General features: G+C 37.9%; 2 protein-coding genes and 1 long non-coding RNA gene across 5 annotated transcripts; 1 reads left to right on the top strand and 2 right to left on the bottom strand.

Annotated features, from left to right (window-relative positions):
- Positions 1-60,547: 60,547 nt before the first annotated feature.
- On the bottom strand, positions 60,548-65,920 carry LOC134652253 (membrane protein BRI3-like). Its single transcript, XM_063507424.1, has 3 exons — positions 65,739-65,920; positions 62,782-62,921; positions 60,548-60,779 (listed from the first exon to the last, which is right to left on the bottom strand). Exons 1-3 carry the CDS (start codon positions 65,803-65,805, stop codon positions 60,615-60,617), a joined length of 372 nt encoding a protein of 123 aa, XP_063363494.1. The 5' UTR covers positions 65,806-65,920; the 3' UTR covers positions 60,548-60,614.
- Positions 65,921-71,495: 5,575 nt separating this feature from the next.
- Positions 71,496-134,871, bottom strand: LOC134652100 (protein N-terminal asparagine amidohydrolase). Of its 3 annotated transcripts, XM_063507267.1 has the most exons (9): positions 134,819-134,871; positions 100,543-100,590; positions 77,866-78,059; positions 76,996-77,061; positions 76,347-76,529; positions 74,082-74,239; positions 72,547-72,606; positions 72,151-72,312; positions 71,496-71,644 (listed from the first exon to the last, which is right to left on the bottom strand). In XM_063507267.1, the coding sequence occupies exons 3-9, from the start codon at positions 78,050-78,052 to the stop codon at positions 71,519-71,521; spliced, it is 942 nt and encodes a 313-aa protein (XP_063363337.1). In that variant the 5' UTR covers positions 78,053-78,059; positions 100,543-100,590; positions 134,819-134,871; the 3' UTR covers positions 71,496-71,518. The 3 variants fall into 3 exon arrangements, with proteins under 3 accessions (XP_063363337.1, XP_063363338.1, XP_063363336.1); XM_063507268.1 differs by lacking the exons at positions 100,543-100,590; positions 134,819-134,871 and adding an exon at positions 89,308-89,555; XM_063507266.1 differs by lacking the exons at positions 100,543-100,590; positions 134,819-134,871 and adding an exon at positions 81,556-81,609.
- On the top strand, positions 107,747-185,290 carry LOC134652138 (uncharacterized). The gene is made up of 2 exons (XR_010097162.1): positions 107,747-107,888; positions 185,080-185,290. It is a non-coding gene; the product is annotated as an uncharacterized LOC134652138 (long non-coding RNA).
- Positions 185,291-205,428: the final 20,138 nt, after the last annotated feature.

Here is a 205,428-nt window from a genome sequence, read left to right as displayed (position 1 = left end):
AAGTCAATCAAAGTCATCAAATATACAATAGGGAATATATCAAATTATATTACTTTAAATAATATTCTTTGGTTTGTTTTTTAAGTACCTCTTATGTACCCTGCAATCCCTGCATACATCTGCGAAGAAATTTAAAGGTGTATGTGAAGTCTCCAACTCGCAATGAAAATGTTATATACGTAGTTTAATTTCAATACAATAGCAGTAATAATGTAACAAAGAGTTCCAATCAATTCGGAATTGGATTTCGGAAATTATTCCGATTGGCAGCCGTTCAGCAATTACTGGCGAATGAAAGGAATTCCCCATTTTAAACCCACTTAACTTATTCGGTTTGCGTTATTTACTACGAAATACTTCAATATGTAATAGTAAAAGGTACCTACATATATATGAAGATAAAAAAATATAATAGGTATTGTCTTCATTATTCTAGATATACGAGTACCACAATATTAAGACATTAAAAAATTCGTGGCAAAAAAGAGTAAGTACTTTCTTCTGTAATACCTACTTAAAGTGTGTTGTATGTTGTTTCGATATATTGATAGGTATCGGAAGTTGATAAATGACAATTCATAATGACCAAGAAGATTCCCGTGCGTGGTAATTAACCATGGTTCTATTTCAAGTTAAAAACCCCAGCGTTTCGAAAACCGCACGATGACCTGACGGCGCGGCGTCCACAAATATTTAAAAGGTCAGTAAACGGTCGTAAGTCCCCACACTCGGGCGTTCAAGTCTGACCTTTTACAAAAACGGGACAGTCAAGCTCGTCATTATCCAGCGAGCTCAGTGTCATTGATTACGTTTCACTAGATCTCCCAAAAGTCTGTGGGAAGGGAAGGCTTTTTACGATATAGGAGGCAAACGAGCAGACGAATTGCCTGATGGTAAACGATTAGGTACAGTACTGCAGTCGTCTATGGACACCCGTAACATCAGAGGGGTTGTAAGTGCGTTCCCGGCCTTTAAGATACTTATATTTTCAGTATGTAAAGTTATCGTACATTTCGCTCGCCTTTTTCGTACATGTACCTACACGCGAGCGAGACGCACAATAATTAAATGATATCATTCTGATGTCAGTGTACGTTTGAATAGGCTTGACAGTAGGAAATCGACATTTATACAGATACTTCATCTAGTCCTTAACCCGGATCTGCGCTCATGCTAAACACCTCAGGAACATAACGTCACAAGCTGCTATAACATCCTTGCTCGCATATGACATTTGGCGCCAGCAAACGCAACAAGCAGAGTTAAAAGTATTGTTGACCCAGTTCACTAACGCGGGGTTTACGCTTATGATACCTACTACTCGTAGATTTATCTGTCATATAAAGCTGTGGCTTTATTCTGATGTACGGGAAGTTGCGTAAGACTGAAACTAGATTGGAACTGTAACTGTTGTTTTGCGTGGCTATTATTTTGGACTATAAATACACATTCATACTATAAAAATACATACACAGTTATACTTACATAAGGGATTTTTAATTAAATTTTTACGCTGCATTCTTAAAGGAGTACATTTTTTCAGTACAGCTACCATTCTACCTACCATCAGTTTGGCACTGACATGAACGCCATCGAGAACGTAATTTTTTACTTTACTCGATAGCGTACCTATATGCCAGTTTTGACACTGTCATCAGTGATTCATGGTACGGGCTCAGGTTACTACTCAAAACAGAAAAATGGGATATAAGTATACTAGACTAGTACACTTACACCAGAGCCGTTCATTTTTATTATGTATTATACTGGGCTGTCTGGGCTATAACAATTTAACCACCAAAATCGTTGCAGCCGAAAGCTATACTTAGTTTATTTATATGTAAAAGCTAGGTAGTTATTAAGAGGATTGCCCCGTGACGACTATAATGCCACTTTAGACGTTAGTGCGGTAATGCAATAAACTGCACTTTACTCAACACCTCTCCAATTACAGTTTATGAGCGCGAGCAAACAGGCGAACGACGGAGAGTACAGGCAATAGAACAGTAGAACATCGATAACACGTATTAAAGGAAACACTAAAAACTTCATGATTAGGTACGAGTTTAACGGGATAAAAAAAAATATTATTGGACAATCTTATCAAATCGACCAAGCCCGTAAGAGCACTAAGGCTTGTGTTTTGGGTACTCTGATAATAGTTAGATGTAAGTAGATAAATATTTAACACAGAAAACATTCATAACTCAGGGAATAATTTTATAATTACTCGTATCTGTGAAGTGTCTGTGTGTGTCTTAAATACCAGGATATAACCCGACATAGAATAGTAGTTACCTATTTGTTTTACAAGGGGGCAAAGTTGTTGTTTAACCGCTCGTGCTAATATTGGTACCCGAGCAAGTGAAAGATTTCAAAATTGAACCAGGATCGTAGCGAGTGGTTCGAAAAATGGAATCTTGAGCGTTGCGAGGGTTTCAGGGCACAAGGGTTAAACAAAATTTGCTCCCGAGTGAAACACAAAAATTTTCATCCATCACACCAACCCGAAGAAAATATTAACTGTAAGATATCAAACAAAATCAAACCAAATTAAATCCAAATGAATGTTATTTATTAATAACAGAGATTAAATAACAAAATACAGTAGAGTCCGATTAGTACGACTTCGCATATAACAACCAACCGCTTATAGCGACGTAAGTATAAGCACTTGTTTGGTTTTAGTATGAGCTACTATGAAAGTACAACCGTTTATTACGACTCCGCTTATAACGACCGACCGCTTTTAACGACGGAAATTGACACAAAATCCGTCCGTCAAGTCCGGTTACAACGACGAGCGACGTAATTTTTACAAATAAATTGTTGGTAAGAAGCTTACTCCGTCACGCGCACCCAACTCCTCTCCCTCCTTTGCCTATACGCAGCAAGATGAAAAACTGTGACTTTTCGTAATCTTGCAAACTAAATAAAACCCAATTCGCATTATTCAATTGAGCTTAAACTTCACATACATAATTATGTAAGTTGGGTGACAATGCAATACTTTGGTACAGTCGACGTCAGAGATATATTTACAATTGAAAGTTACAAAAAAATCTTTACATTAAAATAAGTTGCCATGTAATGTGACAAGTACTTGTTTACGTGATATATTACAGTTTTATATTTTCACACAATGTGCCCAAAATATGTTTACACTATTTAATCCGTGTAGTTTGCCCCTTTTTCTGACGTATGTTCGTTTACATGACAAGTTACAGAATAATATTTACTCTTAATGTACCAAATTAAATTGCATGTAAAGATCTAATGTAATATTTACAATCAACCATACATAAACAGTTTTATACCTCCTGCTAAATAAATATCTTTACAAACATTTGAAAGCTGCATTCTAATTTCAAATAATGACAATCGTCGAAAAGAGTACCATACTGTCAAATGGTCTGTTTGTCTCGTTCGTTTAGATGACGTCAATGCTATGTCGAGTATGTAATTCCGATGTTTCCATTTAAACCATTTTCAGTATTTTTGATTTTCAGGGTTTCGTACCCAAAGGTTAAAACCGACCCAATTACTAAACCTCTACTGTCCGTTCGTCTGTCTGTCTGTCACCAGACTGCATCTATCTCACAAATAGTTAAAACTTTCAGATGATGTATTTCTGTGCCGTTAAGTTTAATAACAAATACTAAAATCAGAATAAAATAAATATTTAAGTGGAGCTCCCATACAACAAACGTGATTTTTTGCCAATTGTACAGAACCCTTAATGGACGAATCCGACTCGCCCTTGGCCGGTTATTTTGTAAATGCATAGATACTGAAGAATTATAAGTTAACCCTTTTCGGCGCCATGTCAAACGCAAAAGCTAATATGAATATTCTTAATATGAATTAATAAAAATAAGTAAGAAGGTAAAGAAAATTATAGCAAGGAGGTTTCTTAAATAAAAAGTAGGCCAGAATGAAATAGGTGAATTATAAAGAAATTAGTAAATAAACAGGTGAATTGTGTAAATATGTTTTTGTAGCAGAATGCGTAAAAGTTTTTATGCATCATGAAACGTAAAAACAGAAATGTTGCTCTTGACGTGTATCACGTTTGACACATTGGGTGTAAATATTATTCTGTAACTTGTCATGTAAATGAACATACGTCAGAAAAAGGGGCAAACTACATGGATTAATTAGTGTAAACATATTTTGGGCACATTGTGTGAAAATATAAAACTGTAATATATCACGTAAACCAGTACTTGTCACATTACATGGCAACTTATTTTAATGTAAAGATTTTTTTGTAACTTTCAATTGTAAATATATCTTTGACGTCGACTGTACCTTTGAGCTGGAGGTGGCCATAGGAACTGTTTGATAAAACAACACATCCTAATTGAGTTTGGGTTTGTAAGAATTGTCTCAATTGAGTATAGGTTGCTTGTTGAAACAAAAGTAAACAGTCCGCGATAAAGGCTTGAGTAAAATTGAAATGTTTGACAAAAAACTTATTTATTTTTTGATTGTCGATGTACAATTGTCACCTTGATTAGATCCCTAAAAATTACGACTTTTTATTTTACGGGATTCGAGTAATTTGCGGATGATGAGTGAGTACGCGCGAACCTACAAAAGTGGCTTCTTCTAAACACACAAGTCTCTGCATTTAAGACAAAGTGTTGTAATACTAACGTAAATGAATATTTTAATTAAAATGTTTTTTTTTCGTTGATTGTCGCATAAGTATTAATAAATACAAAATGATGTCATTATTTTGATTAAAAAAAATATATTAAAATTGGCAGTTCGTTTAGTGCGACGTCCGGTTACGACGTAATATCAGCGGTCCTTTGGGCGTCGTTATAACCGGACTCTACAATCAATAATCTAACCCTAAATTAGCCTGAGGCATTGTTCCCAGGACACTGGCCGCGTTCCCCCACTGCGCAGTGAGGCTGAGTTTTTTGGGCTAAAAAAGCACCAGCTCGTAGGTAGACAGCCAGACTAGTTTGGTAGAAATTTCTTTTATTCGTTTTTTGGTGTCTGATGACCAAGGGCCGAGAGTTTCAATGTTATTAAATATTTATTATTCAAAGTCAATTCTAACAGCAAACATAAGAAACCAACTCCAAATTTGCATTTGATTACTTTGCCTCACATGAGAATAAAATGAAACTTTGCTATCAGGTTTTGAACAATCAAGAGAGACTTTACCAGTTGGTGTGGTGAAAAAGTTTTTGAAATAGATTTTTGTTCTTTACAAAAGAGGTTTCGAGTAAAACCAGTTACATGTAGAAAACCAATAAAGTATAAGTAGTATTTTTTTTCTTTGAACTGCAAGGGTTTGTTACTTTATAACTTCGTGATAAATATATAGCTGATAAAACGTCAGTAACCTGTTTTTTTTTCAAATTATAGAGGTCAAACTTCATTTCATGAGTCATAAGTTAAAATTAAAACTTGAAATAAATCGTTAATGAAAATAATAACTTTTCATTTTGTGTTAACGAGGTTTTCGCGTTATCGATGCTCATGTTATCGAGGTTTGACTGTATCAACAGTAACACCTGGGGGTAATAAACACTAAGGTTCATTTAAATGAAACGGTCCGTTTGCGGGTGTTATTTCCTTGGCAGTAAACTTGTCTAGAGCTAAAACAATTACAGTCTTTGTTTTATTCTATATACAGTCTTCTTTTAAAATGAAAGAGACCTAAGAATTTTAGTATTCAAGTTGCATTTAAGCGCCAATGGGAGTAAGAATAAAGAAAATAAATTAATTAATTAATCCGCTATCCGAATAGGAAGTGCTTATTTTCCACTGAAGTATTTAAATTAATTAACATAAGTACTTATAATTTAACAGGCACCATAATTTTTATTTATTTTTGTGGCCTGTACTTCAAAAGCAAACATTAGGGTAATTCTGTTAAACTTTGCAATGAACTAACAAGGAACCCGGGACTTACTTCTCGCAAAGAATCGCCCTGGCGGTTTAGCAGAGAAACGCCGCCAGCGTAATGGGCACCCTGCGGCAGGCGGACCTGCTGGATGGGGTGTTCTTCTTATGATTAGGTCTTTTTAGGGATCCGTATTTATAGGCAAGTTTACTTTTATTTCATTATTAATTTTGATTTATTTGTAGTTTTAGTTTATTTAAATGTTAGTTTATATTTATGTTATTGGATAAATCAATGAATATCGTCTGACTCCATACCAGAAGATTAAACGTTAATTATTTTGTTAAATATAGAATCCAGAACTCAATTTATATTTGGAATTGAAATGATGTATTATTTTGAATCAGAGCAGGTGCGTCAAAGCAAATAATCAAAGTGTAAACTTCGAACAAGGTTGACTAATTTAACTTTACACTCCCAATTCCCATCGACATGGGTTTGTTCCGCAACCAAATATTGCAATCAAAAATATCTTGCCGACGGTTTTGCTGTAGGTACGTACACTAGGTACCTGAGGGCCTACCGCGAACACCGAATTTCGCAAATTGCGGGGATCTTTCTCTTTTACTCCAATGTAGGCGTAACTATTAGGCGTAATATAGAGTCACAGAGAAAAATTCCCGCAATTTGCGAAGTTTTAGCGATAGCCCCTCTGCACCTACACCAAAACCTTTTTTATTTGCCTATTAATTCCCGAAGTAATAATTACTCGTGAAATTATCTTTCAAAAAGACAAATTGATCATTTTTACGAAGCTATTAGCTACATCAAATTAAATAAAAGAAAAGGCAGTATCTAGGGTAAGGCTTATCGTGTTCTAGTAATATGTAATATTGAAACAACCTAACCTTAGGTAGGTATATCTAATAAACACAAGAGCAGACCATTCAACGGAGCCACGCTGTTCTGTCGCCGAAATAGTGTTTAGTTTTTAAGTTTATACAATTATATGTATGTTAGTTTGGCCTTGTTGCCTGAAATAAATTTTAAATTAACATGTTAGCACTCAGCGCTATTCGTGGTAACTCGTAGTAGGAGGGCTGAGGTCTTCGGTGTAGAAAAGAAACTTCGTTGTAAAATACTCATATTTATCGTTTATTTATAACTTTATACAGCACACTTTTCAAAATATCAGCACTTTAGCTATTTTAGTAATATTGGTAGCACCATCGTACAGTAAATAACAATAATACACTTTTTAGGACACTTTTGTCAGCATAGGCTGTTAAGGTCTTACTCCTATGGCTGCTCAGATAATAATCGTCGCTTCGATGAGGAGCAACGCCTTTTATTAGATCATCACCCCTCCACGCCCGACCACTTCTTCCTGTTCGTCAGGTGGGGTAGGCGACCGGTAGTGACGTCACAATTACTTAATTATTTTAACTAAAGTTGAATTGGCAAGTTCAATCACATTACTTTTTATAAATGAACACAAGTAAATAAAAATGCGATGTTTTATTATTCTTGTTTTTGGAAAGCCGCTAACATACATACTATAGGTAATTACTTGTTCTGTGCCTATGGCTAAATATCATGATAGCCTGCCTGTTAGGAGCACTAACTAACTGGTTTCCGTTCAGGATTACTTCGTGAAACAGTGTAGCTTCCTAGCTAAGAGCAGGCAACGATGGCTACGTGCACTTTCGATGCTATTCTCAAAGTCGATTAAATGTGTCAACTGCCTAATCGTAACCACGAATATTAGATACAGGACGCACAGTTTGAACAACATTAAAACTATACCAATCGGTTAATTATATTACTGATGCCACTGATGGTTATTAAAAAAAGTCGCCCCGCAACCACCCCAATGCAAAAGTGTCCAACAAGCTTGCTGCATTGCCATGTTGAAAAATACCTTTGCATCAGGAAGGACCCGACCCCGAGCGAGGATCCATACCTGTCTCTCGCATGCGTCACCCCACTTCCCTGAAGAAGTCTCTCGCATGCGTCACCCCACTTCCCCGAAGAAGTCTCTCGCATGCGTCACCCCACTTCCCCGAAGAAGTCTCTCGCATGCGTCACCCCACTTCCCCGAAGAAGTCTCTCGCATGCGTCACCCCACTTCCCCGAAGAAGTCTCTCGCATGCGTCACCCCACTTCCCCGAAGAAGTCTCTGGCATGCGTCACCCCACTTCCCCGAAGAAGTCTGGCCTCAGCCCTCGGAACACCACCACCCAGTAGTTTCTACCGCACTTAGGCCAAATGATACTAGATGCTATTTCTCAGGCAGTAACATCATAGTTTTGAGTAGGTCGGCTGGATATTGATTATTTACGAACTTGGGTCATTCAAAGTTTGTGGGCGCTGCAGGCATCTGGGACATAGATATCGTTTCTCTATAGGATCAGCTTAACATGGGTCCAGGAGGCAGTTTCTTACTTATATTTTGACATCAAAACGATATCTAAATGATGTCATTTTGTCTTAATTTGCCCGTGCGTCTCGCTTACGCCAATACACGCCCAGGCAAGTACGAGCGAAATGGACGCAATTAATAACTAAATGACATCAATTAGATATTATTTTGATGTCATAATATTATAGCCATAAAACTAATTATAAAATCATCAACATATATTATTTTAAAGATAGGAACTAAAGCTTAAATGTACTAAAGCTAATACCTAGTTACTGAACCTTGCCGTCTACTTTGGTTTGAACTAATTGCTTTCATAACAACTTCTCAACGATATAACAGCGATATTGCATTACTCCACTATTCATCGCCAATATTAGTTTACTAAAGTTACTGTATACCATTGACACCATTAACTGATCAATTGTAAGCCTTATTGCAAGGACGTAAGGTCCACGGATGGTCAGAGTGTACTGTTAGCATGGTCCACACTGTTAACCGACAAATTGTAAACTTTATCACAAATATTTAAGCGCGCGTTTCCACATTTTCTGATCCGATATCGCATATCGGATAGAAGTAAAATACCTGTAACATAGGTTTTTCTGTATTTATTTATACTGTATTTCCACTAGAGGCCACTCGACATACACTACCATCGCCCACACTGTTAACTGACTACAAAAGGCATACGGTCCACCGATGGGCAGTTAAGAGCTGTTTGTAAATCTGATTGGCGCTTCCGATAATTTTCAATGATCGGAAGCGGAAGACAAATCAGACAAGTTTTGCTTTAGGATCGATGTTTTTTGTTGTGCTGGTATATGTGTTGGCATGTGTGCTACAGCAGTGTACACGATATTGTGGACGTAGGATCCTACAGCCGATATCGGATCGGACAAACGGTAAACGACGACGTAAACGTTGTATATAGTCCAGTGATGGTCAGTGAAGTGTGCTGTTAACTGCTGTTATGCAAACCTGTTATATGCACCTAGGCTATAGGGGTCGTTGCTAAAGTTGTGAGCGTTGTTGTCATTATACCTATTAACTAAGTAAACATTGTCCGTTGTGCAACAATATATTATTTAGCTGCTCAGGGACAATGCATCGCTGATAATGACTGCCTGATATTGATAACTCACTGAATTGAACCATTGATGTAAATTACACAATATTATGCATGTTGTCTATCCATGGAATTTGAATTCTACTGTATTAAACTTAATTACATTTTGATAAATAAAATGGTATTCAACGAAGTTAGAGTTAACTATGTTATGACGAAACATTAAATAAGTATTCTACCGTTAACACACACGCGCTACCGATACACAATACAAGTGTGTATATCAATCAAAATATTTTTGTCTGTTATTACTTGTTAAATATTATTTTTACGGTATAATAATAACACTTCTCAACCCTTCATGCTCCATACGACCCGCAATAAACCAGGAGTCAATATTAACTCCGCCAAATAACTTTTTATTTGATGTTCAAATATGTTACATGCGCTGGATTGCCACTAGGCTGGCTACACACGATGCGTGTTTGTTACCTTGTTCTTATAATGCGGTATATTTCCACTTTTGAAATAAAATTTGATTCCACATTTTTTATTCTAGACCACGACCAGTGAAACCTGTGTCGAAACGTCGATAAAGTAAAGTAAAAGTAAAGTAAAGTAAAGCTTTATTTGCGATAATTTGCGTTGTATGATAAATAAAGGTAATAAAATAAATTCGCGATATACCCGTCTATAAATGTGAGTTAATTAATACCCATTCAGAGTTAACACCTTGTTATGGTTTTGAGGTTACTTTGATACGACCTTGAAGATCGCTCACGCTGATTGGTGCATGCGGAATGAAGTGAAACTCGTGCGTGAGATGCGCGCCAATCACCAAGACGATCGTCAAGGGCGTATCAAAACCGATTCAAATCCATAAAAAAATGATAGATTAAGGATGACTCACGCTAGAACGGTCCTGGTCCGGGCCTCGGACACTTTGTTTTCTACAGAAAGCACCACGTGATCGCCGATCACCTATCATAGAAAACGAAGTGACGACGCATCGGCCCAACCCCGGACCGTTGTAGCGTGAGCCATCCTTTAGATTTTAGAATCAACCTCCTAGTTACAAACTCCTAGTTGTAAGTGTGGAAAAAATAAAATATATAATAAATAAAATAAACTTCTAATCGATTTCAGCGAAATTGCACACAGCGCTTTTGCTTATTAATTATCTTGGCCCAATAGTTGTGTTAAAAATAAACAAAGTACGACAAATTATGAATTTTGTTCATTGTAACCAAAATCGCCGATGTCTAAACTGCCTAAGCCCTACGTACTCTGTCGTGTACATATTCCACAAAGTGCTCTTGTGAGACATCTTTACCGATTTCAATTTCCTTAAATCCACTCTTAGAGCGTTTTTACATTGTCCGATCCGATATCGGATGGATCGATATTTACTGATTTGTTACAATTATATATTTTTTCTTCCTTGACGTGTAAAACTTCACAGATAAATGAGTATGAGTATGAGTATGAGGATCCTTCATCCGTAGGTAGTCAGGCCACAGGGGCACGGGCGCCGGCTTTAGCGGCCACGCACACTACAACAAACATTATGCATACACATACGCACACAAACAATAATTAACGTCCGACAGCGGACGGGGGGCTCCGACATGGCTAAAATTATCGTAAGCGCCTTTCCGATATCGGATGTCGGAGGATGGTAGGTAATGACAAAAACAGCTGCAGGAGAGTGCCATTGGTATCGGACAATGTGAAAACGCTCTAAGGCTAGCCGCAGTAAAAACGGGCAGATAAGCTAAAACGCTATCCCAAGGTTCAGTGCCTCTGACCTTCAGAGCGATTTAAAAAATAATAACTTGCCGTTATTAGTACTGTAAGAGACGGATTTTATTTAAAACAAGTATTAGCCCGTGTCTTCGTTTGCTAGAATGATAAATTCCGTGACAATAAACTAATAGTTACTACCCTATGTATTCTCCCGGGACTAACACCTCAGACTTCGTGCGTACTAAAAAGCAATAGACAGACAAAGCTACTGTCGCACTTCGCATTTATAAAATTAGTAGAGCTGGTTTTTTACCGCCGTTTTTTGTTATTGAATTATTTAAACGTTTTTCTTGCGTATTTGAGTGTAGACTATAATAAGGCTTTCGACTCCCTTAAGCATGACGAGATATGGAAATCACTTACAGAACAAGGAATCTCAGAAAAATATGTTAGAATCATAAAAGAAATTTACTCAAACAGCACAGCTCGGATTAAACTAGAGCGCACAGGCAAGGAGTTTCCTATAAAGAAAGGTGTCCGACAGGGTGATCCCTTATCACCAAAAATATTTACTGCCGTCCTTGAAAGTGTGTTTAGACGTATGAATTGGGAAAACTTGGGGCTCAATATAAAAGGCAGAAGACTTAATCACCTACGGTTCGCAGATGACCTCATACTAGTAACAGATAACCCTTCAGAGCTGAAAACTATGTTGGAAGATTTAATCACACAAAGTGAACTGGTAGGCCTTTCCATGAATATGTCAAAAACAAAGTTAATGACGAACAGTACTAAGACGCAAATTATAGTGCACGGAAATGAAATAGACTACGTTAATGAATATGTATACCTTGGGCAGATAATATCACCTGAAGACCAAACAGATAAGGAAATCGAGAAAAGAACCACAAATGCATGGAGAAAGTTTTGGTCTCTGAAAGAAGTTTTTAAGGCAAAAGAAATACCAACAAGGCAGAAATTTAAAGTCTTCAATAGTTGTATAATACCAGTACTAACTTACGGTTGCCAAACTTGGGGACTTACAAAAAAGCAGCGCCAAAAACTTAAAGTATGTCAGAACCATATGGAAAGAAGCATACTTAACATAAAACTTAGAGACAGAGTCAAATTGTCCATAATCAAAGCAAAATCAAAAACAAAAACAATAACTAAAATAATAAAAGAACAAAAATGGCGCTGGACAGGCCATATGATGAGAGAAACCTTGGATAAGTGGACAAGAGACCTTGTAGAGTGGTGCCCTAGATATAATAAAAGAAAGAGTGGCCCACAAAAGTTTAGATGGTCGAATGATTTAACAAGAATAGGAGGTAAATGGATGCAAACAGCAAAAGAAAGAAACAAATGGAAAGCTATGGAGGAGGCCTACGTCAAAGGACGAGTTGAAGCTAAAGTTGATAAATCAAATTAATATATGTTATGTACCAGCTTCAATAATAAAGGCTAATTACAATTACAATTACAATTTGAGTGAATGTAATCAAACACATTTTAACATGTATTAATAGTGAATTTTTAAATTTTCGGATTAAAAACCTTGCGGTTCGCATTTAACGGTACCCGATGGTTTTGACACGACCTTGACGACCGTCTTCGTGATTATACCAATCAGCGTGAGTGATCTTCAAGGTTGTATTAAAATAAGATTAAAACCATAACAAATTGTTAAATCTGAATCAAGTTCCAAGAAACTTTATTATTCGTACTCTTAAGTGTATGTTATGTAGATGCAGCCTTGGCTTTGTTTGTAAGAGACGATTACAAGTGAAAAACTATAAAAACGTATATACACGAAGCTTAAACAGAAAAGCATACCTTGGATCCATTTCTCGAGCATCCCTCCCACAGATAGATCAAGTACTTTCATTAATTTCTTTCCGCATTCCACTTAAAAAAGGAAACCCGGCGTTATCCCTTGCTAATAAGATTTAATCTCGAATGCAACAGCTGCGGTATTTTTGGAAATCCAGGCATGAGTTGAAATGTGAGACTTGTCACCTTGTTATAAGATTGAAAATGGTCTGTATGGTGTTATCGGTAGCGACTGCGAGGGTGCTTGACATCAGAGTTAAAAGCCTGGAACTCTGGATCAGGGCCGACATGTTCATAGCTCCCATGAAGCGCATTGCCTATTTAAGTAGTTATTACTACAGTGACTGATCTGGGGCTGTGGCCAAGATAACAATCGTTTATCGACAAACAGTAATCGAAAATAAAATGCGAAAAATAAAAGTTAGCAAACCATTTCCATTATTTAAGTTCTATTGTATTCTATTCCTCCATTTGTCAATTTGTCACCTACCATTTTCCAACAGTGTCACATATATGCTTATAGTTAGCTGCATAGTACACATAAAACAAAATATTGGCAATACATAGCTCTTGGGTCAGGAGGTACTATGCATATTTCCGATACTGCAATAAAGATTTCACAAACCACAAGCCGTTATTCAAACATTTCTATGCAATTGTGTGCCGCAGATAACATGCAGATATTGTACTGAAAACTTATCTATGTCACATTACAGACCGACTTAACTCTACTGTAACTTTACTGCAAAAATCAACCTTAGCCGTTCTAATTTACGGTTGAATTTAAAAAATTGTCAAATTGAAGTAAAGTTCTATGGGAAAGATGAATCTACTCGTATTGAAAGTGTCTGAGAGGGATGCTGCTATTGTAGACTTAACTGTGTCATTGTCAACTCTCATCCCGTCTCATCAACAATGTGTTGTTGAAGAAGCTATGGTAGGTTGCCACCTACCATTATGCCTAATGTTATAAGGTGATCCGAGTAGTCGCCATCGCCATCAGATATAACCGAGCTGCCGTGGTGCTCAAATATATCTGAACACGCACTCTAACGCCTTGCCAAATAAAGGCGTGTTCAGAAATTTGTAAGCACCAGGGTTGCTTTGATACATCTGATAGCGAGTGTACACAGTATGAGTATACCACAAACATAGAAACTCCCGTTGAAACCAACTTTGCTTGAGCGCTCCACTCAATATATTAGGTATATAATGTTTCCGAGAACCGATTCCGTCTACAGATGGCTCGTAACAATGTTTTCACTTGGTTGAACCAGATATTGAATACAGTTTCGTGGAACGGTCATTTTCCAGCCAGTGGCTTTTAGCCATGTATTGAACACGACATTTATGATTATAAATGAGAGGAATAGGTAATAAAAATGCGAAATAATGTTACCACGGTTTTGCCAGCTTAATTATATTTTTTTTGACAACACAATTTGGCCGTTTCATAGATGTTTGGCTGATCAGGTACCTATCGTAAAATTTCTATGGGAAAATTTGTGTTTTTTTAAAGTTGCTCCCGTAACTAATAGTTGTTTAAGTAATAGCCCCATTAATAAGAGTAAATAAAATTCACTGTCTAACATAAGTCCATGAGCATGAAGTTGTCCCTTCCTAATAGGCTATACATATGTAGAGTACAACGTATTTATTTTCTCGCTTGGTTTTTTCGTCTTAATCTGAGAAGCAGTCGAGAGACACTCGACGTCAGTTAACTTCTCATTAACCCTCAACAGCTGAAGCGCTCGGGCCGTTGCCGTGGACCGATTGTGAGTTGTGAGTGGATGGGCCCTTCAGCTGACACGAGGGCCTGTTAGCCCTCAATAACTTGCTAGAGTTAAGTTCACTTTGATTTTCGACGGTTATATCTGCTAACGTAAAAAACTAGTTTTCACTTAGCTAAATAAATATTTGAACTATTCGTTAAAACTGGTTTTCACCAAGGCACATTGCGAAAACTAGTATTGACCGAAAAATCCCAATTAAAAGTAATTTTCACCGAGGCCATACCTACGAAAAACTATAACTAGGAAAAACGCGTTTTCACTAAAGGCGAGTGTTTACAGTAACAATTATCTAAGTAGAGTGATAAAATAACATAGAAAATTAAAATAATATAGAAAGAAATCGCATTTTATAAGCGCGCTATTTAATTTTTTTCTGGCATTTATACTCGTTGACTCTATTCCGGGTATTTTTGTAGACAAAATGCTTAAAATTATAAAATCTGATAATCAACAAAGCCGAGCGTGGTAAGGTCATTTTTTAAACACAATTTGAAACCGTGCAAAAGTTTCATAACACTATCCCTACCAATATTATAAATGCGAAAGTTGCTTTGTCTGTCTCTCTCACCTCTTGTAGCTTCTTCACGCTTAAACCGTTGAACCGAATTAAACCGAAATTTGGTATGGATATACCTAGTTTGAAACCCCAGAAAGGACAGATTTATTAATCTTTACTCCGACATGCTGCCGTATTCGAACTTCAAGATATTCACAAGAGACGACACGTACTAGATCCATTCTAGATACGTTAAAATAGTTTAGATTTCAACTAATTCTCTTTTGCAGCTCAATTCGGGCAACCAAAGTCACTTTTACGTTAGATAGAGTTAGATATCTATTAGATGTGAATATCTCTAAGTCATATCTTGTGGAAATCGTTCAAGAGTATCTCCAGAATCGCGGAAGTGTCAAATTGGACAGGTTAGATCCTAAAAATATCGTTATCGTATCTTAGTGATGTCTAAAAGATATCTTTTATATATCTATTTCAAAATCCGAATCGGGCCCGAAGTCGCGGGCATACGCTAGTAACACTATACCTAAATTCGTCATAAATGTGTAACCTAAATCTGTAAACATAAGTGGATAAGCTGTACACGTAAGACCGAGAGTTCGTCTGAAAGTTTAAATTGAATTCGGCGCATCAAAGCAAAGGGTTAATGGGAATGGTAATTGGAAAATGTAGCACTACTTGTGGACTACGTGAGGAGAATAAAAACGTATTACTCGTATACGTATGTACTTGTTATTTAACTTCGGTCGGTGTATAACTAAAACCATTAATTTTCATTACCTAGGTATAGTCTATAGTATAGGCTGTAAATAGTCGCAGTCATCCATAAATGGAAATCATTGTAGCCTGACCTTCCTGACTCTTGTCAGTCAGGCTCATTTTAACTAGTTGACTCGCTCCGCTCACCTCTTTCCCTGTGGAAACGCGCCTATGTAATTTACCATTGCGAGTTGACCGGACTCCGTAATGACACCGCTCCGCTCTCACGAGCTGAGCGAGCTCATTTCAACTCTTTTTGCTCATTTTGTCATTTCCGCTCGACTATTTGTTGGTGGAAACACAAGTACGTAGTTTAGTTTTGCGAGTTAAACTAAGTCCTTAATGAGACCGCTCCGCTCGCGGTGGAAAACCCGCTTTACTCTCGGAGGTCGCGAAGTCGCGAGTAGGTCAAGCAGGGCTCCAATAGGACGCGGGACGGTCTCATGCAACGAGCACCATCCAGATAAGAGCGCTTTAGATTTGCCCACGCCGGCCGAATTGATGAAGGGGACGGTGTTATGCCACATGTATTTATACAGTTAAGTCGTGTTCAACAGGCGTATGATGAAGAGCGTTGTACTCTATAATGTCACTGCTTAACACCATGTGCTAAAATGAGGCAGACAGTATAATATATCATTATCATATTATCACGTAGACTCGTCCGTATAACTCGTACAAGACCGAATTGATCAGACAAATCTATAGAGGGCCTACCGCGAAGCAAGTTGTTATCTGAAAATAAATATATATCCTTAGATTTCACGGGCCTATAATTCCGGTATTTTGATAGGCTTGCGTGGGGATATAGATCCAACACGTAGAGGCCCCTATATATTATATATTATTAAATCCATAGAGCGCCTAATTTACGTCAGACATTCAGTACGGATATGATGGTCGTTCTTGTCTACGTGACAGCGTGATAAAACGGTGTCCGTCACTTTCTTTCCCACGGTGTTAAACAGTGACAGTTATTTTATCACGTGGATAAAGATGGATAAAGCTATCCATAATAGGCTGGCAGGCATTTTATTCTGAATTTAGATGAGCCCTCTACAAGAACTTACACTGCTTACTATTCGTAAGTATTATTAGTATGAACACAAACAAACACACTTAAATCTAAACAAACTTTTACATTTATTACATTCTTAGATTTCATTCACACACTTTTCAACTCCCTCCTCACAACAAGCTTACACACAGTACACAAGTTCACACTCCTCTTTCCTTCCTAATTCCTATTCTTATGTTTAATATAATTATAAGTTTTATTATTGTAATTATTGGTAACTCGTGATGAGCATGACCCCCGCGATACAGGCCATGCCTAGTGCGAGGTTCACTGTAACGTGCCTGTTGAACTTTTATTGTCAATAAATAGTTATTTGTACAACAAGAGATCAAAATTTGATATTTCTTCGAGTGCTTATTTTGAGTCCCGTGCAAGCGAAAGATCCTATACTAGATTCACGAGCGTAGCGAGTGAATCTAATTTAGAATCTTGAGCGTAGTAAGGGACTCAAAAGCGCACGAGATGTAAATAACTTTGATCTCGTGTAGTACACAACATTTTTCACCTGAGCAATGAGAACATACCTATTAGACAACTTGAAAAATGTAATCCTTCTTCATCACTTAATACCTGCACTCATATTTTCTTAAGATATACAAACAATTAAGTTTAATTACCGCAATGGAACACAAAACAAAACGTAATAATAAATTCCAGTAAAATAATATAGAAATAACAAACATTAACTGACACTTCAATCGACAACTTTTATTTGTAAAAAAAAACTTCGTAAGATACGGTCCGAATTGCGGATACGTACTATTTATCAACTATGGTAGAAATTCATAAAAGTAAAATAATTAATTTTGCGTGATGATCTGTGTATTTTTTGAGTTCATTATTTTAATTGTACAATAAAATACCTAAAATATAGTATTTTATCAGTTTTTATCAAATCTTAAACTTTATTTTTATTAATTAATTATTAAGAATTCATACTCGTACGTGGTTTGGAACGATGTGGTCTGAAGTTTTCCGGGGGTCTATTATAAACCGTGAATATACCGTTGAATGTCGTTTTAACTTTTTTTGTCTGTTTCTTTTTGCTAACTGTGTGAAAGGGACAGATATAATAGAACTCAAGTATTTCGAACTTTTATTAGACCCCGCATGTTGAAATGACATTTGACTATAAAGGTCACTTGAATGTCATTTTGTCTCACTCAGTGAGCAAAATCGCATTTTTCTCACTGTTTTTAAGAATCAAAGTACCCTTGTTCGAGCTGCTGAGGTGAAAAAAATATTACATTTTTATTATCTTTTGTAAATAGTGTAAATACAAACAACATTTAATATAATATATAATAATATAATAATAATATTATGTTAATGTTATGTTGTGTTATTTGAACTTATATTAAACGTATTTTATTTCTAACTATATATTTTCGTTCTCCAGAACCGTTGCACGTTGTAAGTTTAGGTCTTATTAAAATCGAAGTAGGTCTACAAAACCTTTTTATAAAGAAGATTGATAAACGTAGGGGCGCACCCAATTGACCCGTGAGTTTGAGTTTGTACGTAAACCTTATTCGGAACTCGGAACCTTTTTCATATTTTGTCAGGGCCGTGACTAAGCCTAAACATTCTGCTATAAAAACAAAAACTTTTAATAATATCACTCTTACTATACAAAGATCGGAAAAAATACTACAAAGATCGAGAGAACTTAAGATTCTGAAGAAAATTACTTTTTAAAGGTGTGGTGTTTAGTTTAAAATAGCCCAGTTTAGGTATGCATCCGTGCGGGCATCAAAACTGCGACCAAAATCATAATAATATCAACTGTCATGGATGTATTGAATTGAGAATTAATAAATGATTGCGAAGTTATTTGCTTTTGTCACAAAATATTAAGGTAACATAACCCACCTTATCTTAAAAATACGACCTCCTCCTCCAACCCTCCCACCTCACCTCGACCCTCCCCTCCTCCCCCTCCTCTTCAACCTCGAAGTCATGTTACAGTGGTTCGACTCAACTCTTCCGGACTCCCTCAGGGGCAACTTTGCGACAACATTCACGCTCGTACTAACGCCGCGCTGAAGTTCGCTATTGTTCGCTATTGGACCAACTGGCTCAGCTGAGTGGGTTTATCTTACAATGTATACCTACCTCAGTATATGAATATCCTACTAACAGCAAGCTAACTAACCATCGCTGGACCTTATGTGCGCGATTGAAAAAGACAGAGACTATAATTTATCCTGTCACGTCGATAACTGCGACCACCTGCCAGCCTATTATGGATAGCTTTATCCATCTTTATCCACGTGATAAAATAACTGTCACTGTTTAACACCGTGGGAAAGAAAGTGACGGACACCGTTTTATCACGCTGTCACGTAGACAAGAACGACCATCATATCCGTACTGATGACGTAGGTATAGATTCGAAATATACCAAAAGCTTGATGTCGTAGACAGAAACTTGCAACATATTAAAATAATGCGAAAGTAACTCTGTCTGTCTGTCTGTCTGTCTGTTACCCCTTCACGCTTAAACTGCTGAACCGACCTAGTAGCTAGCTTTTAAATTTGGGCATTCCAAGTGGACATTTTAGTAAGTACAATTGATCACCTAACCAAATGAAAGCCTCTTTAAAACAGTATCTTGTTTTTTGGTACTTAGTTGTCCGCGTCGGCGTTGGTTGAGAAGTTCGAACTTGGCTTAATTAAGAGCTCTTGTGACGCGATACTGCGAACTTCCCGTAGTTGCTTAGTTGTGAAATAACTTGTCTTTTGGTAAACACAATTAACGATGATGCTTAAATAGTTATATAATACAATACACTACAATACAAATCTTCTTTATTGCACATCCTCAAAATAAATTTACAACGAAAGACACATAATATTTAAAGACTGAGCTAAACAACAGGCGTATCGCTAAAAGTTCTGCGTCCACGAGTAAAAATCTATATGCGTACGGATAATAATCTAATCCTAATTAAATATTATTAGCTGTCATTGATAATGAATAAAAATTGTGTATGTGTACAGAAAAACATTAAAATACTTGAATATTCCTTTTAATTTATTTATACAGGATGGCAATAAACATAATACCACCTGATGGTAATAGACACAAATAGGATTAGCCCAATTCCACCTTGTTACGGTATTGAACCGGTTTTGATACGCCCTTGACGGTCGTCTTGGTGATTGGCACGCATCTCACTCACGCACAACTTTCACTTCATTCCGCATGCACCTATCAGGGTGAGAGATCTTTAAGGTCGTATCCGTATCAAAATAAGATCAAAACCGTAACAAGTTGTTAAATTTGAATCGTGCTCTAGCCCTTTTGGTAGCTACAGACAGCAACACCATAGAAATAAGGATGTGTTCCGATATATTTGGCCACTTTGGCCGTCACTATCTATTTGATGCTGACGGTACCTACGATTCTCTTTGATATGTACCCATTTGACGTAGAGCCGTAGAGCTGTATGCCGAATGCTACTTTCCCATCTAAACCTAAAAGATTGTAACAAACTGCATGCAGCATACCATCTTGCACCGTTGTTCTGGCTTGCAGACCTGCAGATGCGCTCGCCTGATCCTTAAAAATTACACGGTTGTTACTGATGCCGCTTACCGAATTACCCAATTCAATAAACCAGAACACTGGAATTCTGTATATCTTCTGTCAACCGCGGGCCGCGGGCTGAGGGGCGAGAATTGGGGGCGATATCAAAAGTGCCTACTATAATTGTATGCGTATTACTTACTCGTATTTTGTGTTCCCGACGTCGGCGTCGCGAAATACCCATGTATTTAATAATTTTTTTATAGAGGGAACTTCATTGATAAAATAGTCTTTACTTCAATTTTTTACCCTAAAAGGCTTTTATATTTATAATTTCAGAATATAAATCATTTTGTTTTTCAAAATCGATTTTAAACAATGATAATGATAAATGTGTTTATTAATGCATGTTTTCAATATTTATTGGATCAGATATCTTATTATATTGGTATGCCTGAGAGAATGATTGGTAGGCTGTCGGAATGGAAGCTCAGACGGGCTCCAGGCGGAGCGGCGATCAGGGACTGTGATTAATGATACCGATATATCTGCTCAAGAAACTGAAAAGTGTAGTTTTTTAACCAAGTCTCCTATTCATTTTCAATGTGGCACGTTGGGATTATAGGTTTTATAATTTATTTCAGAATATGACGCATGAATTTTATGAGCCGAATAACCGTAGGTGTTCATTAAGGTGTTTCCAGTTTTGATTTGATGATACCTAGTCTCAGTAGCATAATCATGACATGATTTTGACTTGGTATTATATATATTGATATCTACAGTCGGATATCAAATAAAGATCGTTTATTTCTGAATGCCTTACACTTACAGAACGTACTTACGTAAGGGACATCTTTTTCGCTATCTCGGTAAACAAAACTGTAGGTATAAATGCTTTACATCTTCTTCAAAGTTCCAGGCGAGGTTGATACTTTTATTTCCCCGTGAAAGCTATAGTTACCAATAAATTGTCATTAAATATCCATTTAAATTAATCTAAAGACTCAAGCACTTGCGAGCAACCTGGAGCCTCAGTATCGCTAATGCAACTCCAAGTTTGATAGATTACCTAGGCTGAGCTGGCGTCTCTCTAGGCAAACACGATCATTACTTATACTCACTCACATTCGGATTCCATTCAATCATAAACTGTACAAATCTACCAAACAATATTTGGCATTTTGTAATTATAAATAGGTACCTAGGTAATACCTAATTGGTACTTAGAGAACCTAGTTATTATTTTCGTAGATCTATGTATTTTAAATTACAAAATATCTGCCACTTGCAATACCTACTACCTACCTACTACCTATAGATCTATTATTATGGCGTTAAAGTTCATGTTCCGATTTCAATATTTTTGACCACCTTGGCCGAGGGGCTTAGGCACCTGCCGCGATGGCAGAAAATTCCGGCCCTGGGCACGGCATGGACGCCTTGGTCACTATTTCTTCGTATTATGACATTTATTTCGTTTCATTCATCATCTCAGAATGGCCAAGCAATAAGTAACCTAATATAGTACATCTGCATGTGGGGTTATAGCGGTCTGAAGCGGAGAAAACCGAGTTAGCTATCAATGAATAAATTTTCCTGCGGGCGCTCGATATCACTCGGCTGACGTCTCGCGCGAACCGATATGGGAAGAGTGTTAATTGCTTTTAAATGTGCCGGCTTAAATGTGCTTTTGCTTTATTTTAATAAATACCTACAGTCGAGAGCAGCGACCTCACAAACTAACCCGTTTTTCTCCTTTATCGTAGTGGAGCTCAGTTTATTTTGCGCCCAGCATGCAGTTAATTTTTAAAAGTGTCGCAGTTATTTTTGTAACCATAGGTACAGTTAAAAGCAATTATAAACACAGTATATAATTATTTACCTACCTATTGGATTCGACAAAAACTGTAAAGAAAAATTAGTTACCTAGTTATTTATAACCCACCTGTAGAACACTCTGTACTCGGATCTCGGTAAATTAAATTAGAAATAAAGACTTAAAAAAAGTTGTAGGTAAATATCCATTTTCTTTTAAAAGTTAACCTCGCTTTCAATTACCTTGCCATGTTTCACGCCAATCACGCCGCCGCTCACCGAGCGTAGGTGAGCAGCCGTAGCCATACAATAATAAATATCTTAGATCGACAGACGCTAATCTAAAGGTACCTAAATATAAATGTATCGGGAGTACACGACAACGACATATTGATATGATCATTACCATTCATTATTTAAGTTTCCCGTTTACAAAATGAAAGTCTCCTTAATCTTCTATTAAGTAAATTTCTTAAAATTCATCTTGCACAATTGCACATCTCATCTGTATTTTTCAAAACAAAAAACTTTCTTATCGTTGTGGATACGACTTCCCCAAGTCCCGCGTCCGATTATGCTGCGGCCACGACGTCCACGTTCGGCAACGTACAGGAACCTCAACCCTTTTAGTTATTACACAAAAGAGTGTAAATCATCGCGTCCACCTACCCTTTAGGAGTTTGTGTAATTTATCGGATGAGGATCGGTTATAGCGTTGTAATAAAAACTTTTACCTGAGAGACACGGCTAGTGTTGATCATAACTTAAGACTCAAGTATGAGTCCAATTCAAGTCAATTTTGCGAGTCTTAAAGTATAAACTGAAAATACATGTTAATACCTAATAGGTAATACATATACATACTCGTACATATATATCGAGTTTTGTACTTATTTAATTGAAAGTTAAATAGTCATCATCACTAATTAAACGACATGGGCTTCAAAACCATGAATATTTAAAAAATAATTGCCAAAAATTACGAGTCTTCTATAAAATGAGGCCTCGAGTCTCTACAGAAAACTAAAGTCTAAGTCATAATTGAATCTTGAAGTTGGACTTCAAAAACTCGATCTTGCCAACACTAGCGTCGCTCATACATTGTAGCTATAAAGGATCTAATTGCTTTAGTTCCAAAAGCAATTATCAGTGATCGTTTTATTACATATAGCAGCCTTTGGTTAGTATTAGCCTTGTCCTCAAGGGAGTTGTGCGTATAGATTGCGACGGGCAATATCAACTTAAATCAAAATTACTAAATTACCTGATATTTAAAAAAACTATAAACTAAACTAGTGGCTCTGTGAGCTGTTACAGGTCTGCAGTAGACCTCACGAACCCCCATGGTTGCGCCATTTTAAAACATTTCCAAAACCTGCATCTATAAAAAATTCTATATAAAAAATTATCGAACCTGCAGACCAATCACGAGAATCGGTTGTAAAACTTGTAAAATTCGACCGTAGACGAGAACATCCGGACATATGAAATAATTTTTCTCCAAGCTAAAACGGAGACCTTAGCTTCGGTCAATTAATCAAAACTATTTTGACGACTGGTCTGGCCTAGTGGGTAGTGACCCTGCCTGTTAAGCCGCGGTCCTGGGTTCGAATCCTAGTAAGGACATTTATTTGTGTGATTAACACAGATATTTGTTCCTGAGTCTAGGGTGTTTTCTATGTATTTATATATTTGTATATTATATATATCGTCGTCAGAGTACCCACAACACAAGCCTTCTTGAGCTTACTGTAGGACTTAGTCAATCTGTGTAAGAATGTCCTTTAATATTTATTTATTTCTTTTATTTTATTATTTATTTATTTTACGTGCTCGACGTCTGTTCCTTGCGGAAGGTTGTCCATAAGGCTAGCTACATTCTAACGCTCAATGGCGATGCCAATTTTTAGTGTTCCGTACAAACCTTTGTTCACGGAACACTTATTTGGCTTAGGAATTCGTTCGTTGTCTCAAGGGTTTTTTTCTAGATTATTTCAAGAGATGATGGTCGTCGCGACTCTACGGCTACAAACACTGCAGATATAAAATTAGTGTCATATTTTATTTTCTGAAGATCAGAGTGAAAACGTTATATATTATGTAATTACTAATACATAGAATGCCGGTGCCGAATTTAGCTCACAATGAGTTTTTAGGGTTCCGTAGCCAAATGGCAAAAAACGGAACCCTTATAGATTCGTCATGTCTGTCTGTCTGTCCGTCTGTCTGTCCGTCCGTATGTCACAGCCACTTTTCTCCGAAACTATAAGAACTATACTGTTGAAACTTGGTAAGTAGATGTATTCTGTGAACCGCATTAAGATTTTCACACAAAAATAGAAAAAAAAACAATAAATTTTTGGGGTTCCCCATACTCCGAACTGAAACTCAAAATTTTTTTTTTCATCAAACCCATACGTGTGGGTTATCTATGGATAGGTCTTCAAAAATGATATTGAGGTTTCTAATATCATTTTTTTCTAAACTGAATAGTTTGCGCGAGAGACACTTCCAAAGTGGTAAAATGTGTGTCCCCCCCCCCTGTAACTTCTAAAATAAGAGAATGATAAAACTAAAAAAAATATATGATGTACATTACCATGTAAACTTCCACCGAAAATTGGTTTGAACGAGATCTAGCAAGTAGTTTTTTTTTTAATACGTCATAAATCGCCTAAATACGGAACCCTTCATGGGCGAGTCCGACTCGCACTTGGCCGCTTTTTAATTTGAGTCGCTCGTAAAACAGCCGATGTTTGTGTCCACTTTTAATTACTGGCACGTGGTGGAAATGAAAATAGTATAATTACTTACGTTTAATTAAATTGCTTTATTTTAGTAGGAAAATTGAGGTTTTAATTATTTACACCCCAGGCCAAAAGTATGGAAATAACGTTGTTTTCTTGAGTGTATAATATATTTTCCGGAAATCGTTGTTTTCAAATTGCGATTTCAGCAGTTTGCAATTTTTAACACTTATTGTCGCAGTCGCATATTTTCCCTTTATACATATTTATTCATTTTTAATAGCTTATTTTTCTTATAGGTTTTCTAACCATTCACATACGAGTTCTTAAAGATGTCAAGATATTAAAGGCCTGATGATAACATAATTTTGAATTTTTTTAGACAGGAATAATTTCTTAAAATTAATTAGTTTAAGTCAAATTTGACAATAATATACTTACCATATTGCCAATTCGAAAATTTGAAAACGTTTAAAACAGTTCATTTGAAAACAGTACAGGTAATTTCGTCAACATTAGTGATCCGAATCCATTCTAATTTGGCTACAAACGTCGAGCGAGCTGTTTGAAGCGGCCGCTGCATTGTTCCCCAATTAACGGTGCCGTATCGAACATGCAATACGGTGTACGCGTAATGGACCGAATGGAAAACAAAGATTGCGCGCTACAAATAAATGTTTTGTGCAAAACATTTATTTATTCTTCCTTTATTTGAATCAGCAATTCATTAACATGCAATTGTTTATGGGTTTAGGATGTATTAGAACAAATTAAATTCTTTTTTGAAAATATTTTAATTTGTTTTTATTTTCAAGTAGACACACTACTATATAAATTATAAACTTTAAATAAATGTCATATACTAAGAAAAAGTGACCAAGGCCTCCAGTGCCCCCGGCTGGAATCGAACCAGCGTCCTCTGCTATCGCGGCAGGTGCCTGTGCCATTCGGCCACCGGGCCACAGCGGCATAGGTCGAATTTTTCCAAGCATATGCACTTCTTACTCAAGGCTTATGGCGCCCCCTGGCCACCTCTAAGGTAGAACAGTACGGTTCGACCTTTCTAACTTAGGGGTTTAGGATGGTTGCGAATGTGATTTTTGTCGCAGCCAATTATGGGGTTAAGTATTTTTTGAATGACAGAAATGCAGACCGGCTCTTTAAAAACTGTTTGTTAAAACTTAACCAGTCGAAATAATTATAAACATTACCACGTTTTTGAACATTCATCTCTTTGTCGGTGAAAATGACGTTGATTAATCCAACACTTCAGAGAGTTCGTTATCTGAAACGAGCTTGGTTAAGGACCTAACCATAAATTTCACGTAATAAATTGATCGGTTTCATATTTAAGACATCGCGGAGTTCGATTCAGTTTTAACAACTTGTAATGGTTTTGTTTTGATCTTGATGATGGTCTTGGTGATTGGCGCGCATCTTGCACACGACTTACATCAATCAGCGTGAGTGAACTTCAATGTCGTATCAAACTAAGATCAAAAGCCGTAACAAGTTGTTAAATCTGAATGGGGCTTTCCAGCTAAGTGATCATTTAAAACTAACCTAAATGAGCGGACAGAACTCGTGTTGCGTACAATCACATAACTTTTATAACGTTTCTATATAAACTTTAGTATTCAAAAATAACAAGATATTGATCACAAATCAATTTCCAAAGCGATGGGCGAGTCGAGTTATCTGATTCGAATAATTCGAATCAGCCTACAGATGAGTTAGTTCGAATCAAGACTTTTGGCAATTCGAATCAACTCGACCACTAGCTAACTCGGCGAATGAATCGCCAATTCGCCAACTCGCCGAGCCGAGTCAACGCTATCACACTGCTACTAAGGCCATTCAAAAATAAACCTTAATTCCGTAGCCCGAAGGCTCTTTTATTTACAACAACAGCCGCTCGATTCGCCGTCTCAACTCGAGTTGGTACTATGACCATTCAAAAATAAACCTTAATTCCGTGTCCTGAAGGTTCTTTTTACAACAACTGCCGCGTAACTCGCCGTCTCAACTCGCTCCGCGCCTGTGCCTGTGACCTTGTCGCAAACCACGCGAATCGTCGAGTCGAGTCAACTCGATTTTGAATTCGAATTAGCGGCCGAATCAATTCGAATGATTCGAATTGAAAAAAAGTGGACTCGTCACATCACTAATTTCCATAGATATAAATCAACCAACTCAAATGAGAATGTCAGAAAAAACAGTTGAACAGGCTATTTTCAATCGACCATTATAAAAACATTAAAAACTGTTAGGTAGTTCGCTAATTTCATAGCCGTCTATTCCGGATTATTTTGAGCCTACGAACACTTACACGAACACACCTTTACATACTATCCGCTGTGGCGATTGAGTTAGATATCATTCTGATATCAATTTATGTACATTCGAATTGGCATGACTGTCACATAAATATGTGCAGACAGGCCTGGATTTAGAGACCTAGGGCCCCTACGCACTTAATGTGGCACTTAGAATTTAGGAAAGCCCCCTTCTCCATCTAAATATGATTGCTAGGTTGCCTGGGCCCCTCGGCCCGGGTCTTGTGGACCTAGGCGGGAGTCCGGCCCTGGGTGCAGAGTTGGCTTACTATAAGTACAGACTCTAATCCTCGCCTGTATTCCGTTAGAGTTCGGAATCACGCCCTTATCTGTTGTAATTAGGTAATTAATCGGCATTAGGACTAAGCACCGTGCCTCTTAAGCAGGGCTTAATGTTCTGCATTATGTTGACACTCGCTCGACGAGACTACGATCATACGTAGATGAATCTGTACAATACTCTTTAGCGATAAGACTGCCTGTTGTCTACCATAGGTTAATCTATACTTTTGTTTAATTTGTATGCCATGTTTTTTTGATATTGGTGAGCAGTAAAGAATATTTGTACCTATTGTATTTTAGGTATCTACTCACTTGCAATATCTTGATCAAGGAAGTGAACACAAAATATTCATGTATGTAACACACTTAATGGCCTTCGTCGTAAGCTGCGGTTTCGGATTTTGTACTTTGAGACTAAATCTAGTTTAAAAGTAGGCCTTGTTATACAGGGTGCTTCCTGTAACAGAAGCAATAAATTAAACAAAAGGCTGTACTCCTCAAACTGACCAACATTGGTTCAGCAACTTTTAAAAAATATTTTCGATTTATTAAACACCAGTAACTTGCTCATGCTTTCGGCCTATTTTTTTCTAGTCTGCAACCCGTAAGTATATTAAATGAGGAATGTTACTGCCCCAACGTTCCACGCACTCGACGTAACTGATTGGTCGACGTAACTGAGATGTCATCAATCAGCCCTAAAAACGCTCGTTCGAATCGACACGCAGTTATCCCAAAATAAATGATCTTAGACTCGTGAACGAGCTCTTGGCTAAAGCCAAAAACTACATATATAAAACGGTCGCGTTATATAGATGCTGAGAGAACCCGGCATCGGCAGGAGATAAGAATCAATGATTTTTTCGGACCTTATGTACGAAATGTCATTTGATGACCAGTCACTTTTCGGTGAAGGAAAACATCGTGAGGGAACCGGACCAATCCCAATAAGGCATAGTTTCCCCCTTGGGTTGGAAGGTCAGATGGCAGTCGCTTTCGTAAAAACTAGTGCCTACGCCAATTCTCGCCACTCCACGATAACAGTTGTAAAGGCGGGATTCCATCAGTGTGTGGCACAAGCATTTTGTACTGAATATGCTTGTGCTGCAGAGGCACACGGTGAAATCCCGCCTTAGCAGTCATTGAGTAACAGCCATATTCGAACTTTAAGATACGTCAAATACTAGAAATTGAAACGATATGCATTGGATATGTCAGTGTCAAACAAGTGTCAATAGTGACGTTTCTTCAAACAAACACGTCACTTTTGACACTTGTTTAACACTGACATATCTTGGTGATGTTTAATAGATATCTAGTCAAAATCGGAATCGGGCCCAATGTCATTCAATTGTTCGCCGTATCCTCGCGCCATAAATTCCTGATTCAAACTGTTTTTAGGGTTCCGTAGCCAAATGGCAAAAAACAGAAACCTTATGGATTCGTCGTGTGTGTCTGTCTGTCTGTCTGTCCGTCCGTATGTCATAGCCACTTTTTTTCCGAAACTATAAGAACTATACTGTTGAAACTTGGTAAGTAGATGTATTCTGTGAACCGCATTAAGATTTTCACACAAAAATAGAAAAAAAAAACAATAAATTTTGGGGGTTCCCCATACTTAGAACTGAAACATGTTTTTTTTTTCATCAAACCCATACGTATGGGGTATCTATACTATCTATGGATGTATTACAAATTTATTCAATAAAAGTCAAAATACAAATACAAAAAACAGTAACAACTTAAGACTAGCTTAAGCCTAGTCAAAAAGTCCCCGGCGAGTTGTCCCCGGCGCCTTGTGATGGGTACCTTACCCATCACACTAGCAGCGTTACCACGTTGAATGGCGATGGACAACCTTTGCACCAGGTATGAACCCGCGCGGGCGTCAGCCCCCCTCTCCCTAATAGGACGTTCCACTTTCCTAATAAAGGCAATAGCCTCCGACCCCCAGCACCCAGCAGTCTCAAACGCAAGGGGCACAAAATAATAATTACTTGCCAGGTTCGCGTACTTATCCCGCTTCTTGACCGCGGCAAAATCTGCAGCGGCACCAGCCGTCCGCACAGTTCGGCCGAGGTGTGAGGCCGCGAAAGTGCTAACGCACGTGGCGTCCCACAGCAGGCACTTGCCCCTCTGCCACGGCACCAAAGTCAAGCCGTCCGGCCTTCTACCATCGGTGCGGCAGAGGCCCGGAGGCTCGAGGACACAGGGGATATTGGCGGATATTAAAGCCCTCCTTACAATGTCATTGAGAGCGTGGTGACGCGGGAACCTTCCTGAACAACGACAACACTACTATGGATACTATCTATGGATAGGTCTTCAAAAATTATATTGAGGTTTCTAATATCACTTTTTTCTAAACCGAATAGTTTGCGCGAGATACACTTCCAAAGTAGTAAAATGTGTCTCCCCCCCCCTGTATAATAATTTTTAATAATTTTTTTGGTGTCGGACGACCAAGGACCCATAGTTTCTATATCAAGCGCCGCAAACTCATACTCATTTATATTACTTTGTCTAATTGAAAGAATATTACAAAACTATTGAGTTCCACTGGTGCGCAGATTGGTACAATTAAATTCAATTGCCATTAAAATCCAGCGGTGCGAAAATGAGACCCTTAAACCGAACAGACCGAACATAAACTCGTACCTAATGAGAGCTTTTGATTCACAATCAGCCAAAACTTATAACGATGTAACCTAACCTAACGTAGCGCAACAAAATCAAAAATAAATTCCATTGTATTGAAACTGAACCAAATAGTGAGTTTATTCAGCTGAATTTCAGCTTAATAAAGTGGTCCTACTTGTTGAGTCACTGGATCGGAGCAACTTAATTAAGATTGCACTCAAATGAATGAATTCAGATGGTATGAATTCAGTGATTGATTTTTGAGCTGCAACTTTATTTCAAATACAGTCTGAGGCATCAGTAGATAAAGTTAAGCTAACCTAAATAAACTGAAATAGATGTCATATAAAGGTGCATAGGGATAACTTCGAAAGCGGGATAAATTTAAAACTGGCACGGTACATCTCTTTAAAAAAAAGAGGAGGACGGATTGGAACCGGCGCGGCGTTTGCAGCTTACACGTCATGACCTCTAAGCCACTTGGGCGTTAGTTGTTATACATAATAGTAGTGAAGTGACTATTTCAAAACACAAATCAAAGTTGTTCAACTAAATGATTTAGAATCGACGTGTCCTATCAACTGATAACATGTTTGAAGTGTTAATAATTATACAAGCATTGTGTTCACGCCAAACGAGCCAACAAGCGACACCACCGCTAGGCGAGGCGGTGCATTGGGATCATTCTTAACATTAGAAGATCACATACATTTTTGGTTTGGAAGACCGATAGATGTATTTGTATGATACGTACGTACTTTGCCCAGACACAGTTTGAAAGGAAGAGCTTCGCTCCTGCTCTAAGGACCTTCTGCGAGTGGAGTACACAGTACACAGGTGGAGTATGTGAACAAACGCAGGAGAGCGACGAAAGAGCTTGTCGGCGATCTCACCGGACGGATACTCAGCCTTACCCACATTAAACTTATTAAATATTCGGTAACAATCATAGAACAACAGACTATGACTCACCTTGGCCACTTGCATACAATATTTTTGTTAAAACCAATATCCGTGTGATTATCATTAATTCTGATGTGGTAAGGGGCGATTCTCAGAGATGACGTTCGGTGCCTGACTTCGGTGCCGAATTTTATTTTTTACTCATCTGATACACAACTTTATTTCCTAAAATCTAGCCTTAATATAAAAAATATTGGTAGTGGAGGCCCCCATTATAACCTTATACTTTCTTTGATATTTGAGATTTAAAAAACACCGAAATCATGTGCAGGCACTGAAATCAATTTGCGTCACCGAATTCAAAAATGCTTACACAGAAATCACACTTCAATTTTATATCTAAATTATAATATAATTTATTAATATTTTTTATTCTTATTTGATGATAAGCGATGTAGCGAGGCTAATGATATAGCATGGCTTACATAAATTTAATAAATAGTACCTTTGTTTACTCAAGATTTTAAAATAACCAAGTTGCGGCTTATGAAACAACATCTCTAGAAGATATCCCACACTAATTGACTATCCTCATACAATGGGGCGATGTATGGTCCTGAAACGAGTTTCAGACATACCACAAATTCGCACATAAGTGCTATGAAGAAGAAAATGTTTGTTTCACACAATCCAACAGCACACTCATAAAAAAAAACTTATGTTACCTACACCCGATAAACAAGATACTTTTGAGTGGTGTTCAATGCTCAAAAATATTTAATGCACTTATAAAACAATGTAAACAATACGGAAAACAAGTATTTTGCTAGACTTATAAATATGTAGTATTTTTGAATGACAGAGGTTTAAAGCGTGAACTCCCTCAATTTAAAACAATTTGAAGTTGTTGACTAATGCTTAAAGATCAAATCACCTATTAATTATGATCTCCTGCACCCTCACACACTTGAGCTAAATTGTAACTCCGATATTTAAACATAAATACATCAGACATTGAGGACTATTAAAACATTGGCTATGTTGAATTTGTGTTCATGGCTATGCTTTAGAAATATTTATCAGTAGGTACGTTCAGTGCCTTTGAAGCGATCTCGACAATAGAAGGCCACTTTAATTTTAATCCCTTGTTTTGTGGGTGCACCTTGCATAGTATGTAAAAACACAAGTTATTTTAAACGAAGTGGGATAAACTGCATTTATATGGCTGACACGTTTAAAGGTACGTATCGTGGTGTAGGGTCTCAAGTGATACAGAGGACAAATTCACATAATATACTCCATTGGTTTGAAGATAAATCAAGACAACAGCGAAAAGAGAGAAAGAAACATTGGGTCTACGATTCAATATACGTCTCGTGAAAAAAAAAACACTAGTACTCATTGTAAAATAGTGATTTTGTTTACTTATACTATGACTTAATTTACGTACAAGCATAGTTTTACGTTTATAAAGCGTATCTTGAACTTTTTAGGTGTGATAAGTTAGAAAATAAAGTACAATAAACTAGTTTACAAAGCAGGATTTGAATTCGGTGATCACTTTCTTGATATCGGTGGTCAAAAAATCCACCGAAACCAAGGAAATCAACACCAGTGATGTCAAAATTAATCGCTTTTTAGCAATTACAGAAATAGTATGAATGATACAGAGGAGATGTAATAATGATGGGTTTAGATACTTTCGAGGATTTCTTAATCATTTGCATAGCGATAAATGCACTAAAACTGTGGGAGAAAATTGCACCACCGATCTCAAAAAAACATAGAACCAAATCCACCGAATGACAGAGAAACATTTAAAAAACTACCTTAGTATACTGTGACTGCACCTTTACTTTATTCAACGGTTAAGGCACAACTAAAGCATACTTTGTTTGAGCCACTGAGTTCCTGGTCTACAACTTTGTAAGAGTACCGACATGGTTTATAAATTACACCGAAATCAGTCAACAGCCCGGGACACATCGTAAATTTGGTTTTATTCAATGTGTTGAACAAACATATTACTTTGATATAAAGAATATGATCAGTTAACTAATACCTCATGCGTGAACACCGATAATAACTCCGATATATTGCCCCATCTTGAGTAATAATTTTTTGTTTCAAAAAATCTGGGCGCGGGACACGCCCACCGAACATCATTTTTCGCATTTGGATATTTTTTTTTATGTATTATATAAATAATAAATAAATAGTTTGATAGTGTCCCAGGCAGAATATATGCTGAAAATCATGCCTGAATTAATTCAGATTTATTGAACAGTAAATTCAATAACTTTTTGCCCCGGACATGTAAAAATGGCCCTCCTGAGAAATGCCCTAAAAGGAAAACGTATTTTTTATTTATTTATCTCATTACGTGTTAATATGGATGGTTAAAAATGAAGAAATATTCTTCACCACAAACTAAATGCATTTAATCTTTGTCCTATCGGATAAGTACTATGAAATATTTGAACAGTATTCGATGAAATGAATGATGAAAGGTAGCCTGTTTATCGGTATTCTACAGGATACATTTCGGGGAGTGTGCGATGGGATTACATAATCTAATCCCCCATCTCCGTTCTGACACCGTGGGACTAGACGCGGACTTGCGTTTCACCCTTACGTCGTTGCTCTGCCACTGGTCCGTACCAAACCACAGACTTAAGTCTGTGTACCAAACGCTATGCATCCAGCTTTATCATGCAAACGGCTAAGGAGTGGAATTCACTTCCTGCAAATCTATTCCCAGTCCACTATAACTTGGATCTTTTTAAATCGAGAGTGAATAGACATCTTTTAGGTTAGTATGTTCCATCCTAGACTGCATCGGCACTTACCATCAGGTGAGATTGTGGTCAAATGCTTAAGTACCTATTTCTAAAAAAAAATGTAAAAAAAAAACGCCTAAATGAAATAAAAACTACATCAATAAAAAATGCTTGGTATATTCATAATTCTTGGAATCATCCGAAAGCACCTTAGCACCAAACGCTTTACTATGTTTACTCATGTCGATCTTAATTCAACTTCAATTATTTTCCCGTACTTACAAACAAGTTTCAGACTTATTATCACCGAATTAAAACCCACTTCCGATTAATAGCACTTGTTAGTACTTAATTGACAAATTAGTGAAGCGGAATTTGGCTCGTGTAGCAACAGCAACAGCAACACTCAAAATTGATCACAGGTCGACCTTAAGTCTTCGCAATAAGGTTTACGAATGATCAGTTAAGCGTGGAAGATTGGTACTCGTCTAATCGATGCGAGATCCGAGATGGGTGAGTTCCGCGCCTATACCAAGATACGATCCTTTAGGATAGTGATAGATTCCTTTACTTGCAAGTACATTGCGCGGTAGTGTTGTAAAAGCAATGCAGATATACTTTGATACATTTATTTAGACCCCATCAGTCCATTTAGTCGGAGCTTTATAAAACAAAACATTATTTGATTCTTCTGTCGGGCTCTAAGTGTACCCGTTACTCACGTTAAGTACTGTTAAAATAGGTTACCTCAGCCCTTGAAAGCTCACAAACGTCGCTCTCACTAGCCAGTACAATTCCAGTCGCTATGGACGAAGCCCGCTAAGACAGGAAAAAGTGGTAAAAGTCTCCAGGTTTACCCTAAAAATATATATGAGACGAAGCTTTTGATAAAATTAAAAATATAACTAGACTCACCAAAACAAGGTAAAGTACGATCGCTAAGCACGAAGAATTTCGTACCTTGACCCGCCTGTTACTATCTCTATCCCACGCAAATAATTACATTGCTGAAATGCTGACCCGCTCGCACAGCGGCATTGACCGCCGCCAATGGGCGGGACAGCAATATAATTACGCGCGTGCGATAGAGATAGGAACAGGACAGGCGGGTCAATGTACGACATTCTTCGTGCTTAGCGTCCTTACTTTATAAATATAAATGAATTTAATAATGAAATCATGCAGCAACAGAGTGAAAACAATCAAATATTGACGACGTATCTGATGCTAAGTTGTCCTGAAGTATCGCAGGGAGAGAAATTGAGTTTGGTATGTACTCGTATTCTACTAATAGAGCAAAAAACTGTACTATTTAAAAAAAAACTTTATTATTAATTTACTCATATTAATGTTACTATGAACTATTTTTCTCCTAAAAAACTAATAATTTCAGTATTATTAAAATGTATCGTATCTAGATTTTTGATGTAGGTATATTAAAATTAGAATCAGACTGTTTGTCATCATACATGATGTCACGATATGTAGGTAATGCTGAACGTGCTGAAACTGACTTTAACGTTATGAAATATTAACTAAGGAATAAAGGGAGGTTACCAGTGTAACGAATTCATCGCAGATGAAGTCGCAGGCAGCCCTATATTCTAACACGACACATCCCCACTGACTGTCGAATGTGCGCCATGTGGTCCCGGATGCCAGTGATTGTCTTATAGACGACCCGCAGACTGCATTAGGCGGTAAAAGCTTACAAATTGGATTGGGAAGGCTTTGTTTGTATGAGTTAGAGTACCTACGGGGGTTGAGGTTATTCCTAGCTGACACATATCACACATACCTATCTAGTATCTACACTTAATTTACTTGTGCATGGATTTAATTTGTTCACTACAGTGTTTCCTTTAAGTACGACTGTAATATGTGTTGTGTTAAGGTGTTCAAAAACATTACCCTAAAAGGGCAAACCATTATACGCCTTACACCCATAATGTTAAGATTGAATATCCTTTTTTTCCAAACTCGGTCAAAGCGCGGCTGTTAGCATAAATTGAAAAGGAACTCTTAAACTTTAATTTAATTACTGAATAAGCCCCTTGAAAACCATAGACAATATACCATGTAAATTATTACTTTAATTTTGACCTTTCACCCTTTATCCAGTTTGTTCGTTACCCACTTTACTTTAGCCCGGATTGCTGTGGACGCCGGCTCGGGTCCGGGCCTAGGGTTACCAGATAACAGGAATTTTCCTGACATGTCAGGAATTTTGGTCTTTTGTCAGGAATGGGGACGGAACACGAAAATGTCAGGATTTTTTTGAATTGATAGACTTTATTATAAAGTACCTTTTTATTTATTTAAATTAATCAATTAATCATTAACATTGTAAAAAAATTATAAATGAGATCCACTCAACTTATCAATAACTTCATAATTATTAATTAACAAATCTTTAATCAAGCATACATATACACGACGCGCGCGGCTCGGCTCAATCGGATGGCCATCGCTAACGGCTAGAGACCCCTCCCCCCCGTCATCGTGAAAAATATGAATGTCAGGAAAAATATTCGGAAATCAGGAATTTTGTCAGGAAATTCTAAATTTGTATCTGGTAACCCTATCCGGGCCTTCACCACTGGAGGACTTCGTAGACGATTCTATCGCCAAGATTCTGCAGATCGGATGCAATTTCGAATGATAAATCTCTCTCAAACCTCTTTAACGGCAGATTCGAAACTGGGATTACAGGTTAAATCGGATTCCACCAAAGTTCGGTGCAGCACATTTGTTTGTGAACATTTTGTGCACGCACTGAGTTACGCATTCGTCTCCATCGGCGAAGCTAGATATGTAATTTTTGTATACGTACAGTGGGACACATTTTTATACGAACATGTTCACCTAGAAACGTAATCTGATAAATAAAAAATATATCTGAAATCCCAGATCCCGAAGATTTTGAACCAGCTCAGCTATCTTCCGAGATGCATCATGCTTTTTTATTCCTATTTAATAGAATTTTTTATAGGTTATCTTTTTATTATCCTATCCTATTATATTATCTTTTTATAATCAGAATGACTCGTATTCGGCAGCGGAAGCATAATTGAGTACGTGAACATTGTGCGTGTGTGCGTGCGGAATGAGTGCGCGCACACGAGATCGTGGTTGTGCGCGAACATTGCCATAATGTGCGCGCACATTTTGTTCATGTTCACGCGCGTGAGTCCATCAAATGTGCCATATAATGTGCAGCACAGTGCGCACACTGATGGAATCCCGCCTTTAGGGCGGTGTCACACAGTCGTCCAAATCATGTATTATTGACACGACCATAATATTCTTCGGGTAGTTACTCAACATTTACAAGATTTATGTTTACAATTATTATAAAAAATTCTGCAGGTAATGTATCATAACTTTGTTATTGTTCGTGCGTGTCGAATATGCGACGATAAAAATGTCACAAATGATGTGATATGAAATAAATTAAAAATAATATTGCACTTTGTTAGCTACGAGACAAATAAATCTTTTATAATCGTTTAAAATACATGCTGTTAGCTACATTTGATATGTGAAAGTGAATACCTGACAACCCTCTGGTACCCCTTTTTTATTTAATGTATAATGGAATGGATGAGAAAGAGACATACATTTGCAAAGTTCATAAAAACGAGAAAAGGCTATCAAAGCTAGGGGTATAAAAGAAAACTGCCTTTCAGTTTTATGGGCTCGTCGCTACTTAAAGAGGTTTAAAGTTTTGAAAGGTTAAGAGGTTTATTACAATGCATTTGGATGACAGGAGGCTTTCAAGGGGTTTATGCGAGTCGGAAGAACATCGCACTGCAGAATTATTTGTATAACTTTCCTTAAAAATATATTTGTTTTGTTTATAATAATAGGATCAAATATAATTCCTTCACACAGGTCAAAAATAAAATTAAAATTTAGTTTATAAATTGTGAGATGGAAGAATGATATTTAAAACATATAATTTTATTTTTAAATAAGTATATCGTGTAAATATACCCTTATCATTTATTAATGATTACTGCCATATTTTGGAGCCTTACAAAGCCCTTATTTAAAAGGGCTCTTTTCACCCTTACTTCTTTACAAAAGTAGTACAGTTCGGGGCTCTAATTAATCTGGAGCAACGGTAAAATAAGATCAAAACCGTAACAAGTTGTTAAACCGGAATCGAGCTCCTAGATGCTGGGTATAGGTATCGTATCGCTTCATGTTAGCGCGCAATCTCATTGGCAAGTGATTACCCTCCATCGCCTGGCGATAATCGACTTGTAAGTCTTGTAACTACCATGTATGTGATGTGAGTATGTATTCGTGTGAACGAGTATAATGTTAACAGGTCAATTCGAACGTACACTGAGATCAGAATAACATCTAACTGATGGCATTCATTTATTGTGGATTTCGCTCGTACTAGTCCGTTCCGTACATGTACCTATTGGCGCGGCTGATACGCGCCATAACTAACTAACATCATTCAAATATCATTCTGATGTCAGTATACGTTCGAATCGGCCTGTTAGCTTCGCTTTAAAATTGTCGATAGCTTTCTAGCGAACGTTAATATTACTTGGGGTCATTATGTCTGTTTAATAATCCAATGTTATTATGGAATAATATTAACATCAATAAATTGCTCTGATAATTAGATTAAGACCATGTACCTATGTAATACCTAATTACTATTCATAAGTGCTTGTTGCTAAGCCTACATGAATAAAGTATATTTTGAATTGAATTGAATATAATAAACTTTTATTTGTTTTGTTTATTGCTTAGGTACAGAAAACGGTATTCTTAAGCTTAGAAAAATAATATCTTATAGTCTCTTCTTCAAAGGATCTAATCTTTTAGTTTATTTTTCAGATATTTAAATAGAACATAACAGTATGTAAGGACTCCCTTAATCATACAATTTAGCAAACCTCTGTTAATTTTTGTCTCAATGTAACAAACAGAAATGTCAAATTTACAGACAGAGACAACGTGATTGTAAACGGCTAGATTTATGGAGAATATCATAACTCTGTCTTTGTACCTACTTTACTAACGGAAATAAGTGTTATATTTTTAGTTAATTCTTTGTAGTTCCGGAATGAAACAAAAACGCAGTTTTTTCTAACATACACACACCTACACCTCTACACAGTAATTCAAACAATTTGTCATAAATATGAATTGTTAACATTTAGGCCCATCCCTCACCGCGGGCACAAGCAGCACTTGTCCCAGTTGTGGAGTGGCCGCACTATGAATAGATGATGCGTGCCACAGTCAATACACAGTAGGGCAACTTTAGGGCCATATTTAATAAGGACTGTAGTCCCAATATGCGGGTTGGAGACTAAACTGTGAATTTCTTCCCGGATGCAGGTACTACTAATGCAAGTTTCCTCATGATATTTTCCTTCATCAAAGAGCTAGTGGTAAATATACATATAATATTCCGTACATAGGTTATTTCCGTACAGAATTTGAAACCGCGACCTCCAGATTGAAAGATAAGATAAAGATAGTTTATTTCAAGTAGGCACATTAGTATTTATAAATCATGAGGCTTTTGGTCTACTGTTCACTTTCCACTACGACAACCACATCCATTACTGCGAAAAACACTTTTAATGACAACATTCATATTTAAACTACATAGGTGCAGCCGGACGCAGCAGGCCGCAGAGAAAACACAAAAGAGACGCAACATTTATTTAATACTAGCTTTTACCCGCGACTTCGTCTGCGTGGAATTAGTAATTTAGGTAGCTATTTATTTTATCCAATCTGCTTTGTGTTGATACAAACTTCCCTTTTCCCTTCCTCTTTTCACCCCCTTAAAGGGTGATTTCTGGAATAAAAACTACCCGAGACTCAAACTATCTCTATACCAAATTTCATCTAAATCGGTTCAGCGGTTTAAGCGTGAAGAGGTAACAGACAGACAGACTTCCTTTTATAATATTACTAGCTTTTGCCCGCGACCTCGTCTGAGTGGAGTTAGTAATTTGGGCAGCTTATTTGTACCCAATCTGCTTTGTATCGATTTCCCATACAAATTTCCACCCCCCTTCTCACCCCCTTAAAGGGTGATTTCTGGGATAAAAACTACCCTATGTCCTTCCCCGTGACTCAAACTATCTCCATACCAAATTTCAACTAAATCGGTTCAGCGGTTTAAGTGTGAAGAGGTAACAGACAGACACACTTTCGCATTTATAATATTAGTATGGATATTAGTAAATTAGTATTTAGTAAATTAGTAATTAGTATTAGTAATTAGTAAATTAGTAATTAGTATTAGTAATTAGTAATCAGTAATTAGTAATTAGTATTAGTATAATTACTATATGTATTAGTATTAGGTAGTATTAGTATGGAAGTATGGATGTACGTAGACAGACACATAGAACCCGATTCAGATTTAACAACTTGTTACGGGTTTGACCTGGTTCTGATACGACTTCAATCGAATCGTCATGATGATTGGCGCCTTGGCGCGCATCTCACGCGCGACTTGCACTTCATTTCACACGCACCTACAAGTTGTTATTTTCAACTTTCAGCCATAGGTACGTCGTGAATATACTGAATAACTTTTACTATGGGCCCTATTCTGATTTTGAAATAGACATCTATTAGATATCTTTTAGACATCACCAAGATACGATAACGATATGTATAAGATCTAACCTGTCAAATTTGATATTTGCGCGATTCTAGAGATACTCTTGAACGATTTCCACAAGATATGACTTAGAGATCCAATTCACATCTAACTCTATCTAACGTAAAAGTGACATTGGTTGCCCGAATTGCGCTGCAAAAGAGAACTAGTTGAAATCTAAACTATAACGTATCTAGAATGGATCTAGTACGTGTGGTCTCTTGTGAATATCTTTAAGTTCGAATACGGCAGTAGGTATATAAAGTCAAAAAATGAGAACATAATTAATATAATGATGATAATTAAAGGGAACACTTTATTTAATAGGTACCTACTTGTTGTTATTGATTATAGCGTGAACGCCCCTGAACCGTGAACTCCGTCAATTTAAACAATCCAGGTGGTGGTGGTGGTAAAGTTTACAACTCTCAACTTGTTTCGATATTGATTTCACATTACATGCATGACAATGCACAATAAGCACGCGAAAAGCATTGTAATATCAAATTTAAGAGTCATAAACCAAAATCATCATTTCACAAAATGTCAAATAATAATAATATGAAAATCAAATCATACCCTTGAGTGGAACACAAGAATATAATGTACTTCAAAGGTGGAATCCTTTGCAAATAATGGTGTGTAATGATCCCAGAGATTGTTTGAAGACACACGTTATAAAAGAATGTCAAACACAAAGCCAGCAAGGAACCACTTGAGTGTATTATTATACGCGCTTATTATTTATGTTAGCCATGTTGTATTTACATGTATGATTGAATGTACCTACTCCTGCATAATTTAATCAATTCCATTGTATGATGAAATTCAAACATGCAGTTTATCAGTGCACAATTCATGTTCACATACTAGAACAAATTAAATTATTTTCAGAAAATATTTTAATTTGTTATTATTTCGAGTAGTCACAGTACTATACATATAATAAACTTAAATAAATGTCATATACTCAGAAAAAGAATTCGACCTATGCCGCTGTCCCCCGGTGGCCGATAGGTAAACAGGCACCTGCCGCGATAGCAGAGGAAGCTGGTTCGATTCCAGCCTGGGGCACTAGAGGCTTGGGTCACTTTTTCTGAGTATATGACATTTATTTCAATTCATGTTCATTATGCTTTTCATGAGTTTTTCGGTATGTTTATGCGTTGAAAGCAGAGGCTTAACCGCGAAAAGGAAAATTGTATTGTATAGATATCTGCCTCTCTATCGCTCGAATATGCAGGAACGGTAGAAAAGCACATAAAGTATTTCCGTTATTCGAGGTAGGGAGGGCCTTAGCATAGCAATTTAGCTTATTTAACAACTAGCGACCAGCCCCGGCTTTGTACGGGTTAACAAATTATACCTAAACCTTCTTCTTGAATCACTCTATCTATTAAAAAACCGCATCAAAATCCGTTGCGTAGTTTTAAAGATCTAAGCTTACATAGGGACAGACAGACAGCGGGAAGCGACTTTGTTCTATACTAGCGTAGTGATTTTTTATGGTTTTGATACGACAATGAAGATTGCCCACACTAATTGGTGCATACGAAATGATGGAAAAGTCAGTATCAAGACCAGTTAGTTCAAAACTATAACGAATTGTTAACTCTGGGTCGGGTTCTTTGATTAAAAAAAATCAAATAGGCTCATAGCCAGCCACATCATACTACAACAGACTTGCTGGTGCCTACGAAGCGTGCTACGAGCTACGGCGTAGCACAAGCGCCTACTGAAGGAGTTCACATCAAATCAATTTCGGGCATTTTTTTCCGTCACTCTAATTACGCCTTAATTGGAGTGAAAGAGAAAGATGCCCGCGATTTGGGTGATCGCGGCAGGCCTTCGGATGGAATGCCGAGCGCCCGGCGCAATCCAAGCCCCGTAAGAAAGTTGACAGGAGTTGGCGCGCCCAAGTTTTTTAATAAGACACGTGCCTCGAGCTTCGCTGTCAGTTGGAGGCGAATCTCGTATACATACATAAAGGCCATAAAGCCTGCCAATACGAAAATGTAACTATACGAACAAACTGCGTTGCAATGTCTATCGAGATTTGACACACAATAAGAAGTGTGAAGTGAAACACTTTAAATAAGTGTGAACTCTACCGTTCTTTATCAATTATCATTTACTCAATTTACTGAAATTTCTTATAGGGATTAGACCTTAGACAAACCTCAAACTCAACTAACTAGGGGTTTGTCGATAGCAGATCAATTCCGCAATAATTGCGAATCAATTATTGATGATTAATTCGCAATAGCCTGCCAGCCGTTAGGATATTTGGTGTTTAATTACATTCCTTATTTAATACGTCTCCGTATAAATATATGCTCAAAGGCATACACCGTGAAATGATGAGCAAAATTATAGATAAGGGTAAGACATAACTTATAGTATGAGCGAAATGCACGATATCTGAATGACATTATTCAGATATTATTCTAATATTCTCATATCAGTCTGTAGTTCGACATTTAGAATGTCAATACCCGTAAGTGTAAAATACTAGTGAGGTTTTTCATAGTTTTGATGATTTTTCCAATCTACGGCGCGATTCGGGAAATGAATTAGAGATGCACTAGATATGAAATACTAAAGATATGTGACGTTCCACGGAAAAAACCGGCCAAGTGCGAGTCGGACTCGCGCACGGAGGGTTCCGCACCATCAACAAAAAAACGGTCACCCATCCAAGTACTGACCCCGCCCGACGTTACTTAACTTCGGTCAAAAATCACGTTTGTTGTATGGGAGCCCCACTTAAATCTTTATTTTAGTCTGTTTTTAGTATTTGTTATCATAGCGGCAACAGAAATACATCATCTGTGGAAATTTCAACTGTCTAGCTATCACGGTTCGTGAGATACAGCCTGGTGACAGACGGACGGACGGACGGACGGACGGACGGACAGCGGAGTCTTAGTAATAGGGTCCCGTTTTTACCCTTTGGGTACGGAACCCTAAAAAGGTACCTTTGCCCCGGTTGAATATTGGAGCGGCGTTAATAAATGGCGTAAGCGCCAGTTGCCATAAGGTACCTTTTGGCGTGGAACGTCACATATCTTTACTATTTCATATCTAGTGAATCTCTAATTCATTTCCCGAATCGCGCCGTAGGTAGGTACCTTCTTAATTTTTTGTAGTTTTATTTAAATGCATTTCAACACGTCGTGGTGTAATTACTGTGAACGTTTTGAGTTAGAGTTTGAATGAATGGATTTTTTCATACCCTACACAACTCTCCCGTTTTAGAATTCTGGCAAAAATTTGTCATATCATGACACAATTTACCTATGTCTAATGGTGTGAAAGTCGACCCGCATCTACTAATTTCAATAATCCACCAAGCTCCTCTCACTCGTGATAAATCAGAATGAGTGATGGTGTAAACAGCGGTGGGCTCGTGGCTGATAATTACCGCGTGTAACTCCACCGCGCCACCTCGCCACCTCGGTGACGTTGCGGACTAATTCGGTGACATTGCAGATAAATTGGGACAGTCTAAAATGTATCTCCCATCCTGAGATTATTTTCCAAATATATATGCGGCCATATTCGAACTTTTAGATACGTCAAATACTAGTGATTGAAACGATATGGAATGGATATGTTAGTGTCAAACAAGTGTTCAAAGTGACGTTTCTTCAAGCAAACGCGTCACTTTTGACACTTGTTTGACACTGACATATCCAATCCATATCGTTTCAATCTCTAGTATTTGACGTATCTTAAAGTTCGAATATGGCTGCTAGTTATACTCGTATCGGTATAGTTTTATAGTTCGCGCTGTAAATGTTCTACATGCTTATATTACATCTTTTTGTTAAGCTATTAGAGAATGGTATTACTTTTGACGCGTATCAGACTATAATATTTAAAAGATTTTTAAAACGGGGACAGGTGTCGGACTAATGGCAATTAATAAAACAAATTAGGTACATCAGTGTAATATCTCTAAGAATAAAACGACCAAAGAAAGCGGCAAGTGAAATACGAGAAAGTGGAATAAAGTCCAAATATCTGATTATGACATGGACAATTATTAGGTGGCTACGACTATAAATAAGTACACCGTACAAGATGCCAACTCATGAAGGCAAACATTTACGAGGCTCAATCGAGACACACCTGTTGTAGTCCGCAGAGGGACTACTTGGTCTTACTTAATTATGGATAAACGAAAGACGAAAGCCGGTGAAAGATAGTTGATGATGGCGCTATGGCTGATTACTACTTTGTTACCTACTACTAACTACCTATTTAACCATACTTACAATCTAAAATATAGATATATAGTGTAAGAATAACAACACCCTGGATGATGTCTATCCATTTATTTTCTTGTCTTGTTCCAATTCACAATAATCTCGTCTTATAACCACCGTTCGCTAGCACGGCTCAACAACCCAAGAGACCCGTCCGCCAAGTGTTATGTTATGTAATAAAAATTCCTTCTTACATAACAACAATATATTTCTTGATCACAATATTCCGTTACAGTTTAATCTCCAATCCTTACTTCACAATCGTCCTCCCGTCACCTCTGCCCGTAACCGAATGCCCGTTAACCGCCATGCCAGTCCTTTTATTCTTTCTTCAAACTACCTACTCTTTACAAAGGTCAACTATCAATAACGTTACTTTTAAACTTACTAAATTATAGATTGCCAATGATTATTCAACTCTTTATTTCATTTAATATGCTTCAAATAATTAGAAATTTTAATGAATCTTACAATAGTCAGAAATCCAACCCTCTTTTAGCCAACAGATTCTTTTCTATTGTGTTTAACTTTAACTTACCCACATATCTAACGATAAGAAAAATCATGTTATAATAGTCCTACTCATAATAATTAAACATTAATGTAAACAACGACAAGGGGAATCCTGTTCCACCGTGATACAGTTTTTACTAGTACGGGGATCAGATGATCAGATTACTCAATGATTGCATTTACCTTAAAAACGTATCTGTACAAGTTATTTACGTACAATGATAAGATCATCTTGTATCACTTATTATTTGTAAGCAGTTATGAGCTACATGATGCTAAATAAAGTTATTTTTTTTTAATTATTTATTTATTTATAATTAAATATTATTTTTGAGAGTGGACCAGAATGGTCACTATTCTAGTCCAAAAATACCTATAACAGATTCAGATCAAGTAATTAAAATCAGAACCGAGCTCATGAGGGTCTACGACGAAAATCGAAATTTCGCTATCTCTATCGCTGGAATATATAAGAGTGATAGAGAAGCAGATAACGAAATTTCGTGTTTCGCGCTAGGCTGTCTGAGCTTTTATAAGTGCACTACTCGTAGTTTTAGTTTATGTCGGAACATAGCGGCCGGCTCATTCTGTCTCAACACGCATAGCAGCAGACAACCAGTTCAAAATTGAACTTTGTTTGCTTTAGAATACGGTAGATAATTGAATGAGTTTCCTGTGGCTGTTACGGCTGTTATGCCTGCTGGGGTATCGTTGTGCTGGCATCTGTTGCACTGTAGGTATCAAGAGCCTGTTCTCCGTCGAGAGCTGTGAGTGCAAACGACAGTCGTAGTTTATTGTTTTTCATACAAATGACCTAGATAGATAGGGTACCTACTTTATTTAAATAGGTGGTTGGCCTTTAGGATCTGAATAATAAGCGTTTACATATTTTTAAAAGAACATTTGTATCAAACAAGATTTCTTGTGTTAAATTCCGGATGATTTTCTAATGGTTAACCAAACTTGTGAGATGATTCACATTCAGCACCAACTTTGACTATGGGATAGCCCCTAAAACTAAAATAGGTTGACCTAACCGGCCAAAATAAGTTTTGATAGTAAAAGTTGCTCAATATGACCTATTTACATGTTCTCCGTGCAAAGTAAGCATGGTTTACGTTTTAAAAACACATTGTAAGTACTGCATTCGAACATCAAAAACATATTACCTATTTGTTATTTACTCGCAGCACACACTAATATACGAGCGAGATGCACGGACGAGTAATATCTAAAAGAGATCAAATTAACATCAATTTGCAAAATTGATTCAACCATTGGAGTATTATTGTGTTTGAAATATTCGCAGGGCCGCCAAATCCTAAAAAAGTTAAATAAGCTTCTATCTTCCAACAGATTTGTCGTAGTTAACCCCCGCCTACATACGGGTATTCCACTTTTTGGGTCTACTCCGCGTCAGGGAGAACCTTAATTTATTACACTCGTGTAACTACATATCATGCCCCTAAACAGTATTTATCTCTACAAATGTAGACTCATATTTTTCTAAAAGACTTGGAGTATTTTTGTAGCTGTATTAAATTGTAGGTAAACCCTCTAAACTATTGGATTAGGCTAATCTTTAGCCCGCTTCAGATTAACAAATTGTATATGGACCGTCACAAAAAAAATGTTTGAAAAACTGTGGACACTTTTTTTCATTGTTTTAACCCATAATCCTCGTGATTCCGAGTCTAAATAACCCAAAAGTTGTTAGTTTAAAAAATAGTAAACAGGTTTTCAGTAAAAAGTTTAACTACTTACACGTTTTACTGAAACCCCCCTTGAGTTTCTATTGGTATTTCCTATTAACGATTGTCATCTTGGCTAGGCCCCCTGGTTAAATTTCCAGCAATAACCCCGTCTCCTGCCATATCTCAGCCTCTCGCAGTGCGCCGTAAAACGAAATTACTCGGGACAGATTTGGAGCCCCCCGGGGCTCCGCAATTCAAGGTTATTTACATGTAAGGTTACTCGTCGTACCAGGCGTCGAGATTTTTTGCGTGAATTTCATGATTGCAACCAGAATGTTTCACTTTTATATAATAATATCTTCCAAAATGTTAACGCTTTCTTCGGATAAGAAGTTTGTGCTTTCTAGGTACCTATGTCATGCATCACTCTTGCATTTACGTAGATGTATGAACGTTACGGTCACGGTAACAGACGATAAAAACGCGAACAGAGTCTGTGCGGAAAGAGAAGAGTCGTAAAATGTATTGGACTCTTCTCTTTCCGCACAAACTCTAGCATTAGCCCACCCACAGTGCACAGGAGTTATCGGATAACAAGGATAGGCAAGCGAACTTAAGCGCACGTAGACTTGTTGGTCACTTGTCTTTATCTATGTAAAACTGATGTACGATAATAAAACTAAACTTGACAAGTATTAGAAATTGTTTGAAAATTAGGGATTTAAATAGTTAAGATTTTTGAAATTTGTTCGGAATCCTTAATTCTGTGCAAATAACATATTTACATGTCGTTCGCGTGGGCGAACCATAGCGAGGGAAAAATTGGGGATTTCGGGCTATGCATAATATTATAGAACGGGAGCTATTCGACCATCCTTGAAAGTAACACGCGTACGTGGAAAAGGTCAGCCGGCTTAGCACAGGAGCTCCGCGACAGTATCTCGCCCGCGAGATAGACTACTCGTCCCTCTCAAATTAACAGATATACTGTACACCGCGGTTAACGGTATAACATTTGGTAACTTAAGAGCCAACAGGAGTGGTCATTTCTCCATACAAACGTACTCGACTGTTTCCTCCGTGGGTTTTGAAGCTAGAGCAATGATTTTATCAAGACAGATTAATATTGTCAATATCTGTGTCGGACCGTTTTGCTTTTTTTGATATTTTTGTTTTTTAAGGCGCTAGAGCCCTTCAAAAATGGCCAAAATGGCCTAATTGACTATGCCGCAATGAGAGGCGTGTTATTCAAAACTGACATCAATTAGTCAAAAAAGCAAAACGGTCCGACACAGATAATGTCATAATCATTTAGATTTCCAAATTTGGTTACGATTGGTTAAGTTTTGGAGGAGGAAACAGTCGAGTACGAAACCTCGATTTTTGATATTTTTACGCAGGATTTTTCGCCTTGTCCTTATCGCACTAGTTTTAGGAGCCGCTTCCGTTAGCGAGACGGGTATATTTACCTAAAATATTTAAATCTTAGCTCCTGTTGGCTCTTAATACCTAGTTATTTATTGTTTAGAAAAAGACGGATAGTCGATCTAGCTAGCGGTGTAGATACCTACAGTCGCGGCGCTCCGGTGCTAAGCCGGCTAAAAATATAATATCGATCCACAAAATTCTTATGTCAAGCCCTAACATTTGAGTCCTATCACGAAATTTGAGTATGGTGTCAACGTTATAGCGCCGTCACACTTTGGCTGACAAAGGCGCCCAATATTTTGCACTAATTACGTTTACATGTTTGTGATTTTTGTGTAGTCTAAATAGGAGCGGTATTTAAGATTATTTTGATATTGATATGATAGAATTACTCGCGCTGGTTGGTGTGCGTGGGATGTACTCGTACTGCAACTTATGTATGTCAAGATTGTAGGTATCATAACAATAGAATAAAAAAAAATTATACTGCCTGAAACTGTAAGAATATAATAATTCACTTTATGTTATTGCAATTCTGACGTGTATCAATACGTCATTAATATTACAAATAAATAAGTAAGTACAACAGGTATAAAGTTAAACGCGACGCGCAACAAACGACAATGTTAGATATATCGCACAATTTTCTTTTAACTTTCTGTCATAAACAAGAAGGCCCCGCGTCTCATGTAATATGAATATTATAATATATTCGAGGCTCATAACGTCCGTATGCATACAAGATGGCCTACAGACCATTAACTTCCGTTTAAGGGTTTAACTAGGGTTGTGCCAAATAAATGTTATTTCCCGGAATTATATCATTAACATATGTGTAGTTGTATACTCGAGATACCCGCTGCGAATTTAGTTTGCCCTCTAGGAGGTTGAAAAATCAGATGACAGTCGCTTTCCTAAAATAATTATTTTGTTTTACAAAGGGGCAAAGTTGTTCCTTAACCCCTCCTGCTAATATTGATACTCGCCGAGTGGAGCTAGCTCGCGAGCTATTGATTCGAAAAGTGGAATTTTGAGCGTTGCGAAGGTTTCAAAGCACGAGGGTTAAACAAACTTTGCAACCGAGTAAAACACTCATTTTTTCAACCCACCAACAACGCGAGGAATATACTAACTGTAAAACATTGCAAATCATCACTTATTACAGTCAATTCTACCAGCCAACATGTCAACACCAGAAAACAACTCGAGATTTGCATTAAAATCCTTTGCCACTCTTGTGAGTACAATCCTTTCGGGAACCGGCCCCTTCGGGGATATTCCCAGTAGATAACAAACACCCCATCCCTAGGTTTAACGACCCATCCAGACAGCGCGATCTTTATCTGCCCTGCCCCTGCCCGTGACTTTGCTCGCGTCAGATTAACTCGAGCCCTCTAGCCTAGTTTGCTCGCTGACGACTTAAGCCGTTCAAACCTTGCTAAGTAGGTAAGCACTTGCTTTTGTGATGGATGAAAGAAATGTTTTAAAATAACGATCTCTTTTTACAATGAAAAATAACGATTAGGTACGTTATACTTACTTAAATATCAATTTTGGGACTGACACAAAAAAAGAAAAAAAGACAGAGAGAGAAAAAGATTATTTCTTAACTCTTTCTCGCTACAAAACGTAATTTGACCTAGTATTCATCAAAATATAATTGTTTGATTCAAGCATAGGTAGGTACCTAAGTATTTTTATTTCGAACATAAAAACATGATTAAGTAGAACTTTGCACCGAGTTGAACAGAAATGTGGGAGTGTCATTATGTCATATTTTCATAAAAAAATACATTGCCACACTTTGTAAATGCAAATGTCATGCAGAGTTAGCTTGGTTCGACTCTAAGTAGGTACCTACAACTACAAGTCATTTTGATTTATACAAAGTTTAGGATTTTTAATTTTCACGCAGCAATTTTATGTGCACACGCTCAAGAACGGTAGTTAACTCGTTAACTCTTATCTAATTTTGGATGTGAGCCAATTTCTTTGACGTACATTAATTTGTAAACACAGTGAATTAAAGCAAAAAAAAAACATTTCTGGTTCGCGAAAACCTTTTGAAACAGGTAACATTTTGTATATATACTTACACAAACACAGTTTAGAGATTCTCAAAAAAATCGCATAAAATTATGCAAATTTGATGGCGAAGTCCGCTAATTTGTTTGCTCTCGAAGGATGCTTTTGCTAAGCGGCTCAAGCCGTGTACAGTCACCTGCAATAATATGTTAGTCTTCGAAGGTCGCAAAAATAACACGCAAAATGAACACAATACCATAGAGAAATATAATAAGACAAGAGTGCTCACTCCATACATCAGTTCAGACTATTAATTTCAGTGTCTACATCTAGCGTCGAGTAGCGGAAATATCAGTACTGCTACTTGACAATAGATGTAGCAGTACTGATAGTTCCGCTACTCGATGCTAGATGCTAATAGTCTTTTTGGTACTAAAACTGAGTATGGAGTGAGCACTCTATGTATTTTTTTCTCTATGACGATACTTACTAATTTTTTAAGCCGATTTTTTATGTTAATAAAATGGTAGAAAGTTTTGATGCGTAGTGGGATCCGCTACATACAATATGATGCGTACTGAACATCTAACATCTAAATATTTACTGTCACTGTATCATCGGCCTTTTTTTTTGCTGACGCAAAAGTTAAAGTTCTTTTATCATAAAATTTAATTAAGTCGCATACGAGTATTAATTGTGCACTTCGCCGTGCAAGAGTTTATTGCAGGCACGGGCACGGGCTTAATTAACAGAACTGAAGTTCCAGTTAACATTTTACAATTTAATGAATAAATTAACTATCTCGAGTCTTTCTCTGCGAGTTGCAGGCATTCGTGGGACTTATAGAATCACCGAGGGACTCGTAAACTCGATTAACGGGGTAAAGTGCAGAAACTTTTAACAAGACTGGTGCATCTTAAGGTACCGCAGACAAAATGGTAAAAACGGAACACATGACCCCCCGCCGGCTGGGCTTGGGATTGCCCTCCCTGGCCCTTGTAAAAATAAATTTATTTAATCGTATGGCATATTGTCAGTCGTTTATAGGCTTATGGTTAAACCCTGCATCCATTGGATAACGTCGCCGTCAAGGGTGAACAAGTCTGCTGGATCTCCGTCGTATTTACGTAGCGCGTAGTCTCGAATGATATGCGCGACATCCTGCTCCTCGGAGACTCCACCCAGCCGCATTTGTGCAGGAACGCTCGTGAGCGTCCACAACCGGTTCTTAGTCTATTCAGCTGACACCATTCTTTTCTAGGCATTAAAAAGCCAGGTGGTTTCACTGTAGGGTTGATAATAGCGCCTAGGCTTTCGGGAGGCTTGTCTCTCCACTCCTTTTCCCACATTGTAGATGTGTTGAACTGACAGTTGATCAGAGTTCGTGCAGTATCGTATGAAGGGTGCCGAGATTTTAAACGGTTTGGGGGAGGGTTTCGGAAATCAGCGTGCGCAGGCAAGTCTGGGCAGGCCAGGATCTTCCTCGCTTCACGGATAAGCGCTTGTTTCCTTCTTAGATATAAAAATAAATGAGAAAATACGACGCAATAATAAATCATATTGCAAATATCATGTTTTACATGAATAAGCCTCCAGTTGACTGATGTTAATAATTAAGTGACTAGATAAGTTCACACGAGTTTTGACGTGACATATTATAAAGTTCAAAAGGCCGCCGCCTACACCTTGTCTTACTAAAAAATATCCGTCATTTGTCCTGACTCTCGTAAAGTGTATGGATTATTTCGGTACACGGCGGGAAGAAGTTGATAACTCGAGATATTTTAGTGAAGAAATTTGAACTTAAAATTAAATTGCAGGTTCAAATTTCTTATCAACTTCCCGCCGTGTACGGGTTTATTGCTCACCCTTGTAATTCAGAAAGTATGGACTCGGCGTGAGCTAGCAAGATAGAAAGGAAAACTAGTTTTATTTTAATCTAAGCAAACGAAAAGACGAATCGCCCAATAGGAGCAGCTTTCAAACGCGGTTTAGGTAAAGTATGTAGGTACCTACCTACTACTCGACGTACGAGTAATACTAAACATGAAGCGTACATAACATACAGCGTAGTCGGACTCTGATTATTTTATGTTTAAGTATTAACAATAGAAAAAGCTAAAGTTGACAAGACGAGTTTCAGTGTTGCTGAGGATGAACGACGAATAAAAATAGTTTCCAATAGAAATGAAGAGCGGCTAGAACAAATTACGATTGATTACTCTTATCTGTCAATTCTTTATAGAATTTGCTCACATGGAGAAAAATATACACGTCTCACGTTACGAGGGTTGCACTATAAATTTCGGGAATAGAACAAATGGCTAAATGTATCGAGTTAAGAATACTTTTACTGTTTTTCAAAGTATTCTCCTAGCATATTGACGCATTTTCCCCTACATTCAAACCAAGTATTAAATTAGTTATTCCATTCCAAAGTAGTAGTAACCAAAATGGCGTTTTTGAAGGTATCGACTGTCTCTTCCGGCGACTGGAATTATTGACCGCGTGACTTTTCTTCAATTTTTGGGAATGTATACGAATCATTAGGACTTGGGTCGGACTTGTATGGCGGATGGTCCACTAATTCGATGTTATTATGCGTTAAATACTCCTTTGTTTGATGAGCGGTGTGCGGGCTGGCGTTGTCATGGTGGAGGATGATGCATCGGTTACAGTTTTATTTTCTAAGTATGCCAACGATTTCAGGCAGGCGAACCATTGTAAACCAATCTGCATTAACTGTCCTGCGATCCTCAAGTGCAACAGTCACAATATGACCGGACTTCGACACAAAAATAGCCACCATCTTTTTCGCCGTGCTTCGAGAGCGAACAACCTTGGTTGGCTTCAGCTTGTTGTCATATTATCCAAACTTGTGACTGCTTTTTATTTTCAGGTTCGTGTGCATGTATCCACGTTTCACTACCCAATACGATATTAAAAATTGCGTTTAAAGTTTCATTGTTGAACCTTTCATTTTTTTCAACACCAAACTGACGCGGGCCGTCTTTGGTTCTTCGGCAAGTAAGTGGGATCCGACGGGAAAATATTTTTCTTACGCAAAGTTCTGTCTGCATGATTGTTTGGATTTCACTCATTCAAATCCCCAAACATGACAGAATTTCACGATATGTGACACGTCGAACTATCTCAATCAGGTTCCGCACTGCGTCGACGTTTTCTTGAGTGACCGCAGATTTTGACCGACCTTCACGCACATCATCACTAAAATTCACACGACGTCGTTGGAATTCAAAAAACCAGCGATAAATGGTCGTCTTTGATGTAACTTCCTCCCTAAATACAGAAGTCATCAGATCTAAGTTTTATTTTTGTGATAAACCACTTTTAAAATCGTAAAATATCATCGCTCTTAAATTTTCCCGTGTTTGTTCCATTTTGTCAACGGCCAGTCCGCTTTGAAAACAAATAAAAAAAAAAGTGTGTAGTTTATTTTATCAAACTGCCAGTTGAGTTGAGTTAGCAGACCTCTACGATTATAAAAAGGATGAATTTGAATCATAATTGTATAATTAAATAGGCGATTCCCGAATCTTTCAGTGCAAGCCTCGTACTCACTACACGTTCAACACGGATCAGACGAAGGCTAATGATAATGACAGAGGCCTAACGAGCTATCGATTTGTAAATATGTATGGGTATGGCCGTATGTTTAGCGATAATTAGATCTTTGACCGTTGCATGTCTTGTCAATGTCGCTTCATAGCAATACCTAACAAAACAAATTGAATAGTTACATTTGTTAATTTTAGAATTCCAAGTAGGTACGTATCTAAAAATACTAATTTAACTTCCCTGAAATTGCGCTACAAAGTTCTGACGGATTTCCACTTGCCTTTGTAAGCGGTGTAGACTCAGGAGCAGCGTTCGAGCTTCTACAATCTGATCTTGAATTGATATTGATTTAATACTAATTGCATTGCAGCGCATCTCCCTCGTACTTGTTGATGAGAGCGAGATGCCACTGTGAGTAATATCAAATCAGTATCAGATTTTTAAAGCGAAATTGTAGAAGTAAATTTAATTTAGACTAGTTACCTACCTAAATCAAAACTGTAACGAACAGGTTTATAATGAATTTAATTAACGAAACGAGAATATTTCGGAAATTAGAGTTTATACCTGACTAGGATATCTAAATACCTATTATGGGTTAAATTTCAGCCAAATGTTGAGTTTAGGTCTGTTTTTACGTACTTATGTTAGATTTTACCTACCTATGGGTATGTATTGTATGTTCATGCGTGAATGCCCTCATTAGGAACATGTCACTGATGACCTCCACGCATTCTCATGGACCATGAAAAGTGATGAAGTCTTTAATTTTCTACGTGATTAGCTGCTCTGGCAGACTATTTGTTCCTGCCATCTCCCAGACGCGGGCATGAAACAGTGTGGTTAAATGGCAAGTGATAAGTAGATAACTTACCTACCTACCTACGTACAATAAGGGTTGTATTGTAACAGAGTTTATCTACACTCATAACATAACTTTGGGAATTACGTTGAAATCAATGACATTCACATTTTAAACATAACTCTGAAAAACAAACGAGTTTGATTTGACGTCATTTTTAGTAGTCTCAATTGTCACAAACAGCTAATAGGTATACTTCTAATCAAAAAAAAACAAGTAGAATAATATTGATTTTCAACTTTTATTGTATAAATCTTTACAAATTCAATAGTCTTATACTATATGTTTCATATAATAGATACCAGTACATACTTAAACTAGTGCTTACTTATGTCCCTACCTAGGGCTTTCCTATACTACTTCTAAAATAAAAACGATACAAACAGACGAATACTAAATTTAAAAAGGGCTAAAACGTATTTTAAGGTAATTGTATAGTAATTGGTTTAAGATAACAGAAAGAACTACTATGGAGAAAGAAAGAAATATGAAAGATAAGATATTATTCTGCAGTTGTCAAACAAAACTCAACTCAAAGGTTACCCTACCATACATCTACACAAAAATGCCAACAAATAATTTGCGTTGAAAGGGTTAAATTAAAATACATGGCAATACACTTTGATTAATAATGTAGAAGGCACATGTCCTTATGGCAAATTACTAAGTGCAATATAATACAACGACGAATCCTACCTAACAAACTCCTTAAAACCATAAACTATAATTATATTTTTATGCAAATCAGAGACAGAGAACTGCGGCGACCCCTAAATACAAAGTCATGTGTCTTTAGTGAGGTACAGTCTCATATTGTTGTTTGTTTTTGAACGTTTGGCCAATAGGGATGTCGACAATTTTTTGGAACTGGTTTCATTTTGTAGATAGACACGTAATAATTACAGAAAAAAATATTAAACAAATATATTCATTAAAATTGAATAAAAAAACATGTATAAGTTTCGTGTTTGAATTTCGCGGCCTAAACGCTCCAAACTGGCACGTGACCTTGATGACGTAACAGCGTTTTAAACAAACTGCTGTCAGTGCCACAACAATCAATCAATCAATCTTTGGGTGTTATGGCTCCATCGATATTGTCGATGATTCCGCCAACGTCAAGGTTTAGGAAGGCACGTGCTTTATGAAGACAATTGGCCGGTGAATATCCACGACGCAGTTCACTCAGATGAGAATCAAATGTAGATCTACCTACAACCAGGACAAAACAAACATACATTATTAAAACTAACTACTACAAATACAAGTTATTGTTTTTTATGTGTTTAGCTAAGACGTTCACAAAAGGGGAGGTAACTAATGTAAGGAGGAAATTAATGTTAACCGGACGGGGAATTTTAGGGGGGAGGATGTCATATAAGGGGGTAACGAGACGATTACAATCCCAAAATACGTGTTCGAGAGTACCCTCCGCCAGACCACATTCACATAGAGAGTGGTCTCGAACACGCATCTTTTTTAAGCGAACGGGGGTGCAAACGTGGCCCAGTCGAAGGCGAATGATCGTTGATGTAATGTTCTTCGGCATTGACTTCCGTGCACCAGAGAACCACGGCTTATGGAGAATATCTGGTTGGATACTGCGAAAATGTTTAGCAATCTGTAGTTGGGTAGTTTGCCATCGGGTGTTCCAGGCATCCCGCAAGTGGGTCAGAGCTTGGGCCTTAATGTCGCGAGGAAAGCATCGGTCATACATGTGGTTGCCAATCGTTATTGCTTCTTTAGCGTATTGGTCAGCTATCTCATTGCCTGTTATTCCGCTATGACTTGGAATCCACGCCAATATTACCTGAATATTCTCCAAATGACATTTGTAAAGCACGTCTTTGATTTTTAAAGTAATGCTGAAGTTTTCTTTAGCATGAAAAGGCCTTTTGACTATATCTTGCAAGCAACTCAACGAATCAGTTAAAATAATGGATTTATTAAGGTGGTGGGAATAAATGTAAGACACGGCCTCCAACAATGCGACTGCTTCTCCGGAAAATACCGAGTTACCAGGAGGAAGTTTAAAGCTCAAAATAATTTTATATTTGGGAATCCACACTGCAGACCCTACTGGACCGTTGTTATTTAATTTGGACGCATCAGTAAAAATAGTCAAATGATCTGGATATTGATTTAATATTACTGTATTAAAGATACTATCTGCTTCTATTTGGTCTTTGTATATGCCTAAACTAAAAATGACATTTGGCTGGTATATAAGACTATCATAACTTGTTTCGAAAAGAGGGTTTTTGTAATTTTGAAAAATCCGAGTCGGTAACTCTAAATACTTTTTATAACTGTTAACCAATAAGGGAGGGCTTTTATGTGCCCAGTACCGAGAAGTATCTACAAGTTGTTGTAAGGATTCTAAGATTGGGAGAAGTGGATGGGACGCTGTCTGGAGCGTCTTGAATAAAAACCTGTCCGCTAAGAACTGTCTTCGCAAGTAGTAAGGAGGATCCAAGCATTCGACCTGAAGGCCAATTGTCGGAGAAGACCTCATAGCACCTACAATTATTCTAAGACATCTTGCTTGTATACGGTCCAATTTACTTAATGCTTTCTTGTTGCAAGGTTCCAGGATAATGCTGCCGTAATCAAAATGACTCCTAACAATTGCATTATATAAAAGTTTCTGGCAATACGGGTGTGAACCCCACCTTACTCCGGACAAACGACGAATGATATTAATATTTTTTTCAACTTTATGACACAAGTAACGAAGATGGCTTACGCCCAGGAGCTTGTCATCAAGAATAATGCCTAAAAATTTTACCTCATCTGCTATCCTGACATTTTCCTCCTCGATCAAAATATTCACTTCCGGCACATAACGTTTTCTAGTAAATATAACCGCACTGCTTTTTTCCGCTGACAATGAAAGACCGTGATCAGATAACCACGTGCTTAGATAGAAAAGAGCAGAAACAAGAGTTAGCGAATTCCAAGCGATTTTTTTTAATTCCTCACCGTAAACAAACATGACAGTCTGACAAATTTTTTTTAAAGCCTTAATACACTACCGCATCGGACAGCGACTTTCTTTCTCGCTCTAACTTATAGCTGCGTCCTTAACGCACCACCTTACACACTATCGATTCGTGCGCCGCACCGCACCAAGATCGCGTTTCGGTACGATAATCTGTAGACACTTAGGCAGGTTTTATAACTTGTCTTTGGTGATTCCACTGTGATTACGTCACGCGCTCCGATTGGCGTTTGCAGTCACGTGATACTGGGCATTATTTTAAATACTTTTGATTATTTTTAATTAATTTATTACGCATATTTACACTTGCAAAATATAATTTTCCGCGTTCTAATATTCCCTGCTATGGTAAAAACATAACATGTTATATATTCGCGATTCATGTCAACATCCCTATTATGTGGGGGTCAAACTGCATTTACCATGGCACATCACTTTATATGGATATTACAATGACATGTTCTTACTATTTCCCTGTCTCTACAAAACGGCAAAATGTTTATAGGTGATACTGGCCATTTAATTTTCATACAATTTTATGTTTTTTTTTTTACTAAATATAGATCAAAATCTGATAACTCAAATCAAATACACTTTTGAATATATAAAACAAGACATTTAGATAGGAGCAAACCAATTTTAACATTACTTAGTGAAAAATATTGCTCAAACTTTTAAAATCTAATTATCCGACAGTGGAATAATAATTGAATTACTTACGACTAAACTTGACGAATTACATTAAAATATTTTTGTTATTCGCCTTTTCATACAAACGTAGTCCTCATTTTCCTCTCGGGATAACATTAGTCGAAATATTTTGACACAATTTGTTGTATTCGTATATCAATCACAGCTATGCCCCTACGTTTTCCTTCATATTTTTAATTATTATTAAAGTTAGGAGCATAGGAGCATTTAAAAATTAATAATAAAATTACTTTTTAAATCAGTAAAATAATAAATTTTATTTTTACAGTAATGAAAACATCTAAAGTCAAAGGTAGGGGCATAGTTGTGGTTAATATACATCAAATTATGTAAAAATATTTCCCATAATGTAAGTACCCAGAAAGGAAAATGGGGACTACGTTTGTATGGAGAAGGGGCCGTCCCCTTTCCCCTTAAGATAAATGTCCTAGCGTTACATGCTAATACTCAACAGAGGGCACCCTACTGTCATCTTTATTCAAAAATGAGTTACGGGTGACCTGTGCTGGTACAGTGTCGAGCGCCCGGACATCTGTCTTAAAGTTTAATTTGATTCTGAACTTAGTTCTCTAAAAAAAGGTAAAGAGTTATCTAAACACTAATGCTGTTAAAGCGGTGATAAAAACATGGTTAAATTTAGCCAACTGCATAAAAAACTACTAAAACTGCCATTTCACGTGTACTTTTTCAAGTAAGTAGCTAAACTTATCTTTGTTTAAATGTCGCTTCAATTTTTACTTCAACCTCCCTAAACCATCGGTATCACAATATCAATTGCTCAGTTATATTTCAACATTAGCTATTCTACGGTTTTTTTTAATTTTATGAAAGTGGGTAGTAATTATCCACTTGTTGTTATGTTTAGTATTAATTTATAATTCACAGTACCTATACTGGAACTCAATTAAAACTTTCACATCATATGCCAATTTCTTAACTGAAATATTTATGTATTTTCGATTGCATAATGTTGACATAATATGTTTCAAATGTCAAGATGTTTCATTTGCAAAACTATTTACTTAAGTGGAATGCAACATTTCTAGGTTACATTTTGTCCCTTATATGCAAAGAAAAAACTCATTTAAACGTATAAAAATGTCAAATCAACTAAGTTTCTACAGTTATTTGAACAAAAGTTTCGTAAATAACATTTTGATTTAACTAAAAGGACACTGGACGGATCATGTTTGGTGATATACATATTAGGACTAACTCTTACTTATTTTTACACCACCCATGACCGATCGATCGCTTTTAACTCTTTCAATACGCACTCATTTCGTATTTATGAAAGAGTTTCTCTTTTCGTAAGTCACAAACAATTTCAATTCAAATAATGAGTTTAAACGCGCAAAGCTCAGCAGAGATGGCGCTGCAGTGTAATGTAATGGGTCCAATTGACAGTTAAGGTCAAGATAAGGAATAATAATCTTCAAGTTGACTGTACCTAGCGGGCTTGTTAATTTACGTTGTTCCTTCAAGAGTTCATATTTTATAATTCTTTTAATTCGCAAGTATCATTTTATTTAGCGAATTTTAACCCACAGCGCCATCTATGGCGAGCAATAGGCAATTTTTAACCTCATTCCCCAAAAATCTAGCTCTCAAACTAGGGAGCCTAGTGACAATCATTTATACAAAACGCCAATCGCTTACAATGTATGGGAATTATCATGCGACATTCCGATCGTTATCATTCCTATAGACTTTTCGATTGACGTCAATAAAGGATTATCATCTTGTCTACTACAGGATTACCCGAACATAGCCCCGCAGTTCGAGCACCGTCGGTTCTTGAGAGCGAGACAGCACAATATCCCGAGGGGGAAGAAAAAGATGGCGCACAGGATGCCGAGGCACGTGAAGTCGTCCTCCAGGATGCCCACGCGGCAAGCCGGGCACGCGTTCACGGCGATTATCTGGAAAATATAACATTACTAATTAAAAACATGTTTTAGGAACATTTTACAATAAACGGCGATTATCTGGAAAATATAACATTACTAATTGAAAACATGTTTTAGGAACATTTTACAATAAACGGCGATTATCTGGAAAATATAACATTACTAATTGAAAACATGTTTTAGGAACATTTTACAATAATGAATGAAAGGCTCATTGATTGTATTAGATGTGTAAAGATGAGAAAATCTTGCCCCTGAGTCTGACAGCTGAAGAGATTGGCAATGCGAGGCGCCATGTTTTATAGATTGTTCAATGACAAGTTTAATGACACTTAGTAACCGTCATTTTCATCATAACTTTATTGCATCACCCCATAGAAATGAAAAACACACTTTTCTAAATGAAAATATTTTGTCCTCCAAGTGTTGAGAAGGCACTTGGCACCTTTGAAGGCTTATTACAGAGTCGAGGACTACTTGACAGACAAACATGCATGGTCCAAACCAGAAACTGTAACAAAAACTAGTAGCAATTAAAAACATTGTACATATTATGTGTAGAGTTATAGGTGACACAGCTCAGGTAAGAAAGCACATCAAATATTTTATGTTTGTACTTAATTCATAACAATCAATCAGATTTATATAATATGTTTTCCCATTTCTTTTAATAACTTTCTTTTCTTTTCCTTTTGTAAGAATTTGATAATTATGTTTTCTGAAAGAGCTACGTATTTGTATGATTCCATGTACATATGTATATAAGTAAGTTACCATCATAAGCAATAAGATGTACCTACTGTTAACAATTAATTAAGCAATTGCCTAAGTAGCTAAGTTTACCCATCTATGTTTTATGGGAGATCCCTCTGCCAACAAACTGTCCTGCAGTTTGGCAGAAGAAAAAAATATGTATGTTAGGGTTTATTTCATCTGAATAAACGATTTATTTATTTTTTTTTTTTTTTTTTTTTTTAATAAAATTTCTATTAACACCTTATGTGTATAATTGCATGAATTCTATAGTCATTTAAATGGTATTTTTTGCCTTATTTTCTCGTAATACATGTTAATTATAAGTTCTGATTTTTTTTTAAAGATGTGTTCCGCCGAGTTTGCCGGTCCCATATTGGGATACCCTCCTCCAATTGAGGGGGGATTTAAATCTTCTCGGGGCAGAGGTGTAGGGTTGGAGCCGGTGTAGCTTTATTTGACGTTCATAAGCGCATTGTAATTATGCCTACTTGAATTAACTGTCTTTTATCTTATCTTAACGCCCAGGCGTCTCAAACTGTAACTCCTGTGTAAGCGGATTGATGGTCTAGCAGGAAGGCGTACAACTTAAAAAACCGGAGGTTGTAGTTTCAAATTCTGGCAACTGCCAATTAGTTTCGTGGAACTTACTTACGAACTTCTTGTCTTTTGGCACAGACATTAGCTGAGCCACCTTCCCTTTCAATTAGTTTGTAAGCATTATTGTGTACTTTTATTATGTACCTATGTTCAAACTCTTTGAACGTCTTTTATTATTATTATCTTTATTTGTCTTTAAGCTTAGGTTAGGTTATTTCATAACATGGATATAAAAATAAAATACAAAACCACTTACAAAAACAATACAAAATAGAGTCTGTGCGGAAAGAGAAGAGTCGTTATTATTATTATTTGATATATTTAGCAACTGCGCAGTGCTCAGTCAAGGACCACATCATGAGTAAACCGCACTTATTCCTTGTCCTAAGTCTTTGAGAAAGCGATAAGATGCGGAGAAGGAATCTATAAAAGTTATATAAAGAAAGAAAGAAGAAAGACAATACATTTATTTAACGCCACAACATATTACATAATTGAAATGAAAACATACAGGCATAAAAAAAACATTGGACGCTAAAATAGGACCCCCACTCAGCATAATGCCGCGGTAATCCGTGGCGCTGGTTTTCAGTGGGGACCTGACTTAAAACTATGAGACGACACATACGCCAACGACACCTAAGATACGATAAGTATGTACCTGTGGCGGAATGATGACAGTGGTGGCGCCGTAGTTGGGCAAGTAGGCGGTGTTGGGCGGCGCGGCGCCGTACGGCGTGTAGCCGGGCGGCGGCGGCGGCGGCGGGCACGGCGCGCCGGCGGGCGCAGGCTGCGGAGGGGCTCCTGAAGTAGTAACAAATGGTATTCGTTCTTGTACGACATTATAATAGTTACAGGGATATAAATAAAATAAATAAAAATAAAAAAGCCTTTTATTTGTGATCCCTTTGAACAGTTGTAACCATGTTGTAACAGTCAACTAAAATAACATTATTTTGGGATCCCCTCTTGGGTGAAGGCCTCCTCCAGCTTTTGCCACCTATCTCGGTCTTGGGCCACATGTGGCCACCCCATGCCAGCAATTTTCTTTATATCATCCACCCAGCGCTTGAGCGGGTGTCCTGCGTGTCTATCCTCACTCCCCGGTCCTCTCCACTCTGTCACTCGTTACAGGGATATAGCTATGTCTAATTAATCTTACAGATGCCCACAGACACAGTCATGTTTTATTCCCTCCATACATCGTCCGACTTGCCCGCCAGACAGTTCTGATGGAAACATCTGTAAGTATATTCCTGAGTAATGATTTGGTAAATGAGATAATGAATCAACCACTAATATGCGAAAGAATAAACTTACATATTCTTAACAGAATAACATAATTTGACAAATTATACAAAAACAAGTCAACAATTTAAATTTAAAACTTTGAATTTATGAGTACCATATTGTTAGCTGTTGAATCAACAATTAATTAGAATTCAACCTCATCAACAGTACTGATAAGGTCGATTTCTAATTGTATTTTTATATAATTAACTACTTATTGACATAAAGGCATTACATATGCCCTTGGTTGTACCAAAATGATGCGCAATATTGCGGATTTCTATGAATACCTATATATTATCATATATATTTTATTATAACTTACTAAGGAATTGTAGTAAGTAAAAAGATAAAAAAGTGTGTTAAAGAGATATAATTATTATCTTGGTCAGTAATGACATTTCTTTGATGGAATTGCTCTAAGGAATTCAGCATGTTATTTATAAAATAAATCAAATCAATATTAATTGCTCAAGTATCATTGACTGGATGATGGAGCAAAGTCCAACGGGTAAATGCAATTTTCATAAATTATATATTAGGTACTTTGTGTAAAAACCGTATTTGTTGTTTGTGACTATAACATATCGCACAAAAAAGTGCATAAACATATCTGGCGCAATACTACAGACAACAATGTTTGCAGGTTTCATTGTGCATGATATTATTGCAGGACACTGTACAGGTACAGATACACATATGAACTTGTATATTCTGGAATTAGCTCAAGGTTTCTTCTGAGTACTAACACTACTATCAATATCTTCAATTGCCACATCAATCAATACCTGGCATAACTAATGTATCACACAATAAATGACTCACAGAGATAAAGACAAAATGTGCCAGAATAATATTGATAAAATTAAATACTGAAATGTCATTGTTAAAGATAGCTGTGATGTGGATTTGCAATTTCAAAGAGTGATTCATGAATTCATGATCATGATTTAAAAATCTATCGCATAAAGTGTCATTCAATAGAACTTGCTAACAATGTAAACAAAAGTTACTAGTAAACTGACATTCAGTGTCAATTTTAGTATGGCGGTTTGTTTACATAGTTAGCAAGTTCTATTGAATGACACTTTAGATAATCATTAATTAACAAAAAAGTTGATACATCATTACGTTACTCTGTATCAGAAGTTGCGCATTGTCAGACCCCTGTCACAATAACAAATGTATTGACAATAACTACAGTTGTTACTTATTGACCGGGAACTGTACATAAAATGGTCGGTATCAGGTGACAATTGGTAGCTGGTGAAATAAGCACCTGATGTTTTCTAAGGGTGTCCACTAGCTGGTGCGGTAACGTGGAGCAAATGCACGAGATACTACATCTAAAGATATCCAAATTGCTATATAGGTAGTTGTTCCAATAATATTTCAAGAGTTCTTTTCTTCAGGACATTATTATCAAATCCTGAATTCATGACTTAAATTGGTGGAGCCACCTTCAAGATACATAAATAAAGACACAAGACATATTGAGCACATCCTCCTTTTTAAGTCAGTTAAAAAGTGAATCATAATTAAGAAGATTATAAAGGATTGTTGTTGTTGTTGTCCTATGGCACCCCAGAGGTGCAAAGTGCCTTCACAAGCTCGCGCCATGCCTTCCTATCTTCAGCTCAACATTAAAAAGGATTAACATTCTTTTAATAACTGGTTTACCAGTAATTACTTTTGTGGTTTAAGAATTTTATATGAGAACACTTTCAACAGTTAGACCTAATTAGAATACTAATAATAACACAGATTAATTTTAAATGAATTCAGTGGTTTATTTGATTTAATTGCCTACTTGTAGGTATGTTTACTTGTAGGTATTTTAGATGATATTTTTGTTCATTGTCAAATTTTAAAAGACAAGCTTCCAATATTAATAGTTTCCGCATTCACGGAAACAAAACCACAATTATTATTGAAACTAAACCATAATAATTATTGTTCTATGTAAAATTGTTAATTGACACCGGTTTCGATAAGAGCGACAAATACATCAATAAATTGAGTGTTCCTATCGCAAGCTGATAATTAATGTTTTTGCTAAGAATTTTACTATATAAAGACATCAAATAGGTCAAAAGAATTTAGGTTACGTATAAATAAACCTAATTTCTCAATCATTGCGCAGTTTGGAGAGACCTAAACGCTTATCTCATATGAATCACTAATCGAAAAATTGTAGGGCTTCATAAACTTTACGCTTACCTGGCACCGCAGCAGAGTACGGTGGAGGCTGGTCAGTCACGGTAACTTTACGCTTACCTGGCACCGCAGCAGAGTACGGTGGAGGCTGGTCAGTCACGGTAACTTTACGCTTACCTGGCACCGCAGCAGAGTACGGTGGAGGCTGGTCAGTCACGGTAACTGTCGGCTTTTCCATTATTCCTTCTGCTTAGAAACTAAAACACTTGCATGTAAAGTTTTGCAATAACTTTCTTTGTAGAACTCTACAAGAAACAAGACTCGCTCGCAAGACAATCAGCTGTCAAATGTCTGTCAAAAATGGTCAAAAGTGTCAAACAGCAACAACAACAAAAAAGTTATCAGTTGTGTTGCTAGTTAGAAAATCGGTAGAGATTATTTGAGACACGGTGAAATTACATTTATAGTTAGTCAAGCCAAATTTGTCGGTAAATAAGAACAAAAAAACTGTACTGATCTGCCAGGCTACCGCGAAAACCGAATTTCGCAAATTGCGGGGATCTTTCTCTTTTACTCCAATGAAGGCGTAATTAGAGTGACAGAGAAAGATCCCCGCAATTTGCGAACTTCGATTTTCGCGGTTATAGCTCTGATCCTTTTCTTTTGGGTGCTAGTGTAAGACAAAGATAGTATGATTCTCTCTGTCTATGTTTGAAATGAGACAGTCCATTGACAAACTATACATTGCTGCTTTTGGTTCGTTTCCTAGGTATACCATATTTTAGTTTGCTTGCTTGTTTATTGCTACTGACATATCCAGCTTGAAAATAGCGAATTACCTTTTCGCACCTTTACCTACTGTACAACGTTTTACAGTAGGTACATATTATAGGTCCGTATTGTTTACCGCACTAGGGCGGTAAAGTAGCACCATATGTACTGTATATCGTATTAATGTATACTTACAGTGTACATAGTAAAAGTCAAGAATAGCACTTTCGAGATTTTTCATGGAATAATTACTTGCGAGATGCGCTATTCCGTGAACCAAAAATCCCGAGTCACGCTACTCCAAATCTATTGGTCATCTAATACCTACTAGCCAGTCACCAGTCAGCATTAGGTATATCGGGTTTCTAGAAATCAACATAGGAAAATATGTGACTATACAATATAAAATACTAAACTATACTGTATAAATTAAAATATCTAACAAAACATAATTTATAAAATTGAAAATAAAAGACACGGCAAACTTTTGAACTTTCAATATATTCATTATAATTCACAAAACAATAACTATCAACGACATTAACTAACTTACAACGAATTGTTCACTATTATTATTTATTAGGTATTTACAAGATTCATCTTTCAAGTTTGTCTGGGGATCATTTTCCATATGTCAATAGTTGTGTCATTCTGTCAAAGTGATGACATACAATTTCATAGCTTTGATAAAGTAAGGACGGTAAGCATGAATAATTTCGTACATTCGCCTGTTTCTATCTCTATTACAAGCACGTATATATGTATTGCTGTCCCGCCCCTGATGCCGGCGATCAATGCCACTGTGCGAGCGGGACAGCAATAACATTATGCGGTCAATGTACGAAGTTCTTCGTGCTTAGCGTCCTTAGTTTAGAATAGGGAAATCATACCCAAATAAACGATATTACTTCTATTACTGGCAACTAAAAATACAACAGTATTATATTATACACAGACGAATTACGAAATATTCTGACAGAAACACAACCTAGCTGTCAGCTAGAGTCGGACCGAGCTAACTTTGCACAGACTTTGCCTTAACTTTGTGGAAATGTCTGAAACGTCAAATTGCTAGAAAGATATACCTAACGTTTATGTACAGTCGACGTCAAAGATATTGTTAACATATTTACACCTTACTCCTTTTGAGGCGAAAAATGTAAACATATATTTGAAGTCGACTGTACCTCCACACTTGTCACGTCAAAGTCGGTGCAGAGTTAGCATAGACGGACTCGCGTAAATCAAGCCTTAATTATGTAGTATTTTTCACATAGATTGGGTACGGTGACAGCTGTTTCTCAATAATTATATGGAGGTGCCATGACAGTTGTCTTGTAACTTTATAAAATGGGGTCCAGCCATACATAAATGTACGCAAATATATCGCGAATGGTGTCAACCCGAATACTAATCCCAAAGCCTGCAATCATGGTAAGCCAAAATATACAAAATAATAGTTAGCTTAACAAATAGTAAATAAAATTAATGTCATATTATTTACAGACAAAAACAGTTATTTCCATTACTCCCCGCCCCGCGTGACCGCAACCAGTGGCGGGGACAGATGGAAATTATTCATATGAATACATTATACATCTATTCCCATCTGGTCCCGGTGGGGATAAATGGGAATACAGCACTAAAACACATATTATTTAATTTATAAACGCATCTTTAGAACAACACTCCTTATACCATACAATACGGTTTTACAGACAAAATGTAATAATTGGTCATTATAACATCAATCGAACATAATATTATAATGTAGGTAAGTAGATATTGTTAACAATTAAAACCATACTTACAGTAAATTATGAAATTGTCAAATTTTGTTCCGTTATTATTTTTATACTTTGGAAAACTCACTTTGTAGAAAAAGGCGCAAAATTGACATTTTCTAGGGAATATACTCTGTCAAGCAATTTCCGTCAGTAAAAAAGAACGGCAAATTTCAGAAATGGGGCTATTCATAAATTACGTCATTTCAAATTGGGGGGGAGGGGGGGTCTGGACATCGGATGATGGTAGCAAGACGTAGGAGGAAACGGGGTCATTCGAAGGATGATTTTTTGATGATTTTAGGGGGGGGGGGGCATTGATATAGTATAAGCCAAAAATGGCCCCACAAAAGTGATGTCAAAACAGATCATGCATTACTTTTTCGTTTAGTCTTGTTTGAAACGCTCAAATGTGAAGTTGTCAACAATTACGAAATGTGCCGTTAAAATATGTAAAAATAACAATGATAAAGCAAGGAAAAAAAATGGAATGTATTTCTTTCGGTTAGTTCTTTGGATAGCATTACATAATTTATGTAATCTGGTGGTAATTTTATGGTTTTGAATAAATTAATTTGTTAGTACCAAAGAAGGGATGTCAAGGAACAAAATTCTAATGAGTCGATGTGAGGTCAATATTTTTTTATATTTTTATATGGAATTCATAAGAAATAATATTATGTTTAAATTGAAGATTTCCAAGAAAACCTATGCGACGTGCAAAGTGGACTGCTATTTAATTATAGCAAGAGATAGGGGTGATGCAGTTTTAAACAAGGCAAAACGGCACTTGTGTGTTCGGCCCATTTCCCTGTTTCCGACATATACACCACCAATAAGGGCTTATATCGACTAACTGTAAATGCTAAACCTGTCGGAACACAGTGACAACCACAGGATTTTTTTTATAAAGTATAGGTAGACTTTATAAAAAAAATCCAATCAGTATCTAAATTTCCCCGTGCACCCGTGCTATGAGTAAATGTAGATCTTAAATACACAGTTATTTAATAAGTAGAAATTATTTCAAGGAAATTAGTATTTAAAGACGTATACTTACGAATTAAAAATTTAATTTGTTTGAATTTGAACCACGAATTAATTTTATTTGAGCTCCCGATTAAATTAAATTTGTTTTATTTATTACTTCAATTGGTTTTCCTGTACAGTAATACATATTAAAGTGTACCAAAGTGACTCCATTCGTTCATTATTCTCGTTTGACGTTGTTTGACGTAAATACGTTACGTTTAGTGCCATCGGACTAAATTTTTTAACAGTGTTGGTACTTATGTTTGCAAATTTGACACTTAATGCTTACGACATTAAGCTCTTTTCTGTACGAAACATTTATCTTGACTCAAAATTTACGTAAGCGTTTTTATCATCAATGCAAATGGTGCGAAACGTCATTGGGATCCACATTTCTTGACGTTTTTGTTCTGCTTTGTGTGTCTATTTCTTTTATATTAAGTCAGTGGGGGGGGGTCAAAAATCGTCAAAAATAGATGACGTAACTTATGGACGGCCCCAATGTAGGCGCGAAGGGTTATCGTCCCATAGAAAATTTGAAAATCACGCCTTTTTCTACTGACAAACTTGTTTGATCAGCTATATGTCGCCTTTTTAAAAACAATGTACGTGTTGTTAAGGAACATAAAAATATGACATGGAAATCCTATTGGTTCCATAATATTGATTGTCACTTGCCTGTACAATAAATAATTAACCATTACATAATTTCTATTCCGTAATAAGAACTCAGTTATCATTATTACATACTAATAGTTTATTTATCACATTAAAGTATTTAATCATGTGCAGTCAATTGTCATAGATCCATAGATAATTCATAAGTAGGTAATAGATAACTTCAACTAGTTTCTTCGGATATCATAATTATCGAATAAATACATTGTCATTTTAGGTAGTTTATAATTACATATAAGGTTTTGTTTTATAAAAATAACTAATTATGTTATGAAGTTGGGGAAGAAACTATTTTAACTGGAAAATATTTACATCATTTTCGTTTTTTTTTTTTAATATTTTCCGATTGGAACCCTCACTGTAGATGAATTATTTTCTGTGAGGAATTTAAAAGTGTAGATCATAAGATAGATAGTGCTTTCTTCACAAACATAATAACCGATCAATATCAACATTTACAAACAATTAGTGCGATTTATTTTATTATGCTTTGTATATGTATTTTTGCCGGCCACATTTGAACAGTTTAATTCAGTGTACCGAAACATAACATTCTATCATTCTGACAAATGTTAGAGGCTATACGTTTTTTCCACGGTTAAGAGGATATTGATTAAATGTCGTATACAGGTGAGAACCGGCTTTTACTATAGTACAATATAGCCTATCGAGACATTATCAGTTCTAATCGGACCTAGGTTTAGACCTCCGCTCTGTATATCACGGCAATATAGTGTAATCCACGAGAACCGGTTATAGTCCGGTTTAAGCCATTCTGGAGCCAAGCAACCGTTCTGTTCCTCGCGCCGGTAGTAGTGTGGCCGAATGTTTGGGAACGTCACCGCTCCTCAGAACCGGTTAGAACCGCATCGGAGCTAGCGACCGCTCGGTCCATTCACGGCGGTATGGTGGTTGTCAGCAACCACCCCTCAAACCCGGATATAAACGGTTTAGAACCGGACTGGAGCCCAGCATCCGCTCTGATCATGGCGCCGGTAGAGTGGATGCTGACAACCACCCCTCAAACCCGGATATAAACGGTTTAGAACCGGACTGGAGCTCAGCAACCGCTCTGTTTATCGTGCGGGTAGGGTGGATGCTGACAACCACCCCTCAAACCCGGATATAAACGGTTTAGAACCGGACTGGAGCTCAGCAACCGCTCTGTTTATCGTGCGGGTAGGGTGGATGCTGACAACCACCCCTCAAACCCGGATATAAACGGTTTAGAACCGGCCTGGAGCTCAGCATCCGCTCTGCTTATCGTGCGGGTAGGGTGGATGCTGACAACCACCCCTCAAACCCGGATATAAACGGTTTAGAACCGGCCTGGAGCTCAGCATCCGCTCTGCTTATCGTGCGGGTAGGGTGGATGCTGACAACCACCCCTCAAACCCGGATATAAACGGTTTAGAACCGGCCTGGAGCTCAGCATCCGCTCTGCTTATCGTGCGGGTAGGGTGGATGCTGACAACCACCCCTCAAACCCGGATATAAACGGTTTAGAACCGGCCTGGAGCTCAGCATCCGCTCTGCTTATCGTGCGGGTAGGGTGGATGCTGACAACCACCCCTCAAACCCGGATATAACCGGTTTAGAACCGGCCTGGAGCTCAGCATCCGCTCTGTTTATCATGCGGGTAGGGTAGATGCTGACAACCACCCCTCAAACCCGGATATAACCGGTTTAGAACCGGACTGGAGCCCAGCACCCGCTCTGTTCATCGCGCCGGTAGTAGTGCGGGCGGTTGTCGGCGAACACGGTCACGGCCGGGAACGGATGCTGCTGGATAAACTTCAGCGTGGCGCGGATCTGGAATGGAGAAATAAACACGTCATGAAAACCGGTGAAAAAACCTTACAAGATTAAAGTCATCTGTGGATTTGAACGATTAACCTGTCGAATCCCACGATATGACGTCACCATAAGCGTTCTGGCTCATATATGAGCCGTGGGAGCTGACAGATTAATGTGTAGTTTAAAAGGATTGAGTTTGGTACTTGATAGTAAGTTTTAATTTGACTGCCGTTGGCGTCATCATTACGAACGAAACCGGTTAACATTTGATAATGACAATATTAAGGGTGGTGTTGATATGACATAATTTCTTGCTGTGTCAACGCAATTTTCTTCTTAGTCTGTGCTAAAATGTATGGGATCCAATCCAATACGTTCTACGACTCTTTTCTTTTCGCGCAGATTCTAAGAAGAAAAATATAACTATAAGATAGAAGGTACCTATTACATTTTTAAGGACGATTTTTTTCATTCCTGCACAATATTATGATGATGCAATGTATTAATTTGAATAAACTCACGTGATGTACGAAATGTGGAGGTTCCACAGCCGGCGTAGTGCTCAAGTGTTGCAGAATGAAGTCGTCCGACTGCTCGAGCCATAAGTCCACCCCGCGGAGTGGGTCGTAGTTGAAAGGCCCGATGCGGAGCATGCCCACTGCGTTGTCGTATATGTCCAACACCTACATAGAAAAGATAAAGTTAATAATAATTAAAATAATTCTACTATAGATAAGACTGAAAGTTTAATTTGTGATAGGTACTAGCTTTTAACACCGACATTTTCTTTCATTAGTCTAATCAATGAGGTTGCGTTTCAACGTCATCAATTCATCATAACATTTAATATTACGTTGTCACCGGTCCTTCCGGAACACAAAACAGTAGTTTATTTCTAAGCATTAATATAAAGTTACCTGAGCGGAATGTGGACCTCCGGTGATAGTCCTCGCTCCTCGTAATGGCAGCTCGGGTCCCTGCAAAATCACAACTTGAGTTCACATCACCAAATTAGCAAGTGAGGTCGATCTCTGACAATAGGGATGATGACACATGTTGAATTTTATAACAAAATGTAGTAAAATAGATAGCAAACGAGCAATTTATCACAATAATGGGGATATTAAAGTAAAATATTGAAAAATTAGAAAATTACAGGACCTGAAAGTTTCAAAATTTAAGTTTTTTATAACCTCCAAAAACGATAAAAGTAAGGGTACCATTCGATTCCTTACATTTCATCCAAAAAAATATTGTATAGCAACTATATACATAAACGCAATATTTCACCGACAAAAACGCAATTTTCTTGTTTTGTCCATACTACAAGATGGGCGATGACGTCACGGCCTCTGGCCGTTTTGTATAGGGCGTTTCGCGAGTGAAGTGCGACTGTTTTTCCATGTATCTGTTTTGTTTTTATTTTAATATTATTATTATAGTTTTTTTATGTAATTCGACATTAAGAGACCTTATACATCTCTAAGTAATTGTATTGTATACGTTAGTTTGATTTGGTAGTTGTAGTTGTATTTAATAATTGTTGATGTATAATTATTATTATTTTGCTTGTATGTAAATTCAATGTTGACGTGTAAAAGTGCCCTTGTGGCCTATTTGCTGAATAAATGTTGAAGTTGAAGTTGAAGTCGGACTTTGACTACAATTTCTGACTTTTGTGTTACTTTAATGCAATGGGTTCCATATAGACATTTGATCCTAAATACAAACCCGATCGATTGATACCATAAAAAAAAATTAGTCATGTAGCCTATTTAGAAGGGCGGCACACAATTCACAAAATTCAAGAAGTAACGTATAGCTTATAAATGTACCTAAATGATTTACATGACACAATTTTTACCTAAGTGGCCGTTGTCATTGTGTTTTTTGGGCTACAAAAAAAACACAAATGTTATGTTTTCGGATTTTTGTAAATAAAAAAATAATTAATGATATTATACTTTTAGTTACATAGCATGTTTTATTCTACATTTCATCAGCTTTCATGGGACACCTCATTTTTCAAATTCGGATAATAACTTGCCGAGTAATTATCTAAAATTTGAAACCCGGGACCGCCATCTTTGTCACGTCACAGTTAACCCCCCCACAGTCTTAGAAAGTGACAAGTCTTTATTTCGTACTCAGTACACTCTACCGAACACAACCATACCACTTGTCAGTAGTATACTGTCCAGTCACATCGATTAGTGTCGGAGGCCCCCTGGCCGCCCTTCTAATTGGTTCTAGTTGGCTTGGAGGATATAATCAAACGGAGACGCCATGTCTGTAATTTTCTGTACAAAACAGTCTGCCGATTTTTGCGGGGGAGGGGAACGTCAGTCCATACATTGTGTATGACCGTTGGCCGCCTATTTTCGACAGAGGGGAAAGCCTGTTAATGGCTACTCCGTTTAGTTGTATCCTCCAAGCTAGTTGGGCACCTCACCTTGTCGGGGAAGGTGGCGGGGAACAGGTCGCCGTGGCGGATGTCGACGCCGACGCCGGTCACCAGCGGCGCCGGCGCGCCGCCGCCGAGCGCCGTGTTCAGCTCGCAGCAGCACGCGAGGGTTAAGTCGATCTCCACGGACAGCCGGTGGAATGATACTGGGAAATTAGTGGTCGATTGTGAATTTTTTACCGACGAAAGAAACGGAGGAGGTTCTCAAGTCGACGCGTATATTTTTTTTTTATGTATGACCACGCATAACTTTTTACAGAGTGGTTCGATTTTGATAATTATTTTTTTATTGGAAAGGGTATACCCCGAAGTTGGTCCCATATAAATTTGGAAAAAAAATCCACCCTTAAGGGTAGGAAAATAGGAAACTAAAAGTGGAAAAATAAAAACTTTTTACAAAAAAAATAAAACCGACTTCAAAAAGGATGAAATAAAATATTATCCTGTTTGAAGTCTATGCGTTACCAACTGATATGTTTGAAGTCGGTGCCAAGCCAAGTAGTAACAATACCAGTCAAAAATAATCAGCTTTATGGCTATAAATCCCATTTTTGACTGGTATTGTTACTACTTGGCTTGGCACCGACTTCAAACATCAGTTGGTAACGCATAGACTTCAAAAAGGATAATATTTTATTTCATCCTTTTTGAAGTCGGTTTTTTTTTTGCTATCTAGTGCAAACACATTGTTAACAATACAATATGTAAAAGATAATTTGGGGAATTATATTGGCATAATAACACGTGATGGTTTGACTCTTTTGTAATTAAAACAGTTGCGTCAAAGTGAAGTGGCTTGACACCCAATAAATTAATTTACTAATTCTAGTGAAAAGGGGTACAAGTCTCGCAGTCTCTGGCATAAAAAATTATGCGTTCCTACTGCAAGGTTCCCATACCTAAATGTAAATTCCATTCTAAGTAAGGCAAAAGATCAGGCAAAAACTCGTCTTCACAAAAACCCGCTTCTTTTTCGATAGTGAAAGTCATTTAAAAAATGGTACAGTAGACTTATGGTTGCCTTATACGTAATCGACAAACAAGTTTAGTGTAGTTTTCTATGTAAGGTATTATTAACTTTAATGAATTAATAAATTCCTTTGAGAATCAGCGCTTCTTCGTTTTAGGAGTGTTCTAATGATTTACGGTGCCTTATAAGGGTGCCGGCGAGTGTTATAATACATATGTATAAGGAAACTGCGATGCTACTTATTAACAAGATTTACGTTAGTTTTTGCCAATTTACCGAAAATATAATCAGCAAATAGGAACGTCGTAAGATCTGTGCGATCTTATTCTTGGGCCACAATTCACTCGGCATGCAAGAGACATGATGAACATGTCAGTTTCATTTCAGCATAGTTGGTTTCAGTGTTACAATTCGACATTTATGTTTTGGAGCGCAGCGTCGTGTTCCGACTAGCATCGATTTATTTTATACCTGAACTTCTTAAGTTCTTCAATATTTTTTTTTGTATTGTATTGTTATGTACATTAGATGTTACATTGTATATATTCAGATCATGACACCCTGTTAGGGCACACAATAGTATTATTATTCTATTCTATTCTAGGCTAGTCTATAAGGCATCATAATAACATATATTCGCATGATAACTAGCTTGTCATGCTGCCAACACCGGCGCAAATATTTCCGTGCGTGGGGTCGCCGATTTCAATCATCGGCTGACCAAACAAATCGTTTATTTTTGTCTTGATTAGTTGTCTATCGTGGCTTTATACAGTTAGCAACATAATTAGTTACGCCGAATATGAGCTTGTAGTTTCCATAAAAGCTGGTTTATGCAATATGGCTTTGTGTTCGATTTAAAAAGAAAGCTGCCCGTGTATATGAATTGCAGATTGGAATTGGAGTTAACCCACGATGTGACAAACATCCACCGATGGTCCTGTTAGCCAGGATAAATTCAACGCCAAGAGCACTTTTCTAGCGTAAGGTCTTTGGGAAGGTATCGTGAGAGTTCCAATGGTAGACACCAGCAACTTACACATCATATTCGCGAACAGATCAGAGTGTCTATGTGGGTCGGTGAAGCCCCTAGTTGCAAGCCCAGTCTGCCCTCAGGGTAGCCGACTGACTATAGACCCTAGCGACCATCTACCCTAAATACTAGTACCCTAATACCCTAAATTCACTTTACCCTGTCTTCGGTATCCATTTTCTGAGACAATTGGCATGTACGTCCCTCGCGACGTCTAACATGATATTGTATGATATTTCGCATTACTTACACATGATATTCGCGAACAGCTCATCCGAGTATCTATGTGGGTCGGTGAAACCTCCAACCAGTTGTAGCTCCAATCTGCCTTCAGGGTAGCCGACTGCTAACTGTTGGACCCTCGCCACCATGGCTGCTGCAGCCTCTGCCGTGCCGGAGCCGTCGAGGTGAGCTAGGGCGACTGCTCCTGATCCTGGATAAAAAAAAAAATTCAGCAGAGTCTAAGAAAATAAAGGAGACTAACAGCCACCGTACCATGCCTCGAGATTTGTCGTTGTTGTAGATGTTTACATTTTAGTTCTTTGCGTATGAAAACTGTCACCCTACTGCCATTTATAATTTCAAAAATAAAATTGGAGTTGCCTGACCGCAGTTGTAGTCACAAAGATGCGTTGTGTGTGTGTGTGTGTTGTGAACCTATATGTGCATAAAGTGACATACAAAACGGTAATATATTCTTGTAGGTACTCTTATCACTTCTAACGCAGTACCTAGGAGATTCCGAGAACTTAATAATTGGTTTCAAAAATTAGATTAGGCAAATTGTTAATTTAAAAAGTGGTATTGTTGATGTAGGAAAGGGAGAAGATACCAAAAAAATGAAATGCTTCTCTAAATAAAAAAAAAAACACATTTCGGAAGCAGAACTTTTTCCTCACCTGAATGCCTCACAACGACTATAATACATGACGTGGCGTCATCTGAACCGATGATGTTCACATTTTCTGAAAACAAATAAAAACAATAATTGTCTTCGACCCATAAAATTAAAGATGAAACACATGAGTGCAATAACATTATTGTCAGATAAGATAAGTATTAACGACGGGCCGTGTTATCTTTTGAATGTTTTTGTGGTGAAGTATGCGTGATCAGAAAATACGTTAGGTATTGTATATTTCCGCGATAGTATTCCGAGATTTCTCAGTTCATCACAAATTAGGTAAATTATGCTTTAAAGATCTGTTTTTGAGACTGGAATCCTAACCTATTTAATGTTCCATTCAAAGTTCCGTTACGACAATTAGATATCTGGCTTCCTAATCCCAAGTTCCTATACTAGGTTCTAACAAATTTACTGTGAGGCAAGCTAATATATACCTAGGTTGTCTACTGTACCTACATATAGGTACATATAAGTTTGTATTTCTTCGGCGTGACCTAGCCCATTTGCATCGCTAGTAGAAGAAGATTAATAGTCCCCTTTCCCGCTGCTACAACGCTGCACCAGCAATGTATTAAGACTAACACTGATTTAAACTTTCACGATTTTTACACATTATTAAATTGTACAACGGGACTTATCGCGTATATCTAAGTTTTTAAGATTTACCTTCGACGTTGAAGATGCTGATGTCAACTTAAGCCAGTCTTCTCCGAGACCACGGGGACAACGCCGTCCTCGAAACGCCGGAGGTAAATCTTAAAAACTTAGATACGCGATTAAGTCCCGTTGTACAATTTAATAATGTAGTAAGACTAAGGTCGGTGCAGTCACAATTCGAATGTCAGCTTAAGTCAGCACTTACTATCGTGCGGCACCACGGCCGCCAGCTCCCGCTGCCCCACGTACAAGAGGCCGGGTGTCCCCACCACCCTGGGGGCCGCCGCGAGCAGCTGCGCGGCCGCGTCCCGGTAGCCGGGGTGCGCGCTCAGCAAGGCGCGCACCGACGTGGGACACTCGTCCGCCAGCACCCCGTTCAGCACCACCACCATGCTGACACTGGAAACAAAAAACGTGGTAAGTATAGGTATTGGCAACGGAGTTGAAACTACGCACAAAAATAAGCCATGTAGGTAATGATAACGGGTTTTTTCGTACCTATACCAAGTTTAACAGCGAGCCTGCAAAGTAGTACCTTTCTACTTCAACCCTCCTACCGAAATATAGTACTAATGTTAAATGGCAAACATCTCTAATATCCAAACGTATTTACGTAAGATAGGAAAAGGGAAACGCGTTTCCCAAATCTGTATGAAATCGTGTGCGCGATATCTCAGGTAGAGGTAACTTATCTGCCGACGCATAATCGCGGTTGGTGCGTTTCAAAACGGCATGTCCACATATTTAATACGACGACATGTCCAAATGTAGATAAATCTAAATCCCCCTGTTAACACACAAAACTGGTATTTAGGTATTATGTTCATCGTAGACAATGACAGCGCCGTCGAGTGACGCTCAGTTCAGTAGGTAGGTAATGTATGCAGGGCGGCGAGGTCGCGCGAGTGACGCGGCTACCACACTCATTTACATCGCCCACACACGATTATTTGGGTTTTAACTGAGTTTTTAGTGAGAATATGTAAGCCCAATGAGGATATACGCGAAAAACTAAGCTTAAATGACGCTGCAATCGTTTAAGGACTCGTAGTTCACGGCAAAGGGGTTGACCGGTCGAATAGAAGTTTTTTACAGACGGCGATGGCATTATAGGTTTAATAATTATTACCTTCGTACGAACAGCGTCAAATTTTTCTTTAAGCTAAATCCCATATAACAAAACTAGAGACAGGAAAACCTATGCTGGTGACATCTATAAAAAACTTTGTCAGTTGCCAACCCCATTAAATTCCCACAAATTTTGCTTGTTATATTAGGTAGGCGTCGTCCGTCGAAAAAAGCGCTGGTGGCCGCCGTAAGAGCGTGCGACTTGCAATCCGGAGGACGCGGGTTCGAACCCCGGCTCGTACCAATACAATGAGTTTTTCGGAACTTATGTACGAAATATCATTTTTTAAATTAAATTAAATTAAATTTATTTAAGACCAACAAAGGATCAATTTCGTTAGTGACACATTTAATCTTACAACTAATGTTAGTAGGTACACACACACAAACTTATTAACTAACATTAACATTTGATATTAATGTAGGCCTAGTTTACCCTCTGGGTTGGAAGGTCAGATGGCAGTCGCTTTCGTAAAAACTAGCGCCCACGCCAATTCTGGGATTAGTTGCCAAGCGGACCCCAGGCTCCCATGAGCCGTGGTAAAATGCCGGGACAACGCGAGGAAGATGATGATTAGGTATTAGTCCGTCTAAGCTGACTGCACCGAATTGGATGTAACAAAATGTGGAGTGTCATATTTTCAAATAAAATTGACGAGATCAGAGCAGTCTAATCATCATCTAACAGCTTATATGACGTCGATCGCCTACAGTAATATGTAAATTGCAATTTTATTGTACGACGCGCGGAAAAAATGTGACATAGGTAATCTTATTTGTAAAACTGCGTGATTCATTTTTGCGCGAATCGCGATATTAGATTAGATCAGATATAGGTAGGTGTTTATTTTTAATGAAAAATGCCATGTATTTTTACTGAAAAAAAAGCACAAATTCACAAAAAGATGTATTGTCTCACAAGTGTATGAAGAAAATACTAAAAACCAACAAATAAGAGTAAAATTAAAATTTAATTTAATTAACTACTTCACACTCGTCTTATTGCACATGACTGTAAGTTTAAGTAAGTACTTAAAAGACCGTCGACCCTTTTAATTTCCAAGCGTATGTACGAGTGGGTATACATGTCGGCGGCAGATCGTAAAATCGGGCATATCGAGATATTCCTAGGCATATCATGAAACGCCGCCATTTCATGATCTGACTAAGATTAACCTAGGCGTATCACGATCTGCCTTATAAAAGAGGCGGCAGATCGGTCAGACCAATGTATTCGTTGATATTCCTAACTTCATACCGGGCGCATCGTAAAATAATTGATGAGATATTCCTAGGCATATCATGAAACGCCGCCATTTCATGATATGACTAAAATTAACTCAGGCATATCACGATCTGTCTTATAAAAGATTCGGCAGATCGATGGGAGCAATGTATTCGTCGAATTCATTCATACCGATCGCATCTTAAAATAATTGCATTTTTTGCCACTGGTGGCGCTGCATTCTGTATGGTCGCTAGGCAGATCATGAAATGCCGGCATTTCACGATCTGCCTAGGAATATCACCCACTGAGGTTTGCACGATATAGCTGATGGTCGCGCTAGGCAGATCATGAAATGCCGGCGTTTCATGATCTGCCTAGGAATATCACCCCTTGAGGTTTGCACGATATGGCTGGTGGTCGCTAGGCAGATCATGAAATGCCGGCGTTTCATGTTCTAGCTGCCTAGGAATATCACCCATTGAGGTTTGCACGATATGGCTGATGGTCGCGCTAGGCACATCATGAAATGCCGGCGTTTCATGATCTACCTAGGAATATCATCCATTGAGGTTTGCACGATATGGCTGGTGGTCGCTAGGCAGATCATGAAATGCCGGCGTGTCATGATCTGCCTAGGAATATCACCCATTGAGGTTTACACGATATGGCTGGTGGTCGCTAGGCAGATCATGAAATGCCGGCGTGTCATGATCTGCCTAGGAATATCACACCTTGAGGTTTGCACGATATGGCTGATGGTCGTGCTAGGCAGATCATGAAATGCCGGCGTTTCATGATATGCCTAGGAATATCACACCCTACTTATTTGATATGCCTGAACGTCGCTAGGCAAATCGTCAAACGTTGATGTTTGAACGATATGGCTGGTAGTCGCTAGTCAGATCATGAAATGGCGGCGTTTCATGATATACCTAGGAATATCTCGATATGGCCGATTTTACGATCTGCCTCCGACATACATATTAGGACTAGGTATAGTCCCCACCCTAGCCCAATGCCTAGACTACACACAATGTTTTCCTTCACCAAAAAGCAGCAGGTATCGCGTAGTCCAGGTTCTTAACTTCTTAGTTCAAAGTTCAGTCTCATCCGGAAAAGCATGAAGTTTAGCATGCATCATGTATCTTAATGTAAGTAAAGGTATTAAAGCCCTTGCTACACGGTCGCCGACAAGCCTTCTAACCGTCTGACCTTGGTCTGTCCTTGATCAGTTTTGGTCAAATTTTGTTGGAAACAACTGTCTACACGGTCCGTCCAAACCAAGGCCACGCGGTCTGAGGGGCTTGTCGGCGACCGTGTAGCAAGGGCTTAAGTCTCCGAATGGGACTAAATTTTTTGAATTAATTAGGGAAAATGGATGATTTTTTGTACTTTTAATCTGAGACACTTAATGGCACGAGCCGAGTCGGGGGTCGAACAACGAATAAGTGACAGCTAAATACTCGCTTTCCATAACGATACCTACACCGCGTAAGACCCCAAAAAAAGAGTCGCTTAAAAGAATGAAAAACAACCTACCTCTTCACACAAACCAACACACAAAGACACAAAGATTGAACGTTCTTGGCAACAATCATTATCACTTTTGACTACGATCTTATTTATAAATAACTTGAGCCTATAACTACAGATAATACACCACTTAATTACGCGATAAAGAAATTAGTAAATTATAGTAATTATTATTGAACTGATACGGTTATAGTTCCAAGTCCACTTTGTAAACATGAGTGGTGTGAGGGATTTTACGCAAATACGTGTTTAGCGGTCACCCGCTAGTGATGCGTGTTATACTCTACTAGTTGGAGAACTGACACTGAGCAAATAAGTGATTTGAGGTGATTTCGACAAATATGAGTGGGTAAATAAAATTAAAATGGTTTTTATTACTTGCCGGTTAGATTAGATTATATTTTTTTATTTCATGATAAGTTTGCTTTAATGTCAAAAAATATGTTTCTGTTCTTATCACGATCGTCAAACATTTCATAATAAATATATAAAATCAATGAATATTCTCTCCCAATAAGGATCGTCATGTATTAAGAAATTCGAACAATTAAATAAATAATAAATTACAATAAGTAGCAACTTCTTTTTACAATCTATACATGAAATATGAATACTTATCTAAGTTAATCATAATTGTTGATATTGAAATTATCGATGTCGGAGTTTCTTTCTTCCTATTATGTATATCCAATATTATGTACTAAACCAGAAGTCCATATATATATGTACCTATATATCGGTTAAACCACCGAACTATGGAGACTATTTTCCATAACAGAGATGCAAAACTGAAACAACGAATATTTTTAACTTCCTCAACATTGCCTGGCATAACAAACTGAGATTCTCTAACAAAAATCTATATTTAATTTCTAATAACGAGGGAAAGGTGACAGTTATAAGGGCCGAATATTATTTAATAAACAACAAAGCTATTTACATTAAGCTATATTTATTTATTTTGCGTCGTGACAGCGGACATGGGAGAGAACAATCTCACACCTGAGGATGCCGAAGACCGGGCAAAGTGGAGAAGACTGAGCAGGAAAGCGGACCCTGGCGCTAGGCCGGGAAAACGCTAGGTTGAAGAAGAAACAACAAAGCTATTTAACTTGAACTACAAGGCATCTCCAAGTAATAAGTAGAATATGACAAGACGAGGTGCCGGAAGAGAGTTTGTCAATCATTAAAATTCATAACTTTACAGAAATTTATCATTCTAACGATACAAATAAGGTTAAAAATAAAGGGGTTTTAAATTACCGCAAAGCACCCAAAATAACCATAAATAGTTATGGTAAAACCACAAAGTAAATAACCATAAACCATTCCGTTTGTACTGGATTGTTTAATGACCATAAATTACGGACCATGGACTATTCATAGCTCAATATTGATCGGAATTAAATTTACTGCCCGTACAAATCCATTGACGTCTTTGCTAAACAATTACTGATAACTAGGTAATTACCAATAATTGTGAAACCTTACATTTATAGGACAATTAAACCCTTAAATAAATATCATTTTATTGTTTTAGATCTGGCACGTTGAGAAGAGACAATGGAAATAATTATATACAGCTATATAAAATATCTACCAACAACAAAATTAAAACAACGCCGGCTTCAAGTGAGTTAGTTGAAACTACGCACGTAAACCGCATTCTTGTCGGTTCATCAGTTTGGGAGTTATTTAATAACACCGTCAACCCTGGTCAAAAATTGTGGAGATAGAAATTAACAAAATTTTTATGATTTGTATATTGTACATATATTATATTCTCTAATCTAATGGAAGTGCGATGTTTTTGACACAAGTAACTTAACACTTAATGGGAGATTCCAGAGTTTTGTGTTTCGTGCATTAAGTATAATTATTTTAAACCAAATGAGTCAAAATAAAATAAAAATAGTCATAACGATGTGTATGTATAGTATCATCACTATCAGGATGTTTGTTAGCCAAGGTAACACGATAAGCGACAATGCCCAAGTAAATATGACTCATATTAACTACTTATCGATTTTCGCGAATACATTGCTCACCTATTAATAAACAAAAATGTTCATGTTCTGTGCAATAACGTGTTTTACTGCTTTGCCTCTACTCGTAGTTAATACCGTTTAACTCAGGCAATTTGTGGTCAGCTACGGACTGGTTGAAGACGTGGCTTCATCAAACGATATTGTGTTATTTGTGTTTGAAGCTCCTTGTTATGGGGCGAAACTTCTTCCATCTAGAAAATCACTGCGCAACTTTTTTACCAATCACCTCACATTACAGTAGACTTAGGTATTTAACAGTTTAAAAAACATTTCACCGTTGGTGGACTTTATGTCTTGGCAATAAGATGTATGAACTGTCAGTTAACAGTCAGTAGTGTGGGTGGACGATGGTATTAAGTACATGGGATTACTGTGTGGTGTTGATATTAGTGCAGCTGCTGAGGCTGCTGATATGTCACTAGATTAGGGTTGCCATACGTCCCGGTTCGCCGGGACATGTCCCGGTTTGAAGCACGGTGTCCCGGCGTCCCGGCCGATAAGGAAATTGTCCCGGTTTAAAAATCATAGTTATTTAGTAGGGGGCTGGACTTGGTAAATAATAATATACCTACATTTCTACGTTTCATATGGCCAAAAATTAATTTAGTTTTATGGTACCTACTTTTACCTAATGTCATACTTCATACTTCGTTTTTTTTAGCATTAGAAATAAGGTAAACAATCTTGATGTGTCTTTTAATTGAAAAACACATTTTAAAAATAAGTTACGGTAAATATGTAACAATTATGAATCTAATACGATCTTTTTTCTACTCCAGCACTTAAATGTGTCAATTAAATGACTGACAGTGATATCTAAAGCAATGTCATTTGAATGATTTGTCTATAGGCTCATAAGATGACTGCTAGCAGTCATCTTATGAGTATAATACAACTGCTTTATTTTTTTTAAAGATACAAGTTCCGATCATCTTGATTGAAAGAGGTATGTTTTCATTTACAATAATAACTCTTTTTTTTTTAAATAATAACTCAATTTTTTTTAAATAATAACTCTTTTTTTTTAATAATAACTCTTTTTGTAATAATAACTTTTTTTTTTTTTTTTTGCTGCAGCTGTCATAGAAAAAGTAATGTATGCAACAGCTCATAATTGGTTCTTAAAATTCTCGGGTCTTTTTTTACAAAACTCGACTACGTCTCGTTTTGTAACTTCGACCCTTGAATTTTAAGAACCCTTATTATATCACTGTTGCATAAACTACTATTATAGTCTTCTGCTTTCATAAGTAATAGTTATTGATTTTTAAAAAGTGTTTTTCAATTAAAAGACATGAACATGTACATGTCAAAATCGCTTACCTTCTTTCAAGTTCTTTCTAATGCTTAAAAAAACGAACTATAGATGATTATGTAAATTATGTTATTTTATAGCTTTTAAAGTCTGTAATGTAGAGCTCGAATTTCACGCTCCCGAGGGCCTAAAATCTCATCAATGGAACTTCGGCCCTCCGAGTAACTCTTGTACATATGACACATATTATTGTTGAGTAACATTTGACGATTGGTTCGTGTTAGAGCGCTGCTTTCTTACAGCTCGACCTTCGGCGTCACTTAATTTTTAACAAATATAAACATTTGTTTCAGAAGCTTGGCATTTGCCTCGCATGAAAGCTCACCGCGCTGGTTATAAGTACGCTTCGGGCTTATTAAGTAATGTGAAGATTTCTGAGCTCGACCTTCAGCCTCACTTTTTACCAAAATTTTTGGTTTGTCTTCCAAATCTCCTCTTCTTCAGCTTAGCCTTTGACCTCGCTGCGCCAAGCTCGGCTTGCGGTCTCGCTTTTTAATACAATGGACATTGGTTGGCGTCTATGCTCTAGCTGAGCTTATCCTGAAGCACGGCTTCGACCTCGCATGAAAGCTCGCCTCACTGGGGAACTTCGGATTTTTAGGCCGGCCCGGCCTTTTTAACACGCTTTCACAATTTTGTCACAAAAAATTTCGCGCTCGCTGCGCTCGCGTTTTTTGCTGGTTGACCCTGTGAATCTACATGATAGCTTGACTAGTCTATGAATAGTCATTTAAACACATGGAAAATTTATCTTCGAAACTACTGTGCTAAAATTTTGAAAAAAAAAACAAAATAGTTCTTTACCTATCGATGACAGGAAAACCTATTAGAAATGTGCAGTCAAGCGTGAGTCGGACTTAATTACTTAGTTTTTGATGCTACCCCTACGGGTTTTTTTATAGACATTTCACTCACGTTTCACATGAAAAAATACATTGTTAAAAATCCCTTAGAACCCTTAGAACGCGAGTCCGACTCGCACTTGGCCGGTTTTCTTTAAGTTTTTATCGTAACGGTACGTCAATTGCTGATATAGACATGTAAAGTGAACTAGGGAATGCAAATCGGTTCTTTTCGGTTATTTTTTGTATGGAAATAATCGGTTATTAACCGAAACCGCGGTTATTTCCATACAAAAAATAACCGATTTGCATTCCCTAAAGTGAACTAGTAAATAACTTCATTTCTTACTTACTATATATTTATTTGTATAGGTACATCATAATTGTATAAAGGAGGCATCTAATATTCTTCTTGGTATCAGCGATTAACAATACGGATATTAATCTATTTTAAATAAAATTAAATATGGATAATTTCTTTTGAAGTGGTGGTGTTTTTTTTTAAGTGAAAACTTCTTTAGCGGCGCTGTGCACTGCACTTTTTGAGGTAGGGAAAAAATGTTAAACTCGCGACAGATCACGTGACCGTAAGACAGTCACGTGACCTGATCGAAAAATTTAAAAGCCATCTAATATAATATTACCCATTCAATTTTATTGCTTACGTTCTAGAAACGTATTTATATCTTAAGATTGCATATTGCAAGTTTAAATAAATTTCGGTATATCTATGCAGTATTACTGCTTTACATATTGATCAGTGATAAATTACCAACTTTAATTACCATTTCGAGCGCAAAAAAAATGTTGTTAGACCTCACAAGTAGCGAGAAATGATGGATTTTATTGCGGTATCAATAGGTTTGATGTTTAATTTGCATTTGGAGATATGGGGAATAAATTAAATACTTGTTTTAGAGGAATACTTTCACATTGCGATGAGTAAAGTACGTTTATACATAGACAGTATGGATATTTGCTTTGGGATTTGCGACGTAGACATGTTCGTTCAGATGCGGGAACTTTATACTTAGGTTAGGTTAGTGTCAAGTATAACCATTTAATAGTGTCGCTAGTTTGTAACAAACCATCGACATAACTAAATCGTGATTCGAATTTTTAAGGTGCATCCGCACCGCTGTTAACTTTAGTGGAGCAACTGTGGAGCAACACTGTGCAACACTCAGTACCTAACTAGGTAAGTTGCCTAATGTTACAGTGTTACACATAAACATCAGAGGGCCTACCGCGAACCACGTTGGACGTGTTGCCTCCCTGTCACACTTACGTACGAATTTACAAGTGCGATAGAGAGGCAACACTTCGAACGTGGTTCGCGGTAGGCCCTCAGTACCGTGTTGTTCCACAAAAGTTAACTGCGGATGCATTTTTTGAAATCAAATGTAAATATGTAATTATGTACTTTTAGAGGTAGGTAGGTAAATATAATATAGTTAGCCGTCTTTCATTGATATTAATTAATGATCTTGGGACCGAATTATCTTTCAGTTTTTCACAGAATACTTAAGTATTAAAAATATCTCCGTTCTTCTTTTACGATGAAGTAAGAAACCTATCCACCTTCCCAGTGATAAACGATCCGCAATAAATTATGTATAATAAAACTAAAAGTTATGCGGTTCTCGGCAAAGCAATAAAGTTTGAGTAATACAGTACTTGTACTGCTCGTACAATATTAGAGGGTAAAGTAAGGAATAGACTAGTAAAAACTTGACTTGTTTTATTAACAGCTAGCTCATGACATGATAACAGTTTTATCAATTTATCGCCATGTACCTATCCCTGCAGTTTTCGTCCCCTTTAATCATTAAACTTAGCAAACCTCTGTTTAATTTGCCACACATGTCTTGTGCAAATCTCAGAATAACGGATAGAGATAAACGACTAGGTATCAATTCTCCAAAGCCAACCTCGTCGATCCTAAAACTACACATTCTCGGCTATACTTCTTAATTTTCCCTTATTGCCTTCTAGGATTTAACACCATATACTTAGGTATAAAATTTTATAGGAAGTTTTTTCTGTATAACGACTCCATTCATCCTCTCTAGGACCAAGCATCATGTAGTTATACTCATTAATTGCAATAAAATAAATGACTGAATACCTACTGTATTGGCACCGAAGGTTGAAGTTCTCAAACGACAAAGCTTTGCCACAAGACTGACAATATGGAATATCGCTACTGATCATTACCAACGCAGTAAGTAATGAAAGCCAATGCCACCTGCGGCTTGGAGTACAACTTTACAAGTCAAATCGTCCTTGGTCCAACGAGGTCTGATTAATGAATGGTGGTAAGAAATTGAGACGCACACGACCCGTAAAAAGTGGGCAGGTGTGGGTCGGACACGAACGGTGGAGGGTTCCGTAACGATGTGTACCGAATAAGTGAGAAATCGTTACTGATGATTGGTAAAGCTGTAGTAATGAAAGCCAATGTACCTACCTAACTTGCGTCTTGAAAGAGTACAACTTTACAAAGTCAAATACACTTTCAGGTTAGGCAAACTACTTATACAAATAGATTTTTGTAAATAACTAGCGTCCATCTATGCTAAGGCTTTACACGTTCCAGGACTTGGTTTTTTAATCGTTACTAAAAAAGATGCGTTCTGTTTCAAAAATAAAACTGTTAAATATAGAACTACTAGCCCTAACCCTATTTACTCATCCCTTTGAAATTCGTTGCAAGAGAAGAATAACAAAAGTGCTGTTTTGACTACAGAACCCTAAAAACGATCATTGCGCCGTGGTGCGCTCTAAAATAACTTGAGTAAACCATTGGAGGCAACAATAGGCTAATTATATGGCTCAAAAATAAATGACCATTACTGGCACACAAACATATGACCATTACTGGATCCATCAATCACTGGCACAAAGTATCAGTGTTTATAAAAAGCGAGTACGAAATTTTGCTTTCAATGTTAAGTAGAGTTTATTGTAAGCGTAGGATATTCAGGACGTGATGGTGTAAGATCTGTTGTAAGGAATCTCTCTACACTTATCATCTGATATTTGACCTTCAGGAACATCAGTCTTGTCTTTCTAGCCTCTGACCAAGTTCTTCTGCTGTTTGAAGTTGGCTCGACCTCGAATCTTTCCATCACTTCCTTGTTTGTCTTACGCGTCTTAAAGAAATACATATTTCATTTATGCATCATTTTGTCACCTTGTCATCATTATGAAAGCTTCTAGCAATCTCATATTATAGTCACTGAAAAGGTACGAAGTGGCACAGAAACAAATGCTCAATCGTACAAAGCGTCATCTCACTAGCATAAGAATACTGTCTTAACGGGGCTGATGTCCCAAATCTCTCAATAGACCGGTGTTTCAAAACGACGCGAGTTTGAATCTCGCTCGAGGCTCCAATTATTAATAGGAAAATGTTACTGGCCTATACCCAGTTGAGTGGTTGAACAGTATAAAGCAAATCATCAGTGAGGCAGACATAGAAAAGAGATCAGTCAGGGAAAATTAAACACATTACTCCTCTTCTCCATCAGTTAATAAAACTACAAATTACCTTAACAATGTATCTTCTTCAAAGCATACACACAATTATCTACTTAAAAATAGAACACTGACACTTCACACCGATCAAGAGGAAAATAAAACTGTTTGCTCTCAAGAACAGCATCCGACTGAGGAACGAGACGTTATCGCGGACAGCGCGAGTTACTAGCCTGTTATTGTTATGATAATGCTTATTATAAATGTTGGAAGCAGCCCCGATAACGCAATGAGCAATTAAGAAATATACCATCGGCGCATATCGTGCCGCAAACAAAGTAGGTATCTGCATAAGTAATTAAAGCGATTATACTAATAAACTTCCTAGAAAATAATTGCGATTATCAATGGGTGTTTTGAAAACACCAGTAGTACCAGTAAATCACTGAATAACTAGTTATGGTGCGCTCGGCTTACGACTCCTCCGAGCAATGTCTATTAGTAGGTACTGATACTATATTTAAAAGTGTAAAACCACTCAACTATAGGCCAGTATTACAACGATGGTCTAAAAGTTCAATTATGTGTATGAATACCATTGCAGTATTCTCCTTGGCGTCATTCGTTAGGTTTGGACCGTACTTTGGAAATTTTGCACATAGTTGAGTGGTTTTACGGTATGTCAACGATTGACTGGGTTTTATAATATCCAAGAAATGTAAGCAATTAACCTACCATGGGTGCATACTGTGTCGACAAACAAGTTGTATGCATAATCAAGACAATTATCCTAATAATCGCACTTCCTAGAACTTATGTAATTGTCAATGGTTGTTTAGAAACCGGGGTTAATTTGACTTGTAATTCATTACAGCATGACATAGCAGATAGGGTTTTGATTGCCTAGGAAATTTCTGGCCATCAGCATTCATTGTTTCGGATTCTAATATTTCTGGCACCATTCTGATTCTATTTGCACTCTTCGAAATTGTCGGGATATCAAATTACAAATTGCAATCTTGTGACCAGTTGTTTTTTTGTGGTGATTAGTGTGTAGGTAAGTAATATAGTGGATATTTTTATCTCAAGCCACCTAAAAGTTAAGAGGTGCTAAACAAATGCAATTTTAATTTGCCTTAAAAAGGTTAAGTTAGGGTGGAAGCCCATAGGCTTTTTCTTGGCCTTCGGGTAGCTGCGCTTTTGAGAAAAAGCTCTTCCCTCGATATTAAATTATAAATATGCTAAATTACTGCACTTATACCCTCGTAGATTACCAGAAACTTTGGGTTTATTATTGACTTTCTAATTTATGGAAATAAACAAAACAAAATTAATTAATATCACGGCTAATTAATTGAACCCTCGTACAAGTTTTCGTACATAATTCCACAATATTTTCAGATTGTTTATGAAATTTCAAAAACAACTGCTTTTGGGTCTCAGGAGGTTACAAAACAACGATGTCAGAGCAACGTGTTTATTTACGACGTAACTACGACGTGTAGTGTTTACGACGCTGCATTCCGCTGCATTGATAAGGCAGTTAAAACAGGGATGAGTGACAAGGGTGTTCCTGTGTTACCCGGTTATCACACCGATGCCGCACTCCGCTCTGATGTGTGATCGAGATGCCGTTTATGGCAACCTTCAATCAACGTGAAGGCTGTCTAAAACATCAGTCCTGATACTGCGGTACCGGTATTGATAAGAGTATAAACCGAAATAAATATCATATGCTAAGGAAAAAATGACCAAAGCCTCCAGTAACCTCAGCCATAGAGAAAAAAATACATAGATTGCTCACTCCATACATCACTTTTAATGCCAAAAAGACTATTAGCATCTGGCATCGAGTAGCGGAACTATCAGTACTGCTACTTGACAATAGATGTAGCACCGACCGGAAAGTCTTATCTCAACAGCATAAGACTTTCCGGTCGGTGCTACATCTATTGTCAAGTAGCAGTACTGATAGTTCCGCTACTCGATGCTAGATATAGACACTGAAATTAATAGTCTAACTGCTGATGTATGGAGTGAGCACTCTTGTCTTACTATATTTCTCTATGCCTCAGCTCAGCTCTCAGTAGTTATAGTTCAAATATGTAGTAGTCTACTTGAAATAACACAAATTAAAATATTTTCATAGAAGTAATTTAATTTGTCCTTAAATAGAGTATTAACAAGGGTGTTGGTGCTTCTCTTACCAAGCGCCGGCGCATACAACGTAAATAATAATTTGACTGTGACAATATTATTACGAGACCCCAATCAATACAGGAATAGTTGGTAAAATAACATTATACAGCTGGCAACATGGTAGCTTTAGCAAGTGGTGGGGACTTTCCGGTATTGGTTACCTTGGATTCCGTTATTGCAATATCCTAATAATTGGCCCGATATTCCGGGATTTGGAAATTCCGGTATTCACGCCCAATTTGGTACAAATCTCAAGATAAATCTGCACGCAATAAATAGGCGCAGTCTCTATCACTTGTCAATTAAACAGATTTGGCGGATTCTATGTATGGTTGTCAATTGACAAGTTCAGCAGATAGGGCGAGATTAGAGGGCTCCCGGTTCGGAGCGATGCCCGGTAAGGTTTGATCTCAGTGATAACATCGGATCTTGATTGTTCATTGTTCAGGCGGCTTTGTTTAGATTACCGGTTAGCTATGTAGATAGGGTTTTTAGCTTTGAACATCAATAAGAAAGCATGAAACTTCGTACGCATGTAAATATTTTTAGGTCCAAAACAAGGGTAACTAGAACACGGCTATAACCGCAAACATCGAAGTTCGCAAATTGCGAGCATCTTTCTCTCTCACTCTAATTACGCGTTAATTGGTGTAAAAGTGAAAGATGCCCGCAATCTGCGAACTTCGGTGTTCGCGCAGGCCCTCTGGTCTCCAAACTCGTTTGTTCCACGTAGCCAATTTTCCCGTAGCATGTTTTCCCAATTTTTTTTAACCGGGGCCCTTTTCTACAAAATTTACAATTACAATCTACAAGTGACAAAATTGTAATGGAAAATTCATACAAATATGTAAATTGTTGTGACAAATCTACAACCACCCATACCACAAAATTTTACATAGGCAAGTGTTATTCTGGAAAATTTGACAAATTTGTAGTGGACATTAAACGTTTGCGTTAAATTTAAACTTTATTGATATTGAGAATAAAGTATAAAATCGTATAAGTTTGCGTAGCATGCGTGGTGAATACAGAAGCCGTCCGGCGGCGCATCAAAGCGTTGCTCTAATTGGACTTAATTGACGGCCGGCGCATGCGCAAGCTTTAGTTCCGAACGAACCGTTGCAGCACGGACGAGTTACACGCTCAGGTGAACCAGGATAAGTGCGCTCTTTGATAGTGCTGTTAAACGTGTTTGTGGTGCAGTTAACTTATGTGGAGCAACTGTGGAGCAACACGGTGCAACAGTAAGTAACTAAGGGAGTTATCTATCTTGGGTGTCTGTGAGAAATGAATGCCTGAGATTCTGTGAGGTGATGGATGCGAGGCCTACATCCGTTAAGGTGTAATTGTCTATGTGATAAGGGACTATAGTGATTTGTAATTGTGTTATTTGTAATTGTTTGTTTGTACCTGATTGTTATTCGTAATAGTTATATGTACCTGCTTGGTATATGTTAATGTTAAGTTTCATGGCGCATTGGATCTGTCTGTAAGATCATGTAAACATATTTCAAATAAAATAAAAAATAAAATAAATAAAAATCTAATGGTACCATAGTGTTGCTCTATAAAAGTTAACTGCGGTGCGGCACCTTTACACGACTGCCCATAAGGGGTCATCCATTAATTACATCACACGTTTATGGGGGGGAGGGGGTCAATAAAATGTGACATGTTGTGACAGAGGGAGGGGGGAGGCACAAACTTTGTGACGTCACTTTTACTTATTTAAAATACTTAATTCGCTGTACAGTTAAATAATACATTTTTGGAAAGATAATCATTTTTATTCGTTTAATTTTCTTTCCTAATCAGTTTTGGTATATAAAATTGCTAATAAGTATTTGTTTTTTCAAAAATATTTTGGTAAAATATTAATAATAGGTGCATTGTACAACCTACTTCATTCGATTTGCAGATTTCGTTGAAAAAATGTGACGTCACACCAGGGGGGAGGGGTTTGCCAAATGTGACCAAGTGTGACAATGAGGGGGGGTCAAAAAACCTAGAAATTCGTGTGATGTAATTAATGGATGACCCCTAAAAGGAGTGTATATATAGTGCAGGGTTCATGTTTGAAAGTTTTCTGAGACTAAATACTTTTTTTGCGTAGAGGTCCCATGGTCACGTTATTTTGGTTCACCCAAAAAGCAGACTCGCTTTCGCGCGGGTATACAATCGTAATATTCGTAACTGGACTGGCTCCTGTTCACTTACTTTTACAAACAAGTTATTTTAAACCTTATATCCAAGGGATATGAACGTAAGTCGTGTGGAAAGTGTTAAATAAGTTAAATGGGTTTACAGCTGTCGGGGTGCAGCGATTTAGCAATTGAGTGTAAACGCGTTAGAGGATTAACTCATTATCGATTTACTAGGTCGCTTGCATTCTGGTACTAAGACTAGACTAGATTAGAGTAATTAAATATTAAACTGCAATGATTATAGTTGAATTCATCCATATTTATAATAACATAAACGTGGTATACCTATTACAAATTGTATGAAATTTTAAGAAGTTACCAGTGACATCGTATTCGCACAACTTAATTATCTTGTTGTTAAAACATATCCCAGCCCAGGCACAATAAGTATATTATGAGATAACTTATACATAGAGTCAATTAATTTCAGTCATTCAATCCAGGTAGATACCAGGATGCGTATTCTGATTATAATAACAGGTTAGAGATCTGGATTTGTTATGGATATATATCTAGATTTGGATCTGTCAGGTTAAAATATTTAAACTTCTTCATCCAGAAAAGTCACTAGGTAATTAGGTATAGACACTGACAGTTCAAATACATAACAAATCCAAATCAAATCATAACCTGTTATAACAATCAGTATACGCTTCCTAGATTCGAGATTAAAGTCAGTAGGAAAAACATGATTGGCATTTCAATTCATGCAATTATTTAACCCTTAAAATCCTCATGAATATATTATGTTCTCGCAATAAATCAAAGCAAACCATAAAGTCGCTCGAAATGGAGCTCAAATTACAAATATTAAATGCACTCGTCCATTGTCTGCACCAAGCGCGTAACTTCTATATATACTCCGCCATTTGTTACTGCATTTATAGCTGCCTCCTCGTGATAGCCTAATAGTCGGTAGACTCACTATAGTCACTATAGTGACCCTGCCTACGAAACAGGAGGTACCAGGTGTGGAATTTTGGATCCCGGTAAGGCCAAAAACTCGAATGCTTTCGCTATAAAAATACTCATAAACGACCAGCCTGGCGGCTGAAAATATGTATTTGCAGATAAGACATTGTCACTTGGAATGACATGACTAATCATGACATTCCTACGTTTGATAACGCCATTCCAGAATCTCTCAAAACACTTGTCAATATTTTACATCATTATTAGCATCGGATTGAAATTATAAAGCTCAAACTCAGTTCTTCTAATTCATCATTTCTTATAACTCATATAAGGCTCGAGTTCCTACATCTTACCAACTCTAAATCACATTGCAGGTCCTTTAATGAACTCCCCACAGCGGAACGTCCATAACTCCTCGCGCCCATTATTGAACAGATTCGTGACAATGGCCGAGGCCAGTTATGGGCACGGCAATAGAACTGCCCGAACGTTGTAAATGTTCGGCTAAACTGATCATCAATTTCGCGCAATTATATTTTCTTTATTAAGTGTGTTTTGACACTATTATTATAACTTAATATGATTTGCACTCATAAGTAAAACAATGCATCAAATCTCTGTAAATAAATGTGGTGTGTGTAAATTATAAGATGTAGGTTTAAATACTAACCTCGTCGGGTTTCTTGAAAAAATATAAGGGGCCTAAGCACACCGCGCTTTTTGATGCATCGTCTACAACTCTACAGCGAGCACACAGCGTCGACAGTGTGTTTTTCATTCTTCAGATCACTTTGTTTCCGTTGCGTGCGTGCGTTTGCATCTAACAACGCGCGCATCACCTGCGCTGCGCGTCTTTTTACGGTGTAGACATCGATACAAACGCGGAAACTTAAGAAAACAAGTGTGGCACATAGCCTCAAGAAACCATTGTCAATCATACAACCAATAAAAGAAGCGATTAGAATTTGCACGTAGGTGTTATTAATTAAAGCTCAATAAAATGTTTATAACAAAACGTGTTACCTCAATAATTCCATACTGAGTCATCATCATCGTGAACTATGATAAAGTGACAAAATAAACTAAAATTTACTTTATAAAGCTAAAAGTCTTATAAGCGTCATATCGTCACTCTCTTCAGATCTTTTGGTGTCAACGAGACTAAATTAAGCGAATCAGAGGCAACTAATTGTAGCACGTGCCCACGTGGGCGGCTCTACGTGAAAATACGTCTTTAGAATAAAAGGACTTAAACGTCAACTATAAACGTTTGTCAAATCTAACATATCGATGATAATCCGTCATTTTGAAATTTCTGCTTGTTAGAAAGACAAAATGTAACAGAGGTTTGTAAGGTTGTAAGGTTGCTAAGCTGTGTGAATAAGGGGGTAATGCTGCAACTATGACCCAAAAGTTCAATGCATAACTAAGTATCATCATTCAGTCCGTTAATTGTGGCGTGGTATAAATAATTCTAAATTAGTCTATTAATAATTCTAAAAAGCATCAAAAGTGCACGCTCCAATACAATGGCGGTAGGAAATTGAGTGCGGATACCAACAGGAAGTCATTATTAACATGCCTTAATGCCTGTATTTTTTGCATCTTTAATTGCGTAATCGTATTAAGAGTGTGACTATTAGGTGTCAGATATGTAAGGTTTAATAAATATGTTTTTATAACACATTAAATAACATTTAGTTTTAACAAAACATAATTAAACATCAGTAAACATTATTACTTAAGTTTGCCCTTAAGATTTTTTTTCGCAATGTTATTAACGATTTGTTTTCATATTAGTATTTAGAATATTCGTTTTTAGAAGTGTATTATCAATAAATTGAGTAATAAAGTTGACAAACATACAGGGTAGAATATTAAATGGGTTAATACTCCGGGCAGCTATGCAGATAAATGGTTAGTACATTTTTCCAAAATAAATGTAAATATTTGCAAAAAAGATAATTAGTAGCTGCCCTTACTAACGCATTTAAAGATTCCAACCTATAGGTACTTTAGAATTTAAATGAATAATACCTAGTTAAGTACCGGAACAATATAGGTAGACGAGAAACCGATGTACCGACCTTTAAAGACGTCACTATAAAGAGATCTTTGAAAGGTTCCTTGTTCAGTTATCGCGGCATCTATTGCGATATAAATGCGCGCCATTATCTCAGCTATCTAATTTAGCAAATTTTCTATTAACCAACTCTCCCACGGCTCATGACAAGGCAAAAGGCAGAATCCTTTAGCGGAAGCGGTGTTCGAACATTACAAATATTGATTCGATATGCGTTAAACTTCAGATTTCAGGGATGAGAAAAAAGACGAATGTACAAAGCGATGATGTCAACCGGAAGTGATTATAGATCTTGCGACCCAATGACGTCTGTGAGTTTTGCCGACTTTGCGAGTCGGTGTGGTAGCTTTCCAGCGCGCGCGCTGCGGGTTTGATACCTGCGCGGTGTAACGTTACAGTTTTTAGACTTTGCGTCTTCTTCCATTTAAAATTCAAATTTAAAAACACAACCTTCACATCGAAATGACAATTGATCCCGGTAAAATCTACGAGTGCATAAAGCTGAAGCCATTTTATTTCGGAAATTAATAGCCTCAACAGTAAGGAATATAATTTCCTAAGTGTTTTTTTTAATCGGCCTCTTGATTCTAACAACTGTATAAAACACCCTTATATTTCCGATGTAACCTGCACCTAATTTCAAATCAATATCAAGTCAAGTTAAGATTTTAAAGCTGGCATGCCTCGGGGCCATTCCGGCTCATTTGCGGCGAAAGACAAACGTTGTATCGTTGGCGAGCACAAATTTCGCCGATATAATCGCTCCGCAAGACAATGCGGGGCTCTACAACTGGAAGGGCATATGTTGACTATGTATTATTAGATACTTGAAGAGCGCAAGCGAGCGTTCCAGCCCGACAGTCTGCGTTTTCGTAATATGTAATTGAGTATACCTTGACTTATTTATATAAAATATATGGGTCAGACAGAGATAATTTACCACTTCAAAAAGGACGAGGGCTCAAGCCTGTTGTTTTTTTTGTGGATTTTTTCTCCGACAGCAAGCCAATGCAGGGCTCTACAACTGGAAAGGCATAATCATGTTTGGGCTATGTTGGCAATACTTGAAGAGTTCGAGCAATTTGGTTCAGGTAGGTTGCAAACAGGTGTTTGTAATATGTAACTGAGCTGAGGACTACTTTTGATGGATCATTGTCTCGAAGATGACTGGGCCTGTTATTTATTTTGGAATTTTCTTAATTTTTAAGTTTTTTATAGTTAGAGATTACCTAAAAATTAAATAAGTAATATTTTTACTTTTTTGGCCATCAATGGAACTCATGTTTTGCGACAAGGTTTACGAATGTGCGGACGATAGTTATGCTGTAAGTAGCTAAACGGTCTCCTACGACTCCTACGGTTATGCAGCACGGTCGGAACTTCAGTAGACATACGACATATAGCCTCCGAGCGAGCGGCGGTTATCGGACAGATACGCCTGATACGGCTGATGGGTGTGGCTAATTATTCAGTAGAATATAATAATTATAACTGGTCACGTGACTCCACCGCTCGCCCCGTCCAATCCAACAAGCCAGTAGACATAAGCCGTATAGCCTCCGAGCGAGCGCCGGTTATCGGACCGATACGCCCGATACGGCTGATGGATGCAGCACGCGCGCTGATACCATCTGCCTCGTGACCGCACCAATTATTATTCAATATCGTGCTTTGATTGTCTTTCATATTCGCTATTTATGAATTGAACGGTTCACTTTAGTCTCGATTATGTCTTGCCAATGCAACTGCAAAGCTTTTTTCGCAATAGCGATTAAATAAAATTATATTAATTTCAGATTTCAAAAATCCATAGTTTTGTTAGCATTCTGCATTTATACGTGTAGTTTTTGTTAGTGGAATTTATTGTTTTTACGAAATTGTGAATATTATCCCAATTAGGTAGCGGTATTAATGAATTTTAGGAAAAATCCAGTGAAAGTAAACACACGTCATTATAATGACTACATTAGGTATACCTATAATTCATCACTGAATATAAAATATGTACACATGCAAAAATATCACGAAAATAATTAATATTGAAGTTATCAGAAAGATGCTTAGATAACTATGATTAATGGTTTTCGTTTACATAATCTTAGAAACGGAAATGCCTCTAACTCACGGACGGTATAATATGTGTTGATATATCGTTAGTTACATACCTACGTTGCTGAGTCACATTCAAATATTTATAACTATTAAATTAAAAATTACAAAAAACCCTACTCACAAAAATCCCTTAATACATTATTTTGGGAAAAGCCTGATACTCTTCAAAGTGCTGGGACGATTTTTATCAAACATAGCTGCGCTAAGAACTAGCGCAAGGAAAGTTTATTTCACGTTAAGAGAACCGAACTACGATGCCACAGACAGACGGAAAGACATTGGCGTTAAACTTATAGCACTCCATTTGAGCGTCAGGGTTTAAAAACTTTTTGATCTCATTTATACCTAACGTATTTATTAAAAGGCAAAAGCCTCTGCATGGATTTTAAGGTTCAATATCGCTTGCAAATTTGGGATCGTCGACATTCCATTCAAATTCGGTTTAAAGATCTTTAGAAATTAACACCTTTATTCGATTATCTATCGATAACTCGCTGCATCGATTAAGTGGCTCCAATCGACGGCCATTGTATCGATATTCTGATGTATCAATCGTCTGATGTATCGAGTTATTCAATTAGTGGTGATATGATTGTCACTTGACCGGGGCACGATGTGGGACCTCTGTAAATAGCACAGATTGCTCGGTGAATTGGGTGACTTGTGCTTTATGTGAAGTATTCTGACTTTGTCAGCTCGCGAATAGCTTCAGCATTCGTAAACTGACCCCATTGAGTCTAGTAGTTCTCCCATACAAAGATCTTGCAGCACATACGAGTACATACGTTTTGTTCCGTCTCTCCTGCCGATGCTACTCATGTCCGAACTAAAAAAAATGGCATTATCAATTCATTTGCATATGAAATACATTCCTGCCTTCTATGAGCATTAGTAAAAGAATATGATATCTAAATGATGTCTTTCGCCCAGGCGTCTATTAGCTCGCGCCAATACATGTACGGACAAATACGTTTAGATAACATTTTGAAATCACAATGTATGTTTCATTTTGCCTCTCGGTCCATATCTGGTCCACCGTCTATAATTCAGGTCACCGTTTATTTCACGTCCGATACCTTATCACTATTAAATTTACTGCTACAACGAATTTAACCACAAACAAGTAAACAAGACGAACGTCGTAGTGTCTGTCTGAATATTTTAAGTGTCAATGACCTTTTAAGACCGACTGTCAATTGTTTTTTTTTACTGTCTACGTACAATAGGTATGTATGTACTGAGTATTTAGTTCGCATCGGCCGTTTGTAAAGCATATTTATGAAATCACATAAAACTAGCTACTTGATAAAATACTTTTACATAATTGAACCATAATTACGAATTGTTTTACGTAATGTATATCTAGAAAATGCTCCTAGGGCACGAGTAAATTTATATGATGAGAACCGCGAATAGGTATGTATAGAAATCTAGTAGGTACCTAATAGACTTGTTTGACTCGTACTGTAATTTCATACTATTTGAAAACCTAAAATGTTATAATATTTAGGAACAGTTTCACTAATACGAAGTACAAGTACCTAATAGGTAGTTGTTTAGTGGTTACATAGATAATTCAATAGAAAGCGCCTAGTATAGTCAAAAGAATTTAATTTCCGACCCATTTCGAACCTTGTCAATATGAACGTCGTTAGAGACTTCATAATATTGTCATTGTGACAAAGAGGAAATTAAATTCTTTGACTGTACCTAGATACTAACTACTGAGCAATACATTAAAATACTCTAATACCATGTAAACGCAGTATTCATTAGGATACTATTGTAAACTCACGTTTAAGTGGACGTCTCGATGTGAAGCTCATTCAGCTCGCTAGGCCTCCTGCAACAACGATCACACACTAAATACCTAAGTAGGTAGTCATTATTCGTAATGGCAAGCCTATTGGATGCTCAAACGGTGGCGATCAGCGGGGCGTTGGGCGTAATGAAACAAATGCAAACGTATGCGAGCGGTCTCAGAGAGACCCCGAACTAGCGTCTCCCGAGCGTCGGCGTCAACTCTATGGCTGCTGCTCGAAACAACGTTAGCGCTGCAGCGACATCATTTTCCATAGCGTACACTAGAGGCCGACGCTCAGTAGACGTTAGTGTAAGGCCTGAGTGGACGCTCGGAGCGGAGCGTTCGGCGGGGCGTGCAGCGTGGCGTCGAGCTCCCAAGTGATTTGAGCAGCGTGCACTAAGGCCGCTCCTATACGTTTGCATTTGTTTAACATGCACGCCGCGCGCCCCGCCCCGCTGCACGCCCAACTCGAGCGTCCACTCAGGCTAAACACTTAGTATTACAAGCGAAGCGTTCGACGGGGCGTGCAGCGTTGCGTCGAGTCGACTCTACAAAGAATTTGAGCAACGTGCACTGAGAAAGACCCCTTACGAGCTTTCTGAGGCCGCAGGTATCCTAAGAGGGGCGTCTTTGGACACCAAAAAGTAAGAGCGCCTCATTGTAATATGTTTGGGAAAGACGATAAATAAATAAAATGTAAAGTAAAAAAATACACTTATTAAGTAGGTAGGTATATACCTACCTATGTCTGGTTTATTAGTTTTCGTTATTACTTTAATGTTGATGTCAAATTTCATGTTATTTCAGAATGTCGTTTTAAAATTAGAGCGTAACATCGATTTTACGGCTGTTAGGTTCATATGACTCTTAAAGTTAATCAACATAAATATATCTAATCGACCCACATGAACGTACATTGGTCCGGCGTGAACGTAATCAGCATAAACATACAGACAGACAGACATTATGCTAAACGAGTTGACAAGAAACAAGTGTTAACATTCATCATTAAGATTAGCGTTCAGAGAAGTCATTTATTAAGGTGAGTTATATGAGCATTTATAAGTGTTCTTTATGAAAGGAAACGAGATTAGATATTACGAATATAGGTGTTGGTAATGGACTAAATATTGAATAGGTACAGTGAAGTTCACAAAGCCAACGTTCCAAATATATTTAGACGCCTCTAAATAAGATACTGACAGCAAGGTCGTGTAAATATATTTTGGAACGTTTGCTTGAAAAATGTTTGTCAATTTGACCGTACATAATACGAACCCACACTGCTAGTAGTAGATAGCCATTGTTGCCATCAACAAATATGTGTTCGGTTAAATGGAAATTTGACAAATTAAAAGTATAGTATGCTATCAAGAAAAAGAGAAATGAATCCGCCTTGAAGGACACGATTCCTACAACAATACCTGGGTATTTACCCGACGAACAGAAGCTCTCGAATTCCGCAATATCCACGAGAGAATCCCTATTCGGAAGCACAGACCAAAACACGTGCACGAAGCCTTCGACAACGAAATACTTGCCAACGGACCACGAGGAATCTCGGCACACAGGACAGAGTAAAAACGAGTAGCATGACTCTCTAAAATCGCGTCGTTTGTAGGTACAACGCGTTCTGAGTCTCAACAATACGTGAATGTGCCAACAACTCCATTAGAGTTAGAAATATCTAGTCTTATGTAGGGTTTTTGGTATTTAGCATACCTATTTAATTCGTTTTTAAAGTTACGGGTAGTTTGAAATAAGACCTAGCATACCTACTTAATAAGTTTTTAAAGTTAAGGGTAGTTTGAAATTGAAGACTGTTATTGGTTGGGTATAAAAAGAAAGACACTTGGCGGACAGCTCTCTTTGGTTGTTGAGTCGTGCTAGCAGGCGGTTGTCAAGAGAAGAGATTATTGTGAATTGGAAGAAGACAAGGAAATAAATGGATAAATATCTTCAAGGTGTTGTTATTTTTACACTTCAGAAGTGTGCAGAACGTAAGTACACGCCTACTGCTATTACTTATTGATTTAGTGAGATAACTGATAACATGACCCTTATTCTGAGCTTGGAGATAATTAATTAACTATACGAAATTCTAATGGATTACGTAAGAAATATGGTACTGGTAACATTTTTATTTAATTTAAATGAGTACCTGCATCATTTATTAATAATATTATGATGATTATGATTATAGGCTATCTAATTGCATATCAGTTAAACTTAGGTTAGTTTGACCCATAAATGTAATTAAATGGACATAATATCAATGTGTAATCATAAGAATATATGCGTCAGTTGGTCGAGAATTCAAAGTATTTAACCACCATGCCACCGACAGCTAGGCATAATAATGTTCAGTTAACAAAATCAAGTACACGTGTTCTTCTTAATAAATAGATACGTGACTGTAGTTATTAACTTCTTTGCTACTTACTTACCCACACACATGTGGGAATTAGGCAGAATATGTCAACACGTGGGTCTTGATATGTGTTGGTTGGAGTATTCAAGGGTGCCTTAATTTTCATTATTTCTTCACTACGGCGCATAGTTTCAGAGATAAATTGATATTAATGATTTATAACCAGGTCTCGCAATTTAATTGAAGATTTTGAGTTTTGATTTTGATCCTTAATGTTAAAATTTGTGGAATCTACTTAAGGTGACGGTAGAGGTGGGTAAATTTTCAGATTCTGTCAATTTACCCCATTTCACACACAAGCGCACTTCACGCACACTACCTCACTTTACTGGGACAGGTCACTGACCCATCAAGTTTTTTTTAAGATAGCGTTTTGAGTTTAGTGGCCTCCTTTTAGGAAAAGCGTTCCATTGAAAGAAGAAAGAGAAACAATACATTTAATCTTGCTTTCCTTGTCTGTTCATGTCACACGTGACGTATTTAAATTCTAATAATTCATTTGGTTGTTGACAATTTTCTACATTATGGCTTTGTCGAGATACGCGTTTTCTAAAGTTAAACCGAATAAAACCAGATGTCATTAAGTCAGATGTAAAATTTTATTTACTACTCTATACGACTTTTCATAAGGCTCAAAATCAATTAAATGAGAATTTAAATAAATAAAGTTCCGGCAGGGTGCAAAATTTAATTAAGGCGGACAAAATAAAATTTGAAAATATATGGAAACAGTGTTGGCTAATGTACCCCTAATATCTTTACCGATTTACTTTTATGTGGTATATTCGCCTTTTGTTTCACTATTAAATTAATACAATTAAAATAAAAAATATTATACCGGTATTCCACCGGTATTATTTCAGTGCTGAAGCGATTATCTTCGATCATAGCCTTGATAATGTAGGTGTTGATAGTTACTTACGGCGGTAGGAGCGGCAATGAACCCCGTGCAGAGTAGAACGTGAGGTGCGTTGGGATAAGTGCATATATCTACTTATAATTCTTTGGCTGGTTGGTAACCCTCTATATTTTATTTTTTGTTTTACTGTTATTAGGTTAAGGGAGTTTTAGGGAGTGAAAAAAAAATTATTTTCGTTTTATGCGCTCGCGTGATTGCCGATGGATTATAATTAGACAAAAGAACTATCCCTATGACACTTCCTCCAAGTCTTCTCCAATAATGTTTATACCGTATTTTAATTACCTACCTTAAATGTTACATTTCTAAATATTTTTTTGTGCTATACATACTTCAAAAAAATCGCTGGAGGCCTAGCGGTAAGAGCGTGCGAATTGCAATTCCGGCTCGTACCAATGGGTTTTTCGGAACTTATGTACGAAATATCATTTGATATTTACCAGTCGCTTTTCGGTGAAGGAAAACATCGTGAGAGAACCGGACTAATCCCAATAAGAGCCTAGTTTACCCCCTATGGGTTGGAAGGTCAGATGGCAGTCGCTTTCATAAAAATTAGTGCCCACGCCAATTTATGGGATTAATTGCCAAGCGGACCCCAGGCTCCCTTGAGCCGTGTCAAAATGCCGGGACAACGCGAGGAAGATGATGATGATGTGACACATACTTCCAAAAAAATCTACAAATATTTTACGTGACAACTGCTTATAAGTAAATTTTATGTAGGTACACTTATAAAGTATAAAGTAGAAAATATCTTATAGGTACATAATATAAAAACCGATCATGTACGAGTAGGATTCACTATGGGTTCCACAGTTACACATTTTTATTGCATATTTTTTGTTTAAGACCAACTCACCTATTATAGGACATAGGTCTTCCATTAATCTTTTGGCGTTGAACTATTTTTTGTATATGTATTTATGTAATACAATTCTGAGTTAGGTTATGGTACATTTTTGCTCACCTACTTATAATTATGTATTATATCTGATATGTCACATGATACCAAAAATCGCCGCAAAGTTAAAAGTTCATTTATTTACGTTACTCATCTTCGGATCACCGACTTACTACTTCCTTACTTGACATATGTGTACTAAATTTCAATTGAACTAGTCCAGTAGGTACGGTGAAAATTGGCTTTAACAAAATGGCAGACACACGAGTGATCTTATAAGGGAGATTATTTTCCTTGAGTGAATGGTATGCATTTACCCCAATGCACCTCACGTTCCACGCGGCGCGGCGTAATCTGGCCCCTATTTCACCACGGTGACAGGTACGACAAAAACATCACTGTTATTGACGCCATAGGCATCCATGGACTACAGTTACCGCTAACACTGATTTAAACTTTCACGATTTTTACACATTATTAAATTGTACAACGGAACCGCAAGACGTTCAAGCGGATAAACAAGACCAAGTGCGGGTAGTTCGAAAAACTCGCGCGGTTAGAAGATGCTGATGTCAACTTAAGCCAGTCTTCTCCGAGACCACGGGGACAACGCCGTCCTCGAAACGTCGGAGGTAAATCTTAAAACTTAGATACGCGATTAAGTCCCGTTGTACAATTTAATAATACAGTTACCGCTTACCATCGGGCGGGCCGTATTCGTGTTTGCCACCGTCATTGTACCTATTATTAAAAAAAACTTTATTATATCGGATAAAATAGACATTTCTCTCGCGAAAAAATCTTGTGACAATTGTCACAAGATTTTTCAAAGAATTTTCGGTAAGTCTTGACAGGAAATGAGTTCTGTGTCGCAATTTCGATACAGTTGCCGTGTTTCTTGTGACAATTGTCATTAGCTTCGCAAAATAAGAATTTTTTAGTGGCAATATAATGGAGTTTATTTATTTATTAAAATGTTGGTGGCAAACAAGCACATCGCCCGTCCGATGGTAAGCGGTTACCGTAGCCTATGGAGGCCTGTGACGTCAGCAACAGTGATGTCGACAACTGTCGCACCTGTCACCGTGGTCGTGGTGAAATAGGGGCCAGTAAGTACCTAATAATCGCAGTGGTCTTAAGTGTCACAGACCCTACTGGCGCTTAAGTCCTTTATGACAATTTCTGCCTATTTTAAATTGTTCAAAAAAAAAAGAAACCGAATAATTATATCGGACTACCAAATTTTCACGAGAATCAGTTGAGAAATGTGATATGCAAAGGAGAAGAATTCGGACATACGAAAGCATTTTTGCCCAAGTTGAAACGGAGACCTTCGCCAACGCTCGGTCAATGATGGTTTAGGTACAGCTAGCTGCAGAGAAAAGGTACCACCCCTGCATACAATTATCTATCTGGTCGTACCTTTTCTCTGCAGCTGACTGTACACCTATAAAAATGGTTGTCCCTGCTGTAATTTTATACCGGTACCGTACTTTGTATATCAACCGGTATAGTTTTACCTTCAAAACGAACCGGTATTGATAAATAATAACGGTACCATACCGCTTATACCGTAAAGAAAGCATGATGCAGTCTCTGCTTTGCACAATTATTGTGTGGACAAAATTCTTATAATCACCGAAACATACATACCTACGCACATAATGTCATTGAAATAAAACATTGTTATTTTATAGTAAATTTATATAATACTCGATATATACACATAACAATAACCAGACCGCAGCGGTATTAGCCTGTAAGCTTTATCTCTTGTCTCCAAATCCGCAAAAACTAGTTAGTACTAAATGCTGGTCTTGCTGTTATTTTATTCTTGAAGATTATGGCTTGTTTCTTGATTATTGAGAACAGCACGTAATCGCACACATATAGACGGAACGAACGGCAACAAAGTAGGTGTAGACACTAAGACTTTCAGGTATTAAACGAATTACGCTTCGTATTAATAGGTAAGTAATATTTAAATGAATATATAATATTCTCTAACGTAAATACAAGATTACAATTGACATCAAATGTCATTGACGTACAGAAGTCATATACTTTTTTTAATGACGCAAAATTGATACCAGCATAATGAAAATCAATCCCAATCAGTAAAACGAGTCTTTAAACTTTTTTCATTTTAAGCGGGTTTTGAAGGAACAAGTTACTTAAATTCAATTGTAATCGTATTGTTTTAGGATAGTTTACTGCTGTTTTCGATCGTTACGACCTGTAAATAACAACAAATCAAATTTTAAATAAATTTATTTACCCTATTTTTTGAAATACAATTTATCTACTGGTATACATTTTCGTATGCGTATATGATGAAATGTCTAAATAATGTCAAAAACGAGCTACAACGAAGTACACGTCTGCTTCGATCCAAGGCCAGCGGCCATCTGACTCGAAGAAGAATTTTGAGTGATGTCGTCAATGTATGGAAATTGTACGAAAGTTTACATTTGGGATTGAATTTCTGTGTTGTATTTGTGAGTAAAAATATAAGTAGATAATAATTTGCTAGTTTAGTTATCTAGCTTTCAAAATCACACAACAACTCAATTACTGTTAAAGGCAAAACTGTAATGCGTGTTGCTCAAACGGAACTCCATATTTTGATTTTTGGATACTTTTAGTGTCGATTTGTAGAGAATTACAGCAAATAAAAAATATTATGCCGTGAAGAGCCGGTACACGGCTTCTTCGTGAACAAATTTACGTATAATTTAATGCAGTTATTAAACATTTCTTGAACAAATTGATTGCACAAAGTGAGCTCTAAATCGAAAACGTCATATACCGTCCCCTTAAGATGGCTTACTATGCAAACGGGGCATTGAATTTTCAGTCATTTTTAGGGTTCCGTAGCCAAATGGCAAAAAACGGAACCCTTATAGATTCGTCATGTCTGTCTGTCTGTCTGTCCGTCTGTCCGTCTGTCTGTCCGTCCGTATGTCACAGCCACTTTTCTCCGAAACTATAAGAACTATACTGTTGAAACTTGGTAAGTAGATGTATTCTGTGAACCGCATTAAGATGTTCACACAAAAATAGAAAAAAAACAATAAATTTTTGGGGTTCCCCATACTTCGAACTGAAACGCAAAAATTTTTTTTTCATCAAATCCATACGTGTGGGGTATCTATGGATAGGTCTTCAAAAATGATATTGAGGTTTCTAATGTCATTTTTTTCTAAACTGAATAGTTTGCGCGAGAGACACTTCCAAAGTGGTAAAATGTGTGTCCCCCCCCCTGTAACTTCTAAAATAAGAGAATGATAATACTAAAAAAAATATATGATGTACATTACCATGTAAACTTCCACCGAAAATTGGTTTGAACGAGATCTAGTAAGTAGTTTTTTTTTATACGTCATAAATCGCCTAAATACGGAACCCTTCATGGGCGAGTCCGACTCGCACTTGGCCGCTTTTTTTTGCTACGACGCATAGTTTTTGAGATAAATGAATGTTTATAATTTGAACTACCATTAAACATTATTTTGTCATATAATTCCTTTATAGTTTATAAGGTATTATGATATAGTATATAGGTATATGTAACACCGGATACTTTTACGTTTCATGCCGAGTTGTTGGAGAATATGGCTGACGATGACTCATGATGATTAACGGCGCTTGCGAACACCAGAAGCCTCGGTCTTCGCGAAAGGGAATGTAGCTGGAATAACAGCGGCAGTGAAAAAGGAATCCAGACCGAAGCAGAGTCCTGTTGTGAAAGTCAGGAGTAACCTCGCTTCGACAGCCTTAGCGAGAGGCACGCGCCACTGGACATCAGGTCATGTACACCTACTTTTACTATTATATTATGAATGATTTTATATGGTAATGTGTGTTAGATACCGTGAATTGCTTGACTTCATCTCGTTCATCGACATCTAGCACATATAACATAAGTATAAGATGAATATATTGCCAGAGGATAAGTTGAGAAAAATAAATTTGATGAACCGATAGAAACTATTACTTGTGTACCAATTATGAGAAATTTTTGCCTAAATATGTCAATGCGATATAATAACGCGTATATATCTTATCTTACGAAATAATAGATACGATCTATGAGTGGTTCTCAGCCGGTCAGGCCTTTGACCAACTTTTGTGATTTCTATTTGAACTGCAAGGAAGCTCCACATTTATAATGCCATCTGATTATAAACAAAATTAGACAATAATTAGCTCATTAACGGCACATTTTCTGTGAATTGATTGATTTGTTGCTTTGTTTATTTATTGGTCGAGTATCGAGTATCGAGTATCGAGTATCTAGTATCTAGTATCTAGTATCTAGTATCGAGTATCTAGTATCGAGTATCGAGTATCGAGTATCGAGTATCGAGTATCGAGTATCGAGTATCGAGTATCGAGTATCGAGTATCGAGTATCGAGTATCGAGTATCGAGTATCGAGTATCGAGTATCGAGTATCGAGTATCTAGTATTGATAGTCATTTGGTTTATTGAATTATGGAGTCATTTGGTTTATTGGATTATAGAGTCATTTGGTTTATTGAATTATAGAGTCATTTGGTTTATTGAATTATAGTCATTTGGTTTATTGAATTATAGAGTCATTTGGTTTATTGAATTATAGATTCATTTGGTTTATTGAATTATAGAGTCATTTGGTTTATTGAATTATAGTCATTTGGTTTATTGAATTATAGAGTAATTTGGTTTATTGAATTATAGAGTCATTTGGTTTATTGAATTATAGTCATTTGGTTTATTGAATTATAGAGTCATTTGTTTTATTGAATTATAGAGTCATTTGTTTTATTGAATTATAGAGTCATTTGGTTTATTGAATTATAGTCATTTGGTTTATTGAATTATAGTCATTTGGTTTATTGAATTATAGAGTCATTTGGTTTATTGAAGTATAGAGTCATTTGGTTTATTGAATTATAGAGTCATTTGGTTTATTGAATTATAGAGTCTTTTGGTTTATTGAATTATAGAGTCATTTGGTTTATTGAATTATAGAGTCATTTGGTTTATTGAATTATAGTCATTTAGTTTATTGAATTATAGAGTCATTTGGTTTATTGAATTATAGAGTCATTTGGTTTATTGAATTATAGAGTCATTTGCTTTATTGAATTATAAGAGTCATTTGCTTTATTGAATTATAGAGTCATTTGGTTTATTGAATTATAGAGTCACTTGGTTTATTGAATTATAGAGTCATTTGGTTTATTGAATTATAGAGTCATTTGGTTTATTGAATTATAGTCATTTGGTTTATTGAATTATAGAGTCATTTGGTTTATTGAATTATAGAGTCATTTGGTTTATTGAATTATAGAGTCATTTGGTTGATTGAATTGTAGAATCGTTGGTTGATTGAATTGTAGAATCGTTGGTTGATTGAATTGTAGAATCGTTGAGTTAATGAATTGTACAATCGTTGAATTATTGAATTGTAGAATCGTTGGTTGATTGAATTGTAGAATCGTTGGTTGATTGAATTGTAGAATCGTTGGTTGATTGAATTGTAGAATCGTTGGTTGATTGAATTGTAGAATCGTTGGTTGATTGAATTGTAGAATCGTTGGTTGATTGAATTGTAGAATCGTTGGTTGATTGAATTGTAGAATCGTTGAGTTAATGAATTGTACAATCTTTGAATTATTGAATTGTAGAATCGTTGAATTATTGAATTGTAGAATCGTTGAATTATTGAATTGTAGAATCGTTGAATTATTGAATTGTAGAATCGTTGAATTATTGAATTGTAGAATCGTTGAATTATTGAATTGTAGAATCGTTGAATTATTGAATTGTAGAATCGTTGAATTATTGAATTGTAGAATCGTTGTATTATTGAATTGTAGAATCGTTGAATTATTGAATTGTAGAATCGTTGAATTATTGAATTGTAGAATCGTTGAATTATTGAATTGTAGAATCGTTGAATTATAGAATTGTAGAATCGTTGAATTATTGAATTGTAGAATCGTTGAATTATTGAATTGTAGAATCGTTGAATTATTGAATTGTAGAATCGTTGAATTATTGAATTGTAGAATCGTTGAATTATTGAATTGTAGAATCGTTGAATTATTGAATCATATTTTTAATTCATAGGTTACTGCAGTTAATGTTGCAGCATTACATTGAAATGATTTTAATATGATGATTTTAATATAAGCGATAATGAAGAGTGCATGGTTGAACCTGTAGAACTCACCACAATTAAACCGAGATCGAGGAGGATTGATGGCCTCTTATTGGTTATATTATTATGTTTAAATATTATGTTTAAATTTAGATAAGCTGATATAATAAATAATGCATGAACTATAAAAAACTCGTCAAATAATAGTAGATTACCATTGAGGCAGTTTTTAAGAGATAATTTAATAATAAGAGATATTAATTTCAACTGGGAGGTTATTAAAGACACGTATTGCGGTAAAGAATTCACTTTTATACTTTTACTTATTGCCGAACTTGAAATTTGATAATTATATTTATACTAGTGCGCAAATCGTAATTAAAAGATTTATTCTTAATATTTTATGTTTACAAAAAGGCGAAGCTCCAGTATGTAGATCTCAATTAACGCAAGTATTTCCTTGAAGAAATCTCTGAGTGGATATTGGTGATACATGTTGCGTGGGCAGTTTTCTTACAACCTAAACATAATTACAACGTCGTCGTAATCACCCCAGTAGTTAAATGATACCATATTTCAGTTACAAAATATGCGATTCCATGGTATACATTTTTGATTGTATTCTAGAACAAGTCGGAAGGTACGGATAGGTAAAACATCAGGTTTTTGCAGTTCTATCGTTTATGTCTGCCATGTAACATTTGAAACGTATAATTTATTTAATTCAACGTGTAGAGAAAATATTACTGGTCCTTTTTCTGCGGAAACACGCCCATTTAGGTGCTATGTTTATTCCCGAACTGCGGGATTTGGTATGCTGTAAAGACGTTTAGTGAATTAATATACTGTTCAAGTCTTTCATAAAACAATATGCATATTATAAAAAAATCTAATAGTCTGAAAATCCCAACGCGTCTTGCGATTCATGAACTAAGTACTTTGTCAGCTTGGATAAATCCTAACAAGTTAGAATATACGACCTTCTCTGAAAACATTGGGAGGGGAGCTATTAGGTATAGGTTTTTAGTACCAGATGATTAATGCATTGATAATGGGAACATAATAGGTCAAGTTGTACACAATAATTACTTAATTATCGCTGTTATTCATCATAGTAATATTTTATAAATTATAGTCAGGGTTAAAGTTACTGAAAGGTTCTCGGGAAATATTCCTGTCTCAAGAGTGAGGTTTATAATTGAAGATTTCTTGACATGATAATGGAAAGTGATGTTGAAGCCACGAGAATTTGATTTGATTCGTGTGCTGACACAGCTAAGTACTACCATTTTAGAAAAGATTTGAACTGGTTCATATTATATATGGCAGGAAGATTGATAGTGCTTCAGTCACGAGAATTGAATTGGTTCGTGTACTCTGTTGTTTCAGTTACGAGAATTGAATTGGTTCGTGTACTATCTACCTGCAGATAGAGATGATCATTACTCATGAAAATCGAATAATAAATGGCAATTAATGATCTGTTACCCTGAATTACTAGTCAAGGTGTACACTGTTGTGATTATTAACCCAATGTTGGATATTTTTAGCAAGTTGAGCGCCGCACCTCTACCGGCGTCCCCCGCCTCGCGCCGCCTGAGTCCGATGCGAGCCGTCTCCAGCAGGAGCCCGCCTCGCGCCGCCAGAGTCCGGTGCGAGCCGTCTCCAGCAGGAGCCCGCCTCGCGCCGCCAAAGTCCGGTGCGAGTCGTCTCCAGCAGGATGTCTCCGGCAGAAGAGTAACAATTTTAACCCTTCGTATGCTTTAGTCAAAATTTACCACTGAATTAATAACCTTGAAACTGTAAATTCTAGTCCAAATTGTGTGGCAGGCATACGAAAGGTTATTTAGATGATGTTTTTGAGATTTTGACTTGCTGATGCCCGATTGAAACTGTTTCGTATCCTATGCGATTAGTGTATCCACTGTTAAGTAGTATACGTAGTCTGTCGGCCAAGTGTAGGGTTTCCACCTGGCACGTGTATGAGGACATACACGGAGTCAGGATGGACGAGTGTAGGGTTTTTGGTATTTAGCATACCTATTTAATTCGTTTTTAAAGTTACGGGTAGTTTGAAATAAGACCTAGCATACCTACTTAATAAGTTTTTAAAGTTAAGGGTAGTTTGAAATTGAAGACTGTTATTGGTTGGGTATAAAAAGAAAGACACTTGGCGGACAGCTCTCTTTGGTTGTTGAGTCGTGCTAGCAGGCGGTTGTCAAGAGAAGAGATTATTGTGAATTGGAAGAAGACAAGGAAATAAATGGATAAATATCTTCAAGGTGTTGTTATTTTTACACTTACTTAGATGTTGAGTCTACAAAGGTTGGTAACTGGATGCATGGCCTAACCACACTACTTGTTTTTATTATACTGCAAGTAAGCACCTCTAATGTAGACACGTGCTTAGTTGCATGTACACACAGCTGCAAAATTAAAGTGCATACCCCCTTTACGAATGGAATTCATTCACAAAGTCGATACGCACATTTGCAGCTCGCTGTACGTGACTTGAATGACACCATCTGAGATACTGTCATAATCGACTTATCCATGTCTCACGGCAACTTCTGTCCACTATATTTTTTTACAAATACACTACTCTTTTCTTTTAGTCTGTGACAAAGCATGTCCAAGACACACGTGCCATAAATGACACAGCCTAAGATACGGTCCTAATCGCCTTATCGGAGCATCTCTCACGATCTGCGACTTCTGTACGCCGCGAATTTTTACAATACGCGACTGTGGCATTTGTGGGGAATAGTTGATGGTAATCTGATGGACCGTATATGGTGAGGCTTGATAAGAATGCTTTGAGATAAAAGTTGCAACACACGTAAAAGATATCTAATGCGATAATAACGTGCTTAAAATATCCGACACTTTATTTATAGAGCTATACAATTATACAATGACAATTGTTTTTGAAATTTGTTACTATATGAAGCTCGATTTTTAACAGAATGAATACCATCCAATACTAAAAAGCAATGTAATATGTCTTTTTTAAATCAGTTATCAAAAACTACTCTTATGCCCGACAAATGAAACTTTTTGACAAATCTTGTTATACCTACCTATTTTATTTTATTACGTTAACAAGTACCTACCTAAGTAAGATGATATTCTCAGATGAGGTGCGCCCTAAAAAGTTTATTAGTACCTATAAAAAGTTTATTAGTACCTATTACTGATCGTGGTCTCAAAAAGGTACCCTAATAAATGACAGCAGCACCAATACAATAGTAAATAAAAAAGTATAAAAAATACCGTTCAATCTTCAAATTCAAGCTATCGATCAAAATGTGACATATCGATCTCCCCAAGCATCTGATGCATTCCCTGTCGGCCACTGTTTTTTCAATAAGCGATATCTAGAACAGAGGTAATGCTAATTCAATAGCAATATCTCCGATCGGACGATAGTCTGCTCGTGTATTCCAGTTTGATGCGCGAGCGCAAGCGAGGTTGGTTCGGTTCGGGCGACAAATGTGACTCGGCCTTGAGGTCTGTAAAAGTTCGAAGGTTTTTGGAGCTTTCGTCTCGAGTCAGTTCTTGGATTCATATCAAAATTAAAGACTTGACTTAAGAAACTTTAATTGGTTCGCTCTAGGGTATTTTTTTTCTTCTTTTTAGAACAGTACACAGATATAGTGCATAATTGTTTTCCTTCGTATTTTTTCGGAAACGTTCGTTTTTGTCATGCTTCTTCAGTCAACCTCAGTACTTTTTGTACCGCGACTGACTGAAATACCAAGACACGTTCGTACTTTTCCCTGAAAATACTATGGAAAACAATGGTGCGCTACATCAGTCTGTACAGTAGTCATTTGTAAAAGACTTAGGAGTGTGCCCGGAAAAAATATATAAAAAAAATTTTGTACCAGGGTGGTTTAGCCATTCCTAATAGGGCTAGATTAAGATACTTACCGAAGAAGATATATATCTACACATAATCTAATCAACTAATGGAACACTTTTTCTGATTTTTTTAAAATACTTTTGTTTAGTTAAGTTTTACTTTGTGTTTATATTTAATTTTTATGTTTTTGTAGCCTTTACTATAATTTAGAGATATATTAGATAAGTTTCAGCGAAGCGCTGGTGGCCTAGCGGTAAGAGCGTGCGACTTGCAATCCGGAGGTCGCGGGTTCGAACCCCGGCTCGTACCAATGAGTTTTTCGGAACTTATGTACGAAATATCATTTGATATTTACCAGTCGCTTTTCGGTGAAGGAAAACATCGTGAGGAAACGTTTACCCTCTGGGTTGAAGGATCAGATGGCAGTCGCTTTCGTAAAACTAGTGCCCACGCCAATTACTGGGATTAGTTGCCAAGCGGACCCCAGGCTCCCATGAGCCGTGGCAAAAATGCCGGGACAACGCGAGGAAGATGATGATTAGATAAGTTTCAGACTAAATAAGTTTCTTAACATATTTTGATAAATAAAATGTATGCCAGAGGGTTACTTATAAAAGTCGCTTGCACCACCGCTCGCCAGTCCGAAAACAAATCGCAACATCCCGGTACTCCGATATGGTTCGATCGTGATTTATTTCGGCCGAGCCATATAAGACCAACAATGGCCGTCTCGATTTACGACTCGCGATTTTGTCGCGATACGCGATTCAGTCGCGATCGGGAAACGTTCCAGCCAGGAATTACTTAACACGGCTGTAGATGGCGATGATTTTGATTGCTAAATATGTAGCTTGGCTTTTACAATATAATGCTTTAACTTTGTTTAATTTAAAATCAGCAGCACTCACTCCGGTATATTCAACACACAGCTAAATTCATAGAATCCATTTAACCGTTAAGATTAAGCAAACGGTATAGAGTTACCAGTCTCGCAATGATCTAAATACTACTCCGTAACCTATCAGCGCATATAAACAAGTCAGGAGATAACTGAACGGCGTACGCATAAATTTTAATTAGATACGAACGCAACATATCTACAAGATGTGCCAATATAATTCCTAGCGTGGCATTTTAGCTAATACCCCGTCCACGCTGTTAACTGAACTGAACGTGAACCTTATTGCAACGAGATAAGGTCCATCGATCGTCGGTGAGTTTTGCTGTACTAGTCGGATTCTATTAGCACATAAGATGTATTACTTGAGACATTTGAAGAAGTTCAGTGTGCAATTTGCACTGTAGTGTAAATTGCACAGTGAATAGGTAACCGCTAAGAGACCATTTATTTAAGCTTGAGCCTAGGGCCTAGATCTTGCCTAGAGTCTAGGCCTTTATGTCTAACCTGTTTTAAAAGTTTTCTCTTGAAAGGTGTTGAGTAACAGCTGAAAATAAGTATGAAACTGTTCGGAACGTACTTGCGTCATAAATTTATTAAGTTAAGTCTGCATATTCAATTTCAAAAGATTTAGAAACCACTATCAAGTAATAAAATGCATTGACTTACATGATTAAGTTGATATCTGATTGCGAATTTAAAGTAAGCAGGAATAACTTCTGCTGAAGATGTTTCACCGATCGTGGGTGTAAAACAGTGGTTCCCAACCTTACTCCTAACCTAACTGTCTACGTGGTCCGTGAAAGGAACAGTAAAATGCAAGAGGATTATTCCGTATCGACGTATTATGGCCGTCTATGCCACGTGAATGTCAATAGAAATTATTATCTGAAGTCTTTCTGTCACATGTATCCAGAAAGGTGAATCAAGATATTATCGCGTTATCGATACAATCTACTCGTTTGTTATGTATACTTTTCTTAATAAATTATTTGTAATCTACTCGTTACATTTTGCCCCAGTAAAGTAGAAGAAATTATCCCTGCTAACAACGAAATACTCATAATTATTTCTTTTTGACGACCTGTCTGGCTTAGTCGCCAATGACCCTGACTATGAAGCCGATGGTCCTGGATTCAAATCCCGGTAAGGGCATTTATAAGTGTGATGAGCACGGATATTTGTTCCTGAGTCATGGGTGTTTTCTTTATGTATTATTTGCTTACTGTGGGACTGTTAGTTATGCAATTTGTGCATAATATCAATTTAAATTCTAGGCGGAGGAAAGGTTAAGAAGCAGTGAATGGTAACACATCGTCAAGTTTCCACTCCCCGGAATTAAATAAATAACGGCTACTCGTGCGCGGGCGCAACACGGCAAAAACGAGTAATTGGCGACTCGGTGCTGTTGTCAACGCTTAGCATGGTGTCATGAGAACCTAGGGGGCTTAGCCAAGTAAAAACCACAAACGAAACTAAAATTATGTCTGGAAATCACGCCATTGTTGGTTGCATCTGTCATCCAGATACACTTATAGTTTTCGATTGGAGTTTGTCGATATATTGTTTGTGTGTGCTATGCTCTATTTTGTGTGTATTTTTTTTGTAATTTGTAGTTTGTTTTATTCATAAAACAAAACATAGGTAATTAGATTATTTTAAAACCGAAAAGGACGAAACTGTATGGTGGCCGAGACCACTATACGTATATAGCTTTTTTCAATGATTCAGCCGTTCGCTATAGACAAACGAAGGGCCAGTGTGTCCGTACTTCTGGCATCTCACACCTGCAGCCGTCCTATTAACCACAGAATAATGTAGTTCGTTTGAAGAGCTTGGTAAACTCGCTCACACAACCTACATAAGAAATGTAATGGAAGCTGTCTGTACCATATGGGACGCCTTGTATGAGGTCACACTGACGCTGGTCTGCTTGAGGCGCTTGCTTAACTATAAGCGATTAGAAACAGCTAGCTCCCACGGTAGTGTCATCTCAGCCCTCAATCGAGATAACAAATAGAAAGTGAGCGCTGGAGCCAACGCCGCCTGTACCTGTACCACTGATCATATCGAGCCTTATATGAAGTACACGGTCGTTTTTCATTAACGGCCAATTGTATAAGTAGTCTTGGAAAATTTAGTATGTTCCCCGTTTAGGACAGTTCGCGACTTATCGACGGGATACCTACGAAGTACGTATGTACCATAATTTTTTCAAATAATTATGCAATTTTTTATTTGCGACAATGGCAAAGTACCCTTTGGGGTGATATTTGGATGGCAATTGAAACTACATTACAGTTGCGGCATTACTGTTGTGGCCGTGACGCAGGTACTGTTTGGCAGTGACAGTACCCGCGTGACAGATTGAACGTTCATCGGGGCCGTAATGCGGTTACGAACGTTACGGTATCATTATTTTTTCTTGCATTTGGGCAAAAGTCGCTAAAGGCGAATTTAAAAAAGTTATGGCTTTCTGACGGAACTTGAATCTAAAAGATGTATGCGGTTAGGTAGTTTTAGTATATATGTATTATGTCATATAGAATGTATTATATATTTCAAATATATATAGCTGTTTGTTATTTGTTATATTTCATATCCCATACTTTGTATATACTTATAGTAGGATATAGGTTTGACCTATCTTGTAGGATATTAAATCTTTTATCTTTATGCCGATTAGTACAGCTTTTATGTCTACCGTTCTCCAATTCTCCCTCAATTGCTCAAGGGTTAACTGGAAGAGATCCCTGAAAGGGATAAGTTCGCCTTTGTACTAATGATGTGTGTTCTTTCATGTTTTATGTTTCTTTTTGTACAATAAAGTATTTTACTACTACTACTACTAAAAGTCATCCTATTTATATCTACATCTTCGGGTATAATGTTGAAGTAAGCTAAGTAAACATTATATGGCGTATTACGTAATATGACTGACATAGATAATTTGTAATGCAAACCCCATAAGATATTACCATTAGTACCACCATAAGATACCACTATATTACTATTAGTACGCCCTGTATGTCGTACCTACGCGCATTTCTATTTATATGTTCATGCAATAAATATTCAGTAGGAATCACCTTTACAAGCAGTTTCTACTATATTATGCCATGTATCAACAAGTTGAGAATGCGTACAACCTGTGGACATTTCCATGTTTTCAAATGACTATGAGCAATTTATCGTTCAATTATAAAACACATAAGTCATCAGTTAAGGAGGAAACAAATACCAACAACATTTAACTAAGCAGGTATTTGTAGACCCTATTTCTTTGAAATAAGGTGTAGGAATGGTCAATTAAGTTCAGAAGATAGCCGTTAGATCTTTATTAATTGCATATATCGGGAAATCTGCGTGTGAGTTATGGGGTCCTGGGGTGCGAATTACATGTGCAATAAGGTATTGAGGAGGTGGAGGGGGGTAAAGTGGGCTAACCGCTAGTAGTTCTCATTCTGTAGCTGATGGATATTTCTGACTGATAACATGCAGCATAGTGCCGAGTAGTCAACGAATTTGACTGCTGCTTCGTAAATTCTACAATCAGCATCAAGAGGCGGAATCCTTATGGATTCGTCATGTCTGTCTGTCTGTCTGTCTGTCTGTCTGTCTGTCTGTCTGTCCGTCTGTCTGTCCGTCTGTCTGTCCGTCGTATGTCACAGCCACTTTTTTCCGAAACTATAAGAACTATACTGTTGAAACTTGGTAAGTAGATGTATTCTGTGAACCGCATTAAGATTTTCACACAAAAATAGAAAAAAAAACAATACATTTTGGGGGTTCCCCATACTTCGAACTGAAACTCAAAATTTTTTTTTCATCAAACTCATACGTGTGGGGTATCTATGGATAGGTCTTCAAAAATGATATTGAGATTTCTAATATCATTTTTTTCTAAACTGAATAGTTTGCGCGAGAGACACTTCCAAAGTGGTAAAATGTGTGTCCTCCACCCTGCAACTTCTAAAATAAGAGAATGATAAAACTAAAAAAATATATGATGTACCTATTAATATATACCTAAAAATATATTACCATGCAAACTTCCACCGAAAATTGGTTTGAACGAGATCTAGTAAAGTTTTTTTAATACGTCATAAATCCCCTAAATACGGAACCCTTCATGGGCGAGTCCGACTCGCACTTGGCCGCTTTTTAATTCCATGGCTATAATGTCCCTTTTTAAGTCAAGTTGAGGCGTGAAATGTTGATCTGGAATAATGTGTCACACGCGTTTTGTAAGTCATAAATCAACCAAAATGCACGTGTTGACAGGAAATGCACCTTATCAGGCTTTTGTTTGAATAAATATAGCGCCATTAAGCGAGGAAATACGGTCACGGATCTGGGTTTATTATGTTTAAGATTTTGTATTGTGTTATGTAAGGTTGTCGTGTATGTATGTTAATTGAAGAAGAAAAGAATAAATTTATTCAGAACGCTTTGGTACTAATTATACCTTCACAACACGCGCAAGAGTTCTGTCCACGTATTAGCACAGAGCCCGCTAATTGTGAAAACTCGAAGAAAGTGCTTTGTGCCGTCTTGTTTAAATACTCTGATTACGAGATAACCTGGTGTTGGCGCGGAGCTAGTTTCTAGGTTACAGGGTTATGTGGGAAAGTGAACATATAATTCCTGGGACGATTTATTTACGTACGTTTTCAAGACCATCTAAAGAACTTATTAAATATGATAATGATTTTCTCATAAACTAAGTTAATGGCCGAAAAGGTAAAGGTGCCAAAATGGTTACTGAGTGAACCCCACGGAACCATGGTGTAGGCCGGGGTGCAAACTTTCTATCCAAAATGGTGGAAAAATACCAAAGACAGGGTCGAGTGGAAGAAAAGAGGGGCGGCCTTTGCCCAGCAGTGGGACACTAAGTTAGGCTGATAATTTTTTTTTATCTAAATAAAGTTTTTTCAAATGTCATGACCACTTGACAAAGAATACTCAAGATATCACATAATAATCATGGAACTTACAAACATAAAATACACCCACAGTATACCTAGTTGACCATAAGCTCGCACTTAGCCAGGTCAATTAATAATGGCCGCACGGACGTGATTCTTCCATCGACACTATCTCAACAAGCCATTAGTTCCCATAACCTTATCGGATCGATGGTTGGTGCGTGCGCTGCTGAAGTGTCCGCTGTTATCACTTATCGCCGCTGTACACGCGATCATGCAAAGTGATGCAGATGCCTATAGACATCGCAAACTTAAGAGAATAAGCTGATTTTTACGCTGCACACTTTCAGGCTGGATACATTTTTTCAGGACTTGAGACTCAAATAAGACAACCATGACATTATGTGTAGGTATCCAGGTTGTTAACTCTTTTATTGTATTGTCCACTGAAGATACCTTTTCTACTTACCTAAGAAGATACTTTTTACGCCGTCAAATTAAATCTAGAATCCCAACATTATTCTCAAAAGCTGTCTCAGTGAACAGTTGAACACCCCTGCGGTGATTCTATATAGTATTATTAAATTAATTGATGATCTTAATTTGTAAGTTGCTCCGGACCTTTCTTTCTCGAGTGTATTGTTAAGACGAAACAGGAGCGGAGATTTAAATATTTTAGGTAAATATATGTCAGTGTTGGCCGAACGTTAATCCCAATTACCATTAAAAATTAACCATTGAAAAGGTTAATTCGAATTAACCATTAACCATTGAAGGAAAATTAATTGTCAATTCGCATTAACATCAATTTGCATTAATATTAATTTATTTCGAACCATTAAAAATTAAAATGAATTAATGGTTAATGCTTCACAAACCATTAAAAATTAAATCAATTTTTAATGACAATTAAAAATATTATTGATAATTATCAATTAACAAAAATATATCGTAATTTTATAAAGGCGCCCGTAATTTTTATCTAGCTAGTGGACCTCAGGTTTGGTGCAACATAGAAACACGCCGTTTGGTCATCCGACTCGTCTTGATGAGCACTTGGGAGACCAGTACCCAAAATAGAGCTGATGCTGAACCCTGGGTGTACCTAGTGGAATTCAGGTTTGGTGCAACATACACATACGCCGTTTAGGCTATTCGACTCGTCACAATGAGCACTTGGGAGAGCAGTACCCAAGATGGAGCTGATGCTGAACCCTGGCTGTACCTAGTGGAACTCAGGTTTGGTGCAACATAGACACACGCCGTTTAGGCTATTCGACTCGTCACAATGAGCACTTGGGAGAGCAGTACCCAAGATGGAGCTGATGCTGAACCTTGGCTGTACCTAGTGGATCTCAGGTTTGGTGCAACATAGACAAACGCCGTTTTGGTCATCCGACTCGTCTTGGTGAGCACTTGGGAGAGCAGTACCCAAGATAGAGCTCATGCTGAACCCTGCAGTACCTAATGGAACTCAGGTTTGGTGCAACATAGACAAACGCCGTTTTGGTCATCCGACTCGTCTTGATGAGCACTTGGAGAGCAGTACCCAAGGTAGAGCTGATGCTGAACCCTGGCAGTACCTAATGGAACTCAGGTTTGGTGCAACATAGACAAACGCCGTTTTGGTCATCCGACTCGTCTTGGTGAGCACTTAGGAGAGCAGTACCCAAGATAGAGCTGATGCTGAACCCTGGCTGTACCTAGTGGAACTCAGGTTTGGTGCAACATAGACACACGCCGTTTAGGCTATTCGACTCGTCACAATGAGCACTTGGGAGAGCAGTACCCAAGAGGGAGCTGATGCTGAACCTTGGCTGTACCTAGTGGAACTCAGGTTTGGTGCAACATAGACAAACGCCGTTTTGGTCATCCGACTCGTCTTGGTGAGCACTTGGGAGAGCAGTACCCAAGATAGAGCTGATGCTGAACCCTGGCAGTACCTAATGGAACTCAGTTTTGGTGCAACATAGACAAACGCCGTTTTGGTCATCCGACTCGTCTTGATGAGCACTTGGAGAGCAGTACCCAAGGTAGAGCTGATGCTGAACCCTGGCAGTACCTAATGGAACTCAGGTTTGGTGCAACATAGACAAACGCCGTTTTGGTCATCCGACTCGTCTTGGTGAGCACTTAGGAGAGCAGTACCCAAGATAGAGCTGATGCTGAACCCTGGCTGTACCTAGTGGAACTCAGGTTTGGTGCAACATAGACACACGCCGTTTAGGCTATTCGACTCGTCACAATGAGCACTTGGGAGAGCAGTACCCAAGAGGGAGCTGATGCTGAACCTTGGCTGTACCTAGTGGAACTCAGGTTTGGTGCAACATAGACAAACGCCGTTTTGGTCATCCGACTCGTCTTGGTGAGCACTTGGGAGAGCAGTACCCAAGATAGAGCTGATGCTGAACCCTGGCAGTACCTAATGGAACTCAGTTTTGGTGCAACATAGACAAACGCCGTTTTGGTCATCCGACTCGTCTTGATGAGAACTTGGAGAGCAGTACCTAAGATAGAGCTAATGCTGAACCCTGGCAGTACCTAGTGGAACTCAGGTTTGGTGCAACATAGACACACGCCGTTTTGGTCATCCGACTCGTCTTGATGAGCACTTGGGAGAGCAGTACCCAAGATAGAGCTGATGCTGAACCCTGGCAGTACCTAATGGAACTCAGGTTTGGTGCAACATAGACAAACGCCGTTTTGGTCATCCGACTCGTCTTGATGAGCACTTGGGAGAGCAGTACCCATGTTAGAGCTGATGCTGAACCCTGGCTGTACTTAGTGGAACTCAGGTTTGGTGCAACATAGACACACGCCGTTTTGGTCATCCGACTCGTCTTGATGAGCACTTGGGAGAGCAGTACCCAAGATAGAGCTGATACTGAACCCTGGCTGTACCTAGTGGAACTCAGGTTTGGTGCAACATAGACACCCGCCGTTTTGGTCATCCGACTTGTCTTGATGAGCACTTGGGAGACAAGTACCCAAGATAGAGCTGATGCTGAACCCTGGGTGTACCTAGTGGAATTCAGGTTTGGTGCAACATACACACACGCCGTTTTGGTCATCCGACTCGTCTTGATAAGCACTTGGGAGAGCAGTACCCAAGATAGAGCTGATGCTGGACCCTGGCAGTACCTAGTGGAACTCAGGTTTGGTGCAACATAGACAAACGCCGTTTTGGTCATCCGACTCGACTTGATGAGCACTTGGGAGAGCAGTACCCAAGATAGAGCTGATGCTGAATCCTGGCAGTACCTAATGGAAAACAGGTTCGGTGCAACATAGACAAACGCCGTTTTGGTCATCCGACTCGTCTTGATGAGCACTTGGGAGACCAGTACCCAAGATAGAGCTGATGCTGAACCCTGGCTGTACCTAGTGGAACTCAGGTTTGGTGCAACATAGACACATGCCGTTTTGGTCATCCGACTCATCTTGATGAGCACTTGGGAGAGCAGTACCCAACATAGAGCTGATGCTGAACCCTGGCTGTACTTAGTGGAACTCAGGTTTGGTGCAACATAGACAAACGCCGTTTTGGTCATCCGACTCGTCTTGATGAGCACTTGGGAGTGCAGTACCCAAGATAGAGCTAATGCTGAACCCTGGCTGTACCTAGTGGAACTCAGTTTTGGTGCAACATAGACACACGCCGTTTTGGTCATCCGACTTGTCTTGATGAGCACTTGGGAGAGCAGTACCCAAGATAGACCTGATGCTGAACCCTGGCTATACCTAGTGGAACTCAGGTTTGGTGCAACATAGGCTCACGCTATTTAGGTCATCCGTCACATCTTGAACCTGCAGGTACTGCCAGGGTTCAGCATCAGCTCTATCTTGGGTACTGCTCTCCCAAGTGCTCGTCAAGATGTGACGGATGACCAAAACGGCGTTTGTCTATGTTGCACCAAACCTGAGTTCCATTAGGTACTGCCAGGGTTCAGCATCAGCTCTATCTTGGGTACTGCTCTCCCAAGTGCTCATCAAGACGAGTAGGATGACCAAAACGGCGTGTGTCTATGTTGCATCAAACCTGAGTTCCACTAGGTACTGCCAGGGTCCAGCATCAGCTCTATCTTGGGTACTGCTCTCCCAAGTGCTCATCAAGACGAGTCGGATGACCAAAACGGCGTTTGTCTATGTTGCACCAGACCTGAGTTCCATTAGGTACTGCCAGGGTTTAGCATCAGCTCTATCTTGGGCACTGCTCTCCCAAGTGCTCATCAAGACGAGTCGGATGACCAAAACGGCGTTTGTCTATGTTGCACCAAACCTGAGTTCCATTAGGTACTGCCAGGGTTCAGCATCAGCTCTATCTTGGGTACTGCTCTCCCAAGTGCTCATCAAGACGAGTCGGATGACCAAAACGGCGTGTGTCTATGTTGCACCAAACCTGAGTTCCACTAAGTACAGCCAGGGTTCAGCATCAGCTCTAACATGGGTACTGCTCTCCCAAGTGCTCATCAAGACGAGTCGGATGACCAAAACGGCGTTTGTCTATGTTGCACCAAACCTGAGTTCCATTAGGTACTGCCAGGGTTCAGCATCAGCTCTATCTTGGGTACTGCTCTCCCAAGTGCTCATCAAGACGAGTCGGATGACCAAACCGGCGTTTGTCTATGTTGCACCAAACCTGAGTTCCATTAGGTACTGCCAGGGTTCAGCATCAGCTCTATCTTGGGTACTGCTCTCCCAAGTGCTCATCAAGACGAGTCGGATGACCAAAACGGCGTTTGTCTATGTTGCACCAAACCTGAGTTCCATTAGGTACTGCCAGGGTTCAGCATCAGCTCTATCTTGGGTACTGCTCTCCCAAGTGCTCATCAAGACGAGTCGGATGACCAAACCGGCGTTTGTCTATGTTGCACCAAACCTGAGTTCCATTAGGTACTGCCAGGGTTCAGCATCAGCTCTATCTTGGGTACTGCTCTCCCAAGTGCTCATCAAGACGAGTCGGATGACCAAAACGGCGTTTGTCTATGTTGCACCAAACCTGAGTTCCATTAGGTACTGCCAGGGTTCAGCATCAGCTCTATCTTGGGTACTGCTCTCCCAAGTGCTCATCAAGACGAGTCGGATGACCAAAACGGCGTTTGTCTATGTTGCACCAAACCTGAGTTCCATTAGGTACTGCCAGGGTTCAGCATCAGCTCTATCTTGGGTACTGCTCTCCCAAGTGCTCATCAAGACGAGTCGGATGACCAAACCGGCGTTTGTCTATGTTGCACCAAACCTGAGTTCCATTAGGTACTGCCAGGGTTCAGCATCAGCTCTATCTTGGGTACTGCTCTCCCAAGTGCTCATCAAGACGAGTCGGATGACCAAAACGGCGTTTGTCTATGTTGCACCAAACCTGAGTTCCATTAGGTACTGCCAGGGTTCAGCATCAGCTCTATCTTGGGTACTGCTCTCCCAAGTGCTCATCAAGACGAGTCGGATGACCAAAACGGCGTTTGTCTATGTTGCACCAACCCTGAGTTCCATTAGGTACTGCCAGGGTTCAGCATCAGCTCTATCTTGGGTACTGCTCTCCCAAGTGCTCATCAAGACGAGTCGGATGACTAAAACGGCGTTTGTCTATGTTGCACCAAACCTGAGTTCCATTAGGTACTGCCAGGGTTCAGCATCAGCTCTATCTTGGTTAGTGCTCTCCCAAGCGCTCATCAAGACGAGTCGGATGACCAAAACGGCGTGTGTCTATGTTGCACCAAACCTGAGATCCACTAGGTACAGCCAAGGTTCAGCATCAGCTCCATCTTGGGTACTGCTCTCCCAAGTGCTCATTGTGACGAGTCGAATAGCCTAAACGGCGTGTGTCTATGTTGCACCAAACCTGAGTTCCAGTAGGTACCTACTGCCAGGTTTCAGGGTCATTTTGTTGTCAGATTTTAAAATATCACGACCTGATAATTCACTGAAGCTTGTATTCATATGCTTATTTTTAATTTTAATACCTAGCTCCAAGTTTCTAAGCAATAGTAACATTAATTATTAGTTTATGAAAAAATTGATTTAATTGCATTAAACGTTAATTTAGATTGACAATCAATGTAATTAAACGTCTCAAAATTCAATTCTAATTAACTTAATTTAAATTGATGCGTAATGCAATTGACTAATTGCGGATTTAATGGGTAATGGAAATGATTAATTGTTAATTAGAATTACACATTACGGCCAACACTGATATATGTACCCGTCGCGCTAACGGAAGCGGCTCCTAAAACTAGTGCGATAAGGACAAGGCGAAAAATCCTGCGTAAAAATCTCAAAAATCGAGGTTTCGTACTCGACTGTTTCCTCCTCCAAAACTTAACCAATCGTAACCAAATTTGGAAATCTAAATGATTATGAAATTATCTGTGTCGGACCGTTTTGTTTTTTTTTTGGCTAATTGATATCAGTTTTGAATATCTTGCCTCTCATTGCGGCATATATAGTCAATTAGGCCATTTTGGCCATTTTTGAAGGGCTCTAGCGCCTTAAAAAACAAAAATATCAAAAAAAGCAAAACGGTCCGACACAGATATTGACATTTGACAATATTAATCTGTGTTGAAAAAATCATTGCTCTAGCTTCAAAACCCAGGGAGGAAACAGTCGAGTACGTTTGTATAGAGAAATGACCACTCCTGTTGCCTCTTAAGAGGATATATGTATAGTGCACGACCACTTTTCAGTACAAACGTAGTCCCCATTTTCCTCCCTGATAGTAGTAGCATAGAGAAAAAAATACATAGAGTGCTCACTCTATACATCAGTTTTAGTACCAAAAAGACTATTAGCATAGATGCTAATAATGCTAGAGCATCGAGTAGCGGAACTATCAGTACTGCTACATCTATTGTCAAGTAGCAGTACTGATAGTTCCGCTACTCGATGCTAGATGTAGACACTGAAATTAATAGTCTGAACTGATGTATGGAGTGAGCGTTCTTGTCTTACTATATTTCTCTATGGTAGTAGGTAGATTAGTATGATTCCCATTGAAGTGCTTTCCGGTTTGAATACTGAAAGATGTAGAAATCCACTCGAATACAATTTTATGGTTAAGCGTAATAAAGTTAATTAAATGCAATATTGAAGATTTGCTCATAAACCGTCTCAGAGAATATTTAGATTTTTAAGTAAAAGTCTCAAGTAACCGCATTCCTCGGGGTGACCCAATACACCGTCGATCGGCAACTGGAAATGATCAGCCAGCGAGGTAAGTACGCATACATATTAATTGAAACGCTTGGTTTGCTTAACTTTACGACTCATTAGGAAGTTCTATGGATAGGTAATATATGTTACATCAGTATAAGAAACTTGGACTTTACCAGTATCAAGACTAAATATGACGTTCGGATGTCAACTGCTGTATCTGTCAATATTCTTGATAAAATGAGTGACCATTGCCGCCGCAATTATAACGTTTCATTCCATCACTCATGGGTCTGACCATGCCAGGCTTGTGGTCGTGTTTGTCCCTGTATTGGCTTAGTCAATGTGGCGAAGACCGTCATCGATCAGAAAAGTCCGTCTACAAAAGCTCTTTCGTCGCTTCTAACTCTTGTGTTTATACACACACTCCACTTACATATGGTCGGTAAAGCAGAAGCAACGAAGCTCTTCCTTTCTGACTGCGTTTGAGCGAAATTCAAGAGTTCTTGCCCTATGACGGTCGTCCCAATCAAAAATTGTATATTCGGTCTTATTCACATTGCCCTAACACAGTCATGAAAAACGATGTCGCCCCACCTGACACTGGTATAGTCTGTAGTAGACTCGACGGCCAATGATGATAAAATACTGGTAACGCTACATGTACTGCGGAGTGAGTAGTCTACACCTACAGATGCAAATCTGATTGGGATTCGCTTACGGCCCAACTGCTTTGCAGCAGTTGGTTATAACATACTTTATCTTCTACTGTAATTAGTTGAAGCTTCGCATTACCGCGCATGCGTGTAAATTACATGTTACAGGTTATAAATATATATTTAGTTAGGTGCCTACGTTTTTGACTGTTAGGATTGCTTTTCTAAAACTGTCAAATGTGTATAGGTATAGTAATATAAATGAAACAGGGTAGGGAAATCACCCAGGGTTTTTAGATACGAAAAAAAAGGAAAGTTTTATCCTCATACAAAAATATGACAACTCATTTTTAAATAGGTATTAAAATTTCGTTATTTTGAAAAGTTTCCAATAGCACTTCAGTAGTGGCGCCATCATACTCTTGTAAAATCAGACAGATTAGATACTTCGTAAAAAAAAAAGATACCTTAGTTCCTTTTTTATTAAACTATTTTGAGTGGCATTTTACCATCTAACTAAGCGTAACTTTTTGTCATATCCATAACCATAAGAGGCCGAGAGAGAGCCACAGGTCTTGGGCAACCCTGTGTCTCTTCGTTTGCGTCCCAGGCGATGCAGTGTGTGTGGAGAGGAAACTTCACCCACGATGGTTTGCCGCGTGGAAAACAACACGGGGAGTGGCAGTGACCAGTAATAAGTCCAACACCTGCCAGGCCTGTGGTCGTGTTTGCCGCTCCCGTATTGGCTTACATAGCCACGAAAAACGTTATCGCCCTACCTGACACTGTTTCAATAGTCTGCAATAGACTTTAAGGCCAATGATGATGATAACCATAAAATGAGTGGAATCATACCTACAGCGTTGTCTTATGGAAACTATTATCACTATACCTGTAATACCATGTCAAGACCACACCACTACATTGTATTGTCATCGCTTTACACTTGAAAGCCGTCAAAGCCACACACGTCAGTCTGACCCAAAACCACAGACAAGAAAAAGCTTGCATAATTAACGTCACACTAACATTTCCCATTATTTTACTACGGCTATGCACATAAGAGCTTGTCGTCAGGCGTAATTATGCGGGGCCAAATTTCGAACAAAAACACTGGGTGATCTTTAAGTAGGGATACATTGTAAGTATTGTAGCATAGTCGGACAGGAGGAAAGTCTGACATTGCGACTGCAGTATGTGAAACTCTTTTGTGAAACTCTACATCAGAATAATTATCAAATTGTTTAAGTAGCAATTACAGGCGGAAAAGATTCTGCACAGAAACATACTATCACGGCAAGTTAAATAAAAACTTGTAAAAGTGACGATTTTTCATACATCGGTACTGAACAAGAACACGGCTTGAAGCCCATTGTCAGCAGAAAACATGCATGAGACGTCCGTAACTAAACTGCCGACATTCTCACCTCACATCTCCCATACACATTTTAATGTAAATCTAACTTTGTTAAAAGGGTGTACGGTTGATTTTACTCCGAAGGGAGAGGATAAGACACGAGGTTTGTAAAGTGAGTGTTAGAAATGCAGTTGGCAGTGAAGAGATTAATATCCGGCACTGCATGTTATGCATTTCGCTGGCATAATGCGGTGCCGGACACGACACATCGCGAACTATAGCGGGCTAGGGCGAGGGCACACTGGCTTGCTGCAGAGTAGTGGTTAAATAATCCGTAATGTTCACCAAAAACTCCATCACTACTTCACATAAGTCGAATAGTTCGGGATGGCACATGGTATTAGGTACACCATACGTATAGGTATTAGGGCTATACCCCCTTATTCATATAAACGTTTGCTAAGTTAATCAACTGATGATCGTCGTTTGTCCCTTTCTATGGCATAACGACAGAAAGGGACAAACGACGCGACACATTAGAATATGATGCGTGCGTTACTGTTACCCAAAATACATTAATTAGCTCAGAAAAGCTATTTTTGAATACAGGGATCTTAAATGAGGTAACCGTTTGTTGACTGTACCAAATTTTAAAAGTTCCCTCGATTTCTCAAAAATCCCATTATCTCATTATCATTATCAGATCCTGACGTAGTGATAATGTAATGTAACCAATTCTGTGAGGTACCGATAGCTTTTCAAATAAAAAAATGCATATTCCAAATCGATGGTTCGATCGTCTTCCACAAATTGGAAAACAAACAAAGATTCCAACAGCCATTTATCCATTAAAGATGTCTGTCAGCCATAACTCATCCAAGCTAATATGACTGGTATCATGAAGGCGTGTGAACAAAGCTCACAACCACATTAAATTCATTCAGCTCCGCATTAGATGCTCATTTCCATTCAATTTGCCATACGGCATACAAGACAGCATGTTAACGGTAAAACCCGGCCATAAATTCAATTCTGAACTAGTCATAATCTATGAATTTCCGCTTTATTGTTTCTAGGTTAAGACTGGAAAGTTTCCTTGGTTTGAACAAAAATTTTAAGTAATGTTATTGAGTTAATAATATATTATGATATTTTTAAGTCAGTCATCAAAATATCAACTTATCTGAAGAAAATAATCGCACAAAGATAATATAGAGAAAGCTGCATATCTCACATAATCTGATAGAATATTACAGTATTCACTCAAACAATAGCGAGACTAAAACATAATAGCCATCGCCGACCACCCCTCTCAAATCAGTACATCGTGTATCATACAAATTACATACTAGCATAATGTTTACGTGCAAACAAACAAGTACGATTTTTCAAAAAGGGTTTGTATATTTAAAAAAAGACTTAATACGTAAAGATATAAGGTTAATATTAGGTAAGCTTGAGTATGGAATGAGCTTGATAAGCTGCATGCGTGGAGACGCGTGCATAATCGCGTATATACGCATGATGTGAAATATTCACAAGATATTTGGTGTCGCTCGTTGCTCGGATCTAGTATGCCTAGACCTGTCGGTAGAAAAGATAAAGACTTGTGTTTGACATTCACAAGTATTTAGGCTGTAGTTTATAATTATGTCACGAGTCATGACTTGAAACGTGTTTCAAAAAATTTATACGGTTATCGGTTACAATATTATGTAAACAAGTAATAGTTGGAATCTCCTAGCAAGAAAACGTATACTTGTGACTTGTGGCAGGAAATCCCGCTTTTCCTACCTAAGTTACATACATAGTAACTGAAACAGTGTTTTGATTAATGGTTCAGATACCTAGTTTACTGGTTTTTAAATGGTCTCCAACGACCATGCCCGTTTGGAGTTGCAATAAGCGTCTATATAGCCCACGGTGTATGCTTAGCATCAGTAGGGGAGCTTCATGCATTGGTAACCTCCGAAATGTTATAGAAATATTATGACATATATTGCACATTACTAAGTATATATTATATCTATTTGATTAAATTTATTTACAAATTCCTTTGCAACAATAAGTCACCCTTTATAGTGGTCGTCATTTGAAGAGTTTTCGACTAGTCTAGCATATAGAATAATGTTGGTAAGGTGGCGCGGGGCCGGCGCCGGCGCAGCGAGTCTAATCGGATGGCGATGTTACTGATAAAACAATACAACACGGTTTATGAAAGACGACGAGAATGTGCTGGGATAGAAGGTTTTAAATATTTTTTGGTCCTTCTTAATTCCTTATAAGAAGACCTCGATTAAGCGTCAAAACCTCCAGATTTGCAATGAGTGATCCAGTCACTTTTCGACTAGTTATAACTAGGGTTGCCAACCGTACTATATTATATAGTATTGTACTATATTTTGGCTCTCTGTACTATATAATTTTGGAAAAATATATAGTACGCTAAAATACTATATTTCCGATTAAACGTATTTTACACTTATGTTTAGTATTTTATCTAAAAGTACTATATTTTTTTGAAAGTACTATATTTTTGATGCCTTGTTCTGAAAAATACTATATTCCACCAAAAAATAGTTGGCAACCCTAGTTATAACCGTACCCGTACTACGTATTCATCAGTAGGTAATCTTATAAATCTTCTAGTCTATCTACTATCCTCCAGTGACGTGGCGGCGCCTCGAAAATACTGTAGATAGGTAATAGGTAAGTCCATAGAGTTATTTTGGCTTTCCTTTTCTTTATGAGCTCTAGGAGGAAAGGTCACAGCCTCTGTCTGAAAATTAGGCAAGCTGGTGGGAATCAAAGCTATATGGACACACCGTCACAGCTAATAGTTATTGAGAAAAATCATCATTTTAAATCGCCATTTAAAACACATCCGTAGCCTCGGAGTATAAGATACGTCGCCGATAAGCTCCAAGAAAATCTGCTGAAATGGTTTAGGCATGTCAAAGAAAGCCTCTGAGTACGTAGGCAACTTTGCTTTGCCAGGCCCAAACGGCAAACCAACGCAGTGGTGGCGCAATGTTATCGCCAAAGATTTGAACGACTGGGTTAGGTGGACGATGTCCGGGATAGAGCAGAAAGGAAGGAGAAAAGCAGGAAAGCGGACCAGGGCAAGAGTACGGGGGAACGCTAGGAGGATGATGATGATTTAAACGGCCAAATACACTACACTCTAGCTAGGCTAGAGTCAGACCTAGCTAAGTTGGCAGCGGAAATGCTGGCACAAACTGTGCAATTGTTTGAAATAACACTTGTACAGTCTGTGCTATCAAAATCGCTGCCAACTTAACTTGGTCTGACTCTTGCTAGCTAGAGCAATGAAAACAGGTTTTTTTGTATTTCATGTTCCGTGTTTCTCAAGTGTATTTCTTGAATTACTTGATTCCTTCGCAATACCACAAATACAGTCCGATCTCGACGCAAATCGCAAATTTCGCAACCACCTCGCATCCTCGCAAATTGCCTTCCCAGAACTACTCTCATTAACTCGCAATAATTACATTTCAAAATAAAATATCCCCGTCCCTCTCCAACCCACAACTACACAGATAAGATGAAACGTGACAATAAGATCTAGATAACAGATGAGATCGGGATCACTGAGACATTAGTATTGCGATATTTATTGCGATATTTTCTGTGCTAAACCAGTGTTTATTACTATAATGTTGGATTACGTAAATGATGGTAGTAAGAGTACAATGTTGCAGTAACTAGAAATACGGTTAGAATTAGGACACGGTTTTTATGACATCGAGTAGGTAAAGGTAAGTATGTAAACGAGCTAATGGCAGGTAAATGGACCCTAAAGCTATTAAAGTATTGCAACTGGTATTATTGACGTCAGCAATATATTCACACATTGGTCGGCAAGAATATTAATGTATTTTGATCAGCCCTAGTAGCACGGTAGCATTTTTATCGTTTATCACCATGCCTGTCACGTTCTAACAAGTATATATGTAAGTGCGAAAGTGACGGGCATAGTGATAGTCCATAAAAATGGAACCGTGCTGAGCCCGCAGCATAATTGTTTGTCAGCATACTATAGACCGAAAAGTTTACTAACCTGCTAGTAATTTTGGTGAACACACAAATGAATACCTATAGAAGAATTTATGAATGCGTCGAGCGATTTAAATACGTAATTTTGGTTTGAGTGTGTGTTGTATGCATATAGGTCAAACCAAATTTCAGTTGACATGTTTTTAAATGTCGTTGTTCATTCCTTGAATACATATTGCTTTTAATGTTATCTCGCCATCACAAAAGTATTTCCCTATTTCGCAGAGAGGACTCAGATAGTCAGTAATTTATTTAATTTTGGTCAACAAAATAAAAAAAAAAGCTAAATTATTTCGCTGGCAGTTTTTGACGAAAAGCAATATGTACAACATAATTCTACATTGTCCTAAGGATGACATAAATAATAAATTAGCCGCAAACAGCGAACGATATAAGATATAAAGCAAGTAACGTTTACGGCCAATAAACATGGCGTCCATTAAGGCGATGACACGTTATACCGTTTTATTGCACTATTTCGGAATTTTAATCGCGTAAATAATGCTATTAGGCGGATCACACACTGACACCGCAGTCTGCCGCGCGAGCGGACGTGAAGCGGACTGACCGTCTAACAATATTATGTAAGTATGTACAGAATGACGAGTAGAACTTTTGTATGAAACCTTCTTTTCGCTCTTTTCTTGGTAAGTATTAGGTACAATTTAGAAGCAACGAAATCTAGCACCAGCCATATATAGTATCTTACTTGAATGTTCATGACAAATTTCATGTTATTGCAGATGGTATTTTTAAAATATGAGCGTAACTTACCTAAATTGTACGTCGGCAGCTAGATTTATGAGACATAAGTCGCCCGTCCATAACAAATACTTACTTGAGCATCCGCCACTTAATCAGAAACGGTCAATCGTACAGTTATCTTCCATCGTAATTTTGTAAAACTTAACGCTTACGTTTAGTTAAACTTACATTTATATCACGAAGTCACTGGCTCATCAGATCCGAAGCACCGATATCTGTAACAAAATAAACCTTAAATATTCTGGTATCATCGTCGACGTTAATTGACAATTTATACCTTATTGCAAGGACTTAACTCCACACAACAACCAGTTAAAAGTGTTATTGACATGGTTGACACAATTACTTGATCATAAGTGAATCTTATTGCTACGAGTTAAGGTCTATAATTAAATACGAGAGGAATTCCGAGTAAGTGGGAGATCAAGAAACGCTTAAATGGTGTGTCGCGGATAAAAAGTGATTACGGACGATTATTTATGCACGTAGCCGGTGAACGGCCTACGAGGGACAAATGATTCCACTAATCGAACATTGTCTCATCGTTTAGTAACCATAGTAACAATTTTAGTAAAAGCGGCCAAGTGCGAGTCGGACTCGCCCATGAAGGGTTCCGTATTTAGGCGATTTATGACGTATTAAAAAAAAACTACTTACTAGATCTCGTTCAAACCAATTTTCGGTGGAAGTTTACATGGTAATGTACATCATATATTTTTTTTAGTTTTATCATTCTCTTATTTTAGAAGTTACAGGGGGGGGGGGACACATTTTACCACTTTGGAAGTGTCTGTCGCGCAAACTATTCAGTTTAGAAAAAAATGATATTAGAAACCTCAATATCATTTTTGAAGACCTATCCATAGATACGCCACACGTATGGGATTGATGAAAAAAAAATTTTTGAGTTTCAGTTCGAAGTATGGGGAACCCCAAAAAATTATTGTTTTTTTTCTATTTTTGTGTGAAAATCTTAATGCGGTTCACAGAATACATTTACTTACCAAGTTTCAACAGTATAGTTCTTATAGTTTCGGAGAAAAGTGGCTGTGACATACGGACGGACAGACGGACAGACAGACAGACATGACGAATCTATAAGGGTTCCGTTTTTTGCCATTTGGCTACGGAACCCTAAAAATGAGAAAGTATTAGAGTCCTATAAACCTCATAATTTTGAGTCCACCCTTATTATGCTGCTCCTAGCGACGCTATATGTATAAGGGCCAAATATAATCTTGTCAAGATTTACCTATTAACATTCATATATGTTTATTTTACAAGGGATTGTATTAACATTGTAAACTAGGTACATGTGAGACTGGCACACTAGAAATAATCTTAATACAAATAATTAACTGAAATAAAGATATCATAACACAAGAACCTAATAACCCTAAAATCCTCATACTGCTGGCTGTTTACCAATAAAACCCCACTACAAGCACTTTAGTAGAACAAATTCCTATATCGGAACCAAATCATAACAAGGCGAGATCGTGCACATCTAAACGGCGATGTTACTATCATCCACACTATTCACTGACAATTCCTAACCCTTGTTCCAAAGGGTTAAGGTCCACCTACAGCTAAGTCTTGCTTTTGTTACTTAGTATTTCTACGGGAAAATGCTGACAATTTGTAAACCTTCCTGCTAAGACTTATGGTACACCTCTGGTCAGTCAAGAGTGCTGTTAGTATCTCTAAAGGATAACGCCGAGTATGGTGCCTTATACGGACGATGTTATTGATAATGGGAATATTGTGCCTAACACTGCACAATAGATGACTCATGGTATGTGTATCGCGTTTTTGTTTCATTGCGATAAATGTTTTGCAGAATGCTCCGAAAATAAATAGCACACATAGATACTTAGTCGGTTTTTCTTAAACACATTTTTGACACTCGCAAAGCCCTCAGCCAGGGATAATCGATAATTCCTTATCTGCCATTCTATTTATCACCTGTGATCGGCGTTTTGGTTGCAACAGCAGCACGGGATAACAACTTGAAATGGTAATATGGATACGCGATACGCCACTAAGCCCGCTATACCACAGAATAAATAATAGTACTAAGTACAGAAGACTCACTCTCTAACAAAACGCGTCTGTTACGATCAGCACAGATATGGCCGCTAGGTGGCGACAGCGCCACGCCACTTTCCCCAAAATTGGGGCCGGAACGGATGTACTTTTAGCTACCTGTAGCAAAGCGACGAAATCGCGGAGTGAGACACGCCTGGCTATACGCAAATACTTATGTATCCATCTTACAATAGAATCTCGATCATCTGTAATTATTAGCTTCCATTCGCCTTCATCTTCGAGACTTCTATAAAATTCGCAACACATAACATAATTAGTGCTTAAAAAGTATGTTTAAATACTATCCGTCAACCATCCACGAAGATTGCCATCAAACAATTTAAATCCATCCACGGTTGATGTGCATATCGCGCACGCAAATTAGACGTGATGGCCATGAAAGTATCCGTTTTTTATTCCAAAACGCGCATCTAAAATACTTTCCATAAACATACAATATTAACTAATTATAAACCTTATTGTAAAGAGATAAGGTCCACAGTTGAGCGTTGTAAGTTCCTCGTGTGAAACAACGTGTAATTTTAGGAAACGTTGTTATAATGCGCGCGAGATTGCTGTGATTTGGTGCGATGCGATCTGGCAATTATTATGCTGTGTTGATTCTACAAATATTATTGTACTTATTATTTCTCTGTAGGTATTACACGATATATTTCGGCCAAGACCGTTTTGATAAAGTTAAACGGCATTATTCTCTCGGACTAGCGTTGGGTAGCCCCAAACCATTTCTTAGTGCCCTATTTTTTATATATCTCTATAAATCATGTTAAAACAGTCTAGTCTAGTTCTTCTTATATGGTTCGGTGGATATGTTATTTTATAAATGATTAAGTATTTTTAAGGATATCATTTCAAATCATTTGTATATGGTGTGCTAAAATCATAAAATCTGTTGAACAGGTCCTTGTTCGATCTCATAATAAGCTTTTACCGACATTGTTTTAAAGTTTTATCTCTGACATAACAAATGTGAATAGATTTTTTTATTTAGTCATTAAATTAAATAGTTTGTACTTGTACTACGACTACTTTAGTTAGAGTTAGACATAGAACTTTTTACATTACTCTACTTGTCTAGGACTGTAGGACTATAGACAACAATTGAAGGGATGTTTACAAAAACAACATAACTGCTTAGAGCGGTTGACACTTTTTTAAGAACATTGTTAAGCGTTTCAGGTGTCAACCAGTGTAGTCAGTTATGTTGTTTTTGTAAACATCCCTTCAATTGGTCGTGCAGAGATAACTTTCTCTCGATCACTATATTAACCACGTGTTCTTGAGTTCTTTCAATCGCCCACCGTCCGCAGGCGATATGCTCAAACAAACTAATACCTATACCTATACAAGATGCCTACGAGGAAAGAAAGAAAGATATTAACCACGAAGATTTAAAGCCAAAAGAAGGAAAAAATGTTAAGTATATGAGGTAAGGTCAATTTTGCCGAAAAACAACTCTAAAACTAGGCGAATTTCAGAAAAGTGTACTTATAGAACATTCTTCCTCGTGGGCACGTTGTATGTATCATATGTATGTATAGTGTACACTACTTTTTACTTACCGGTTGTCAAGGTAACAGTCATTTTGGTTTAAGCGTTTGACTCTAGCAAGTTAAGTAGGTAATGAGAATACGGTTTTACTAACCAAGGTCGGGCGAAACAATACCTACATAAGCCTTCGTAAAAATATCTCAAATGTGTTAAAATTATCGATTCACAAACAAAATCAAACCCTTTGTTATTAATCCTAAGTTAAATTTCGCATGAGTTGAGTTTAGGCACTAGAATTTGTTAATAAAATTCAGTTTTCGTCACCGGACGTTTTTAGGGTTCCGTAGCCAAATGGCAAAAAACGGAACCCTTATAGATTCGTCATGTCTGTCTGTCTGTCTGTCCGTCTGTCCGTCTGTCCGTCTGTCTGTCCGTCCGTATGTCACAGCCACTTTTCTCCGAAACTATAAGAACTATACTGTTGAAACTTGGTAAGTAGATGTGTTCTGTGAACCGCATTAAGATTTTTACACAAAAATAGAAAAAAAACAATAAATTTTTGGGGTTCCCCATACTTCGAACTGAAACTCAAAAATTTTTTTTTCATCAAACCCATACGTGTGGGGTATCTATGGATAGGTCTTCAAAAATGATATTGAGGTTTCTAATATCATTTTTTTCTAAACTGAATAGTTTGCGCGAGAGACACTTCCAAAGTGGTAAAATGTGTGTCCCCCCCCCTGTAACTTCTAAAATAAGAGAATGATAAAACTAAAAAAAATATATGATGTACATTACCATGTAAACTTCCACCAAAAATTGGTTTGAACGAGATCTAGTAAGTAGTTTTTTTTTTATACGTCTTAAATCGCCTAAATACGGAACCCTTCATGGGCGAGTCCGACTCGCACTTGGCCGCTTTTTCTACGTTCGATTCTCGGAACAAAGATAACGGTTGAGTTGCGTAAACCGAAGATGGCGTGAAAAAAATTGTCGCTCGCTCGAATGTTTTACATTCTGTATAATTTACGACAAAATAAAGATAAGTGTTGCTACATATGGTTGTGATTAAATTGTTCATAAAACAAATCATCGATATTCTCTGAAGTCAATGACCTCATTACTTTCTTAAAATGCATGGTGTTTTGTTAACTTAAAACAAATATGTGATATAACTACGCCACCTAATTGTGTTTGGGTTTGTTATAATTGTCTCGATGAGTATTAGTTGCCTGATGGAACATAAGTATGTATGTACCTACATTAAGCAATGAAAGCATTGAAAGCTTGTATCAAAAATGAAATTCTTGACAATAGTAGATTTATTATGATTACCTGTTTATTGTCAAACGAAAATATTCGTAGGTTTTATTGTAATAAAAATTTAGACCAACCCCTAGAAAATCACATCTAAAACTAAGGACAAATTGGTTTCAGTAAACTTTAATAATCAGCAACAGAGGAGTGGCTAAGGAGATCACAATAAGTGTTCTAGTCAATTTGAAGACCTCGCCCTCTTAATTACTTCTGTATACAAACATTACAAACCAATTTGCTAAATTTACCAACGGCTGATAGGTAAGCCCATAAAGCCCATAAATGATTGTTCAGCTCAAGTTACTACTTCCATTTATTAGAAAGTAACGTATGAGACAGAAAAACGTTCAGTACACCATTAGTAATAAATGAGACAATATTGTGTTCTGTCAGTTGCAAACGTCCAATCATTCGCTACAACACCAGTGTACGTTTGATCCCTAGTCGCACATTTTTCAGATGGTACCGACTTATTAACTTCGTCGGCGATGGCGGAATAACTTGGACTCCTTTTTGAGAGGCTGGCCAGATATAGCACTAAACTAGAAAATGAGGGAGGAGGCCTTTGCCCAGCAGTGGGACACAGTGGCCTCAGAATACTAATAGGTACTAGCATAGTAAATCGATAACAGAGTCGCAAGTAATTAAAAAATAATAATACCATTAATAACAAATGTGACCCATCCTTGAAATAAACATTTTTAGTTGTGTTACGCCTGTAACACAATTAAAATTCTGATTTTAATACATTTATATAACACCACAACTTATACACAAAGAAGACATGCATACATAAAAAGTAAATGGGTCAATTTATACAAGACAAAATCTACAAACACGTAGAACCGCATTTGTGAAGAGACATGGCTATCGCTAGTGATGTGCTCATTAATCATTCGCCGGTCGTCTCCGACACATAAAACACTAAGATTGCACTGTCATTGCAAACGCTTGCCGAGAACGCCAGGCAAGGTTCAGGTGAACCGGATTGCCTACTGCTCACATCGAAAAATTTAAAAACGATATCTGACTTCTATCGAGTAAATATGCAAAAACGATAGAGAGATAATGTTTTATGCGGGTCTGATTGATGGGCAAATATCCAGATGCCAAGGTTTTTAAAAACCTCAATTAACGATTAGAAACTGGGCAGTGGAAAGGGAAGGCTATGCTCTTACAGTTACAGCATTTGTATTCGTAAATCAGAGAGATAGCACGAATTCAACAAGTGCCACTTGGACAAATTAAAGGTTAAATAATATGTCTATAAGTCAAGCAGTGCTTTTGTATACCTATTCAATTTTTTCAGTAGGTTACCCTATGTTCGAGTGGTCAGTGCTCGCGCCTGCTTGGGGAACACATTTCTGATGCGAGCGTTAGTTACATCACTACGCTGATAGAAAATATGGACGACAATGACTAAATACCTCACGTGTTTCGCAATGGGAATATTTACTTGGGATCAGACAATTAATAGCACTGTAAAAGCATTCATAACTTAAGTGGTTAAAAAATTGTTTTCAGACCGTTGAAATTTCACCGACTCAATAGAGCGCCGGGCTCATAGACTTTTAGGCGATGACCCAGCTGTCAAATCAAAGTTACAGAGCCTCGATCATCGCCGACGAGTCGCATGTCTATCGGTGTTCTATCGGATACATTCTGGAGAATGCGCACAAGAGCTGCATGACCTGATTCCACCTTCCCCTTTCCATCATCGGACGTCCAGGCGCGGGGAGCGAATGCACCCGTTCGTGGTTAACATCCCATTTGTCCGCACAAAACGATTTGCCTCGTCTTTTTTGGTAAGGACGGCTAAGGAATGGAATGCGCTCCCGTCATCCGTATTCCCTGAGAAATATGACCTCTACTATACTGAACCGGTGAGCTCCATCTTAGGCTCTGTCTTCACTTTCCATCAGGTGTGTCTAGAGCCAATCGCCGATCAGTTTAACATAAAAAAAAAAAAAAAAAAAATTGTTTGTTCTCATTCGCTGATAATTAATAGCATCGATGGCAGACGTTTCGCTTGTTAAAAAATAAATAAATAATCTTTATTTTGTACGAACAGCGTAAACGAACAAGATGTTTTACGATTACTATAATACATTATATATAGACACTTACTTATATAACTTCACAGGCAAAACAACTATGAAAATAATATCTAACCCGTCCCGACCACCTTTTACTAGAAAATAGCACTTTACTCGTACTGTACTTCCGTAATTAATTTTTACGAGACACACAACTTACGCTTAAATTATTGAAAATATTATTTGTAACGTTTATGTGTGCTCATTTTAAATGGGTTTTTCTTATGTTTGATATTATTTAATGTAAGACTAGTGGCTCTGTGAGCTGTAAGACGTCGCGAGCATAGCTTAAAACTCAAAAAATTTATGGCTTCGCCATATTGTTACGATTTTCCATAAACTGAATCGACAGAAAAATATTTAATCATCGAACCTACTCAATAAACTTCACGTGAATCAGTTGAGAATTGCGACCTGCCGGCCTAGCCAAGGTTACAATCGCTATCGCTTCGACAACGAAAAGCATTGTGTCTCTCTATCACTCTTCCATATTAGTGCGACAGTGACAGTTGCGTTTCGATCGCTACGGAGCGTAAGCGATCGGCATCTTGGCTACGCGGCCTGTAGAGAAGAACATCCGGACATTTCGGACATACGAAAGCATTTTTACCCAAGCTGAAATGGAGACCTTTGCTAACGCTCGGTCAACTATTTAACTTAATCGTTCGTAAACCTTATTTCAAATCAATAATGTATTCTACTTAATGTAACTTCCCTTCCGTCTAATCGTAACCTTACAGTACAAGCAATAAGGTTAAAATTGTAAAGATTTTTACCTTTTAAACTACACATAAACCTATAGAACTGACAGGGCGTATAATCAAGTAGCGAAGGATACAGCGAGGTCGTTTTGATCCGCGTATATGATGCGACTGGGACCATTAGGTGGGGCAACCGTATAGGTAGAGCTGATATTGATATGCTAATGATATCACTATCGCGACCGCGACTATAAAGTGTGGTGGACTGACGGAACAGTAGTTTAAAACTCTTACGTTAACTATAAAATCGTAGTATTTTAGGTAAATATACCCGTCTCGCTAACGGAAGCGGCTCCTAACACTAGTGCGATAAGGACAAGGCGAAAAATCCTGCGTAAAAATATCAAAAATCGATGTTTCGTACTCGACTGTTTCCTCCTCCAAAACTTAACCAATCGTAACCAAATTTGGAAATCTAAATGATTATGACATTATCTGTGTCGGACCGTTTTGCTTTTTTGACTAATTGATGTCAGTTTTGAATAGCACGCCTCTCATTGCGGCATAGTCAATTAGGCCATTTTGGCCATTTTTAAAGGGCTCTAGCGCCTTAAAAAACAAAAATATCAAAAGAAGCAAAACGGTCCGACACAGATATTGACAATATTAATCTGTGTTGAAAAAATCATTGCTCTAGCTTCAAAACCCACGGAGGAAACAGTCGAGTACGTTTGTATGGAGAAATGACCACTCCTGTTGGCTCTTAAGTATTACAATTTTTTATCTCCCGGTTTGACAGATGCAATTTAGTTTGACGGGCAAGTAAAACTTTAGTTACAAGCCAATGTCGATAAAATGCTGACGTATCATATCGTCTATACCTATTACCTACGAGGGCTGTTTGATAAGTACCCGTTTTCCAAATGTATTAATATCACGGGCCGAAAATATGTATACAATCGTTTTAAGCCATTTTTCAGAGGTGGGAAAATTTAAAAAAAAAACAGCATTCTTTTGTTTTTTTCTCATTTGACAGCGATTCAGTGAAAGCGTGAACTTAAAATTGTGAAAATGGAGAAAGAGCAGTATCGGTCTGTAATTAGATTCTTGTTTTTGGAAGGAAAAACATGTGATGAAATAAAAGTAAGAATGCAAGCGGTTTACCATGAATGTGCTCCTTCTATGACAACCGTCAGATACTGGTTTAACGAGTTTAAGCGGGGGAGAACAACCGTCTTTGATGAGGATCGCCCAGGCCGCCCAATTGAGGTGACTACAGACGATATGGTTAAGAAAATTGAAAATATCGTTTTAGCCGACCGCCGAATTGAACTTCGAGAAATCGTTGATGCTGTAAATGTTCCAATCGAGCGGGTACAAAACATATTAGAAGAAAAATTGGGTATGAAGACAGTATCGGCGAGGTGGGTGCCGCGTTTACTCACGGAGGAGCAAAAACGGAACCGACTGACTACTTCGGGCCCGGCCACATGTCAGCGGTGCGGCGCCGCCGCCGCCGCGCGGCGCGGCACCGCAGAAATCTGCGGCGACGCCCGCCGCAACGCAAAATTCTGCGGTGCCGCGCTGCGGCGCCGCAAAGCGGTGCGCGGCGCCGCGCGCGGTGCCGCAAAGCGGTGCGTTTCGCCGCGCGCGGTGCCGCAAAGCGGTGAGTTTCGCCGCGCGCGGTGCCGCCAAGCGGCGTGCGGCGCCGCGTGCGATGCCACGCTGCATAGTAAAGAATAAAATTCGACTACCAGTTGTTTAATCAGACATGGATCCCTTCACACGTGTTCTGCTCTTGCTGTTGTTATAGCGATAGCGGTTCGCCAAAAAACGCTGCAAATGGTGTTAAAGGTATGAAAATCGGTACGATTGATCTTTAGGACATTTGAAACAATTTGACCCGAAGCACCAACAAATAAAAAAAAAACGAGAGGAGTTATGACGTCATCTTTTTTTTGTATGAAATTTAAAAAAAAATTGTTTAGAAACCTATCGTGTGTAGTATTAAACGAAAGGGCTTTCTGAGCCTATTCCAAAAATATATCACATCATTACATTTGAGTCATTTTTTTTTCAATTATAATAAATAGTATTTTATGCAACCGTTGTTTAAGAGGGGTCAAAAAAGGCGAGTGGCGTGAGTAACAATTTGAGGCGAAGCCGAACATTGTTAATAAAGACGCCACGAGTATTTTTTGACTTAGTTAAACAACGTTGCATACAATACTTTTTCTACGAGCAAACACTTACTTTGAAATAAAATTGTAAATTTAACAAATATTTTTCATGTCATCTAGTGGACTTCTACCTACGGTATGTAGATCTCACTAACGTTCGTTTCTTAAACCCACACTCGTATTTTGATGCCTCTCATTATGTAGCAGTCACATAAACTACTATTTTTGTTAAATATAACTCAAATTATACCTAATATCCTCATATCTAATTCTAATAAAGCAATTTTGAAAATATTAACATTTAGTATATTTGTTTTAATTTTTTTCTACTCCCGTACCTTTATTTGTCATTTAAAAGGTCGTACACACACCGTTAAACTCCTATGTTATAGTTGTCAAGACAAGTCTTTAGTCTATTCCCCAAAAAAGTATTTGTGCATACACGCAGTATCCTTTTGATACTTTTACGATACTTCGTGTAATCACCACTTAAAAAATATTGTATGAAATACATTGTTGCCAACCTAATTTTAATTGTCATCTCTGACAGATGAGTACTAAGTGCATTGCTGCCAATTTACAAAATTATTTTTATTATAATTAAAAAAAATGACTGAAATGTAATGATATGATATTTTTGGAATCGGCTCAGAAAGCCCTTTCGTTTAATACCACACACGATAGGTTTCAAAACAGTTTTTTTAAATTCCATACAAAAAAAGATAACTCATCTCGTTTTTTTTTTATTTAATGGTGCTTCGGGTCAAATTGTTTCAAATGTCCTAAAGATCAATCGTACCGATTTTCATACCTTTAACATCATTTGCAGCATTTTACTGAATTTTTCGGTGTACTGCCAGCGCTATTAAGAAGGCGCAGAAATAAAAAAACAATTGAAAAGAAAATTTTGGGTGAACCCATATCTTCGTATAATGAATGAAGATGCAAATCATTTCAAAAGAAAATACCGGCGCGGCACCGCAGAAATCTGCGGCGCCGCACGCCGCTCGGCGGCACCGCGCGCGGCGAAACTCACCGCTTTGCGGCACCGCGCGCGGCGCCGCGCGCGGCGAAACTCACCGCTTTGCGGCGCCGCAGCGCGGCACCGCAAAATTTTGCGTTGCGGCGGGCGTCGCCGCAGAGCGGTTTGCGGCGCCGCAGATTTCTGCGGTGCCGCGCCGCGCGGCGGCGGCGGCGTCGCACCGCTGACATGTGGCCTGGCCCTTCGGAGCAGTGTTTGGCCGTGTTCAAACGTAACCCGAAGGAGTTTCTGCGTCGTTTCGTTACCGTAGACGAAACGTGGGTCACCACTACCCCCCGGAAATGAAAGGGCAGTCGAAGCAGTGGATTTTACCGGGTGAACCTGCGCGAAAGATAGCAAAAATCGTTCCATCGGCTGGAAAGGTCATGGCGACCGTTTTTTGGGATTCGCAGGGTATTATACATATTGAGTTCTTAGAAAAGGGGAAAACGATAACAGGGCAGTACTATGCCAATTTATTGGATGAATTTGACGCTGGGTTGAAGGACAAACGACCCCATTTAAAAAAATAAAAAAGTACTGTCTCATCACGACAACGCACCAGCTCATTCGTCTAGAGTTGTGATGGCTAAATTAACACAATTACGCTACGCCCTATTGCCTTACCCCCCGTATTCTCCAGATTTGACCCCATGCGATTTATTTTTGTTTCCCAACCTGAAAAAATGGCTCGGTGGTAAGCGATTTGGATCAAATGACGAAGTCATTGCCGCCACAGAGGCCTATTTTAATGACTTTCCGAAATCATACTTTTTGGATGGTTTATTGAAGCATGAATATAGGTGGAACAAGTGTATAGAGTTAAAAGGAGACTATGAAGAAAAATAAATGCATATAAACAAAAACAACTGATTATTTTTTTCATAAACGGGTACTTATCAAACAGCCCTCGTATGTATGTAATTCAAATTGTATTATAACCATGCTTACAATAAAATGAACTGATTTGTTATTCGATTTTCACATTACAATGTCGAATTTATATAGTTGCGATATAAATCGGAAACTATTTCATAATCACTTCACAAATAATTATGCATTTCGCACATAAATACCGTAATTAATTAATTACCTATAGCAAGCGTTATACTTGTACAATCAAAACAAACAAATAATTATCTCCTTGCCACACGATAAAAATAATCTGAAACGACAAAATTTCGAGTCTCAACATGCCGACATAACCATAGAGAGGCTATTCCATACAAAAAAACTCGATTATTAATCGTCATTCGATTGTGAACTCGAGTACTTGTCATTGAGCGTCTAATTTGAAAGGGTATCGAATACGGCGTCGAGTGTGACTGGACATGTTCGATCGCGATGATTACTTTATTCTTTTATTTGACGTGTACATAATCGGTCATTAAATAAATCATGGGTCATAAAGAATACCTTAACTTAACCTCGGTCAATGACTTTGTTTTCCGGATTATACGTTCATGATAATCTATAAACATTTTAAATTATTAGGAATAAGTCGCTGCTCAAAACACAATAAGTTGTTAAATCCTGTACCTGTATTCGAAGCCTACAAACATAATGAGAGAAGCATTTCCGTTTCCCAATAGTATCAGACATAATTTGACTACATTTTCCGGTATCCCTACCACCCCCTCCACTGCCAGCCTGGCGAGTCAGCCATCTTGGATGGAGCTGCTCGCCCCTTGCCTCATTAGCGTTTTGTTTCCCGACGTGAACGGTCATGGTCCAAGACGTGGCCGTCTTGTCCCAGAGAACAAAGTCTTTTTGAATTTAAACCGTTCATAACGTATAGTATCTTTAAATTTCTTAATTTAATCTTTAGTTCTGTTTAAAAAAAAAAAAAAAAAAAAGAGCATTTTTGGCTGAATAACGGTTATTGCCGTTCGATATTTAAAAGTAAAATTTTAACGGTTACATTTCCGGTCTTACGAAATTTTAACATTGTGCTTTTTATTTTAACGTGATTTGCTTGCAGCGACAATGAGTGGTCAAGGTAAGGACCCCGAGAGACATCGATCAAGACAAAGGAATGATTCGGAAAGCTCGAGTTCGTCATCAAGTTCGAGCAGTGATTCGTCTGCAAAGAAAAGGCGTCGTCATAAAAGGCGTAATCATGAGGTGAAAAAACTGGCAAAGGAGGTAAGCGAGTTACGTAAATTGTTTTGCCGTCCTGTTAGCAGCACTCCAAACTACCCGCCAGCCGATAATTTAAATTTTATCGATCATGATGTTAGTGGCGATCTGTATGACGACGTGTTGGCCGATGCTAATGTTGGTAATGATGTCGTTATCGATCAGCAAGTTGCTGGGGTCGCCCCTGCCCAGTCAAAGTTTTCTATAAATTTAGAAACTAGCGTAAAAGCACCCGCGATTCCAAAAACGCCAGATAGTTATCTCGAAGCCTTGCAAAAATTAAATCGATTTACTAACAAAACGTGGACTGATGTGCGTTATCTGGATGTTCAAAAACTGTATACGCATTCCCCCGGTTTTGTGGAGTTAGAAACCAATGAGGAAGTGCTAGCTTATGATACATCTAAATCACTGTCACATACAGAGCGATCGTACGCTGCGCTTACTTTTGCGTTGTTAAAGCAAAAAGAAACGATTGAGAACAATATTCGTGAATTCCTTGACTGGGCACAGGGCTATAGTGAATTGACGTTTGCATCGATCAAAGAAAAACTAGAAGGACTTTTCGATACAGGCGAGTTTCATAAGGTGTCCGTTGATGCCTTACAACTTGTGTGCGGTCACCGAGCTGATATAGTTGAACAGAGAAGGGATATGATATTGCGGGCAGTTCGGGACCCGCTCGACAAGTCCAATTTACGGAAAATTCCACCCACTACTACCAACCTGTTTGATCCGCAACCTTTCGCAGCTGTACTTGAGAAGGCTGGAGGCGTTCGTAAGGTTTTCTGGCCTAAACCAAAGTCATCCGCCAGTGCCCCTGCTGCGCAAGCAGGTAATTGCAGTGGAAATGTGCAACGCCCCGCGCAGGGGTCCTTTGCTACTAATATGCCTGCGCAAGGCTATCAATATCAGAGTAAGAGGCGTGGCCCTCCTCAATACACACCCGCGCAGGGTATGTGCAATCATTATCCCTCGCAGGGACCAGGTCCCAGCAACTGCCAACATTGTCCTGCGCAAGGAACAAACAATGGTGGGGATCAGAGGGCAAATCAACGCCGCGATAACACCACTTATCGACCCCGAAACTGGCGACCTAACAGGAATGGCCGCGAGGCCCGTGGCAATAAGCGGAGCGGATCCCCTGCTTACAGGGATAAATCTAATAAGCGAAGGCGCTTTTGACTCGAGGCCCTTCCAAGCAGGACAGCTACAACGTTATTACAAAAATTGGAAAAATCTACAAGCACCGCTTTTCATTTTAAAAATAATTCAGGGTTATCGCATACCCTTTTTATCAAAACCGCCTCTCATAGCACCGCTGCAAAACGAGAACTATGCAACACAGGCATCGCCGGAAATGACTGCGGTGATTCAGGAACTGAAAGATCAGGGCGCCTTGGAGGCAGCCACCACGAGTCCAAGCTTTTTATCCACAATGTTTCTGGTGGAAAAGGGGGATGGCTCCAAGAGGCCCATTTTCAACCTTCGGGCCCTGAATTTCTACGTCCGAACCGAATCGTTCCGCCTGATAAATGTGGTCAAAATACAGGATTTTGTACAGAGCAGGGACTGGCTTGCAAAGATAGACCTGTCTCAAGCATATTTTCATATCCCGATTGTGAAGAGTCATCGGAGGTTCTTGCGACTTGTTTACCAGAACCAGCTGCTGCAGATGACGTGTCTCGCGTTTGGCTTGAGTTCGGCACCAAAAGTTTTCGCTTCAGTAACAAATTGGATCGCTCAAGTACTGAGAGAGCGTGGATTGAGAATCCTGGTTTATTTGGACGATTTTTTAATAGCTCACCAGGATCCACATACTCTCGAGATCCACATAAACATGGCGACGCAATTGCTACAAGAGCTAGGATGGCAGATCAATTGGCAAAAATCCATCTTAAGCCCCAGGACACGCCTAGAGTACTTGGGTATAATATGGGACCCGTGGACAGACGAGAAGAGTCTCCCCGAAAAGAAAGTACTCAAAATCTTGAGTTTCATATCAAAGCTTGTTCACCAACAGGCTGCGAATCTCAAAGAATTGCAATCTTTAGCGGGGATGCTGAACTTTGCAAGCTTCGTAGTAACCAGAGGTCGCCTAAACTTTCGACTTCTACAAAAGAGAGTCAACCAGCTTCTGTGTCAAAACCCGAAGAAGCTGTTTTTGCTCCCCAGCGGAATATTGTCAGAAATGGATTGGTGGAAGGCCAATTGTCGGAACACATCACCTATGCAGATCCCTCCACCAACACATTATTTGACAACCGACGCATCGGAGGTCGCATGGGGAGGAAAATTGAACAATGCGCACTTCTCGGGTCTTTGGACTGCATCCGAGAAGAAATTACACTGCAACCAAAAAGAGCTACTGACTATTCTCAAAATTCTGCATCTAAATCAGTGTCAAGATCTGTACGACGCTTCACTATTAATTCAGAGCGACAACCGGACTGTGGTAGCATATCTGAGAAACGAAGGCGGCACTCGGTCGGACATGCTTATGACCTTAACCTACAGGATATACCAGTTTCTGGATATGTTTCGGATTCAGTTACGTATCTACCATCTTCCAGGAATATACAATGTCGAGGCCGACCACCTTTCAAGGCTGAAGGTGCTCCCCGAGTGGCATCTGCTACCAGAAGCCACGTCACCAATCTTCCGCAAGTGGGGAACGCCTCAAGTCGACCTGTTTGCGTCGCGGACGGCGCATGTTGTAGCGGCGTACTGTTCACTGGATCAGACCGACAATCGGGCGCTATTTTGCGATGCTCTGAGCCTGACGTGGAGCTTCAAACTAGCATGGGTCTTTCCACCCCCATGTTTGATACCCAAAATCCTACACCACCTAAACCAAGCCAAAGGAGTGTTCTTAATGGTAGTCCCCAGATGGGAGAGAGTGTATTGGCGCGCGGATCTGAAGGCTCGGGCCATGGGCCCCCCACATACGATATGGAATCTGAAGAACGTGCTAGTCGATGTCGCCACCGGTCTTCCTCCGCCGAAAGTAGATCAAATGACCCTGGAGGTCTGGAAGTGTGGGGGTGGTCGAGGGACCTAGAAAGCTGGTCTAAAGATCAAAAGTCTTTACTTTTGTCGGGTTGGCGTCCTTCAACTATAAAAACATATTCAGTTGCTTGGAATAGATGGTGCCGCTGGGCCCAAGAAAATAATATCGATTATTCCTCACCTTCTGGGTCACAGCTAGCCCGCTATTTATCGGACTTGTTTCAAAAAGAGGGCCTCGCATACAGTACAATTTTAGTGCATAAGTCAGTGGTGTCGTCGCTATGTAACGTTAATAGCTCGGAAGTACTAAGTTCGCACAAACTTGTTAAGCAAGTTCTGAAAGCTATAGCCCTACAAAAGCCTAAAGATCCAAAACCACCCATATGGGATGTTTCCAATTTAGTGTCCTTTATGGCTTCTAGGCATATCAAATCCGATAGTTTTTTCGATGTGACTAGACAGACGGCCACTCTGTTGTTATTGTGCTCGGGAAGAAGGGTCCATGACCTTACACTCTTATCGATAGACCCCGAACACATGATTGAATCCGAAGACTGCATCACCTTCTGGCCTCGGTTCGGGTCAAAGACTGACTCTGCAGATCATAGACAGTCAGGATGGAAGCTTCTTAGTAACACACAGTGCCCTGCTGTCAACCCAGTTTTTTGGATAAAAAGACTAATAGAACTGTCACAACAGAGACGTCTTGCTTGTAAGAGTCAAAATCTCTTTCTTACTGTAAATAATACTCCGAAGGCCGCTTCACGGACTGTAATAGCCGGTTGGGTAAAGAGTTTATTACGTGACGCCGGCATAAAGGCTACACCAGGGAGTGTTCGTGCGGCAGTAGCCTCCAAGAATTGGATGGAGAATTTTCCTATAGATAAAATTCTAGAACAAGGAAATTGGCGTTCAGGAGACACATTTAGATTGTTTTATCGTCGAGAGATAATGAAATCATCATCGTCACGTGACAAAAATGTTGTTAATTTAAGCAATTTGTTTAATTGTTCATAATCATAACGCTTTATGATTTAAATCCAGGAAATCGTTTATGTGTGATAAGCAATTTGTTGTCAATTTAATTAGAATAATTAAATAATAATAAATGTCCTATTGATTATACAATGGTTTAAGTTTCACCCTACCACTACCTTGAGCTTACAATTTTATGTACCCATTGGTATATAATAATTGTAATGGGTTTCGCAAACCAGTGTACTTCTAGCTAACTTGTCATCACATTAGCGTTTTACCTTCACTGCCAGGCGATAACAAACACGTCTCATTATGTTTGTAGGCTTCGAATACAGGTACAGGATTTAATAAAGGCGTTTTACCTTACAATAAAACGCTTATTAAATACTTACCTTATTCGAAGCCTACAAAATAAGTCCTGCCTGGCGCATACTGAGCCGCAATGAGGCAAGGGGCGAGCAGCTCCATCCAAGATGGCTGACTCGCCAGGCTGGCAGTGGAGGGGGTGGTAGGGATACCGGAAAATGTAGTCAAATTATGTCTGATACTATTGGGAAACGGAAATGCTTCTCTCATTATGTTTGTAGGCTTCGAATAAGGTAAGTATTTAATAAGCGTTTTATTGTAAGGTAAAACGCCTTTATTATCAACAATAAGTTGATATGATAGACAAGTCACAGGTAATCAAAACTAGGGTTGGAGCGAAAAAATATATATTATTTCCACTTTACGTGTAGGGGAGGTACCTTTTACCTACCCTATATATATTTTTTTTAGTTTTCATATTACCACTGTCACTACTGTCAGCATGATTGATTTATACATCCATGTCAAATTTCAGCTTACTAGCACTAACGATCACGGAGCAAAGCCTCCTAGGTTCCAAGTTGGACTGGCTAGGTAAGAAATGAAAACACACAGGGAAACGACCGCCGCCGCGACCACAGTACAGCCGTTTCGTTTTCAATAAATACAACGGGGACAACTCTGAGGTATAGCCTGTACCACGCATCTGTCAGCGGTCCTTATAAGTCACACACAATACACACAATTGTCACATACTGGCTAGTGAGAGCGTTCGACTCGAAGAAATTAAAATACACGGCCAAGCGACCGCGACCGCGGAACCACCCTCAACTTGCCCGATCTAAACCTCATTGCGATGACATAAGGTCCAATCGTTCAGTTAAGACTTGCTGTACCACCGTTACTTCGTGTCCAATAAATTGAACAGCGCCGCGACAGCGCCGAGGCACAGCACCACGCATCCATCTGTCAGACGTCCGCCACGTACCAATACGTCACGCCACCGGCCGACACCGATACATCAAAATAAAGTACAACCGAGCCGACTTTCCGATCATTTAGATTCAAATATCGCCGAGTAAACGGATGATGCTTGATAAATGCTTCCGAGTTGGTAATGATGAATAAAATGCACCGGCTATTGATTTTGTAATGCGGACCGATAAGAATGATTACAATCAATCAAAAATTAAAATGAACTAGACATGCCAGAGGTCGAATATAATCGTGCCAATCGTTTCATGTTGTAATCATTTGTAAATTCAAATTAGATTAAGTTATTAAATTATTTGGATGGGACTTTCAACGTCAGAAAAATATCCCGATGAAAATCCACACAAATCAAAATATTTAATTCTCCAATCGAACGTGAAGATATCTGTTTCAGCTTGGACAAAAATGCTTTCGTATGTTCGGTTGTTCCTTACAGGTCGTGTTGATCCACCGACTCTCGTGTGGTAAGCAAGTTAGTTCTATTATTATAGTTTTTTGTGCTCTAATTATAAAACCTGCGTATACTGGTCGGCCTTACCGTTCGACTTAGCCATGCCCATTGGAACAACAGCCTGTACATGGTCCAAGTGATATATTGTAGGGGAAATGCTATCCGCGTAAAGTTGACTTTCTTAAATGTCATTATTTATTGCCCAAATGCACTTGCAGTATGGCGCGTTATTTAGTGGCGTACAAGCTGGATTTATTAACTTGAATTTGCAACGTACTCTGTGCTGACAATTCGTAAACTTTATGGCAAAGACACCAGGTTAGTATAGTTGTTATTACTGTTATTACCTGCAATAAGTAGTGCAGCCTATACCTAGCTAAGAGGAAAATTGTACATCGACAAACGCCAAATGAAAAGAAAAAATGTATCGGGATGACACCGATGCTACGAAAAGTGAGACTATTTCCAGCATACATTATTTAGTTTCCGATCGGAGTTTTCTATAAACGATTGTCATGTTGGCTAGGCCTTCTAGTGAGACTGCGTGTAAAAATAACAAACTCTAATAGCATTATACAAATGAGATACCAACATACTATAAGCATCTAGATGTCAAAATTTCAGTGTAGCAGATAGTTTTGGGGCGTTGTTTGATCCTCTACCAGTCTACCATGTTGCGTTTGAGCCTATTGTGTTCAAGTAGGTATCGCGAGTGTCTAGATAATTTGCATTTTGTCATACGTACATTGTGAAAGAAAAACGTGTTTCAGACATAGGTATGTTTGATACCAGCGATTCCGTTTACGAAAAACCCAAAAAATCCCAAACCATTTCATTAGGTATCGCGGGTCGATATTCTCATTCTAATCTACCAATAAATAGTTATTGTAGGTATTGTTGTATTGTACTAGTTGAATTTTATCAAAATTCAGTTCCATTGCCTAAACAATATTGAACACAAAACTTGCACATTTATAATATTAGTACACTCTAAAAAGCGGCCAAGTGCGAGTCGGACTCGCCCATGAAGGGTTCCGTATTTAGGCGATTTATGACGTATAAAAAAAAAATACTTACTAGATCTCGTTCAAACCAATTTTCGGTGGAGGTTTACATGGTAATGTACATCATATATTTTTTTTAGTTTTATCATTCTCTTATTTTAGAAGTTACAGGGGGGGGGACACACATTTTACCACTTTGGAAGTGTCTCTCGCGCAAACTATTCAGTTTAGAAAAAAATGATATTAGAAACCTCAATATCATTTTTGAAGACCTATCCATAGATACCCCACACGTATGGGTTTAATGAAAAAAAAATTTTTGAGTTTCAGTTCGAAGTATGGGGAACCCCAAAAATTTTTTTTTTTTTCTATTTTTGTGTGAAAATCTTAATGCGGTTCACAGAATACATCTACTTACCAAGTTTCAACAGTATAGTTCTTATAGTTTCGGAGAAAAGTGGCTGTGACATACGGACGGACAGACAGACGGACAGACAGACAGACAGACATGACGAATCTATAAGGGTTCCGTTTTTTGCCATTTGGCTACGGAACCCTAAAAATGAAGACCAACTAAGAGCAGTTTTCTCTTAGTTGACGTTAAGTTAATTATAACAATAACGATCTTATATAAATCAAAGAAACCTGATTACTTAAAACAATAAGTGTATCTGTGATTGAACTAATAAAGTAGGTATGTTATTAATCCTAACAATTGTATACTTTGCATCTATCATTAACTTGTTGGCATAATTATGTAACGTAGGTTGATTCAATCCTTAAAAAATTAATTAAAACAGATAAATATGGTAATAGTTATGAACATTTTAATAGTTTATGTGATTATTTTCTCTTTGTTGATTTACATAAGACTTGGTATTTTAATCAACTAAACATATAATATTTAGAACAACGAAGATAAAACATTCAATCCCATTATGATCAAGTTATTGTATTAATTACGAAACTAATATTCCATTCTATTAAGAATTATTTGTTAAATCGATTTTCTTCATAATTAAATTAAATAATCAGTTAATCCGTTTAATCAAGAGATAAGTAGGGGGGCGCCGGTGCACCCGCGGTCCTCCCCGCCCGCGCCCCTGCGGCGCCTGTGACCGTGCGAGTGGGGAGTCAGTCTCAGCCTCGACGTTCAACATTCAACTACTTAGTCATTCAAGTACGCGTCAACGAAATAAACTTTACTTGTGCCTTTATTTCATGGCAAGCCTGGAACAGTGAACGTGTTACCTTTGCTTTGTGTACCTAATGGATAATAGTGTATGTGCAACATGGAGCAAGTGCTAATCGCGGCGACGGGAATAAAAGGCGCGGGGACGGGCCGGGATGGTTATGTGGGAATCCCTGTTGTGGACTAATGAGACCCCAGGTCTACCCAGTAAAACCCCTGTTGGCCGCCTCAAGGCTTTAAGGCGAGGCACGGGAAACGATCGGGACCATGCTTCCGAAACCCCGCCAGCGGCTGTCCGAACTGCGGACTCGACTTCGGAGGAACTGTTTCCCTTTACTTCTCTAAGAGTGCGCCATTTTTTGCGCATTGGCCATCCCAGGGACCCTCGTGTAGGCGACAGACGTCCCCGAGCCTGCCGCCAACGGGTACCCATAAGGGGGAAATCGACGGTTGTACGCCAAACGGTCATTATATTTGTAGCCCGTTTTAAATGTTAATTATAATATATATGTAAGGTATGTAAAAGAAAGTTCGATTTTTAAATGTAAAACGTTTAGTTTTCTAAATATTTAGATGAATAAATAACATCTTATTATATATATTTTTTGTTTTATTCATTTACCCCCTTTTCATAAAACTTTACTTTGTTAAATTTGAATCTCAATTGTTTAATCAGTTCAACTATGAAGCTTGTTGTTTGTTGTTGTGTTTTATTGTACTAGTACAATTGATGAAGAATGGTATATTGTACTAGACAAGCTTCATAGTTGAACTGATTAAACAATTGAGATTCAAATTTAACAATTTCTTAGTTCTGGCTAATAAGATGCATAAGTCGATGCAATCATGTTCTTAGTTGAACTTATTAGGGTCAAATAGTTGATACAGTAATTCTTCATGTTAACATTGATTTACATCTTAGTTGAAATGATTAAACAATTGAGATTCAAATTTAACAATATCTTAGTTCAGGCTAATAAGGTGCATTAGTCGATGTAATCATGTTCTTAGTTGAACTTATTTGGGTCAAATAGTTAATACAGTAATTCTTCATGTTAATATTGACCTACATCTTAGTTAAACTGACTTGTTTGTATTAGTTGGTACAGTAACTTATCATGATAATAATCATCAAGCCCTTAGTTGATCTTGCTAGGATCAATTAGTTAGCATAATTATTTTTCGTGTAAATATTGAACAAGATCTTAATTGGTTCAGTTACATAGATATAGTAATAGCAATCAGAATGACCTTATTTGATGTGTCTAAGTTCTTGTTAGGCTCGTATGGAATCAAGATGCTTGATTACGACTATCAAGATATTGATAGGGCCAACCAAATTTTTTTTAGAGTGTACGATTTATATCCCTTTATTTTCCTTTATCCCTCACATTTCATGAATAATGTCGTTATTGTGTATCAGATAGTGTCTGAATGAAATTGTATCGCTCAAACTGACGGGCGATAGAGCAATGAATGTGTACTAACTAGAGGCTATATTTTATGACGGCCGATTCTATCGCACGGACTTGTCAATCACTTCCACTCAATGTCAAGACTGCACTGGATTATCGACCTTAGGGGAAAGGAAAAAGGGGGTATGGGAGAGGTGAAATGATAGCGCGTGCTGCGATCGGACACGGTTATCCATCATCCTCGCGTAACGAGCGACTATTCGAAGAAGGCTGTCAAAAATATCTATACATTTTGCGCCTTATTACTAATACAATAAGGTGCAAACATGTAAACGTATCTTTCACGTCTTTGTATAACACTTTTTTATGTTCCCAGTGTAACTTGACTTCTAGATTTGAACGAATTGATTTAAGTCAAAGCTCACACTGAAAGTAGTTTTCGAAGCGGTTGTGAACGATGCACTTGCGACGGTTTTTTCAACGTCAAGTGTTCTTTGTATTGATGGATCACGAATTTGTATAACGTATTCGAATATCTTCTCTATTTGAATTTGAACGTTTTAGAGTCCTTTGGTATTGCTATCAGATGGGGTTTGCATAATTGAATGTTGAGTGACGTAGCTAACGATCGTCAGATGTTATCGGGAGACGTTTCAATAGGTGCGCGGACGCATCAAAAGTATCTGCGCATCGATCGGTGCAACAGGAGTCGATACGGGGCCGTGAATGGGCATCTTGCAAAGATCCTTGCCTGTGAGCTTATATAATTGGACGTTAGAAGATTGACGAACATAAGATTAGCCATTCACGTAACTATGTGATAATTTGATAATTTCATTTACCCTTATTTCACTTCTTTATCAATGACATGCCATTAACACTATTCGGTACCTTAGCCATAATAACAATACAATTAGACATGTACCTAATTGGATTGTTATTGGGCATGCAGAGTTTTGCGGTATTGAAGTATTGTCTGGCATAGGTATAGGCTTTGACTGTGGAGCGATCATTAGTTGATTTAATTGAAATCATTTTCCATTGACTTAGTTCATATGCGACATGATTCTTAGTAAATGTAGCATGTTAGCTAAAATGTACAAAAATCCCTGTTCGTGTAAGTACCCTTTTTTTACATTGGGAAAATGCTTTTACCCATCCCGTCTCGAGGGGAGTAAGACGGGTATGACGGACTAAAGGGCAAGGACCTACTACCGTCTAAAAACCCAACGAGTGCCACCTCCGCCTATAACGGAGCGACGCAGGATCACGGTGTGCATTTAACTGCGACGCTCCAGCGGGCAGCCCGCAACCGGGCTGCAGGCTCTATGGGGCATTAAGTAATTTAGTGCCCCCCGTTCAATGGTACTACCATAGCGGGTGACTCCCCAATCCCCACAAGGGTCTACTAGGGCGGAGGTAGCAAATGCGCATCGTTATGCGCAGACGTTTCTGCGGCGACCTCCTGGCTTACGTTGACGGAGCGGGTGTGCTTCCGGATCGTTTTCTCGCTCTCGTTCCGAAGCCTCCTTCTGCAAAATTATGTCTTCGCAGAAAGAGACCACAGCTCTCCAGCTCCTCTCGCTGTCAAGCATCGTCGTGTAAGTACCCTAGTAGAATCTCCTCACCAAGTAAACATGAATGAATTTGAAGCTGACCGCCGTGTTCCACCAATGGCAACCGTATGTCTGTATATGAGTAGCTTCTTAATAAAGAGTTTGTCAAGCCTTTCCGTCAATACAAAAAAGCAGCAAATTAAAAAAAAATAGGCGCAAAGGGGAATCGTCCCATAGAAAATTTGAATTTCGCGCCTTTTTCTACTGACAAAGTTGTTTGACTGGCTATATATGCTATAGGTACCTACTATAGTTCTTATTATTGATCCCGGCAACTTCTGATAACAACAATTATTTATGTATTCGCATAAAGACTTAGGTAAAGCTTAATACTTGAAACCACACCATACCAATTGATTTTACGTATAGGACTATACGTATAGTGGTTAGGTCTTTTAAGGATAAAGATGAATAAAAATCGCGATGAGTTATTTGATAATGACATCAGCTGATAAGCGGTGAAGAGACAGATGTCCTCTCCGGATGTTAGTCATGCAGACACACAAACACACATTCATGTGCTAATGGAGGGAGACAATATGTTATAATTGAACGCATCCCGTCGTGCAAGAGCGATCCTAATCGATCTTTATTGTAATCTTTTGAAGTAGAATAGAAATAGGTAATATAGGTTAAGTATTTCCAACACAAATAATAAGTACCAATGTTTTATTAAGATACAGTTTTGGTCTAGATCGCAGGGTCAAAGTCAGGATTTTACATAAGTACGCCTAGTTTCAGCTCTATTTGAGCCAGAAAGAAAAGTAGTCGAAAAATGGTTTGGATATTTTGAAAACCTCTTACATACAAACATTACGAGCATTATTTATATAAGTACATAAGCTTGCAAACACAAGGAAAATGAATTAATCATTTCGATTTTGTAGTGCTAATATCGTTATTTGCACAGCGTAGCCCATAAAAACTTAACTCTCTTATTGATATTTATGGATATTGATATGTATTGAAATAAAATTTTACAGCGTTACAACTAATGCGATGTAAAATTAAGTAATAATACAGCTAAGGTACTAAAATTATAAGTTAAATATGAGAGTAATTAATAATAAGCTACCTATGTTGATTCGCAAATACGTAAAAAATCTTTAAAAAGTTTATGACTTATGGAACCTAGGGAACAAATCATATATTTTGATTTGTATTTTTAAGTAGTCATATGTCAGTCAGTATTACTTACAGATTACAGATGTCATATAATATACTAAAGATAAAAGCGAGCTCCGCCACCACTGGAGGCTTTGTTACTTTAATTAGTATACTTGAAATCTATTTCAATTTATACGCTCTAATGGCTTTACATTACAAATACCATAGTATTACGAAACTCGCATAACTAAATATCTAACACATCATAATGTGTTAGATATTTGGTTATGCGAGTTTAGTTTGTAAACTTATACTGCAGGTGACTGTACTATTAGCATCACTTGATCTTTCCGTGCTTTGTGTACCATTATGCATTCCTTATGTGATCGGTTATCAGCCCGCATTTAGAGAAATAACTCTATCAAACAGTACCATTACCTACCCGGAGCCACGGCTCGCTCAAATGCCATACAATCAGCCACACATTAAGGATCGCAGATTAACCGCCCCGATCCGAATAAAAGTCACGTCTAGGCTATTAGCTAAAGGGCTAAAGACAGATACACATGCAAGCCACACAGCTTTCTTGGTCATTGTTGGTGAACTTTGGCTTAATTGCGGCGCTAGTTAGTGCTAACTGCGGATCTCTGGACGAGCGGAGGTTTGTTATAGGACTTATGGGGGAATAAAAGAAGTTAAAGGCAGTAGACTCAATCTTTACGTTCGGGAAATGACACTTTAGGTTAGGGAGTACATTCCGGTTAGATTTATAGTCGACTTTGTATGGCATCCAATCATTTACTCGTTCTCGAAATATATTAAAAACGCAAATAACAATAAATAAGTATGTATCAAAATTCATAAAGCAAATCCGAACAATAATTGCAGTAGTTTTCGAGAGTATTTATAAGTAAATCATTATGCAATCTTGGATTTTTAAAATCTGTGGGCCGTCGCTACCTATACCTTCCTACTCGACATCTACAATAGTATATGTATACCTACATACTACTGCCTCACCCTAAACATTGTCTAATACTAACACTTGTCTAAGCTTATTCCTAATACGAGTAATTGCCTAACGAAAATGACCGGTCATTGGTAGACAGCACTAGTTTTCAAGCAGGATTGGCAACCAAATACTGAACAAGCCCACGGTACCTAAATCTCGTCACCCACTGCACTGGCAATGTCGAGTTAACCTCATTGAGCGAGCTAAGGTGCAACTGGCTATTAGCAGTCATAAAGACGGTGGACGCACGCCCACGCGTCTTCGGCGTAATTACATTAGATAAAGCGTTTAAACGCGCAAACACATGTAATATACAATTAACAATAAGATATAATACCTAGGTAGGTATTAGTAGGTACTAATAGGACAAATAACACTAATTTAAACTTTCACGATTTTTACACATTATTAAATTGTACACCGGGAGTCTTCTCCGAGACCACGGGGACAACGCCGTCCTCGAAACGTCGGAGGTAAATCTTAAAACTTAGATACGCGATTAAGTCCCGGTGTACAATATAATAAGGACAAATAAATTACAAGAATAAGTCAACAAATAGATACCTTTGAGTATATAGCCTAAGGAGATGTGATACACGGGCGACCCCCTCCGGCAAAGTACATTGGTCAACTGTTCAAACACGTTATATAAAACTACTTGAAGTCGCTTCACCGCCATTTTGCATCGTTCCGTGTCGCGAGACGTTTCTCTTAAAAAATGATGACTTGTGCAGTATTATCGTGTAAAAGGCGATCTGATAGCTCAAATTCGCAACAAGATCGCGTTTCCTATCATATATAAGTATTTATACTAACTATTAAATGTATATTGAAGTACAATCTCCATTTAAAGAAAAAACCGTTGCGATACATAAACGACAGAAAAATGTAAACATGAATACAGTGGTACGGGGACGAATCGGTCTTAAGGGATGTGACAAAGTCAAAAAAGCGACTCAACATTTGAATGATTGAATGAATCATTCATTCATTCAATCACTGCAGTTTGTTTAATATAGCTGATCAAGCAAATAATGTCAGTAAAAAAAGACGCGAAATTCAAATTTTCTATGGGACGATATCTTTACCTATGTATCAGCCCGGAAAACCCGCGGGCGACAGTTCATTCCACAGTTTAGCTGTGCGTGCTGGTCTTAACACAAAGACACATAAATACAGACAGCCATACATACAAACAATCATTTTATTGGCTACCTAATATCTTCAATGTACAGAATTTTCACTTTTACAATTTTATAATAAATAGTAGTAGTATAAGACAATTCAGTTCATTCATCAAACTGATTTGACTCATTCTTCAGATGTGACCCATCACTATCATGTTCGTATGTATGCTGCATAGTTATGTGAAAACTCTGTCTGTGTGCGTGTAATTTTTGATGTGTTGAACTTTTTTGTAGTGTGCGTTTGTCGCAACAGCAAAATCTGTGTCTGTTGAGTTACTTATGTGGTGGTGGTGTGCTGTAGGTGTTTACCTCGCCCCCCGCTAAAAGTGGCGAAAAAATTTGTTCGAAGAGTTTACGTTATCACATCTCCTTAGGCTATATACTCAAAGATAGATACAGATACGGACCCAAAATAATTGCTGAGTGTTGCCGCTATTTCAGAGTGTTTATGGTTTTTAGTTGGGCAAACCAATTTGGCAGTAAATAAGAACTAATAAAACTATACTCATCCTTTTCTTTTCGGTGCTAATACTACTATTGTAAGACAAAGATAGTATAATTCTCTCTGTCTATGTTTGAAATGAGACAGTCCTTTGACAAACTATAGCAATACGCTTGCCTTTCCTCTTTTAATCAAATTAGAAAACCATGTGTTTGTGTAATAATTTGTCTTGTAAGCCTTATGTCTTTGCACTAAAGATTACAAATTGTCAGTTTACAGTTTTACACTAGTTTACAGTGTGGACGATGGAAGAGTTTCTGCACACTTATTGCTTATTGCAACTATGTAACATAATATATAAGAAATATTAGATAAGATGTTATCCTTATTTCTCCTCGGGACTGACAAGTACGATTAGACCGTGAAAACACGGCCTCGCTTCATTATTAGACTAGGTTAATGCTTTGTTTATATTATAATGCACCATGAATATTCCGAGAGCGTTGCGTTGCTGGTAAACTGTCATGGGATCGAGGTCCTGTCCCTCTCGGTAGGTTTGGGAGATGTGCCTTTATTATAAATACTAACTAAGAATAAGTTATAATTAACACGATAAAAGACTCCAAAAAGATTAGCTTAAAATAATGCTTAAAAATCTTCAACGTAAACCTTCATTTAGTTCTTTGTTAAGTACTTAGTTTACTTATTTATTTGTAATTTTGTACTGTACATACAATAATATAATACTTAATGGTATTATTTAATGTTTAGACCTTGCTCAGATGGACACTACGAGTATAAAGTTGTCTGTGAAGAATGTCATTGGTCGGTGACTAATTTAAAATTTTCCTAATTAATCTAAATAGTTGTGGAAATTTTACATATTGGATACTTATAGACAATTTCAAGCCCCATACGAAGTTGTGAGGATTTAGTTAGATATTTCCAAGAGAAAACTTTGCAGTTTTTGATACTTTTCCGTCGGCACATGCATCAATAAATACACTTTACTGGCCTTATTTTCTCCATATATTCAAATGTTATTCATTTTGTTTTAGTTGAATGCTTCCATACGTACACAAAGGGTAATAAAATGGTAGAATTTATAAAAACATTAGCCCATATTTCTGTATTGGTGAATTATGCACGCCCCGCCCACCGCGGCGCGCTCTCCGAATAAAATTATATCGTAATAATGTAATAACGTGGTCTGAAGACTTGTGTGCCGGGTGGAGGCTTTCCCATGTGCCTTGGTTTTACAAGTAATTCTACTTTCAAAATACTTCTACATATTATTCAACTTCAAGAAAACGATCGTTTTATTATCTACCAACCTTATTTTTAAAATTGTTTTGGAGATTGTTTCTTACTGATGATTCTCCTAACCTACAGGGTTTTTGTAATTCATAATTGCTATGAGATAAGATATTCGTTATTTACACTAAGTCACAGAATAAGTAATACTGAGTTAGATACCCATATTATTTTTTTACTTTTTAGATACCTACAGGAGGTTTTATTGAGTATTCAATCAAATTTTCGTAGTCACTGATACATCAATATCATTGAGGCGATGACGATTGTAGTCATTTCAAAAATAGATTATAAGCATTGTGCTACAGCACGGAGGTTGCAGCGCTGATTTTCAGGTTGCTGCTTATTGGTGACAACCATGCAACCACATAAATAAGTACACACAATAAGCAAAAAAGTTAACAATCAGCTTGCATTCGAAAAAAACCGGCCAGGGTTACGCACCATTACGCAAAAACGGCAAATAGTCAAGTTCATTGTATGGAAGCCCCACTTTAATAATTCATGAGATACAGCCTGGTGCCAGACAGACGGACGGACGGACAGCGAAGTCTTAGTAATAGGGTCCCGTTTTTACCCTTTGGGTACGGAAGCCTAAAAACTGGCTGTTTAGGACGCATGCGCAAATAATAAAATAATTGAAACTCCGCCCACAGTGCAGCAACAAGTTGGTCTCAACTCAAGCAACAGGTGAATATTTAACACGAAAACAAATATTATTAAGTAACGGTTATCCTAAAGAGGTGGCTTTTTAGCGATAAGACCGCTAGTATTTACGTGTGTTTTTTTTTCTACATAAGAATGTGATGATCATTTAATTTAGACTTATGTTTAGTTGAGAAAGACTAAAGGGCGTCCCAAAGAAATAGGCATACTTATTCAATTATAGATTTAATTTTAACAATCCAACCGTCGGAGTACCTAAATGACTCTACCTCTTAACTCTATCATTTAACTTTTAACAGGTGTATTAAACTTGGCGCGTTCTTATAACGTTAAGATCATGTAAAGCTTATTTATTGCAATTACGAGTAGGTACATAAATAGAATTTCATAATTAAATTGTACAACGGGACTTAATCGTGTATCTAAGTTTTAAGATTTACCTCCACCTCACACAACAAGAGCAAGTGCGGGTAGTTCGAAAAACTCGCGCGGTTAGAAGATGCTGATGTCAACTTAAGCCAGTCTTCTCCGAGACCACGGGGACAACGCCGTCCTCGAAACGTTGGAGGTAAATCTTAAAACTTAGATACTTACGCGATTAAGTCCCGTTGTACAATTTAATAATGTGTAAAAATCGTGAAAGTTTCAATCAGAATTTCCTAATGATTAGCTAATACATTTGGGCATACCGGCACAACAAAATTACTCACCTACTTCTGTTTAGACTCTACCATTTACCTAACACAGACGTATTAAACCTAAATTTCTTAGAGCAATAACATTTATTGGTATAGTGTATTCGGGTAATTCTAACTACCCTCCAAAAAGATTACGCACTATTCTAAGCTTCTCGAAATTACCCGAATACACCGAAATACTTACCGTAACTTATAATTGGATTCCTTTAATGTTTTAGTATTAAAGTTCATTAACTATTCTGTAGGTCATTTCATTTGTTATCAAACACTATCAAAGTTTATCGAATTACGTTTGTTTTATAAAAACCTCCTTCTACCAAATATATAAATAGAGCAAAATAATAATATTACGTACAAACAGTTCCAAATAATAAATAAAACGCGTGTCGCTATCTCAGCCCTTATCATCCAATATTCCAATTTCATCAGCCTCCATAGCTTATCAGCTGTACCTACCGAACTTCTTATCATTCATAACTCATTCACGAAGTTACAGAATTAACTTAATGAACATATAATAACAATAGCATTTTTACTTATCAAGTTATCAGTATAAGGAAGTTTTTAAAGTCTATTTCCATTTGGCATCCAAAAAACCCGCTTGCCAACTTTAAACTAAATTATAACTTCAATCAAACTAAACTTTAAAAAAAACTAAAAAGTGCTAAGGAAACTCACGAAGTCACGACAGTTTAAGAAAAATCACAGAAAACTAAAAAAGATACGATAGTCAATTTTGCCGAATATTATGTAAAATTTTAATTTCAGTTAAAGTTTTTAAATACACACGCAAGTCAATTATGCCAAAATAAAGTTGACTTAAACTTTATTATTAACTAAACTGCTTAAACTAAACACTCTTGAGAATTAAAAAAAACTCACCAAACTTCAAAAAACTCCCAACAGTTTTCACAAGACACACGATAAGTCAAGTCAAAGAACACGGCACCCAGTTCAGCACTAACTTTTACTAATAACAGCGACAACGACCGCTCCTGAAGACGAGTCAACGTGGAATGGTGGAGGCTCAGAATTCGCGGGGAAGGGGCCAGGGGGCGTGGCGAGCGGTGATATATGCGCATGTTAACACGTACACGCCTCTGTCAGAAAAACTGTCAAAAATGTACGACCGTATTCTGTGCGACGTAGAGTTTATACCGGTGATGGCGAATTGTTCGTTAATTGTTTAGTGAAAGTTGATATGCGGTTCATTAATATTGTGAAGTAAAAAATATGGCTAAGTGCTAGTAAGACTTGCACCCTGATGGTTCTGTGTCATTACATACCTATTTCATTTACAATGATGGGTAATTCCTTACAGTTACTTTCCTTTATTACCGAGTTTGAAGTTTGTATGTCTTCATCATTAAAAACAATAAAAAAAATAGAATAGAATATTTATTCAGGCAATACCTACATCATTAAATTACAATAGATAAAGATGTGAGGCTGAAATGGTCTCCACTCAGCAATGCAGTTGGCAGTGTCTTGTATTGTATGGGATTCACTTTAACATTATTTTATCTTTATTTACACATGTTTAAATTTCAGCTGCCTACTCGTATCTATTACAGTTCTTGAGACTATCAGAAGGAAAGCAGACGCTTAGTAATGGGGTTCCCTTTGTCTCCCTTCGAGTACGGAACCCTAAAGAAGATGAGAGATAAAGTTTTCGTTAAACATGATGGCGGGCAATGACAGACTAATTATGTTTGAGATCGTATTATCTGCGGCGCTTATCTTTGATTCAAGTGCTTGGGAACATATGAGCCCGTTGAGGGACATACATTTACTTTCTATAGTGGGCCTATTCGACATCTTTAAGTCACAGCTTATGACATGGCACCGCATTGGTGAAAACTGAAAAGCAGCGAAGATACTGTGAAGTTAATTTTTTTAGCAATGTTGTTTATGAACACAACCAAATGCATAAAAGGGTTTTAGCCCAATAGTAAATAAGACAATATTAACTATAAAACTCCCTCGAGACTCGAATGTGTCGGATGCGTGCGATGCGGCCCTGTGTAGCTGATTAGTAATGCAATCAGTGCACTAACAACGACTATTGACTGACCTTTGGTGGATAATATGCCTTTGGAATAAGGTTTAGGAATTGTCAATTAAGTATGGAAGATGGTAGGAGCACCATAAGTCTTGTAGACGTCTTATTAGAACATCCCTTTGTGGTGTTATTCCGACCAATGTCTGAAGGCGTGTTCAGGCGAACCATTATATAATAGTCATTCCCTTATAGTAAATGATCAAAGACATATTTAGAATTCAGATCCGGAAAACTTCACCAAGTTTTAGCATATTGTTGACGATCAGCAACGACTTTGCTCTGAAATTTAGCATGCAGAAAACTTAAGCTTAAGACATGGGCTACTTTATTTTTGGAGATCTACCCCTACCCTAAAGGCAAAGACGGAACCTCACCGTTACCCGAAAACTGCGAAAACACGCTCATAGTGAATTAGCTCGATGGTTCCTACGTTTCAGTGTCCGCTAGAAGCATTTTTTTCGTGACTGACAGGCCAATTCTACTTAATGTACACCGATGTCAGAATAACATCTAATCTAACTGATGGCATTCAGTTATCGTACTTTCCATAGGTACATGTAAAGGTGCGGACAAGACACACGATGACTAAATACCTTGAGGTCACGTTCAAATTGGCCTAGAAGGCATTTGGACTGGTTCACTACATTTGACTTTGCTTCGCTAAGCAACTGCAATACCCAAGAAGGATTTATAGCTACTGAACGGTATGCCTTCATTGCATAGAAATTGGAATTAAAGATTTAATTAGATACAGGTGTATAAATACGCTTTGTAGACAACTTGAATCGTAATTGATCAGTTCTGCAACTTCATTATTTGCTTGGCCTGTGAAATGCTTTGCAGTTAGTAAATTCCTTTTAGTTATCTTGGTTGAGCACTTAATGGTATTGATGAAAGAAGAAACTAGTCGTACTAGAGGCAGTTTATTTAACCTTCTTTTATATATGTAGTATGTAGATACTCTTTACAGTATTTACAGTGCATTACTACGGACATTTTTGAACTAGTCGACTTTGCATATTTTCATAATTGTGTCATTTTGCATATGGAATTTCCAGGATGGAAAAATTTCGCAAACACTGATTGGTAAACCAAATTTTCGATTCCCAAAAAGGAAATCCCTTTATTTCTTGTGAAACTTCCGAGAACTTGCCCAATTTTTCGGAAACTTTCTTCATCTTGCACATCTGAAAGTAATCCCAGTCTCGTAGTCGAAGTCTAAACTCATTAAAACGTTATTCCTTTCACCGCGACAACAGACGTAAATTTACGGCGGTATAAACATCTGAACGTATAATTAAATTTAAAGGTATTAGCTATTCGTTGTTCACTCGGCTATCAAACGCAGTTCCCTATTGCCGTTTTAGGGTTACCTGGCGCCGGAACGCGAATATGTTAGGATCCCTTCATAATTAAATTAACACTTTTTTTTATACAAAGCGCTTTATGATTGGAGAATGATATCAAAAGGCCTAAAAAAAATGTCACCCGTATCTTCCTTAAACTTTTTTTAGTTGATTTGTGTCTTTCGATCCTTACATAAGAAAAGTTGTCTAGTTTTTAGGGTTTTTTTTTCTATTAATAATATATAAGTTCAAAGATCTTAGTAATACTTAGCCAGGTCTTACATATTTAGACATTTTACATATATTTTAACTGATGCTGATTAACGATGTAAAATGAAAGTCAGATATTGATAGTAGAATGACTGGTGCCAAAAATATGTTTAAGAAACATGAATACATACTGGCAGGATTTCAAACATTTACACCTGGTAGTGGTAACCCTAAACAATAGTAATTACGAGCAAGAATGAAGGTTTGGTTTAATTAACTCATAACTCACGCTCGCACTTATCGTCAACGATATATCGACCAATAGCCGGCGGGTCCATAGGTCCGCGCAAGTGTTACGGACCCCTCTTTATTGAGGAAATTGTCATAAGTATGGATGTAATATAGGGGGAATACCAACTTAATTACATATTATGTACATCACATAATTACGTCAGAAGGTTTAATATCGCTAACATCGAAAATGGAAATTTCCTTTTTTCCCTCGCTTGTAATGTCCATATCTGCGTCTCAGATGAATGTCCTCTGATTCCCAGGAAGGATTGGTAGATTGCAGATGCTATTATTATTATTTCATTAGAAAGCGATATCTACCAAACAACCTTTGAGTAGCACGCAATTTGCCTGTTTATCCATATGTCGCTTTGCGTATTATAATCGAAATGGTTTTTTTTTCAAACCTTTATAAAATCGTTCGTTCATAGAGTTCATTATTATGTTTCGATATAAATTCTACGAACCAATTTAAATTCTAGGCCACTTTGTACATTGTCACAGAAAAATATGAAGGGATCTTATACAACTGCGACAAGGAATACGACGTGGCCTAGAAATCAATTTGACTGTACAAATAGAGAGTCGCATTGTACCTACACTGTAAGACATCGTGAAAGGTGAAGCCATAATCAGGAGATCCCTTGATTTAAATACCACACAATACAGCTCATAAATAATTGTGTTGCAAACAGATGAGGACAATAGTCTGTTCAAATAACTAACCGAATTGACATTTACGGGGGATTTATTGGAAGCTGTGTGGATTGTGGCGAAACAAGTGAAGAGAACATGCTCATAATAGGCCACGGGAGATACTATACAGCATATAACCTGAAATTGTAGTTTACTAAAGAAAAAGTCAACAAGGTCTGTGTCCGAAGGTGGATCATATCCGTGTCCCTAGCACTCGCAGCTGATGGCATTCGCAAAGGAAGGGGTGGGTGGTGCCCACGATATCACCCGTTAAAGACTTTTTGGAAACTTTCCGCAACTAGTATGGCGACGTGAGTAGGTAACTTAAGTTAGGGCACCGACCTAGAAATTAATATCTAGATTCTTCACCCAATGGGCTGCGTTTTCGCTCCGCACAAAAAAAATCCCAGACTCAACTATTCCAGAGCTCAATAATAATGCTCTGAATCAGCTCACCTCATTAAGGCGAGTTCTCACCGCGCATAATTAGCCGCACCTAATCGCGGAAACTTCTACTTTACCTAGACCAGAACTCCGTGAGAACGAGAGCTGGCCGTGTTATGTAAAGTATACATCCGATACACGCGTGGTTTATTAGGATACCACTGCTGATAAAGCACATACGTGAAAGCTAAATTTCGATCGAGTCGAAAGGTTCAAAGTGTAAAGACTTGGGAATCTTCAAGATTCTATTATATTCAAGCTTGTTTTGTGGTTTCTCTAGAAGGTGTGAAGGTGAGTGAACGAAGGTGTTTAGTGTGAAAATCCGCCTTTCAGTCTGCCTTTGACTTTTGAAGACTCGCGGTTCACAAAATCGCAGATATTCAGGATGGCTCATTTTGGCTTCTTCAAAATGTGCATCTGAACATGCATTACATGTATTTTAACGAGACTTTTAATGCCCACATGGCTCTTACTACCACATAAAACATATTTCCCCGTTCAAATTCCTACTTACACCCGCTTTCATTACCGTCTTAGACAAATTATGTACGATTAAGCGTCGTAAAATCCTGCCGTTGACTTTCCCAGCCAGATTGGTAATGATAAAAACCTATTGGTGTCAGGAGATTGTAGTGGAGCTGAAAGCGCATGTTGCACCTATCTCGTCGACACGAGCCATGGGCTAAGCAAACACGGGGATGGGCAGGTGCAAGTTACAAGAGCCGTATTAGGAATATCACCACCGGCCTATGCCCCTCTCCTCTGCACTACACTTGAGTACAGAGAGGAGAGTGAGGTTCCTCTCACAATAGGTTTAGCTTAGTGAATAAGTATAGCTTTTTTGAGCTTACTATGGGATTATGTAAGCAGTACCAGTAATATCTAGCAGTTATCTTTAAAGCACCGCCAACGAAGTTAGAACCATCATCGCCCGCCAACTTGTAATTGCTTGCGCCAGCCCCATGTTACATTTCACCGTCGAGAGATATTGTCCATGCAACCATCCCCGTCATTACCATAATCTGTGCGACGCGACTAACTATCGGTATATTGTTGTAACTATAAACTACTCACTATCTTTGCCCGCTAACTCCTTAGGCTCATTTTGCAGAATATATTTTTGAATGTTTAATTTGTATTTGCGCCAATCTCATGTTACCTTACACCGTCGAGAAATATCGTCCATGCAGCCATTCCCGGCTAATTTCCATATATATGTACCTACTATGATGAGACGCAATTAGCTTTAGCTGTATATATATTTTGATTGCTACAAATTCCTTATCATCGCCCGCTAACATTTGGTAACTTACGCCGACCTCATGTTACCTTTCACCGTCGAGAGATATTGTCCATGCAGCCATCCCCTCATTACCATATATTGCGCGACGCAATTAACTATCTGTATATTGTTGTTGGCACAGTGCGTTCGCCGGTGGGAGTGGCGCGTGTGAATTGAGGAAAGTTGCTGGGGTAGCTTTCAGTGGGTACTGGTTTGGTTGTTCTATTGTGCATTTCAGATGGAAACAGATATACTATATAGCTATTTATACTCGTAATAACTAGCTCCAGTAGGCGCGCACTTAGATCTCTGACTATTCGCTGTAGGGGACATTAATCCCCTGCCGACTTTTGGCCATAATTAGTAGTCCCGAGGTCGCCCATTGAATGCGCGTTACTGAGTTACACCAATATGAGTGTGTGTGTCCAATCGCTCTTAATTCCACTTTGATTCAACAAAATAAAAGAACAACAGTAATAATAATAAAATGTTGTATAGGTACGAGTTGGTTACATTGCTACTTACTAGTAAAATTGGTTTCAAATCAATATTTCGCAACGATTTCTTTTATCTAAAGCTATCAAACTCAAGTACTAAGGCTTAACATTTCTTGGATATCTTAAAGATGATCCTGAATGCAAACAGTGTTAAATCTGACAACAAACGCCACGCCCGCTGTCAGCGTCAGACACTTGCGCAGGCGCATCCTAACATTACCACTGACATTACCATCGCTGAATCGCCTCTAAAAGGGATAACGTGAAATACTCGTGTTAAAACTCTAATAGGAAAGTGCTAGTGCATGAAAGAGCCTATATTGTTTACATTTTGGATACTTTGTATCTAGTAGGTAGGACCTAATTGAGTATTGTTAAATTGAGTATTCTATTTTTACGTGGAGATGCTGTGATAATTTTATCCACGTAAGACCCCTGCTCAACTTTTTTTTTAAAAACCACAAAACATAGTTCTTTCACCAAGAATTATATTTTATTGAGTATCTATAGTTAGCGAAACTGGAGGTATCATTTAATTCATTTATATTGACTATTGCAGTCTGTTTTAAAAAGCGTTAGGAATAACGGCCTAGTAAATATTATCAACTTTAGCAATTACTTATCTTAAAAAATCAAAGGTTTGAAACAGAACTTTATACCGTACGTTTATGATACATATTTCAAGGAACAAGGAAGGAATTTGTTTTATGAGTTTCTTATCGGTTATAATTTACATGACACCAGTTATTAATATCTCAAGCTTCAGTGAAAACTAAATAATTGTTATTATACATAATGACGGAGAAATTTCTAAAGCCCGTGCAAATTTATTTGATAGATAATCTGTTTATATTTGAACATTACTTGTATAAGAGCCAAGAGAAGAACTTTGCCTATGGTTCTGATCCAAAGTTATATTTTATATGAATTTATGATTTTTATTGTAATTAATACAATCAGGCGTTATTTTGCGGAAATCCATTGTTCCGAAAGGTCGAAAATAAGAGTCTTGCCGGAAGCGCTGAACTTTTAAATTTTTCCTTTAATATAAAAATTTACGCGCGATAAGTCGCATTCATTTAGAGATTTAGAGTCTATTCGGAAAGAAAAGAGTCATGAAATGTATTGGATACATTCCACGACTCTTCTCTTTCCGCACAGACTCTATTAGGTACGCTATTGCATGGCCTAGCCAGCATATGTAAGCTGTAGCCAGCAAGGCAGTTATAAGCGGGATATATGATTATGCGTGTGTGTGCGGTTGTATCGATAAAGCATAGCGGAAACGACGCCTGTAAATAAGGCGGACATTTATTTACTTTCGCGCCGGCTCCGGGGCCTTAAAACACTGCTTCAGTCATTTAGGTTTTCACTCGACTTAAAATAGATGGTTCTCAAATTCATCTATTTACGTACATTCGAGTGAAATTGGGCCTCAAAGGCAGCTAGATCGATTTAGAAAACTTTTTTTTCGTAAGCTCTGAACCGGACGTTCCGCTGAATATTTGTATTCGGCTAAGTTCATATTCGGCCCTAAATCATGATGATGATTTAGGCAGAAAGCACGGCTCATTTTGTGTTCAAATTTCCAAACCAAACCACTAGGTTTCTATGATCGGGAGTAAGTACCGTCAATTTGTCAACCCTGCCACGTCTGTGCAGTTATCGCCTAGTCCACAACAGCCAGAAAGCGTCATTTTAAGGCCGGCGCTCATGAGCGAGTTACAGGGAGCCGTGTAAAGGTCAACGCATACACGGCTGCCGTGTGTAAAATAATTCGCATCCAACTCGGAACTAGCAACATCAGCCTTAGTACACAGAGTATCTAAAGCTAGGATTCACTTATTTCTATTGTCTATACTTTTAGTCGACGGCGAAACAAGTAGAGCGGTTGACACCGCTGTACTGTGTCGATGTTTCTACTTTGGCTTGAGTTGAAGTTTATCACACCTTAAAGCATGTTTAGTTACATATTTATAAGTGTTTAAGGCGAATTCATATTGGCCACTAAAATGCAAGTAGCAAATGTATGAATGAACTCGCAAACATGACTTGCTCTTACCCCAAGATACCATTTTTACGGCCGTATTTTGCCTTCCTCATCTTTTGCTTTTCAGTTCTTCCAACGTTTCTTTGGTTGGCTTTTCGCCTCCCAGATCCCCAAATCCTACCTGATAAAACATGTCGAAATACTACTTAAATGTTCTTTTCTATTATCACATATTTTCTGCAAACTGCATGTGTACTAGGCAGAGCACCAGCAACGGGATCCAACCAACACCCGATAATATCTATGCCGAACAAACGAACAGAACTACCCATTATTTGACCTTATCACTTTACAATAAAGTTCACCAATGTTCAGTCAACTGCATCATCGATGAACAGAATTACCAGAATTAATTATTAGTCGACATCGACCTTACCACTTTGTAATAAGGTACACGTAAGGTCAAGAAGTAGTGGAAGGAGTAGTCGTGCTGAATTATCAATAACATAAACTTGGCAAACTGATCTCGCATCCGGAGCAGGTGCTAATAATTATACGGATAAATAAGTGGGAATTATTTTATTGACCGAGCGTTAGCGAAGGTCTAGCTCCGTTTCAGTTTGGGCAATAATGCCTTCCTATGTCTGGATTTTCTCCTCTGCAGGTCTGGAATTCTCAGGTGTTTTCAGTTGCGCTATCTGGTTTAAGATTTTTTTTATTAATAATTTGATAATATCCATCCAAAATGTACTTACTTGTGTTTATTGTCTTATCATTCGTGGAAAATTATGTTAATGTTTAAAAGAAACTTTCTAACACCGTTGTATATTAATGCCTTCTAAACGAATTGTAAACTTTTGACCGGTCGATCTACTTAACGTATTATAAATTCCGTTCCAAACTTAACACCTTACAAATAATGTTGGAAACTTCTAAGCTGAGGACATTATTAACGAGTTCATACTTCCAGTTAATCTTCTTATAGGCCTTAGATTACTCACTACGCTCAACGAGCAATCGCTCCAACCGTCCAGTTACTAGATTAGACAAGGTAGGAAATAAATAAAGAGGAAAAGAAGGCCCACGTATCTTCGATCAACACGGAAGGGATGCGGCATTCGCACTATTTCCCCTCTGCCTAGGTACAAGATCAACTGATCTAGCGCGGGTAATAAAACTAGTTGCGTTCGGATTTTAAACTAGACCGAGTCCAGACGCGCGAGTGAACACAGCAGCAGAAAAAATGCCTAATTGCTCTGTTTTTTGTTGTAAAAAGAGGTCGGGGACATCAAATTTACAAAAAGAAGGTGTTACATTTCACATGTAATATTTTTTTTACATGTCATACGTTTAATTACATTTAAACACAATTATTATATTTTAGTCTCATGTAATTGCTGGATTTATCGATTTTTCTCGCCCAGTACAAATTGCGGATCGGTCGAGCGACAAATCCGACTTCTCATCTCTCAGAAAACGATAAAATTCTTTGACGAAAATGTGTTAGTGTGCGTGTTGTGACACTTGTGACTCGTCCGTACACAAAAACTGATCGAAGTGTGCAAGATTTGTCTGTATAGGGTGTCATTTTCTATGTATTTGTGTCGTCATTACAGATTAGATTTTGTATGTAAGTGTGTGAGAAGTGCGACTGTGTGCACGTTCCCCCCCGCGAAAAATGGCAGAATGATTTGAATGTCAAGATAGCGCTTGGGCCTATCCCTTCCGTGTCGGAAGCCCGTGTTGATCGAAGCCACGTATAGATGAGGAATATGTGGTAAAGAGAACGCTAAAGTTGACGAAAAAATTAAATAACCGCTGACCCACAACAATTGGTGGACAACGAACTCAAGTATACTTTTTCCGAATGTAACTACTCTTAAAAACTGGCGAAGACTTCGGGCTAACTCGTAACATGACTTTTAAATAATGAAATCCTCTGTCGTGAACGCTAAAAAATTAATATATGCAATTGACAGAAACGAAAAGTCACGTGTCAACTTGGCTACGCCCCCAGATTTAAAAACCTCAGACATTTGCCTTTTCGTTGCGGGTTTTACATCTTTCAAACCCAACCCGGTTTTGTATTGTCATTTAGGTAGAGTGAGTTGCTGATGTGAGCCACGTTTGCTCGATAAGCGGTTGCAGTAAAACTGGGCAGTGTCCGTATCTTATAGGATGAACTGGGGCGTAATAACTGTAACAAATGGGCCAAATGAGGCAATACGAGACCTATTAATGGTGGAGTTAGTTAGTTAGTTAGTTAGTGTTTCTGGGCATTTTCCGCAAATCGACAACCATTGTGCCTATTTTGCGTGAAACGAGGTAGCGCTACTCTAACCACCCCAGCTCCTCCATGAAACCTAGCAGTGTTTTCAGGTTGCTGACTGCCTCTTTTAGTGTGCTCGGAGTTCCTAGGTATTTGTTCCTGTATGTTTCTACCTGTTTGCAGTCTAGGAGTATGTGTTTTGTTGTTTCCTCTTCTTCCATGCATGCTCTGCACACACTAATGGTGGAGTTGTGGGGGCAAAGCCTTCTTAACGGAACTTGAGGATTTCACCTGCGGGACGTGTCGGGTAAGTGATGAAAACGTTAGGTTTGAAAGGACCTTTGAGGAACGGAAAATCAGTATAGCCACATTAGTTCTACCTAGTAACCCCGAACACATTATTTAAGAAATATAATATTATTTTGCCATTATTCGACGCGAGAGGTACCTAAGTGGAACTGTACAGCTGTACCAACTTTAAGTCAAAAACTAAAATTAATACGGCCGGCCTGCTTACCAGACACCTTGTCTTTTATTTAGTTAAATTATTTATGTAAAAGTATTTTTTACAATCTGCCGCGAGGCCGCGACATTTCCGGTCATAAATCAACAAAGTAACAAAGTGTAAGTACAGAGATCCACAGCCAACTGTACCATAATGTCCATAATTGATAAAATGCCGTTAAAATTATTTATTAATAGGTCTTAGCAGTAATCCTTCTTGCCGAGTTTCCGGCTGTCCTAATCGGTTTAAATAGGTAATGTTCATTAATTGATGTCCGCCGGATTAGGACTGGACGGTGGGTGATGGTCAAGCAAGTCCCCTCTTGTAAGCTAGCAGTATTTTGACTGGGAATAAGGCTGTTTTTGTATTCATTGTAGTTAGATATAGATATGTGGTGGTGCAAACAATGAATAGAGCCCGACGAGGCTAACTTTGCACTGTATTGAACAAAACAAAGTGAGAAAGAGTCATTATAAAATGTATATTTTCATAGAAATTTGAATAGGAGGAAGATTCACCACCAGCGCATCTGCTCAAATAATTTCGTGTCAAAAAAATCTGAGCTATCTACGAGTACATATATGTCAGAACTATGCGCGCCAAGAATTATTTCCGAATGAAAATTCTCTAAGTAGTCCAATTACAACTGATACTAGGGGAGATGTGGGTATAATGATCCCCTTAAGGGAGAAACTTTACTGTGTTCACAGTTGGAGACAAAAACACAAGATTTAGGTCTTTATGAACAGTCCATTTACTTAACTAAGTAACTGCATACTTATTTCTCGTGTTTTTTATATATTTAAATAATTATGTTATGTTTTCTAAAGGTTTAGTAAAGGATCATTTTATACATAGGTATGTATAAAACGATCCCTACGGTAGAGTTAAAATGATCACAGATGATTCCTTTGTAATATCAAGATTTCTTCGTCTTAATCATTTAAGTCAGTCGATTCCAGCGTTTCTTTATTTTCAGAAGATGAGTGCTATTTTTCTATTTTGGCCTTATTTTGAACGCTGTCAGGGGCACAGATATTGCTTGCTATTTTAAAAGGCAATCCATAATTTTATCGCATTAAGAGCCCTTAGAATTTCTTTGTAGGGTCATTTTTTCGGAAGTAAGTGGCTTTGCGCACATAAATTCGCGGCATGTTTTGCCTGTACAGGAAATGCTCATAGTAAATGACTTAGGGGGTAAAATGATTCCAGGGATCATTTTACGCCTACGAAAAGGGATCATTTGACCTCAAACACCAAATTTGAAATATCGACAAAAATATAACTTTCAAATTCAACTTGCTTCAGTATAAACATCCTTAAAGTATACATAAACATAATTTGAATAAAACGCAACATGCTAAAAGTAATGGAATTCGGAAAATAGGCTACCGTAGATTAGACGTATATGTTTTAATTATTTTCTAATACAATCACGCTACGTGCTCATACCGCCATGACACTTTAAGAGGCAACTGGCGGGGTCACCGGGTAGACGTTTAATGCATATTTAGATAGATGGCATCAGCTTGCTCAGATAAGAGGGGGGATCATTTCACTTTGAGGGATCATTATACACGCATCTCCCCTACTATAGTTCGTTTTTTTTAGCATTAGAAAGAAGGTAAGCGATCTTGACATATATTTTAATTGAAAAACGCTTTTTAAAAATCAGTAACTATTACTTATGAAAGCAGAAGAATATAAATGATCGTATTAAATTCATAATTGTTACATATTTGCCATTATTTATTTTTAAAACGTGTTTTTCAATAAAAAGTCACGTCAAGATTGTTTACCTTATTTCTAATGCTAAAAAAAACGAACTATAGATACGTACTGTAATCGACTTACATATTGACCACTCCTAGCTCTTATCTTTTTGCAGTAAGGTACAGAATGGTCATTTAACTGTCTCGGCGCTGGTACGATCAAACTTATGACAATATTTAGTCACCCGCATAGCACCGTGACTTATCCGAGTTATCGGACAACAGTGGACATTAATCGTCATTACGCCGGCCACTGTTTAATGCTGTTATAAATGAACTACTATTTTACCGGCGTAAGCGGGTAGCTCGGCCAGCTTAGCTTTAAGGATTAGTCAAGAACAGATACTCGTAGTACAAGAACAGTTTTCATTTCAACCAATTTAACATTTCGAAGGAGTTTCTCTTCTTTGTCTCTTGATTTGTCGTGATCTTTGATTTTTTATGTATGTTCACCGATCTCTCGAAGAATATGGAACGATTTTATTAAATATCCTGTTCTTATATGAAATAGATGTCGTATACTAAAGAAAACGTGACCAAGCCCTTCAGTGGCCGAGGCCAGAATCAAACCGGCGTCTTCAGCTTACGCACATCACGTCCACGGCGGTACCCGTCCCAATTTTTTCGAATCCTTTTCTTGTTTGACACAATACACATATTCATAGAGCGTCCCGTGTCCCATACTTATCATATCAAAATCCGATAGGAATGCTGGACTTTGTACGGCTGGTACATAAAAATATTGTTACACATCTTTCTATTTAAGTCAAAATGCAAATGTAGATGTTCATTTTTGCGCATCGCCTCGCTAGGTCCAGACAAATGGGGTCATTTGTTTCAACTGATTGGGCCGTTCGAGGGAGCCTCCTTGATTGTTTTCCGAGGGTGATATTACCAGGGCTTACTGAGCCATTCGCCCTGAGTTCACCAGTATATAAGACCTGAGTTCCCTTTTTTTTTAGGGCTTTGTACGGCAAAAATGACCATGTTTATGATTATTTTACTTGTGCAAAATTTTCACGACTTTAAAAGAGGCGATGAGGCTTTTACGTATATTTTTAGATTTTATTTATTGAAAAGGTGCTTGAATGCTTCGAATTCCTTTCGAAATACATTCTGGCTGAATTGGAATTATATCTGAAGTGTGGCCTGAAGTCTGCTCAGCTACATACGTATTGATATTTAACGTATTATAAAATTACTAAAGAAATCCGGTACGCATAGAAATAACTATAAACTCAATAAAAAGAGTTAGGATGCAAAACTACATCATTCAGAATGAATGTCGCACTACCACTTAACCAAATTCGTACCCATTATGATTCAAGATTCGTCGTTAGGTCTATCTACCGACAAGCACTTTTAAACCTTATGCCTAACTTATGCTTGATCAGAGACCAACATGCCAGTTCTATTGGGGCGATGAGCTCCCTGAGCAAAGAGAACAACAGCAGAGAACCCTTCCAAGCCCTGGGTGCATGAGAAATGGGGACGGACTGTGCAGATAGCCAATCCAATCCTGGTGTTTGATGCCTGTAATATTTTTCCTACAGGATCTTAAATTGATGATCTGTCTTAAACGATTTTGGTATGCCTATGTTTAGTGTTTTTATTCGGTTTTATATCTTACACAAGGTCGAGTAATTTATAGGGCCCTCAATGAGAATTGCCATTGCCCCAAAGAGTTAATACCTATTATTACCTACTCTGAGATACTGAGATTACAGATTTTTTTAAACAATAGTGGTCGTTTTGTACTCTTAATTTGGTGACATAAAGTCAAATTTTTTTATAAATAATAGGATTAAGACAAAACAAATACGTTTTTCTTGCCGACTGACCCCTACCTACAATCAATCACTTAGTCGCCTCAATGTCTTTTCATTGCAATGGAGTGATGTAAACAGCAAAAGGTCTAGACTAGAACAACTGGTGACCGCGACCTATCTCGTGCACTGACAAAGAGTTTTTATGCTAATATTTAATCACTAACAGACTAACAGACAGAAACGCCTGAAGAAATGCCACTTTGCAACGTCGGCGTGCAGTTCCCATACAAGTGGCAGTCGGGTTGCAGTCCGTCTGTACCGGCCCTTATAGTCAGTCTGCTTCAGGAACATGTTTCTCGGAGAAACTCATAATGCATTATTGCATTCGCAATATTCGCATTGACAAATCGTCTAATACGATAACAAACGAGTATCACCATCGATATCTCTCAATATTATTACCGTTCTCGGACGGGTTTACACCCACCGCAGGCATTTGATTAAGAGCGAGCTAATGAAATTAATAACCGTGGAACACCGGCCATTCTTCGGTTGACTCTTTATAAACCTTATTTGTAAAGACTTAAGGTCCAAGAATGGTAAGGTAAGAGTGATGGTGTTGGAACACCGGCGCCTCCCCGCATTGACAAATGACCGAGTGGAATTTCACACGGGTAATCATATACCGCCGATGTCATCCTTTATGAATGACTTGGGTAGTTTATAAAACTCAAAAATGACGCGTAAAACAGGTATTTTATTGAATGTGACCCCCCAGTGCCTGCCCTTGATAAAGTTGTATAAAAATTCGCTAGAACGCTTTTCTTTGGTGTTTTTCTCAGTTCTATGCCAAATTATTGGTGTTATTTCGTAGTTAAAAATCGTAACAAAAAACATAGTGTACGATAATAGAATATGGTTATAGTTTGAAAAATTGTATTTTTCATCAACTCCTTATGAAAGTCGCCTTTCTTCCAAGAAATATTTAGACTGCGGCTCGGTAGAGAACCACTGTTCTCTAGGCGGGCAATGCTTGCCTCGACGTCCAATGAGCAAGTTTATTTATCATAGACATTTGTTTTTAGTTCATGTATTTAATAGCAATGTATCACCTCGTCTAGTCTTAGATGAATTGCACTCGCAGCCTGCAATTATACTCGGCGAGTAAAGTTCCCGCAGTGATATAGTGGTATCAGGCACATGCCAGTGTTTATCATAGTGCACTTGCCGAACGAGATCGTCGACGAGCGCAGGCGCAGCAGGTCTATTCCCACCTGTTACCGGTGATAACAACTGGCTGTAAATATTGTTAATAAAAAATCTTAGCCGTTTCCACTGTGGTTACTGCTGGAAGTTTTTCTCTCAGGTTAAGAAAAATATTAATATTATTGGAAAATAGTTGGGTAGTTTGCCATCACATTTTTGGCAATATTGAAAATTGGAAACAAAAGTAGCAATTCCGTTGTTGCAGGCGTCCGTCCAAAAGGTACGGTGACCGCGGTGACAATCAGTGGTAGTTACTGAGAATAGGTTTTCCTATAGGTTTACCTGAGATTAGTTATGTCAGGGTGAAAGTCCCAGCTGTTACCAGCAGTATAAACTTATTGTTAGTGGTAGAATAACCCTTACAGGCGCTCGATAAATCTGCCGCACTTAACTCGCAACCGGTAAATAACTATGGGATTTCCGCGTGCGATGCGCCCGGGCATAAATCTGTGCCCGTATTGTGATATTGTGTTGCCATTATGGGGAGGCTGGACGTCTCATAAATACCGCATGTAAGCCCGCTGACCGTTACCGTGTCTCTATCCGTGTCGCGTCAGCTGACGGACTGCTCAAGACGAAAAAGGTTAGACAAAATTCCCACGGAACAGATGCGATCAGAGCAATTTCCGTGAATTATTTCGAGAATATCTTGTAAGCCATTTCTGTCATCGAAGGCTTTCGCACGTCCTAATAGGGCCGGCGCGACCGCAGCGCGAATATCGAGATACTACACGTGTTGCAGCGAAATTACCATTATTATCGATGATCGCGCGGCGCCGTAACGACCCTCAATAGGCGCGGCTCGGCGAATCTTATCGAGCAGAAACCAGTATCCCGTTACGGCCATCTGACGATTTGATGCTTGTTTGTTTTGAGGTGAACGACACGCTTATGTAATCGTTTACGTCACTGAACCTATCTCAACGTCGGACCCACCAACAAATCTCGGTTTAATCACGCAGCTTTCGGAACGAGCGCTCATCTTTAACTTAAGGGCCTCCATGCCACAATCATCCATTTTTTGCGAGTTTTGAGTTTAATTTTGATTTATCAATACGATATAAGTAATTATGGAACAAGCTGTGATTAGTGTTGATATATGAAAAATTAAAATAAGCACTTCTTTTTTATGTTTTTCCAAACACGGAGGCGTAATCTTATTGTATACATTAACAGATTTTGAATTTGACAGATCATATTCATACAAATGCAGACCAAATTCATAACCTGTTATTACAATCAGAATACGCCTCAAGGTAATTCAAAATTCATGATATTAAAATGTGGTTTATTATGCATATCATATGTACTACTAAACTGATTTTATGGAGTAACATCTTTTTAAATCAACTTGTGATTCCTACTTACTAAATCTACTATTTGTCGTCGTCGTATGAAGGTCACTGTGAGCAGGAAGCCCCTTAAGTAAGACCCTACACCCCGGTGCAGAAAATTGAATTGTAATTGCGCTCTATGAGAAATGTTAAATGGCCATTCTTTCTTGATTGCACCGCGCGCTGTCCAGACTTGCAGCAATTATAGCATTTAACTGAATCGGTCCCGCGGTGCGTCCACGATTTATATTTTCATTAAATTATTGTGCGCACATTTGTGATTAATGACCGCATACGTTTGTTATCTCGTTGTGCGGAAATTATTGAGACAGCTTTGTTACTCTGTCAGTCTGGTGGTAATTTTATTTACGGACTGTGAAATTGGATACTGAGAGTAAGTGCTCATTTGTAATTCGGTTAGAATGTGCAATATTTATTGCCAGCTTATAATATATTAAACGGCATTCCTGTATAATTAACTACTTTACAAAGTAACATAATTGTATTACATATATGTAGTAGCTACTGGATTTTGATAAATTCACATAAATACTTTTGAATTTTAAGGGTATGTCTTCATTACTAGGTATATCCAAATATCTTTCTAGCGTTATTCCAGAGTTAATCATCAATTTCTGATATTTGAAGTAGTAACCGTAAACTAGTAGTAACATCTGATACTATGATAGTATAATAATATCCTCGAAGGGGAACTTATTTCCTTAACAGATGCTGTTGGTAGCAAAAGTAGCCAAGCAAATGAGGTTCAAAATTATCTAAGCAATTCTTTTAGTTAGAGAGCAAGTTATACGTGTACCTACCTAATACATCATTTAAAACAAGAGTAAGTGTAGCTGTGTCTATGTGTGACTTAATAAATCCTACTTGATATGGGCCCATCTACGAAATCTCTCTAGCTAGCGTCTTGTCGATGTCGCCACACCCAGCCATATTAATAGGCGAACAAAACGTTTAAGGGCATGAGAGAAATTCGCGGCTACATCGTTACTGCGTCGCGCGTAAATCTACTGCCACTGTTTATTCATTTAGAATGTCGAGGGAAACGCTTAGAGCTTCGCCTGAGAACCGTGTCAAAGGCAATTTTTAAGGGCCTACTGCAGCCGCGTCTGGCGCTTCGTAAACCACGCCCGCTAGTTCTTCCCTCCCCGCTAACACGCACACATGGAAACGCTTCGCGCCGCACGTGAAGTTTGTGTGACCTTTTAGCACCATCTAACGTTACAGAAGTTAACTACCATTATACGCGGTCGCTGCGGTCGGCCAGAAACTTAAATTCGGAAAAAATTGAAACAGATGGCGTTGTTACTTGTTCATAATAGCAAACAATAAAATAATTAATTAGTAAACCTGAATATTTATTGTTGTTTTGGAAGATGTTAACAGCATAGAAGCAGCAGCGTATATAGCATATAAGTTAAGAGTATTGATAATAAGAAAATAGCACAAGAACAGAAAAGAGATTATTTTTGATAAAATATGATGAAAACAGATTTACTTGATTACGCTCACCTGACTTTGCGGTCACTAAATGCAAATTTCAACCTTATTGTTATGGAGTTACAATACCCCTGGGGTTGCAGGCGTCCATAGTCGTTATTATTATAAATGCTTTGGTTGAAATGCTTTTTAACCCTCGAATTTTTCATAGGTACAGTCACCTGCAATAATATGTTACTCTTCGACGGCCGCAAAAATATGTGACACGCTCTTATGGCTCTACAAATAAGATCTAACATGATCTACCGCAAAACGGCCTTCGGTGTGTAACATATTATTGCAGCTGACTGTACTCGTATTCATTGTTGTATAGGTAGGTATTAATATCTTTTATCCGATCGATTTGCATTTATTTGAAATAAATCACAGTGTTTAGTAATTATATGTTTTATTGAATAAGAGATTATTGAGGTATGTAAGGAATACAGGGTGCCTTTTTGAAACACTCATTTTTAGAGTTCTGTAGCCAAATGGCAAAAAACGGAACCCTTATAGATTCGTCATGTCTGTCTGTCTGTCTGTCCGTCTGTCCGTCCGTATGTCACAGCCACTTTTTTCCGAAACTATAAGAACTAAACTGTTGAAACTTGGTAAGTAGATGTATTCTGTGAACCGCATTAAGATTTTCACACAAAAATAGAAAAAAAAAATTTTTTTTGGGGGTTTCACTTAGAACTGAAACTCAAAAAATTTTTTTTCATTAAACCCATACGTGTGGGGTATCTATGGATAAGTCTTCAAAAATGATATTGAGGTTTCTAACATCATTTTTTTCTAAACTGAATAGTTTGCGCGAGAGACACTTCCAAAGTGGTAAAATGTGTCCCCCCCCCCCCCTGTAACTTCTAAAATAAGAGAATGATAAAACAAAAAAAAAATATATGATGTACATTACCATGCAAACTTCCACCGAAAATTGGTTTGAACAAGATCTAGTAAGTAGTTTTTTTTAATACGTCATAAATCCCCTAAATACGGAACCCTTCATGGGCGAGTCCAACTCGCACTTGGCCGCTTTTTCTGGATAATTTAGAATTTCAATTGTCAGGGGTGCCTACATTATTTTTTAATACATTTTACAACGACAACAAACAAAAGTTCAAATTCGCCGTATTTTTATTACCCGGGTCGATCGCAACAAAATAGAAAATCATGTTTCTCAAATCTAAGCGTTATTGTAATTTATCTCAAATAACCAAAAAGTCAATCTGACTAGAACTTAAAAACAAACTGAATTATTTTAATATGTCGATTTTTCTTGGTGACCCAGGATAATTTTTTTTTGTATCCCATACAAAAAGAGCGTATTCCAATCGCGTATCGGTTTTGGTTTTTACTTATAAGTGTGAAAAATATATTCTACCTTATACGAAGGATGTGTGTTTTTTCATGTTATATGTGTCTTTTTGTACAATAAAATGTTTTACTGCTACTAATATATCATATTAACGATTAACTAAAAAGGTATTTACATCTAATTTAACTGGTAAATTATTAAAGTCCGCTAAAATTAATATATATTCAAAAAAATATTTGTTAATATGTCCCAAAATCATGGCTCATTTTTTAAGTCTCCTGACTTACCAAACATATCGCGACGAAGGCAAGGGTACAACGCGGCATCGTGAACCTAATAACGTAACGTTTCAGTTACTTTTTTAGTCGCCGACCATTTTATCCGGGGTACGAAAAGAGATATTAGATCTATCCTGGGTCTAATATGTTATAAAAACATAGTTTTTTGAAAAATGTTCGTAGGTAGTACACAAAATTTACATTTTCTTTTAAATGTGATTTGGGTCATCGTTCTCCCTGGTGACTTTTCTGATGACCCAAGAGACATCAATTTTATTATGACTCAGGAGACTTTTTTTCTATGCACTTTGATTTTTTTGATGCGCTAATTTTGTAATCTTAAATAACTTTAAACTGCTGATATACTTATATCACTTTGCTGATGAGTGGAAGTGGAATTGAAACTTAATTTATTGTTCTCTCCCTTGACATTTTGGCATACATTTGACATGCTGCAGTGCACTCCTAACGTTAATAAAGACATAATTTTTAGAAAAAGCTTTAGGAAAACTCACTCTTGAGCTTAAAACGATTAAGTCCTTATCATATTATGTTAGATTATTAGTACAGACCCCAAATCAGTGAAAATGTCTCTTAGCCAACTAAATTTGTCTCTGGGAAAAGTACGATATCCCTAAAAATTGTACGTACATTTCGCATTTTTCTGAAGGAACGGAATTCATAAATTGGGTTATTATTATTTTTTCAGATTATTTGATTGCATTGACATATCACCAAGATAGATAGAACATTTAAGTTACCAGAAGAAAAGCATTTGTGTTCTTTTATACAGTGTGGAAAAAGTAGGTTCGATTCCCGGGCGCGACTAAGCGAATTTAAAAAAAACAACGTGTTGCATTCCGGGAGTGCCGACAGAAGTGAAAACTCAATGACTAGTCCAAAATGTCTGCAGCACTATGTATAATTGACCCATCCTCCTTTCTATTGAAAACTTTTGGTTCCGAAATTGCTGGTCAGTGAGCTTGTTTAAAATTCGAAATTCAAATTTATAGCGTTAATTGTTTAAAATTCTAATAGAAATTGTAAAGTTACCTTGCAGACCTCGCATCTAAATATATTTGGTCATGATATTTTGAGTTTTATTCACCAGTACTAGAGTTCACTTTTATTAGCGATTTCATCAAGATGTAGCTTTATTGAATTATATTTGAGTGATATAAAGTTATAATACTGTGAGATCCTCGTATTTCAGCCCGTACAAGATTATAACCTTTTTCATGTAATGTCATTGAGTTTTTCTTTATTGATTTAAATGCCATCTAAATGATTGGCCATCTAAACCTTACGGTCACATGATCGCCTTACGCTCGTCTCGAGTTTATCATTTTTTCCCCACCTCAAAAAGTGCCCAGCGCCGCTAAAGAAGTTTTCACTTCAAAAATCTTTGAATGCAGTTGTTTCTTTAAAAAACAATAATGTTTCATTTAAGTAAAATGAGCAAACTTAAGGTTTTAAGGCACTTTCCCTCCAGGGCCCATAATTTTTTTCCACCCGGTAGTAGACAACTATTTTTTTCGACTAAATGAAGTTTTATTAGACACAACGTTGATCACATGGTTCGTTTCACACATCACATCAAATCGTTTGTCATCACAATCAAAATGTGTCAAAAGTAATGAAATTTATGCCAAAAAAACATAAATAAAACATATAAATTCAACACATTTTTTTAATAAAAATCTTTCTCGATGATATAAAAAAGAACATCGACAAATTATGTTCAAAGAATTAATATCAAAACAGATGTCATAATTAGGATTGGCTACTTTAAGAAAGGGACAGAGAGATTTAATCCTCTCGCTTTGCACGTTTTTCTCATTCCTCCTTGTCAAGCCAAAATAAACTATAAAATGATAGTAACACAGTACATTGTAATATTCACTTTTTCCACGGTATCATGTCATTGTAAATTACTTATGTGAAATTGTAGTGGCGTGCGACTTTCAAACCGGAGGTCACGGGTTCGAACCCCGGCCCGTGCAAGTGAGTTTTTGTAAGTAGGGACCTTTTTTTAGTGGTATTTAAATATAATAACTTTTCGTATTATTGAAATAAAATATTTTATTCAAACAAACTTAATAATATAATAATTAAAACGAATAATATCAATTAGTTTTTAATATTTATTCAATTATTTTAAATTATTTGAGCATGAAACATACTAGATTTATTTTTATCATTACAATAGAAAAAAAGCAAAAAATATATTCTTATAGATATTTTATTTTCAAACAAAAATAAAGCAAAAAGTTACGGTTAGATTCTGATGGCTAAACACCAAACAGTACGGTTACCATCAGTTTGTCACTGACATAAACGCCGTCGAGAACGTAATTTACTTTCTATACATCCCGTTTGCACTAATATGCGAGTGCGAGCGAGATGTATAGAAAGTAAATTACGTTCTCGACGGCGTTTATGTCAGTGACAAACTGATGGTAACCGTACAGCTACCGATACATTTCAATATCTGTCGAAATTTCCTAACCCGTTGTAACTGACAAAGAGTATAGATTTCGACGTAGCATGACGTAGCCTAGCAAACACGCACACATGCGCAACGTATAGGCCTGTAAGAAGGCACCATCATAGGTTTACCTCCGATTCCGTTACTACTCAATGGAGTTACGACTCAACGTTTATTGGATATTAAAATTTTACGTAATTCGGAGCGCTGCGCGAAGTGACATAGGTCTTACCTCTTTGAGGCACGACGGCCATCTAACATTACTGGCATAAAGGATGCATTTATGACTTTGACGCATGACAGAAAGAGAAACCGAACTGCGTAAAATGGGCGTTTGCTGTTGAATTCGTAAAATCAAAAATCGATAATAAATCCATCGGTAAAGGATAATAAGTTAATATTTAGTTCTTTGAAAGTTAAGACGAGATGAAAACCTTTGCTGTAAGGTGGGTTGTGCTGGATATGGATGTGTTTTCTAGTTGCACGAAGCTAAAACCGAAAAATGAACACGTAAGTTTGGATTTATTTTCTATCGAGAAAATTTTAAGCATTCGTGTTTCGACTACTACGAAATCACTTATCATATAGTCAAGAAACATATATCCGAAAATCACTACTGTTTGTTTCCGGGGCTCGCCACTGCCACGTTTCTAAGATCCTGTTATTTTTCGATGCACGGCCTTAATATGAACAAATCAGCGAACAGATAGCCAAGACCAACTCAATTAATATATATCATGAGCCTTTAGAAGGACGAGATATTGTGGCCTGTAAATAAGTAGACGTCACGCCGCGATACAAATGCAGCGCAGCGGAGAAATATGGCAAAAACTGGGTGAAATACTGCGCGCATTGTTAGCGTAACTAGATATTAAAACGATGTAATACACTGGTAGAAGGTCTACGTTGTGTTGTAGGTATTGCGAGGTAAGTTTATGAGTCTTATGCGATCAAAAAACACTACAAGTACTACAAGATATGAAAATTAAGATTAGTTTCAGTCTAATTTTAATACCTATAATTTGAATTGTAGTCTTTCGATTCTTTCATTTACTCGATGTGAAATTAACAAAAAAGTAATTTAAGTATTGCAATATCAGAACTACAAAGAGTGACCTTCACACCTCAACGCATTTATCCCTTCAAACCTCCAACAAAAGAGCGTACTCCCATCTTAAATGCCGGCAACGCACTTGCATCCCCTCTCATGTTCTGGTCGTCTATGAGCGACGGTATTTCTGACCATCAGCCGACTTCGTCTGCTCATTTGCCTCATATATCTTAAAAAATGGAGATTTATGCGAAAAGAAATCCTCAATCCGGTTACTCTTGTATCATTTCATTTGCAAAAAGCTTCACTTGTTGCAAATGAAATTAATCTTAAATGTTGCATTCATCATTACTCATAGGATCCTCTACGTAAAACACACACGCCCGTCTCTATTACTATTACATACCTACACAACATATTAAAGCACACAGCTTAATCATGTAAAACTCAAAGTGGCCTCAAAGCCGCCGGCCCCTCGGGCGAGCGGTACAAATGGGACCCATTCGTCTAGCGCTCCTATTTCAATAACCTAAGCCGTGTTTTGGGTGGCCATTTGATACATATGGATGGATATTTTAGACCAAAACAGGAAGACAGTCGGTCAGTAGAAAACTGACAATGTAGACAAATAGAGTAGATATCCGATTTTATAAAACTACAAATTACAAGTTCACGAATACAGACCGGTAACACGATTTGCTGGATCAATGAGGTATTTTAAGAGTTAGACAAACCCACCGCCAAAAAACTCTCCCATCGAAGTTGCAGGCATTATAACATTTATCTGAACTCGTATTTCGGTTCACTTGTGAGAAACAACCAAGATTAAAATTGAAGTTTTGTATAGACAAATAGCATTTCATGTTTCTGTAGCCCAAGGCACATGTTAGCAACATATATGGCCACGATCTTAATGCAACATAGTCGCGAATGTATTCAACACAATGGGTGCTTACGTGTAATGACATCACTATCTTTAACGGGACTAATCATTCCAAATTCTTCCGTGTTTTTCCTTTAGTTTAATGTTTGAGTAGCTTTTCAAACCACTTGCTACGCTCGTAGTTCAGTTTTAGAATCTTTCGCTTGCTCAGGTGTCATCGCTTTCGAGTGAAAGATAAACTATTTCACCACACTAACGCAAGAAAAATACTCTCAAACATTTAATTATGATATACCCATATGAGCACAAACACCTCACAATTTTTATGATATAACTTTGCCACTCTTGTGGATAAAATGCAACTTTCTCATCAAGTTGTTCAAGAATAAAGGAGCCTTTACATGCTGAAGTGGTGAATATAATATTAAATTGCGATCCCAGTTCAACTTAATGCCAAATGACTAATCCCCGATCAGATACACATAGCTCCATGGGTAATCTTAATAACAAATCTACAAATTTTCTCACCGGCCTATTACAAATAGTATTGGGTTTCAATTAGCCGCGTTTCTCCTCTACTCGGAGCTGGCCACTATAATTGGAGTGCTGGCGCGAACTATGAGATATGAATTGAAATTTGTAATATTTACTGGATCTGCCATTTCAATTCAATTACATTTTCAATTCAATGCATTTATTTCATGTAACCAAGGCATATTAGTAAATTTCTACAGATCTACAATGTAAAATATTGCCTGTCAAAAATCAAAAGTGCAACCAAAATCAATTGTCATTGGCAGTATTGAATTCAGAAATAATATGTGATTGAGTAAATAATTTGTTTTTGTAACAGTAACCACTGGGTGATCCACCGTATCTCCTGAATAGTAAAGTTGTTCGTACTTCGTATTGTCCAGTCCGCTAACATAACGTTCTATCCAGCTGCTATAGCGGCCGCTTTGAAGCTCTTTTCATTTGTAGTCGACTCTTTCGATAATTCGCACTTATGAAATGTTCGTATTCAAGATCTGTCAAGTAGTTTACGTATTAAAGAACTGGACAGCATGAAGGTCTATTGTTTATGTTTATGGTAAGAATAAGCCCATTCCAGCAACTCTTAACTCACTAAACAAAAGATTAATAATGTTCATAATATCGCACAGCGATAGCCGGCTAGATACGGGGGTGTGTCGCGGGCGGGGCCGGGTAACGTACTATCTTTTCTATTACCTGACCATACTTCAACCTTATCACAATCACATAAGGTCCAGGAACAGCCAGTCGAGAGTGTGGTGAATCCAAGAATAAACATTGGCAACAATGAGCGGCTATCGTGACGGAGATATTGAAATGGGTATTACGAATGCACGCTTCGGGAAACGCTGCGGGTTTGTAGGTATTTGTTTACGTGAAGTTTTGAGGACAGAATGGAAAAAACTGATCAAAAGAATATCGGACCGTAGTGTATGGTTCCGTTCCGTGGCAATTATTATAAAAAAAATCACTAGGTATTCAAAGTTACTGGAAACGCTAACTATCTACTTACGACCAAACATAGCCCTGTTTAAGGGATGATTTTTTTTAATAATAAATATCATTCAAGCCAAGGAAGGACAAAAGACAGATGAACTTGTGCGTCTTGGGGAAACTCGAAAATAATTGAGATGGGGTCCCGTTGTTTCCCATAAAGTTTTAAATCATTAATGTATTGTTTGTCATATTATCATTAGTCATAAAACTGAAACCGTTAACATTTCAGGATTTTCGTTAGGTTAACCTATAGATAGGTTAGGTTTGTTTTATGGCAATCCTGAAAAGTGACGCGTTTCTGAACCAAATGAATTATGACTAACGAAAATGCGGGCAAACCATACATTATGGCTTAAAACTATTTGGGAAACAACAGAAACCCAATTGAGATGCATCAATCGACTATAAATTAATAGACCAGATTTGGCGGTAACATACATCTTCGTATAAGAACAGGTATATACTCAATTTCACATAATTTCAAAAACAGCTCACGGCATTGTCGATTTTGTACAGGACTTTCAACAGGCAACTGAAAAACACATGTCAAATAATATATAAGACAACGCAAAAAGTTTGAGCTTTCTTCACTAAACTATAATCACTCTAAACAGTCTAATCTATCCCACAGTTTCCCCGGAACACCGTACAAGCAAACACACCTTAAACACTTCGGGGATCCTCTGAAACCGCAGAGTCAATTTACCTTTCCAATACAAACCCATAAAACAGTGTTGTTTCCTTTGCTTACAGAGTCGAACGCTAAACACCAGTAACTCCCGAACTGTGGTGCCTTGGCCTTTGGTCAAGTCATAGCTATGCTTCGATTGCTTCGTATAGCGTCAAGTACCACAGAAATATTGTTGTCCCATACACAATACTACAGTATACGCTACGCAACGGCTGTACGAGGCAGGAAGTTTCTGGTGTAACGCAGATCCACTTAGATGGTTGGCAGTACTCAACTGCTAACCATCTAAGTGGAGAAAATAGAAATGTTATCGCATAGACCAACTTTTCTCTGACCAATTTGGTATACTTAATGTATAGTATGCCGTCCACATAGTTAGGTTGTTACAGAACCACAATGATACTCTTGGTTCCTCAGGGACTGACTTACCTATGAGCATAGCTCAAGCATCGTGAACGTTGTGTATGCGCGGCTAGCAGAGGTAGAGGCATCACGATCGCGCCAACCTCTCAATTTCGAAAACAAAGCCCCTTCAATCGATTATTCCGATGCTTGGCTACCGTTACCACAAGTTACCCTTACCATGGTTCAGAATACCGATTTTGGTATTGTAATAATCTGCAGTTCAGTTTTGACCAATTCGAACATTCGATTAATTTCTATTTCAGCAAAAAAAAAGTCGGCAAAAAAACGGTTACGGTGTAACACAATAAAATACACACTCTCTCGTGAGCCTTAGAACTTGTATATTCTGTCAGATATTTATGCATGCATACAACTTGTGCAAGATATTTGCAGAAACAAGAATTATTGCGGTCTACTGAATACGGACATAATACCTATTTGTACTTTGTCGCATGTAATGATTATTAATAAATTATTATGTACGCTATAACTTTTCTTTTCAAGTCTACTTTCACAGCGACTCCTATAACTAATCAGCTTTCCCTTCAACTGAATCACATAGTACTAACCACAAAGGCGCAAGAAATAGAAACTCTCTTATAAAGACATGTTCGATTTAAAATTCACTCCCAACAGCAAAAAATAGGTCTTGGATGCGCGGATTATACAGGCGTGCCTCACGATCGGACTTCATACTGATTTAAAACGGCTTATGTGCCGTTAGGACTTCTATGTGACATTGATCCTTGAAAAGAACCTAAACACAACTGGCGCTTAAGACACAACGCGGTTGCATTTGTTTTAAATCTTCTCTGGTAATGACGTAAGCGTCAACAGTTTTAAAACCTCTTCTTGAATGAATGGATATATTTTATGTGTGGATACCACAGGGAAATGGTAGGTTGCAAGAATGTTGGAGACATGGGTTCCATCTACATATGGCGCGAGCACGGTGCCTTTGAATTGCGCGGAATGAGTGATATGGCGCCATTGTAATGCCTGCTCCACACTTAGGAGTTACGATCTAACGAGAGCCTATTTAATGTTAATGATGCCACGACCATTACTCTAAAAATATTCTGGAATAGGATAGAACGTAGAGGCAAACCCAGACTATGTATGCGGACTAAGTTAAAGAAAAAGTGGGAGTAATGTCGTACCAAAAAGTCAAAGAGCTGGTGCAAGTAAGAGAAAGCTGTAAACTCTGCCGACAAGAGAGTGACTCGTAAGTTGATGATGGTCCATCTTGTTGCAATAAGCAAAAATCAAGTAGCGAAGAGCGAGATATTTCTTCGTTTCATGTCTTTTTCTTAGAAAAAGTTCTCACCTTTGGATTGCGAACGTGTCTTGCTATCGTCAGTCTCGGTCAGTCTCGGTAAAAAAAGTACTGAGGTTGACTGAAGTAGCATGACAAATACGAACGTTTCCGAGAAAACGATATATGCACTACATCTGTACAACGTGACACTATAAGGCAGCCTTTCCACAGACGAGCGGAAATCAACCAATGGCATTGGTTGTAATCCAGCGGAACGGAGAAGAGATGCGGATTATTGGTTGATTCCCGCACGTCTCCTCTCATCTTCGCCTCAATGGAAAGGCAGTCAACGAGTGTGGAGTAGGCATTATGTTGACACAGTAGTTCAGTGTCGACTAAGATTAATTCAGTTTGCACATATTGAGCAGGTTAATAAAGTAAACGCCGCGGGATAGCTCTGTATATGGTTTTTAGAGGAAAAGGATTCTCCGAGTTCATAGGAGGTGTAAATCGACATAGTTTAAAACCAGTCTAACATCTATGAATTAATGCTTTTCGGGTTTGAAATAAGCAGTCGTAACATGACCTTTTTAAAAACAGGGTCACCATGAAACAATACCATAGCAAGGTACCTCGTAAAAGAGGAACCTCAGAGGTACTACAACCAATCAGATTTGACCTGTAAATTTACTAGAAACTGACATTGCATCAATAGTAATTTTAGGGTTTTAATAATCAAAAGAAGGTACTCACCGATAGATCATCATATAACATGAACACCTGAAACAAGCAAGAAATCAGTTAAAAAATTAAATACAAAGTCGATTATTTATATATTTGCCACTAGACGCAATTAGCGAGTAGCATGAACTCGCAATAAACACTAATCAATATGTAAACAGTCCCGAATGTGAAGGCCAGCCACACTTATACTACCCGTATTGACCTTAACGCTAACACGAGAGTTTGAAAGTGTATAGAGAATCGGCGAACGTTCGATCAAAAGCTAACAGTGTTTAGGAACCAATATACCTAAGCAATAACTATGCAAATAGACTAGAATCACGAAACTTACAACGAAGTATCACGTGAAGCGATATTCTAATCGCTTTCTCAATGAAGCAAATCACTTCTTAGCGATAAGACTACATATACTTCTCATTTAATTCTTATTAGGTAAGTTGCTGTGCCCTTTTACAGAGTCCAAATATTTTTTTTCATATTCGTGCAATAAACGTCTGTAACTTTGAGTATACATATGTATTGTACCGAAATATTAGATACCATAGGAACCATTTCGGAAGAAAAAGTTAATTACAACTACTTTTGAGGTTACAAAATCTTTAACAAAAGCGGGATATAGTAAAGATTTACCTAACCATCAGCGTCTATGTCTATACATAATAGGTAGGTAATAGAAATACATGTAATATTCGTATACTTATGCACTTACTTTGCAAAGGACCTTAATGTTGAAAATTCTGTTAAAACCAGAAGCTAATGGCCTATTAATCAATGTTTTATAACGCGTTTTATCAAACGGATATAAATCTACATCGTTAAAAAGTACGGTTTGCCTTTTAAGTCCGTGCACACAAGCATCTACATAGTTCTACAACGCGGTAGAGTTATAAGCGTTGATGACTGCTTCCCGACATACTACAAGTATCCTGGTTTGCCACTTATTTAAAAAAAGTGATTTCTTTAGCTTTAATTGTCCTAATTTCCGGTGTTAACAATTAAGTTTTACCGCGACAGTGCACAGTGGCAAACAAGCGACGCTTGAAACTCATAGATTGCATAGCTTCGACCAAATTAGCTTTTTGGAGCAAAAAACCTTAAAGGCTCAACTAAATATTAAAGATCGTGACCATACAACATGTTCTGAGACCGATTGTACATTAAAATATGAAATGTGGCAAGCCTGCATTATTTGTTGCCATCATAAACGCGGAGCGTAATAAATAACAATATGTAACTTTGCCATGTTTTATGAAGAAGTATATCATACGACGTCTTCTTATTTAATACAAGAATAAACTGCAGACATACTCGTAATAACACTAAGTCTGTAACTGAAGTCGCTATTAATAATATCTTGCACGACAGAACTCGCAAAAATATATGACTAACTCTTACGTGGAGGAAAACATCATGAGGAAATCAGCATTCATTATTTCCAATTCGCTTTAGACCGCTTTTAAAACATTCCTCTATCGGTCTTGGATATTTGAGCAATAGAGAGGTAGATAAAGAAAGTTCGATTTTCGTTTTTCGCGGTGGTGCTATAATTTCGTTGATCATCGCATTCGTCGCATCTCGGGCGATATCTAGTAAATTGGTTAAGGCCGATGTGTAAATTGTGGAATTAACCCTCGTGGACGTAAGCTGCCAGTCGCTTATTCGCTCGCCTTTTCGCTTGTCCGTGGGGACTATATCCATCTCGTGAGTCTCGTGCATGAAGTGGTGTCCATTTACCGTACACTATTTGCCACCAGTGCAAGTGCATTTATCGGTAGCCATTTTAATTACGTGGTAAATCTGGAATTTACAGTGTTACCATAAAATCCCGGGAAAAGTTTTACGATAAGAACACTTATTCTCGAATGTGTATTAGATGTAGCGGAATTATATCGAAAACGTATTGGTTGCTTGCGCTCGCCCGAACGAACAAGCGCTGTTGAATTGGTAAAATGTCGAGTCTTATGAGTTTGGAAAAGTTTGACTCAATTTTATGAAACTAAACGTTCAAAATAATTTTGTAAATTCGAAACAGTAGGTTACCTACTTATCCGAATTATTCTTATTCTATTCTTAAAGTTTCCATTTCCGAATCAGGCCAAAACTCTCCTCTAATTCTAGTTGTAAATTATTTTGATATTGGGCTCCTGTAATTACTATATTATACGATGCAGTTTTACGAGTATTGCATAACAAATGGTAAGTAGTATTCTACTAAATAATGGTGGGTATAAATTCGTCCTATCCTCCCTAAGTCCCGAGTTTCTTTTAAGATTACAAAATCACATCGAATTTTGAACGATAATGCAATAAAATAAGGTTGCAAAGTCAAAACTGCAAAAATGACTCTGGGTCCTAGGAGGCTATGGCAGTGGGTAACTGTTAACTGACATTCGTAAACCTTATTGCAACCACATAAGGTCTATCGAAGGTCAAGATGTTGCTATTGTACAGTTGCCATCAGTTATATCGGAGCAGCCATGGTGACCAAAATATCTGAACTCGCACTCTAACGATGACTCTGAGTGTCAGGATGGCGTGTGTACCAAAATAAAAAATCATACCATATTTTTGTACCTAAATTGTACTATTTACACACTTGACAATAACTTGACACTAAAGACGTGTTCAGATAATTGTGAGAACCTCAGCTGCTCCGATATATCTGATGGCGACTAAACGGTGTGTGAAGTGCTAACTCCCTAGTTGCCTAATTGCATTACTACTAATTATACAAGCTAAATTACTTAATTATCAAGGAGAGGTGTTTCTAAGATATCTAATGCTGAGAACAAATACCTAAAATGACATAAAACACCATTATTGCATTCTTCATCAACGATTTACGAGCAAAAAATTCATAGGTACCGAATGGCCGTGGTGCTATTGCATCTACATCTACAGCTAGCGAGTCGAGTACAGTCTCTTACTGAGAGTACTACTAGAAATCTAGATATGTACGCCATCAAAATCTATAGCTACTTCTTCGAAAATGTGTTAAACATCTTTCTTGGATGACACTTGATTCGGAACAAACGATTGAATAGCAATACTTAAGTAATACCTACTTAACAATAGCGATTAGTGTCCGACCAAAACCGGATTTTTTGCTGAATTAACCGAAATCGAAGGTTCGGGTTTGGTTTGGTCACAGACAATCCAACCTCTAGACATAGCATAGTCGCGCTACCCCCTCTGCCACACATACGGTAGCGTTACTCCATCTTCGAGTCAATCCCGTGCCGTGATTGGTCCGTGTCTTTAAACGGACCAATCACGGCACGGGATTCGCTCACCTCGTCCCCCCGCACCCCCGTATTTTTGGCAGCATCGGTTTCATGAAAGAATTGGCCTAAGCTCAGTCTAAAGGTTGGATTGTCAGTGGGTTTGGTCTAGTTACAGCCGAAACATATTTTATGCAGAAACCTGCCGAAACCAAAACGGAAATTTCGTTCTGACACTAATAGCAACCCTCATAATACAAACGGACGTTGTTAATAGACCATTCATCATGGTCTCATTCGTGAATGAGCAACAAATTTTCATGGAAAAGAATTCATAAAACAATGTATCTTGAACCTACTACCGTTCAACGGACCGGCAGCTAACGTTAACAAGGCTTCATTCGTATAAAGTCACTATAAACCCCTTGGCCTTAGCCATTTTACCAGTTATCGCCCGGGAGGAAATGACTCGTCAATAGTCAATATGCACCTGGACCGTGATTTTCAAGGCTTTAAACGACTCACCATCGTGGTCAAGTAATGTGAATACAGCCTGGCATTGGCTATAAATAAGGATTGTGTAATAGAGCAATAAACCATCGAGCATTATGCGATGTTATGCACGCTGGCTCGCAAAGGCAGTATCAATCGTTACTGTGGATAGTGGGCGATATATCATCACGGACAGGTCTTAATAAAAACCTAATTAAGGTGGAAAGTCTAGACAAAATTACTTCATTTAGGTACAGTCAGCAAAACTGTTAGCGTATCACCCCTGCATATAAAAATGTATGCAGGGGTCCTAAGACTCCTAAGCTAAGAGATTTGTTGATAGTACATGTAAGCACAAATCTCTACTAATTCCCAACTAATATTTTACATGCGAAAGTAGGTCGGTCTATTTGTCTGTTATTTCTTCTGGTAGGTAATACTTAATCTGAGGTGGTAGAGTATCTACATTCGCCATCTGATATTAGTAATTAATTATTTAAGTTAAACATATTGTAGTTACACACTGTAACCTAGTATTTGACATGTAATTTTATATTATCAATAAATTATTATGATTATTATATATCGAAGCGGCCACGGCCAAGGTGTCCTCAGGTATCTGAACATGCCCCTATTTTCAAGGCGTTAGAGTGCGTGTACAGATATTTTTGAGCACCTCGGCCGCTGTGACATATCTGATAGCGACCATGTATGATTACCATCGATTCCTCACGAAACATCTGATCGCCATCCCGGATTCAACTACATATTTAATTCTATTACCTTTCAAACACAGTCTGGGTTTTATTAAAAATTGCAGTCTTAAGAGATATTTCTCACTTTTCCTAGGGTTTACAATTAGATTGTATATATGTACTTGAGAATGACAAACTAAGCATTGTAAAATAGAAAGCACATGCATATGATTTCAGATTAGAAAATACGAATAAAGACTGACCAAACCCCGTTACTTATACCGACCACCGCAAGTTAATGCAATTGCATCCCGAGTCTTTGTTTCAGGTTTCAGGTCAATCTGCATTATTATGTTTATGTGTGCGATAGTGTTCACATCACAGGGCCCATCTGGCGGCAATAGGTTGGCACCACAGTTGAGGTGATGCACAAAACATGTCAAGAAATGACCGCGGGATTTTGAAAAGTGTTTTTAGTGGCGGTAACAAGTTCAACAGCCACCTGCAAGTTAGGCCAAAAAGTTTCTTCAAACTCTTCAAAGTACATATTCAACTTGTTCTTCCGACCGTTCTTTTAGTTCAGTAGACTCCTATATATCTATAGAACATAGAACACGTAAAACATCTTAATGCTTCAGAAACCCCGATCTATAGACCAACCGTTGATAAAAGTGCGATTTGAAATAATAGTTTAATACGCTATTGAAAAAAAGGTAATCAAAGAAGACCATAAAGTAGCGGTTTAACCGAGTCGAAAGCCTATCCTTGTTCATAATAACACCAAAGGTATTCATTTCTATATTTATTCTACCGCTTGCTACCGTCCGCGGTCTCACGACTCAATCTAATAAATAGTACTGGTATTACGGGAAAGATATTCAGTTATAAGATATCTGGTAGCGAAATGCACGTCGATGGCGAATGTTAATAAGAAATTATTGGTAGAAGCGCGAATAAAGAGAAATAACGCGGTGGGCTCGGTGGGATACGCTGAAATGGCGTTAATAAAGTTACTTATATTGCCTTTAAGATCTATATTTATTGTAATTTTCGTGGTTATGTTTTGATTTAATAAAGAGCTTTATATTGCGGGGAGAATAGCTTCGAGTATACACGCACAGATTTATCCGCAAGATATGCTGGACAATTGTGTCTGGCGGTGAAACTGTCAATATAGCGATAAACGGGCAGTTGATACAGGAAACTAGGACACTTTGGACAGACATCTAATTCTCGACCATGTTCTCGACATACATTGACAGTTTCACTCCCCAAAATAACGTCATACAAATACGACCTGTATATTTTTGCGCGTATGACTAGCCAATAAAATGATAAGCGTTAGAGATAACAATTAAAAAACTTCGTCAAAAATGTGTCCAGGCACTTTTCTTCTTCCTTGGGTGCCGTCTGCCATCCCTGTTTCGAAATTACCATAGCAATCTGAACCTTCGACACAGCAACTTTGAAAATTGACCGTGTGGTTTTTTCAACGACATTAGTCCAAAACATTAAGGGTTAAAATGCTCTGATATTGACACCAGAGCAAAAATTGTATTTGTACACTGTTGTTTCCTTCAACAAGTAATGATCCCTCAAAGCCCTGGGGCACCTGCAACACCGTCCCACTTGCCACTTGACATTCACCAAGTCCCCGTGACCCCACGACCGACTACCGTATAGTCCAGTTAGCGCCGCAGGTGCCAAAGGTACTCGACTGACTAGTTATACACCTTATCACATAGGACTAAGGCTTATGAATGGTCAGCTGAGGTCATTGTTCCGCAGACTAACAGCGACAATTCTTGACTAACCAATAGTTTACCATTGGTATACTTTATTGCTTTGAAATAAGACTGTGAAGATAACCTGGTATCACCATATCAGTGCTCGTAGGACTAGTGACACGCTACTTAATCATTGGTGGGTCGTATCTATTTGCAATACGGTTTATGATTGGTTTATTATAGTTAATGATGGTACAGCATGTATTGATCCTTATGTGGTTCTGATAAGGATGTTGATAGGCCAGTTATTGTTGATGGAAGTTCCATGATCCGCTCCGGGCATCTTCCAAATTAATACGCCATTGTGAAGGACAGGGTTGTCAGTTGTGTTGGTTAAGATTTTTAAGTTTATTGTAAATTTATGTGTAAGTAGATTAATTTTTCTGAACTTTTTTGATGCCTAGGTTTTCGGTGAAGAAAACATCGTGAGGAAAGTAATGCCTTCGTATTCAGAATTAGATACAGTGAAATATTATTCGGCGGAAGACAATATTTTGTTTGAAATGACTGCACAGTTGGTTCAGGTTTTGATAAAGATAAATCACGTCAGTATTTGAGGAGATGAGTCGCGTCAGAATCTGATGAAGAAAACGATGGAACTTACCATTCTTAATATGATAATGTCTGTAGTTATCTGGGTATTTATTAAGAACAATGAGAGGAACCAATGAGGCTTTACATTAAGTTTATCAAACATGGTAGGAATATTTAACCTTTCACTAATTTATGATTGCCCGATATCGGATCTAGTGGCCCTGCCCTCTGCACTGGCGTGACGCGCTGTCGTTACACCGGCACCGTCCACTTTCTAGAAGGTACCCGTGGTCGTGTGGTGTGGTCATTACGGACTCGGGACAGATTGCTACAAGTATCGCATGCCCTTGCCCGGACACTATGCCTCAGGAGTTGAATGAATGTGCGATCTGTCAACTCCTGAGGTACTGTGTAGGTATTAATGATGTCAGGCAGAAATATCTCCTACACTGAAAACTATCCTCATATTTTTCATACACAACGGCCTGATTAGGATGCCCTTCTTCTGTGCAATAAAGTTAGAAATAAATAAATATCCGCCGTGGCATGGCGCCATGTACCGCCGCGCCGTGGCGCCTAAACTACTGTACTGATTCTGATAATACATAGGTAGGCAAAAACTTGGATTAAGATTGGAAAAGGAGGTATTTTTACAGAAAAATCGTAGCCAAGTTAAAGTTTTTCTAAAATTTTGCTTGGTACACTTCCCACTTGTTCCTATCCCTGTGGTCTGACCATTAGGATTCAATAACCATTTATGCCAGCCCTCATAACTATAACTTATCGATTAGATCTCAAGGCATTGTCTTAGCACATTATTACTGGATCATAAACGCGTCGCGTTGCAAGTTACTAACAGCAACACTTATACATAGGTGAGCCTTATGCCTTTGTTATAAGGTTTACGAACTGTGAGTACACAAAGACGACGATGGTATTCATAAACTTCCACGCGCATGCGAGCTTTCGACTAAGGCCGGATAAAAGGCTCGACTCTATAGGTGATGTGTCTCTAAAACCTTGTTCTAGAATAATCTGTAGACCATCAGACAGCATTCGATTTCAATTTTCCCAATGTGTACCTACAGGTTGGTCTGGGTCGAACGCACGATGGCATTTCAATCAATCAATCAATCGTTTTATCTCATGGACCCTAAAAGGGTATGACAAACATTTTACTTAAACTAAGATTTAGGGGAAATACGGACAAAATGGCATATACGGACAAAATGACATAGCGGGTTTATTTCGAATTTGGCGGGCTATAGCGAGATCACGAACATAACAACACGTGACGGCGGTCATTTTTACAATCCTGCGAGACACCCAGCGCCATTGGGTCAGTCTCTTTGAAGTTACGAGTGAGAACGTGTTTCGTATCCACAAAAAAATATTTTATTTATGGATTCTTCGGATTTTTGGTGAGTTTTGTGTTATATTTGTATATTATATTTACTAAAATTGAAGACTTATTATATACACTTGTGATTAGAGTTAGTATTAATACAATTTTCAATCGGTTTAATTAAATATGATTTTTAATGTTTGTTGTGTACATTTGGGCAAAATGACATGCCTATACGCTGGACAAACGACATAGTGTTTGTCATGTTGTCCGTGACGTGTGTCATTTTGTCCGTAGTATTTCGATTATTTACTTTTGATTGTTACTCTCTAGGAGAGATGCCGCGGGAGCGTCAATTTGTTCAAACTATCGATTCCAGCTCCGATAATGAAGAATGTGCCGCCGAAAACGAGGATGATGAAGACTGCCCCTGCATTTATTGCAATGATCTTTATTCGCGGTCTAAGCCGGGAGAAAGCTGGTTAAGATGCATGAGTTGTTTTCGTTGGGCTCACGCCTCTTGTGCTGATGTCTCAAAGAAGACTAAAAGATTTATTTGCGAGCTTTTTGATATTTACGGCTTAGTTGTATTTTATAATTATTGATGTGTTTTTTTTTTTGCTGTATGTAAATTCCATATTGACGTGTAAAAGTGCCCTTGTGGCCTATTTGCTGAATAAATGTTGATATTTGATATTTGACTTTGTTCTTAAAATTTTGGTATGTCATTATACCCATATTTAGTGTGTCATTTTGTCCATACTATATGGACAAAATGGTTTTTTTGATACGTCCATTTATTTCTTAATATTTAATTTTATATAGTTCCTATTCAATAAAAAGACTGTATTACTAGTAGTCAATGAACCTAAGATCATTGTCAATGTATGAGACTGATTATAATTACAATAAATAAAGATATATGATCCAAAATCAAAACACCCTGTCATTTTGTCCGTACTTCCCCTATAAATGTCATTTCGGAGATGGCATGACTTTTGCGAGGAAAGTCGTAATTTATAGGACTCACGGCCTGGCACTAAAACCGACATAATATATAGAACCTACAGGTTGATAATTGATATCAGTATTCTGAACCGAACTCTCGCTCGACAAGCGACGAGCACTGCTTTATGTCCCGCGCGGGACTCACGATGGCAATTCAGAGGACATTTGCGGGGAAAGTCGGGATTTGTAGGGCTCGCGGCGATAAGTGGCGCGCTGTAGGGCGATGTGTCGTTAAAACAATTTGTAAGAGGATTGAATGGAGCGATCTGTCTTGTCGGCGTCTCATGAACTTCTGGGCTTTCAGATGACATTCTCTCGGTTTAGAAAACCCATTTTTGCACATATAATAAATATCAGTGTGCCCGCGACTCTGCTTTCCATAAATGTTAAGCTAGGAAATCGACGACAGACAGATAAAATTACGTTCGCATCTATAATAAATAATAATATTATACAGATTTAGTGCATAATTGTATTCCATCGTATTTTTACGGAAACCTTCGAACATGTCTTGCTATTTCAGTCAGTCTCGGTACAAAAAGTACTGAGGTTGACTGAAGTAGCATGACAAATACGAACGTTTCTGAGAAAATACGACGGAAAACAATTATGCACTAAATCTGTATAATATTATTATTTATTATAGATGCGAACGTAATTTTATCTGTCTGTCGTCGATTTCCTAGCTTAACATTTATGGAAAGCAGAGTTTTTTTCTTTTGGGCTTGTGTTAAATTATATACAATAAGTACACAAAATGATAATGGACCTTCGTTTTTGCACGTCTAACCGAAAAAAAACGTCAAACACGTTACAATTAATAACCTAATTAATAAAACCTAAACTGCATTATGCTCTTTACCTAAATTATTGTCTTAACGTTGGCAAAACCTGAATAGATTCATTTACACAACCTTCAAGTCCTGTCAAAGCAGACGTTTAAAATAATAATCCAAACGGTACCGCACCATCCTAAATAAATAAAGAAAGCCCAACATAGAAACATGATTAGCAAAAACATTTGATAGACAGCATAATGTTAACATTACCCACACATAACAGCCGTAACAGCCATTGGAAAATGCATTCAATTGTTTGCCGTATTCTCGGAGAGTACATTCCAAATTCAAACTGGTCTTGCAATGGTTATTACGGTGGTTATGATGACAGGACAGTTAGCCGTTGTTTTGCGATGGTTACGTCCAATTATTTACTAGTTACATTCCATCAATCACAATCAGGGTTAATTCCACAGATAAGTGATTATCAACTAGAGAGAGCATATAACCCATACTGCTGTTGTTGTCTACCTCTATCTTTAATCAATTGGTTTTTAAGGCAGTATATTTTACTGAAGTGTCCCTATCCCAATAAAG

The sequence above is a fragment of the Cydia amplana genome, chromosome 11, assembly GCF_948474715.1.
Source record: "Cydia amplana chromosome 11, ilCydAmpl1.1, whole genome shotgun sequence".
NCBI classification, from domain to species: Eukaryota; Metazoa; Arthropoda; class Insecta; order Lepidoptera; family Tortricidae; genus Cydia; species Cydia amplana.
Note: the sequence above shows the minus strand (reverse complement) of the source record. Positions and strands in the feature narration are given on the sequence as shown.

Excerpts from the sequence above, each read along its gene's own strand:
- LOC134652100 (XM_063507267.1), bottom strand. The coding sequence starts at position 78,052 with ATGGTGGTGGTGCTGAACGGGGTGCTGGCGGACGAGTGTCCCACGTCG. Across the intron at positions 76,530-76,995 it reads AGTCGTTGTGAGGCATTCAG|GATCAGGAGCAGTCGCCCTA; the intron begins GTGAGGAAAAAG and ends TTTTTTATCCAG. Across the intron at positions 72,607-74,081 it reads CCGCCACCTTCCCCGACAAG|GGACCCGAGCTGCCATTACG; the intron begins GTGAGGTGCCCA and ends GTGATTTTGCAG.
- LOC134652253 (XM_063507424.1), bottom strand. The coding sequence starts at position 65,805 with ATGGAAAAGCCGACAGTTACCGTGACTGACCAGCCTCCACCGTACTCT. Across the intron at positions 62,922-65,738 it reads TGCTGCGGTGCCAGGTAAGC|CCCCTCCGCAGCCTGCGCCC; the intron begins GTAAAGTTACCG and ends CTACTTCAGGAG. Across the intron at positions 60,780-62,781 it reads CTGTCATCATTCCGCCACAG|ATAATCGCCGTGAACGCGTG; the intron begins GTACATACTTAT and ends TATATTTTCCAG.